Here is a 288,358-nt window from a genome sequence, read left to right as displayed (position 1 = left end):
GGGCAGCATTATTGGAACTTTTCCATGCAAAATTGTGGCTTGTAACCCACATGAGTCATTTGTTCCTGCTCTAAAACTGCTCTGGGGTTTTATGATTCACCAGCCTAGCTTCTGTTTACCGCTGTTTCCCTTTTCTCTCTCCTCAGAACTTGCCCCATGACATCATAATGCCTCCTTTTGTTTTATGAGCTCTTGGACCAATTTGTTAGTACATCAACTTCTAGTAGCCTGCCTAGAGGAAAGAAAGGCAACGCTATAATGACTCGCTTCTCCATTTCTTCAATTACAAAAGCCACTTATCATATTATGGTGATGTTTTCACCCGGACTCGCTGCCCAAAGGAAGAGGCCTATTCACCTCTTGCTCACAGAATCTTTGTGGCCTTCAGTATGACCCGAGAGGCCATACAGAAGGAAAGTTGGGGGAGGAAGCTGTGGAAATAATTAGAAGGTTGCTGAAGGTTGACATATTGTACTACTCTTGATGTAAGCACTTGAAAGAGCCTCCATAACTGGACCCTCCTCCCCACAACACCTAGATTAGTTATTGGAAATCTGTGGCCTTCCAATGTTGTTAGATTCAAACCTCCATAATCCCCAGCCAGAATGGACAATGGTCTGGGCTTGTAGACCAGCAATACCTGGAGGGCCACCTCTGGCATACAAGAGGCCATCTTTGTTGCTTATTCCTCAAAAGACTGCTTTCCCATGAAACATTTGACTTAGGACTCAGCTACATTAGTCAAGAAACAGCATTTTGAATGCTTTATAAACATGCAACACCGGGTGGCTCCAGAGAGCAAAAATAAAATTTCTAAGCGATTTTCCATAATGTTTTTTTCCTTTTGTTATAACAATTTAATTTCTGACTTATTTATAGCCTCTTTTTTGCTCTGTGTAGATCCACCCTTAATCTCTCATGCCTGACAGAGACACTTTGTTCATAACTTTCCATCTCCCATTCCACCTCTTTGTTGACTGTTATCTTGCCCTCTCCTTCCCCACCTCTCTGTTCTTGTATGTTGCTTTGAATATTATTTCAATAGAAAAGTGGCATGTGTAATAAATATTAAATCTTGGTATAATTCTGCTCTATGCGTTATTTGTTCTCCCTCTCTTGAAATTTCAAATGTAAAGTCTTTCTGGCAAGAACACACTGCTTTGATTACTATGTAAAGTGCCATATACATTGATTGCACTATATTAATCTTTTTTTAAAGGTTCCACAGCTGCAAAAAGAAATTCCATATCTATTTAATGTTTGTAGTCAGACCTTCTAAGTCTGACCAGAAGAATCCTTCACAGTACATATTGGGGACCTATTCCTGTACATTTTTTTTAACCATGATCATATCAGGGTGTACTAGAAATTTGAACTGTATTGGCACATGTGAGGTTTGTGTGTTTGTCAAATCAGCATTCTATTAAAATAAACCTTTGAGGGAAAATGATAGTGGATGCTATTATATTCAGTGCAGGGATTTCCCCTTGCCTAGTAGGACTCCGCTTTCCCCATATGCACCCCACACTCTCACCAAATCTGTTCCAAAGGCTTGGGGCAGCTCCACAAAAAGGTGGATCCCAGGAGGAGAATGTTCCATTGTGAGTGAAAATCCTTGCACCAATGGAACATTCTCATTAGTGCTACTTTGGTTTCCACCCTGTGAGATGTTAGACTCGTGACAAAAATCATGATAGCAGGCAAAAGACATCTAACCCTCTCAGCTTAAGACCAGAGAATGAATATAAGGCAAAATGAAAGCCAGCTAGCTTTAAGACCAAAATTGTTCATTTGTGTGAAGGGTTTAACATCAGAAACTTGTCTAGTTTTAGAATATTAGTCCCCTGAAGTCCTATTAAGCTCTCTCGGGGACTTCGTGGTGGGGAAGGGCGTGTGTGTTTTCCCTTTTACATCTGCTGCCCTGCCATATATAATTAAAGCCTTTGGAAGCTCATAAGCTCTTGTAAAAGAAAGAAAGAAAGAAATTCTTGAGACGGCATTAACCAAGACAATGGTGACTCATTCCTCCCCATGTCATGCTGGCATTTAAAAAAAGGAAAGGTGGGTAGAAGTGACGCTTTATAATAAATATTATTTTATAGGCTGAAATAATGATCAGGTATATTATTATCTAGAGAAACTGTATCTAACACAATGGGGATGTATTGTTCTGCAGAACAAATAGTCGCAGCTTTAAACAATGTGAATAATCTTAAGTAATTTTTTTTCTTTAAAAGTATCAAAGTGAACTTTTTAAAAAAAGAAAGCCATAGAATCCTACAAAGTGGCATTTCGTTTAGTGTCCAAACTTTTTTAAAAAAAGAAAACTGTGTCATAAGTAAAACAATATGTCCAAGTAAAGCCTGGGGGGTTTCATTTGATATTAGCATATGAGATGCTGATGTGGAAGACCTGGGTTCAAATCCCCCCCTTAGGCATGCTCTTGATTGTCCTCATTTTATCCTTCCTCCCAGAGTTGCTGTGAGAATAAGCTTTGTTAAAACTGCAAAGTAATGAAATGTGATATAGAAATATGTATCGCAATATTAACCTGTCAATGCCTGGATGTCTGGGATGGGGGCAGGAGCACAGCCCCACTCCCTGTAGTCACACGATGCCCACTTCACATGATTAATGTGCAAAGAGGTCAAAAGTCTGCCTTTAGTCACAGACTGCATTTTCCCTCCCCCCCCAAAAAAAAGTACCATGGGAACTGTAGTTTACCCATCACAGAGCTACAAGGTGCTTTAAACGTATGGTGTGTACACAGACGCAGTCTTAAAATGGTATAAAGTCGTACCTTGGTTCTCGAACACCTTGTGACTCGAACGTTTTGGCTCCCTAATGCCGCAAACCCGGAAGTGAGTGTTCCGGTTTGCGAACCTTTTTTGGAAGCCAAATGTCTGACGCGGCTTCCGCGGCTTCCAATTGAATGCAGGAAGCTTCTGCAGCCAATCGGAAGCCGCACCTTGGTTTTCAAACATTTTCAGAAGTCGAATGGACTTCTGGAACAGAGTCCATTTGAGAACCAAGGTATGACTGTATAAGAGGAGGTAGCAGACTATTAGATTAGGCTCTACTGGGTGCTGTGCAGGCTGCACTTGGGATCAGCAGGAGGAAAAAGCACAAAGTAACTGGTTTAGGCACACAACATTTTTGAAAATATATAATCCAGCTGTTACTCAGATCTTTTTCTAGGCTTAAGAAAACACAAAGGTTTCTTGTTAAGTAGAGAACAGAAGTAAAAAGGAAACATGGTGGTTTTCATGAGAGCAAAGCTGGAGATAATATTAGTTGGTGTACTAAGGGTTTTTTTAAAAAAAGTCAATAGAAGCTACACTCGGTAGCATTACCTAGTGGTTGGAAGGAATGTGATTTCCTTCATCTAGTCACATACATTATCTGCCTCCTTCATACAGGCACATACAGGAGACAAATCTCAGCTGCAAGATGGGGTGTTACGTTGGCTGTTGAAAAAGGAGTTGGAGGAAAAAAATTAGGAAGTGAGGAGCATGCAAAAGAAAAAGGCAGGGAGCTTGGAAGAAGGTTCAGACTTACCAAGATGGACTGCTCACGATGTGTGAAATTGGAAGGCTTTATTATACAAAGCAATCCAATTCCTAAAAGAAATATTTTAATAATGTGGGATTTAAAATAATGGGCTTGTTCTGCAGTTTCCTTTCCGAGGAAAGTTTCCTTCACACAGGAATTTAACTCTTTGCTCCTGAGGATACTCTTCACTTCTTATTTTGCTTTAGTAAAATTCTAAAATGTGCCTGACTTTTCTGCAGCTTCCTAAACTGTTGTAGTCCCACTTCTCAGTGCAGCAGTTTGAAATGAACAGCATAATATCCAGCACTGCAAACGACTGAGTTTTATTTGCCGGCAGAGACATTACCAAAGATTTAATCTGCTAAAGCCATTAAAGTATTTGCAAAACACTCGTGCAATTAGTAACCAGTGCAGCTAAAGAACAAACAGAGAAACATTGTTAGGTTGGATAACAAGACAAAACTGATCTCAAAAATGTTGCAAGCCACACACGGAGATTTACTATTAAACATGTTTTCTGTGTCCTTTCCTTCCAGCTCATTGATTGCTCTCCCCTTCAGTATATATATTGCATGGGGGACGTTCCGTGTCATCATGTGCGTCGGCAGAACGTGATTAAGCCTGCCCTGTCCCCACTCCCCCCCTTTCCGTTTATAAGGTAGATTCAAATGAAGGGCAGCAGTGTGGGCTGGCCATTTTAAATCCAGCTCAATGAAAATTGCTGTACGCCCCTCCTCATTATCCATTCCTCTGGACCTGTCCCTAAGTGACACCCCTTTCCAGGCCACATTTTTCTCCTTTGCTTTCTTTTTTTCTTTACATTATATTTGTATGCCACTTTTCTGCAAAACAACAACAACAACCATGCTGAAAACAGCTTACAAGAGAAAGACAGGGATGTGTTTCAAACAAACACTACAAAAACAATTTCATAATAACAAAGTAAAACAACAACATAGTGACCATTTTATAATAGCATGGCAAAACAACAACAACAAACCACATTTCAATATTATACATATAACAAGATTACTTAAACAACATGCAGCATCCAATGGCAAAACTAACAAGGGAGCTTCACGGCTTCACCTTAGGCTCCTTCCATGATGTTGCTCCTTCCTCTCTCCAAGCCACATCCCTCACTGGCCCTTCTCTGTGTCTTCCTTGAGTCCTTTTGCCTTGCTGGAATGGGTACTTGGATTGTGAGGCCTTTTCCATGCCTGGACCAAGAGGTCTAGAGTTGTACCTCAGAAGTCAAACATCTTGTGACTCAAGCATTTCGTCTCCTGAATGCCGCAAACCCGGAAGAGAGTGTTCCGGTTTGCAAACGTTCTTTGAAACCCAAACATCCAATGCAGGTTCCACGGGTTCCGATTGGCTGCAGGATCTTCCTGCAGCCAATCAGAAGCTGTAACTTGGTTTCTGAACATTTTGGAAGTCGAACAGACTTCCAGAACAGATTCTGTTCAACTTCTGAGGTACGACTGCATACGTCTGTTTGTATAGAACCCCCTGACTTTGCAAGCTAGTATGTATCTTTCTGGAAGATTCCCATCCATGCTCTTCCCACTTTTGCCTCTCTCCTTGACCTCTGTTGGAGGGTTGCCCACAAGGGAACATGACCCTCAGGCTGGAAAAGTTTCCCTGACCCATTCATCTGGAATGGTGTATCATCTGTTATCTGCAGCAAAAGTTCCCAAATGTAACTTGCTGAGACTGGGAACTTCTGGATGTTGTCTATTTCAAGCAATGAAGCAATCACAGCCACATAAAGCTATTCTCCGTGCATGCAACTGGATCTAAAGTGTGCTTTTAAAGTCACCCTGAGTCAAGTTGCAAATGCTTTGAGCCAGCCTTGATTTTAATATTCTACCACATCTTCAAGTACAGAAGGGCAAGGAGGAAAGAGAAAGGAAAAAATATGTATTAATTAAATAAAATGTTATTATCTACTTTTCTGATTTCAAAAAGCTTCCATTAGCATTCTGGGCAAAGATTCAAGTCACTTCATATTGCGCTCAAACGAGCTCACTCATCTTCCTCTCTAATAAAACCGGCACTAGTGAATCCATTTAATTAATGTCAGAAAGTAGCCTCAGAAGAATGCATCGATACCACTATGTTTAGATGCCCAAATTTAATGCTTTCTGCCCTCCAAGCACCAGAGTTTAGTCTTCGTGGCTTGGCTTAGAACTTTAATAACCATTTGGATTCAGAATTCTAGTGCTTACTTTTAGCTGCATCTCAGCCACACACTTCCAAGAGATGAAAGGTGAGCTGCATAAAATGCTATCAGGGAGATTAAGCCCCAAAGGACAGAGGCCTTAAATATCTGCCTCCTTCCCTACAGACCCTCTCAGGTGGTAAGATCAACAGAAGGGGCTCTTCTGGTTGTTCTACTGGCCTTGAGCGGCTTGGAGAGGGTGTTATCAATGGCAGCTCCTAAGCAGTGGAGTTTTATCTCCACAAGTGTGTCCAGCACTTTCATTGTATATCTTTCATCATATGCTGAAGGCACATCTCTTTACCCTTGCCTTTGAAACCTGGAGTATATAGAATCATAGAGTTGGAAGAGACCACAAGGGCCATCCAGTTCAACCCCCTGCCAAGCAGGAAACACCATCAAAGCATTCCTGACAGATGGCTGTCAAGCCTCCGCTTAAAGACCTCCAAAGAAGGAGACTCCACCACACTCCTTGGCAGCAAATTCCACTGTCGAACAGCTCTTACTGTCAGGAAGTTCTTCCTAATGTTTAGGTGGAATCTTCTTTCCTGTAGTTTGAATCCTTTGCTCCGTGTCCGCTTCTCTGGAGCAACAAAAAACAACCTTTCTCCCTCCTACATATGGCATCTTTTAATATATTTGAACATGGCTATCATATCACCCCTTAACCTTCTCTTCTCCAGGCTAAACATGCCCAGCTCCTCCATGTGATAGGGTATTCTGTTAAAGGAATCCAGGAGTCTAGATCTCATCCGAAGCCTGGGGAGGGACTAGGGTCATGCCAGGACCCTCGGGAATCCCAGGGGTGATCACCAGTCAATAGCCATTGTTGCAGCTCCCTCTGCTGGTAGTTTACCCTTTGCAGGCTTCCTACTGGGTGGGCAGGAGCCAGTTATAGTTATTAGATACCAACGCAGTATCTAATGCATGCTGTGGGTTAAACCACTGAGCCTCTTGGGCTTGCTGATTGAAAGGTCAGCGGTTCGAATCCCCATGACAGGGTAAGCAATCCCATTGCTCGGTCCCAGCTCCTGCCAATCTAGCAGTTTGAAAGCACATCAAAGTGCAAGTAGATAAATAGGTACTGCTCCGGCGGGAAGGTAAATGGCGTTTCCGTATGCTGCTCTGGTTCACTAGAAGCGGCTTAGTCATGCTGGCTACATGACCCAGAAAAATTGTCTGTGGACAAACTCCGGCTCCCTCGGCCTTTAACGCGAGATGAGTGCCGCAACCCTAGAGTCGTCCGTGACTGGACTTAACTGTCAGGGGTCCCTTTACCTTTACCTTTACCTTTACCAATGCCTACCTAAGCCAATACCAGTCACACTTGTGTATTCAATAAAGTTGTGGCCTAAATTTGCCCATTAACCTTTAAACTAAATTCTGGGTCCATTGTGTCTTTATTCCATGGGGGTGGGCTTTGAGGCTTGACACGCATTTATTTTTTTAAAGGATCTGGGAGGTGCGAACTGGTGCTTCTGTGAATCTGGATCTGAATCTGCTTGCATTGTACCCTTGTGCATTTTTGACTGGGCAAAGATATCAATACAGTGGTGCCTCGCTAGACGAATGCCCTATCTCTTGAATTTTTTCCACCAGAGAAAACACATCCAAACTTCTCAATGACCAGGGAAGACAGATTTTGAAACACTATTGCTGCCTTTCAGATCAATTCCCCAGCCTATCCTGAATGAAGGCTCCAGATTTTTAATATGTCATATGTCCAAACCAAACATGTGTCTGACACCAGCAAGTCAGGTGTCAGTTCTTCTCATCGCATAGCTGCCAAGTTATCCCTTTTTTAAAGGGAAATTCCCTTATGCTGAATAGGCTTCCTCGCGAGAAAAGGGAAAACTTGGCAGCTATGTCTCATCACCATTCAGATCATGCAGTTGTAGCAAAATTAGCACGGGTGTGGCGCACAGTTGGGTCCTGGCACATTCAAGTTGTGCGATCAAAGTGAGTATGGTGTTCTTGTGCAACAAAAACCTGTTTCCAAACAATCATATGTAAGGTAAGGAAAGCAATGAGGAAATGTTCCTGGAAAGCGTTGGATAACAATTGCTTTAGGCAATTTTGTATTAACCTCCTGCAAATGAATCAGAATGGATATTCAGTTGACAGCAGAGAGATTGGGATAAGTGCTCAATAAACAAGTTATCTGGGAGCAACCAAAGTATCTTGCAAAATCAGTGGTGTATAATCGGTACCTCTTTTGAACCTATGTAAAAGACACCTCTTTTGTGAGGTGTTTCTCATTTCATTTCTCAGCATTTGGGGCTGGAGAAGCTGAAATCTGGAAGCACTTCCCCACCATACCAAGTAACAGCTATGTACACAACTGACATTGAACACTTAACACGGGAGGCGCCCCTTAAATAAGATGGAGAGAGGCGTTTGCTGCTCTCTGAGCTACTGTTTCAGCTTGCCTTTGCCGCACTAGCTACACTTGCTTCATCATGTTTACAACCAGCACAGCAAGATGCTGTAAATTACATGATAAAATGGGGGTGGGAAGCAAGTCGAGAGGCCGACGTAGTGGCAGGAAGCCCAGAAGTGAAGCCGACAAGAGTAGACCTGGAATGCCCATCTGCTCTCATCTGTCCCCAGCTGTAGGGGACTCCAGGTTTGAATGACTTTTCCTCGCAGTCACCTGCAGCTAATTAGCTGCCTCCATTTCAAAGTTTTGCTGGCTCGCTGCCCAGCATTCACAGCACTGCTCAGGTAGTGACCTCCAGCATCTCACCCAGTGGACCTTGACTGTTCTTTCACCCGGAGCTAATTGACTAAAGCAGCAGAGGTAGGTTGGCTCCATTCGCAGGCAGTGCAGCCTCCGTTTTGCTCACCTCCGTTTTAGATTGTGCCAACGCAGGTGGCCAACTTTTTCACCGGCTATTGTAGCTGTGCCTTTAACATCAGCTTGATGTGCAGACATTAACCAAAAGTGTTGTGCTGCTATGAAGCTGCGAAGGCGCTGAACCAGCATCTTGAGGAAGTAGCGGATGACAGCCAATTAACTGCAGCTCAGTCCCGTGAGACAGAAGTTACGTCGGGGTGGGAGATCTCATACCAAGAACCTTCCTAGCATCCTTAACAACTACATTTCCCAAGATTCTTTGGGGAAGACATGAAGTGGTATCTTCAGGCTTTAAATGTATGGTCTGAATGTGGCCTTGGTCACAAAATTTGTCATTCAAACTACACAATCCATAAAGGGGTGGGGTATTTGAATTCTCTATTGGAATTTGTACTTCCTTCCTGCCCAGTTGCCTCTGAATAGGTATTTAGTGCCCAGAATATACTCTGAGGTACCGTGTGCCACAAATACCCTGACACATGCTTTTAGGCCCGGAGTTCCTGCTTCAGATCACACAGAGACTTCTTTTATTTGTCTGATCTATACTATTTAAACATTTCTGCTTCTACAAGGGTAGATGGCAATAAAGAATCCACTCTCAATATAGGAAAAGTGACTTTCCTTCAAATAATTACAGGGTTCAGCAGTGGGGAGTAAGGAAGGAGCTACTTCAAGAAAGAAGATTCCACCTAAACATTAGGAAGAACTTCCTGACAGTAAGAGCTGTTCGGCAGTGGAATTTGCTACCAAGGAGTGTGGTGGAGTCTCCTTCTTTGGAGGTCTTTAAGCAGAGGCTTGACAGCCATCTGTCAGGAATGCTTTGATGGTGTTTCCTGCTTGGCAGGGGGTTGGACTGGATGGCCCTTGTGGTCTCTTCCAACTCTATGATTCTATGATTCTACTTGTCCTGAGAGCATTGCCTCTCCCTCTGGTACCAGCAAGGTCCACCATGTTCCACACAGAGGAAAGCAGGACCTCTCTTCACAGAGATATGCTGTCACGTAATTACTTTCCTGCCTGGTGGGGATGGTGGTAGTACTGACGATAATGTGTTTCCACAGTGCCTACAGTAACTCGTCGCATAGTTCATTAAATCAAATACACCCAAGAGAAAAGGAGCAGAGAGTAGTTGAGGTTGAAGATCATTTTGGCAATGAAAGCCTGAAGGTGTGAGTTTTTAACAGACATTTATACATTGCCATGCCTGTCTCCCTGACCCTTGAGCAAGCCTGTTCTAACGCGAACTAAATGGAGCTGTCTTTGATGAATAGGTGAACGCATGAGAAAGGGTGGGGGATTTCTTAAAGTTCACTCAGGGCTGGTCCAAGACATCTTGACCCCCTTCAATGTAGGACAAGATGGTGCCCTCAACTGAACAGAAGCCTTAGGGACTTTCAGCTAAACCTTACAGATGACAGAACAGCATCCTTCGCTGCAACTGAGGGCTACAAGCTACTTTAGAGAGTACAAGGCTCTGGCTCCCAAAAAGCCTTTCAATCTGCAGCATCCATTGCTTGAGGCAGCTGCCTCACTCTGCCCAATGGTGGGACCAACCCTGAGCATGAATTCCTCTTCTGAAAAACAATTAGTGCAGAAACCCTTCATTATTTTCCCATTGGCCAACCTAAATCATTTACTTGAACAATGCAGCCATTTAGAGCCTTCATCCTCCCCTTCGGAATGCCCTGCTTCGCTCAGTGTCTTGCTTGCCAGAATAGGTAGGAGAAGAGGATGAGCAAAGGAGCCTTGAGGCTGGATATGAGCAGCTGCCTCCAGGATTTTATATTGCATTTATCAATTAAAAATGATACCGCTTAATAGAATAAAAGCCCCCTAAGTGGTTTGCACAGAGACAATACAAACGCAGCAACATTCAATCAAATTTCTCAAGATTAGATGGAAATGGGATGAAAACGAAATGTAACTGTTCATCACAGATAAAACTGAGCAGATATGCTTTTCCCAGGCAGCCTTCTGTAGAGACCACCTCCTCCATTCTGTTCCACTGCTGCTTCCAGGATCAAACAAAGGCCCGTTTTAACGTTACTGTTTGTGTTCCACCAAGTCAGTCAAGAAGACAAAGATGTCAAAGACCACCATAGCTTCATCACTTACATCTTAACTACTTCACAGTATTGTATCTGGTTTTACTCTCAATACAGCGAAAGAAGAAGCTTATCACAAACAGTGAATTCATCAGTCCTGGGTGAGATAGCTAAGTTGGTGAGGTGCTGATAACACCAAGGTTGCAGGTTCAAGTCCTGTATGGGACAGTGGCATATTCCTGCATTGCAGGGGGTTGGACTAGATGATCAGACCTCACCTGGAGTACTGTGTCCAGTTCTGGGCACCACAGTTCAAGAAGGATACTGACAAGCTGGAACGTGTCCATAGGAGGGCAACCAAAATGGTCAAAGGCCTGGAAACGATGCCTTATGAGGAACGGCTTAGGGAGCTGGGTATGTTTAGCCTGGAGAAGAGAAGGTTAAGGGGTGATATGATAGCCATGTTCAAATATATAAAAGGATGCCATATAGAGGAGGGTGAAAGGTTGTTTTCTGCTGCTCCAGAGAAGCGGACACGGAGCAATGGATTCAAACTTCAAGAAAGAAGATTCCACCTAAACATTAGGAAGAACTTCCTGACAGTCAGAACTGTTCGACAGTGGAATTTGCTGCCAAGAAGTGTGGTGCAGGGGGTTGGACTGGATGGCCCTGTGGTGGACCAGCACTCTCCTCTCCCTGCCCCTGAAATGCCCTGTTTTTTTGGGGGGGTTTCTAGTACCTACCCCTGGTGGAAATGTTGCTGGTTGTAGGGAGACTCTACCTGTTCAATGTTTGAGAAAGAGCATTGGGGTGCTCCTCTCTGACAAGGCTGAGCCACTAATGATGGATCTCCCCCCACAGCAGAGGTTGGCTGGTCTGGGCAGGTCTGGGCAGAAAGAACTCTCCTCTCCACTCCACCCCACCCCCCAGCATAGCAATTTGGGATTTGAATGACTCTGCCCACCACTAACAGTGCAATGCTAGGAACAAACATTTATTTTGAAGTAAGTCCCACTAAGTTCAATGGGTCTTCTGGGTAAATGTCCTAGGCTGGCCAAACACAAAAGAAGCTAGATTCCTGCACTTTTAATTGTTCTGCAGAAGGGGAAATTTCAGGAGGGTTTAACTTGCTGCACAGGCTATGCCTCATGAGAGTCCTCCTCCTACTTTCTGCTGCTTTCTTTGTACTTGGCCACACAAACAGGACTGCAGCCACAATCAACTTCACATTGCAAAATTTCTTTACGTTTGCCAATTCATCTTCAGGGAAGAAGGCTTAATTCATCTAAAAGGGGGGGGGGGTACTGTATTTATCAGATTCAGGATTAAGAAGCTTTTTGACCAAAGAAGAAGAAGAAAACTAAGCAAGCTTTTACAAGTTAAAACGATGTGAGAAAAAGAGGTGGAAACTGCCTGGGTCACAGTCTGTTTTGCCAATTGTTTTACCTGAGCTCGTTTAAATGGGTCTACATGCCCAAACCTGTCAGAAATGAAAGAGAATTGCTTTTAATTGACTGCTTAAAGCCTAAAGAGGCCTCCAAGAACCCACTTGGGGTATGGAAGAAGTTGCCCAGCCCCAGCAGTTCTGTCACATTAAACTCCACTGTATTGTCATTGTGTTCTTCTTCAAAGCACTCCTTCCACAGGCCTTGGGGCTTTCAAACAGGACCATTTGGTGCCTGTCCTTCTAAGCTTTCTCTCTTTGTCAATGTGCATATGAATCACTTTCTCTGCTGGAAACAAGAGGTTCTCAACTGAGACATGCTACAAAACTCCAGAGTCTTTGCACTTTCAGCAACATCTCGCCTTGCCTCTTAGATAATCCCTCCCCACCCCCCAGGGGGGGGGGGCGCGGTTACTGCCCACTTTGTGAACTGCTAGTCTAGATGATATTCTGCTATGTTGTGAAAGAAAAGAGCTTCAAACTATACATTTTTTTTCAAAAAAGCATAAAGGTTTGCTACTGTTCATGGTTAAATAAATAAGGTTAACCCTTGGTTGGCCGGAAAATTGCAGCAGACCATATGTTTCTTCCAGATCCCAAGATTTCTTTAGGAATATTCAGAAATATTCAGATTTCTTTAGGAATGTTCATGCAGTTGCCATGGCCCAGAGACAACAGGGATTTGGAATGAAGTTGTTCAGAGTTACATGAGGTCCACTGCAGTTAGATAATCCTCCTTGAGCACTCCTGCTGCAGGTAGGGATTTGGATTGAAGTTGTTCAGAGTTACATGAGCATTGCCATTCAAATGCGCGCCACATCATGTGATCAATTATGCAGGGCTGGGCTGAGCTTCCCCCGCCCCATATGTCATTCAAGTTGGCACTCCTAGAAGGAATCATTTCCTCTTGCAAGCTAAGAAGCTTTCAGTGATGGAACAATTCTTATAGAGCTAGATTGAATTCTTCCCAATGCATCTTGTTAACATGTTTTCTTTGGATTAGTGAATGAGACCGTCATTCCATCTTGGATCAACTGGAATATATGTGACTTTGGGGGAAGTAATACCTGTAACTATTTTACCATTTATCCATCATTTGCAAAATGTCTGCCTCATTCAACATCAACATCCGAATAAGGAGAATATGGTATTATGTAGTCAATATCTCAGTTTCAAAGAGTGATTTTCAGAATTAATATTTTATGTTTTAATAAGGCAGGCTCCGTCTTGAGTGTTGTTTATCATGTGCATGTGGGTGGGTGTATCAAAACAATGCATACAGTTCAACTTCTTGCTAATGAGCTGATACTGATCGGATTTTATGAGCTGGCAATGCATCAATCACTCATCATTAAACCGTTCCCAAAGTGAATGTTAATGCACTTTTCCTCCTATTGAAGTGCAAGGCAATGCATACTTGCATCCAGATTGCACAGCGGACATTAATGCTTTGCCATTAAATGAAGCATGCATTTTTTTTAAGTAAAAAAGGTTTCTCATATTTGTTGTTCCAGAATAATATTCACAGTTTAGGCCTGGGGGTGGGGGGTAGTGTGGTCTAACCCACTGAGCCTTTTGTGCTTGCTGATAAGAAAGTTAGCGATTTGAATCCCCACAACGGAGCAAGCTCCCATTGCTCTATCCCAGCTCCTGCCAAGCTAGCAGTTCGAAAGCATGGCAGTGCAAGTAGCTAAATAGGTACCACTGTGGCAGGAAGGTAAATGGCATTTCTGTGCGCTCTGGTACTCGTCACAGTTTCCCCACTGGAAGCAATATCTTTCAAAAAGGAAAATTTGAAATTGGGAAACATATAAAGATCTGTTAACAGAATCAGAAAATCAGTTAAAGGTGAAGGAATATAATGATATAAATTTTCTGTTAACAGATTGGCTACAATACCATCAATTGATTGACATATTCAGAGGTGATAAAGGGACAGGCTTTGGGAAGGAATTCTCAAAGTTCAAAAAGGAATTATTGGGAAATAATGAGAAATTCTTATCAAGAATGTACAAACTACTGTTGGAATGGGAGATGAAAGACAAAGAGGTTAAGGCTGTAATGAAACACTGGGCACAAGATATAGGGTATATGATACCATTTGAATCATGGGGAAAGCTGTGGAAAGGGAATTTAAAATTTACAGCATGCAGTTCACTAAAAGAAAATGATATGAAAATGATGTATAGATGGTATTTAGTGCCGGTAAAACTTGTTAAGATGTATAAAAATTCATCTAACCTATGTTGGAAATGTAAAGATAAAGAAGGTACGTTTTTTTCATATGTGGTGGACATGTAAAAAGGTTTCTGGGAAATGATATACAATGAAATGAAAAAAAATGTTTAAAAATATGTTTGTTAAAAAAACAGAGGCCTATTTACTAGGAATACTTGGAGATGAAGTGCCTAAGAAGCAAAAGAGTCGGACACGACTAAACGACTAAACAACAACAACAATCCATTCTTAAGGAAATCAGCCCTGAGTGCTCACTGGAAGGACAGATCCTGAAGCTGAGGCTCCAATACTTTGGCCACCTCATGAGGAGAGAAGAGAAGACTCCCTGGAAAAGACCCTGATGCTGGGAAAGATTGACGGCACAAGGAGAAGGGGACGACAGAGGACAAGATGGTTGGACAGTGTTCTCGAAGCTACCAACATGAATTTGACGAGGCTGCGGGAGGCAGTGGAAGACAGGAGTGCCTGGCATGCTCTGGTCCATGGGGTCACGAAGAGTGGGACACGACTAAACAAACAAAACATAGGAGGAAATGGGTTCAACCAGTTACACATAAAAATGTGGAAGCGCAACACACGCGCGCGCACACACACACTGTGGGGGAATGAGAACATGGATTGCCATAAAATGTGCATGTGTGTGTGTGTGTGTGTGTGTGTGTATATATATATATATATATATATATATATATATATATATATGCTAATGTATTTTTTAAAAAATAAATAGCATTACAACAGATTTCATCACAGACTGTGACCAAGTGACCTGTGTGCCTGCTGAGTCTCCTGGCCAGAGCAACTTCAAGGTCCCTGCTCTCTTTTCTTGGGATTCCTTCTCTCTCAGCCAGACTTCAAACTCTTCAGACATAAGACTGTCCTCTGTCAGCCCTTCAAATTGAGGACTGTGAATTAGAATGCATGACCACTCCATCCTCTTTCCATACCATAGCCTAGTCCAGATCCTGCTCTTAGCAAAAGAGAGAGAGAGGTCCATTTATGGATCTCCTCTGTAAGGTGCAGTTCGAATCTGAGTGTTCTGAGAAGGAGATTTCGTTCTTACAGCCTGTTCTTATACATGTCTGCTCAGAGGTAAGATTGAAATGAGTTCAGTGTGACTTGTCTACTTGTAAATACATTTAGGATCCTAGCCTGAGTGTGTGCTAAAAGAATGAAGCTGGAATGAATCTCAAACACTTTCCTTGCTTACCCTTCTCCCTCTTACATCACCAAAACCAGGGCTTTCAGCTTTTCCCCAACCTGGTGCCCTCCAGATGGTGGGCTACAACTCCCAGCATCACTCCCCACTGCTCTTCTCTGTGTTGTAGATCCTAAAGCATTCTTTTATGGGTCAGAGACACATTAAGAATTAGGGATGCAGTCCAAAGTTAATGGGAAAAATGATGAAAACATAGCATTCTAAAAGGAATTATAATAGACAACATTGCCTTCTTTGGAAAAAAAAACACTTGGGAAATCAGTAGACCAGAAAGACAGGAGTAAAATGCAGGAGAATTTTTGCTATTACTTCAGATATTGCCTCTTACTTCAGATATTCATTCTTAATGACCTGGTTACAAACAGTGTCACATGGCTGGAAGAAGGATAAATAGATGGCAACAATTTGTTGTGATCTATTGAGTCCTGGGGAGGCACCCAAGTGGGGTGTCACAGACACTAGAAGTCTTGGTTTTATTTATCTTTCCTAATGTCTTGGAACGAAGAAAGGAAAACATCCCATTAATTAAAATTGTGCATATTAAATTGGGAGGTGTAGCAGAAAATGGACTAATCACTTAGTCATTTATAGGGTGTCCCGAGCTCATATAATTTACTATGCACCAATTAAATGTGAAATAAATCCTGACTCATAGGAAATTTTATTCACTGGCTTGATATTTAGAGCCACAGTTTATTTCCTCCCAGTGCTATATAGCTGCCCTGTGAACTGGGCACCCACCCACTTTTCATTTAAATCAAGAATGTTCTGAAAATTGTCTGCCTATTAAGAAATATGCAGACAAAGTTGAGAGATTTGGAACTAGGAGTTCAGAGTTCATTTATGAAGAAAGAATGAACAATGTGGCAAAACTACAGGGATGCCACAATTGCTGAGCCTCTTAGAAACAGGGAGAGACCCTTGAATAGGAATGGCATAATTCTAATGTTGAAATGGGGTCTCCTGGCCATGGTATTCCCAGAAGGTTTTTGTGTGGCAAAGGGGTTGTAGCTTCACTGCCATGCAAAATAAGTGGGGTTGTCGTGGGGTTGGGACAATAGAGCAATCTAATTACATCTTGCCCAGTTACTTCACTTTGGGGAATGGAAAAGTCTAACCTGCACTTGTTGGATTCAGCTGCCTGCCCTCAGTGGCAGCCCCTGGATCTATCTGTCCAGGAAGACCAAGCAATGATAAATGGGCTACTGGGAATAAGGAAGAAGAATCCTCCCCCCACCTTGATGTTACAGTATATTTCATAGGAGGCCATCCGATAGCTAAGAAATGGCCATTGCTCAAGTAATATAGATGAATTCACAATCTAGAGACCTCATAAAATGCCCTTTTCTGGAAAAAAACAACACCCAAAATAACCACCACCCAATTCCATGATTGTCTTGCTTATTCTTCACCAGACATCCCTACTGATGTTGGCTAGATATAGTCTCCTTACAAAAAAAAAAAAGTCCATTGGGGTGATAAAGTATCATATTGAAAGCGCTATAAATCCTCTGCCGTTTCCACAGACAGTTTTGTAAGCAGACCGTTCCAAAAGCTGCCTCACCAGAGCTCTAGTAAATCAGGAGCCATCTGGTGTGTTTGCATTAATTCATCCACATTGCCTGTTACTCTTGCGCAAAATGCCAAAGGAGACCTGCGTTCGATGCAATTAGGATCAGCTGCAATCTTCGCTTATTGGGAAATTACCACTCCCACAAATCCAGAAGGTAACTGGGATGTGCTCCACAGAGAGTCAGGAAGCACAATTTTCCATTTGGGAACATGGGATACATTTCAGTTGCTTCACTCTAATGAGTCTGCGTGGTCTTGGCATTTGTATACAGACTGTAAGTTCATGGAGGATAAGGCTAACAATGGCTACATTCTCCTTCCATGGTCAGAGACAGGAATGCTTCTGAAGACCAGCTTTTGGAAATTGCAGGAAGGGAGAATGTTCTCGTGCTCAGGCCCTGCTTGTGGGTTTCCCACAGGCTGGCCATTGTGAGAAAAGGTTGCTGGACTAGACTGGCCTGAACCAGCAGACTCTTCTTATGTTCTCATGTTTACTTGTGAACACTTCCAATCCAATCTAGATTTCTATCCTTTCCTATTCTCAAATCTCAGGCTGGCTATTTTTTTTTTCTTAGGCTCCATTTTAATCTCGGGGGAAAAGGAGCCTGATAAACAGGAATTTGCAAAAGCTTGTTCAAGGAGCTCACAGTAAAGATGTTTATTCGGCTTTACGCCCATCATAAAACACAACAAAACAAATCAAATAAAAACCGCGGACTTGTACAAACCACAGATAATATAACACAATTCACAGCTCACAAGGACAAATATTAACAATTCAAAAAACATATCTTGAAGGTTTAAGATTAAGATTAAAAATTAAGGCGCTAAACTAAAATCAATATCTGATGTCATTTTTAAAAATTCTTATAACTATCAATAATCAGCTAACATTCCATTCCGTCTCTTGTACGAGAGGATGGCTGTTAGGAATTTAGCAATCTCTAGAGTAATATAAGGGTCCACATCTTGAAGAACCCAGGCTAGCTGAAGGTCAACTGGATTGTCAGCCATAGGCTGGATTATGGAGTTTAGTATACTAGCACGAGCCGAACTGTACATAGGGCAGATAAACATAACATGGTGTAAAGATTCAGTTGATTTCATTTTGCAAGCACACATTGAAGAGACTTGGCCCTTAGTAAATCTATGTCTCAGCACGTTAGTTGGAAAAACATTGAACCTAGCTTTAATGAAGGCATATCGATGAGACGCGGCCGTAAGCGATGTTAAGTAGAATGGAGCACGGTAAATAGGGGTTATGCCGATATTTAACGGCGAGCAGACTCCCCCGCCAGCTAGACAATTTTGGTATAGCTCCGCATCATCCAACCTTTGGTTTATACACCTTTTTGCCGCATTTAGATCCAAGGAGCTCACAGTTTGTGACCCAGGCTTCACAAAAGTGTCTCAGATATGGAGGCACATTTGATGGACAGGGGGCAGGAGGGGCTCAATTTCAGTGACTCCAAGGGGAAGCCTACCTCAATCATACACAGTCATACCTTGGTTTTTGAATGCCTTGCAACTCGAACGTTTTGGCTCCCGAATGCCGCAAACCCAGAAGTGTTTGAGAACTTTTTTTGGAAGCCAAACATCCGATGCAGCTTCCATGGCTTCCAGTTGAATGCAGGAAGCTCCTGCAGCCAATCGGAAGCCACACCTTGGTTTTTTAACGTTTTTGGAAGTCGAGCAGACTTTCGGAATGGATTCTGTTCGAGAACCAAGGTACCACTGTAGGCTTGAGTCAAGGAAAAAGCAGATTAGGGGCCTTTCTCCCCCCCTCCCCCTTCTCTCTCACACACAATCTAAGAACTCTGTGAGTGATCCCACGCCCATGAGGACAGTTTGTATGCACCAATCAGTTTATTATGGTCATAGACCAGCATTTTAAAAATGGCTGAAAATACAATCATTATAACAACAAGATACAATAGTTACAAGAACAAGCCGGAATAAAAGCAAGGAGACAAGAATCAGTAACCAACCAACCAACCAACCAACTTGAATTTTGGCTGAGCAGATCTTTCCCCATACATTTGGAAGGGTGCCACTCAAATAACATAGACTTGTGCAACTGGCCCTACAATGAGGCAGAGTAAAGCAGCTGCCTCAGGTGGCTGATGCTGAGGTGTGGGGAGGGGACAGAGTGTACCCTGTATCCCCTACACTAGCCTGCCGCCGTCACGTGCAGTGGAAGATCCTGTGCTTGCAGCAATACTGGAGTAAGATTCAACAACCAGTCAGATTGGTTTCTCCTATGTGCCTTGAGGGAAGTTTCATCTTGTCCTTTACCTCAGGCAGCAAAATGTACTGAGCTGCTCATTTAATTCACACATGGACTCATGCCAAAGGGAAACAATTTCCACATCACAGGGTGTTTATATATATATCTATATCTATCTATCTATCTATCTATCTATCTATCTATCTATCTATCTATCTATCTATGAATGGGCCAACATTGTTACCTTGAGTGATGCCACAGAACATTTTTTTGGTACAGTTAATGAAAATGCCACTTTCTTTTTTTTCTTGGTTTGCTGTCTTTTGTTGTGGCAAGCAGAGCCAGGAAAGTGCCTGCAATGTATGCTTTTGAAACGAAATGCTCCTGCCTTCCTACCCTCCTACCTTCCTACCCTCCAGTGTGGTGTAGTGGTTATGAGCGGTGGACTCATAATCTGGTGAACCAGGTTCGCATCCCCACTCCTCCACATGCAACTGCTGAAGTCTCTCAGCCTCACTCACCTCACAGAGTGTTTGTTGTGGGGGAGGAAGGGAAAAGGACATTGTTAGCCACTTTGAGACTCCTTAGAGTAGTGATAAAGCGGAATATCAAATCCAAACTCCTCTCCTCCTCCTCCTCCATTGGGGGTTCTGCTGCCCCTCTGTCTCCCTGCTGCTGCACAAACCACATTGCCTAACGCCCTTCATGGTACCTGGAGTGAAACCTCTCATGTAAAGTTAGATAGGTTATGATGATTAAATGCTGGTTAAAGATATGATCTATTGCTTCTTTCTCAGGCAAGCCTCCCACTGACATAGGACTCTGTGACAGAAAAGATGTAGCTAATTGTAACACAATTCCTTTGAAGTTCTGCAAGTGCCAGTAACTTTGGTAAAAGATTTATAAAGGGCTATTGGGAAGGGGATGGCAACCTTTCTAAAGTCCAAGCTAAAGAATTGGCAGGTTGTTCGTTTTGACCTGATAGTCCAGTCAGGTGAGGCTGTCAGTTCTTTGAAGTATCTCTGTCTGTAAATAAGACACGAGTCCAAAGCAAGGGAGTTCTGCACAGCTCTTTTGCAGCTGCTCTGCTGAAACTCACAGTGTGGGAAAGGTTTACAAAGAGCAGAAATTTGCCTGAAGTTAGCTTCAGGCACAATGGCACGGTAGCTGTACCTGTTTCTACCAGCAAAACAGTGGCACCATACAGACATATTATTGAACATGCTCAAGGTAGGGCCAGGTGTTAAAATTAGGAAATGTTAAGCAAAATGCTGTTGCACAAGAACTGGGTGCAAAACAGAACAGATTGGGCTTCCGTAGCTGCCCATTCAACTATAGATGCGGTGGACACATCAGTTAATTGCAGTTTCTCTCAGTTTCTCATCCCCCCCGCCACATAAATTCAGTTTGGCAACATTTCTCCAGAATTTTGCAAATTTTAAAAAGCCCTCACAAGTTTTTGCAAGCATTTTACTGCACATTTCTGCTTAATGTTCACATTTTTGCATGCAATTTTACCCATTATGCACACTTTTGCAAACAGTTTCCCACACTACAATGCAATTTATATGTATTTTTTACATACATGCACATTTTCTTCTAAGTATTTTTATACACATTATCTGGTTGAAGAATTGCACTACAAAAATTAAGAGAAGTGCATATTTTGCAGGATAACTATGCTTTGGTTTGTCTATTGTTCTGGGAAGTGCAAACCAGGTAGCTTTGTATTAAAATCCAAACCAAACTGAATTTCTCCCTTACCACTAACCATAAGCATTGTGCAGCCTTAAAAATCTGTTAGGTTTTCCTTTCCCAGGATGCTTCTATATCAGCAATCCCAGGGCTGGTGTTGGGTGGGGGTTAGGGTGGAACCTGACCAGTGACATCAGAGTCAACTAATTCTAGTTTTGTCCTCATCTTCCTTCATCTGCTCAGTTCTGCAAGTGCAATGCTGAAGAGGAGGAAGTTGGCACTCAGTGCCACAGTCTAGATTGGCTGTAAAGGATTTAGAAAAGAAAGGGGAAATAAAACTTCTGATATCAAAATGCCATTCTACAAATCTATGGTTTGCAACCACAATTCACATCTCATCTGAAAAAGAATATTGCAGAGTTTGAAAAGGTTCAGAGGAGGACAACCAAGTCTGCTTTCCAGATCATGGATATGGAGCACAGCCAGTGCTATTTTTCTAGAAAAAGAGGTACCAGAACTCACCACAAATGCCTCGCTTGTTCTCTTATACCTGTACAGTGGAACCTTGTTTCTCAAACGACTTGATTCTCAAATGCCGAAAATCCGGAAGAAAGTGTTCTGGTTTTGGAATATTTTGGAAGTCAAATGGACTTCCGGAATGGATTAAGTTCAGCGTTTTTGTTTTGGAGGCTTTTTCAGTTAATTTGATTTTGCGGCTGTGTAGAACCCAGTTCAGCTACTGGTTGATTGATTGTGAGACTTGACTGGGGAAATGGATAAAAGCCCTCCATCCAAACAATGACTATCATCAGTGCAGGTAAGAAAAAAAAATAATTTTTATCATCTACAATACTGTCTTATTTATTTTATAGTACAGTACATTGATTATTGGGGGGCGCAGGTGGCGCTGTGGGTTAAACCACAGAGCCTAGGGCTTGCTGATCAGAAGGTCAGCGGTTCGAATCCCTGCGATGGGGTGAGCTCCCGTTGCTCAGTCCCTGCTCCTGCCAACCTAGCAGTTCAAAAGCACGTCAAAGTGCAAGTAGATAAATTGGGACCGCTCCAAGCGGGAAGGTAAACGGTGTTTCCGTGCGCTGCTCTGGTTCGCCAGAAGTGGCTTTGTCATGCTGGCCACATGACCTGGAAGCTGTACGGCGGCTCCCTCAGCCAATAACGCGAGATGAGCACTGCAACCCCAGAGTCGGTCACAACTGGACCTTAATGGTCAGGGGTCCCTTTTACATTGATTATTACATTGATTATTATTATTTTATGGCTCTAGATAGTAAAATTCATGTTAAATTAATGTTTTAGGGATTGTTTTTAAAAGCCTGGAACGGATTAATCCGTTTTGCATTACTTTCTATGGAAAAGCGTGCCTTGGTTTTGGAACGCTTTGCTTTTGGAACGGACCTCCGGAACTGATTAAGTTTGGGAACCAAGGTACCACTGTAATGGCAATGCCACCCACCTGAGGGTTGTTGGGTGAAAAAAATGTTTAAATACTCTGTAAAGAAGACACCAGAAGGATTTTTGTTGGGAATAATCCCAGAAAATTTAAGAAAAGACGATAAAGCATTATATCTATATATAACAGTAGCCACAAGGTTACTGTTAACAAAGAACTGGAAGAGCGTCCAAATACCAATGAAAGGGGAGTGATTAGCAAATTTGATAGAATATTACAATGTGGTAAGATTAATGGGAAACATCGGAAGGGTCTAAAAGAAAAAATAGAAAAAGAATGGAAAATGTTTAAAGAATATTTTAAAATATATATATTGAAAAACCAGATCTGTTATCAAATTAAGAGAAGTCCCAAAATTAGTCCCGAGATAAGAAAATAGAGGATGAACTAAATCACAAGATATAACAGTTAAAGAATGTGGTATTGAAATGTTGAATGGGAAAGAAGATAAGAAATATGTATAAAGGAAATAATATGCAAAAGACGTTAATAGAGAAGTAATACTACAGATTATGTGATTGGAAGTCTAGCACATGTGGTGGGTGGAGGGTGGTGGAGGGGGATGATGATAAGTTGAAATTTTGCTTTTAATTGTGATCTTATGAAGGTGATTTAAAGTAAGTACCGGTAAATGATGTATGCAAGATGATGGATGTAAGATGTATGTAAGATAATGTATGTATGTATGTATGTATGTATGTATGTATGTATGTATGTATGTATAATTATTTTAATCTTTTTTTCTCTCTAATAAAAAATTAATAATAAAAAAGAGAGAGTTGTTGGAACTGAATTCTGGTGAGTTCCGACTGAAAAAACACCCCTGACCACAGCAGAGACGGCAGGTGAAAGCAGTCTCTGGACCTCACAGGTGCTCATTAGAGTTTCCCACCTGACAAGAGAAGAAGAGAAGCTGGTTAGCTTGCTTGAACAGCATTTAAAGCAGGTTGTTTGGAAGGCAGGGCTGCATTCAGATTGTAATAAATAATGCTGTGGCATGTTAGAACAGCAAAGGCACACAGGAAAGTGACTGCTCCTAAGCTCCGTCATTCTATTCCTTCAAAAGTTGAAACAAAAGAAAACCAGAAGCCCCAATGTAATTTGCGCGTCCCACAAAAACTTTTTCTTCAGACTAGCACAATGATAAATTCACACCATTAATGTCACATTTAAATTGCTTCAAAATTTATTTGAAAGGTATCTCCTGTTGGACAACCAAAGGTACTACTTAACTTCTTGGCCTGTAACATGAATTGACTCGGGACATAAATATTTTGCCATTCATCTTTTCACTTGCTCCCGGATTATGCCATAAATGGTGATCCCTGGGTTAATAATACATATAGAATCCTCATTTTTTGCCCTTTTGTGAGGTTTTCCCTGAGTTGAGAGAGAGAGCGATCAAGGCCTCCCTAAATAAGGCCAAATTTGAGCCAGAGTTCACCAACTCTGTTTTCAACTGAGCCCCTCTACATAGTCTTGCTTCAACACTAGCAGATTTGAAGTAGCTTAACTAATTCCCCCCTTCAGTCGAGATTCTACCCTGCCAAACATTTCACTGTTCCAATACTGTTCTTTCCTTGTTTGTGTTCTCCAGCTGCTGCTTCTCAGTGCCATTTTGCTACCCTACCCTCAGAATCTCTGGCATTTGCCAATGCTGCCATTTAATGTAATTGACGGGGCAATCCATGCTCAGAATCCCCCACTACACACACACACACATATCTCAGGCACAGAAATATAGTTTTGGGTAACTGCAGTGCTTGCCTCAAATACAATATGTGTGTTAAAGCTCCAAAGCTTATGGAGCTTGTGAATCTGAGCCAGAGAAGAACTTTTTTCTTTTTTTGCTTTTTCTCTGACATTCCCCCAGTTCTTACACGCCCATCCATTTCTCCAGGTGATCCTACCCTTTTCCATTAGCATGGAATGGGGAGGGGGCTGGTGAAGGACATGGGCAAGCAGGCACAGTCCTATTTCCCCATAAATGTGATCTGTGCAGATGGGGTGGGGGGAGAGGAAGAATATGCATTCTCCTTTGATGTGTGGAACAAGGTAAGCACCTTTGCATCCACATGACTGCTGCTTCCCTTTTGTAATGCAACATGCTGCAAGAGATGCTTTTCTATAAAAGTTCTGGAGCGAGTCTAATAACAAACAAGTATAGCAGCTGAAAATTCCAGCTCTTTGGGCACGGTGGATTAGAACCAGGTATAGGAATCGATCTGCTAATAGCAGCAGCTTCAACTCTACATAAATCAAGGGGGAAAGCAGGATTGCGAGACTTTGGGAAGCAAGATCGAAAAAGCATTGCATCATCCTTGTCAGCACTGATGGCAGCTTTAGAAGACAACTGGCCCCCAAAGTGTCGTGAAGCAGTTGGGCAATATACACATCAATCCAAATTCTTTACAAGGGATTCACAAGAATGGGGGCTGGCTCTCGCCTAGCAGCCTCCTGCTTATATTTCCACAATGCTATATTTTCTGTGCGCCATTTTCTCCTGTCTACAGGATGGCTTAGAGAAACCTCCGTGGTACTGTTCTCACTTCTACAACTATGTAGGAGCTATAAGTGAAGGAGAGAGCAGGACTATAGCAGCAGGTGGTGCCCATAACCTCTACAGGTTCATAAGCCAATTACACTGAAACACAGGCAGCAATGCTTCTGAATACCAGTTCCTGGAATCCACAGAAGGGGAGAGTATTCAAGTTCTGCTGGAAGGTTTTTTGTGGGATATGTATGGCTGATGTGATTGCAAAAATGGCTGCTGGTTGCTGTGAGCTATGTCCTCAGGAGAGGCATCCAGAATGTCTAATCATTACTGAGAGAAGGGGTCCAAATATGTTGTTTTTCTTGCAAAACAGAAAAGTTTAACACCCATGGAGGAGGCAGTTATGTTTCTTCAGTTCATGTAGAGTTTCAATAGAGTAATAGCTTCAAACGCTTGAAACAATATATAAGGGTTAAAGTAAAATGGACAAGTTAAAGTAAAGCAGCTCCATTAAGTGAAATGCGTGGGGCGGAGCAGGGGGAGAGATGACCTTTCAAGCAGTCATTGAAATTCAACTGTGCCCATCATTATGCAAACAGTCTAAGAACTGTTCTCAGGCTTGGTCTGAATTGCAAATAGATTTTTTAAAAAATGCAGACAGTCCCAAGGTTAGCAGGTTGGGGTATGTGAAACCCGCCACTGAGATCCTGGACCCAAGGGATGTTCTTCTCCAGCCCTTCCAAAGTTTGGTAAATTACTGGGTGTGGACTCTCAGTTGTACTACTTAACAGTGTTTGGCTGAAATTTTAACACTTGTTCGGTCCTTATGTCTAGAGAGGGAATAATTTGAAGCTGCCTTGATCTCAAGTGTTTGATGGTCCTGATAACTTAATGCAAATCCCCTCACTTTCTAAAGAGATGAAAACCTTTCTTCAGGTATTGTGCCCAATAAGAGAAAGCAGGTGAGGTTGGCAGAATGCAAAAGCACTATCAGGAATGCCAGTGTGGCTCCACGGGTGGATTTGTACCACAATGACCTTGCTCCTCCCCCTCTCCATGGCCGTAGGCAGTGGCAGCCAGAAGGAGGTCAGGTGAAGAGTGGAGCCCCAAGCTGCCATCCAACTGTCCTTGCGTGTGCCGGCCCAACCTGCTCCATCCCCAACTTTCTCAAGTTGCATGGGAAGTCTAAAGGGGGCTTTGAAATGCAGAGAAGTCTCCTTGCCATCAGGAACCCTGATGGTGCAGGCAGAAGGCTTCTAAGTGTCTTCAGACAAGTGCATTTAAAAAAAAAAACCATTCAGATCTTCTCTCTCAAAACAGGGGAGTTGGTGTATGAATATCTATAAGGATCCTGAGATCACATTATGAGTAGCCAAATCCTGCGTGACTGCCATAAAACACAGGGAACAAGTGGTGCTATCATAATGATTAAGGCCTTAAACAATAATTTTAGGTTGTATTTTAGTAACTAAGTTTTAATTTACTGTATATATTTTTATAATTGTTGTTATATTTGTATTGTCCCTGTTATACTTGATTGCAAATTCAAATGTATCCCTATCGTGTTTTATGATTTCCTCGATACTTTATGTGGGCTGGAACTGGTCTGTGACCGTAATAATAGATTCATTCATATCTATAAGCACCTTTTTCTTTTGTCCCCGAAGTTGAACTCTCATCCCCCAGTCATATTTCTTTTAGTTACTTAGGGTTACTCATCTCCAATGTTTCCCTTTCCGAGCTTGTCCTTTAAGGCCACAGTGAACATGGCAAATTAAGTGAATGGCTGTCTGGGGAAAGTCATAGATTTAACCTATTAATGATTACTTCAACACTATAATTTCAGGCTGAATGCAAGAATCTCATTTAGAAAGGAGGTCAGCATAGGTAAGGTTTAAAGACCTCATTTGATGGGGACCATGTTACATCCTTTGTGCCAATAAATACTTCTGTAATTATAAGCTTGCTGCTTCTTTTCAGTTTTAGTTTGCCTAGTTTCAACTTCCAGCTCTAAAATATCGTAATGCTTTTTCTCTATTAGAAATCTCTCCATGGGAGGCACTAACAAACAGTGATAATAGCAACACTTAACCATCTGTTTTAAGGTCATTCTATTTAGTTTAGCAATCTTGCTGGAAGCCAGGCTTTCCAAGCTATGAATCATTCTGGAAGCCCACTTCTGAACTCTCATGCGTTTCTTTTCCTATTTTTTTAAAAATGCTTTGACACAAGCCCCTGACCTGCCATGCCATTAACACACGCTACTGATGAAGATTTTTTTAAAACAACAACACTCTAAGCCAGTTTATATAGAGTGTTTACAATAAGTCACTTGCCTTGAGAAGGTTTTACATCCAATCAGCCTCTGTTCTTCTCAAGTTTCCTAATCAAATGGAAGAATGTAACGCCTCCATATTCTTAAATATAAAACTGGTTTAATAAAATACTTCTTCAAAAAACAAACATGGCCTGGTTGAAACCTGGAAGTTGGCTTTAACTCTTAAGTTCCCCAAGAAAACTGGCGATGGCACAGCTTTGACTTGCATGCCAAGGCACCATGACCCTGTCACTCCTTAGATGATGAATAACAAGACAAGCTAGCAGCATATAGATTGGGCTCAAATAGGCCACAACTTCATTGATTACAGATGTGAATAGTTTGCTATAGGCATTGAGTGAAGCCATTTATTTTTCTCCAGCCCGTCTGCTGGGAGTACATCCAAGGGTAAACCACCGCGGGGGCTATGACATACATCAAATAGGTGTCCCCCCCTGAGGGGTCCCCATTGGTGGAGTGTTATGGCCCTAGCCACCACCTGGGCATCAGACAGGGGCAGCTCCGTGTGAATCCCTTTAATGGTGTACCCTTAATCATGGCGGGGCAGCAGAGGCTACAACTTCCCCTCCACCCAAGGCTTACCCAATGCCTAGCCTCACAAAGTTGTGACGACTGCTATGAGGTAGGTGAAAACCAAATGGCCGGTGCCAATTTGCCAAGTGGAAAAATTCCTGCCCGGCCCCAAATATGGTGGCTTACAAGGTCCATAGCAAGGTCTTAGCATGAAAGGAAAACCATATGATAAAGGGAGGGAGGGTGGGAGATCCGACAAAAAGCTAACGAGGATGACTGGGCAGGCTATTTATTCCCCTGGGAGCGAACCCAAACATGCCCATTGGCTGGTTGGTCTCACCCTCTGGGGAACTCCAGCCCCCAGGTCGGTCTACTATTGGCCAATCTGCAGGCAGGCCTGCAATCCACTGCAGCCAGCCACTGGGTCGCAGATGTGGCTATGATCAGCCTACAACGCTGTCTGACCATTAAAGTGGACTTCTTCCACCATCAATTTATTCACTCATCCACCACCCCACATCTAGTTCTGTCATCCACCCTTCACCCCACATATTGGCTGCGGAGCTCCTCATCACCTTTATACAGAGAGAGGTAAGGTAAAGGTAAAAGATGCCTGGACGGTTAAGTCAAAGGTGACTATGGGGTGCAATGCTCATCTCTCTTCAGGCCGTTTACCTTCCTGCTGCAGTGGTACCTCTTCTCATGAGGTGGCCAAAGTATTGGAGCCTCAGCTTCACGAGCTGTCCTTCCAGTGAGCATTCAGGGCTGATTTCCTTCAGAATGGATAGGTTTGATCTTTTTGCAGTCCATGGGACTCTCAAGAGTCTCCTCCAGCACCATAATTCAAAAGCATCAATTCTTCGGCTTTCAGCCTTCTTTATGGTCCAGCTCTCATTTCTATACATCACTACTGGGAAAACCATAGCTTTAACTATACGGACCTTTGTCGGCAAGGTGATGTCTCTGCTTTTTAAGATGCTGTCTAGATTTGTCATTGCTTTTCTCCCAAGAAGCAGGCATCTTTTAATTTCATGACTGCTATCACCATCTGCAGTGATCATGGAACCCAAGAAAGTAAAATCTCTCACTGCCTCCATTTCTTCCCCTTCTAATCAGAAGGTGACGGGACCACTGGCCATGATCTTGGTTCCCAATACAACACACTCACCAACACCTGCAGTTGTATTAGCTGCAGGGGGCAAGGGGATTTGCATCTAGGTATGTAATAAAGGATTAAATCCCCTCTGCTTCATGTCCCTGAACCAAATTGGTGGAACCTGCTTTTCAGACAAGCAAAATGTGACAGGATATCCAGTCAAGTTATCTCCTGTGTAACATGTAACTTGGCCCTCATCTGCAGAGCAGTAGGTCCTCTCTGCCTGGGAATTAACATTGCAAGCAGCCTGTTCACAAACTGGAAACAGATTGTTGGCAACAGCATTGAGTTTTTTTAAAAAAAACTTATCTGTGGTTTTTTGCCAAAAGGGTAAATCCAGATTAAACGGGGAGGAATGTGGCCTGGCATTTGGATGCCAATGTGGCGTCGTGTGGCTGCTGTGAAAACCTTGCATGCACGAGCTGCACCAATCTCACAATAAACACCCATCAGGAGCCACAGCTGGTTGCCCCTCTCTGGTGTCCTTTATAGAGGTTGCTCCACAGACAGAAAAGATGCAAATGCAGTTTGAAAACACTCACTTGGGAACAGCTCCACTGTAGTTCCATGGGCAGCCCAAGCCTGGACATGTTTTCTTAAACAAAAATCACACTAAGGCCATACCTCAGTGGCACAGCATCCACTTTGCATGCAGAAGGTCCCAAGTCCAATTCCCGGCATCTCCAAGTAGGGCTAGGAGTACCCCCAACCTGAGACTCTGGAGCATACCTGCCAAGTTGCTGTCAGAGAAATAAGGGACCGGCCAGAAATAGCAGACCGGAAGTAGCGCTGCCGCCATTTTGGAACTGGGTGGAGCATGCTCAGAAGTGACGTTTGATGCTGCTTTGCCCAGTTCCCAAATGGCCGCCGCGCCAGAAGTCGCACTGCAGCCATTTTGGAACTGGGCAGAGCAGCATCAAAAGTCGCTTCTGAGCAAGCTCTGCCCAGTTCCAAAATGGCGCCGCGCCAGAATAAACCGGGGAAAAACAAAGTTAGGAACAGCTGGAAAAACGGGGATTTCCCGGGGAAAACAGGAGACTTGGCAGCTATGCCCTGGAGAGCCACTGCCATTCAGTGTAGACAAGACTGAGCTAGCAGACTATTGGTCTATCTAGCGCAGTCTTGTCTATCAGTATAAAGGCAGCTGCCTATGTTCCTAAGTAAGTGAAGCATTACAGCCATACAACACAATCCTATGTATTTTTCCTCAGAAGTAAGTCCTGCTATATTTGATGGGACCTTCTCCCAAGTCAAGGACTGCGGCCATAGTCTAGGAAAAGTTGGTGCTGAGAAAAGATGCATATACAAAACGGAGAGGGACCGGAAAAGCCCAAAGCACCCATGGAATACCTCAAAGGGTCTTGGCACAGTCAAATGTAAGCAGACTTCACACACTTCATAATTCTGCTTGTGAGAGCCGCACAGCAAATAAGAAGTGCTACCAAAAGTGATGCTTCTCTCTTTCAGGGGAGGTTTCAGAAACAAGGTGCTTTTGCCATTTGAATGGAGAAATTCATGCCAGCACATAAAATATAGGTGGTATGCATTTTATACTCCCTAAGAGGAAAATAAAGGCATCTCTTATTGGTGACTGGAGTTAATGGGAATTGATAAATTGCATTCCATCCCAATGGGCAGGAAATCTCAAAAGTTTTAGATTTCTATTGTCAGAGAAATTACTTCTGCAATTCCGCCAGCAGGAGTGAATTTAACTTTGGCGTATGTGGGGGGGGGGCGTTAATCTTATTAGAGTGTGACAAAAATCAGAAAATTCACAGCTTTGTGACTGCAATGTATGACTGCTCAAGTTCCAAGGGCCCTGTTTAGAAAATTCTAATTTATGAATGCCACCTGCATATTTTTGCAGTGCCGACGTGAAAGTTCAGGCTTCTTCGGATGTTGCGAGGCTGTTCTTCAAGCTTCCTCAGCTGCATCGCCTGGAGAAACTGAAGGGAGAGCAGAGAGAGGATTACGGTTTTAGCTCCAAGGGGCCCGTTTCACACTCCCCCAAGCATGTCCCTTTTGCTCAGGGATATGCGATCGCATTCCGCAGTTAGTTAAAATACTGTACTGCATATGAATCTACTTACTGAAGTCTGAAGTTACTTTTTAGGACCATGTACATTAATAAAAGATTAGGGGGTTTTAAGCAGAGTGTGTTGCCTTGAAGAATGCATTTCCAAAGAGAAAGAAAGAAAGAAAGAAAGAAAGAAAGAAAGAAAGAAAGAAAGAAAGAAAGAAAGAAAGAAAGAAAGATTTGCCCTTATTTTAATACCCAACCTTAAGGATCCATGCAAGGCAGGGAGAGGCAGGCCCAGTGGGAAAGATCCCAATTCCTCTTCCTTCACCCAATTCTACGCATGATTGTTGTGTGAAAGAGACTTGGGGTGGCAGATAATGTGCCGTACAAATAATGAAAGTAAAATACCGGTAGCTTTCATTGCAAAAGACTCATAAAATACTCCTCAAATTCAAAATGTGTATTTCATCACAATTCACTATTCAGTTTAGTCTGAGGCCCAAATGCCACAATTGTGTCCCTTATATGGATTATAGCTTCTCCCTGTCCGTCCGCCCCCCAAAGAAGAGGAGTGAAATCCAGGTTGGCTCTTTGACTTCCCCACACCTTCAACTAGAATGCCAGGTGCCCCCTCCCCAAAAAAAAAAACTGATTGCCTCGTTTCTGAGCCTATCCAAAGTCAACATCAGCTTCTATCCACAGTTGGCAATTAGGGTTCATTTGCAGATATATAAAAATGCATAGTAACACATTGATTAAAATCAGGTTTATGCTGCTTTCAGTTCACTGAATTCCAGAGTGATTCACCACCATCCAAATTATGATAAGCAAACATTAAAATACAATAGCCAGGAAACATTTACACCTTCACTAGATGACAACTGTGTGGCCAGGGAAAATTTATCCTGGCTGAAGAATAAATTTTTGTTTGGGCAGGTGTTGAAGACAAGGATCATGATAGGTTTTCAATCCGCTTGGATCCTTGAGTCTCTTGACAGCCTCAAAATCCCAGTGTGAGTTCTCATGGGCATGTGGAGCTCTCATTTGGCAGTTGTTAAGTTAGTAATCTATAGGTAAACTCTTCCATTGTCTGCCAAGACAGATGGGTGCCCACAGTAAATAGGTAAACTGGAAATTCTTCTGACTTAAATCTTTATCCAAGCTAATGAAGAACTGCAATGCTTGCCTCTTTGAGACCTCCCAAAGAATGCTGGGGCCAAGCCCTGGTAGCTGCATCAGCATCTCTGTTCCATAGATATACCGTACTCCTCTAAGCGTTCAGTAGAAAACCTACTTGCACATTTATTGGGAGCTTCCACTTCTATATTAAACGCCACCTGAAAGAACTTTACTGTATTGTACGCTTGTGTAATGCACATTTTACTTTGACGACTGGGGGTTGGGATGGTTCTTTAGGCTGCCATTGTGGGTACTGTGCTAAAGCCTAGTGTGCTTCCTAATTAATCAAGCCCAGATAAAACCACTTGCATGTCAACAGCGGCGGTGGGTGGGGGGGGAGCTTAAATGCCGCAGAGAGAAAAGTCCAGCAAATGTATACATAGAGCATACGCACGGCGGAGAAGACAAAGAGTTCTTGTCAAATACAAAATAAATGTAGCCCGTAGAGACCCTGCAAGCGAATGCTGGACCACAATAGCAAGCATGATACCCATCTAATCGTGTACGGAGGACTGCTGCTGCCAAATTTTCTCTGTAGCCACAAGATACCATTTTATTTTCTGGTCCATCTAGCTCTGATGTCGCGGAGGATAATTAGTCCCAAGCCTTGCAACACAATTTATCTTACACTGGGGATATTCTGCCATGTTCCACTTCATGTATAGTTTGCTAACATTGGGGGGGGGGTGTTAAAAAAACAAATTACCAGAAGAAAAAGGACATGCTTGGGATCTTCAAGTGATTCTCTTTCTGAAAGTATAGGAGCTGCTTTGGATCAATGCGGCAGAAGTCACCCAGTCTCATGTCCATTAAATGAAAGAGAAATACTGTAAATCTGTCAGTCTCGTCAGCTTGACTTTACCAGTAAGTGCGACAAAGTAGCAGAAGAGAAGAGTCTGTGGAAGAGAAAGCAGAGAAGTAAACAAGAGCATATTTATGTCACATCTCTGAGGGTCACTGGATATCCCTTAGATTCTTCTCGGGCTCAGGTTTTGATTGCAAGGAATTACTGTCAGGGTTGTAAGACTTGCTACACATGGAGTCGAGCATTTCATGTCGACCTGGTCTTGCCTTCTAAGCTGTGTTCATATAATGTTAGAACCCTCACTAGGTGGGTGCCTAGTTATTCCAGCTTTACCGCTGGGACTAAATTGACCCTAAAACATTCTAAAATAAATTAATATTAATAATACCAGCATCTGTGCCACCCAGAGAACTATCTGGAGTACTGAGTTGTAACCCAGAAAAAAACCTCGCATTTTACATTCCAATTGTTGTTGTTGTTGTTTAGTCGTTTAGTTGTGTCCGACTCTTCATGACCCCATGGACCAGAGCACGCCAGGCATTCCTGTCTTCCACTGCCTCCCGCAGTTTGGTCAGACTCTTGTTGGTAGTTTCGAGAACACTGTCCAACCATCTTGTCCTCTGTCGTCCCCTTCTCCTTGTGCCCTCCATCTTTCCCAACGTCAGGATCTTTTCCAGGGAGTCCTCTCTTCTCATGAGGTGGCCAAAGTATTGGAGCCTCAGCTTCAGGATCTGTCCTTCCAGTGAGCACTCAGGGCTGATTTCCTTCAGAATGGATAGTATAGCTTAAATAAAACCAAAAGTGATATTCTAGAGTGAGGAAAGGTGAGGAGAGAGAAGGTTACATAATGACAGAGTATTAAACCAATGTGAATAAATTATAAGGAGGCCTTTCATCTCTGACTTTATCATTCCAAAATGGAATGAACAAGCCCCCTTCCTCAATTAAATTGTGTTTGTGATTATAATATGTCGCATTCCTTTTGTGTGTTGGTTTTATCATTGACACAGGACTCATTCACACTTCTGCTAGTCCCATGCCTAGCAAGCATAGGTCAGAGCAGTTTTCCGCTTGACCAGCACTTTCTCTGCATGGATCCAGGCAGTTTCCCCCTTTCCCCACTGTTTTCCCAGGGAAACCCCTCTCTTTAATGCTAAATCAGAGCAAACATCGATCTGGAAAAACCCGAATTGCTAGACAAGAGGAAGTGGGGATAAGTCCACAGACTCCAAGTCTTCCTCCTCTCTAACCCAAAAAACCAATTGTACACTTTCTCAGTAACTCGGCCCAAATGACAAAAGGATTAACATGGAGTAAGATTTGCCCTAATTACAACACACAGACTTACTTAACCAAGAAGTTAGCTTCATTTACACAAGGGAATGCAATCAAGATAATAAGAAGCAAGCCTTGAATTTACCTTATTATACAATCCCCAGGCTGGTATAAGAAGCACAGAAGTTGCATCTTACTTCATTACAGGGAAGTCCACAGCAAAAGGCAACCATATGACTGGGACTGCCTGCAGATAACTTGCTTGTTGAGCATTACTTCAGACTTCTTTGCACAAAGTTTGCAGGGCAGTTATATGACGTTTACTGGTAACTGAGGATTCATTCTGATTTGTTTGCAGGGAGGCTATAGGAGATCATAGACAGTAACTGTTATCCCAGTGCACTTCCAGTGCATTTCCTCATTTACTGCCAAATGTTTGGAGGAGGGGCAGGAGTGGAAACAGGTTTGTTGTACAAGAACACAATAATCACTTTTTGCACAACCTAAATTTACAAATATTTGACTGAACTCCATCTGCAATTAGGGATTGGGGGGGGTGTCGATTCAGATCACATTTAGAGGCCTTCCTAATTTACACTTTCTGAAGCTATACGTGAACCGAATCAGAGCCATCCTTTGAAATTTGGACTCCTCTGGATTTTGCAGTGCGTTCTCCAGCCAAGTGATGTGTACAGAAGTGTATATGCTAGGGTAACTCCCGTAAAATCCATATATTAGTATATATTAACATTTATAATGCATCCGGGGAGATTGTTTTGCAAAACTGTGCATATTAGGCAAAACGGCATGCAAAGGTGTATATGCTGGGAGAAATCCACTGGTGAATCTTCGTGAATGTGAAGAATTGAACATAAAAAAATTTAAAAAGATGGGGAGGAACCGAAATGGACATCCCTACCTGTAATATAGCGACAGCCTGGAAGCTGCCTCGGCTGAAAATCCAGGATCTTCCCTGCTTCTTGTGCAAAGAGGCACAGCATGGAATTCAGCTTTTGCCAATTCCACTTGTGGGGTCTGAAGCCTCAAACTCCTAACACCAGCTTTACATTCCTTTCCCCCCCCTTCCCCTTATTACCAGCCTTAGCCGTGAAATTGGCTCTATCTAAAGGGCACAACTTGATCTAGGAAGCAGAACGACAGGCCAGGGCGAGTGAGGTAGCTCTCTCACATAGGACATAAGGTAAAGTACATTTAAGTTTGTCCTAGCCAATGCTCTCTTCGGTTGTTTTGATACTGTCTGGGAGGATCAGAAGCCAACACATTGAGTAATTCCTATGGGATGAGTAGCGGCTAGTGCCTGGAATGTCAGCAAGGATCACTCTGTGCAGTCTTGCCCTTTTGAAATGGAGGCAGTCTCGCCCAGGCAGATTTGAAAAATGCACAGAGGATTATATATTAAGCCCAGACAATTTTGAATTATGTGTTCCTAACTTTGTTTAAATATAAATATTTCAGCGGCTGGAGGCAACTGTTGCAAGTAATTTCCCAGATGTACTAAAATGTTCATATATATATATTTTCTATGACTTCATCAGTGCCTAAACATGATACTCTGAGAGAGAGAGAGAGAGAGAGAGAGAGAGAGAAGGGGCTTGTTTGTTTAGTCAAATTGAACTGCACTAAACAGCTGATATCCATTTGTGGATATATACTATATATATAAATTCTTCATGCATGCAAGCTAGCATGAGACCATAGCTCTCCCAAATACATGTTAGATCAGGGATGGTTAAGTGGTACCCCCTCAGATGTCATTAATTTCCATAACATTTGACACTTAGCATCTCACACCGGGTCTTTGGCACCACCACTTCTGCTTGGCTCCAGCTGTTCTAGGACACAGTCCATTGGCTATCTAGAAATTGTACCTCTTCATCTGGGTTTCAACATTCCTGCTCCCAGCCTATTAGCATACAATAACTTTAAACTGTATGTATGTATGTAAGCCATACATACTGCTCAGGCTTTCACTCCAGGGAGGTCACTTCAGTGATGCCAACACAATGGTTTGACTTCATCTCTGGAGGCACACTCCATTGTCTTGTGAGACAGACATATGCCAACAACAACTGATCTGGATCCAAATCATATCTCGTCTCAGCAGTGAGCTCCCAGGTTGGCCTTCAGAACATCACCAGCTCCCAGCTCCCTGTTAACACAGCGGGAGCAGTAATTCATGATGTTCTTCATGAACCAGAAGGAAATTCGCAACAGGTGTTAGATAGTGCATGGTTCCTGGATATCATTCTAGCAGTGGAATATGAAGACACAGCATGTAAGCCTTTAGCTACCTTTTGTCTCTTGAAGAAACACAAGAAGCCGTGCTCTCTGTGAAATGATGAAGTCAGCTGTTTGCAAGGTTCTGAGCAGTAACAAAATAGTAACCCAGGAAATGAAACTTGGGCTGGATCTACACACATCAAAGAAGCGTTTCAGTTAAACATATTATAAATTTAAACAGGGAAAACAGGTAGAGAAAAAAAGGGACTCCGTGTCACCATCTGGCAGCACAACGTTATATCGCACATGCAACACATATAAATCGCTTTTTCTTTACCAGTCTAGCTGAATCCTTGAGCTGGGCATAGCTATTCCATTTCTGAAGCCTGGATTACAATTTTGGTACTTCACAAAATAGATTTATCAATGTGGGACCCCTGACCATTAGGTCCAGTCGTGACCGACTCTGGGGTTGCGCGCTCATCTCGCATTATTGGCCGAGGGAGCCGGCGTACAGCTTCCAGGTCATGTGGCCAGCATGACAAAGCCGCTTCTGGCAAACCAGAGCAGCACATGGAAACGCCGTTTACCTTCCCGCTGTAGCGGTTCCTATTTATCTACTTGCATTTTGACGTGCTTTCGAACTGCTAGGTTGGCAGGAGCTGGGACCAAGCAACGGGAGCTCACCCCGTCACAGGGATTCGAACCGCCGACCTTCTGATCAGCAAGCCCTAGGCTCAGTGGTTTAACCACAGCATGTAAGCCTTTAGCTACCTTTTGTCTCTTGAAGAAACACAAGAAGCCGTGCTCTCTGTGAAATGATGAAGTCAGCTGTTTGCAAGGTTCTGAGCAGTAACAAAATAGTAACCCAGGAAATGAAACTTGGGCTGGATCTACACACATCAAAGAAGCGTTTCAGTTAAACATATTATAAATTTAAACAGGGAAAACAGGTAGAGAAAAAAAGGGACTCCGTGTCACCATCTGGCAGCACAACGTTATATCGCACATGCAACACATATAAATCACTTTTTCTTTACCAGTCTAGCTGAATCCTTGAGCTGGGCATAGCTATTCCATTTCTGAAGCCTGGATTACAATTTTTGGTACTTCACAAAATAGATTTATCAATGTACCTTTCTATAAAAATAGCTTTATGAAATCAGAAACAGCCATTAAAATGTCAGTATTCATTCTTGCTCAAGTTTCATCACCAGAGATGCACATTTGGCAAACAGAATAGAGTTAATGGTTGTGCTGCAGGTACAGATGAGCATAATAGAACCCACTTCCTTATTTAACAATAGTAAAAAGTAATAGGATACATATTTTGGTGTCGGAAAAGCAATCAGCACACCAGGGAATAAAATCATTGAGTAAAAATGCACCACTTTCCATAGTCACTTATGTGAATTACTGCACTTTAAACTTCCCCCCTCTCTCTAGTTATATAATGGACAGTGCAAAATGCTTTCACCCCACCCCCTTGCACATTTTATAGAATTCATAACAAGTGAAAAACTGAGTAAGGAGAACACATTTTACGGGAACTATGAAGACATTTTATGGGAACTATGAAGACAGAAGCTTTGGCTGTGAAAACTTCCACTGTGAAGTCTTCAGAGTTGGAGATACAGGACAGATCATTACAGGTAAGCAAAGCAAAAAAAAATGGTCTTGTAATACCACCAAAACAAAACCGTAACATTTGTCTGTCTTGAGCCAGAGGGAAGAAGAAAGTCCCAACATATTACCCCATTTGATAGATACAAACAAGCCTTTTAAGCAGGGGTTTTTCACAGTCTGCATCTGTATTAGAATTGTTCTTAGAATTGTTTTGTTTTATTGCTTGTGTGTTTACCACCTTGGGCTCCCTTTGGAAGAAGAGTGGGGTATAAATAGAGTTGAGTATAAATAAATGTAGTTGAGAGCTGGTCTTGACCTTTTGATTTACAGCCCACACTAGCACTTATACAGTGTTATATGTAGCATTATTTTACCCTTTTCAGGTTGTTCTTGTGACTTGTTTGTTTATGCAAAAGGAATAATCTGTTTAAGCCAATGAAGTGAGGGAGGAATGCAGGAGGGGAAACATTAGTCAAAGAAGCAGCCACTGCTTAAAATGGAATTGGGACTCAGCTAGATTGGTAAAGAAAAAGCGATTTATATGTGTTGTATATGCAATATAGCATTGTGTCACCGGATGGTGCTATGGAGTTCCGTTTTTCTCTACCTGTTTTCCCTGTTTAAATTTACGTGTTTAACTGAAACGCTTCTTTGATGTGTCTAGATCCAGCATTGGCTGAAGCTGCAGATTCAATTGTATAGCTAAGAGAACCCATTATTCCTTTCTCAGGTAAAAGTCTTTTGGATATTTAAAATAGAAGGTGCATAATGGAATCTTAAAGTTAAAGCTGATTAGCAAGAAATGTAGTTGATTGGACCACTCGTTGAATCTAGGGGACCTGGATTCAAATCTTACCAACCACAAGTTTGTAGTGTGACTTTGGCTAATTCTCACTTTGAGGATGGATGTCTACACATAACATGACTAACAGTCTGTTATCTTTAGATGTTCTGTGGTGATTTCGGGCACTAGGTTCAATCCCCACAGGTGCATATTCCTGCACTGCAAGGGGTTGGACTAGATCAAGCATCCCCAAACTTCGGCCATCCAGATGTTGTGGACTACAATTCCCATCATCCCTGGCCACTGGTCCTGTTAGCTAGGGATCATGGGAGTTGTAGGCCAAAACATCTGGAGGGCTGCAGTTTGGGGGTGCCTGGACTAGATTATCATAAGGGATTCCAACTCTACAATTCTATGATTCTACTATGCATGATTTATTAAATGTTACTATACTGCTTACTGGGAGAGAAATCTCCAAGCAGTTTACAACAGTAAAAATACATATTAAAGCATACTTGTGTCCTCCATGTCAATGCATCAACATTAGCATGCCACCAATAACACAGATGAAGCTGTTTTTCAGTCTCTTACTCTCAGTGCCAATCTAGCAGTACTGCTGCAACCATGTGTACACATCAGTGAAAAAAGATTAGTTCATAACTACATGCTCATCACTTTATGTCTGTCATGTCAAGTGGTTGTTTACTTGAATGAAAAGCCACCACAGATCAAATGCCAGAGATAAAATGTTCATCATGTTGTCTTGCATCACCTCTAATGCAATGCTTCTCAGCGGACACAGTTCTCACATTCAGCAGCTGTTCAACCAAGCATAAAACGAAGTAAAAATAAAGGAATGGGAAATCAAGTTTTACAATGCATGTGTGAACTAATTCATGCTGCTAGTAACATGCTTGTTAGATACATTAATATTTTACTTCAGCTTGATGCCCTTTCTGGCAAGGCCATGTAATGTTGACCAACAGCACTTCTGCATCCTCTTCAGACCTTGAAAAAGCCCACAGCTTCACTCTCTAGGAAGAATTTGCTATTGGTCCCTTCCAATGTTCAGTTAGTCCCTTTTTGCCCCTTGCCAGACCAATCAGCTGGGGCCTTTATATATTGTGTTTCTGTTTTCATGCCTTACAGCTGAGCCCAACTGTTCAAGGCACATGGGATTGTGAACTAACCAGGAATCAAAAGAACCTGGATAGGATTTCGGTTTCTTTTGCCCTTGCGGAAGCATCCCAGGATATGCAGAAGAGGAAAGGTTAGGGGTGGGGGGATCTTTGGGAAGTTTTGCTCCTGTGAAAATATGTTTTAGGAGCATAGGAACAACAGAAGCTTCCTTCTGCTGTGAGACCCTTGGTCTGTCTAGATCAGTATTGTCTACATTGACTGACAGCACCTGTCCAAGGTTGCATGGAGGCATCTCTCCCAGCCCTTCCTAGACACACCAGAAATGGAACCTGCGTCCTTCTGCATGCAGATGTTCTACCACTGAGTAGTAGTAGTAGTAGTAGTAGTAGTAGTTCTGCCTTTTCTCCCTGATGGGACTCAAGGCAGCTTAGAGATAAAAAGGACATGGGTGGCACTGTGATCTAAACTACTGAGCCTCTTGGGATTGCTGATCAGAAGGTCGGTGGTTCAAACCCCCATGACGGGGTGAGCTCCCGTTGCTCGGTCCCAGCTCCTGCCCACCTAGCAGTTTGAAAGCATGCCAGTGCAAGTAGATAAATAGGTACTGCTGTGGCGGGAAGGTAAATGGCATTCCTGTGCACTCTGGTTTCCAACACGGTGTTCCGTTGCGCCAGAAGCGATTTAGTCAAGCTGGCCACATGACCTGGAAAGCTGTCTGTGGACAAACGCCGGCTCCCTCGGCTTGAAAGAGAGATGAGCGCCGCAACCCCAGAGTTGCCTTTGACTGTACTTAACCATCTGGGGGTTCTTTACCTTATAGATAAAAATAAGAACTGCTAAAAACATATTGGAAAAACAACTAGCCATTTATAGTATTAAAACTCTATACATATACCAAATCTATTAAAACCATACAGATAATTACAATAAAAACATCACGGCCCCTGCTCTCTCATTCAAAGCATTCAGTTCTCAAAAGCCTGTTGGAACAAGAAAATCTTCACCTGCCAGCGGAAGAACAAGGAGGGAGCCAGTCGGTCTTCTCTAGGGAGGGACTTCCAGCTGCTGAGGCGGCCCTCTCCTGCATCCCTGCTAAGTGTTCCCATGAGGGTGGCAGGACTGAGAGAAGGCCCTCCCCCAAAGATCTCAAAACCTGGGCAGGTTCGCATGAGCTACAGTCTTTTTTTTTTATTTACCACATTTATATTCCACCTTTAAGCCAACACACTCAAGGTGATTTGAAGCAGCCTATACTGATTTAGATGGTCCAGCTCTCGGCTGCCTTCACTGATCCACTGTGATTCTGCAGGGTCTCTCAGAGGTATGCCATCACATCTAGCTTGGTCCATAGATACAAAAACAATAGACAACACTGAGTCTAACCCCTATATATATATATATATATATATATATATATATATATATATATATATATAATTAAAGCTCACTTTGACTTATATAAAAGTAGTGATGTTTTTCTTTAGATGAATGCCTGCTAAGTAAATACAATCGGCTCAGGAATGGTGATGGTGGAGAAAAGAAAACAAGTACCGAAAGTACTCAGCCCTGCAATTAACTATGCAGGAGCACACAATTTGTAAAATATAGTGGTAAAAAGCATGACAGTGCACAAATGTCTCAGCGGATTTCGCACTGCACACAACACCAACATATGCAAGGCCAGGCTTTCGCTTCTGGTAGTGAATGTAAAATGAGAAAATGGAAAGTCATTTGCTCCCCCACTGCTCCCTCTTCCTCAAACAACTCCTAGCTGTCATGTACAGTAACTGGCAATCCCAAAGCCTGAGTAGCAAATTAATTAGGGCTGAACACGATCTGGACTTTAATTCAGGTATAATGTTTAAAGCACTGCGTCAACACGCTTTCAGCCAAAACGAATTTGTAAGTCCTAAGTGACTGTGCAAAGTGGAAGCACAAATAGTGGGTATTTTGTGATTTGGCCATTTTATATTGCTGAGATTTATTTATTGGACCTGTTGGACATTTGTCATCTCTTTCCTTCATATGCTGCTCACTGCTTGGCCTTTGGGCTAAAAAGTGGTATCTAAAGTAAACATAACATTCTGGTGGGTGAAGCTGGAAGCAATGGGGTAGAGAGTAGAGATTATTCTAGGAAATTCAACCTGATTCACAAGCCACACTCATTATCTGTTATTTGCATTACCTTTGGATACTTCCAGGCAACCTGTTTATTGAGCATTCGTCCTGATTTCCTTGCAGAGAGATTAGATAATGTTCACTCTTTCAGGAACTTTCATTCTGTTTTGCTTGCGGGGAGTGGCTGGAGAAACCCAGTCAGATGGGCGGGGCCATAGCTGCCAAGTTTTCCCTTTTCTCACGAGGAAGCCTATTCAGCATAAGGGAAATCCCTTTAAAAAAGGGATAACTTGGCAGCTATGGGTGGGGCATAAATATATTATTATTATTATTATTATTATTATTATTATTATTATTATTATTATTACTACTACTACTACTACTACATCAGTGCAAGTGCTATCCCTCACTTTCTGGTGCATTTTCTCATCACTTCTGTTATTGCAAAAACGCTAATCTTTTGGGAAAGGGGGCTTATTGCACAGGAACTCCCAATCAGCTATAATTGCTCCATCTGAATTTGCCTGTATGTGATCCCACCATTAAACAGTGAAAGTATAGAAGTGCCTCATCTGTGCATCTGAGAAGTTAGTCTGTAAATGGATTGCTGCAAAATAGATCTAAGGGATGTAGGAGTTGTACCAGGATGTTAATTGCCCCTCGGGTTTCTTTCATGGGTCTTGCATATATCCTGTAGTTTGAGAAAAAGAAAACCTAAATAGCTATCAAGGCAAAAAGAAAATTAGCTATCAAGGTCATCAACAATGCTGCAATAGAATTATCCAAACTTGCCCTTACTTTAACAAATGCCTGATTTATGAGGAATAATATTCTAGGGTTTCACTCAGGGAAATATTCACAAGGGTGACTCAGAAAAGGCAATTCTGATTTTTGAAAAATAAGTTGGCATCTGAGCAGAGTATGACTAAGGCCAGTCTCCCAGCCCTTTATCCTTTCCCCCTGTTTCGTCTGATAAGTAAAACCTGGGCGGCTTGAGGCATTTTTATAATTAAAATATATTACAGGGTGGGGTTGAGACTCAGTAAATCCAGCAGACAGCCTCTCTAAGGCTGCCAATCTAAGAACAGTTTCTTCAGAATGGCTAGAAGGTCTCACCTTTCCTGGCAAAAGTGATAAGTGACTAGAAAGTTTGGTTGAAATGAATGTGGAATAACATGACAAGAATGAACAATTCAGACACCAATAGATTACTATACTGTCAAAAGGATTTGGGCTGCATGTGCACACCATATATTCAATGTATATGGAAAGCACATGACTTCCTCCAAGTAATCATGGGGACTTTGTTTTGTTTTGTTTCAAATTAATTTTTATTATTTTCTCCATATACAAAACAAATATGTCCATAGTAACCTTAATCCACCATTTCCTACATAGATACACCTGTAATAAACATCAGTTATCATATTAATACAAACCTCTATTTTATACAATTCATATAACTATAATCATACTAATACAGTCTTCTCATACATACTAATGTTCTGCCAAACCCGACTTCCCTTCCTCCCCTCACTTGGTTTTCCAGTTTCTTCTCTTATTTTTATGTGCTCCCCCCCCCCTGTCTTTCTCTTCTTATTTTTCATTTTATCTTATTCACAGACATGGGTATTTATTCTTTTTTGTTGCAGTTTTTATGTTAGTCCTACCAGCGTCTTCACATTTTTACAATATTCCTTTAAGTACTCCACATATTTATTCCAGTCCTTTTGAAACCTTTGGTCTTTTTGATCTCTTATTCGTCCTGTCATCCTTGGCAGCTCCGAATATTCCATTAACTTAACCCGCCACTCATCTATTGTTGGGATTTCTGTTGTTTTCCACCTTTGAGCTAACACCACTCTCGCCGCTGTGGTGGCATAGCTCATTAACCCCATAGGGAAAAATCGGGGTTGCGGACGGACCCAGGGGAAAAGACTGAGTGTGTGTGTAGGGGGTGGGTCTAAGCTCAAAGAGAGAAGATGATTGGAGAGCAGAGTGTTGCTGGGGGAAATTGCATGTATCTAATCCTTGATTGACAGGGTGAATGCATAAAGACTCAGCATTTTTTGTTTAACCTCATTCCTGCTAGTGATTTCAATCTCCCTCCCGCCCACCTCCTTTTTTCTTTGCAGGTTTAGGATGACCTTGCTATGGTGCCGCCTGTATTCAGGGGCCAGTAGGAATTTTTTTCATTTGGCTGATTGGCTGTGCCATTTGGTTTTTTGCCTACTGCTTAGCAATAGTCACAACTTGTTAGGTTGGCAGCTTAGACTTTGGTTGATGTGTTTGGGAGGGGCATCGCATGGAGGTGCATGCCCCTCAGTGTTGCTCTTATAGAAGTATTCATAGAATCATAGAATCATAGAGTTGGAAGATACCACAAGGGCCATCCAGTCCAACCCCCTGCCAAGCAGGAAACACCATCAAAGCATTCTTGACATATGCCTGTCAAGCCTCTGCTTAAAGACCTCCAAAGAAGGAGACTCCACCACACTCCTTGGTAGCAAATTCCACTGCCGAACAGCTCTTACTATCAGGAAGTTCTTTCTAATGTTTAGGTGGAATCTTCTTTCTTGAAGTTTGAATCCATTGCTCCATTTCCGCTTCTCTGGAGCAGCAGAAAACAACCTTTCTCCCTCCTCCATATGACATCCTTTCATATATTTGGACATGGCTATCATATCACCCCTTAATCTTCTCTTCTCCAGGCTAAACATACCCAGCTCCCTAAGCCGTTCCTCATAAGGCATCGTTTCCAGGCCTTTGACCATTTTGGTTGCCCTCTTCTGGACACGTTCCAGCTTGTCAGTATCCTTCTTGAACTGTGGTGCCCAGAACTGGACACAGTACTCCAGGTGAGGTCTGACCAGAGCAGAATACAGAGGTACTATTACTTCCCTAGATCTGTTAAAGGAATCCTGGGGCTCCGGGGCTCTAGTCCTTACAGCCCTGCAATGGTACGGGGCTGGGGCCAATACAGAGCACGAGCCTTGGGGAACATTTCTGGTGGGGGAGATGGCCTGGCCTCAGCTATCTCCTCCACCATGGGGTGTTTACTTGACTTTCCTACTGTAGGAATCAGAGCTGGTCCTGTCCCACCGTGGGGCAGAAGGTTAACCAAAGCCTAAGGCCAACACTCAAATTAATTTGTAATTTTTGAATAAAAGTTGTGGCCAAAATTATGCCAAAAACAAAACCTAAAATAATGTGTCTGTCTGAGTTATTGGGGGGAATTTTCTGGGGGTCTTGGCTCGCAAACATGATTTTTTTTCCGATCGTTCTTACTAATTTCGTTTCCCATCAGCCCTAACAGGAAGGCTTCAGGTTTCTTAGGGAAAGAATATTTCAGCATCTTCTTTATTTCATTATATATTTGCTCTGGGAACTTAGTTTGTTAAGGGTGCTGGAAATTGTAGCTTTGTGAGGGGTAAACTCCAGTTACCAGAATTCTTTGTGGGAAGGCTTCCTCTTCCTCTTTAGTCTCAGGGTTATTTTATTTATTTTACTCTCTTCCTCCAACTGTGCAATACCATGAGACTAATGAGCTCTGGGTGTTGATGAGCGTATTAGCTTCAATTGCACACTACTTGGCTCTTCCTTAATTTCAGGAGTTTGGTGGGAATGCAAGAGTCATCAAAACACTCATGATGGCCTTAGGAGTCACACAGCTTTCAAATATATTGTCATAGATCTGGGGTACCAGAGGCTGATAGTGAATGGTAAAAAACAACAACTAATAAACAGTAGTATTAAGGTAATATTTGGGATAGGAAACGAAAATACAAGCTACAGAAGTCTTCTAGACAAGAACTTTCTGGATTAGCTTATGCAAACCCTGATGGCTGGGCTAGCTAACTGCAGAGCCATTAAGGAACAACGAGGAGTCAGGTACTGTATTGGGCCATTAAGTGCAATTGTCAATGCAAACAGCTGTCCCTCCCCCCTGCTCCAAGCAGTGGACACAGACAGGAGATTTGGGAGGCTGCCAAGGCGAAGGTGTGTGATGTAACAGGGAAAATGTGTCCTTTTAAAAAACAGAGAGGTTTGGAGAGCAGGGAGGGGCTGCTTAGCAAAGATTCTTGGGAATGAGAAAGGAGGAGCCAGAACTCCAGGTGGAGGCCATGCACGGCAGAACCATCTTGACAGGCTGGGACAGAGATGGTGTGCAGGATGCCTTGGGCTTCAGTACTGCACTGCTGTAGGGAACAAGCCTCTCTAGAGATGTAATGCTGTGAACTCTCTTCCTCCACCTAGACCCAGGTGTATACAGGTGTAAAATAAACCATATATCTTTAAACACTACAGTCTCTGACGTGCCTGAATTTCAAATGCAAACACGACTCTAGGTACAGTAATTGCCTGGAACCCCCTGGAATCCTGCAACCACTGGGCAGAGATTGGGGGTGGCTCGCAAGCTATGTAACCATATCACACTGAAGACGTTTAGTAAACGGGTAAGTCAGAGAGCAAAATGCATGTGATTCAGAAAAGAAAATATAGTTAAATTACATATTTCCATATTGTAAAGTGACTTGGCTAGCGATGTAACTTGCATGCATTTTAAATTCCATTTTTTCATTTACAGAGTATTTTGGAAACGAAATAGAATCTGTCCTGAGCACTTGAGCTGATTGCCTGTAGTAAATGCAATACAATATCCTAAACTGATCAGGGATGAGGCATGTTAGCCATGCAGAATTAGAATATCAGCCCTAGAAAGGCTTTTCTGTTTTTGCAGTGAGTAGATTAAACTTCTACTTCCAGAACTGCCGGTCATTTCCAAGCATTAAATTCACTTAATATAAAATTATATATTAAAAAAAGCAAATAAACCCCATAATGCAGAATTAATAGAGCATACAGATGTAATGATACTCGTCATAAAGCATTTGCACTCTCTGAGTTGCAGCCCAATCCTATTCCTGTCTTGCAATCTTTTCAATTATGATAAATCAGAAAGCATTGTTTGGCTTGAGTCAATCACTGGTTCCGAGGATGAATTGCCTTTGATTTGCCGAGTTTCAATTGCAGGGGGGAAAGGCTGCAAAGCAATCCATAAAAATAAAATAAAAATCCACAATGTATATAGTAAGTTCCATCCAGAAACACTGGCATTTCTTCAATTATAAATAGATATAGAGATATATATCCTGAAGTGTATAATCTGAAGTGCAGGTGCATATCAACATATCTTTGGGAAGCATATTGGCTCTGCTCTTGTTTACAGCATGTCATCGTCTGGATAGCCATGAAGCTCCTTAAGATCTCATTACTGCTGCCTCTTAGCAGTCCATAACCCAATTAGGACAAAAGGACGGTTCACTCTTCCGGCACAAGGACTGCACTTTCCAGCTCTGCCCCAAACACTCTGCACACCACCAGCCATAGCTGCCAAGTTATCCCTTTTTTTAAGGGATTTTCCCTTATGCTGAATAGGCTTCCTCGTGAGAAAAGGGAAAACTTGGCAGCTATGCCACCAGCCCCACACCTGATGTTAACACACCTGCTGGCCACACACCGTGATGGCCATGCATTCCACAACAGGGTGAAGGGGTCCTTTTTATCCTGTGAGCCACCCAGAGAACTGCAAGTATAGGGCAGTGTATAAATTCAGTTAACAATAACAAGCAACAACATCAACAATATATACAGGGAACCCACGAGGCGCTTCACACATTCCCCCCCCCCCATGCATGGCCACTGTCACATGGCATATTTTACACTCTGGACTTGGATTTTAGACTCTGGACATGGGTGGCGCTGTGGTCTAAACCACTGAGCCTTTTGGGCTCGGAATTGGAAAGTCGGCGGTTTGAATCCTCACACCAGAATGAGCTCCCATTGCTCTGCCCCAGCTCCTGCCCACCTAGCAGTTCGAAAGCATGCCATTGCAAGTAGATAAATAGGTACCACTGTGGCGGGAAGGTAAAAGGCGTTTCCATGCACAAGGTTTCTGTCACGGTGTTCTGTTGTGCCAGAAGTGATTTAGTCATGCTGGTCACATGACCCGGAAAGCTGTCTGTGGACAAACGCCAACTCCCTTGGCCTGAAAGCGCGATGAGTGCCGCAAACCCATAGTCGCCTTTGACTGGACTTAAATGTCCAATGGTTCTTTACGTTTTTTACCTTTTACCTTACTCTGGACTTAATGGGCTCATGCCCCACCCCTTACATGAGCCCATTAAATCCAGCGTCTAAAATCTGCCAAGTGCTACACTGAGTCCAAGCTAAGGAGACAGAAACCTGGCCATAGAACAAAGCTTTGTCCCACATTCGGTTTATTGAAAGGAAGCTCTAATTAAGGGCTTTTAATATATCCGAAGCTGCAACCCAGCCAGAGAAGGAGCCGTGTTAAAGGAGCACAGAAGGATCACAGGAGAAATGCTGAATGGTTTTTTTTGCTGCAGAAGGTATTATACCGTAGTAGAGAGATCGACTCCTGAACCATTCTCCCCTGCCCACCAAGTGATTCTGAATAACTAGGTCAAACAAAGGTGACAAAGGCCAAAATATTAGAAGTAAGTGACACAGGGAACGGAAGCTATGATGGCTGAATGGCATTTACCCAAGAGTTCTAAAAAGATCTAAAATGTTAAATTGTTGAACTTTTAAATATAAGGTGTGGATATGTAAATCAGATTTCTTCCTAGGAGATTGACAGATAGCCATCCTAACGCCTTTCTTTAAAAGACCTCAGGAACTTAGACAACTAAAGACTTGCCAAGGTAAATTGATGCAAACATATTATTGAGGCTTTTAGGCTTCTTTTAGATCAGTGGTTCCCAACAGGTGGTCCGCGGACCCCCAGGGGTCCGCGAGCTATGCCAGAGGGATCCGCAAGATGCTATTAAAATAAAAAATATATTAAATATATTTTGTATGATAACAGATTTTTTGTTTTGGCCGCTTCCTGCATGAGCAGAGTCTAGCGCAAAACTAGAATTAGATAGAGGCAGTAGTTCTGCTGTATGCCGTTAGGTGGCGCTTTACAAACACTACTGTTTTGCAAAGAGGCAGCGCGCGCATTCTACTAACGCTCCCCTCCCCAAGATGCTTTGCGCGCGTCGGCTTCATTTGTGCGCTACTGCGCAGGTACCCTGTCTTTTCCATTCCCCTCCCTCCTCCCTGGCGCGCGCTGCCTCTTTGCAAAACAGTAGTGTTTGTAAACAAAGCATTGTTTTTCGCGGAAGCTACAGTTCGCGTAGTTAAAAATGGACCGTTTGTTAAAAAGTGGTTCGTTAAAACGACAAAGGCCTACAGATGAAGAGGAAGATAATGCATTTGATGTTCAAGCAAGTAAGTCAGTGACTCTCAAACCGATCTTGTCAGTGTCCATTGAACCTAAAGACTCTTAATTTGGCTCTCACTTTTTAATTTTAGGATTAGGAATTAATGGGGGTCCTTGTCACAATAGCGGCTCGATGAGGGGTCCTCGAGAAAATTTTGTTGGGAACCCCTGGCCTGGGCACAATGGTGATATGGATGAGGAAAAGCAAGCTGAGCTTGAATCCTGGCAAGGTCGAGGCACTGTGGGTGAGGAGTTCCCATGTCTGAGAAATTGGTCAGCTGCCTACCCGGGATGGGGCTGCGCTCCTCCTGAAGGAGCTGCTTCTGGATCCAGCTCTGTCACTGATAGTCTCCATGGCTAGAAGTACCTTTGACCAACTGTGGCTGGTTCCATAACTACAGCCATTTCTGGTCCAGGAAAGCCTTGCCACAATAGTTCATGCATCGGGCCCCAGGCAATGGCTCAGGGATTGCAAGGCCTCTCCTGATTCAAATGTTATGGGGAAATAGAGCTGAGTGTCATCAGTAGACTGTTGGCATCTTGTTCTGAAATGCCAAAATGACCACTCTCAATGGCTTCATGTAGATATTAAATAGCACTGGAGATAAAATAGTCCCCTTCAGCAGCCTATAATGTAGCCGTCAGGGGGCCTAAAGGCCCTTTCTCAATGCTACTGCCTGGACTCTGTCACAAAGGTAGGAGCGGGACCACTGTAATACAGTGTCCCCAAATCAGCCCTGAGAGCTCACTGGAAGGACAGGTCCTGAAGCTGAGGCTCCAATACTTTGGCCACCTCATGAGAAGAGAAGACTCCCTGGAAAAGACCCTGATGTTGGGAAAGATTGAGGGCACAAGGAGAAGGGGACGACAGAGGACGAGATGGTTGGACAGTGTTCTCGAAGCTACGAACATGAGTCTGATCAAACTGCGGGAGGCAGTGCAAGACAGGAGTGCCTGGTGTGCTCTGGTCCATGGGGTCACAAAGAGTCGGACATGACTAAACAACTAAACAACAACAATGCCAGTCCAGGAGGATACTGGTCAAGGGTATCAAAAGCCCACAAGAGATCAGGAAGCAGGAGCAAGGTTGCACTCCCCCTGTCCTGCTCTCTGCAAAGGCCAGGGCTATGCAGGCCATTTCAGTTCTGTGGACAGGCTTGAACCCAGATTGGAATGGATCTAAATGGCAGAATTGGTTGCAGGGTGTGGCTAGTTGCAGTTGTGGGTGCAGTGCCCACATCATTTTCTCTACTTCACAAACGTGTGCCACAGACCCAAAAAAGGTTGGCAACACTGTCCTAGGGTGTGGAGAGCAGAAGTTGTACCTGTTGGGTTTGTTCTGTAAGGAAGGCTCCCAGGAAAGAAAGCAAAACTAAAGCAGGCTGCATTCCATGCATTTGCATAGGCTGGAAGTCCTTGTGGCAATACCCATCAATTTAACTTTTGGATGCCTGGCCACCAGCCAGTGAGTGCTCAAGTTCCATATGCTCAGCAAACAGCCCAACAGCCACTATGCAATCCTATTGTCAGGCTAGATAGATAAAACGCAGCACAATTCTTTTCAAGCCGGATTCCTTGGACATGCTGTGTGACATTGACAAGTCACCTTCTAAAATTAGCACACTCCGATAATGAGTCTATATCCTTCTGCTAACAATGTTAAATCTCCGGACATAGCTGAGCAATCTGGCTATCCTTCAGACACCTAGCCAAGTGTCTGGCCACAGCTTTTTCTCCAGTGGTGAGTGCCAAAGGAGAAAAGTGTTAGGGAAAGAAGACTTCAAGAACAAAGTGTAATTATGAGGTCTTTTTTTTAAGATGACTGAATGAATTGTTTGAACAACTTGCAATGGGAACTGGAGTAAGGGGAAGAGAGGAAGCTCCTCGAGAGCCAGGAACAGGTTTGCATATAATTTGCATATTCTAATTATATGAATATATGCAGATTTAGACATGATTGGTTTAAATTAAATCATAACAAAATACATCTCCCTAGAGTGGGGAAGACTATGACCAAGTGACTTTTGTACTTCATTCTGTTATCCAGGTGTTAACTGTTCATGGGTAACTTTAAAGTACTTCCTTTTTATGGTTCTTCAAAAGCAACAAGGAGATCATCTATCCTGGACGTGGAGGAACTGATTGACAAAGGGACAACCAGGAGGAACTGATTGACAAAGGGAAAGTACTGGGAACCTTGGGTGGAAGAGGTCATGTCCTCTTGGGTTTCATTATACAGATGCAAGGGAAAGCTGAGTATAGTCTGGACATGCCCTCTGATTTTAATCATGACTGGTTGATAGGCTTTTGCTCCATGATTATGTCTTATCCTCTTGGGAAGCTATCCAAGTTGGTGGCCACCACTATGTCTTTTGGAAGCAAATTCATCTTGTGAAGTACTTGTCGGTCCAGAATCTGCCAGCTTTCAGCTTTCTTGGATGTCCCCAAGTTCTAGCACTACGAGAGCAAAACTGTTCTCTATCGATTTTCTTCACAGCATGCATAATTTTCTTCACAGCATGCATAATATAGTACCATCATATCCCCACTTACTCATCTTTTTTCTGAACTAAAAAAAAAAACACGCCAAAATTGTAAATTTTCCTCTTAGGGGAACATAATATGTACACCGAGGTAGGGACCCATGATGGAGCTTGGGCGGTATCTGTGCAAATGCAATGCAAACCAAATAATGTACCACAAAAACATGCATGGATAAACCTGTGACTCGTTTCCACATTCTTCTCAATCCTGTTCTGGCCATTAGCACTGCCATCTTTCAGAAGAATAATGCAAATCCAGTTTCCTTCTCTACCCTCCCCGCAACCCCTGCAAAAATCACAATAAGCCTTTCCTCACTCCGCTGTTACGAGAACAAAGATGGTGAAATATTAGCAATTTCACACATGCCTTCCCATGTGCTCTGGAGGTAGGCTGGTGTCACAAACAGTTCCATCTGGTTCCGACGGCTGTCCAGGGCTCCTGACGCAGAAAGGCCATGCTTGTTTTACAAACCTCCTCCGGGGCTCGCATGCTGCCAATGTTCGTGTTGGGGCTGCTTGCACAACCAGTGCAGTCGGTACAGGTGTTGTTACAGCCACTCAAACATTTGAGTCCCAGACCCAAAGCACCTGCATTGCACCTTCCAGGTCATTCAAATCATCATTTTGTAGCCATTTGTTTAAAGATGCCTATAACCTGACATTTGCAGGGCTGCATTCTGCACAGCTACTTTAACCAGTGACAGAAACACCCATCAAACAGCCTTTTAGTGACTTGATCACAGTTTAGATATAGATTAGATTAAAAATAGATGCAATTTATTAACTAAAGCAGCACATCTGTGTTCTTCTCCAATTGACACTTCTAAGATGGGGTTTGCTCTTTTCCTGCCTTCTTCCTCTGCTTGGAGGCCCGATTCCGGCTCCTCAGAGAGGCACAACCCAAGTCTATGCACTGAGTTGCTGCTAATGGAACTTAGGAGCCTTCACTCCCAAGTAGGTGTGCAACTAGATAATGGCAGTGGACCCCCTTCAGGGACATGGGCTTCAGCAGATGCCCAGCAATGCCTACTGTTGATGCTGGCCCTTGGGGAAGGCCAGTAGGCTCAAGAGTAGAGCATCCCAGGATCAATACATAGCATCTCTAGACAAGGCTAGAACTGTCCTCTCTCTGTAAAGATTGGTTTTGCATTAGCTTCCTTCCCAATCCTAAAGTTCACATGCTAACTTCAGTGAAAAGGTGCATATTTTTGTTCAATGTCAACAATTTAAATTGTTAAATTAAACTCCCAGGTACATATATTTTCAAAACTTGTTAGTTTTGTATTTTTCAAATTGCCGATGTGTGTCATCTCTTGTCAGTTCTGTTTGACTCGATTCTTCAGGCACCCTCTAAAAAACAAATGGTTCAGGTATAGATATCTGTTTATTATCTTCTGCTGTGAAGACTGACACAAGCAACTGGTTCAGCTTCTCTGCAATTTCTCTGTTTCTTCCACGATCATTTCTCGCCTTTGTCCAATAACCTCCTGGGCTGATTCCTTTGCTTAAATGTGTTTTTATTGTGTGTCTTAAGGTTTCTAACAATATACTCCTCAAAGCCGTACCTATCTGCCTTATTATTCACTTACATTTTGCAGAAGTTGTGCTTTTCATATTTTCCTGATTTGAGAATGACTTTTAAATGGAAATATTGCCTTTTAAAGCTTCCTTGTCTGAGTTTGTAGACCACACCAGCATCCTTGGGCATCTGTCTATACCAGGCATCCCCAAACTTCAGCCCTCCAGATGTTTTGGACTACAATTCCCACCTTCCCCAACCACTGGTCCTGTTAGCTAGGGATCATGGGAGTTGTAGGCCAAAACATGTGGAGGGCCACAGTTTGGGGGTGCCTGGTCTATACCCTTCCTAATATGAGGTATAGATTCTATTTGTGCTTCTATTGTTGTGCTTTCAAATAATCTCCAAGCATCCTGAAGAGGCATGACCTTCTTGACTCTCCCTTTCAACTTCCTTTTAACCATGCCTCTTATCTTTGAGAAGTTTACTCTTTTGAAGTTTAATGTGATCTCTTTGGGCCTTCCAGGTGACTTACCACTCACATGTATGTTCAGTTTGACAGCACAGCAGTCACTGTTCCCAAATAGTTCATTACTTATGCTGTGTATCAGTTCTTGGGTACTACACAGTATTAAGCAGAAGCTTGTCTCCCTGCCAGCCAACTCTATGACTAACTGATTTCTCAGTGGGGAGACATAAATGGGTCATTGAGAGAATAGATTGTGCAAAAAGTGGTCATTGGGGATTGGTAAAAAACTTGGTTCCAATGTGGCTTTCTTTATGTGACTCCCATTTCCATGGAGTGTTTATGTGCAGAGTCATTCTACGTAGGACAGGAAAAATTGTTAGAATCTGCAGAAGGAACTTCCTGGAATGTTCTGGAATTCTGTAGCAATTTTAGTAAATTAGAGCCACATGCTTCATAGATGTTTTCACAGACTTGGGACCATCTCATGATGGCACACATATGTAAACATGTTGGATGAATGGCTTAGCTATCAGAACAGCTCATCAGTGATCCTGAGAGTTCATCCACACTTCACTTGTCCCATGTCTGGAAAGCACAGGTCTGAGAGGTATTCTGCTTGTTCTGTACTTTCTAGTGGTTTTCCTTTTGCCACATCGCTTTCCCTGGGGAAACATGTTCTTTATTGCTGAATTGGAGCAAACATCAATCCACAGAAAACCCATTTGATGTTTGCTCTGATTTAGGGGTACAGAGCAGTAGGACAAGTGCAGACAAGACTTAAGAATGGCAACTGAGATACCAACCTATCAGCAAACTAGCCCTTCCTCAAAGTCATTCATACAATGTGTTTGTGCTTAGAGTTATTACTCCATAACTGTAAAAGGTCCTAAAGGATGTTGGCCAGATGGCCCTCTTGATTATTTTTTCTTGTACTGTACAGCTCCTAATATGCAAATAAAAATGCATTTCTAGTAACTGCTTGTCCCAAGAATTAAGGGTTGCTCACTTATTTGACTGACACGCATTCACTAAACATGTCAGGGGAAAACAGGACCATGTTTGCTGCTCTTAATCCCAACATTGCTGTGTCCCCCTAGCCATGACCCCACAGTTATCACCTCTGTGTAGTGTAGTTGTACACCAGGCATAGGCAGCCTTGGCTCTCAAGATGTTTTGGAACTACAACTCCCATGATCCCTAGCTAATAGGGCCAGTGATCAGGGATCATGGGAGTTGTAGTTCCAAAACATCTGGAGAGCCAAGGTTGCCTATGCCTGTTGTACACAGATAAAGCCCTCCACACACCTGGGATCCCTGGGGGCATTCAGAAGTCCTGATTTCACAGAGGAGCCTTGCCCACATTCACCAGCTCTGCCAGTCTGCAAGGGGGGGAATGTCTGTTTACAGGCATGGTTTGACTCCAAACCATGGCTGTGAGTGGACAAAAACAGGGCTTGCTGTCTGCTCCAGCCAGCTGATTGGCATTAACAACCAGCACCTTTGAACTATACAGTAGCAATTTAATTGACTCTATGGACATAGAAGAAATGCAGCATCCTGGAATCAATATAGTGTTTCTGTCCATGAACTGCTTGGTTTTATTTTTAAATAGTGTAGACTGACACGTAATTATCCTTCCCTGCCCTTTGGAGTCATAGGTTACACTGATAGCTGAAGGACAGCACCGATAACCAGCTGCGCCTCATGCAACCATCACACAGAGATGTATGTTAAAGTCACCTTGAATGGAGGTTAACGTACTGCATGGTGACAATCTAGGCTACGGGCCTTAGTAACCTGGCTGTCTTTCTCCCAGAAATTAGGTTGCTGTGATGCTTTTTTTTAGTGGCAATTCTGCTTCTTGTGCAGACTTCATATACTGTACACTAAGCTATGTTTCTAGTAATTATTCTCTCCTGTTCAAATAAATCATTCATTTTGGAATTGGAATAGCTGCACAAGTTTATTACTAATGTGGTTTGGTTCAACTTGGTTTTAAATCCTATCCCCACCCCCGCGTTAAATAAGAGGGACAAAAGACAGGTATCTAGTAGTACAAACTGCATTATTGTAATATTCCCACTGACTACCCTCCCTGCTACACTTACAGGCACAGTTTATTAGCTGAACTGACAACAGCTAGGCACAAGCAGGAAGGAATAAGAGAAACATTCCGTCTTTCCAATCCAGTGGTTGCAAATATACTTCCTGTATTTTTCAGAGTCCGTCAAACAGCGCACAGCTAGAGTTTTGATTTGCTGAGAACTCCTGATTTGCTGAGAACATTCTGCCGTGGTCTTATTTTTCACACTGGACCTGGTTCCTAGAATTATTTCTTGCCTCATATAGCAAACCACCCTCTGTTCTCTAAGTTACCAAAAGCATATCTTCCCATGTATCTTAAGCCTGGTTTCTGCAAAACTAAAAAAACTGGCTCAATGCTTCTTCTTTTTTTAAGTTAATTGCACCTAATCAAGGCATCATATTTCTGAGGGCCTTCAACCAAAAAGCAACATAGAAACAAACAGGAACATAAACTGTTCCTGTTCAAACTGTATCTTAACTAAGAAAAAGTAACAAGACATGGTAGGTTACATTTTATTAAATACTTTGTATGTCTTGATAACTGGAGAGAGATATGAAGAAAGGATGGGAGAAGCTGTTACATTTCCTCCATGTATTTTTGCCACAGAAATGCCAGACCAGAATGCAAAAGTAGGAGATAGTGAGCTGACAAGTTCCAGCTATGTGGAAGGCAGGAGGATAGACCAGGCTATCTGCCAGGCCATTTTGTAGATGGGGGTGTCATTTAGGCATGAAAAAGACCACTAGAAAACAGGCTTGGCTGAAAGATGAACCCACAAGCCTAAGAGGAGGAGGAAGCAGAATTTTGTTGGAGAAAGATGGAGCAAGGCCATGGTCCTAAAGAAAGCAAGGGCATAGTTAAAGGAAAACAATGTAGCTACATAGGTTTCCACTCTACTGTGAGAATAATGAGGATATCTAGTAGGGGTGGGGGCAACAAATCCACATCATTTGCTGTTGGTCTAGAACAGGCATCACCAAACTGCAGCCCTCCAGATGTTTTGGCCTACAACTCCCATGATCCCTAGCTAACAGGACCAGTGGTCGGGGAAGATGGGAATTGTAGTCCAAAACATCTGGAGGGCCGAAGTTTGGGGGTGCCTGGTCTAGAACTGCCTCTCCTCTCTTTCCTGAACACAAAACAATGAAGTAGTTGTCCGTATTCATCCTGTCTATTGGATGGGATTGAGCTGCCACATACTAATGTTGTCATTGGGTAGCTTCAACTAATTAGTCCTGTCAGCAGAGGCACTACACAAGGAGCTTGTGCAATGGAGCTTTCTCCCAACACACCCACCCAAAATTGACTACGGGAGAAACCCCAGGATAGTGGAGAGTGGGTGTTCTAAATGGCTAGGCAAAATGCTTGCACTGAATCAGACGATCACAGCACTGAAGTCCTCCCATTCATGCACATCCACATTCAAAGTAGCTACATTAATGGAATATGTGAGTTCAGCTACCTTGAAACTGGCTACACCATGTACATAATATGACCACCCAACATAAGCTTGATCATAGCAGAGGTGGATTTAGAGGGGCGCAACCAATTTGCCCGCACTGGGCACTAAACTGCAACTGCACTGCGCCAGTGACAAACACTGGAAGGTGAGAGGCAGGGGGGTTGCCGGTTTTGGTGTTGCCCAGGATGCCACTGAAATTTCAATGCCCAAAGTCTGCCACTGATAATGGACAGCTTGCATTTGGGGGTAGGGAACCTTGCCTTTGGACCCCAGTGGGATCTTTAAGGCTACTGTTACTGACTGTTCCAGTTAGTTTAAAGAGAAAACTGGAGACCTCACCTTTCTTCGTCTTGTAATCAAGTTCGTGTTGTGGAAGCGCATGTTTTGTGACAGGCTAGAATTCAGCATGAAGTCAAGTGCTCTCGATTGCACACAGACCTGCCAAAAGAGATCAGAAGGAGATGTAGAAAAACCTGCCTGACAGCAACATTCCTCTCTGATTGTGATAAGACACTCTTCCCCACGGGGCAAGCAAGAGGCTCGGCTAGCTCCCTGTGAGCACTTACCTGCAGCCCTGGAGGAAGCAGGCCTGTAAACACAGAACAGATGCCCATCACCAGAGACCTAAAGGATTTGCTATCCCTCCCTGACTCCATGCCTTTTCCTCCTGGGAGTCCTATTCCTCTGCAAGTGGCAGCAGGCTGTTGGAAAGGCCCACCTGTCAGAACTAATTGTGCAGCAGACACTGCTGTTATTTGAGGCTGCTGTGGCTTCGGGGATCTGCACGGAACTAAAGGGCATTCGGCAGTGTTTGAAGAAGGAGATAGTGGATCTTTTTTCATTTCTATGATAATGTACAATTGTGGCAAGTTTTCTATCGTACTGCATAATCTCTATAACCAGTTTTCATTATTAGTCTATACAGCATCCCAGGCCTGTCCTCCTCTATTCACCTAGACTCTCAGGAAATGTTAAAGCTGTTCACAGCAGCATCTCTTACTTCGTTCATGCTTAGCCAGCCTTGGCCACATTTGTTTGCTTGGCACTCTGTCATTTCCCAGTGCTCACCCTAGGCTACAGAATGCCACTGTGTGATTTTGGAAGGGATATGCAATGCAGATTGCCACAACCTATGTGAATTGGACCTGCTCACTGATGGCACCTATATACTGGGAGCAAGGGCGCCATGCTACTTCACTATTCCTCATAAGAACATAAGGACCTCCCTAATATGTCTGTCTAGCTCAGTGTGGTCTACATTGACTAGCAATGGCTCCTCTGAGTTTCAGATGGTGGACTTTCTCAGCCATACCTGGAGAAGTCAGAGATTGAACCTGGGATTTTCTGCATGCAAAGCCGACGCTCTACTTCTCTCTTTTCCCAATTTACCTCTTTTCCCAAATTAATATCATGAGAGAGAAAAAATATCAGTGTAAAATGGAGAGAACCCTACACTCCTCAGAGTAAGAACAGAATAGATGGATCCAATATAGCACTAAGTCAGGACACTGTTGGTGCAAGGATTACTGCTAGCACAATGGGACTGAGACATATTCTACCACCCAGAATATCAGTTTTGACATGAATGATGGCTATTGCAATATTAATGTGGTGGTAGGGGCTAAATAGATTTTTAACTTGGATTGTGTGTACAGTTGCAAACTGGCATTTTTATAGAGAAGATTTCTTTCAGAATTGGTAGTGGCCATTTCTGAATTTTGGGGAATTCTTCCCCAAGAGAAGACAGTCCTGTTCAAGACCTGCCCATACCTATTTAACCTCTCCTCAAAAATATCCAGGAATCTTTCCTCCTCCTCCTCCAGCAGCGTAATGCAAAAATATTTAACTAAGAACCCTTTCAGAGACTTTAAATAGTTGTAGAGCTACAAGAGTAATTTAGAAGGAGCAAAAAAAGAAGAAGTGCTTTATAAGTTAATTAAACACCAATCATTAAGGCATATCCCACCCATGATTAGCCATATTATAGATATGGACTTATTACATGACTGTTAAACTTGGTGTTTAGCTGATAACTTTCTTATTAGAAAGAGATTAAAAGCCTATTTGAGAGCCTTCATTTTTAAATGTCACCATTCCCATTTTACTAGAGTTCTTGCTGTGCTTAATGCCAACAGAGTGTATTTAAAGCAATAACAAATAAGCCATCAGCTGGAGCAACTATTGTAATGCTTGTTCCATGTAACACAACCCACACAGATCATTCCAGTGCTTTGCTGCTACAACAGCGATGGGGAACCTCAGGCCCAGAGCACATGCAGCCCTCCAAACCTCTATCTGGAGAAGAAACACACCAACAACTTTACCTCATCAATATTCCAGCTCATTTTGATCTCCCGCTCAGCTATAAACACCCAACTACTCAGACCAACTACACACACACACACCCATTGCTTCAAAAACATACAGGCAGCAAACAGAACTGAGCGCCAGAACCTCACAAATCATACAACTAAGAGGATTGATGCAGCAGCAGCAGCATCCTTTTAAATTGGTCTGCCCAGGTGTTTCAAATTGGCCACAGCTGGCTTCAATTCTTCCCCTGTGAGATCAGCCATGGCAAGGTAAGTGCCCAGGCCGGCAGGGCTCTTGGTGGGCAGATGGATTACCCCACACCAATTTTCACACTAATAATAATAATAATAATAATAATAATAATAATAATAATAATTTATTTATACCCCACCCATCTGGCTGGGTTGCCCCAGCGACTCTGGGCGGCTTCCAACAGAAGTATTAAAATACAATAATTTATTAAACATTAAAAGTTTCCCTAAACAGGGCTGCCTTCAGATATCCTCTAAAGGTCTGGTAGTTGTTTATCTCTTTGACATCTGGTGGGAGGGTGTTCCACAGGGCGGGTGCCACTACTGAGAAGGCCCTCTGCCTGGTTCCCTGTAACTTGGCTTCTCACAGCGAGGGAACCGCCAGAAGGCCCTCGGCACTGGACCTCAGTGTCCGGGCAGAACAATGGAGGTAGAGACACTCCTTCAGGTATACTGGGCCAAGGCTGTTTAGGGCTTTAAAGGTCAGCACCAACACTTTGAATTGTGCTTGGAAACGTACTGGGAGCCAATGTAGGTCTTTCAAGACCGGTGTTATGTAGTCTCGTCAGCTGCTCCCAGTCACCAGTCTAGCTGACGCATTCTGGATTAGCTGTAGTTTCCGGGTCACCTTCAAGGGTAGCCCCACGTAGAGCACATTGCAATATGTTTCTCTTCCTACTTAATGAAAGGCTGTGTGCCATTTACAGTCATTCCACTGTACGGAGAGAGCACTGAGAGATTCCAGGGGTGCTGTGCTTTCTGAGGTGTGGTTTCCTTTGGAAGGAGGCCACAGGGAGCTTATTGTGTTTAGTTATGTTTGAGTTGATATGATTATGCAAGTTGTTTGTAAGTGAAGAAACAGCCTAGGGGTGGCTAATCTCCTTTGGTCAGAGGACTGCATTCATCATTGGCATCCAGGGGTCAAATGCCACCCCACACCCCTTCTTCAGTCCAACCCCGTCCCCATGGCTGCTTGGAATCACTGGTGGGGAAAATGCTGTTGGACTCATGTCCATCTTGCAGGCTTTCCACAGGCCTCTGGGCAGCCACTGGTCAGAATGCTGAATCAGATGGGCCATTGGCCTGATCCAACAGGATTATTATTATTATTATTATTATTATTATTATTATTATTATATTGAATTGATATACCACCCTATACTCAGGGTCCCCAGGCGGTTCACAGAATAAAATCAAGATATAAAACCACAAAATACATAATAAAAATAAGAACAACAAAGCACATTTTAAAAGAGCATAGAATGTAAATTGGATCAACCAAAGGCCTGGTTAAAAAGGAAGGTTTTTGCCTGCTGCCTAAAGGTGTATAATGAAGGTGCCAGGCGAACTTCCCTGGGGAGAGCATTCCATAGACGGGGAGCCACTGCAGAGAAGGCCCGTTCTCGTGTTGCCACCCTCCAGACCTCTTGAGGAGGAGGCACATGAAGGAGGGCCTCAGAAGATGATCTCAGGGTCCAGGTTGGTTCATATATAGAGAGGTGGTCCTTGAAGTATTGCGGTCCCGAGCCATTTTAGGCTTTATAAGTCAAAACCAGCACTCATCTTATATTCTTAGAATTTGTAAGGAAAGGAAAGGGGGGCACCTCACTTGGTGATATTTTGTTCATCCTTGGGCTCAGACTGATTGCCATCAGTGACACAGGAAAAGAATTTCATAGCTAAAACAAGTTGGCTAGCAGGGGCTACCTTCCACTTGCAGTAACTCGTTCTTGATTCATTTGGACTTTGCAGGCAATTTAGCATGTTTGCACCTGTTCCCTACATGTGACAAACTAAAGTCTGGGCTGTGTTGTTTGATGGGGTGAGGGGCTGGTAGATGAATAGTTCTGCCTTGCATAAGAGTCTTGGCCTCATGCCCCTCTGTGCTTCTGAACTCTGTTATTTTAATAACAGCAATAAGCAGTGAAAAAATGTGACTTTCAAATGTGCCAAACTTCACCTCTGCCTGCTGGAAAAGCTGGAGCCTGTGGCTAAATTTAGGTTGGGCCAGTTTATTCAAAGGCAGTGCCCATGAGGGGTTAAAACACTTGCTGTAAGCAAAGGAGGATTTGGGGGGGGGGTAACTGGAACCCCCCCCCACTGGAATAAGGAAGCAATGGAAAAACAGTTCCTGAAGAGGAAATGAGACTTGCTCATTTGTTTGTTTATTGTTTCAGCAGTTTGTCTGATGTGTCTCATGTACTATCTCCATTCCCCAGCCTCCCACCCAGTTAATTATACAAGGGAAGTTCTGCTTCCTGCAGGGACCTCCTGGGTACTCTCCCATTGTTCACAGAGTTGACGCAGAATACTGTGACCGTAAAAAGGGCTGTTCGTTTATGAGGCTGTGAGAAACACTCCAGAGATTTCAAGCTCCGTGAGTAGAACAGATGGTCTTATTGGCAAAGGCAAATTTCTAGACTAGTGATGCATCTAATAGGGTTCACCCCAAGAAAATCCCAATAAAAACATAAGGAGTTCAGATATATATCAGGTTGTGTTTTGTGTGTGCTTTCCCCCCTCTTCCTTCTCGAAAACAAACCTTGTACTATGTTTACTTCTGGGCACCATATTTGAAACAGAATGTTGACAAACTGGAACGGATTCAGGAGTGAGCAAGGGTCTCCAAGATAAATCTGGAGAGAAAATGGAAATACTGACTTAACGAAAAGTTTCTAAATGGTGTTTAAACGAGGAACAGCAATTGTTCATCCTTTCTACAGAAGATGTTTCATTCTATTCCCATAGAACCATCCACAAGGCAAGGCAGGCCAGTTGTCGAAGTATCAAGGAAGCCTCCTAGTGAACAACTTGCTCTGACAAGGGATGGAAGCGCACTGAGGCATTTTAAGTTTCTACTTAATCCATCTCTTCTAGACTCCTCCCACCCTCACCTTTTGGAGCACTAGAGTATCTTAAAGGGCCCACTTTCTGGCCCGAAAGTGGGCACTTCTCACAAGTTTCAGTGAAATAATAAACCATTTATATATATAAAAATGTAAAAATCGTGAAAGTGCGGGATCCACTTTTCTCCGTAACCACTTGACCGATCGTCCTGAAATTTTGACACAACGATCCAGGCCACTCCCCGAGCGTTGTTAGAAAAAAATCCCTCAAATCTCACACCTCCGCAGGTACAAACCTCTTTTTCAACAAAGTAAAACAGCGCCCTCAAGTGGATTTTCTACCACAGTACACCCCCTCCTTTCCTGTGAAATCTACACCATACCCACAAACCCCGCCTCCACCACGAGATCCACCACTCACATCCGGCAGAGGTGTTGAAGACCAAACCAACTGAAAACAGGCCTTTTCCAGCAACAAGGCCCAACATTACCAAGTGGAGGTTGGGGTCTGCCTGGGGTGGGGGGCTGAATAGGGGGCAGGGATACGTAATGGGTCAGAACAGGGTGGGGGGAGACACAGGGATGAAACCTGCCCTCTCCACAGTTTCTCGCCTCGACTTAGGGGGACTCTGAGGCTCAGGGGGATCTGAAGGGGGGCTATTACCCTCCATTTCATAGACTAACGCACAGCAACGCGTGCAGGGCCAGCTAGTAGCATATAAATGAGAATAGAATAAATTATAATTCATGTAATTCACTATTGAACATGAGATAGGAACACAGAATAGATCCCTCCCCCCTCTCTCTCTATATATATACCGGTGTGTGTGTGTGTGTGTGTGTGTGTGTGTGTGTGTGTGTGTGTGTGTATGAATGAGTGTGTATAGACATACTTAGTGCAGATATTTTTTCCTGCTTCTCCCTGCCTTTATCCATCTAATGACACATATGCATGCTAGTTCATGCTGCTGATTTTCACTCTCTCTTAGCTTCCTCTCACCCTGCTTCAGAAAGGCTTTCTGCTTTAAAGACAACAACAGTCAGTTGCTTGACATATTCATCCAGTTTACTATTCATCTGGCACTTTAAAAAGGAGGAGAAGCCAATTTGCATGAGGTTTGTTTGTTTTTTGTAACTTGGAACACAGCCTTAGATGGGCAAGTGAGTGACATCATGATTGTCACATGGGACAACAAGTTAGCAGAGTCATCTTCAGCTGGAAACAGGAAGAAGTGGTTGCTTCTAAGTTCAATTGTCTGGGTAAGGACATGTGTCTGGCCAAGAAAGGATGAATATAGCTCTGCAGCAGACTCACCATTTCAGTCATCCTTGGCTAAATACACACTGTATTTTTCCTGTTCTTCTAAGGTAGGAAAGTGAAAAGTTATTAAAAGGGAACACTTTTCAAGAGTTTGAACATGCATGTAGATCGCTGTGTGAAGATTCTCATTTGGAATAATATATACCCTTGTGCTGTCCATGGCACTCTGTAGATTATAGTGAATTAATACTAACCACCTTTGTATGTCACCCTCATAATCTTGCCAGGAAACAGGTAGTGATGGCCACTGGTATGGCTGGCTTAAAAGAGGACTATGCAAACTATGCATTTGGGGGAAATTGCGGAGAACAACAGCCTGAGAAAACCACCATCATGAGAATGGTATCTCCCTTGCTAGGATTAGACAGATTCATGGAAGATAAGGCTATGGTGTACCCATGCTGATGGAGGCAATATACCAGCAGCTGGGGAGAGTGCTGATGCACACGGGTCATGTTGGTGGGCTTCACATTGTCATCGGGTTGACCACTGAGAACAGGATGTTGGACTAGATGAGCCTCTGGAGCATAGCTGCCAAGTTTTCGCTTTTCTCCTGAGAAAGCCTATTCAGCATAAGGGAAAATCCCTGTAAAAAAGGGATAACTTGGCAGCTATGCTCTGGAGCAGGCATAGGCAACCTTGGCTCTCTAGATGTTTTGGAACTGCAACTCCCATGATCCCTAGCTAACAGGGCCAGTGGTCAGGGATCATGGGAGTTGTAGTTCCAAAACATCTGGAGAGCCAAGGTTGCCTATGCCTGCTCTGGAGGGTTGTTCTTGTGTTGTTAACTGAGCAGCCCCTTCCTAAATCTGCTGCTTGCAGGGTCTGCAGGGGTGGGGGAAAGTTTCATGATCTTCATCCCATCTTCAACTGCTGCTTATATTTCCTTCTTAGAATCTGGTGCTCATGAACTCCCTACAAGAGCCTTGTGACCAGTAGTTTAGGAATCTGACACTTTAAAAGCAACATATCTGAAGATTTCAGGGTCTAAGCAGGGTTGAGAATTTGCTTGTTTGCTTTGTATAGAGGTGGGATCTTGAGTTTACACAGCTGCATCCTTCTTCCTCACTCTATACGCTCCAAATATTTCTCGGGAATCTGATTCCTGGGCCACATTTGTGGCACACACAGCCCCCCAACACACACAGAACAGACCAGCAGTTCAAACACAGCATGCTGTTGCATCTCTGTTCTCATGCAAAATCAACATCTATGACTGCTTTATATTCCATTCAGGCCCTGTAGCAAATGACAATTAGGGGGTCTTGGAACTAGCACTATTTCCTCCTATCCCAATTCTAAAACCTATCTCTCCTTCTGAATGCATTTCTGTATTTCTGTAATATCAGTGTTCTGTCAGTATCCCTTTCAGTAGCAAATGTCGGTAATTTGTTACTTTTAATCAGTCCCTTTTGCTATTTCCTAGCAAACACATTCAGCAGATGAGCATCTGTCAAGGCTCACCGTGACGCAGGAGCCAAAATAAATGAAAGAGATGCAGTGTCTGTATGGGGAAACAGCTCCCCTGCCCCTGGCCTCAAAGAAAGGGAAAGAAAGCAGGAAAAATCTGCAAAGGAAGGAAATCCAAAGAGCAATCCCAGCTGGACTGTGAAAAGTGTGCAGGAAAGCACACAGCCCACTTTGCCTACCAGCTTCAGACTTGAAATAGCAACTTTGTAAAGGGTGGGAGTAACTGAAAGAAAAGCAAATGGAGAGTTTGTCCCTCAAAAAGGCTGTTGCATTTATTCAAGTGAGGATGATGGGGGTTGTTGACAGGGGATTTGGTTTTGCATTTGGACAGGAGGTAGGACCAGATAAACTTTGGTCCTTCCTAAATATCTTCATGTTGTGTTGACAGACTTGCTCATCCCTTCTCGCCCCCTTCACACACTTTTCAATGCCGAAACCAGCTATTGTTAATTTCCTGTCACAAAGTATAACCTTTTCATAAAGGTTTGTCCCTTTGATATTACCTATGGCATAATCATAACTGATTGCATGCAGGGTAGTACCTCTGGTGGGGGGCATGTTGCGCTCCTTCTGGGGTAGTTTGCCCACCTTTGGTCCCCACCCAACACTCAGCTCTCACCTGTGACTCCCTGAAGTTGTCAGCATGCAACAGCAGCCACACTACGGGAAATGGCCTTGACTGGCTGGCTAAACCAGGTGAAGGGTTCCCAATGGGTCTCAAACCCTTGGTGAGTTAGGGACTTGTCCTGCATGTGAAGATTCTATGCTTAGAAAGGAGCTCCCCGCATTGTACAGTACAGTCAATACACTCCTGTGTATCTTCCATGAAAATAGACTTCTTCTTTTTTTAAAAAAAAAATCATTCTTCTCTATCAGTAGCCTTTTAAAATCAAAAATCTGATTAAAAAGTCATAAATTATCAAAATCAGAAGGAGAAAATAAGAAAAACCCTGCTGAATCGAGAAAAGGCTCATCTAGTCTAGCATCCTGTTCTCACAGTGACTGACTAGGGGCAGCCTATGGGAAGCCTCCAAGATAGACACGAGTGTATCAGCACTCTCCCCTCCTGCAGTTCCCAGGAATACTGGGAATACAGGAATATTCAGAGGTATACTGCCTCCAACATGGTGAGTAGAGCATAGCTATTTGCCATTGTTAGGGACGAGGGTGGCACTGTGATCTAAACCACTGAGCCTCTTGGGCTTGCTGATTGGAAGGACAGCAGTTTGAATCCCCATGACGGGGTGAGCTCCTGTTGCTCTGTCCCAGCTCCTGCCAACCTAGCAGTTCGAAAGCACACCACTGCAAGTAGATAAATAAGTATCACTGTGGCGGGAAGGTAAACAGCATTTTCATGTGCTCCGGCTTCTGTCAAGGTGTTCTGTTGTGGCAGAAGCCATTTAGTCATGCTGGCCACATGACCTAGAAAGCTGTCTGTGGACAAACACCAGCTCCTTTGCCCTGAAGGCAAGATGAGTGCTGCAACCCCATTGTCGCCTTTGAATGAATTTAACCATCCAGGGGTCCTTTACCTTATTTGCCATCGGTAGCCACATCCTCCATGAATCTGTCTAATCCTCTTTTTAAAGTATTACAAGCTGGTGGCCATCACTTCTTCTTGTATGAGTAAATTTAATAATTTAACTATGCACTGTGCGAAGAAGCACTAGGGCAGTTTTTTCAATCGCTTTCCTAATGATCCTGAGCGTGGGACTCACCTTCTGCTGTGTTACACAAGCTTTCCAGTCCTAACAACTTTGTTTTCCCTTTTCCCCACCCAGCATTTTTGTCAACACAAATCCTCAGAAAGGAATTTAACAACGCCAAGAATCGTTGCTTTAGGAAACAGAGCATGTACACTTAACCTGGCCCAACCCAACATGTGTATGTCCAAAGGGGTAGATCAGTCCTGATTTTTTACAGATGTTTTCATCCAAACCGTACATAGAAAGATAACAAAAGGAAATAGGGAGTAGACAGAGTTGTGATAAATGATAGAACCACAATTAAGTCAGTCCTGTATGCAAATGCTTAACCATGGAAACAGCATAGAATATCTAGTTGTCATGGCATGTCAGAAGCTCAGGTCCAAAGACTCACACGTACAAAAGAAGGCAAACCGGTAGCAGGCAGGTGGTACTCCAGCAGGAAAGAAGGCTGGAGACAGGTGGACCAGAGAGGGAAGCAGTTGAGTAACCTGAAGGGTAACAGTCACTGAGAGAGGATGTGGGGTAGATCTTTGAACAGGTGTAGGAAACCTTCTAGGCCTGTCTATCTGGTCCATGTAATTTTCCTCAAGCCACTCCCCTCTCCCCTGGCCACACCCCTCACTGGCCCCGCTTCCCACCCTCCTCAAGCATTTTGGCCTAGCTAGAACTCTGATAGTACTTCTAGCTTACCTAGGTGGAGGACAAATTAAAACATTTTTTTCTCCTTTGAGATCCCTTCAAGGTCGAAATCCAAGATACAGTGTACTACAGTGTTCCAGAATCAATCTGTTTGAGCCAAAATTAGCAGTGCCTTTTAATCTCAAACATGCCTTTAAAAGTGAATATAGTCACATTAATTCATTCAAAGTATTAGACCCAAATGTTGAAAATTGGCTCCCCTCCACTTCATTAAGATGATTTGTGTTAGAGTGCTCTGTACTAAACTTTGTACTTTAACCAATTCTAGCAAGTCACAAAAAAATTGCAATGTTTGTGTGGGCAGAGACAATTGGAGAGTAAAGGCGTTTGCAACATCTATCAAGGCAAAGAATATCACACAGCTTCTTAAATCCCCCTTTGTACCTTTCTGCACCAGATTCTTTGAACCCATCTAATGATTCTCAAGGCCAATCCCCTTTTAAAGTGCTGGAGTCTCCCCATCACCTCTTCAAGATGCTGTGCTTCCCATCCCCATCAGCTGCTTCCAGTCCCAGTTATGCCTGAAATCCTTCTCTCTGTTCCTTTCAATCATCTCTGTAACATGTAGATCCGCCATATTATGTGGACTGGATTATGTTAGCACTTTTCTCATGCAAGTGGTCCCAATGGAAGACCATTTCTCTCGTTCTTCAAACCTTTAATGACGTTGAAGGGCTCAGTTGCTGAAGATGGAACATCCCTTATCTTCTATCCTCCATGATCTGGCACCCCCTAGGACAGGCATCCCCAAACTCAGCCCTCCAGATGTTTTGAGACTACAACTCCCATCATCCCTGACCACTGGTCCTGTTAGCTAGGGATGATGGGAGTTGTAGTCCCAAAACACCTGGAGGGCCGAGTTTGGGGATGCCTGCCCTAGGAGGACACAGTTACTATGACCTGAACAGGTGTCCTGTCTAATAGCACTGGTGTCCTATCTAATAGCATTACCCCCCCCCCCAACCTAGGAGGTATGGAGTGCTGGAAGTGCAGCCGCAGGAATCATTCAGTGTGCAACTTATAGGCTAATTTAGTGTTAAAGTCATCTAAAGAGGGAGGTGGGTGGAGTTGTTGCTTAGCAACCAGGAAGAGTGGCATGACCTTCACTGAGGTTGCATGTCTTCTGAATGGCTGTGTAGTTCTGAGGGAATCTTCTTTTGTATGGTTGGTCAAATGTCCTTTGCTATGTACAAGGCCTGATCTAAGATCTAAGAAAGAGAAAGCCTTTCAGTTCTCCTAAAATTATACATTGTTTTCATTCAGTTTGTCTGTTAAGTGTTATCAAGAACTCTTGGGGCTCCATCTGTGTTATTTAAGTGACCTTGCCTGCCTTGATGAGAACAGTCACTCTTAAGGGATAGGCACATTCTATCAGTTTATCCCTATCGTTCTCTATAGAGCACTCTCATCCCATTAGGACACAGAGAAGCTGGTTCAGCAACGGGATCAAAACACTAGATTTCTTTGCCCAACCACCCATGGCTGACTCCTGCCCTTTTCCTGTGCCTCAATCACCTTCTAGTCCATCTATCCCAAGGTGCTTCCACCACAACCAAGAAAACAGCAAAAGTGTGCAAAGGTATTTCAGAGACCAGTGCAAAGAAGCTGGGCAGTGAGATGTGCTGCTTGGGTTTCAGCCAAAGGTTGAGTTGAATGGAGAAAACTAATCCCCGCCACTGTGTTTGGCGGTATTTATAGAAGAGGTTCCTTTGTGTATTATTATCCATAGGGTGGAACAACAATATATACACAGATTAGAATTGCTCCAGCACATGCTCACAAGCCTGACAAATCCCAAGCCGTGTTCTCACATGGCCAAAAATGTCTGCATTGGATTATGATCAAAGGAGTTCCAAACCAACTGAGAAGGTCAAAAGGAGGGGGGGAATAGTTTCCACTTTCCAGCATGGTTTGTATTCTGGTTTCATTCATGAATGTCCCAAATATGCTTGGCCTCTCTGTACCCGCCGGAGCATTTTGTTTTGGAGAACAGAGCGGCCCTCTCAGCTTCACGCTAACTCAGTTTGAATTGTGTTTTTCATCCTATCCATTGAAAATAAAATTCAGTTTTCGGTGTGCGAAAACAAGACAGAGAGAGAGAACACTGGGGAGGGATCAGGAATTAAGAAAAACCCTTGGAGTTATTTCAATTAATCTGGGTACTGAAGACCCCTAGGGAACTGCTCCTCTTAGAACTACTGAACTAGAACAGAGCATCTCAGGGGCTCAATTGCACATTAAAATAGCAGCCACACAGCAAAAGCCTTTTTCCTTCCCGGCTCATTCATCCTCACAAATGCAGTGCAGCTGCGGGTGCCTTTTAGCTGCGAACAGGAGTTTAACCTGACAAATTTGATAAAAATGTGCGTTTGTGCCTTGGCAGAGGGAACACACACATAGGCCATTCCAGCCTCAAACACCCAGTAATTCATGGAGCAGAAACACATCTCCACGCCCCGCAGTGGTGTTCCAAACTGGAGGGATGTCAAAGTTATGTATCCTTTATGCACGGAGGGGGTTGTATTATTATTATTCTTTTACATCTGGGCCAAATGTTTAAAAAGTGAGTTCTTTAAAAAGAAATAAATAAATAAAGAAATAAAGAAATAAAGAAATAAAGAAATGTAATATACTCAGCACTACAGTAAAACCCAGGAGGGTGGATTTCACTTGGATATTTTAACCCATCTTTTCCTCAAAGGCTCAGGGCATATAATCAAAATTAGGAACATGTTAAAGAGAGCAAAAGGAGCGTGTCCAACAGATTCCTAATGTATTGCTTTTTTATTTGCAATGTTTATATGCTGCCATTTTGTCTGGCCATGGGTCTCCAAGGCAATGGACAATAAGAGAAAATTAAAATACAATAAATATAAGACCTGCTTCTTTCGCTGTGATTCCTCCCCTGCAGGGGGTTTAACTAGATGACCCTTTGGTCCCTTCCAGCTCTACAACTATATCATCCTGCACAAGCACACATACATGGCATTGGCTACAGGGAACCAGGCAGAGGGCCTTTTCGGTAGTGGTGCCCGCCCTGTGGAACGCCCTCCCATCGGAGGTCAAGGAGATACACAACTACCTGACATTTAGAAAACACCTAAAGGCAGCCCTGTTTAGGGAAGTTTTTAATCTGTGATATTTTAATGTATTTTGGTATTTGTTGGAAGCCACCCAGAGTGGTGGGGGAAACCCAGCCAGATGGGCAGGGTAATAATAATAATAATAATAATAATAATAATAATAATAATAATAATAATAATAATAATAATAATAGGTGACTGAGAGGGTGTCTCTAGTGTGATTTGCTTTATTTAAGGGTTCTTCAGGGGGTTCGTGGTGAGCCCCACAGCTCAGGAAGGGGAGGAGAGCCAATATCAGGAAGGAATTTTGCTTCAACTTGCAGGAAGGTGGCTAGGCCTCACCAGCTCCAGCCCCTTGCCTGGGCATACTTACTCAGACATGAGTCTGGTTGGTTTCAGCGGGCCTTATCCTCAGCTAAATGTATATACTGTATAGCCATGCAATCTTACTCAGAATGAGCTGCACTGAGTTCAAGGGGCCTTCCTCCTGGATGAATGTATTTAGGACTGCAGCCTTAAACTGTGCTTTACAAAGGAGAAGGCTGACTGAGATCAGAATGAGGTTGATGGGGCAATGCCCCAATTGCCCTAAAAGACCAGCCTCTACTGACTGTGAGCAGTTGGGAACTTCCGTCTAGTGAGACTGATTGATAGTAGAATCATAGAGTTGGAAGGGACCTCGAGGGTCATCTAGCCCAACCCTCTTGCAATGCAGGAATCTTTTGCCCAACGTGGGGCTCGAACCCATGACTCTTGAGCTTAAGAGCCTCACGCTCTACCAACTGAGAGCGCTTGACAGTTTTGAAGGAAGGACAACAGCAAATGCTGTTTTTAATGGAAATCCACTGACCAAAACAAGGAACTGACAAAGCAAACAGAATCCATCCTGTGGGTATAGTGCTTGCCTCATCTTTCGGGCCCGCTATCTTAACTCCTCATCATTGCCTGGAGCAAGAGCGTTAGGCTGTTTCACTGACATCAATGCATCCCTTGCATACTTGGCTTCCAACCTCCAGAGCATTGAGAAAGAGCCTAGAAGGCAACTTGCCAAGCTCAAGAGATCAGAGAAGCTAATCTATGGGTTTGCTTCGGCGGCAGGACTGTTAATTTCGGTGAGCGATATAGTAACTGATGCTTTACAATTAATTTTTGTTTCACCTGCCAAGCTTTGCTGGGGGATTTTATTTTACAAAATCTATAAGCAGGGAACATTGGCATTTCCTTTTGTACTACAGACATGAAAGAATTAAAGGATTCAAGATTGCAAAGCTTTTCATGAATAATTTAAGCAGCCCTTGCCACATATATTCACTTTGCTAGAGGTGGAAACAGACAACCACAAACCGTGCAATAACCGCTTAAAAACACACACCAAACCAGCCCTTTGCACATGGCTCTGTCACTGCATTGAGAGATAATCCTCTGTAGCCTTCAGTACCATCATGGCCACATTTATTCCCAGAACCCACTTCTCCATTCCAGCCAAGCAAAAACACCCAAGGAGGATGCAGAGCAGGGCTGGTGAGGGCTGTGCCTCTGGAAGGTGCATGACTCGGGGAGAGTCCCATTTGTCCCCATTTCCTGCCACAGTAGTGCCAAACACATGATAGCACAGTAACTGTAGCTAGGCTGTATCTGTACTGTTGCAGATTCATGGAAACAGCATCAGCAAAAGGCATTTCTGCTATCTGTAGTGGAGCCCAAATTGTGAGCCCCTTCCCCTGGGCCCAAACTTTTGAAAAAATAAAAATGCAAGCACCAGTTTGTGCTTTCACCTACTTCCCTCTTCATGGTGGTGCCTGAAGCAGGTTGCTTCATCCTGCTGCTCAGTATGGCCAGAGAAAAATACACCCCTTTTCTCATATGGTAATAATGCAGCCTGAAATATATGAACAAGCTGGATATATCCTATGGATGTGATTGCTGAGGAAACTACTGTACTTTGATGATATCCATGTGGCATGATGTCAGCTTCAGTCCACACTCTCCCGCAGTGTCCCTCCTTCAGCAGATTCAATATTAACCCTGATCCTTCCCAGATCCATTAGTTCTGCAGTGCCTAGACATGGAGACAAGTCCTCCAATCGGAAAGGCATTGTTGTTGTTGTTGTTCCCTTCATCTGAGGACCTCAGGGTGCTTCACAAGGTTCTTCTAAGGAGGGACTTGCTGCTCAGCACAGAGTAGCAACTAAACCTACCAAATAAGACAACTGAATTTTTCAAAATTTAGGAATATGTTGACATCAGCCTTTTGACTCAAACCAGTATTTATGCCAAGCTAGACATGTAAGAGCTCCCTGGAAGGACAGATCGTGAAGCTGAGGCTCCAATACTTTGGCCACCTCATGAGAAGAGAAGAATCCTTGGAAAAGACCCTGATGTTGGGAAAGATTGAGGGCACTAGGAGAAGGGGACGTCAGAGGACAAGGTGGTTGGACAGTGTTCTCGAAGCTACGAACATGGGTTTGACCAGGCTGCGGGAGGCGGTGCAGGACAGGAGTGCCTGGCGTGCTATGGTCCATGGGGTCACGAAGAGTCGGACACGACTAAACGACTAAACAACAACAACAACAGACATGTAAGAATGAATGCGTTTCATAATTTTCACATTTTTGATATACAAATTACAGGATTAGCTCAAACAGTTACGTAAAATCAATGGGCACAAGCCAGCGAAAGTTAATAGCTTTCAACTATTGATTTCAACAGAGACAATTTAAGCACTTGCTTAACACTCCTGTTGAAAACAATGGGATGCAATTGGCTGGACCGTGCCCTTTTTTTTTAAAAAAAAAAAAGTAACATTTCAAACCGAACTTACTGTTTTTCTGCAAAATGATTCTCAATTAAAATTTGAACTGATCCTGTAATTAAAGGATTGCTTAAACTGAAATTCCAGCCTAACCTCCAGTCGTGTTCATGGGTGGCTGTAAGATACAGAGAAGTGGGCAGGTCCAAAGAAAACCGAACACTCTGCATTGCCATAAAAGGGGTGAAAGAAAAAGGATGCAGTGCATGCAACCTAAAGAATTTATCATGTAGTTGTAAGATTCTTGTGCGTATTCACTTCGGACTATCCATCTGCAAAGGAAACTGGAGGAGAGAGCTGGTTTGGATAAAATTCTTCACGTCACATAAAGGCTCCCAGGAACCAAGCCCATCCGTACACGATGTCTGAAGAGAGTGCAAGCACAGTAGATCAGCACAATGTAGACATAACAAATCCAGTAAAACGATATTGCTTTCTTTTGTTACTGTTCTTTCTCACTGCCAGCTTAATATGATAGGTTATGGCACTTGTCTGTGTGGGAGCTGGAGAGAAAATCTGTCACTTGGGCTTAAATGTCAGCTCCGTTTTTATTTATTTTTATGACTACAGGGATATCTTTTTAACTCTTTCTGTGACAAAGTTGAGATAGTGTTGCATTCTGTACCTCAGGCAGGTTCTCACTGTTTGGAGAGCCACGCATGTGTTATCATCCAACCCATTTTTGCTTAGCTAATTCATTCATTCCAGTAATCTCATGAAGACAAAGAGGGTTTGCTGACCCTTGAGACATTCTATAGACCTGGTAGGAATGCCCCTCCATAGGACATGGCAGTCCAGAGTGGTGTAAGAGCACTTCATCAATCCCATAAGCAGCCAAGAGGCTGAGTTTGCTTCCCACTTGAGTAAAATCCTGGGCTTTTGTGAAAATTTTGTTATTCAAAGAAAAGCAAGTGGCTGGCATATGCACTGCGTATATACCATGTTGTTTTGCATCAGCTGCTTCTTTCTGTCTCTCTCAGAAAGAGCTGCGGGTGTTTAGCTCAAAGGGGAAAAGACCATCGAGATGCAGTACACTAGCCATCTGAAGGGATGCCGCGTAGATGGAGTCAATTTGTTTTCTGTGGTTCCAGAAGGTAGCACCTGAAATAACAGGTTCAAATTGCAAGATGGGGAATTTGGATTGTGTTTTTCATAGGTACTATGAACATCACACCCTCTAGTCATTTATATTCCCCTTCCCCCAGATCAGCCCACTCCAGATAGAGGGGTCAGAAAGAGAGAAAGACTCTTCCACCTTCCAACTTCCACTCTAGAACTTTTTAAGTAACCACCCTCACTACCTCATGACCAAGGGGGCAGTGAGGTAGGGGCTCAGAGGCTTCAAGGGTGTCAGGGAAAGACCGCAAGAGTGCCATAGCATCCACAAGCACCACATTCCCACCAGGTCTATAGAATGTCTCAAGGGTCAGGAAACCCTCTTTGTCTTCACATAGCATCCATAAGCACCACTGTAGGGGCACTCAAGAATCTAACACAAATTGAAAAATGAAGGATTCTGAAGCTGGTTGGGTACTGTAGCTATACACTGCTCTTTCCTGTTCACAGTTTAATGAATCAAATCCTCTCTCCTTTATATTACAGACCAACAGGCCTTGGGTGGTTAAACGAGGAATCAGTGTACCACTTGGCCTTCTATCATGCTATGTGTGCCGTGTGTGTATTCATAACGAGGGGTAGAAATTTCCATGTCCACTGAGGCCTTCACATGTGGCCTTTGGCATTTCAGCCAAAGCCAATTTCAGTTTCACTTGTGAAGTCTAACCACACAATCCCACAAGGTCAGTGTTTTTCTTTAGGGGGGTACTCAAGAGTATGCAGTATCGGAACCTCTTTTTTGTTGTTGTTAAAAAGTGTGACACTTAGAATCATAGAATCATAGAGTTGGAAGAGACCACAAGGGCCATCCAGTCCAACCCCCTGCCAAGCAGGAAACACCATCAAAGCATTCCTGACAGATGGCTGTCAAGCCTCTGCTTAAAGACCTCCAAAGAAGGAGACTCCACCACACTCCTTGGCAGCAAATTCCACTGCCGAACAGCTCTTACTGTCAGGAAGTTCTTCCTAATGTTTAGGTGGAATTTTCTTTCTTAACTGTAACAACTTCATGGTGAGTAAAAGGTAAAGGTAAAGGGACCCCTGACCATTAGGTCCAGTCGTGACCTACTCTGGGGTCGCGGCACTCATCTCGCGTTATTGGCCGAGGGAGCCGGCATACAGCTTCCAGGTCATGTGGCCAGCATAACTAAGCTGCTTCTGGCGAACCAGACTAGTACGCAGAAACACCGTTTACCTTCCCGCTGGAGCGGTACCTATTTATCTACTTGCACTTTGACGTGCTTTCGAACTGCTAGGTTGGCAGGAGCTGGGACCGAGCAACGGGAGCTCACCCCATCGTGGGGATTCGAACCTCTGACCTTCTGATCGGCAAGCCCTAGGCTTAGTGGTTTAACCCACAGCGCTACCCACTGTGAGTACCAGCACCTATTTTTCTAGGGGGGAAAGCACTGCACAAGGGTATATGCCTCAGTACACAACTAGGTGCCATTGCAGAAGTGGCTCATATTGTTTCACTGCTTCCCATGCCATATCCAGCAAGGAGCGCCCTGGTCACAGAAGTATTTGGATCACAGTGCTGTGTCTGGTATATTTTGTCTCATCCGCTGGAACCTTTGAGAATCTGAGTGAAGGGCTGTATGGAGAAACTGACGAAACTTGTCTCTGTATGTAGCATTACTGGAAGAGCCAGGTAAAGAAAGAAGAGGAAAATAGAGACAATTTTTCTCTCTAATCTCTTTCACTTACAGTAGTCTTAAGTGTCACTTGCGACAATAGAAAGTAAACAGTTTTCTTACAGTAATGTGATTTTTCAAGTGAAGAGAGTTCTTTTAAAGCTTAACCCATAGATCAGAAATCCAGACTAACAATGGTGCTTTGCAACATTTCCCCATTTACCAAAGACAGGGCCACAGAGGTTAACACACTGCTGCAGTTTTAAAAAAGGAAAAGAAAAAAAATGGGGACCATTCTAAGAATAGAAAAAACAAGTATTGGCTTGGAGAATGGCCATTGGTTTTGGGGGCCTAAACAAAGTCTAAGTCCAAATCTTACCCCAACCTTAGCTCTTGTGGCTTCCTTTACAGAGCTACAAACCCCAGGGTTCCCTAAGAGGGGGAATTGATTTTAAAATCACTCTGAGCTCCAAAGCTCTGAGGGAAATAGGAGCCTTGTAACCACTCTTATTTGGGGGAAGCCATGACTCTTTGAAGTAGTATCATAGCACTTTAAATGTATGGTGTGAACATGTCCATAGTGTGTATACCACTTAACAAAATAGTGGTAGGAGCACACTGAAAGCAGAGTAAACGTGAGCGTGTACACAACCTAACTAAATGCAGGACACATGACCCTCTCCATTACAAATCACACTAGACTCCAATGCATGGCTGGGATACTGCATATTTGTAGTATTGTTATTATTTCATCTATGGATCACTTCCTGTGAAGCATCTCAACGCGATTTCACAATACAGTAAAAACATATATAAAACAATTGCCTGTATAAAAACAGTTAAAACAGCTGCATGTATAAATTCAATTAAAACAATTACATATATAAAAAACAGTTCTTTTATTATTTTTACAATATTGAAAGTATATGTCATGGAAGGTTCTAGTCTAACCATTTTGTTGTTCTGCAAGCTTTTTTAACTTTTAGGAAGTTTGTTTTTACATGGAAAAGCATTCTGCAATATGTTTCCCCACCTGCAGTCTGAAATGGTGCAATCTATTCTATGACCTCAGCCTTCTGCCACCTCATTTCCATCTCATTAGCCTTTGCTTGTCCTCAGTGAAGTAATCACGTCACCAGTTCCGGTTATATGATGACATCAGTTTCTTTCCTAGGCAGAAGAAGACCTTTTTTTGGAAAACAGACAAGGACACCTGGCGGCAGCCAATCAGGGCCACAAAGATGCTTCGTTCCAGAATTCCACCAGTACCAGAAGGTGCAGAAGGACCACACTTCCTCTCCAGCAATAGTTTTGCACACACAAATAAAAAACCACTGGGAATACTTTTCACAGGGGGAGCCAATGATAATGAAAAGCACCCTTACCTGTTTCAGCCCAGCCTTAAAGAAGAAGAATCCTTGAATAATATCCTTCCTTAAAGCATCATATTCTCAGTTTGTCATCATATCTTAGCGTGTGTGGTAACCCCTCCAGGTGTATTTCTGAATAAAAGACAGCATTATACAACCCATAGCTCCCAGAGGAAGGGAGAGAATCGTTTCCTTCCATTCTTTCTTGGATGCCCTAGTTTGCCATATAATAGCAATAATCAGTATCGCTTTGTGATATATTCAGAGCAGCTTTAGAGATTGATTAAGAGCTTCGGCTTCACTTCAGCTTTAATCAAAGCTAGCAGATGTTTACTGCTTTTGTGTACTACAAATCAATAGAGCTTATGCCTTACATATACCTTTAAAATAGTTTTCTATACACCGCAAGCCCTGCAAAGCTGCAAGCAGCAATTACAGTGTGCAATTATGTCGTATAGAACCAGTGGAGAGTAGTTATTACCCGCCTGCTAAAAATAATGGCACTTGCTCACATTACTTTTCAGATGTAACTAGTTTCTAGTTGCTTATTTGTCACAGGTTCCGGGCATAAAAATAAATGCAGTTCTTTGCAGTTTTGCCCCTACAGATACACAGGATGCTTCCCACCATGTAGAAGCTAAGTATGAACACAGAAAATTTGCTAGGCAGGATCTTATCAAGGCTATCATCTACAGAATTGTCTCCAAAGCGATCACAGTGCCAGTCAGAAAACGACATTTATCTTCCCCCAAAAAAGAGAGAGGCAGTTTGGGGATTCTTTGCTTGCACTGGAAGCTCCTGCAAATGCAGTATTAGGCAGCTAAAGATTAACTTATTCCCTGAAACACAAGTGCTTGTATCCATTACACACTTGTTAACTTACAGAATAGGGGTATTGACCAGAAGACTGCCAAGGGCCAATTTAGACATTGCAAGTGTTCAATAGGGCTGCAAGTAGGGTCACCATGTTTCTACTTGCAAACCTCCTGCACTTCTAAACTGCTGCATGCCAGGCAGAAATTAGGTGATACTATTCCTTCCATGGAGATGCAACAATGGGTATAGCATCACCTATTAAGTTTCTACCTGAGACGCAACCATTGCTGCAAGTTAGATGTCACAAGCTGGAAGAGGCTTCCTCTCTGTTCATATGGCCATCTCCTTGTCTTTCATCTCTGAAATCTTGTTGGGGTTTTTTTTTTCACTGCCTTGGCAGTCCCTAAGCTAAGAACCCATAGATCTACCAATTGATCCCAATTGACCTTCTGCCCACCCTTGCCCCAAGCTTGCCACAGAAGGTGCTAGGCTGCCACTTTCAGATTGCACATCACCGCAAAGCATTCTGGGATACAGTTATTCAATCACACAATGTTTCACTGATGCCACCATAGCAATGAGCACTTGAGTGGTTTGTATTGTTGGGCTGGGCTAGCCTTGATGTGATCTCAAAGTATGCTAGAATCCTGTCACCTCTCTTTGTAAAAAATAACCTACTATTCCCAGCTGTCTATGCCAACTTGGAGGAAAATCATATGTACACATGAATAATAGGGATGGAAGTCTATATATTTATTCTTGGATTAGGGGAAAGAAAGAGAAAACTCACATACATAGAAGGGAAGGAACAATTTCAGGGGTAGCTTTTCCTAGGAGATGGTTAGGATATCAGCAACGAGAGGAAAGCAGCATGAGCATTTAAGAGAGGAAAATGAAAATAGAATTGAATAAATATTGACTGTATGGCTAGGTATGGCCACAGATGTATTTTCCAAATTAGGTTGAACATATAATATATAAATGGTTACAGAAGAATTTACTGGAATTTCTGGTGACAGCCAGGTTGAATTTGTACCAAATAGTAGGCTGTACCATCTAAAAATGAGAAGTGGAAATTACTATACAGTATCAGTGAAGATGACAGCATAGTGAAATGCAGCTATGAACTTCCAGTCTATTTGTACAGTCTAGGTTCCAGTACATACCACTCAAAATTAAAATCTGGTATATTTAATGTGATCAGAAGTTTATAGTGGGTTATTGCAGGGTGGGGGAGAGAAAACGTTGGAATGTTGCATTGTGGTGTGTGTGTGTGTGTGTGTGTGTGAGAGAGAGAGAGAGAGAGAGAGAGAGAGAGAGAGAGAGAGAGAGAGAGAGAGAGAGAGATTCAACAATTTACGGTATATCTCTATATTTATGTTTATACCTTCAGAAAGAAAGGGAGGCAGAGAGAGAGGGACTAGGGTTGTATGTAGCTAAATTCAGAATAGCCCTACTGAAAATCATAAGCATGCTGAACTTTAATTACAAATGGGTTGACTCTTGAGTAGAAATTAGGTAGGAACACCTATGTGTGTTGCAGGCTGTTTCATTTACAAAAAATGGAAAATTCAGTTTTCCTTTTCTGTTCCTGTGCAGTTTCTTTTTCATGCCACTGACCACTTGAAGCATTCTTAGAGAGTCTAAAAGCAAAAAACAGTCTTTGATGCTCCTTGCTTACAATATGCAGATAAGGCATTCTTATTAACTCAGTTTCAGGGTTGTTGCTGGGGTTTTTCCTTCATAGGTATAAGTGCTGGGATGTTATTTGCAAACAGGCAAAGTAATTACCATCCAGCAGGGTCCAATTGTTTTCAATTAAAAGCCTAAATGAAGTCTTTAGGTTTTAATACCATTGTGGCCATCTGCTTTCACTGAAGTTCATCACTCAACCTGTGAGCAAAAGCGAAGGCCATATCTGAATGCTGCTTAATTAGAAAGGCAACTCTTTGCTTTAACTTTGGCCCAGGGTTTGTTTTTAAGTTAAAGCAAAACTAGCAGGGAGTGGTGTTTTGTCCAACACTCAGAAGGAAGATGGTTCAATTCCTGGTTCAATTCAGTTTTAGTCTTACTTTCCAAGAGAAATCCAGCCCAGCAATTTCCTCATTCTGGGAAAGAAATAATAATAATAATAATAATAATAATAATAATAATAATAATAATAATAATACAGTGTAATGTCAAAATTCCAGCTCAGGGGTCCCCAAACGGCCCAATCGCCTTCTAAATCCAGCCCACGGATGGTCTAGGAATCAGCATGTTTTTCATGAGTACTGTAGAATGTGTCCTTTTATTTAAAATTCATCTCTGGGTTATTTGTGGGGCCTGCCTGGTGTTTTTACATGAGTAGAATGTGTCCTTTTATTTATCTCTTGGTTATTTGTGGGGCATAGGAGGAATTCATTCATATATATTTTTCAAAAAATAGTCCAGCCCCCCACAAGGTCTGAGGGACAGTGGACCGGCCCCCTGCTGAAAAAGTTTGCTGACCCCTGGTCCAGCTCTATCAACCACAAGCCTCCCCAACCATTGCTATTTCAGGTCATGCTGGGAAAATTAAAATGGCAGAAGGCTTCCCAGACACCATCCATTAAAGCCACCACTGGGTAAACAGGCAGGCTGAAGAGCCAAAGCAGACATCGGCGTTGGTGAGGCCAAGGCAGACATCAACACCAGTGGCCCCTGCCAGAGTGCTGAGGGCCCAGCAACTACCCCTGGGTGCTGGGTGTCGAAGCTGGACCTATAAGCTCAGAATCAGAAGCTTTGGGTCTTTTCAGACAGTGAATCCACTATTTCTTGCAGAGGAATGAACTTAGACATTTACTGGGAGGGAACAAAGCAAAAAAAAAATCTAATAAATAAGGATGGCTAATATCGTCCAGAGTCTATCTCATGTAATGAAAGAACACTAAACTCTTCAGGAGTGCCACATGATCCTGAAGTCCGCCTGGCAGCTACTTGGAAGACAGCATTCAGCCTGATGGCATTTTGTGGAATATACTCCATATGGGTGCATTGCATTGTGCATCGACAATCTGTAGTTTTGGACACGTACTAAAAACTTTTATTTTTAGGCAAGCCCTCAGGGAATAGCAATGCAGTACACTTCTGAAAACCTATTGTTGTGTGTCACAAATGGAGGGAACTCTGTTGCGCTCAGGTCCTGCTTGTGTGAGAACAGGATGCTGGACTAGATGGGCCACTGGCTTCATTCAGCAGCAGCCTCCATATCTTCTTACATATACCACTTTGCAACTTTGATGTTAGCCATTTATGCCTTTCTGTAAATAAAAGAAATAAATAGTCTAATGAAGTTTCTGTGAATTCAATTGTTACATATATAAGAATGTTTATTTTCTGAGCTCTATCTATTAAAAAATGTCTTTCTTTATATTTCTATGACAATGTGGCAGTCTGCATATTTTTTTCTAAGCCCGCATAATGATTGGTGGTTTTCATTTTGAACTCCCCCCCCCCAACTGATGAAAATTAAGATATACTTGGGGACCTTACGGTGCAACAGCTTGGCAACTCCATATCTAAGTCTGTGGGTAGTTTTTAAGTATTGTTTTAGTGAAACTGTGAGCCACTGTCAGGATGCAGTGTACTGTCACTTGTCTTTCCTGAGGTACCCTCTTTCTCCTAAAATAAGACACACCCATAAAAAATAAGCTGTAACAGGATTTCTAAGCATTTGAGCAATATAAGCCATAGCCTGAAAATAAGACATAGTGATAGGCGCAGTTCTGGAGGGCGCCAAGGAAGAGGCTAGGCTGGACATGTAATTTAAAAATAAGACATCCCCTGAAAATAAGCCACCGTGTATTTTTTGGAGGAAAAATAAATATAAGACGGTGTCTTATTTTCGGAGAAACACAGTAGCGATCCAGCGTGGCAACAGTCTCTGGCACCCATTGTGGACACCTTGCAAGACCACAAGAAATCTGGAAGCATCAAGAGCCACCAGAACCCCCATGGTGTGGGGTCAGCTACTACCCTGGGAGCTTGGCCAGGAAGCCAGGAGGGACACAGGGAAAAGAGAGATGAGGAGAATAGACAGGAGGGGAGTATGTAAATGGGTAGCAAGTAGAGAAAGGCAACAATGGATGTCAGTTTCAGTTTCTCATTTTTCCATTCTTAAGTTCATCTTGCTCAGTACAGTGGTACCAGATGTGAATTTAGAAGTAATTGCTAGAGTCTAAAAGAAAAAAGAAAAAAAGCAGTGCATTTGTCCACAGTGAAGAAGACTGACTCACTCTGCTACCTGTTGGGGGCAACTCCAAACCGCCCCCCCCATTCTATTTTCTTACGGTTCTTTATCATTAAATCAGGCTTGGATGGGACAGCCCTTCAAAATGAAGGCTCCTTCTAATCATAGAATTGAAGAGCTGGAAGGGATCCAGAGGTCATCTTGTCCAATGGAAGCCCTTCCAAAAGTAATTTCAGGTATGTGGCATCCTACATATGGAGAGGTTTGAAGGGAATTGCTTTGCAATATTGTGACTTCATAGCAGGAGTGTGCACAGAACATTCTGCAATTCCACTAGGCAGCTGCAATTCCACTAGGCAAATTTGCTTTGTGCTTGAAAAATGCATGCATGTGCAACACACACACACACACACACACACATACATGCAAAATCTTGTCACTGAGATAATATTATAAAAAGAGACAAGGTCAAATGTTTTGTTTTCATTGGCTTGGGTTTAAGCTACAAATCCTGCATAACCTGTTTTCATTTTCTTCAAATTATTAGTACACACTGATCTGACCACAGAATGCAAAAGCTAAGAAATGATTACTACTACACAGAGAGAAAGAAAGAGAGAGAGAGATTGAGCTAAATCATGGGTAGGCAAACTAAGGCCTGGGGGCTGGATCCAGCCCAATTGCCTTCTAAATCCGGCCCGCAGACGGTCCAGGAATCAGTGTGTTTTTACATGAGTAGAATGTGTCCTTTTATTTAAAATGCTTTTCTGGGTTATTTGTGGGGCATAGGAATTTGTTCATTTCCCCCCCCCCAAAAAAAATAGTCTGGCCCCCCACAAGGTCTGAGGGACAGTGGTCCGGCCCCCTGCTGAAAAAGTTTGCTGACCCCTGAGCTAAATGCATTGAGAGTACTTTGAATAGTGAAAACATCCCCTAACCATTACAAATACAGCCCAATTTATTTCCATATCAGTTGTTTCTAAAACGAAAGATAACCTATGTCCTAAATACATAATTACACACCAGACTCCAGCAGTCACCCTGGGAGAAGCATTCAAGTCTAACCAACATGCATTTTGAAAAAAACAAGTCAAAACAAGTGTTGAGCAAATATTCCTTGCATGATGCAAGCTTTGGAAGAATGCCCTCATACCGTTTCACATTTATTTATTTAAGAACAGTATTTCAAAAAATCTTTTCCCAGTTCGTTTTCTTTTTTAAAAAAGATATCATAATGAAAACTTGCAGTCCAGTCCCTTGGACATAAACAGCATTAAGCTAAACGAAGCAAACTCTCAGAACTGCGGATAGGATTGCAACCTAAGTTAAGGACTACAGTCCCCACTAATATTAATGGATGAGCTTTGTATTTGCATAACTCTCTCCTATCAATAGTAGTGAGGACTTAAAAGTGATGGTGTTTGGCTGGATCGTGCCCTTTTTGTGGTTAATAATGCAGTAGATAAACAGGAACAGTTCTAGGCATAAGCTTCAATAAGAGTGTTAAACAAATGATCACTCAGGTGTGCTCTTATGTCTGCTTTCTCTTATGAGACCCTCCTTGGCCATTAGATGATCTGGGGTGGAGTTTTCAGGTTGCCTTCCTTGGCCTGAGCAAGACTGGCATTCACAAGAAGCAGGAGATTTTTAGTGGTGGCACCTTTCTTGTGGAATGCCTACCACATTAGCCCCCTTCACACGTTACTTGTGTGAGAAGGGCACCATGCAACTACTGAAGACCAGGACTGCATCCCTGACCTACCCCTTGGTATAATAAGGCAATTGCCTGTGTTTCAATTTTTATTTAAAAAAAAAGTTTTAGAACACTCCTGACTTAAACCACAAACCTCCACATTTTTAGTCTATTTGCATTCAATAGAATTTACCCAGTGAGTCTATTTAGGATTACAATCCTAATTATGGGCTCTACCTAATTATGCACCAGCATGGTTCCACCAGTGCAACAGGACTTTGGTTTCCTCTCCTCCCCCCACAAATCTGCTTTGGAGGGGTCCCTAATCTCCCATATCTGCTTTTGAAGGTGCACAGGGATGAGGAGCAGGAAGGAAGATGAAGCTCTTTCACATGCATGGAAATCCACTGTGCTAGTGGAGCTGTGGCAATGGATACAATCCTATCAGGGTATATATAGAGTAATAGATACTTAAAATTCTGCATTGTAAATACCAAGTCGCTTCCCTATTTTAAAGTTGTACAAAATTTCATTTCATTCCTAGCTCATATGGCTGGCTCTTGGGGTGAGCCTCGGCCGCTGTAAGGTTTAGCCTAGTGGCACCTCTGGCACCCAGCACACCTCCCTTTTGCTTATGGCATAATTTAATCTGGATTATTTCAGCTAATTGGATGATACGGACTAATTGGATTAGTGGAGTACCTAGCAAATCACATTAGAAATTGTTAACATTCTTCCATTTCTCAGCAGGAGGAACAGCTACTAACAGGGCTTCCTGGAAATATTTGCAGTCTGATTATTTTGGGGAAATGATGCCATTTAAATCATTTGTTGCCACCAACACCACGAGGGCTCTGAACCAAGCGAGGCTTGCCTCTTGCTGGGCATGAAACAGGACTCATGTAGCTGAGGAGCTGACTGGTCTGGGCCGGAGCCTATGACCCTTCCCTGAATGGGACATTCAAATGGAATTACTCTCAGTTAAGAGGGTTTAGATGTCAGGGATTGTACTAAAGAGGAGGAGGAATGATGGAGCTCTCCCCCCAGAGGTGGAGCTAGCTGCTCTGGCACTGGGAGCAGCATGCACCTGGGGGGGGTGGAGCTAGCCACCCATGGGGTAGGTCTAGCGTCCCAGGGGGCAAGGCGAATGTCCCAGGGGACAGGGTGAGCATTCTGGGGGGCTGCAGCCTCCCGCTGCGAGCGTCCGAGGGGTGCGCCACCCGCCACGAGTGCGGCGATGTCACTCCCCTCAGGGATGGCACCTGGGGCAGACCGCACCCACCTTTCTCCGCCTCTGCTCCCACCACCCTTCTCCTGTAGTTTCCAGAGAGGATGAAGGCAGTCTTGAATTACAGCAGGGCTTTGAGGAAGATAGCAGCTCAGAGGCAGGCGAACAGCAGAATTATGCTGGGTTAGGAGGAGGGGGGGAGGCAGAGCAGCTAGCTGACACGTCACTGGACAGTGTACCCAACCCCCTTTCTCCCAAAATGTGGCATTCGTTAAGGGTGCTAGAACAGAGAACACAGGGACAATTGTCCACGGACAGATGCTGTAGAAGCAGGTGTTGTTGCTAGAGAGGGAAGGGGGCATTATGGAGGAATGACAGGAATTCTTTGTCTTTTACCGTGATGACTGAATAAATCATACATAAGAACTTTCATGTTTCCTCCCCGCCTCTTGGTGCCTTTGGGGGGGGGAGGAAGAGGATTCCTCAAACCTGACAGAATAGCAACTTTTGGGTGTAATCTAAACCGCACATTGAAAGGCGACTGAGGGTCAAGAGGAAGCAACGTAAGTGCTGCTCCAGAGCAGCGTCAGATGTTTGACAGCAGGATGACACTTACACCATCAGAAGTCCTCTGCTCCACAAGCTGGTGGAAAGTTCCACCAGTGTAGATGTTCTGCCAATGGAGTGGGGGCAGAAAGGAGTGCAGTGGGATCATGGCAGAGGCAGGCATGGAGTCAGCGCATCCAATAGCCCTTCATGGTTTATATTGTTAAAAGCCCCCCATTCCAGTGCATGCTCTGGGACTGGTTTCCTTGAATTGAAAGTCACTGGGACTTATGGCCTTAAGGTTTTAATTACACATTTGTCTACACTGAGTATAAAATGGAAAGTCCACAGCTTTAGCACATCTTACTCCCCCATTAGGTTTCTAAGGGTTGCCAATGCCACAGCATTGGATTCCCACAGAGAGCAAGCCCGGACTTTCAGTCTATTGTTCTCTTTCACACAACAGATACCTTGATGGCATCATCTACCGCCAAGAGAGGAGAGGAGAGAAAGACATGACCCTTACCAGAAGTGTCTAGAGTCATTTAGCTTCTATAGCAACTCATCACCCATACCTGACCATCTCTTTAGTTTTACAAAGGCCTAGTCTCCCAACAAAAGGGAATCTGCCAAGCTTCTCCATCCCATTTGACCTATTGGGCAGTCTCTTTTCACGGTCAGGGCTATAGGGTTGGCAGGGGGGAGCCCAGAAACTGATTTAGTCTCATTACAATATTTTGGAGTGTAGGTGAGTGTCAAAGCTCATCTTCGCAGCAAGTTGTTTAAGCCAGGACTTGTTTTCATCTTGCAATCCAAACTCCACACAAATGTGATCGGCAATGTTTTATATCATCACCTATCTTTGAAGCAATGCCGCTGTACTGCAGCTAATATTTTCTTCTTCTTTGCTGAAACAAGCAGATAATAAGCAAGTGAAAAAGAAGACACTCCCCCAAACTAGTTGTGATTCTTTCTTGTCTCTTTTTTGTCAATAGCCTGCAATTTACAAAAGAAAAAGTAAGCAGGTACCAAAGAAATACAGCAGTACAATACAAACTCCCTGATGCCTATGCTGTATCACAGATGGTTACCTGCTTCTTAGGTTCCATTATTATTAGGCTTTGCCATTTTATATAGAATCCAACATAACAGGATTGACAATACTAGCAAAGCCCAGACCTTGGAATATACAAAATGAATAATGGGGGAGAAATGATATTGGTTTATCAGTTTATATTTGTCTACAGTAGTAGTAATAAAATATCTATCTTATTGCTACCTGCAACAGTAGAATGGTGTCCTTTTGTGCTCTTGGTTATAGACTATTTCAGAGAATAGCGATAAAGCCAAAATAGACATCAAGAATGCCTAAGCCACATTTTTCTTCTCTCGCTGTCTCTTTTTTAAAAGTATGTTTGCAGCTTTTCTCTCTTTATTCTTGTGGAAATTGCAGCATTTCCTTTCAGAATAAGGCCATTGCGAAGGAGGGGGGGAAACCTGGTTAGCTCTAGTTAATAGATGATTATTGAAATTAGATGGCTCTGATGGGCACATCTCAAAATAGACATTCTAGAGCTGGCAACTCTAGAAAAAGGGCACCAAAGTGATCAAAGGGCTGGGGCCACTCCCCTTTGAGGAAAGTTTCAAGGCCTTTTGGTTTAGAAAAAATGTGAGTAAGTGGGTACATAATGGAGGTAAGACTATTCACAGAGATTCCCCCCCCCTCATAATACTAGAACCTGGAGTCATTCAATGAAACAAAAGTGAGTTCTCAGAAGGCATGCATTGTTAATATACTGTGCCTAAAATTATACCTAAAGAACAGAAAGCTTTGCCTACCAGAGTCCAATGTAATATTCCTGCTCATCATAAACAGCCTTCATACTGGGGTTTATTAGAATGGATTCATTGGTTCGTAAGTGGGCAGGTATAACAGGTGTATGATAGAGGAGGCACCAAGCCTGCAGTTTGTGGGTATTAGGTGCCAAGGAACCCACTTTAAAAAATACAAAAGATTATGCAGCACCAATAAGGACAAAAGAAGTTAATGGGGGAAATTATTGTGTGGTGGGACAATTTAGTTTTAAAAACTAGAAAATTATCCTTGGTCACTGATTGTGAATATGTATTTTTTTCATGCCTCTGGAGTGACTGAGTTGCATCTAAGAACACTTAGAATATGGAAATGTCACAGGGCTGCCTTGAAAACAGTTTGGAACCATAATTCGCTCTACAACAGAGCAGCGAGATTGCTAGCAGTACAGTACATGAGCATATAATGCCACTGCTTTATCATCTGCATTGGCTTCTAGTCATGTAATACGTTGGTTTAAAATCCTAAATAATTTGGGGCCTAGTTACCCAAAGAATCATTTCCATTGCAGGACAGCTAGAGTTCAAGTAATGCTGCAAGGAATAAATGTGTCGCCTGACATCATGGTGACATCATGTGACTGGCAAGTGTGTGGCCCCACCAACCTTTCAAAATGCAAACTGATGGGGAAGCTAAGGATCCATCTACACTACAGGCTGAAAAGTTTCAGCACCCAGGGGCGTAGGGGGGGGCGTGGTCCGCCCCAGGTGTCATCCTTGAAGGGGGTGACAAAATGGCACACCGCGGGGGTCGGCATTTACCACGGGGCCTGGCCTGCAGCGCGCCCAAGCCACACATCTCTCCTGGGCGTCCACCAGGCGGACTCCGTGGGCAGCTCACCACGCTGCCCTCCGCCCCCACCTCTGGGTGTCAGAGCTACTAGTTACGCCCCTGTGCATGCCCCCATTTAAAAAGCACTACATAGGCCACATCCAAAAATTACATTAAAAGCATTCTTATGTAATCTTGGCTTCGTCCAAATATCCTGGGAACTGTAATTTCTAAAGATGCTGAGCATTGTTAGGAGGCCCCTGTTCCCCTCACAGAGCTACAATTTAGAGTAGTTTAACAATCAATCCTTCTTCCCAAGAAACTCTGGGAATTGTAGCTCTGTGAGGGGAATAGGGGTCTTGTAACAATGCTCAGGATCCTTAGCAAACTACAGTTCCCATGATGCTTTGGGGAAAACCATGACTGCTAAAAAGGTATAAGAATGCTTTAAGCATAAGGGGTGGGTGTAACCAGAGTTCACTCAATTAAAAAATACTTTTGTAGGAACGTACCTTGGAAATAAAGACATTGTGGTAGTTTTGTTCCCATGAAAGCAGTTTAGTACATCTCTGCTTTGCAAATAACAGCATATACCATATCAAAAATGCTAAAACTCTGGTTCTAGCAAATTACACAGATGGTTAAATCTTAATTTCAATAATGCTCTAAAGCACCACTAATAAATCTTTGAGCTCTTGCCTTCATTTCATACACAGAACACCAAATAAGATGCAGCGTAATATGGAATTTATAAGTCTATTATTTTTCTGTTTGAGCTTAACCATGGCACCCAACAAGTGCAACTGCTCCCATCATTTCCAGTCCCTTCCTTGGTGGCACAGAACTATCAAGCAAGCTCCACATGATATGAAAGTCAAGCTCTGCTCTCATTTCCAAGCATGTACAAGCTTGGTGCAACTGGAGTCTGCTTTCAGAAGAGTTACACAACTTCATAATCGTATAAGCAAGCACGGAATATAGCCCCACAGGTTGTAAATCTGAACTTCAACATACATCCATGAAAGGAAAAAGCCAGGAAATTGTTTTCACAATCAGCCTGGTTCTTGGGAAAGCATCTAGTATAAATATTTTAGTGCAATAATAAATGGAGGAGCATTTGTAGAAGAAACCTTGCAGAACGCATATTACCTTCTTCCTTTTTTTAAAAAAAAACCCACTGGTTGCTTTTAGCAACGTTCTGCTATTTCACAGCAAGGCGTTTGGGAGTCGCATAGGTCCCTTGCAATACTTGACCTAACCGACAACAGGCACTCACCATCTTCAGGAATGTGTCACCAGAGCTCCATTCCATTCTTTCATTTGGTGCTTTGCAAATATATCACATTCAAAGGCCAAGCGATTCAGAAGCAGGTGCCATACATAATTTATGTTGCAATCCTATACTGACCCAAGCGTAAATCCCATTGAACTCAATGAGGCTGACTTCCTGACAAACATATCTAGCCTTGTGCTGTGCCAGATGTGCTCTTCGCGGCCTGTTTCCTCCTCCTAATTTCCAGGCAGGGTCTCTGGCTGTCTGAACATCAGAACAAAATGAGACATTTGATCCTGGATTCAGGAAACTGAATTGGCAGGATCCGTTAGAGGGAAGATGGGGAACTTCAGGCCTGGACATCTCTGTCTGGCGCTTGCAACTCTCCTCATACTGTGCTGCCTCCTCAAGCCTCACCAACTCTGCCCCAACCATGCCATTCATCAGTCTTGCTGCATGCCCCTCCATGAGGGCTTTTGCATGGGAGCCTAAGTCAGTGAAACAGGCTCCTTGCTTCAGATTTTATCCTGGAACATGTGGGGAACCTGGAGACATGCAGCAATGGAGATGAGGCTAAAGGCACAGGCTGGCAGCCCCTTTTGGGACTTGTGTGGTCCCTTCATTAGAGGAACAGTTTTAATTCTCCTTATCATTTTCAGCTAGAGCTGAACTCTGTCTAAGTAAAAAGGCGAAGTTAGGAAGAGAGAAGAAAGCAGAAAATGGAGGGTGGTATTTTCTGAGCTGCTTTGTAATACAGTATCCAAAATGACACTTGTGTGTCTCCGCCTGAAGTGAAATGGCAAAGTATATCTACATTCGGAGCTTGTGTTTCTCATGGCAGGGGAAGATGCAAGGGTTCCGCTTCAGAAAGAGAACAGCATAGCTGCCAAGTTTTCCCTTTTCTCGCGAGGAAGCCTATTCAGCATAAGGGAAAATCCCTTAAAAAAAGGGATAACTTGGCAGCTATGGAGAACAGGAAGCACGAGTCACTTAGTCATCATGTTCCCTCACAATTGGTGTGGAGATGCAGAAGGAATGTGTTCCCTCCTGTTCTCTTAACAAACCAACTCCCCTTCTAGGCTTTTCTGTAACAATAGCTTGCCATTACAGTCAAACTGGGGGTGGCTATGGTTAGAGCTGACCATGACAGCACTAAAACTATGGATTGGAACCATAACTTGTAATTTGGTTCTCATCAATCCTGGCCATAGCTAAGCAAAGTTAGCCCCACTGTGGACACAAAAGCATCTATAGCTGCGGCCAATCACAGAAGGGAATGTAGAATGTGCACTCCTAATCTCCAAACCATGGCTTGAGGTGATCCAGACCACAGTCTTCTCACATTAGAATTGCCAGGTCAGGAGCATCGCAGACCCTGAAATTTCAAGGCCCAAACTTGAGGCCTAGGGGCAATCCATGGTGATGTCACAGGGAACAGGCCCTAGTGTTGTCATGCAGCCTGGTGTTTGTTTCTCTGCACTACTTCTCACCACTGAGACCTGGAAATTGAGATCAATTGGTAAAGGGGAGGAGGCACACACACACACACACACACACACACACACACACACACACACACACCAAGTCTATGAAATAATAATAATAAGCCAATCTTGTCCACCTGGGGATTTAGGTTTTCCCACCTGCTACCTGGAGGGAGCCAGGTAAACCTGAAGACTTTTGGTTGGCCCTGGAGCATTTGAATGACCACTTCACCCATTCTTCAGCTCCCTTTTTTTCAGAGCACTGTTTGAAAACACCCACAAAGCCAAGCAAGGGAGAAAAATGTTACAAGCCACACTGGCATTTAAACAACGTAACAACTGTAATGACAAGAAGCAAATCCTCATTTGAGTTTCTTCCCCTTGTAGGAAAATGAGTTTCAATAATTAATGACCCTTCCAGACAACTGTTATTGGAGCAAACATCATTTGTCAAGAATGAGGTACATCTTACAGTCAGTCATACTCAGTAGTATGGGCAGCAGAGCTGTGGTCAATTATTTATTTACCAACTTGCTACGTTAACGGGAGGCTAGATTTAGCATGGGGAGGAAACAAAACAGAGAGTTCGCTGAACTGCTGCATCTCTCTCTCTCTCTCTCTCTCTCTCTCACACACACACACACACACCTATTCTAACTGGGTTCATCAAGACTGCAAATTCCTTGTTCTTGTTGGTGTAATAAATTCACTGAGGCAATGAAATAGGTAGTGGCTTCATATAAAGCTATCACTAGGATTCTTTTTTCTGAATACTGGAGGCAAATGAAAGTTCCGAATCCAAATGAATGCTTTGGAAAAGTATGAGACATGGCCGCTATGACAAAGCTGATTCATAGACCCATGGTGCTGGGAGGCATCTTGGAGGCCATCTGGTCCATCTCTTGCTCAGTGAAGAATAAGCAATTCAGGGTGCAGTTACAGCATCCCTAGCAGAAGGTCGTGACTGCCCACCTCTGCTTAAGAACCTCCCACAATTGGCAACCATTTGTGCTCATCCTGCCCTCTGGAAGCAAGAGAGAGCAAGTCTACTTCATGACAATCCTTCTGATATTTGAAGACAGCTATCATATCCAGCAATATCCCGTAATCTGTTCTTCTTCAGGCTAAACATACTCATATCTTTCAACCATTATTCACGGGACTTGGTTTAAATAATCTGCACCATCAGCATCACCTTCTTGTGGACATTCTCCAGTTGGCCAATGTCCTTCTGAAAATGTGGCATCCCAGGGCAGAGCCTGACCCAGTGTAGAACAGAATTAAAGTATTCCTTCTTATGCTCCTGTTAATGCAGCCTAAGATTGAATTAGAGTGTTGTTCTTTTTAGCAGCTACATCACACTGCAAGCTCACTCTCAGGGTGACACCTAGATCCTTTCCTCATACACTGCTCTGAAGCCAGATCTCTCCCATGATGTCCACAAGATACGTTGTTTATATTTTATTATATTTCAGGCTATATAGTCTTAAACAAAATAGAAATGGCCTTACTGGGTACAAAAGAGTCCCTAAATAAAATAACTAGGCCAGCCACAATAAATGGGATTGTATTGAAAATGTCTTCACAATTTGGATTCAGTTGTGAGTTGCGAACCTGAAATGGTAATAGACATCCGTCCTCCAGTTCAAGTGGTATGCTTCACCACCTCCAAAATTCCTTATTTTACACCAAAATATTAATAGTATAGAATTTGCCTATTGCATTTTGATACCTGTAAAAAAATAAAAACACAACCTCTCACACAGTCCCAGATATGTGAGATGCATGCTTACTCACCTGTGCTGACTAACTTGATGATTTACATACCTGAAGAAGTTAAGCACCTCTGTCTAGAAAGAGCCTTCAAGGATAAAGCCGTCCTTTGGGAAAAATCTTAGGAACAGTTAAGCCTAAGAAGGAGGTGTGGGATGATATGTGTCACATTTTTAATTAGGAGTTCAGTTCCAATCTTAAATTGCATTTGTAGAGATGATATTCTCCAGGGGGACAGGGAAAGAAATGTTTGGGGAAAGGTGGTATAAAATGCTAGGTGTGCTTCATACTTCACACCAGGGGTGGTGGTGTGTGTTTTCAGTATTTGCCCCAATTTGAAAGAATAATGTCTTTGTGCTCAAGACCTTCGATCGAGGATGCATTTTATAGCATTTGAGTAGGAATGGAGAGATTCATATCGTGTTCCCATCCACACTATGCCTGCTGCCATGCTGTCCTCCCACCAGTAATCTTTACCATTTCTATGGGATTTTTCTGGAAATGCAATGTTTTACCATTCTTATCCTGTTTTATCTGCCCCACAGTTGGGCATGCCAGGATGAACAATAACCTGCTATCAGGACCAGCAGCTATTGCTGTGCATCCACAGTTCAACTCACAGCTGCCCTGTGAGCCTCCAAGGCTGCAGTGCAGAACATCTTCCTGGGTAAAAATGGTTCCTGGGTACTGAATTGGCTCTGCCCACCCAAGCTGGGCAATGGGGCTTCCCAAAGCAGGAAGGGCTATACCGATTTCCTCTTCGGGTTAGAACTTTCCAGGCAACAATTGCCTTGCTAGCTTTGGTATGTTCCTTGGCAATGACTTGTAGCTGGCCATTGGGGTGATGCCTTACTCAGCTTTAACAGCTGCCAGTGACGTAGCTCTGACACTTGCCCACAGTCACTTGCTCAGCTGAGCAGGAATGTGAACCTGAGTCTCAAGCCAGGAAGCCTCCTCCTTGGCTCAACAGGAGTGATCCACAGACAACTCACTGCATCAGGCCCCACTGACATTAATGAGCGTTGTCAGGCCCTTGTCATTCAGTTTCATCCACTTTGCTGGATAATGTATGGACGTAATCTTCCATGGATTGTGCCCAGGGTTATGAAACTCATTGGGTGACCTTGGGCTAGTCACAGTCTCTCAGGCTAGCCTGAGATAAAATGGAAAGGAAGGATAAAATGGAAATGAAGAGGGCCACTTTGATCTCCTTGGAGAAAAGATGGGATATAATAAATGCAATAAAATAAAACCTGCTACTGGAGGCAGTGCGAGATCTGATCCCCACTTCCCACTTTTGCCTACACAAGTGAGAGAAAGGCACACCTGAAAATGAAGAAAGGACATGGGACATAGGGATGAAGAAAGAGTGATGGTTGCTCTAAGCCAAGGCTCCTCTGCCCAGTGTTTGCATAACTCAAAACTCTGATGAATGGAGCCATGACAGTGTACAGGGACATAGTGAGCTTTCTCACTCTCTTTCTGCTTTGAACACGATGATGAGCCTTCCTGAGAATCTGCAACAAGCATGTCCTGGGCAAGGTGGTAAAATATAAATAATTGTTCTCCCACAAGGTAATAACTTGGCAACTAAGGAATAATGAGAAGCCCTGGCTGTAATTGAGCCTAAGCAGCTATTGCAATGAAATGACTAGGAACCGAGTCTCATTACAAGTGGCTGCATGTTCGGTGCCCCTGAAGCCTCGCTGAGAACACGCACTAACAATGATGTATTTACACTGTTTCATATTCCTGCCGAAGCCATTTAATTCATATAGATGGAAGAGGCCCAAGGGAGGACTTGACCTTGAAGCTTGGCCTGGTAAGTACTCTCCGTCTGAATGAATAAAATGACACCTTTTTCTTCCTGTAATACCGAGATCCTTTCTGCAGAGAAAAGACAGCAAGATCCAGGCTTGTCAGTGACCTAATTTTATGACAAGTGCTATGGCAGGGAATGAGCTCTCAAGGATGGCAGGCATGCCTTTGGGGCTGTCCAGTCTTACCCTTCCCCAAGTTTGGAGTCAAATGTGACCTTCAGCATCAACAGCGAAAGACTTGCATTTAGCTCTGCCATGCTTATGGGGCACCTGCGACCAACATTGGAAGACATGGAGCCCTGTCTAGTCACTCCATTCTTGTGTTCATGATCCCATGAGGTCATTCACTGAGACCACCTCTGCCTCTGACCAACCTACTGATTCTACACAACAAGTGACTACTATTATACAAAACAATGTCCTAACAACTTTGCTGCAACTAAAGCTAAGGTGAGAGAGCAGGGCCCACTCCACTGGTGTCACTGGGACCACCAGTCATTTGGCTCCTCCTCTCCCAGAACTTTATTCCCTGCTTATGCATTCTGTAACTGAGACGTTCTGCTCCCTGGACTTGGTTGTTTTTTATTTCTTTAGTTTCTTTTTGTACCAGTTAACTGCAGCATTTTTCACCAGTCTTCAATGGCAGTCCCATACAGACACTTGGCAGAAATCTAACCTACATGTTAGCAGGGCATATATGATTGTGGCCAGGTCTCATTTCTTTAGTCAAAGCTGATAAAAGGTGTTACTAGGTGTGGACTGTTCCATTTTGAATAGCTTATACCATTAGGAAGTTTAGCCAATATCTGTTACTTGGCAGTTTCTACCCCTTAGTTCTAGTCCTGCGTTCTGAAGCAATAGAGGACATTTTGCTTTATCTTCAGCACTGCAGCCCTTCGGGTATTTAATATTTCTATCATGGCTCCCCCAAATCTCTTTTCCATAATAAACATACCCAGCTCTTTTGATTGTTCTGCATAGGACTTGGTTTCCAGGTCTTCCCCAACAGCAGCAGCAGCAGCAACAACAACAACCCCTCATCTAGTTATCCTCCTCCAAGTTCACGCCAGAAAAGCTGCTCTAATTTAACCATTTCTCCCTTTAAGGCTCATGTTTTGAAGCATTCAAAAATACTCTAGATGCACATCAGTAAGGAAAGAGATGCTGTGTACACACTGGCATTTACTGCATCCAGTGCACCCCAACCACTGGTTTGGGAAGTAGTGTACACACATTAGCCACAATCCATATCTATCCCGTATCTATCCTGTAATTCCTTATGAAATATTGGGGTTTGATGTGTTTCTCCCTAAAGCAACTTTGATCTGAGAAAGAGTGACCTCGCTGAGTTTTAAGCCGGTAATGTGTACGCAGCCAAAGACCACTAGTTTGCTAGCACCATTCCTATTTTATTTGTGAGTTCCATTAACATTAGGCACATGCTGTTACAACAGCAATATAATTGATGACTGAATAGGCTGCCTTTTAATTCACATAATATTTCTGTTCATCTCAACCTCATCTCTTTTAAAACTCTGTAAAATTTATTTATTGGGCAAATTCCAGCATAAATCGTCTTCGCAAGTCTCTTTTGAATGATAACATGGCCGCCCTTTAAAGTGCCCTGCTGGTGGGACCTGTCTTTCTTTATTTTTATTTTTAATGGTGCAGAGATAATCATTCGTTTCTGACATTGTGAGTTAAATTACTTATATGACCGCTTGGTTGTATGCAACATGCATGTGTCAGATTCATGACTTTTAGCTCTATGGAACTGGGGTTGTGTGAAATCAAGGCTATTTGTTATACCATTTTTGTTATACCAAGGCTTTATGTTATACCATAAAGAAGACCATTGTGGTAAAGTCTGTTGGATGAATTCACCTACAGCTGTAGCAGTACAACATCACACAACCATAATGGGTGAACTGCCAGTACATTGAAATCACATCAGCATGATTAGATAGATGCTTTGGGTTTGGGTAGTAGATTTTTTAAAAGAAGTTCCACCTTTCATTTTCTAAAATTTGCCTTTATTATCTTTTCTCCTTTTTTCTATTAAACATCTCCACATCTCAGATTTTCTTTACAGATTCTAAATCAGATGCAAAACAGCTAAGAATAGCTGCAGGGAACAATTATGAGAAGAAATGTGAAGGGATGCTGCTCCCAGTTCAAGAATGTGTTTTGGGGCTCGGTTAAGATGCAGCAGCCAGAAGCAGCTGTGTGAAAGGATGTCAACCAACATTCCTGTCCTAAGAAACACAGACATACCCCTTTCAATAAAAAAATGCTGTTCAAACAAAATAAAAACAGAGACCTGTGCTGATCCTCAACCCCTACTCATCCACCCTCATGTTAGAGTTCAAAAACCTGTCAATATAAATTTTCTTTTTTGAAATAATATCTCATGAGCCTGTGATACAAATGCCTGCATGACCTGGAAAACCCAGCAATAAAAAGCAGAAGATAGCAGAGGACAGCAGCTGTAAGCAGTACACAACTGTAAGAAGGAGGTCTAAAGAGGATGTGTTTCCTTTTATATTAGGAAACATTTTGATGGTGCTGGTGAAGAGAGAACATCCAGTGAAAATGCAACCTGGACATTTCACAGACTCCTATGAAACCTATGCTGGTCCCCTACCGTACCTGTATTCCCTAGACCAGTGTCTTCCAACCTTGGTTCCCAAAGGTTGTTGGACTACAACTCCCATAATGCCCATCAATGATGATGGGAGTTGTAGTCCAACAACATCTGGGGACCCAAGGTTGGAGAACACTGTCTACTCTAGACCAAGTCATTGACAGTTGTGTCTGCTGGAGTACCACTTGCTATTCATTAAATGCAGCACCTTAGCTATCTCTTTGAAAGGGAGATACTTTGTTAATTTTCCTCACTTTGTCTAGAACATGCTCTGGGCAATAATCAGAAGTCAGAAAAAGCCACAACCTTCTCCAGTGAAATTCTCCATATATTAGAACAATGCCCTGCTGAAGCAGCAAGTAAATCTGAAGTATTTAGAGTCCTTTCATTTGATCGTTCCCCTAGCATTCCATCACTATGGCATCAGACTTTGCTGCCTGTTTACATGTTCCCTCTCCAAGAAACATTCAACAAGCATCCATAAGGGTGCGGCTATGTCACAGTTCTTCACTACCCTCATACAATGTTTCCTGGCCAGCTTTTGACAACCACTCCTCTGTTTTCTGATGACACCCGTTGCTTACTATCAAAAGGGTAAGTAGGTCATTTCTGCCAAATCCACCCAACTCCCATTTAACAGAACACTCATCCCAAAATTGTTCCCAGGAGACAGATGAGGTAAAAAGCTGGTGAAGAGCGTATTGTACGAAAGCCTTCTAATTAAAAGTCATTATGTGAGGTCATAAAGTTCCTGGGGTTATGCACAGGTCTCACTCAGAAATGATTTCATGCTACCAAAGATCTGATTAACATCTTTGCTGCTTTGGTCTGGTTATAAGACTGACTATGTCATTCCAATATTAAAGGCTTGTTACAACACGAAAGACAGGCACCTCAGAGACTGAACACATGCTACTGCTCCACTTAGTTGGGATCAGTGCCTCATGCTTATAGGGTGGGGGACAGATTGCAGCTTCAAAAATGTGTAAATAAATGTGGGGGAAATTGTCAGTATATAAATAATAGAGGTGATTTGGTAGCAGCAAAGTAGATATTTTCTCAGGGTATGGTCTGAAGGCACAGGAAATCGCCACCATGTCAAAGTTAAGTAGGCCTGGATCTAGTCAGTGGCTGGATGGGTGATGACTTGGAAACCTTGTGATCGTGGATTCGATGACAGAAGAAAGGTGGGATAGAATGGAAGAAAAATAAATAAAGTGTTGTAAGTGAGTTACTGCATGGAAGAGATGACTGACTAATTTTGTTCCTGGTAGTGAGATATTGTGAGGTTTTGGGTCTGGCAGTCAAGAAGCACTCTAACATGGAGTGGGTCGGCCTTTAATGCTTCTGTCGGCTTCTTATTGGACCACATACTCTATACATATTGCTGTTGTCGTCTGCATCTGTCTCCAGATGCGATTTATGTGGTGGATTCCCTATATCCCATCCTCAGGACTTTAATAAGTTCTAGTACAGTTTTTTGATGTTCCAGAATTGGTGCCTGCTCCTTCGCAACTGTGTTACTCTAACAGCCATTGCCTTTTGGAAAATAAAACCAGTCGTGATAGGATCAATAAAATTCTGCAGCTTCATATCTTTCTAAAGAACTGCCTCCATCCCCCCTGTCATCTACTGCCTTGCTTCCATACTTACTGCCTTGCACTGCTTGACTGGGTTGTTTTCAACAAAGGCAAAGCCACAAAACTAAAAGGTTATTTTAGAGTATTTCATTTCCTCTGAGCAAAGAGAAGACGACAATGCGGCAGCAGATGCACAGCTCAAAAATGAATATTTCATGATAAACAAGGAACCTTTGTAAACACCAAGTACAGATTTATAATTGATGAAGAATGCATCAGGGACTTTAACATGTTCTGAAACTCTTCAGAAAAAGCATCCAAAAGTGGCCAGTCCCATTAAGCAGGTGGTCTCTGGTTGGTCTCTAGAGAACCCAACAATACATTGAACTGCGCCAGGCAGCGAGAACCACATGGACTGATGAGAAAAACAAAAACGGGGAAAAGACTAATGCTTTGGGTGGGAAACCAATCTTCTCTCTAAATTTTCCTTGTACTTTTCAGAATTGTCCTGAATTCCAAATAATACTGCCAGTGGTAAGAAAAGAGCTCTGACCTCTTAACTGGTAATATATTCAATGGCCAACTACTTCCAGTGGAGTGTTATAGTTATGTGTAAGGTTGCATAATATTTGGTTTTGTGCACATCATGCCATCCCCTTACCACTTACAGGTACTATAGCAGGTACACCCATACCCTCCAGAGAGGGGAAAGCTATACGCTCATTACAGGCATGAACAACACCAGTGTCACAATATGAGCATTAGAACTGCAATAAAGATGGTTGTATATTTGAAGCCATGTTAAGAACATAAGAAGAGTCCTGCTGGGTAAGACCAAAAGGCCCATATATTACAGCACCTTGTTCTCACAGTGGCCAAACAGAGGGTCATGGGAAGCTCACAAGCACAACAGCTCTCCCCACAATCGCAATTCCCAGCAACTGGTATTCACATTGCCTTTGACAATTGAGGTGGAACATAGCCATCATGGCTAGTAGACATTGGTAGGCCTCTCCTTCATGAATTAGTCTAAACCTCTTCGGAAGTTGGTGGCCATCACTGCCTCTTGTAGGAGTGAGTTCCATCATTTAACTATGTGCTGTATTTACTTTTGTCTGTCCTAAACCTTCCAACTTCATTGGATGCCCACAACTCCTACGATTATGAGAGAGGGAATAAAGTGTCTCCATATCTACCTTCTCCACACCATCTGGTTTCTCAGTCCTGTTGCTGCTCTCCTTCTTCTGCCTTGATTACAAAAAAGGAAAGGAAGAACAAATATACTTGGTTTGTTTCTTTCCTTCAGAAAAAAAGGGCTCTTCCTGCGCTCTCATCATTACAAAATAAGAGCAATGCTCCACGTTCAGACCATTTACGTGAGAAATCTGTCGTTTATTATGGGAACACCAAGCACTACAGCAAGTCCACTGTTATCTCCCCCTGTGCACAAACAGCCGGAACAAGTGAAATATATTAAGGAGAAGCACAAAGGTATCCCCAAAGTTATTGACAAATATTCAATACAGAAAGCCTTAAGAACAGAGGAGGAACCCTGCTAGATCAGGTCAAATGGCTCATTTAGTCCAGCTCCCTTTTTCTCAGAGTGGCCAGATACCCACAAGCAGGACCTGAGCACAACAGCACTCTCCCCACTTGTGATTCTCATCAATTGGCATACAGAGGTTCAAAGAGATGCAAGTTTGCAATGTAGATGTGTCACTGTTTATGAATATGGTTTGCCCCTACACCTGGATTTATGCCACCCCTGATAAATCAGTGCTCCAAAAGAGACCGTGTACTCTGCTGTACATGTGCTGACTGTCAGTCCTGGGGTCAAGAGAAAGGTGAGAGGGTGTATTGTTCTTGGAGCTGTAAATTATCATTTGACATTGCTTGCAATAATTTACTTGGAAAACATCAAGCAGGTGACAACATGAAGTTGCATTCTGATATGATTAAGGGCTGGAAGGGTGAAGGTTGCCAACCATGTATTTTCTTCCTCAATTCTCAGAAGTAAACAGTTCCTTAAGCTGATGGGAAATTTGACATCCAGACAGTAAAGTCAGTATGACACAACAGAAGTGGCAGAGAACAACAGGAGAATTATCTTGCTGGGTATTGAGAAGATAGGTCTCCTTTAATGTGGACGTATAAGGACCATTGATACATCTAGCACAACATTGTCTACACTGACTTGTAGCAGTCCATCAGGGCTTCAGACTGTGGCATCTCCTAGCTTTACCCGGAGATGCTGGGGATCAAACCTGGGACTTTTTTTTTAATTTAAAGCTTTATTTATTTATTTATTTATTTAACAAGGGTAAATAACAGGAAAAAATAAAAAAATAAAGGTAACAGAAAATAAGATAAATCATATACAACAAAAAAGATAACAAAAACCAAGTCTCCCAAATCATCTTTCCAAATACATAAATAAAGAAGCATACTTAAATAAATAAATAAATCGGTAAATAATGATGCTTAAACCATAATTGATTTCTGTTGCTTCATATACATCAACCCCAAAACATTGAACAAAAAATATAACAAAATAGAATTATTGATACATACCCTTAACCCCCCTCCCCCCATTTCCCTCTACTTCTCAACCTTCTCTATGCTACGCTATACGTATGTATGTTCCTTCGTTTAACTGCAAACCTCTTTTTTGGTTTTCCTATCTCATTATTTCAGCCTTTAAATGTCTGGAAGGAGATCAGAGTTCTCTACATAATACTTAATATAATCTGTAAACTATTTCCAATCCCCCCTCTCACTTTCCTTTATTCCTTTGACTTCCTCATATTTTGTCGCCATGTTGTAATAGCTTAACAATTTAATTTGCCAATCCTCCTTTTTGGGTATTTTTTTGGACTTCCAATCTTTAGCAATAAGGAGTCCTAGCTGCTACTGTTGCGTAGCTTATTATGCACCAAGCTTTGGCTTGAATATCATCTCCCATCATTCCTAATAAGAAAATTTCCCGGGGGGGTGGGGGTTTGAAAGAATATTTTAACATTCTCTTCAATTCTCTGTAAATCATGTCCCAGAACCCTTTGATTTCTTTACATTGCCACCACATGTGGATATATGTCCCAGTTTCTTTATGACATCTCCAGCATTGGTTGTTAGTTCCTTTATAGATCTTTGCCAACTTAACGGGCGTTAAGTGTCATCTGTACTGCATTTTATAGATGTTTTCCTGTAAACCTGGGACTTTATGCATGCAAAACATGTACTCGTCCATTGAGCCATGACCATCAGTCTAGGAGTCCTAGCTTGACACTCCAGGAAGCAAAAGCAAGAAAGAATCAATTTTGCATGCCCTTTTGATACCAATATGTGCATAGAAATAACCAGTCACCGCAGAAACACAACTTTAACTGGCGTGCTTTCCCACCTCTGAAGACGTCTAGGTGCTGAATTACATTCAAAATCCCCTCCTCCCCATATTCAGAGATCCTTTCAGAAAAGAAATGAACAGTAAGCCATTTGTCACCAACAATGTAGATGTGCCTTCTTTATTTACTTCGAGGAAAGACACCCTAGCATGCCTGCCATCCATACCACAGACCTTCAAATGTGTTGGAAATTATGGCAGGGCTTTTGATTCAATAGGAACCTACGAATGATACAGCTTTCAAGCAGTGCTTGAATCATGGAGGGCAGAGGGCAGGCCACTAATGAAATCCATGTACTCCAACTCGCTTCAATTTGAGTCAAATCAAGACTTCCCTATGTTTTACTTTTTTAAAAAGGAGATAAGGGAACTGTTACAAAAAATAAAGGGGGCTGTGGGCTCTGGGCTGCCTGCATTTTGAGCACTGCTTTCAATGAAACATTTTTCTCTATTGAGCGTAGGGGTGGGAAAATCTCTCATTTTTGGTTTCCTACAGTTACTAACTTTTCTAGTCTTTAATGCTGTTCCCCACATATTCATATCAATTTGCTTTCTCTTTTTTAAAGGCCTTGTGAAAATTCATCAGCATTTTAGGGCAAATTTATTATACACATGTTTGCATGCAATTTCTCTTGATGTTTATATTTTTACGAAGCAATTCCACCTCATATTGGTGCACTATTTTCACTAATATATGCCTTTTTTATGTACACTCTATTCTAGTAGATGTTTTTGCACCCATTTCTTGGCGGGAGAACTGCACTGCAAAATACAGAGATGTGCGAATTTCAGTAGATGCAAGTCTTGTGGTCCACATATGGTTTTAGAATGTATGAATTGGGTAGGTTTCCTTTACATGTGAATTTAAAGGCAATGAATTTCTCCCCCATATCTGGCTGAGAGGAACATTAACTGCTTGGCTGAAAAGTGAACAACTGCTGGATCACTTCCTACAATGATGCTTTAAGATAATTCTAGACTTTGGGGGGGGGTCTATTTAAATGATGAAGTTAATGAACAGGTGGGGCTGCTCCATCTGCAGCCCCACCTGTTCATTCTGCTGAGTTGGATCCTAGACCTCTGTCCCAAAATCCTTCCCCGACAGCACCCTGATAGCTTCCTACCCTGTTCTGTAAGACAGACAGGAGACTGGTCAAATACAACCCATCACCTTTGAACAAGCTCCCTCCTCAATGGCCATCTGTTCAATGAGTTAAAGACTCGCAGAGAGCTACAAAGCATGATCCACAGCTCTGCCTTTTCAATAACAGGAAAACATGTTGCATGCACACCGCATCCGCCCTCTATGCTGTTCCCCTTGACCTTTTCTCTCGTGCAAGAAGGCCACATACACAGATTGTGCAGGCTCTCATTACTGTCAAGAGCCTAAACAGATACGTTCAAGGGAGTTGCCTACCTAAAGGTCTTTGGGGCCTGTTCTCATGCCTGCTTTACAAATATACTGTGGAAAGCGACTGGGAGAACAGGCCCCCAAGAAAGGCATTTGATTGGGTTGTATTTGGAGATTGGGGTTGCAAGAGTAAAGCTGGCCGGTTTGTTCAGCAAACAAAAGCTGAATGTGGGTGGAATGTCACGTGGCCCCACAAAAAAAGTGGGAAAGGTTAGGGATTTTAAAAATGGGTGCCGCAAGTCTCTGCTACTATAGGAAATGGTTCAGTAGCACAATTCCTGTGGTAAGCAATGCCCCGTGCAGTTCAGCTGAGTTGGAAAACTTTGTTGCACTTGAAAAGTAGCAAACTCTGGTGTTAAACTGTTATATCCACACCCATGTTTTAATCTCCATAGCTACATCCTACCATTGAATGGCCAGCGTCCTTGATGAGGTGTCACCAGAAAAGAGCAGTCCTCTTTCCACAAAGCTCCTCTAATTCCCTCAGTAGAATCCAAATGCACACAGCAAGACTGGGATTACATTGGTGTATTAGCCGATGGGAACAAAATCTCCTGACAAGCCGTTTGCCCGACCCTGATTGGAAACTATCTTTAATTAAAACACCACATCAAAATCCTAAACCAATTTCATCCCAGCTCAGCTAAGTGCTTTGTACAAAACATTAACTCTAAAATCTCATTACACATTAGCAACCCCTCTGACAAACATAAATGATAATTTAGCTCTAATGCAGTCTAGAGCAAGCCATTTCTTTTATTAAAAAAAGAAGCAAAGCACCACATGGTCAACAGCAGTGAGCACTGGCTGGAGCAGAAGAGAAAGACTTTGTTTTTTTATTTGGTTTCTGCAAGCAATTGGTTAGCTGTTGGTTTGTTGTTAGTTTGTAATGTGTTGTTCAAATTGTGGCGGTTTTCAAACAAAATGCTAAGGCCTTTTGTTTCTAGATTAGCGTTTGAAATCCCACCAGAAGGTTAAGGCTTTAGGATATTTCAAGCACTAACTTGGGAGAGCAGAGAAGGCCAAGGAAAGGCAAAGCTTAGGGGCTTGTTGTCATACAGAGCTATGGCTAGAAAGAGGAAAACAGACCCTCCAAGGGTCCCTATTTTCCAGGGATATCCTTGATTTATAGAAACCATCCTGGTTTCTGATTTGATCCTGGAATGCCCCACTTTTCCTTAGGATGTCCCTATTTTCATTGGAGAATGTTGGAGTGTCACGTGTGTGTGTGTGTGTGTGTGTGTGTGTGTGCTTATGTCTCTGTGTGTGTCTGTGATTTCATCTGATGCAAAATGCGAGGTTAAAAAATGCCAACAAAAAAACTTCATTGACAACAAAAGGGCAAGGGAAGTGAGGAATCAGGGCTGGGGAATATATTTTCCACCCAATGGCAGCCTTCACTCTAGCCAACATTCTGAAGGCCACATCTCAGTGATGGATGAGGTCAGGGGCAAAAGCAGAGGCAGGTTTAGGGGAGCACAACCTGTTTGTCCACACTGGGTGCTGAGCTGAAAGGATGTCACAGGAGGCACTACAACAATGACTTAGAACAGAAGGCAAGAGGCAGGGGCACCAAATTTTGGTGTCGCACAGGGCACCCTTGAAATTTGAAAGCCCAAAGTCTGCCACTGCCAAAAGCAAGTGGAGCAATGAATCTATTTTTTGCCTTTATTCAGTAGTCTAGTTTCTATACACACTCACACATCTCGCTCTGTCCTCTGTAAACACTGGGACAATGACAATGTCTTGGCCTCTACTTTCTACAGGCTAAAGAAGATGCAGCACAGACTTCTGTGAGACATCCCCACTACTTTTTAAAACCAAAACATAGCTGGCAGAGGCTATACAATCAGGAGTGGATAGAAAGAAAAATTAAGATAATAAAACAAAGTAATTTTGAGTTTGCAAATAAACCAGGGAAGTTGCTGACTTGCCAACTTAAAAAGAGAGAGCAGACAAAGAGTAATTAATGATTTGATAACTGATGGAGTACACATAGATAACCCAAAAGAAATAAGATAGGAGTTTTTGAGGTTTTAGACAGATTTGTATAAAAAAGAGAAAGAAGATCTCAAACTAATAGATAAGTATATAGAGGAAAGTAAATTCAGTAGTAGCCTGAAAGAAAGTGCAGAATTACTAAATATGCCAATCTCAATGATGGAAATATAGCAGGTAATAAGTAAGGGAAAATCTGGGAAAGTCCCGTGTCCAGATGGGCTCTTGGTGGTATACTACAAAAAAAACAAAAACAGGATGTGTTAGGCCCCCACCTAAAAGACATTATGAATAAAGTGTTAGAAATAGGACAAGTACCAGAAACTTGGGAAAAGGCCTATATCACCTTGATACCTAAACAACATAAGGACATGACAAACACTAAAAACCTCTACCCGATTTCACTACTAAACTGTGATTATAAATTATTTGCAGTAATATTAGCAAACAGACTCAAAAAAATTATGAGCAAGTTAATACATAAGGACCAAGCAGGCTTCCTTCTGGCAGACAGTTAAAAGACAATGTCAGAAATATAATCCACATAATAGAATACTTAGAAGTGCATAACAAAAAAAAACAGGCAGCATTGATGTTTCTAGAAATGGAGGAAGCATTTGACAATGTGTCTTGGCTATTTATGAAAAGAGTTTTGAGGAAAATGGACCTGGGGAAAACCTTTTTAAAGGCCAGAGAAGCAATATACACAGCACAACGAGCAAATATTATTGTAAACAATACTATATGGGCATTGAGGGGTGTACGGTTATGAAAGGAACCAGACAAGGGTGCCCATTGTCTCCGTTATTGTTTATTTTTATTTTAGAGGTATTGGCACAAAAAATAAGGAATAATGACAAAATAAGGGGCATAATAGTGGGTCAACAAAATTACAAGTTAAAAGCAAATGCCGATGATGTTGTCTTGACCCTGGAAAACCCACTAGAAAAACACCAATGTGGTTGTCACCAATGGAAGCTCTGACAAGGAAAAAAATTAACACAGAGACAAATTGGAGCACATATAGAGACTTGCTAACTGTCACCAGAGAGGACTATGAATTGAAAGAGTACGGAGAGGTAAAAGATCACGTGACAGATTGGTTAAGTTACTGTAAACTTTTAAGTTAGACAAAAAATATGGATTTGCAGAAGAGTTCGCAGTTTGAAAAAGTGGTATCAAGATCCAGGGTCAAAATATTATTTTAAAAATGTAAAACTTATGAGTGGGACACAATGGAGGAAATGGTTAAATCTTAAATGATAAATTGGGCTAGGGATGTGGGGCACAATACTGATTTTGCACTATGGGAACAACTGTAGACAGTAAATATATAGCATAGCTGCCAAGTTTTCCCTTTTCTCGCAAGGAAGCCTATTCAGCATAAGGGAAAATCCCTTAAAAAAAGGGATAACTTGGCAGCTATGATATAGTTTACAGCATGCTACACACTAAGAGAAAACTTTATGAAGATGCTACATAGGTGGTATCTGACACCAAATACACTAGCAAAAATGTCAAAATCAATAAAGGGAAATTGCTGGAAATGCAAGACAGCAGAGGCATCCTTTTACTACATGTGGTGATTGTGTAGCATAATTAAAAACTACTAGGGAATTATCTATAATGTTTTAAACATCCTTCTCTAAAAACCTAGAAGCATTGTTGCTGGGGTTAATAACAACAGAAGTAGTGAGGGGGGGAAAGAGATTTCTTCCTATATGCTGCACGTATGTTACTAGCTCCAAAATGGAAAACAGAGAAGGTACCAACAAAAGAAGAATGGCATATTAAATTGTTAGAATATGCAGAGTTAGCACGGATGACCACTAGAATAAAAAAAATCAAAATCCTGAAAAATATAATGAGGACTGGATATATATTTTATTGAATATAGGAAAAAAAGTATTATAAACAAACAATTAACCTAGCAAGATGGTAAGGTTTTGAGCAGTGTAAGAAAAAACTAAAGTGTGGTTTCTGTTTATTATTTGATATCCTAAAATTGTTATTTAATTTCTATTGGGGGGGGGAGTTGTGTGTTGTTTGCATTATTTCCGTTCATTTCTTTGATATGGAATTGTATCAGAAACACAAATAAATAAATAAAAAGGAGTGGAGGAAAGGCGATTGTTGGCAAAAAGTTACAGGGATGCCTTTCCTCTATTCACAGACATACAGCCCCTGTTAGCTGCTCTTTGTTTTTAAAGAGTGTTGTTGAAATGATACAGATCTCTGTGTTGTTGTGTGCGGTTTGGCCCTCAGGCCTGTACCTACTTTCCAGTGATCAAAGGTCTAAGTGTGTTATCAGTCATAAACCAGACCAGTTGAAAAGAATAACGTTGTTTTCTCAGTCTTCAAAACATGAACATTACAAAATCACATGGGGTGGCTTGCTTGCAAGAACAATGGTTACAAATTGAAAGGGATGGATTAAAATGCTAAATAAATCCCTTATAAATGAAAGTTAATCTTAAATGCATCAATCAAGTGAAAGGTATAATAAGATTACAAGAGGAAAATAAACTTAACGTGGAGAGATGATTCCTAGCTTTTCTTTTTTAAAATAAAAAAAAACCCAACCTCAATTAATTACAGTATTCTTAAAATATTTCAAAGATTATGTTAGCAGTTAAGAAATAGGAAGCTGAGTTTAAAACAGAATAGATTTATAATTTAAAATAAGAGATCTAGACTAGTCTTAGCTTGGCCAAGTAGTCTTAGCTTGGCCAAGGCTATTAATGCGTTACCAAAGAACAGCTACGTTCTTGCTTCCATTGAAGTTTCCTCTCAGAAGTGCCAGAGCAATGAATTGAAGTCAGTGGCTTCTTTTTCCTCCATCCAGCTTCTCTTCCCTCCATCTCATTTCTCTTGTCCTTCCCCATGCCTGCCTTTTAACATTAAAAAGTATATGCATCTTTGATCAATCACCAGCCAGATATTGATCTTGATCCCAGAAAGGATTAGGTATATGTGACAAGAACATGATGTATCTGCTTCTATAGTGAAGCAGCTCCTATTACATATATTTGAATGCACCCTAATTGAATATGGTCCCAACCACACTTCTCAGATGGCAAAACCATACAAACTAAGGATGCCAATAGAGTAGCTACTTATATCTATCTTGCCAAAAAAGAGAGATGAAATATACCACCAAAATCAGGGGGGAGGATGGGACTTGCATAAAATTGGTATGCGCTAGTTTATGCCTATATAAACTATATAGGTATCTCAGTGGAATGGGGAAAATAATATCCGATGACCAGCATGCCTGTAGATTGCCTTGCAAGATTTTCTTAAAAAGGCAAAGAATATAAACCATGAATGCATGAATAAACTGTGGGGAGGCAAGGGAAATTGGTTTATGGTGAACATTAGCAAAGGAAGTTGATATGTCGTTAAGGCTGCAATCCTAGGATTAAGTGGCATTGAAATCAGTGGGACTGAGTGGGCGTATATAGGAGAGATTGTAATTGTAGTAGTTTATGTGCAGTGTTGTGGTACAGTAGTTGCAGGAGAAGAGGAGAGGAGAGGAGAGGAGAGGAGAGGAGAGGAGAGTTTTATATAGACAGTCTTGTGCCACTGAATAAGAGAAGTGCATGGAGTTTAGGAACTTGGGTTAAGCACTTTATTTGCTGATATTTGATCTTATTGTCTACTATAATATTCTAATGAATTATTGAATATTGTTGTTATCTGAAAGTTATGTTTATATCACAAACTTTTTGCACTGAATCAGTAATATAGAAAGGGGGCATACAAATTACAAGTGAAATGAAATGAAATGAAATATTTGGAGCTGACGTTCCATGGCTATCAACTGGAGTGCATTTATATGGAACAGAGTCACTCAGGATTGTATTGTGACACTGCTTCCTATTACACAGATCAAGTAACACTGGAGAGGGCAATCTGCTCCACTGAAGTCATATTAAACAAAGTAAGGGTGGTTTTTAAGGCACATCTGAGTGGCTGCAGTGATAGCAGGCTTAATGTTGTTTGCTCTCCCCATTTATTGTTAAAGAGACTGACTAAATATCCTCTGTTCGATTAACAACAACACTCTCAATCTCACTCCAGTCTAAAATGACCTTTGTAAAACTATACCAGTGGTCTGAATTCTAATTACACTAGAATTGATTTCCTTCCCTCCCCTGGGTACAAATGGGAGAACATACACTTAACTTTACAGACCAAAATAACAACTATGTATTATTACATATCAGGTGGCGCTGTGGGTTAATCCACAGAGTCTAGGGCTTGCTGATCAGAAGGTCGGCGGTTCGAATCCCTGCAACGGGGTGAGCTCCCGTTGCTTGGTCCCAGCTCCTGCCCACCTAGCAGTTCGAAAGCACATCAAAGTGCAAGTAGATAAATAGGGACCGCTCCGGCGGGAAGGTAAACGGCGTTTCTGTGTGCTGTTCTGGTTCACCAGAAGCAGCTTTGTCATGCTGGCCACATGACCCGGAAGCTGTCTGCGGACAAACGCCGGCTCCCTTGGCCTATAGAGTGAGATGAGCGCCTCAACCCCAGAGTCGGACACGACTGGACCTGATGGTCAGGGGCCCCTTTACCTTTATTATTACATATGCATAGATTATGTAGTCAATGTGTTTACGGAACCAAAAAAGGATTACAGTGGTACCTCAGTTTATAAACACAATTGGTTCCGGAGGTCTGTACTTAACCTGAAGCGAACTTTCCCATTGAAAGTAATGGAAAGTGGATTAATCCGTTCCAGACAGGTTCGCAGAGTACTCAACCTGAAGCGTACTTAACCCAAAGTATGAGTGTAATTGGTTCTGGAAGTCTGTACTTATCCTGAAGCGTACTTAACCTGAAGTGAACTTCCCCAATGAAAGTAATGGAAAGTGGATTAATCCGTTCCAGACGGGTCCGTGGAGTACTTAAACTGAAAATACTCAAACCGAGGCGTACTTAAACCAAGGTATGACTGTATTGTTATTTTTAGAGGGGTGAATTATCAAATTCAATCATCACTAGATTTTCACACCTAGATTTGGTTTTGATTTGTCAAGCAATGTCCCCATTCCTGATAGAGTAATACAAACCACAGTGGGAAGTTTGGCAGATTTAATATTCCAAGAATGGTTCTTATGTGAGCTCTGCCTTTCCAATGGAGCTTTGTTACCTAAACAGGGTTGCCATCGGTTGCCATCTTTTTAAAAGTGTTGAGTCTGGTGTTGAGTCTGAATACACAAATAGTTTAGCTCGTACAGTTACTGACATGTACCGTTCAACAAGTGTACAGCCTATGTACCTCTGTACACAATAGTTGAGCCGTAGAAACCAACAAGTGTATGCTCTTTCACACAAACACTTATGTGTAGAGGCAGTTTGTACCTGTGTTCAGTGTAACATGTGAAGAAACTTAGAAATTACGGTCCCTGGGTAGGGCTTTGGAAGTAGGCCCTCTGAAGCCAGAGGCAGAGCTCAGAGCATGTCTAGAAGTGGAAATATTAGGATTGGCTCTGTCCTGAGGCAAAGTGAGGGAGTTGCCTCAGACAGCTGATTTTGTGAATCTTATTTATTTGCAGAATGTGCATCTTTTTCCACACTCTCTCTCTCTTTTTATGGAATTATAATGCAAATACAAACGAAACAAAGAATACAAACATTTCAACTAAATACACAAAGAAAGAAAAAGGAAAAAAGAAAAGAAAAACAAAACAAATGCAAGCAGTAAAAAACATAATACAAGGTACGGTAACTATAATAGTCATCCCAGCATGTCATTTCTCTACCTGAATACTGACCCTTCTGGGGTGAATCTCTTTCTATTATACTTTTGGTTTTTGATTTTGACGTCCGTCGACCTCACAGTGGTTCATTTCTTATAACTAGTACCATTTCTCTGTGTTTCAATATATTCCTTATCTTGGTATAAGGAGACATTTCCCCATTTGCAGGTTTATTCTAAACACAACCAAACATTGGTTGTTGAACCTTGACTCGATAGGTAGGTATTTAGACAATCCCATTCCTTCTGGACTATTTGATTTGATTTGTTCCTTAAGGCTTCAGTCAACTTAGCGAGTTCCAAGTACAGTGGAACCTCGGTTTACGAACACCTCGGTTTACAAATTTTCGGTTTATGAACACCGCGGACCCATCTGGAACAGATTAATTCACTTTCCATTACTTTAAATGGGAAACAAAAAAAAGAATTCCTTCAGTAGCATCTTAAAGACCAACTAGGTTTTTATTTTGGTATGAGCTTTCGTGTGCATGCACACTTCATCAGATACACTGAAACAGAAGTAACCAGACCCTTATTCAGAGGGTGGGGGGGTGGGGTGATGGGAATGGGTGATGGGCTGATAGGAGTGGTAAACCTGTTGATGACTGTTAACGACTGTCTTGCGGGGGGAAGCAAGGGCTGAGGTGCTAAGGAAAGCTAGATCATGTATAATGAGATAAGAATCCTATGTCTTTGTTCATACTCTACTCGCTTAATTTTTGTAGCCATTCTTTATTTGATATATAGTTGCTTTTCCAATATTTGGCTCAGAATGTGCATCTTACTTTTCAGCCCCCACCCCACCCTCCAAATCTCCCAATGTGGTTTACTACAACCAAGAGAGTCCCTGCCCTCAGGCTTACATCTTAAAAAGGCACAACACAAAAGGACAATGGATTGGGGAGGAAGGAGGAAACACATAAATCAGAGCAAGCACCATCCTCTCCCCCTTCAGGCAAGGATCATGGCCCACATTTATTTATTTATTTATTTATTTATTTATTTATTTATTTATTTATACCCCGCCCATCTGGCTGGGTTTCCCCAGCCACTCTGGCCAGCTTCCAACAAAATATTAAAATACAATGGTATGTTAAACATTAAAAGCTTCCCTAAATAGGGCTGCCTTCAGATGTCTTCTAAAAATATTCTCATTCTACAAAATTAGAAAATCTAGGCTCTTTCCAGTGACCAAATATTAAATTTAGTAGATTGGAGCCTGAGTGGGAAATAGCGATGAAAGCTAAATCTAGGGATACAATTTAAGCAACAGTAATTTGCAGGGATTAAAAGTGCAGATTCAGACACATGTACTCAGAAATAAGCCCCACTGAGCTCAGTGGGGCTTACTCCCTAATAAGTGTGATTAGGCTTGTATTTTCAGTGTGCTAAAGTAGTTTAGGTTAGAAGTTAGTGCAAAACAACAGACTAGCAGGGTTTGCTACCTCACCTTACAGCTCAGTAACTCATCTGGGTTCGTTCTGTTTATTCAAACATACCAGCTGCCTGGGGAGCCCTTTGAATTTAAATCATAGGGATGCAGGGCTAAAAGGAATTTGGAAATAATACAAGCAAGTGGTGCCCTACCCGAAAAAACAATGCTCTGGCAGAGTCATTGTGACAAAGTATAACATTTCTCTCATTAGACAGCAGGGGGGTCCCAGCTAAAGAAGGGGTCAGTTAACACACTGGACCATACTAGCTACTAAGTCCCCAAACGCTATGCAGATGCTATTGGGGTTTTACCCTGCTTTCCTCTCCATAAAGAAGTTGTCTGAAGCAGCTTACAAATATAAAAGCAAACATCAGAAATCCATCTGGGGAATGTGAGACAGCAATACAGGAGCAGATGCATGCGAAGTAGGATTATGCCTTGCTTCAGGGATCCCTGGGAAAGAACAGGACGGCCCTAGATTTAGCTTTCATCGCCAGTGTTCAACTGCTGAAATATCAAGGCAAAGCTGGGGAAGATTTGTGCTGGAAACCCAGAGGAGCTTCTGTCAGTCAGTGAGATGTTGAGCTAGATGGAGCAAAGCTCTAAGGCAGCTTCCTATATGGTGGTGAGATAGAAGAAAGGGGCATCTAAATCAAAGGGGACGACAGAGGACGAGATGGTTGGACAGTGTTCTCAAAGCTACAAACATGAGTTTGACCAAACTGCAGGAGGCAGTGGAAGACAGGAGTGCCTGGCGTGCTCTGGTCCATGGGGTCACGAAGAGGCGGACACGACTAAACGACTAAACAACAACAAATCAAAGGATTTTCAGATGATCTATTGGCAAAATATATCCCTGCTCCAGAATTCCATCTGCAGGTCAGATTATGGAAACTCTATGCTTGAACACAGAAGAACCAATACACACGAGTGTTATGGCAATCCTGGTGTGTGGCTGTCTGAGCACTTCAGATAATGGAGGGCTTTCAGTGATTCACTCCTTTCTTTCGAAATAACCAGATCACACAATGCTCTGAAGGTACATGAAGCAGTGAAGCTAGGCACCTCTGGTCCTGTATGTTGCTTGGATTACAGCCCTCCTAAAAACCAAACGTCGGCCAATCTGAGCCCCACAGAGGAAGAGCCAAGTATGTGGAATACATCAAAGAAGAATGAATTTTTGCATAGACACCAAATTTGGGTTGGTGTTGGGAAGCAGCCTTGATAAATAAAATTCAGGAGACAGATGGATCTGAACTGGCACAATATCTAAATCAAATCTAAGTTTTGAATTCGGAACTTCAAAATTTGAACTTCTACACCCCAAGATGTCAAATTCTAAAGCAGAATTATTTCCCCCCCCCAAAAAAAATTTTTCCCCAGTCCTAGCAATCACTTTCCTCTTGCGCTGGAGCCCTGCAGGACTCCATCTTATTACTAGACATACATGGATACTAGTGGAGAAAGGAAGGCAATAGGAAATGAAGTGTGAATGGACAGAGGATACACAAGACTAAATCACACCTGGACTTAGCAGCCTCTTTGATTTCCCATGGACTCAGAGACGTAAATGGGAATGAACTGGCTGAAATTCAACCATCACAAAATAATAAATGTTGACAGGTTGGGGAATTGCTTGAAAGAATGAGCAATGGGCATACATAAGATTATGCCTAAATCGTGCCAACATTTTGTTTAAGTAGTCAAGAGGTCCAGTGTCTATCAGTGAAGGTGCTCCATATAATACATAATGTAATACAAATCCAACTATGCCATCCAATAATCTTTGTCAGAGTAATTTGCTGTCTGAAAGCAGTTAATTCATATGGCAATGATTACAGGTGATGAATATGTGGACATATTGACTCCCTACACTGCTAATTCAGTCTGAAGATGATACCTAGGAAGCAAAATCTGACTGGAGCTTGGCAAGGGTTTCTTCCAATGTACCAAGCATCACTGTAGTTGACAAATGTGATTTTTTGATGAAATTTCCCACTTAGAATCACAGAATTGTAGAGTTGGAAGGGACCCTGAGGATCATCTAGTCCAATCCGCTGCCATGCAGGAAGATGCCGTTGTCTCATACGGGGATCAAATCTGCAACCTTGGCATTATCAGCACCATGCTCTAACCAATTGGCAATTCCTTGCTTCTTTGCCAGAACAACAGACAAATCACAGGATTCAATTTGGGAGACCATTTCCTGTGAACAGGGCCAGTGCTAGGGTTTTTTGCATCTTAGGCGAGATCACCTTCTGGCGACCCCCCCCCCCAAAAAAAATTAAAAATAGAAAATAGAAAAAATAAAAATAGAAAATAGAAAGTTAGAAAATAGAAAAAATACAAAGTAGAAAAAATAAATAAAATAAAAAACAGCTGAGAGGCGCGGGGAGGTGGTCCCAGGCTGCGCCAGTCAGCTGTATCCTGTAGAGCGGCTTCAGGCTGCTCTCCAGAGGCACGCGCACGCCTCAGGATAGCGGCCTGAAGCCGCTCTACAACTGACAGGCGCAGCGAGGTGGCCTCAGGCTCGCGCTCCCGCGCACCTCCGAAGCCGCTCAGCACCAGGGGGCGATGGGAAGGCTGGCCAGTGCCCCCTCCATTCTGGCGCCCTAGGCAGCTGCCTAGGTCGCCTGAATGGACGCGCCGGCCCTGCTTGTGAAGCATCCTAATTCTACACTGATGTCATTTTAATACAGTCTAGCCTACCCCAACCTGGTGCTCTCCAGATGTTTCAGATTACAACTTACATCAGCCTCAGCCAATTGAACTAGAAAGCTGGACTAGAACACTAGCAGGGTCCATGCCTGGATCTTTTAAATTCCATGGCAGAAATATGGTGAATGGAATTGTTCCATTTAGACCTCTCAGAATGTCTGGGCTTTGTGAAAGAGCCTAATTATCTTCCCCAAACAAACAAAAAGCTATTGCACTCTAGGAGCATCATCATCATTTTATTTGTATGCAGCTTTTCCACAGTTAAAAACAATGCTCAAGCTGTCTTACAACATGACAAGATATACATAATTACAAAAGTCATAAACAATAAATAAAGGTAAAGGTAAAGGGGTCCATTAGGTCCAGTCGTGACCGACTCTGGGGTTGCGCGCTCATCTCACATTATTGGCCGAGGGAGTCGGCGTATAGCTTCCAGGTCATGTGGGCAGCATGACAAAGCCGCTTCTGGCAAACCAGAGCAGCACATGGAAACGGCGTTTACCTTCCCGCTGTAGCGGTTCCTATTTATCTACTTGCATTTTGACGTGCTTTCGAACTGCTAGGTTGGCAGGAGCTGGGACCAAGCAACGGGAGCTCACCCCGTCACAGGGATTCGAACCGCCGACCTTCTGATCAGCAAGCCCTAGGCTCAGTGGTTTAACCACAGCACCACCTGGGTCCCTAAACAATAAATAAACCACATCAAAAAATACACAACCATCGGGAAAACAATTTCCACATAAATCAAAATCTAAAACTAAGGATACAGCATTAATATCACAGTTTAAAATGACATAGGTGAAAAATAACAGCATTTTAAAAAACCCAACAAAAACAAAAAACAGAGCCCCCTGCCCAGCAGCAGCAGTGGCAGCAGTCCTTTATGGACCCTGTCAGGCCCCGCCCTAGGCCAGGTGGTGAGTGGCAGGACTGGGGCCCTCAGGATGCTATAGCAACTCCTAAATATAGATTCAGGTAGGTAGCCGTGTTGGTCTGATGCAGTTGAAATAAATAAAAAAATTGTATCTGAAGAAGTATGCATGCACACGAAAGCTTATACCCAGAACAAACTTAGTTGGTCTCTAAGGTGCTACTGGACAATTTTTATTTATTTATTCCTAAATATAGATTTACATTCCCATTCACATCTAAAGAGGCATCCAGCCAATTCAATGGACTCCAGATGATGAGCATCTCCAATTAAACATCTGTACGAGCATCTGCATCAGGTACACACACAAAACCCAACTTCTACATGATCTACCTTGTGGTTTGGGTTGTCGTTCTTTCTTTTTTCAATTATAAAAGTAAATTTTCTATTATTATTTCTACTAGCACCTAAAATACTTTTAGATTTACAACTGCACAGGCAATGACATGTAGACAATGTATCTTAATGTTCAGGAGGATATCAAGGTCTAAAGAAAATAATAGTATATAGATTGGACACAATAATCAATTGCTCACCAGACACCAGAAAGAAAATAATACCATACATTTATTATTCAAGTAAATCATTCTTCTAGAATTACTTCAGGAAAAAACATGTATCCCACTTTTTAATGTTTTATTAGTACATTCCAGTCAGAAGCCGTCTAAGGAGGAGAAAATAATTCATTAAACAATCAAGGAGACATTTGTAAGTCAAGGACTTATTATTATCCAGACTCGAGGAAACATACAAGTCTTCAAAAATATATTACGTTTTTATCTATTCCAGTTAAGTTGTTTTACATAAGAGAGAGGAATTTAATCCGACTGATCTATCTCTGTAGCAGCTCAAGGGGAAAGCAATTCAGATTCACTATAATCTGAGTAATAGGTTCAATGCTAGCTTCCTCTTATCATAGGGAAAGGAGCCGTTTTCATTTCACAGTTTATGGTGCCTTCCCTATAGTTAGCTTCTCCCTGATGGCCAGACATAACAGAAGTTCTATTAGTGAAGTCTTTCGCACTTGTGGCTTACGCTAGAGTGGAGCCACCACCCGTGCTTAGCCGAAGTGTGAACACAGCCTCTTGGGGAGTAATAGATACTAAATCCTTCATAATTAGATCTCATTGAGGAGGTGAAAATGAAACACTTGCTAGTTGGCTCGCTGAATTCTCCCCCAAATCTGGCACATTTGACTCTCCCAAACCATAGAGATGGGCAAAAGGGTCTTCTTCTTAGTCCTTCTTTCAATACACACATTTATTTATATCCCAGCTTTCCTCCGTGGTGCTTAAGGTGGCATACTTGGTTCCCTTCCTCCACATCGTGTCCTCGCAACCATGGTAGGTTAGGTTGAAGAGATGTTGATTGGCCCAAGGTCACTCAGAGAACTTCCTTCATGGTCTCCCAGGTCCTAGCCCAACACTAACTACTGCTCCACACTGGCTCTCAGTTAATACGTAAGTAGCTTCCAGCACAACACATCTAAGCTATGTGGGGAATGAATGTCTTGTTTGACCCAAGCACAGGGATAACTCAAGATCTTTTGCCTCCTGATGAATGACCAAGGCCATTCCACGCAAGACAGCCACCCGCTTCCTATTTCAATTGTTTTCCCTCCTGATGCATCTCACTGTAGCCAACCTCAAGTCTTTTTAGAGGGTCCCTGATCCAGGAGTGCATGTGCAGGATTAGTGGAGAGAATCAAGTCAGCAATCCCCCTGTGCAATCAGGGTTTTCCCCAACTAGCCTACTTTGCTGCCCTATCGAAAGGCAGCCTGATTGCATGGAGAGATCAATGTTTACATATTCATGTGAACATTCTTCTCTCGAGAAAATGATTTGAATGAACAAATCGTGCAGGATGCATTTTGAGAAAAGTGGTGATTTATGCTTCTCAGCTCCTGGACACTGAAATGAAGAGAAAGAACCCACAGAGAGTCAACATAGGGCTTATGCACACTAAATCCCCCCCCCCAACTATAGGGCCTGGACTTCCGGGTCAGGGGTGGTTTACAATGACTGGGCCAAAGTGGCTCCAAAAAGCCCTACCGGTAGCACCCGGTGGAGAGGTGCAGTAGCTGGCTAATCCCTCATTCAGCAAGAGGGAAACTCATTGTTGCTTTGCCCATGTCAGTAGACATGCCTGTGTCCTCAGGTATAGAAAAATCAATAGTAAGAGTCCTTACTGATCTCATTATACTCGCTCCATTTAGGTGAGCAACTCAAAATGAGTAAACTGAACACTTTTATTGGACTAATTTCCATTCAGGACCAAAATATGCACACTTGCAAGCGGCAGAGAACTCATCTCCAGGCAGAATGAGGAAAAAGCTAATTCTCAACTGCGTACAGAGTAATGCTGCTAATGGTAATACCTTTTAGTCATTTCCGGTAGATGGTGTCCCAATTACAAAACTTTTAGCACATCAAATTGTTGTTTACAATATATTAACCAGCAGGGGGGTTACGGGCTTATGTAATGACCCAAGAAACTATTTGCAGCGTAGCGTTTAGCCAAGGTAATCCATGTGATCAGTGAGCCTCCGTGTATCTGAAGGAAGCAGAAGCAGAGTGGCAAGGGAGCAGTGAAAGGAGAGATTGCATTGCCAGGAATAGATTTCAGGCCTGACCCTTGAGATTCCTTGGGCCTCAGTAAAGCAGGCACTCTCTCCTTTAGTCATCTGTAGTTTCACAGCTTCCAAACAGAGATCAAGGTTGTGTCTGTCGTCTTCCTTTCCACCTGAAGGATATTTTGATCCTGCAGCCGAGATTGCGTTGTAACAGCCTGTCCCATCCATACCTTTCCCTACAACTGTACATCTTCAGTAGTCCCTGGTGCATCAGCCTCACTTCCTGCACAACCTTCCCTCTTTGAGTGGGTAGGTGCCGTTTTTCACAAACATTGGACTGACAGCAGCCTTTACCAACCTGGCGCCCTCCAGATGTTTTGGATTATAACAGCTGTGTTGTCTGGGAGTTGTAGTCCATCAGGTTGGCAAAGGCTGTGGATCATCCAAACTTTGTTTTGTGCTGCGTTTCTAGGCACTGGTCTGCGTTTTCTCCCACTCTCTCTGATTCAGCAGTAAAATGGGGGTTTTCCCGGGGAAAGTGCCAGGACACAAAAACAACTGTTTGGACACAGAGCTTTAAAGTGTGGACCTGTGCCTCAAAAGCATGGCACGAAAGGTGAGCCCTGTAATTCAGAATGCTTGTAACAATGGCTTGAGGATAAGAATCCTGCCCTCAGTAACTTCTACCAACTATAAATGTACTTATTCATGAGTATACTCAGTCTTAAAAAAACAGCTGCTCTAACTCTGTTAATTTCTAAAAGCGTGTTTGCATAGATAAACATCTGACAGGGCCAGCCCTTTGCTGTCCTCAGATCTCGAAATCAGCCCCTAAATTTGTAGGTTCCACATAAACTACCTCAAACAATATGGAGACGTAATGTATGTGTTTTAGAATTTAGCGAGAATCTGGATTTAGAAAGATAGTTTAGAGCACCACTAAGAAGTTAAATGCCAACCTCATTTCCAAAGAGCCAGTTTTATCATCCTGTCACCCATGCCGTGGCCATGCCAAGCACATCCCTTGTCAACTATCCAGACCTTGGCAAGAGTATGTTTCTGAACAACTGCAGCAACATCACGAGGCATGTCCTTAAAAGGGGGGAGGGTGCAAATTATCACGTCCTTACTAATGTGTAGTAACACATTTTGATCCTACAAATAACATGTGGAATCCCACATGCAGAAATGGAAAAGAAAAGTCCCTCACAGTACACATGGTCAATAGAAGGATCAGCAGCACAGCTGACCACTGTCCCCTCAGGGACAAACAAGCGGTCTTGTTAACTTTTGCTAATTCTCAAGGGGGGTCCTCAGTCCTCATATTAAGGCTATATAAGTTATAATTTCCTGGGAAATTCTAATTTCCTGTAGCAAAATGCGCTTTGATGAACAGAATCCAAAGCTGAGGGAGTTTTTCATTCAAATGTGTTCTTTGATGAGAAGACCCAGCAGAGACCAAATAAAAAGACAAGAGGCCAGAAAAAAAGTGTGTGTGTGTGTGTGTGTGTGTGTCTATTTTGCTTTTGAATGTTTGTTGACTTTTATACATGAAACACTTACCTTATTAGTATGTTCTGCATTACACAGCAGAAGGCAGAGGTTTTTCCACAAAGGTCTTTGTAATGAGGGGCTCTAAAAAGACTTTCAGCAGTGTGGCAAGTTCCCTCAGAGGCTTTGCAAGAATCTGAGGTACGCGGCAGGTCACCATTTCTAGAAACAGAAGACATCTGGTTGATTGGAAGTGACACCCATATCACAGTTAAGAAAGTCACTTAGGAGGATTAGTTGCCGCTCATTTGTGCCTTTTGGATCTTTTCTCGTTGAGAAGTTGTATTAATAATCATCCTCTTTGCAACCTAAAGGGAGGGAAGCACTGGGGAATGGGATTTGCTGCTTCAGTCCATGCAAAAAATGCAGGGCAAAGGAAAGGGTGTATGATAAGCCTACAAAATGTGTGGTCTACCAGGCAGGCATGAAAACCGGCAGGCTTGACAAACTTCCCACCATCGCTGGCCTGCCTGTGTGAGAAAAGACGTCTCAGGCTATGATTTGTATCTGGTGGGCTGCATCAGGCTTCATGGCATACAAGTTTTGCAGGCCTGAGGTATAAAACAAAAGTTGTAGGGCAAGGAATGTGTAGTGTAGTGGCCCTAACTTAGCCCCATACCCTGCCTTTTTTGTTGGTTACACCAAATTGTGCCAAGAAAGAAAATAGCTATTCCTTGTGAATAGGAAGAAGGCAGATGGCTCCATTCCAGGAAGCTTGGATGACCAGGAACACATTTGAAAAGCAATAGGGCTTTCATTGTATATGGGCCAAGGCACTGAATCTCTGGCTTTCCTCAGATCTTTTGTACTTGTTCCCAGGAAACAGAAAATATGGGCAAGGACATAGCTAAGTGGTAGAGCTCTTTGTGGGATGTATCCAGAGATATACTAGTGAACTGCTGCACAATAATTAGCAGAAGTAATTGTATAATACAAGACTCTTATGCTAACTTGGGGGGGGGGCTCTCATGCATAGAAGAGGCTTTCTGTCCATGGAAGGACTCCTGTAGACTTAAACTTAATTCAGGGGTTGCTGACACTGGAAGGCTAGTAGGCTCATTTGGAATTTTGAGCAGGTGCTAAGGGTGCCAATCACAAAATGGCAGCCATGGGCAGTGTAGGATAACAGAAAATGGCTGCTAGAGCTAAAAGAGAGGAGTGCAAAATGGTTTGGGTATGCCCCCTCCAATCAGCTGCCCCATCAATGGTCAGGGAGGAGGGAGCCACCCCCATTAGTCACTGCCACACTTTGTGCCTCTGATCTATTCAGAACATAGAGTCAAAAAATCTTAGAGTTGGAAAGGACCTTGGGGTGGGGGGGTGGGAATCCCAGCTAAAGCATCCACGACAGATAACCTCTGCTAAAAAAAAAACCTCCAAGGAAGGAGAGACCACTACTTCTTGTGGGAGTCTGTTCCACTGATTAACAGCTCTTACTGTCAGAAATGTTTTCCCCGAAAGTTTAGTCAGAATCTCCTTTACCGAGACCATTTGTGAGTGCCACAGAGGATATTGGCCAGCATGTTGGTGCCTGTGGTTGACATGTTGGAGAACCCTTCTTTAATACATCGAAGATCCTAGGTTCAATATATGGCACCTCTCCCCAAAACTAGGGACAGACAAACTTATTTCTGCTCCATGGCACTTTTGCATGTTTCTCCCGCAATTCTGTTCTATTTCTGCACTGATCTCTTTTTTTTAATGAACTCAAAATACATATTTAAATGCTTTCCCCCTTCCAAATATGAAATTTGTATGCTGTTACCTTAACCTGAGTATTACATCAAAATGTTTGGAGATATGTGAACACTGGGGTAGTTAAGTTCTACTTCTCACATTGCAGGAATTTTAGATCAGAAAAACCCCATATAGAAATCCACAATGATCATATTCCTCAAACTATCCCTAGATATATAAATGTTCAGGATGGTAGCTGCTTGTCCACATAGAAACTATGTACTGTCTTGACCATGTTGAGCACTGGACTTTATAAGCAGTAAAATGAGTGTAAAGGGCTTGTTTTCTGTTGTGTTCTTTAATTATGATAATGGACTAAGTCAGGATAATAGTTGCCAGGCACAAATAATCATACTTATGAATAAAATAGTTTGTTCTAATGCTGCATTTTGATAGGACAATGTTTTGCTTCAGCCTGGCAACGTTTTAAAAATGTCATACTGGATTGAACAAGTAATCCCATTGCAATGTAGAATATAACTGAATTGGAATGAAGCAGGGTAATTCTGATTGATGAATAGAATTTATTTTATTTTAATTTTTGCTGCTATGAGGATACACCAGCTTTCAGCTCAAAGTTCAAACACTCCTCAAATAGGGAAGTATTTATTTTAACAGATCAGCTTGACCCAAGAGATGTTGCACATACAAAAAATAAATGATAAACTAATTTCCCCTTTACAACCCAATTCCATGCCTCCTCCTTGGATCGCATGGAATCTCTCTCCATTTGTCTGTTTCTGTACTTTTTACATACCATAGCAGAACTATGCGAGTTGTTACAGGGTTGCTTTTCTCTGTCAAAGATTACTAGATCTACATTACTCACATTTTATTAACATTAGCACCTGAAATTTATTGTTTGCGAGTTCCAGTGTGATCTACTTATTAACAACATACAGACAGTTGCTCACAAGGGTTATGTTTTTGCCATGAAAATCATTGACTCCTTTTGACAAGCATTGTTATTTTGCTGCTTGACTATGATTGCTGGGCAGGGAGAATAAACACATTAGCTGTTGTGCCTGTCACTCACTTAGCACTGGAGACTCCGCACATCCAGCAGCAAAGGTTGATATTTGTCGTCCAATCTAATTGCGAAAAGAGCACTTGGCCTTTGAATCACAAAGCCAAGAACATGACCACAAATGGGACTGTGCACACATAATAGACTGAATCCCAACATGTATTCAATTTGGATGTGGGAATTTCTGGTTCGTGTATTTCCATCAAGAGCACGGGTTCCCACCTTTTTTATATTATAGGTGGCGGCGGCTTTTAAAAAAAATATTAAAAAGATCACAAGTCTATGGGTAGGGAGTGGTCAATTAACATTTTGAACAGTCCCAAGAATTTTTAAGCTGGACATTAAAAAAGTTCAGAAACTAGGCACTAAATCTGCCACATAGCGAAGATGCCGCTGTGTTAAAGCAAAGCAAACCCTTCAAAGCCTTAATTTCTTTTCTTTTTCAAAATTGTAACTCCAAACATAGCATAGATCTCAAGACAGGAAGTTTAGAATATTTTAAAAGAATGTCTCCTTTCCTTTTCCCATTTTTCCTTCCTACTAGCTCCTTGCCACATTGCTTAAAGCAACAGAAATCCTTTGGACAGGGTTGTCTTTTGTACAGCCTTTTCCTTTTCTATTTTTGCCAATGTACTTTCCCACTTGTGGTCATTTGTGTTTTTCATTCTAAAGCTTTTTAAGTTTTCAGTTAACTTTGGCTTTTTTAAAATTAACAGCCCAATCCCTTACCCTTCTCATGCTGGATAAAAATTACACTGTGCATTGAACACTTTGCTTAGCATCCTGTGGATGACGTAAACTTGCCAGTTTGATCTTCATCCTCCAAGTACTTCAACTGGCCTCAGAAGTTGGGGAGAAATCTGGGACAATGACCAAGCTGTTATCTATTTAGTTTTAAGACTAAGAAAGTTAATATATGACTAGGCAACACACTCTGTGATGCTTCCAAATCGCAAAGCCTCTCATGTTTGTTGGGACAGCTAACAAATTTCAGAAGTGTAGAGTGCAGATAATCCCTACCACTTTTATTTCCTTTCTCTTTTCAAGGACTAAAATATCTGGTGGTTCATGTGGGAGATTTAGAGGCTGGTTGATACATCTCTCCCACAAAGTATTTCCTTTCTGAATAATCACCACAGTAAATCCAGTGTTTCAGTTCAGAGGTGAAAGTGCTCCTAATATACATATGCAACATCTATGCTACTAGTACCAGAAGTGTGCATGTAGCAAACCTGAAACATTCCATATCCTACAATTACATAGCAAGGGCTGTGTGTTGGGTGTGGGGAGGAGGTTGTGTTCAAACTGTTTTGTCAGCTCTCAAGAGGCCCAAACAGCAAGAGAAAAGCTACTCTTAACATGCTCTTAAGACACAGTCATCAGGAGTCTTGCTAGGGATGGGTCCTTGGGCACAGGCTCCCCCTTATTTCCTGAGTGCCTCAAGAGCTTCTGGGTAATTAATTCAAGGAAATAAATTAAGAGGACTACAGTATAAGTAAAATTGGTGGTACTTGCAGAGATCTGGAACAGGATCTGTTGGGAAATTAATTGGGGTGTCAAGTGAATGATTGAGGGTGATCTAGAGTGGGGTGCAAATTAAGACTTTATTGGGGGCAATTTGTGGATAGGAAATTAATTTGTTTCTGTGATATTTGTATTATAAATTGGCATATGTAAATATCAGCTTGAACTTGGAACTACTTAGAAATCCCCCTGCCATTTATCATGTTCTTGCTATCTCAGCACAAACCACAAAGGAGGAAAGGGATTATCAGCAACCAGGTTCCCAGGTTCATAAACACTGCATGGACCTTCACTTTCATGAAGAATGAATTTATGATCTGTAGTCCATATGACAGTGCATCTTAACCAGAAGACCAAGCGTTCAGCCTTTTGCCACAAAAAGGAGTTCCGAGTTTCCCAGCAGCACAACTTAAGCATTGTTTTGCACAATTCATTTGTGATATTTATTGCCTGTGATTTCATGCAAAGAACAAAAGCTTTGTTTACATTTGCAACTTTTTCTGGATCATCCTTGTGAGCATATTGATTTGCATGAATGCAGGTGTTAACAGGACATGAGAAAATCTTAAAATGCAAAAGGATAATGTAGCATATTCTGGAAGCCCTTTATGAGAACACTTGTTCCTACACAGGAGGGCTCATGCTCAGAGCAGAGGACACATCAAAGTAATAGTAAAAAAGGCAAATAGAGCAAATGAGTCATGGCTGGAGCCATTAGGACAGCAGCCAGCTACAGAAACATTCCAAGGTGGAACCTAAGAAACATTGCTTGTTGTGCCTGCTTCATCCCACCTTTCTTTCGTAATGGCCATTTCAGTTAATTCAAGCCAGCAATGGACTAAAAGCAGTAGCTCAACAGATCACGGCTGAGAAGACTTGAATATGATGGTGGTGGTGGTTTTAATTATAACTTACTTTTACAATGTGCAGTACAAGCAGTTCAAAGACAGTAGAACCAATTGTGGCTACATGATGGTGCCTAGATGAGGTTATAATACCAAAACCAAGCAAGGAAAAGGTGTGAGCCTTAGGGTACAACAATGACCAGCCAAAGGAGAGGTGAATATGATCTCCTGTGCTGTACTGAGTTAGTCTTGGAAAATGGTTTTCCCTCTTGACACTTTGTCCATGGGTTACAAACCTGGGGAGGCCATATTGGGTTTAAAGAGCCCAGCAAAACCGTTACTTCTTTTTGCTGCTTAGATGTAGTTCACTGCTAACTGAACTGCCAGTAATTCAAGCTACTGATCAAAGAACAGAACTGATGCTGGGAATGTTAACTGTATGTTTGTTGTCCTCTTGCTGTTGCTGTCAGCAAGTGACAAGGGAAAAGTGATGCTCCCAATTACTGCTGCCCTGACCCAAGGCAACTGCAAACTGGATATATTGTTCCCCGGTACAGGAAATGCAGTATATTGTATAATTTATGTACCGGTAATCACAATGTACCTCATATTAGCATAGCAGCAGCACCATTCAGCTAATGTTCTGAAGATGCCAGAGACCATCTTGGATGGGAGTCCTGGAAGGCCTGCTCCTTGCCTGGGAGGGATAAAAAGCCGAGGCTACTGTGGAGACTATCTTGGCTGTTTCTTAGTGCACACCCAGGCCATTAAGTGTGAGCTTCCATGGCCGCCACTCACCATGATCTACAATTGGCAAGATTGGAAGCAACAGCACCAGAGGTGTTCTACGCTTGTGACAATATTTTATTCTCATTAATTATACTGTTTTAAAAGTGCATTTTGTATTTGACTTCCTTTAGTAATGTTTTATTCTGACATGTTTAATAAAAATTTGCGTCGATGTGTTAAATGTACATTCTGCAGTTGACCTCCTTTGTAACATTTTATTTTGAAATCTTTTAAGATAATATTTTGGTTTCCTGTTCATTATGCTGCTTTGAATGTATGCTTTGGTTTCCCCCCCCCTTACTTTCTTCAGTAATGTTTTATTATGGATTGTTTTATTTGATGTTTTGCAGGCATAGGCAAACTCGGCCCTCCAGATGTTTTGGGACTACAACTCCCATCATCCCTAGCTAACAGGACCAGTGGTCAGGCATGATGGGAGTTGTCGTCCCAAAACATCTGGAGGGCCAAGTTTGGCTATGCCTGTTTTAATGTGTTGTAAACAACTTCCAGATTTTTTTCATTAAAAGTGATGCAGAAATGAAATGACTAATAATACAGCAAATAAAATTTTTGAGAACACTGAAATTGTGTGACTGAGGTAAGCTGGTTCCCTTAGTGGTCTGTATGATTTCTCAGGCAGGAAACAGGTGAATATTGGGAAGGGATGCAAAGAAATAGGAGGTAATTGTGGGTTGACTCTTGCTTAATGCTACAACCATCCTGTGCCTCAGCAAACCTACATGAGGCAAAGTGCCAAAAACACAGTTGAGTGCCCACCTCTTGAGGCTGAAAATATGGACCAGGTTTCCAGAATACCCCCACCAATAGCTGCAACACCAAGGCATCTGGAGAATCTACCATTTCAAAAACAAAAGCTGCCATTTCCTTAAACCTTCAGAGACAGAGTAGAATGAGGGCAGTGACCTTCATTAAAGCAAAAGGTTAAGTATTCCTGGAATGACATGCCATAAAGCAAGGGAAATGTGCAGTTTTGCTCTTCCTAGGATGTAGCGCCTGGCCACAAAAGTTTAATTACCTGTAAGAAAAGTTCAACATTTATTTATCTTGTTCAATAACTACATGAAACACAAGGATTCTACTTCTCATTGGACTTTACTCATCCTTGTCTGGTTATTTAAGGAATATTTCTAAATTCATCACACACATACACAAAATTCTGATCTCCTTTGACTGATACAGGCCATCTCACATGTATTTTACAATGAGAATGAATTAGGGAACTAGATGCAGAACTCTGGAATCTCTTAAGGTGTTAGAAACATTAATGACAGTTAAAGAGTGCAAAATGTACATTCTTTATTCTGCCATCCATCGATACAGAATAAAATTTGACTTTTCAAAATATAAAATAATGACAGCCCTGCAAGCTGTCAATTGGCTTTTGAGGATAAAGCACATATAATTTTTCCAGTTTTTATTGCACATCATTTACAGGCGTGTTTCTTATTATTTATAAGTGTTTGGGCAACACCCATTTTTTTCCTAATACACTGTGTTGCACAAACAAAAACTTAAATGATTCAAGCATTCTCACAACAGAACTCAATAGGTTATTTATATATATTTTAAAAATTCTCCTTAATCATTAGTCCTTCAGAAGCAAACCTTTGTCCTGGGAGTAATTTCTCCTGATGCAATTAGTAGTAAACCACTAACACAACTGGTATCAAGAAGTGAATACTGCAAGTAAGCCACCTGCTGCTTCTCAAATACCCACTTCTAAGGCAGGATTTTTACACCTGCAGTTAGTGATCTGGCAGCATAAAAAGAATCAGGAGCACTGTTCTTTAGTTAAACAGTTTGATTCAACATTGATTAGCACAAAGTATTTCATTGGCGATTGTGTTCACTTCATATATTAATGCTACATCAAAAATAAAGATAGGAATTCCAAGTACAATTCACAATTTGCACCCTGGGAATGTTTTAAGACTGTGGACCTATCTTTATGAAATACACTACTTCAGAAACTTGTGTTAACATATATTTATTGTACACAGTTTTTGCCTATTACGTGATTATTGGATGGATGTCCACTTCCACTGACATTTCCTAATGAAATTACTTCAGTGGTCCCTACCTACACTAAAAGTTGTTAATTGGTAATGGTGGTCTACAGTAATGGTTATTTTAAGAAAAGACTGGCCATCTTTTAAGTGTTCACTTTAAGATCTGGTACTGGAGAACTACTATTTAATCAAAATAGGTTAGGTGCACATAAATTCTACTTGAATTGACAAAATTATGGTCTAAGGACTTTTCTTAACTTCTACAGGATATCATAGAACAATCCTAAACATGTTTACTCAGATACCAGCTTCATCATGGTTAATGGGACTTGTGTGCAGGCTATGAATTTGGTGTCTTGACCAGTTCCTCCCTTCCAGTTACATATTGTCTTGTATTTAGATGAGCTTGTTTATTCCAGGAAAATAGCCACAAACTTTCCCCACTTCAGAGGAAAAATTACAGGGACCTGCTGGTAAAGGGCAAATAATAAATTTAATCAGAACTATACTCAAGAGTATAACAGCAACAAGCAGATTCACCCTTTGATTTCAGTGAGCCTGTTCCGATATGACTAACACTGGGTACCCCCACCCCCATTTAGATTTTTATTACTAAGTAACCAGCAGTGTTTAAAATGTGATTCAAGTCTTTAGAAATAACGTCTAACTCCAATTTCAAATTAAATACATAAGGTGCCATCTCAAGGAACTATATAGCTATGATCCTTATTTATGAGGTGCTATGCTTGTGCATGGGTGCTTCCCAACTCATTTGAATGGCTGCTCTTTCAAAAGCCCCTCCACACTCAGGAGGGCTCGACAGGTATGGAATGACATATGCCAAGCACATCCAACAGGTTGATCACTGGACGTCTGTGGTAGAGCAATGGTAGATAACTGGCTCCCCCCAAAGAAGCTCAACAACTTTGGCTCAGCCCCCCAAAACTCAAAATTTTAGCTCTTCATCCCCCAAAGGTTTTTCCCCTGCCTCAAAAAAGCTCAACAACTTTGACCTGAACCCCTTAGAAATGGGCCTTCCTAAAAAAATCTCAACAACTTTGACCTGAACCCCTAAAAAAGGGGGTAGATCACTGCCAGTTTTTAACTCTGAGAGTAGATCAGTGTCTCTTGGGAGTTGGCCACCCCTGACATATGCCTTTTGCCTTCACATACAAATGAAATCCTTTCTTTCAGCTCACAGGAAGGTTTGGTTTCTTACCATAAAACAAGCCATGGTTATAATTACTATTCTTATTTTAAAAATGTGTCTCATTGTTCTATATTATACAAATATTAATCAATGCTGGTTGTGGGTTCAAACAAGTAGGTATGCAACCAGTGCTGCAAGGGAAGACATCCACTTCCACAGCAGGACTTCTCACCTTCCCCAAACCCTCTGGAGCAATTTTAGGGTGTGTAGAAGGCTGTATGGGGTAGAAAATGAAGGTGACACCCAACCGCACAAGCAAAGTCTGTTCCATTCATGTAGTGTTAAATACAACTCATGGGGCAAGGCTAACATTTTTTGACCACTGAAGCATATTGATGACAGATATATTGGTGTAATACTGAAGTGGATTATCAACCTTTATTACAAAATACAGTACCCTTTTATTGTTTTATACTTAGAGCAAACTTTCATATTATCACAAATATTGAGTATTACCTAGTTAAAACTCCTCTGGATTTCAGTATTTTCTACTTTATTATATTATTCATAAAGAATCCTTGAATATGTTTAAAATGTATCAATCTGTCCTAACATAGCCTCTATCTAATAGATGAATTTTGTTTTTATTATGTGGTGGAACTGAAGTATAACGCTTCAGTTATAAATATTTTAATGGGTATATTTAAAACTGATTTATTTACCCAGGTGTCATTGTCTATACAAAATCATTTTTGTTTTTAAATGAGTAAATTTTAAACAAATGTAATTAACATAGCACCTATGAATAGGCCACAGAAAGCATGGGTTGTATTAAAAAAAGTCATCCCATTTTCACACAAGGACATTGCTTGTGCAATGGAACTCCCCCTTTCCTCTCTCCATGCACCCCCACAACATGCTTTGGAGAGACAGGGAAACCTCCCAGAAGAGGTGTACATGGGACAAGACAGAGAAATTCTGTTGCAGAAGCTGTAGTCCTTGTGTAAATAGGATGAATTTGTAGATTTAACCCCAAGTTCTTAACAATTGTTTCCTAGTAGAATTAAGCTTGATGGAAAGCAACTTACTACAGCTTGCTTCTCTGAACTCTGATTGCTAGTGTTATCCCTTAGTAACAGGCAACTTTAGACCTCTTTTTGAAAATGGCTACTACTAGAGAGTTTATTTACTTTTTGCAGTTATTACAAAATGACCCATTCGACTTTGTACAGCTTTGTATTGCCCTGAGCTAAGTGGTGTTCAAACACTACAGTAGATTTAAAAACCCGCAATCCTAAAAGTAGTTAAGCTACAGTGTTCAAGCTGTTTACTGTGGAGCAACCTGCTTGAAGTCAGTATAATTACCTGAGAATTATGTAGTTTGAGGATTGCAACTTAAACCCCTTCAGGGTCACAGTAAAAGTAATTTAGATTCATGTACAAGGGAGATAGGCAGATTCTGCTAGAGTAAGGGGTGAAATGTTTCTTCCTTCAAATACAATCAGAAGCATGAACAACAGTAGAAAGTTACATATTGAGATGTGCTGAATTGCCGTTTTAATCAGTGCTTCAAATCACACTGAATTTGTGTAGTTTCAAAATGGCTCAACAAAGAATCAAACTGGTTCCTCTGGGCACATAACATAATTTACCAATAGATTGGTATCTCTGCCCTTTTGCTGTGAGCTGACAGTGATTATTTCAGAGAAGGAAAGTGTGGAATTAGTAATGCAGATGCTGAAAGGCAAGTGGAAAGACTCTACAAGAATGCCTCCAATAATGCTACTTGTTCCCAACTCTATTGGCACCTACCCCCAAGGTAAGATGCCAGAATGACCAAAGCCAATTTAATAGTAGTGTGCAGAATGTCAGCCAAACAAACAACATAAAACAAGTCACGTTGTGTTATCGGTGGTCACGTTCTTCAGGGTTAGTCCAATAACTCAAGACTTTACATTCTTCCGTCTTTCCTTGTTTATTTTAATTAAACATGTAATGGTTAATAAACTGACATAGTCCAGAGTTAGTAGGTTGGTATTATAACATTTATTAAAATAATGCTATGGGTTAATAGAAACAGCAAAGAACCAAAGAATTAAAATGCAAGCTATGTAAAAACCCAACTAAAACCCAGATATGTCTAATGTATTCAATCCAGTAGCTAACTAAAAGCCCAAAGACAACACTCCCAATATAATAATAAAGTACTGCAAAACAATTGGCAATTTTCAGTTATCAAAATTGTGGGTTTTGCATTTTTGTATCCTTTTCTCAATCAGGAAAAAAATTCTTCTGAATGTTATATAACATACATATAAAACAAGATAGAAAAATACATTATAAACTTGTAACAATGGCTGTAAATACATTATCTTACATGTTTCTCATAGGCAATAGGTTGGTTATGGTACATACATAGCATCAAACTAAAGTAAAAGGAATAGACAAATACATGTTGTCTGTATGGTAACATACAAGCGATGTATGTATACCCACTCTAAAAAAATTACATAATACTGTCAGAAAAAGTCTTAAACTACATATTTTAATAAAGAAAAATTCAATAAAGAATGATAATACTGAGAACCAAGGCATTCAGAGATTTCAAATGTCATGCTTTAAGTTGATCCAAAATGTTGTCAACTAAGTCTTCAAACTTTTTCAGAACAAACATTACTTTTATAAGTCACACTTCTCCCAAGAAGAGACCTTTGATCAGCATCTAAAAATGTCCAGGTTTATCATAGTTGAGATGAAACTGGATCAAATACTGGTTATGTTTTAGCAATTCTCTCTCCAAAATTTTTGAGTGTTGCAAGTTTATTCAACCAAACAAAAATCAAAATGGCACAGCATATACTGAAAGTCAAACCAAAAAACCTATGTGTAACAGGAAGACAAAGCCAGTGGCAAGATAAAATAAAAGCTAGCTGAATACAAAAGGATGTATGTTTATTGCATAGTAAATAAATTGATACTTGTTTCCAGGTGAGACACAATGGTTAGACCAAGTCACCATGCAGGTGCTTAAAAAGTAAGCCCTCTTACCTAACTTACTATTGACCTTTGATTTGGAAGCTGTGAAGATTTCTAGGATAATAAGTTGACACAATGGAGGGGGGTTATCACCTGATCTTTGCCAAATCTGCTCAAAGCAATTAACGTATCACTACTTGCTCATATTTTTTTACTTCACCTTTGTGCGTAAAGTGTTTTATCACCACTAGCCCAGCTATGTAAATGTTTACTGACTCAAACTGAAGCATAGCTGAACTTCCAGATAGTTAACTGATACTTCTTTTCCTTTTCAGTAAAGCGCAACCGGCAGTTAACATTCATCAAGTAGGAGTTTGATGAGGAGTACACACTATTTGGCATTGTAGATGAAGCACACAAAAACCTAAAACATGCTTAAAGACAGACTGTCTGAATGCTCAGTTTAGTCATGGACAAAAACCATCCTGTAGGCAAGTTCACGTTCTGCTGTGTTTTCCCATATCTATTTCAAATAGGGACAATGCAACCTATTCCGGGGGTGGGTGGTGGGTGGGGGGATAACACTTGCTACTGTATAAATAGTGTAATCTAATACTTTGATTTAGAATGAGACTGCATCTTAGAACCCTTTGGTTTAAGGCTGAGCAAGTACTATAAAAATATATTGTCTACAATTGAAGAGGGAACATGTTACAAAAATATTGCGGTTGGCTGTTGGTGGAACAATTCCATTTCACAGTTTCAGATCTGACAAAGTTGCATTATGCTATGGCAAAAACCAGGTAATTTAAATGGTCAACTCATTTGTCTTTCCTCACAGCTTCTTTTCACATACTGGGCGACAGAGTGGCATGCATTAACTTGCTGTCTGAGGGAGGAGCGGATTATACGAGACATCTGACTAAATGACCATGAAGAAAATAAGGCACTTTCTCTTCTTTATACTTATTCCAATACTTAAAAAATAAAAAATAAAGACAAAAAGGCTCTTTTGGTCTTTTGTTTCTCGACAACCACCAGAAAAAATCATTTAATGAAATAAAGGGTTTCTTTGTTCTTTTTTCTTTTTTATAACACTTGAAAGTATAAAATGCTACATTTCCAAAAATATATTTTTTTTCTGCACCAGCACCCTTGTATAGTAAAAGTATCTACTTTTTTCAATTTGTTTCAATGCACTACACTTTATCTACAATTTCATTACATGTATACAGCAAATAGGCAAGCATGGCTTTTACATCCTTAATGAAATTTCTCTATACAGGGAGGTTTAAAAAAATATTTGAACAGTTTGCCCAGTAATGTGACACATAATGCATGTACCTTGTACTCATGTAATCTTTTAAGGAAGTTGATGTATAGTAAAAGAAATTATCTCAGGATTAGCTTCAATAGTGTTGCTGTTTAGTTTATGCATTGATGTAGTTCAAAAATTCAGTAACCTATCTTTCATGGCACTTTTTTCTTCTTAAAAACACCCAATTTGGCAGGTAATATAAAAAAGGCTGCATCTTCTGCCCTTTGAGGGCATTGGTAGTGACTACACTGCATGTCAAATTTTGAATACTTTTAGGAATCCCTTCACCAATGACATCCCTGACCAAAGGTTCATGCATGATGCATCATCACACAGTACATTCAAAGAGAACTTTGACTTCTTTATGAGAAGAAAAAGATTCCTAGAAGTCTCACAGTAACTGCCTCTGTCATCAGGGAGTTAAGGGACATCTGCCTCCATCTCTCAAGTGAGGCCGTTCTTACCATTCATTTAGGGTGGGACACTAAAAGATGATCAGTGCGGAGGGATGAATTGGACCTTATTGCTTTACTACTATTCAGTGCAGGTTCTAGAACCACTTTCACCCAAACAGGGAAAAAAAGCTGAGTTGGAGGACAACAATTTCTTTGTCTTTTTGTTAGATGGTAAGACGAACGGACAAGTGCCTCAGCTCGCTGCACTGAAGACAGGCAAGCAAAGGCGATTACCAGTTAACTGATCAGCAGGCAGGCATGGTCAGGTCATCATTGGGTGAAGAGTTCAGAGGTCAGAAGGTCATAGGTTAGTTGCCGGTGGCGGCTGGGTGGTTAGAAACAAAAACAAAACAAAAAAGAAAGAAAGATAGAGAAGAGATTAGTTTCAGCTAGTGACGGCTTAATGACAACATGAAAACTAATCACAACTAATAAAAACAAGCATGTTTAATTCTGACATACTGCTTGACACCATCTACAGAATGCAATAAAAATCATGACAGCCTTCTATCATGATTTGAACATATGAAGGAGAAGCCCACTCCCACAAAACTGGTTAACAAGGAAAAATAGAAATAAAATATATCTAATGGTTAGTAGCAGTCGATGAAAAGGGGGGGGGAAACAATGAACGGTTTCTGGAACTTGGTAAAAGAATTTAGAACAGTCAGTGCACCATATCAGTATCTGACTGCTATTAAGCATTAGTATTCTCCCATGTGCAAGCATCAAAGCAAGTAGTAATGATGGATGTGATTATTAAAAACTGATTGTTAAAAGAAATGAATCTAAGGAATTTGATTTGTCACGAACAATTTGGTTTCACATAAACTATGGGCCAAACAAGTTTTTTTGTTCAATATATTTTATTGCTTTTCAATGATTCTATTTACAAACAACATTGAATTTCTTGGCTTCATGATACAAAGCAATACTAAATTGAAGTCTAGAAGTGTAGGCATCATCATAGGGACCAGGAAAAGGCCAAATGTTCTAGCCAGCTTTTCCTGCTGAAAATGCTATTTTACACATATAGGACACTAAGAAAATGCACTTGTATGTAAACACTGTAAAAGTCCTGCCATTTTAAATTCTATACTTAAAATGCTCTAGTTACATCAAAAATAGAGGAAATCTAATTGATACTAATAAGGCATTTTAAAAACTACAAACAGCTCTTTTTTCAAAGCTAATACTCTGCAAATACAATAAAATCTGACATTTCATATACATTCCTGCTTTATATTTTTATATTTTAAAAGAAGCCACCTGTAAATACTATTTTCTTTTCCAAAACACACACAAAAATTACAGTAAAACATAAAAAAGTTCTCAAGTGGAAAGTTATCATTCCCAATGTTCTTGAGCTGTTCCTTCTTTAATGACTCTCTCACATTCTCCTTCAACAACTTGGTCCACTTTACAGTAGTACAAATTTTAAGACTCATTCAACAGCTTTATCATCTCTAATAAATTGAGGTTTGAAAAAAATATTTGTACTGTTGCCATTGACTAAAGCAGAGGAGATGGAAGTGAGAAAGGTATTCAGTGCAAAGTCAGATTTGTGCCATTTTATAAAATGAAATTCAGTAGGTGCAATGTTCACAGATAGCACACTATGTAATGACAGACATCATGGGTTGGATTCATCTTCACATGTTACATTGTTTCTATGGCCTATCATTTAGGCTACAGTTCATGAACACTAAACATTATTGCTGTAACTTAAATGAGACCTCATGTTCCCTGATTTATTGAATTTTTTTTAAAAAAAATGCTGAGAAGTGGGGTTTAAGCTAAAAATGTTGTCAAAAACAAAAAACAAAATTAAAAAAATAAATATTTAGTGTGGCACCATCTTGCCACCTTAAAATGTATACTAGATATCCGGAATCTTAAAGCATTCTTGGTACTTACTACAATTTTGATTAAAATGGTATTACAAATTTTAGACATAAATTATGTGACAATTGGCTTTGAGGGGAAAAAAACATTCAGTTATGGCCTTAGCATTGCCATTTTTTGTGGTTTATAAAATCAATGCAAGCTATCTTAAGATACCAGTACACCTGTGATACATCCTCTGCCAAGTCCCTGGCCTTCTACAGTACACACAGGTTTGTCAACTGTGCAACACACACCATTTACAGTTTATTACAATTAGATCAGTCAGTCACTCTCGTTACATGAATCAAATTCAGTTTTGTATTATTTATATAGCGGGGCCTTAACCTTGGCAGAAATTAATTAAGTACTGCTGAATTCTTCCATTCTAAACTTAGAAAAAGAATGCTGACAAATTGTGGGCTCTTGCTTTGAATGCAATGCTTACATGTAAGCCAGCATTAAGAATAACAGCTTGCTTAATGAGAGAATATAATAGTAGCAAACATAATTTGGATAAAAGTTTAACCATAGACCCAGTGAATGTACATTCTGCCTCTCGTCTTCTTGCAGCTTTTCCTTATGAAGAGAAAGCAATTCGGTTTACTGACATTGTATTTTAACTACCATCAATATTGGACAGGTAATCAAAGTATTATAAATCCACAGCAAGTGTAAATAGAAAGTGCCTACTAATTTTAGCATAATGGAAATTTTCAAAAAGTGAAATTTCTTTTAACTTAGAAGTTGGTTGTATGGAAGCAGTTAAATAAAATCTAAACAAAATACCAATATATGTGCACAACAATCCTATTGAGAGAAACAGGTGTAGCACTCCAATCTACTGCAGCTTAAAATGAACACAAATACTATATTAGAATTTTATGAAATCTTAAATTACCTACAGTGTTCAGTAATTACACTTAGTTTTGAATCATATAGCACCATTAGCAAAAAACCTTCAATAAGCACTGAAGGAAAAACATTGAGGAGGTCACCTTCACCTCCTTATATTATATACAATAGTAGTTATAATTGAGAAGGCACTTTGGGAGCCCCTGCTACTAAAAGGAATTCCAATTCCAAGACTATAGTTAATAAAACTAAAAACCTTGATGCTACATCCTCAAGTTACTTGAAGCCAAAATCTGACCGAACAAACCTACAAAATATTTCCCAACAGCCACATCTAGTTAGAAGCAAAAGTAACTAACTGACTGCCTGTGTTAGGACCCAAATGCTCAAACCTTCCAGCTGCAAAAAAACAGAAACAAGGACAGTCTGCTACCTTTTTTCCTTACCAGCAGTTGAGTGTGAAATTATTCCTTCCCACCCTATTCACCAGACAAAGCTGTCCTGCTTCCAGCATCCTTACACATCCCTTTATTATGTTAATAACACTTTAATAGTGTACATGCATGTAAAATCCATGTAATTGCATTAAGCACAAATCATGTAATTTGCCCCATTCCTCAAATATGTGAACCAAGTGAACTGGGCCTATGTGCATTCTTTTTCTTCCCCTGCATGTACACCCTATTCAAATATTATACTCACATTTGGGCAATCTAACAAAGATAGAGCTGGAAAGGCACAATCTCTGTATGTAGGGAGAAAGTAGGGTAGGGGGAGAGATTGTTCAAAAGAAGCTTGTTATAACTAAGTAATGTATTGAGGGAAACTATATTAATTTTGTTGTAGCATTTTAGAAATGCTCCCGATTATTCAACTACTACTCTGGTTTGGAATGTTTGTAGTAACACTGAGTTGCTTTGGTATGAGCCCAAGAGCAGGTTAAATGTATGAAAGGGCTCATGGGGTGTTATACAACCTTCTAAGTCTTGCAAGTAGATAAAAGAGCCATTACCTGAATGTTATCAAATGTATCAAACCTACAGAAAACTCTTATACCTCACGCACTGCAATTCAACACTTCCATTCTAGTTTGTATTCCATAACTGTACAACACACGTTAAGCCCCACAACACCCCTGTGAGGTAGGGAAGGAGGATTTCTACGGAAAGAGGCAGTACTGCTACTTATCAAATCCACAAACCAAGCTGATTCTACATGTGGGATAAATGCTCCTGAGAATACACAGTCACACTACTGCCAGTAGCACACTCAATGTCAATAAACCGAGAGCTCACTTTTCACAGGAGGATTAAACCATTCACGGGTCCAAGAGTTCGAGGAACATGAATTACATTTCATGTAAAAGGAGAAAATGAAGATTTATTTTCCATCCGTTAGCTAAGGCAAAGAGTTCAAACGCAGTTGTCTTTGCTAACCAGAATGTCAAAATTGTAACAAGTTCAAGAAATGTATTTTAGCATCAAATGATATACAGTAACTAAAAATTATATTTTTTAACAGAAGTGAAATATTATTTATCAGCACAAACCCTAACCAACTTCTGATATATCAATTTTACTGTTTTGTTTTGTCTTGCTAAATTTAGAGATGAGTTTTGTTCTCAGATATCTGCTTAAGTTACAGTACAGTGGCACAAACCATTTATCAGAAGAGAGGAAACTAAATCTTCAACTTTCTCCTGTAATAATAAGAAAGCATTTACTTCTATCTCATTAAGCGCCCATCCATTCATTTTATTTTGCAACACCAATCTGATATCTCCAATTAATAATAGTCACATGGGAGGGTCAACTATTAATGCAATACTAAGACTTCAGTCCTGCTTGAATTTGAATCATACATAGTGCTTACAAAAGGAACAAGTTATAGCATTTAATATTGAATACACTGAAGGTTTTCTTTTTAAAAAATCATTTAGATGAAAAGAGTACAGTAGTTAACAATTTTAAACCTCTGGAACAGATATTACTAGCACTTCAATTTAATGTAAAACATCAATATAATGGTCAAAATAGTATTTGGTTAACCAGCTGTGGTGTTGCAAATTTCATGTACACTCAAAGCATTTCTTATAAGCAAGAACTGCAGAACTAAACTAACCTCTGTCTGCGGTCACAATCCTTTGGTAAGGATGGACACGCATATCGTGCCTTCGAACTTTAGTAGCCACCGCACCTAGTTAAATTGCAATTACCAAGACAGTTAGAAAACATTTGATAAAACATTAACAGCAGGCTTATCAAAATGGATTTAAAATGATCACTTTCTAAAAAAAAATTCATTTTAAGAAAGCAACAAGTTAAGGCACAGTAGTTTCAAATTTTAATCTTAATATATGAAGTATACCTGTGCAGATTAATATTGCATTTATTTTAAACATCCGGGCCTTAACCTGCATTATCCATTCATTTACAAACTCAGGATTACAGTTTCATGAAATCTACTAGACCCAAGCACATTTGAGCTTTACTAGTCACATATTCACTGAAGTGCCTTCCTTGCAGCAGGACTACCTTAAATAATGCCATTTTTAATACTGAAGATTCTTTGCTAATTTTAAAACAACTTCCAGTTTTTACCATTTAAAAAAGTTTTAAAGCAATTCCTCAAGCCTACAGACTGTGGTTTAAAACTAAGTCAATAACTGTGAACTGCAATGAATTAGGTGATTAGTAAAGCAAATAGTACAGAATACATAGCAGTCAGTATACTACCATACACTCATAAATCACAGCTAGTTTGTCATAGTACAGGCTATACCAAATTAATAGCATTTTTATTTCTATGTGCAAAAAAGTGCAAGTAAGTCACTGACTGCTAGGCTATGTTTTTTCAAGGCTGCTGAAAACTAAGCATTTGTTAAAGTCAGCTCTGACGAGGGTTCAGTTAAGACCATTCTTGAATTCTTAGCCTTTCGTTGGGAAAGCCATACCTAAAGATAAAAGGAAGGGAATGAAACATTAGTCAACTAAAATTTGATACTATTGCCAATCTTCCTTTCCTCTATCACGTATTTTTCCTAAATCAATCTTTTCAGAACTTTATATTATCTCAATCTGTCACCATTTTACTGCAAATCACATGTGGATCTATTATGTGTCACTCAAATCAATGAGGCTTACTTCATTTTTCAACACTGCCATTTTGCACTTTTCACCTAGTAGAACTGTATACATTTGTCCCAGACCAGGGGCAACTTTCTTTTCCCAACTGTCTCAATGTTGCAGTCAGTTCTTCACATACTCTCTCCAATCACAAACATGGCTCTAATTCTGTGCTCAACCCCAGCGACAATATTGGATGTGTTATGGCACCCACAAAGCTTTGAGTTTGGTTGATTACTCTGAATTCACCACATAGGTGAAACTAGTACTTCCACACAATTCTAGCAGTTAAATTTAAATAGTCTATGGAGGGAAGGGGAGGGGTTGAGGTCAGCTAAAAGTAATTCACCTATTTCCATACTGTAATACTGTACAATGATTTATCTTTTACTATGGACTGCAATGATTATGCTTGCCAATAGTCTGCTCCCCAAAACTAAGATAATAATGGATTAGGCTAGATCAATGCCTATGGAATTGCTACATTTACAATTTGTTATGCATGACTTCCAGTAATCCATACCACAGAAGTGTTAGGATTGGATGAAGTAATGTAAAGAGATTTGCTATCGGTGGCAGATTGTGGGGCTAAACTACTAATATTGCTCCTGAAAAGACGGTCTGCATCTGAAATAAAAAAGACTTGCAAAGGAAGAGAAAAGACTATAGGAAAAGTTACGTGTACCAATGGCCCCAAAGCACCACATTGTAGAAGTCATTAATTCAAAATCAGGGCTAAAATAAAAGGCAAAGCACTGTGAAGAGCTGAATTGGTTCTACAGAAATAGTAGAAAACAATGAAAAGCAAAAAACTTGAGTGCTTAATGTTCTCTTCCTATGACCAAGAAGGTGTGAGCTTGTGCATACAGACACACAAGATCTATTCTTCTGTAAACGAGCACTACTTTCAACATAGTAACGGTTGAGATATGAACCAGCCAAAGTTAAGCACTTTATTTCACACAAAAATATAGGCAGAAAAATATATTCAAAATTATGGGAAGGATACAAACTGCCCTGCAATGCCTGCATTGACCATTTCTTAAATAATTGCTGCTACAGTCTGGCCTTCATCCAGCAAATAAACAGACCAAAGTATCAGGAATGTGAGACATTTCAATCTCCTCTGTAAAAAAATGAGGCAGTAATGTTTTAAATTGCAACTTCTTTTAAGTTATGTTCTCACCTAACTTCAGTGATTTTAATTACTTTAAAATTGGTGGCACAGTAAAAAGAGATACATATTTTTCCCTAGTCCCTAGAAAAGCAGGGCAAGTTATTTTACTTGCACCTCTGGGGCAGCCCATTTAATATTAACTTGTGGTTTCCCACCCTCCTCTGTGCCTAGTCTCAAAAATGAGACTGTGCCTTTTTCAGTAATTAGAGATTACAGGCTGTGTCAGAGAATTCTAAAATCTCCTTCAACCCTCTCTTTCAGTATATATGTATCTAAAATTGTGGCTAGTTTCACATTTCAGTGTGCCTTGTTACTTCCAACTCTAAAATTCTATACAGTCATACCTCGGTTTAAGTACGCCTCGGTTTGAGTATTTTCAGTTTAAGTACTCCGTGGACCCGTCTGGAACCGATTAATCCACTTTCCATTACTTTCAATGGGAAAGTTCGCTTCAGGTTAAGTACGCTTCAGGTTAACTACGGACTTCTGGAACCAATTACACTCATACCTCGGGTTAAGTACGCTTCAGTTTAAGTACTCCACGGACCGTCTGGAATGGATTAATCCACTTTCCATTACTTTCAATGGGAAAGTACGCTTCAGGTTAAGTACGCTTCAGGTTAAGTACAGACTTCTGGAACCAATTGTGTTTGTAAACCGAGGTACTACTGTAATTCTATCTTGTATGCCTCCACACAGCATCTTCTGAAGCCAAGTTGGTGCCAAACACATTGCTGTGCAGCACTTACGAGTTACCAGCTTCCTCAGCCACAGCATGCTCTGTGATTCTCCAGAGATTTGACTTAAACTCTGGAGGTGCACGCCATTGTCTCTTGGGACAGATGGATGCCAATTATCTTTTCCAACTAAATCTAGTTGTTTGTAAGGTAAAAAAGCATGATGCTACCAAAGAAAGAGTTGAACTATTTTTAAATTGATGATATTTTCAAAATCTGAAAAGTGGAAATGGCAAAACTAAACAAATGCCAATGAAAAATTCACCAAGTTGCTCAATATGCTCTGATAACATCATCAGAGGAGAGTTCTATAGCAAAAAGGTGCTTGTACAATATAGTATTTGTGGATATTTAAGTTATAATTAGAAAAATCTTAATAATTATTCATAAAGGAAACCGTTTATAAGAAGTAAATATGGAGGCCAGAAACAGGATAAAGGAAGTCTTTTATCTGATTGTTTGCATTGTATGTTATGTTCACTGTATGTTATGTTCACATTTAATGAGGGTGGATTTGTGTATTAGGGGGTGGGGGGTTGTGTTACGTTGTAAATAAAATTCCATAAATAAACAAATAAATAAATGTTTCCTCATACTGTATTTATCTTAGTGTAAGAAACTCACCACCTGATAAATTAATATTCAAAAAATTATCTAGGAGGAACTTACCTAATACACCACTGGGTTCAATAGGATACTCAAGAATTGATGTAGCAGGAGCCAGTGTGTAGGGATACTCATACGGTGTGTAAATTAAACCAGCTTCAGGTCCTGGGGGAACTATTGCAGCAGTTGGGTGAGGAGTTCCATTTGGCATGACAGCGGTCTGTATTTGTCTGATCAAAGGCATTAAGGTAGGGCCACCTGGCGTAGGGGTACGCAGGGCAGCTGGTGGGAGAACAGGCGCAGGCCCCGTAATAATCCTTGGAGCCTGGGCTGTTGCTGCAAGAGAAAAGGCAAGGGCTGCTACAGTAAGCAAAGAAATTTAGAAGAAAAGTATGGAGACAGCAGTGCAAAACATGGAAAGATGAGAAAGTAGGAAAATAGGAAAGAAGAAAAATAAAAGGAAATCATTAGTACATGCATTGATCACACAGTGGCAAAGCACACCATTCAAAAGCAAACAGCTTTTCATTTCCCAGTGTGATTAAGTATGAACATGCAAAACAAAAGCCAATTTAAAATGGTAGAGGAGATTTCTAAAACAGGTTACACAGCACAAAAGCTCAATTTAGACCACATATTTTTTCATTACCTATGCCTTCAAGACTGCATGAGACTGAGAGGCATGCAGGAAACAAAGAAAATACTGTTGGAATTGCATATGGAATATTTTAAAAAGTTAGATTACAGAGTCCACAGAACTTCAGTTAAGCTTAGATATCATACAAGGTAACATGTTCAAATTGCAACTCATCAAAAAACATATTTAGTATAAAAACATCAGCATTTATTTATAACTTTTATCTACTTTCAGCATCAACACTTTAGCCTTTCGGGTATAGTTAGCTACAAAAAAAATCACTATTTCTCTATTTTTCTTAAATGCCAGTATGAACGCTAGAAAAATAGGTAGTATTTAAAATAGTATTTTTTAAAAAGTTAAGATGTGTAAATGTGCTTTTAATACATAATGCTGTCACTGCTTTTAAAATCACTTAGTGTTTAAGCCTAGCTTTACTGATTCATCAGAACATAATGTCCAGTGTCGTTAATCAGATTTAGACTACAATTCGCTTTTTGGAGAGCCTTTTGGACCTGGTAACAACATGCTTCTGAGAGGCTGCAGTTTAAAAGCACTCTCAAATTGGTGCAGAATGCTGCTGCTGAAATCTGAACAGGGCAAAGTGCTCTATGATCATGTGACTTGCTGTATCAGCTGCACTGGCTTGTACTAGTTTTCAAGTGCAATTCAAGGAGCTGGCTTTTACCAATAAAGCTTGATTTAAAGTTTGATTTAAAGTTAAAGCTACTCTTGTGTGAATCTGTCCATCTGTTAAGATCAACTGTTGCTTTTGTCTTGTATGTGTAGGTAACCAACACATAAGAGAGCTTTTTCTGTGGTGGTGCCTCCTTGTCCCAAGAGGTTAAGTTACCTTCCTCTTTCTTGTCCACCAGCAAATAAACACTTGCTTTTTAAAATCTACTTTTGATTCTGTTGCTGCTTAATGTATTGTCAATGAGACTCTTAGTGTTTTTGCTGTTTTCAGTTTTGTTAATTTCTGTTTTAGTGATTGTATTTAATGCTTTTGTGTTTGCTCTTCATTTGTAAGGAGCTTTAAGTGACTCCTTTGGGGAAGGGGAAATGGGTATAAATCTTTTAAATAAATAAAAGTTAGGAAAGGACCAATGTAAAATACCCAACTATTTGCAAATGTCATGGAAGAGTGGCCTGAAATTCAGTCTGCTAAGAGCACAGGAGAGCATATTTAGGACAGAAGTGGCAGGTTACAGTATTCCTGGTTCAACTTCTCTAATAAAACACAGTACATACTGTAATGTGATGGTAAAAAAAAATCAGGTATGTGGGGGGAGCTCTTTGATTTTCTCTCTGACCTTGAACCTTTAGTGTTAGTAAACAATTCCCAAAACATCCCATTTTTAGTATGGAAAACCTAAGTTCGGTTAGAAAAGACAGAAACAGCCTTGACTCAGCAGAATATTTAGACTGCAATCTGTGTCTGCTTACTTGGGAGTAAGTCACTGATACATCAAACATTATCCAGTAGCTATATGAAATCATCCAGAACTGTCATGTGGGGATTTTGATCATGATGTCATCAGCATGCTGATACCATGGATTAGCGCTTGAAGCAGTGATGGGCTAATAATCTGAGGTTGAATTCTAACCAAACAGAAGTACTGTGGCTGGGTAGTACCCATGTCCAGGAATTATTAGACAGACCACCTTTTTTGTGGGGGGAGGATGGCTGCACTCCACATGAAGGAACATGTTTACACTCTGGGAGTATTGATGGATTCTAACCTGTCAATGGAGTCCAAAGTGGCTTCTGTGGCTAGAAGTGATTGTGCCCAGCTTAGGCTGGTTTGCCTGCTATAGATGTTCCTGGACTGGGAAAGTCTGGCCTCAGTTGTCCATTCTCTAGTGACATCCTGCCTGGACTACTGTAATGTGCTTACTGTGTGGTTATTGAGTGGGGCAACCCAACAGGACCATGTATTTCTGGTCCTAAAAGCACCACATGGGCTGCAAGTATGCTTCTTTGCCCAATTCAAAGTGTTGTTACTAGCATACAATGCCCTCAAAAGCCTGGGACCTAAGTTCCTTAACCCTTGGGAGCTTACCCCTAAGTATCAACCATCTTAGAGAGTGAGGGGAAATCAGGTATGTGGGGGGAGCTCTTTGCTTTTCTCTCTGACCTTGAACCTTTAGTGTTAGTAAACAATTCCCAAAACATCCCATTTTTAGTATGGAAAACCTAAGTTCGGTTAGAAAAGACAGGAACAGCCTTGACTCAGCAGAATATTTAGACTGCAATCTGTATTTCTGGTCCTAAAAGCACCACATGGGCTGCAAGTATGCTTCTTTGCCCAATTCAAAGTGTTGTTACTAGCATACAATGCCCTCAAAAGTCTGGGACCTAAGTTCCTTAACCCTTGGGAGCTTACCCCTAAGTATCAACCATCTTAGAGAGTGAGGGGAAAGCCCTGTTGTGCTAGTAGAAGTCCTTGTTCCTGGCAACCTTGTAGTGATTAGCTGTGAGAATACTGCACCATTTTAAAAGTTTTAAATATTTTTAAATGTTTTGTTTATTGTATTTTATTGTACTGCTGCCCTGGATTTTGGGAGGAAGAGCGGGCTATAAAAAAGAAAAAAGAAAATGTGGCAGGGTAGCACATTTAGGGCCACTGCCATCCTAAAGCAGGCAGACAGATTGAAGGAAATCAGATTCTGAAGTAACAAGGTTACTGGGTAAACAAGGAAGAGCTCCCTTAACCAAGGAAATGCATTCTGCATATGCTCAGAGGCACATAACACTATGTGCCAAATATTTGGTAGAGAAAAAAGCTGCTAACCCTACCTTTAGTTAAGAGTAACTGCCTACACTCCACAGTACAGACCATCAAATCATATGAACATATGAAGCTACCTTATTTAGAGTCAGAACACTGATCTACCTAGCTTAGTATTGTCTATACTGACTTATAGCAACCAGTTTCAGACAGGAGTCTTTTCCGGCCCTACCTAGAGGTGCCTGGCAATAAACCTGACTTTATTGAAAACATCAACATAATATTGCTTGCACATTTCCACTACAGGGGGGTGAGTATTTGATCCCCTGCTAAATCTGCTCATTTGCCCTCTGATGAAGAAATAACCAGTCCATAATTTTAATGGTAGGTTTACTGTAGCTGTGAGAGACAGAATAACAACAGGAAAAACCCCAGAAACCCAGAATACAAAAGTCAGAGATTGATGTGCATTATAATGAGTAAAATAAGTATTTGATCCCCTTGCAAAAGATGACTTAGTACTTGGTGGCAAAACTCCTGCTGGCAATTACAGAGGTCAGACGTTTCTTGTAGGTGGCCACCAGGTTTGCACACATCTCAGGAGGTATTTTGTCCCACTCCTCTTTGCAGATCCTCTCCAAGTCAGTAAGATTTCGAGGCTGATGTGTAGCTACTCGAACCTTCAGCTCCCTCCACAAATTTTCGATGGGATTAAGGTCTGGAGACTGACTAGGCCACTCCAGGACCTTAATGTGCTTCTTCTTGAGCCACTCCTTTGTTGCCTTGGTCGTGTGTTTTGGGTCATTGTCATGCTGGAATACCCATCCTGGACCCATTTTCAATGCCCTGGCTGAGGGAAGGAGGTGCTCACCCAAGATTTGATGTTACATGGTCCCATCCATCATCCTTCGATGCGGTGAAGGTGTCCTGTCCCCTTAGCAGAAAAACACCCCCAAAGCATAATATGTCCCCCTCCATGTTTGACAGTGGGGGTGGTGTTCTTGAGGTCCTAGGCAACATTCCTCCTCCTCCAAACATGGCGAGTTGAGTTGATGCCAAAGAGCTCGATTTTGGTCTCATCTGACCACAACACTTTCACCCACTGCTCCTCTGGGTCATTCAGATGTGCATTGGCAAACTGCAGATGGGCTTGTAGATGTGCTGTCTTGAGCAAGGGGACCTTGCGGGCTCTGCAAGATCTCAGTACTTCATGGCATAGTATGTTACCAACTGTTTTCATGGTGACTATGGTCCCAGCTGCCCTGAGATCATTGACAAGATCCCCCCATGTAGTTCTGGGCTGTTTCATCACAATTCTCCTGATCATTGCAACTCCACGAGATGAGAGCTTGCATGGAGTCCCAGACCGAGGGAGGTTGGCAGTTATTTTGTGTTTCTTCCATTTGCGAATTATTGCACCAACTGTTGTCACCTTCTCACCAAGCTGCTTGACAATACCGGTAGTCTTGTAGCCCAGTCCAGCCTTGTGCAGGTCTACAATCTTGTCCCTCACATCCCTGGACAGCTCTTTGGCCTTGGTCATGGTGGCTAGTTTGGAATCTGCTGGAATGATTGCTTCTGTCCACAGGTGTTTTTTGTACAGGTACTGTAATGAGCTGGGATTACAGGTAAAACCTCTCCCTTACAGCAGGTGCTTCTAATCTCAGCTTGTTACATACAGTGAAGATACCAGGTAGCCTGGCATCTGGCTGGTTGATAGGGGAATCAAATACTTATTTCACTCATTATAATGCACATCCATCTCTGACTTTTGTATTCTGGGTTTCTGGGGGTTTTCCTGTTGTTATTCGGTCTCTCACAGCTACAATAAACCCACCATTAAAATTATGGACTGGTCATTTCTTCGTCAGAGGGCAAATGGGAAAATTTAGCAGGGGATCAAATACTTTCCCCCCTCACTGTATATCTAGAACTACAGCAGCTAGAACCTCCCATTATCACCACCACTACATCCACTTAAAGAAAGCAAATAATCCAGGGACTGCTAATGTTCCAAGTAAGCTTCAAGATACACGCCTAAAATGTAAGAAAAATTCAGCTACTGGCAAATCTACCTGTAAGACAGTCCATAAAAATCACTGAAAATCAGCTGAGCTTTAATTGGATTGCAGGGTCCCATATGCATCAATTAGACTTGTAGGTTTTAACCATTACATATTTACTTAGAAATTACTCCCAAGTATAGACAGGATTTCAGTGTTAAGTTCTTTTAACCAATTTAAGCACAGTTTAAACATATACAGATGATATCAAGAGACACTAGAACAGCAGGAGGATAATTTTTTGTTAACATTTCACCTCTTTTCAATGAAAGCTGTTTTCCTAAATGCATGCATCTGGAGCCTCCAACACACTGATCAAAGCCTAAGAATAATTTTAGGTCCCCTTAACACACCAGAAATCAATTTTTCTCTGGACAAGCTCTGTGTTAAAGCTAACAGAATGAGCCAACTTAGTTGCATTATGTAAGTCTCTGCTGGGTTTGTTATGCGATACTGTGGTTCATTAAATGAAAGAAGGCAGTGACAGGAAAAATTATTGCCCATATCAATTAGTGATTAGGCTGACTACTCTTACCCTCAAAGTGCAATGATTTGCCTGTTAATTATGTTTCAAACATGACTGAAATCTAACCCAATTAGTGCAAGACATTTAGTTTTAAGATAACCTTGAATATGCAGTTTCTGAAAACATGCTGAATGAAACTAAGAACCATTGCAAAAAATATATGACTGAACTAACAGCTGAAGAGTTGAAAAAGGGGAAAACATGCCAATAATTACACAGAAAACACTGACTATATTTTAAATATCTTTAAAAAAAATTTTTTTTAACTGGTACTCCTTGGAACTAAGAGATGGTAGCTGATTCAGTGGGTCTTTCCTACAGCACTGGCATATACACCCTTCCTTGCAGGTGCCAATTCTTTTGCCAGCAACCATGCAATCAGCCTCTGCTCACATGGCTAGATCTAAATTAACCCCAGTCATGCAGAAGCCCTCAAAGAAAAGTGGGTCTTACACAGCTAGATCAATATTTAAAGATACGCTTAAGGAGAGTTAAGATGTGAAAGAAATGTGCCTAATCCCAATCCTCTCAGCAGCATGCTTTGCTCACTTTGTATGATGCCATGACATTATAAGTACAGCTGTGTCATATTACTACACAAACTGAGAGTGTGCACATTCTGGAAAAGCAAGATAGGGCATGTGAAGCACATTCATGAGATGTTTTCTGTGTAGAAGTCAAGATTATGGAAATGGCAAGATCTATCAGGGGTCAGTGGGCTACATATGTAACACAGGCAGTATTTTGTCTTCCCATCTAGTGTGAACAAACACAACTTAAAAGCATCCTTGCATATAAAGCCCCCACATTTCTGTTGTACTTACGTGATTTGATATTGGCGTCTCTGTAGGTGCCATTGAGAATTGCAAGTTCCATCAACTGCATCTTTTTAAGGCTATCTTCTCCTTCTGCCTGAACAAATAAAGTAGACTATTAGGAGTGTATTTTACAGTATCAATGCACTTGCAAAAGCTTATCACATTTCAATATATGAAGTGGAAACATGTTTGCAAAATAGAGAAACTCCCTCAGACACTACTCTACCTACATGAGATCTCTATTTTTTCAGTCCTAAATCTAAAACACTACTCTCCTTGGACCTCCTCCTACATTCTAAGAACACTGGAAGGAAGTCAGTATTCATAACTTCTAAACAGCACTGAACTTTTTAGAAGGACAACATAGCAGAAGTGGAGGCTGATCTCTTTCACATAACATTTTGGATATCATAGACTTCATCAAACAGAGGCACATATGCAGAGCTATAGGCAGTCTGCAATGGAAAACTTTATTAACAGCTTTGCATGAAAAATGGTTGTATAGTGGAAGCTGCACATGAGGATCTTGTGGGCTTCCACCAAGTCTTATAAAGTAAGTATCTCTATAAATTCCAAAAGAAAAATAACAATTGGCAGTTGCAAGCAGTTACAGAGTTATTGACCATAGATTGGGGAAACCATTTAGATATTGTTACTGCCAGGGACATCTGCAGACAACATCTTTCCAAAGTTACTATCCATGCACACAAATGCTGTTTTCCATCTGGATTTAAAGTCCATAGTTCAGTTGCTAAAACTTTAACAGACACAATTTCTACAATTACAGCAGTCTTGTGCTGACAGATCACAAAGCTACAAATAGCAAGCTGTTTAATTCTGTATTTGGATTTATTTTGCAGCTTTAATGGATAGTAAGTATAACCTTATGAAAGATAATCTTATGTACTGGAAATGCAGCAAATACTGCAACACCCCCACCTTCCACTTCTATATTGTCAGAAGGTGGGGTTGCCTACATCACCTGATAATTTTGCTTCTACCATGGCTGTGGATATTGTATCATCTTGAAATGATACTTATCCATATATTTGGTTTACAAAGCTCTCTCTATAAACATGGCTGTGTGGCCCACAATGTAGTTTTTGTTTATTATGCCATTATTTAAAATTAGCTGGTGTTTTTAATTAAATGTTTCATTAATGTTCAAGGACAATAATAATTGTTCCACAGTCTTTTCTTTTCAAATCCTGAAAACTGTATCATTCTTTTTTGTGATCCAGAAACACAAGTTAAAACAATCTATGGTGTAAAACAGGCATCCCCAAACTGCGGCCCTCCATATGTTTTGGCCTACAACTCCCATGATCCCTAGCTAACAGGACCAATGATCAGGGGAGATGGGAATTGTAGTCCAAAACATCTGGAGGGCCAAAGTCTGGGGATGCCTGGTGTAAAAGCACATCACAATATTTTTAATTGTTTTATTTGGCCAATACCTCTCCTCTCAATTGATTAAAAATCATGTTTCCCAATGTCAGACATTTCTGTAAGCATTTTCCTTCAAAGTAGAGAGGGTAAAACTGAGGGTGCAAAAGGGAGATGAAGAATCTCCAATGGAAAGCAGACTACACATAAGTCTGTATCAATGGATAAAATAATTTATACTGCTAATGTGCTGCTGTAAGTAGACTTCTGGAAAGTCTGACAAAGCATGGTTTTTATTAGTCTAATATAGTTGGCAAATCTTTTATTGTCTAACCAGCTTTTCTTCTCTCACACACTAAACACTCACATAATTGAAAAGTTTAGTGTTCTTTTTAATAATTGGAGGGGGGCAAAGAAATGGTTGAGTTCTAATTTCAAGTAATGTTGATGAACGTATTATATGCTGTTAAGGTTTTGCACTGGATTTTCTTTGATACTTTTTACTATACTATAAATGTTAGATAAAAGCTAGGTGTTACTGAAACTACAGTGAATCTTTTCTAGTAGATCCTAATATATAATTTTTTTCATACAGCAAAACCTAGTTGCAATCATTCTTAAACTTCACATGCAAGTATGGGAGAATTCCATGTAAGAGAGATTTTTGTCACCAGACAACAAGAGCAAGAATCTTGAGCACAGACAAGTGAATAACCACAAGCGGAACTAACAGAGAAAACATGTTCCCCTCTTTTTTTCCAACTTTCTTGGGCACATGACACTAACCACAACTACCTTGAATTTCTGCTTAACCCTCAAGAAAGAAGGGCATCTTCACTGGCCAGGTTTAATTCAAATTCATCAAACCTCCTTTGGGGAAGGTTCTCAGGCAGGGTGGAAGGAGAAAGAACTTGCCCATGTGAAGACCACCTGGTGGAAGCCCTTACACATATGGTTCTTAATTGTAAACTTTGCTGATCTCCGTCAGCAATTTCTAGATCAACTCTGCATCCCCAAATGGAAACCAGAGTTGGAGGTTATACATTTTCTATTACTGGGGAATGATCAGGAGCTCACCAAGTTAGTGACTAAATATCTCCATTTGTTTTTTTGTCGTCGAAATACACTGCAGACGTCTGATCTCCCTGGAGACCTAGAGATGTGGCGATAGACTGCTCTGCCTCCTTTCTTTTAGCAAATGTTTTGTGCCACTGGGGAAGTGGTAATTCTGTATTGATTTGTTTTGGATGTTTGTCTGTGATGCCAATAAACGGTTTGATGATGATGATTAACCACAAGCTAATCACCCTCAGTTGCCCAGCACAAACAACAATCAAACAGCTTCCATATAGCATTCATAGAATTGCAGAGTTGGAAAGGACCAAGAGGTCCTCTAGTTCAACCCCCCTGCAATGCAAGAATCTTTTTTGCCTGAAGTGGGGCTCAAACCCACGAACCTGCTCTATCTCTAAAGCGACTTTTCCACATATGTACTGGAGCTTCAAGAGTACACTGCCATTCCCTCTGTCTACAATGCCCAGACTATGAGTGCTGTTGTTTATGTAGCCAAAAAGCCACCACTCATGTCCAAGAGGGAGGTACCACCAAGCTTCGGTGGACACTAACATTTGCAGAAATACAAAAAAATAGTTACAAAAGCGGGGTGATTCCAAAAACAGCCCATGAAGTCTAGGGCTGGGTGATGCCTGGTTTCAACAATGCAATATTATCACCAGCTAAATATCACAATATAGTGATATATCACAAGGTGTGAAATTAGGATGGAGCTATGTAGAACCAGTGGCTGTCTTTGAGGTTTTTCCCACATTGTGATTTTTGCATAGCGCAGCCCCCCCCCCCCATGATTTGCAATATATTGCCGGGTCCGAAATTATGAAACGTGTATCATGATATGGACTTGAAACTGGATTTGGACAATATATCACCCAGTTCTAATGAGGTCATAGTGTTCTCAGTTGTCACAAAATGCTGACTGTTGGAGTGGGTAGAAGTCAAAACAGCAGCACTCCACACTACAACATCTTGTTGAAATCCAGTTTTATGTTCTAACTTTGAGACAAAAATGTTACACATCATTAAGATCAAAATACTGGCATTTAACTTGCATGGCCCCACAAAAACACTGTGAGAAAACACTGGTATAAGACACAAAATTATCATGTGGTTTTATAGTTACCAGTATTCTAACTTAAAACAGGCTGCGACAAAGGAGGGATGCTTGGGAGAGGCTTTTCTCACTCGATTCCTTGCCCAACACAACAGTTCTGCAGTGCTGCCAATGGGTCTTACTCTCTGGTAGTTCATGTCACCCACTCCCACTTACTATTGCAATTCCTACAATGCAGGAGGTTGGACTAGAGTACGATTCTATGATTCTTGCAGCCCAGATGGGATGCACCAAAGCAACTTTGGGAACAACTGACTAGTACCATTAAGGATGGAAGAGATTCATTCAAGAAATGAATTTATGAAGAAAGTTCTCAAAGAAATGTAGCCATTTTAGGAAACAACAGGATTTACTGAATTAAACCACAATAAGAAAAAGAAATTGTGATAGGTAATGAGTATGTATTATGTTCAACTAAGTGCACTTGCAGAAGAATAGCAGATAGGAAGGTACCTTTTACTGAGGGAGATCACTGTTCTATATACCGTGTTTCCCCTTTTTTAAGACGTAGTCATAATATAAGCCATGGCAGGGTTTTTATGCATTCGCGAAATATAAGACATACCCCGAAAATAAGACGTACCTTGTTGCTTCCCTTTGGAGCCTCAGAGAGGCTTGAGACCAGATGGGAGGGGGCCCGAAGCAGAGCGGCAGCTGCGGCGGGAGCCGCACTGCCGGAACGTTGTGGGCCGCATGGCCCGAAGCAGAGCGGCAGCGGAAGCTCTGCTGCCAGAACATTGTGGGCCGCATGGCCGAGGCAGAGCGGCAGCGGGGCGACTGACGGCGGTGGGAGCTGCGCCGCCAGAACATTGTGGGCCACATGGCCTGAGGCAGAGCGGCAGCGGGGCGACTACGGCGGCAGGAGCTGTGCCGCCGGAACGTTATGGGCCGCATGGCCCGAAGCAGAGCGGCGGCGGGAGGCAGAGCGGCGGCAGAAGCCCTGCTGTCGGAACATTGTGGGCCGCATGGCCCGAGGCAGAGTGGCAGCAGGGCGACTGATGGCGGCGGGAGCTGCGCCGCCGAAACATTGTGCACGGCATGGCCTGAGGCAGAGTGGCGGCCGGAGGCCCGCTAGCCCTCCCACATGATTCCGGAGGCTTTCCTGCAGCGTAGGTGATGGCCCGCTGTTTCTCTGGGCCATTGGGCTGCAATTTCACCGAGCCCCGCCAAGCCTAGATGGCGGCGGCGGCATTGGCAGTTCTTTAGGAACTCGCAGATCTGGATCTCGCAGTTCTTTAGGAACTCGCGGAACCAGATCAGGCTAAACCTGGCGCACAGCGCAGGCGCAGGATGAGGGACACGATCCAGCCTCAGCAGCCCTAGCGACGGCGAGGGGGGAGTTGCGAGCCTGCCGCTGGATGAAGCAGCCCTACCCCACCCCCTGCAGAGTCTCCAGAGCCAGATCCCTTGGCAGGATCACTTCCCGCCCCCACTGCTTAAGAGGAGCTGCCGGTGGAGCGCAGGAAGCCTGAAGGGGTGGCGAGGAGGGCAACCTGTCCGTCTGCCCGCATCCCTCTCTTAACTGCTGTACGGTAACTTGGCAAAGAGGTTTCCCACCTCATCGTCCCTGCAGGCAGGCAGGCATGTTAGAGGGGAGAAGGGCAAGGGGGAGGGAGTTCATTAATGTTTCGAGAGTCAGCTCAGGAAGGGGACAAAGGGAAGGCTTTAAAAGCGTCGCGAATGGGGAGATATTCAATTTTTTTTCCAACAAGGTGTCCCAATGCAACGGCTTGAGTATCTCCTCTTTTACGTTGCAATCTGCGTCAGCTTTTGCAACCGATAGGGCTCCAGCGCCGGCACCCAGAGCAGATCTATCCATAGACAGTTCTTGCTTCACAAAACCCAAGTCTTGTAGCACCGTTAAAAAAAAAAAAGACACCCCCCTGAAAATAAGACACCGTGTGTTTTTTTGAGGAAAAAAGTTATAAGACGGTGTCTTTAAAAAGGGGAAACACGGTAGCTCTGAACTGTCTGAGTGGCAGTGCCTGTCCAGGGTTTCAAGCAGGAGACATTGCCAGGGGTTGAACCTGCAACCTTCCAATGCAATGCAGTAAGCTCTACCACTGAGCTGTGACCCTTCCCGAAAGTAAACAAAAATTACTACTAACAGCTAAGAATGGATACCAAATGAAAACAAGACATACTATTTCTGACTTAAATGTTTGTGGACACTCAAACTGTCAAGCCCGTTGTACTTTTCTGATACAACTTGGTAACTAAAAAATAAATATGTATCCCTGCAAATATCTCAGCAGGATATGCAGTACCAAACTAATATGATATGGCACACTTCCTTTGGAATAAATCTATGATGCACATTACAGTGCTTAGGCCAAGCAACAGTAAATTGACATTATTTATCAGCCAACACTACTCCCTTATCTTTTCAAAGAAAGCTATCAGTTCAAATGATATGCAAACACTATTTCTCTGACAAATTTAATGGTCACAATGTTAAAGACACACAGAGGGTGGGGGGGAGCTAGCATTATCTCCTTACATTTCTCTTCACCTGGACATTTTCTACCTAATGATACTTGTTCTAACTGCAACCTTTCCCACGATTCCTTTTTCTAGTTATTTAACATGCAACAAGATAAAAGAGCCAGGAGTGAATACATTTGTATATGTCCAGGTTCAGAGTCATTACCATGGAACTTATATAAATCTAAATATTGACTTAGTTTTTGGTAACACTGCTCTACATAAGAGGGGCAAAAAACCATGCTCTTTGGGCACGAACACAAGTTAATGTGAGCTGTTAATACCAAAAAAAAAAAAAAGTCAACATTTACCAGTAAGCTCACACAGCAACTGAATACCAATCCCCGCCATATGAAAGTAAGTTACCAAGTTGACTGTGACCCTATTCAGATCCAAGTACTTAGACAGTTTGCAGTTCTTTGACAGAAAGGCAGGTAGTAAATCTGGAGGTATGGTGTTTTGTTTGCCATTTCATATGAGGTGTCATCTTTCCTTTAAAAGTTTGCCTCTGGCAGGCAAGGATACAGGTGTGTTATCTGTTTGCTTGTTTTGTTTTAAGAAAAAGGGTGCCCATATTTGGAATTTCAAAGGTACAAAATTTAGAGATTTCTTATTTGGATGCATGATCCTACAAATAAACGCTTCTCTTGCAGAATATACCTACCTAATCTAATACAGTTCACTAATTAATCTACGGAATTGGATTCCACAAGAATCAGTGATAACCACCAATTTAAAGGTAAAGGGACCCCTGACCATTAGGTCCAGTCGTGACCTACTCTGGGGTTGCGCGCTCATCTCGCATTATTGGCCGAGGGAGCCAGCGTACAGCTTCCGGGTCATGTGGCCAGCATGACAAAGCCGCTTCTGGCAAACCAGAGCAGCACATGGAAACGCCGTTTACCTTCCCGCTGTAGCGGTTCCTATTTATCTACTTGCATTTTGACGTGCTTTCGAACTGCTAGGTTGGCAGGAGCTGGGACCAAGCAACAGGAGCTCACCCCGTCACAGGGATTCGAACCGCCGACCTTCTGATCAGCAAGCCCTAGGCTCAGTGGTTTAACCACAGCGCCACCTGGGTCCCTAACCACCAATTTATGACAGCTTTAAAAGGGGATTGGGCCAATATCATGGGAAATAAGGCTATTAACTTCAGCTGGTGCAGAATTCGGTGGCCAGGTTACACGGACCCTGGCCTGACTGCACTGGCTGTCAATTAGTTTCTAGGGCCAATTCAAGTGCTGGTTTTGACCTATAAAGCCTTAAATGGCTCAGGACTGCAATGCCTCAAGGACTGCCTCTCTCCATATGAACCTACCTGGTTACTGAGATCATCTTCTGAGGCCCTTCTTCATGTACCTCCTCCACAAGAGATCTGGAGGGTGCAACATGAGAATGGGCCTTTTCTGCAGTGGCTCCATTTGTGAAATATTCTTCCTAGGGAGGTTTGTCTAGCATTATACTCCTTTAGGCACCAGGCAAAAACATTTCTTTTCAACCAGGCCTTTGGTTGATTAACACCCAATACCCTTTTGAATGTGTTGTGGGAGGAGTTATTCTTGATTTGTTTTTGTTATTATTTTTATTACGTATTTTGTGTTTTTCATATTGTATTTTGATGTTGTGAACCATCCTAATACATAATACAGACCAGTATGCACCCCATGCAGAGAGAAGTTCATTATAAAAAGGTACATGCACAACAAATAAAGTTACTCAGCTTAAACAAGACATTATAAACCCAAGTCAAGTTATTTTCTACTAGTGTTTTGTTGTTACCAGCATATAAATTCCAGAATGATGATAATGCTATTTCTGTTGGGTAGCTACAGCTCATCTTACTTCTGGCTAAGACTTGCATTCAGCCAGTTAAAAATACAGAGCACTAAAGAAAAATTGTGTGTCTTCTCTTTAGAGGACAAATGTGTCAGTCACATGACCTTCCATTCGAAAGACTTGACTGCTCGACTGGCAGAGTGTGCTGCCAGTGATTTTTAAATTATATAGCTTTGCATTTACATTTTTGTTTCTGAAAGTAGAAATAATTCAGATAGTTCTTTGATAAGAACTTCTTGAAAAAAACTACATGCACTAAGGTGACCATTTTAATCATATTTTTCCTTGAAGGGGAAAAAATGTTTTATCAAATAGTTGAAAATGAACTTGGCTTGTTTTATCATCTAGCATACCTTAATTTTGAGTTAATTTTTGCACTTGTTGCAACTTCTGAAACTGTTTCCAGGCAATAGAGAAGTTATATTTGAAGGTTATGGAACAACTGATTGGTTCAAAATTGGGAAAGGAGTACGACAAGGTTGTATATTGTCTCCCTGCTTATTTAACTTATATGCAGAATTCATCATGCGAAAGGCTGGACTAGATGAATCCCAAGCCGGAATTAAGATTGCCGGAAGAAATATCAACAACCTCAGATATGCAGATGACACAACCTTGATGGCAGAAAGTGAGGAGGAATTAAAGAACCTTTTAATGAAGAATTGATGCTTTTGAATTATGGTGCTGGAGAGTCTTGAGAGTTGCCAACACAAATTCAAAAGCTACAAATGTATGTGGGTATGCTATGGAGTTTATATCCATAAACACCAGTGTCCCATTAATTCACTATGAGCACATTACCTATCTATGCTTTTCTTTAAAACTAAGCACCCCAACCACCCATCTTGATTTGGATACATCTAGCATTAGCATCTAAACATTGGCATACAGTGTATCTCTGCAAATGTCTCTGGCACATATGTTTTAATCTAAAGTAGGGGTAGGCAACCCAAGGCCAGTGGGCCAGATGCGGCCCAATTGCCTTCTCAATCTGGTCCACGGGCGGTCCGGGAATCAGCATGTTTTTACATGGGTAGAATGTGTGCTTTTATTTAAAAGGCATCTCTGGGTTATTTGTGGGGCATAGTAATTCTTCATTTTTCTCTTCAAAATATAGTCTGGCCCAGCACACGGTCTGAGGGATGGTGCTGAAAAAGGTTGCTGACCCCTGATCTAAAGCAACCTGGATTTTCTGAATGGCTCTTATGACCACCTGCACTAGCATTGTCTAGTTCTGCCCTCTTCCATTTGAACATTCAATCATTTTTACCCTCAACCCTTCAGAATGATATATCCTGAATGTTCAGCAGCCTTCTCCCAGTTATCAATTTAAAAGCTGCTCTTCCACCTTTTTGTTTTTAAACAGCAACGTTTTTGTTCCAGTCTCGTTTAAGTAGAGCCCTCCCAGTTCTACGGGGCTGGTTTATACCCAGATCCTCCCCTCCGGCAGTACCAAACAAATCCACCACCACCCTCATACAAACATCACTGTCTCATTCACTTGTTGAGGTCCCCCCTGAGCTCTGCCTGTCCAGCTGGCCCTAGGGATGGTATAGGTAGCTTTTCAGATAAAGCTACTTTAAAGATTCTAGCTTTCAACATCTGACCTAGCAACCTAAGTTTTGCATCAATGGGGCCTGCATGCACCCTTTCCATTGAACACTCTTAGCAGGGGTAGGCAACCTAAGGCCCATGGGCCACAAGCGGCCCACGGGGGTCGTTTAACTGGCCCATGGGCCGTCCCTGAACCGACCCACCCGCTTGGCAAGTTCCCGCATTAAACTGGCACAGTGCACTAAACTGGCACAGTGCGGCGCCTTGCTTCCACGATGCTGGAAATCACGTCTGCTCACGCATGGGCGCAATCCAACCCACGGAGGGATCTCCGCTGGAGTGAACCGGCCCGGGCGAGGTAAACCTTGCCGACCCCTGCTCTTAGGTGTATGTAAGTGTTAAATAAGCCATTTATATTAAAACACTACAGTCTATTTATGTGCCTGAATTTACAATGGAAACATGACCCTGGAACCCCCTGGAATCTTGCCACCGCTCAGCAGAGATTGGGGTGATGTGCAACAGTTGTAACATAACTTTTACTTTGTTGCTTGGCATTTGTTAGGTGAGGAGAGTAGTTTGCCCTGGGCTCCTTGTCCTGCTGCTGAGCTTGCACATCTGCCAGACTAGCTTGCTACAATAATGCTTTATCACTAGGGCTGAAATGCTTTGTCAGTGGGTGCTTCTAATCCTGCTCACAGGACAATCTCCATCACTAGATTGCCCTAAATATATAGCTTTGGCTACCTTCCCTCACCTCTTCCTGCAGCCAAGCAGATCAATAGGTCATTGTTTGAAGAATATAAGGATGTGTGGCTCAAATTGTTGGGCTGCACCAAATTCCAGGGAACAGAAATTTGAAATACGGAATGTAGGTCCCTATAGCCCTCTAGGGCTCGGATTTTTATTTATTTTTTTATGCTAGGAGCCAATGGGTGGAATTAAGATAAGGGTGTACCCTTGAAACCCTTCAGAAAATGTTAGACTCAGACTCCCTGTACAGTGGAACCTTGGTTTACAAACGCAATCCGTTCCACGGAGGCATTCGTAAACGGAGGCATTTGCTCCCTGAAGGCACGCTTCTGCGCGCAGAAGCGATCTGCACATCCGACGCTGTGGAACCCGGATGTAAAAACTTCCGGGTCCGTGGCATTCGTAAACGGAGGCATTCATAAACAGAGGTAGGTGTAAACCGAGGTTCCCCCTGTATAAGTTTTAAAACTGAAGACGGCTTGGCTGGTTTTGAAGTTCTACCAAATACTGAGCTTAACATTCACTGACTCTCTAACACTTGAAATTTATATTAAGCACACCTTAAATAAAGTCTATACGGAGCCTGAACTTACATTTAAGGTGTAGTCTAGTCTAGTTTTCACTTGCTCTCATTTTCAAAACTAAATGAGTTTTTAGCTAGTTTTAACTTGAACTGAAAGCTGAAACTTGAAACTCATACTTTCTTTTAGGTTTTAAAGGGCAACATATAAACTGAGACATATGCTACGGTTGATCTGAAAGCTAAGCTTGCACTTTAATTCTAACCTGACTTTTTCCATAGACAGTGCTGCACTCTGTGAAACTATTTATTAGGATTATTTTACCCCCTCTTCAAAAATTAAATTTAACCAGAGTATCTAACTGTGGTTAGGCTCATCAAAATTGTCCTGTTAGAATAGTACGGAAAACTCTTCCCAAGTAGCACTACATAAATATGCAGCCACAAGTACCTCCCTCCCCTGCCCCCAACTGCAGAAATGGAACCAGAGCAGCCATTTCAGTTGAAAGCTAAGGCAAAAAAGCAATGATTAAGTACCATGAACATACCTTGGGACTAACACCCACAGAGCAAGAATCTTTAATCAGTTGACAGTCCTTAAACTTATCACACAACACAGGAATAGGAAGCTGCCTTATCTGAGTCAGACCCACTGGTCCATCTACAATAATCAGCAGCAGCTCTCCAGGGTTTCAGACAGAGAATCTCTTCCAGCCCTCCCTGGAGATGCAGGGGAAAGAACATGGGACCTTTTGCATACAAGGCAGATGCTCTGACACTGAGCTACAAAACCCTTCCAACACTATCAAAAATGATGATGATGATAGTAATTTATTACTTGTACCTCACCCATCTGACTGGGTTGCCCCAGCCACTCTGAGCTGCTTCCAACAGAACATTTAAAAAAGACAATAAACGTCAGATAATTTTCATCAGATGACAAAACTTCCCAATACGGGGTTGCCTTCAGATGTCTGAGGAAAATTGTATAATTGTTTTTTCTCTTTAACATCTGATAGGAGGGCATTCCACAGGGTGGGCACTCTCTGCCTTGTTCCCTGTAACTTCACTTCTCACAATGAGGGAACCACCAGAAGAGAACCTCGGAGCCTGACATCACAAATATAAGCTGAGGGCCAAACATCTTTTATTTGCACAATACAGGTTTTGGGGAGGGATGATTATTAGATCAAAATCAGCACATGAATGAGGACAGCTGAATCCTCCCCAAATACTTGCCAATCCCAGGCACTTTTCTCCTAGCCTAGCTGATATTGTGTCAGCCAAGTTGGGACAAATGTACTTGAAGAGAGACAGCACAACCAGCTTATGTGAGATACAGTTCTGCCCCTTTCACACACCCCTCCTAAAATAGTTCTCTCTCTCTCTCTCTCTCTCTCTCTCTCTCTCTCTCTCTCTCTCACACACACACACACACACGCGGTATAGATAGGTAGCTCAGTCACATCCAAATTGGTATCAACAAAAAGACAAAGGCTTCAATTAAGACCATGCTCTTAAAGCCCAGAACAGAACACAAGTTACATCTACAGCTGGATTACCAAGAACAACTGAAGGTTAAAGAAGCATGAGCAATGTTCATTACTTAAGTTTATTTACAGAAAGAGAATCTAATCACATTTAAACAGTGTCAAAGTTGACTAGCAAGTCAATAGGTTAACACCCAACTTCTTTAGTGAGAATGAGCATGGTCTCTGCAAATGTTTACACGTGACTCAAAAGAACCAGTTCCAAGTGCCCAGACCTCTTATTTGCTTTAAAATGAAGTCTTCTGTGTCCCTTTATCCCCTCCATAGTCAGATTTGACAAGTATTGTAATAAATATTACATACAGGGAGGAAAGTTAAAATCAAGTTAATGTTTACTGGAAAAAATAAAGAACAATTTTTAATAGTATTACTTGAAAAGAGATCTAATCCAGCAAGGGAAATTCAATTTACATCTACAGCAATCAGATTTTGTTTTTTACTCTAGGGATTTGTTACAAACTGTCTCTCTTGAAATGTGCTTACTGTACAGTATTTAGCAGAAACAGTTTAGCTTTAATAAGCTGATAGTCTGCACGGGAGCATGGATCAACTCGTTCTCATTAAGCATAAGCAGTTTCTAACAGCCTTCATGTTGCTGCTCAGCCTATGCCAGAGAAAGCAGAGAGTGCTGCTGCTCTATAAACTATAATTTATGAGTTTATTCAAACCCTTCAAATTGCTCTAAGTAAACGCCTCTTACGTTTGAAAATTCCCATGGCAACTTAGTTTGGCAGGCAAAGGGACCCAAATTCAATCCTTTTATCCTCCAGCTAAACCATTACAATGGTAATTTTGCTCTGACACTCTGAAGAGACAGCTAATTACTGTACTTCAGCCCTGAGACAGATTTTCTATTCAGATTAAAATGGCCCTGCATGGTTAGAAAGAGTAGCAACACCTTTCTGCACATTGGGGTGGGGGAGGAGAGATGCACTCTCACAGCATAGCTTCCTGCTAGAAAGGTTATATTATTACTAAGTCAATATATACCTTCAACTAAAAGATTAAAATCATGTTTTCTAAGTAGAACACTACGAGTACAATGTGCTTTGGACCAGTCTAGTTGGAAAGATCAGCTTTCCCCATATATGCCCAACTGGAAGTTTTACAAGTGTCATGTAATGTTCATTCTCTACTTGCAAGGAATCAACCTACTGTCTGGAACTCCCCATCTGCTATTAATAGGCAGATGCCTTCACCATATGTAGCAAGGACTTTTTTGTTTACACCAGCCCAGAAATATTTTCGTAACTGTTGCTTTTACTTATATTTTGATAAAATGTAGCTTAAAGTCAAATGTTAAAAACAAATTATTTGTATCTCTAAATGACCATTTTATATTCTATGCAAATCTTAGATGTTATAGATGATTAAGTGGTCTAAACATCCTGTTGAATAAATAAATAAGTTCAGCAACCAAGAACTGAGTTGTGTCACAAGACAATAAAAGCGGATCAGCTGCAGAAAAGATTATGGATTCATAAGAGAAAGTCACATTTGTCATCACTATCATAATGTTAAGTCTTATTAATAATATTTGAAAACTGGATAAGGGATCAGCAGTGGAAATTACAAGAGTTAATAAAACCTGTCTATTGCACTTCTTAAGAGGACATTGTCTAATTCTACTTACAAAAGAAAATAGCTCATATTTCGGGTGGAAAAATTGTAGAATGTAGAATGCTGGCCAATATTTGCAACTCTTCTAAAATAATTTAACCATTTGCTGTGTATTAGGTATTTTATAATCTGTATCTGTAACAGATTATATGTTTACTTGAAGTGGCTTTTTTTTGTTTTATTGAAATCAACAAAAATATTTTTAAAACACAAAATTCTATAACAATTATCATTTGAAAAAGAAAACAAAAAATGTGGAGGCTGGAAATGCAATCAATAGTAATAGCAGAAAAAAACAGATCCACATATACACAATGAGTATCCTTCTAATTTTAGTAGAGTGATTAGGAATAGGCATTTTATTCTTCAAAGCCAGGTTTGTCACATTCAAATCAATTAAGAAAGTTGCACACATTCTTTTCATCGATTAAAAGTTTACATGTACAGATTTGTTGTTTTATAATTATAGAAAGCTAATTATTTCATAAAGAAGGCTGATCGCCGAAGAATTGATGCTTTTGAATTATGGTGCTGGAGGAGACTCTAGAGTCCCATGGACTGCAAGAAGATCAAACCTATCCATTCTGAAGGAAATCAGCCCTGAGTGCTCACTGGAAGGACAGATCGTGAAGCTGAGGCTCCAATACTTTGGCCACCTCATGAGAAGAGAAGACTCCCTGGAAAAGACCCTGATGTTGGGAAAGATGGAGGGCACTAGGAGAAGGGGACGACAGAGGACAAGATGGTTGGACAGTGTTCTCGAAGCTACGAACATGTGTTTGACCAAACTACGGGAGGCAGTGGAAGACAGGAGTGCCTGGCGTGCTATGGTCCATGGGGTCACGAAGAGTCGGACACGACTAAACGACTAAACAACAACAACAATTATTTCATTCTGAAATTTCTCTTCCAAGAACCCAACAGAAGTTCAGAAGCCACTGAGGTTCAAACCTTGTATAAGGGAGGTGGGTGAATCATCTCCAAAGCAGTGGGGGAGGGAAAGATCCAGGTATAATTGCTGACACCCATACTTTTACTACTACGGCAAATAGTCACTGCAGAAGGGGGGGGGGCCTTTCACCTATAGTCCCAAACTGATGAATTCTGACCTGCTGCTACTTTCCAAAAAATCAGAGGCAAAGATGCATTCACATACTATCATCATGCCTGGCTTGGCAATTTCAAGTTCAAGTAGGCACAGCGATTTATATGGATGAACATTTTCATTAATTTACTAGTGTCATTCAGCCCGTTTAGTAAACGGGCGCTAGAGAAGTGGCGGGGCCGCAGCCTTCCCTCCCTTTAGCAGTGGGCGCTCTGCTGAGCCCAGTTGGGCAGCGGGCGCCCGGGAGAAGCTTGTTTCGGCGATGGCGGCACGGGGGGGGGGGCGGCTGGCCCTCCCTCGGCCGCCGCTTCCTCAAGGGCACTCCGCTGAGCCCAGTTGGGCAGCGGGCGCCCAGGAGAAAGCCACGATTCGGCCTGTTTTGGCGCCGCCGCCACAGAAAGAGGCCGAATTGCGGCCTCCTCCTGGGCGCCCGCTGCCCAGCTGGGCTCAGCGGAGCGCCCCGCCGAAGCGGTGGCTGTGGGAGGGGCCAGCCGCCCCCCCACGCGCCGCTGCCACAGAAAGAGGCCGAATCACGGCCTCCTCCTGGGCGCCCGCTGCCCAGCTGGGCTCAGCGGAGCGCCCCGACGAACGGCGGCTGTGGGAGGGGCCAGCCCCCCACGCGCCGCCGCCACAGCGTCGGCGGCGCACCTGGCGACCACGAGATGGAGGGAGGGCGAGGGCAGGTGCCCAGGAGCGCGGCCGCTGGCAACAACAGAGAGCGCCGCAAGCGCCGGCGGCCCCGCCAGGAAGCCCGGGGCAGCAGCAGCCGCGCTCCCTCCCAGCTCCTGCCGGAGAAGCTTGAGCGGATACGGCTGCCGCCTGCACTTGAGCCGGGTGGCAATGCAAGAGGGGAGTGCGAGGGAGAGCGGCGGTTGGCAGAGGGGGGTGGGGGCAGCGTGTGTGTGTGTGTGTGTGCGTCCTGTCTCTCCGTCGAATCCCTGTGTTCCTGGGGCCCATGCGCAGTACCCCAGGGACACACGGGACAACTTGGACGCAGGGACAACTTGGACTTAATTATATAGGATGGGACATCTGGCCAGGCAGTATTTTCCAAGCATTAATTCACACACTGGGTGGTAACCAACTAAGTTTTATTCAGAGTAGATCCATTAAAATGAATGGACCTATCTTAACAATGTTCATTAATTTTAATGGGTCTACTTTGAGGAAACTTAGTTGAATACCACTCATAATTCTTAAACCCCATACTGCAACAACACATTTGCAATTGACTAAATTACCCATGCTAATCTAACTATACTTTTCAAAACTCTTATATTTAAAACATTTAAGATAGTACAAATAAAAATTCTCCCAAGCAGACTGTCAGCCATAATTTAATTATTCAGGTTCTCAGTTTAGGCTTCATGACAGGATTCCACCACCAGCACAAATTTATTGTCATGGCAGGTCAACGCTTACGCAGTGAAACATTTGAAATATTTCCATGCATGTTCTAGACTTCTTGTTATATGCCAGCAAAGTTCTCTAATAGATTTAAACATACACCGAGGTTTATTCAGGAGTTTATCAGGACTAGATGTTTCTTGCTTTGCTATGTCATACTGCAAAAATATAAACACAGCACACCTAGCATCATTTGATTAACTACAGTTTATTGCTAACTGCATCAATTAAGAGTTACCACATACATACCCCATATTAAAAACTGCTTTTTCAAGTCAGTTACCTCAGATGCTTACAAATTAACACAAGTAGTTGTTAGAAGCAGCCATGTGCTTGTACTAGAAAATTTTACTGGTAGACTCTGGATTTCAGAATCAAAACATGAAAGGTAAATATTAGGTTATTCTGTCATGCAGTTTAGAACATTAGTTACAAAGCAACGTTGTGATCTTCTTTAACAGCAATGTCTCAGAGGAAATGAATGAAAAATTGAAGTATTTAGTCAAGTCGAGCATGTATCACTCTAAGTCAGACATGAGTACTGGGACAAGTGGCAGCAGGGAGTTGTGGTATTCCTCGACATGAGCAGGACAGGATGAAAACTTGGCCATAACTCTACAGCTCACTATAACAAAGGCAATACCCAAACCAATACTTTAAAAGGATATGCTGCACATGTACTGGAGAATAGCTCTACTGTATTATAGTTAAATCTTGCTGACATGTGGCACATGTGCTCAACTACCATTACTTTAGAGAAAATAATAATTGAAGAAACAGATTTTAAAAGATGTAAATAAGCCAGCAAACAAACATTTCCTTGTTTTCACAACACCTAAAGAGTGATTCAGGATAATTGTACATTGTAAGTAGGGGATCAGGGGCAGAGAACACTTCAATCTGTTTTAAATTAGTTTTGTCTTAATCTTCAATTATGGTTGCTATAAGAGATACATAGAATAGAAAGACAAGCAGTGTAGAAAACACGATCGTTAATTTAATTATGAAAAGGTCTTGGTGTATTTTCCATTTAATATTTTTAAAACAGGCTTCTTCTATACATAATTTATGGATCAAAGGAATTTATGATATCTACAACAGATTATGGGATACTAAAGTTAGGGCAAGCTTTCGAATTAGGATTAAAGACGCATGCCTCAGGTTTAAGATGATTAAACTAGGCTGGTAGCAAATTAAGTTCTACAAATGGTTAGGGATAAGATTATGATGATCGTCCCCAGTCTTCTATACATCCGCTTTTGCTATGATTAAGATTGGTAATCTTATTTTATTGCTGTTTGGGGAATAAAAGATTTGGTAGTTTATATATACATCATGACAATTCTATGTTTTAAAGGTATTAACCCTCGAACATAAATTTGAATGCTGAACTCCATTGTGATCTCTGTCGAACATTGCAGAGCTGCCCGCTCTATCTGTGGAAATGCTATTTCTCTAAGGGTCACATAATCTTCATTCTGCACATGCAAAGAATAAATCTTTCAGTGTGGCAGCACCTGTACTCCCTACCTATTCGTTTAGGCAGGAACATCCATTGTATTGTTTATGGCACCTGATTAAAAAATTGTTTACCTAGATGTATGATTCTATTCTATGTGTGAATCTGACTTTGCTTTCAACATCTAATTTTATTAGTATTTGTAAAGAAATCCGCTTAGAGGCTTTGATGATTAAGTGGTATACAAATCCCGCTAAATAAAATAAATAAATCTTTGCCCTCCCATCCCTCATTTTACTAGATTCTCTGAGTAAACCTGAGCTCTCTCACACACTTTTGTGCCTTCTACCTATCTGATATATTCAATGAGCTCAATTCTCCAAGAAGTACTGATGTCTAGCTATCAAACATAGATCTTTACTGTACTTAGCTGCCTGCTTATTTCTGAAAAAAACCAAAGCAATTAACTGAGTATTCAAAGAACATGCAACTATATATATCTTTAGGCAAAATAATTCCTCTATAACCAGGCCTTTGAACTATCTGTGGCTTTTTAGAAGTGGGTGGAGTGTTTTTAATATATTTCTCCCCTTAATTTTAATGTATCTTTGGGGGCAGGGGGTGTTTGGCTTTTGGTTTAAATCACTTTAGGTTGCCATGGGCAAGATAAAGCAACTAACAAATAAAATAATAATAATAATAATAATAATAATAATAATAATAATAATAATAATTAATAGTTTTGCATATTCAACAACGACTGGATTTTTCAAATAGCAGCCATTCCTGCACTGTTCTGAAAACCATTTTTTAAAAAGCCAGTTGTGATTAAACAACAGATCCCAGTGTTCCAAGAAAAAAGTCCAAATGGTAAGCAGAAAGATTTAGAACAGACAAGTGGTAAGAAGGCAAAACATTAAGCATTCCTTTCTTCTCATTCCAACCTCCAAACCAAACCTCCAAAAGCTACCTTAAGCAGCTTTTCCTAGAAGGGGCAGAGTATCAGGATTCAGTTTGATATATTTTCATGCCACATGTAATTAGGGCAGTAATAGCTGCTTCACACAACACAGGACTGCTTTATTATTTGAACAGGTCGCTACATCAAATTACACTTTACTTTTGAAATGCTGCCTACCTCCCACATGTCAAATTTGTAAGCATACAACTGCAGGTGTCAGTATTGTGCCCCATCAGACTGTGGAAAGATTTTCATCCATGGTATGAGGACTAAAAGCCCCTTGGCCTTCTTCTTACTCCAGACTAGCGAGTTATGATCCCTTTATCCACATTTCCCCAAGCCCACAGGATTCAGTGTTTTGATATGGAAAACTCATCTTTGAATCACAGTTACCCATGACTATGAAAGTTTGGAACATCTATTAGATTCTCTAGTTTAGCTTATTCAAATAATTATTTATATTTTGCAATATTATTATTTCCTGATTCTAAATGAAGTTTCTTAATTTGACCGAGTGATGTTGACTGAGTAATTTGACAATCTAACCCAGTCCCCACATATCAGAATGCACAATGCATGCTTAGATAAAGGGTGGAGAAGATGGGCTTAGTATGTGTTTTGGTGGTAATGGAATATTAGCCAAGTGCTCCTTTCCCCTGATTGTGACTTAAGATTCCCAATACCACCTCCTGCATACAAGTCTATAATGAAATTTAGGAGGTGGAAGCTAGCAATGACAGATTGATCTATACATCAGTGGTCATCCAGATCTGTAATAAATTGTCACAATCTCCACTAAATGGATAAATCTGTAAGTTATTTTCCACTGCCCTTTGCTTCAACTAGTACTTTTTACCATCTATTAATGTGCAAATATCTGCCACAAATATAGCTGAAGCTCAAAAGATTTTACATAATACTCAATACTCCAGAGTACAGATCATTGGTTAAAATAACCCAATGCTATGCAATTAGTGCCAACAGATTGCTGCCTCCCACTTATTGCAGAAGTGGTTTCCTAACAACTATTTTGAAGCAAACCCTGAATAATGTTCTATGCTGCAATAGTTTAGCCCAGAGCTAACTAATTTTTGTTCATTTCCACATCAGCCATTGTTGTGGTTTGTTAGCCATCCCATTCTTTTTAAATCTTAAAATGTGTTGGTACAAACTATGTGTCTGACATGACAACATTCTATTCCAAACTGCATACTTTATAATACAGTGGTGCCTCGCTAGACGAATGCCCTGTAAGACGAATTTTTCGCTTAATGAATAGGTTTTGCAATCGGAGGTTGCCTCGCAAGATGACAAGGTTTTCTATGGCCGCCGCTTCGTCTTGCGAAGCGTGGCCATAAAAACCTCCGAGCACAAAACCTACATTTGTCTAGCGAAAGGGGCATTTGTCTAGAGCAGCGTTTCTCAACTGCTGTTCCGCGGCACACTAGTGTGCCGCAACGTGCAGCGACGAGAAGGGCGATTTGCATTGTCATGTGCCTGCCAGCCGCCAATAAACAGCACTGACCCGCCGGAAAGCAATATTTCTCTTCCTCTTTCCCAAAGCTCAGTGCAAACGAGCCTGGCGGCCGCCAATAATCGACACTGATCCGCCGGACGGCTTGTGAAGCCTTATTACAGGAGATTGCAACCAACACAGCAAATGGCAAGTGTTTCTTACAGTCATAATTATAAAGTCAATATAGGGCGGCACAGAGTTAAAATTTTTAACTCTTTTAATGGTGGTGTGCCTCGTGATTTTTTTCACGGAACAAGTGTGCCGTGGCCCAAAAAATGTTGAGAAACACTGGTCTAGAGAAAGGGGAACCAGCTGTAGGCAAAGGAAGATCAGCTGAGAGGCGCTGACAGCTGTCAAGGCCTCTCAGCTGATCTTCCTTTGCCTTCTTTCCGCGCTGCAGCTGCTTCCCCTTTGTGTTCCGCTGGTCTCTGCCGGTTGCCGCGAGCAGTGAGGGGCAACCGGCAGAGACCAGCGGAACACTAGCGCGGGAAGAAGGCAAAGGTTCCCCCCCAACCCCCTGTCCAATCCAGGCGGTGGTGAGGAGAAGAGCTTCTCCCCGCCGCTGCCTCGCACACAGCCGGCATCGGACGGGGCTTCGGAGACCTTCTCCAAAGCCCCGTCCCATGCTGCCGCCTGTCGCCCGGAGCCCATAGGAACGGATTGATTAAGTTTCAATGCATTCCTATGGGAAACCGGGACTCACTAGACGAAAAATTCGTTACACGAATTGACCCGTGGAACGAATTAAATTCATCTAGCAAGGCACCACAGTAGTCCTAAAATCCCTGGGTTTTTAAAATAGAAGTATAATTAATGTACTTCTCATTGTGAAAGAGGGGCTTATCCTAGAGAAGAGTCCTTACTATTTATATCAGTAAATGCCTGAACATGAAATGGCACGCAAATGTTCAGCATAACAGACAGATCAATCAAGCCAGACAGCCTGGCATTGTTTGAAGATGACATTATGATAGTTAGAACCTTTCAAATTCACAAATATATTCCTTTCAGGATTCCATCTACTAGTCCTTGGCATTTTTAAATTTTATTAACTTAACAACTATTATCTTCAAATATTAGCTTCACCCATTTACAATGTGTAAGTGCTCAGAATAAATCCACAAAAATATCAATTTTAGCCATTTTAGTGGAATATATAGTATCATGAGTCAGTTTTACCAAGTTGCAACTACACAAGTTAAGATGACTTGTAAGATAAAGCAACTACAACTGTACACAGCCAACCCTTTACAAAATTATGAAGAGGCAGAATGACCACTAAATTTCTCTCTATAAATCAGAAAAATCACAACCCAACTTACTTTTTCTGGGAGGGGCTTATCAACCTTTGGAAGACCTGGAACATGACACAAAAACTGGAGTTAGAAAGGGGAAGTCCCTTACCTGTTAGGAGAATTCTTCCTAAGTGACCCTGTCTAGCCAAGTAAAATAGGTGGGAGCACTGGAACCTTTTAACTACCAATGCACAGGAAGTACCATCCAACACATGGAGATAAAGTCTTTAAAGCAGAGCTACTGCTCAGTCCCTCTGCTTATCTATCTTTTAGTTAATAAAAAATATTTCCCAAACGAGGGAAGTGGTAGGGATACCCGACTAGACAATGGCACTTGGGAAGAACTCCGTTTACAGGGAAGCAACCTCCATTTCTCACAGATGGCATAGGGTCCGGATCACAGGCATAAGAAAGATGAAAACAGTATGACCAGGTGTGTCAACCGAATCATTACTAGTAGATAGACAGCAGGGCAAGTCTTTTAGATTATGCAGTTTGAAAGACGGAGGCCTACAAGTTTGCAATGGCTCTAGAGAACAGTGTTATCAAGAACACAGGAGAAAATATGTCTCCCTGCATGTGCTACTCAGGATACAAGTTATGACCCCTGTATAATTATCAGATAGGAAGCTAGTTATTCTTTGGCTTTATTTTAATAAACAACAATTTTGCAAGGTAATTTAAGATGATCAGGACTAACTAATGAGCTACATGGGTAAGCAAATATCAAACCTCAGTTTCCCATATAGATATTCAAAGCTTTAGTCATTGTGCCATTATTTATTTCTATGGAAGGAGGTAAAATGCCAGAACAACTGGACACAGAATACTTTGTGGTAGTGTCTGCAAAAGTCTGGAGTTACGGCAGCTTCATCATCACTGAAAACAGAAAGCATGTGAAGCAAATGCACAAAACTCCTATGTATTATACAGTGGAAGCTCGGTTTACAAACGCAATCCTTTCCACAGAGGCGTTCTGCACAGAAGCGATCTGCGCATCAGACTCTGCGGAACCCGGATGTAAACACTTCTGGGTCTGCGGCGTTCGTAAACAGAGGCGTTCATAAACAGAGGTAGGTGCAAACCAAGGTTCCACTGTACTTTACATTTGCAAATCTGATCCTACACTAGCTCCAAGTTGTTTGTGCCACCTCTGCTCAAGTGCAGCAACATCAGAAAACAGATGAGCAGCATCAATTAAAATGCAAAAACCACTGCTAACTTTAAGACTGCGTGGAATCAGAGCTGGATCAACCTCATCTAGTCCAATTCCTGCCATTGTAGAAAATTCACTATTACCATAGCTGCCAAGTTATCCCTTTTTGAAAGGGATTTTCCCTCATGCTGAATAGGCTTCCTCGCGAGAAAAGGGAAAACTTGGCAGCTATGCTATTACAAATGAATATGTTCTTAACATAGTTCAGGAAGTTGCTGTAGCAGATTTATGACTTTGTAATTTGAGATGTCCTGTTAAAATAAGACCACTGTACTAGTAAATCTTATTTTCAGCCTCATTCAGTAATCTGGTCAAAATTAGCAGATTACAAAAGTAAATTTAGTTCAAAAAGTAGAAAGGAAATCATAGCAACTTTTTACTTCTGCTTTAAATTAACATATTAGAACTGTCACAGAACACATTGGTGTAAAAAGAACTACAGCTTGCTTGTTATTAGAAGGAACCATGTTTTTATGCTCCTTAAATATTAAAGCAATTTCCTTTAACTCTACCATTTCTTACAGATACTCAGCCTGGTTGGCACAACACTATTTTATTACAGGCCCTCACTACTCACATAGTTCAAGTGAACTTCTGCAAATTAAGCTGATGCAACTTACAGAGCATGTTATAGTGCTTGTACCTGGTTCCATGAATCTCATTTGACCAGAAGCCAAATAAGAGATTGTGGAATCACCTGATAGGAAAAATTATTCCTAAATGTAAGATGGATCTATAATAGTCAATTCAATTATTAAAAGGAATGCAGAAGTAAAACATAATTTACACTTCTCCAATCTCTGTTCCCATCATTAGCTGAGGAGCAAGTTGTTTGATTTTACCTGCATTTATGAGCTACAACTACATCTGACATGTAGGTCCACAAACAACAATATTATGGAGATCCCGAGCCATAAAATGGCTAGATTGGCCTCTACTAGGGCCAGCGCCTTTTCCAGTATTGGCCCCAACTTGGTGGAACGCTCTTTTGTGGGATGGAACACTGGGGCAGACAAGTCACAACAGTTCCTAGAGTGTCCACTAACAGAAACTCACCTGGAGGGACACCTGACTACAGGTCAGTTCCTGTTCCCTCCAGATATGCAGATGAGAGGGATTTGCTGACTTAAGTCCCAAGACCAGCAGCCACTCTCTCTCTTAGCTACTTCCTTCTTCGATGCGAACATATCTCCAGAGAATCTCTAGTTAGGATGGTTCTCCCTCTTGGCCTGCAGCCAAGAGTGAGACCAAATGGAGTCTTACTTTACTAAGTAGTCTCTAGATGTATATATACTTGTAACTTTTCTAAGCAAGCCTGCCTTTCTGAGATTATGCTGTTAACTCAGGATGAAACTGTAAGTAAACTCTATCTTATTTTATGAACACTGTGTTGTGTATATCTTTTAAGAGGGACAAAGGGGACCTTTGCCAGGGAGTGTAATATTGTTATAGAGGTTCTAGCGAACCTAACGCACATGCTTTGCTGCGCACAAAAGGGGAATGTCACTCTGCTGATATTGGAAGCTTGCTAACACAAGCTTGGATAGGATCTATCTAATAACATATCCTAATCCACATCCCTAACATTCCCACATCTTTCACAGGAGACCAGGGCCCTGCGGGATTTGTCATCTTTCCGCAGGGCCTGCAAGACAGAGCTGTTCCGCCTGGCCTTTGGGTTGGACTTAGTCTGACCCCTGTGTTTTCCTCCCTCGTGGCTTGGAATTATGGACTACTTAAAATGAGGCTGCATTTTAAATTTTAATACTGTATTTTAATTAATTGCTTTTTATGTTTTATTGTAATTTTATTGGTGTGAGCTGCCCTGAGCCCGCTTTTGACTGGGGAGGGTGGGGTATAAATATATTATTGTTATTGTTATTGTTATTATACTATAGTTTTGACTGCCTGAACTGGCAAAAGTAAAACCAAGCAGAGCAGCCAAGTACTACATTAAGAAAAACAGCAAAATACTGGCATCAAATCAGGTTTGAGGTCTTGTGGTGGCTGAGAGGTCTATAAACTAGAGGCCAGTAATAAGGGGCCTAACAAACCAGCACTCTTGATTGTAATGCATACTTCAGTTGCCGATAATCCAAGGTTAAAAAATTATTTATGCTGAACAAAACCTGCTTCTGCTATAGGCAAAAAGGCAAGTACATTCATGACAGAAGAAATGGCCTTATCTCCATCTTTTAGAATGCATTTGGGAACTTTGATTCGCTGGCCTTGATACTTAACTTTAAGAGAACCAATCAGGATCCTCTCCATTTAAATTCAACGTGTTAAGTATCCCTAAACCCCTACCATTTTATGAGCTAAAGTTTTAAATATTCTCCTTGCAACAATAGATATTTCAACAATTCCCTAGGGTGACTGGACTTAATTAATGTTAATTAAACTCAACTGTTGGTAGATACAGCTATGTTATAGTAACCAAAAGTATGGCTAGAGCCACAGTTCTGTTTATTCAAACCATGCCACTTTAAATTATTTCCTCTTCTGAAACAACTCTTAGAAGTGTAGTGGGATCAGCAGCACATTACCTACACCTAAACCTTTTGCGAGGCATTCACCACCTAAGTGGAACCCATGATAGTCCAGATGAACCCATTCCAGATATTCCGGGGGGGGGGGGCATCTACCACAAAAAGGCTAGAATAAAATTTGACAATATAATCACAGGATGTCTTGAGATCTTCCTTAGGAAAAAATGTAAAGCCTACAAAATAAACAAATTGATGTCCATGTAAAAACTGTCCAAGAAACAGATGTTTGATCTGCCTAAACTGCATTAACTATTGTGAATAGTTTATCATTCCCTCTAATAGTAAACTACACGACTGGAGACAAAGCAGAGCTGTTGAGAAATAAGAAGGAAGTATCACCATATCTGAGCAAAACCTAAGGTATGCAAAGAAACAAAAACAATATTGTTAAAAACCCAAGAGGGAGTAACCCCTCCACCAGCAGTCCAGCTAGAACTGATGATGCTCAGTGACCTCCAAAAGTCATGCAATGTTGTATGTCTCTTCCAGTCATTAATGATCTAGAGTTATATGTCAGCAGTGAGGTGTTTATGTTTGCTGAATACACTAAATTGTTTAAGGTGGTTAAAACAAAAAGAGACTGCAATAAGCTTCAAAATGATTTCTGCAAGGCAGCTGAATGGGCAGATGCTACGTGTGCAGTGATGCAGATTAAAGCAAAACCCAATTAAATCCTCATTTCACATATACACAAATGAGGTTAGAATTGTGAATCACCAAAAAATTTGATCATGGTGGATAGCTTAATAAAAGTGTTCACCCAGTGTGCAACAGTTGTGAAATAAATCTAAGGTGGAACCACATGTGGAATATGGTGCCTCACCTGGTTGCCTCACCTGAAAAAAACCATTATTGTAGAGCTGGAAAAGGTAAAGGGCAAAGTTCAGAAATGGGCTAGATAAATTGCCCTATAAGTAAAGGGTACAATATTTGGGGAGGGGTATAGTTCAGAAAAAGCAAGTAAGGGGGAGAACATTGAAAAAGTGGATAAATATTGATGTGGAGATGGTATTAAATCTCAGGACAATCTAATGAAGCTTAACATTGGAAAATTCAGAACAGACAAAAAGAAGTCTTCACACAACACATAGTAGCACTAGAGAGTTCTCCCCTTGACAAGATACAGTGATAGCCAACAACTTGAAACCTTTAAGAGAGAATTGCATGGACAATAATGCTATCAATGGCTACTAGTCTTGTTGACTGTACTCATGCCTCTGAGCATATGACTTGTGATTTGTGAGTCTCTGAAACCATTTGCAAATGCAGTTTCAGACCTTGGTTAAACTAGAACCCGGGTTAACCTTAATCATTTTTAGTATCAGTGCTGTAAAGGTTTAAGGGAAGAGAGATTAAGGAGGAAGAACAAGCACCTACTTCTGAGGTTGAGTCCATACTTCTAAAATAAGTGGGAGTTAACATAGAACCAGTGTAAATTTACAATGAAGCAGAGAACACTCTTAGCATAAAAAGCATTGGGAGGTTTAGTGGCAGTCTCACAAAACAAAACAAAACACTTCCATTGCTTTAACATCACATTTGGGAAGTCAACCTAGCAATTTATAAAGAAGAAGAATCAAGACCGGTATTTATGCAAATTGTCCCTTCACACTTTTGACATTGTTAATAACAAATATGGTCCTCTCCATGTTACATATATACAGCAATAGTCATTAACATTTAGTTACAAGGTACTCAAACCACCTCTCCCTTTTCATAAATGTACGAATATTCATTCATAACCTCCTAAAGCAATAACTTGCAATGAAAATCCAATACTGAAATGAAGACAGAGAAAAACCAGCATGTGCTAAAACAATGAACAATGTAAAAAAGAATGGTTCAAATTATCAAGCAGAACTAAGCAATGATTTACACACACACACAAACTTGATTTGCAGTGAAATTAGGAGCTATCTGCAACTTGCATGCATCACAAATATACTCTTCTTTATGCCTACCATATTCTTTATATTCTGATTTGAACCTATCATTATCTCTGGAGGAACACATTCATAATTTGAGTAACTTTTCAAAATAAATTTAACGTAGCTGACTCCCAAATGAAAGCTGTACCAGTTAAAATTGCTACAATCTAAAAGTCATACACTTCCAAATGCATCAAGATCTGTTCAACTATTTGACTATGCGTTCAACACTGAAACACATGCACTTCATTGTCTGACATCAACTGGGTTAAGCTTTAAAGGGTTTTAATCAACAGATCAGCTAATCATCATATTGAGGAAAATAAAAAAAAATATTGTTCATTATACATTCTTATGCTTCATGTGCTGTAAAAAGGGCATCTAAATTGATTTTGTAATACGCAAAAGGTTTTTTTTAATTTAATCAATTTAATAAGTTCAAAGGAAGACAGCTTCAAGTACAGTGCAATCAGTTGACAGTCCTAGTATATGTATGTTTAATATTAAGGTATCAGTTTCAAATGAAGTTCTATGAAACTATCAACCAGCTACTAAATTGTAGTTGTAAATGATGAAGAAAGCAGTTATGTATTTCTGCTCCTTTCTCTCCAATTAAGGTCTAACTGTAGATAACTTCAGTGAAATTTCCTAATGTCTCAATCATTTGTTAAAAATATGAAAAAAGTATTCTGAACCATTCTGTCTAGTATAGTAATACCTTAAATTATACTGACCAAACATGTTTTTCTGTGGTACTAATGTATAATATGTACTTGATACTACTTTTTTCCTTTATATGACAAATACTTCAGCTTCATTTTAAAAACCTATCACTGAAAATTGCACTGCATTGTGCTTATCTTCCTTGTAAAAATCTCTCAAATTTCACAGAACCTGATGTTATATATGCACCATTTCTCCAACTCCAAAACTGAATACCCATGAAGTTGATTATGGAAAATTAGCACTGCTCATTCTGCTCATTCTTTCATGGAAACACTGAACAAGTTAAAGCAAAAACAGTTTGAACACCTGCAACCTTAAAGTGATCTCATTCATACATTTCTATTTCCCAGTCTTCTATGTCCTGTTGGCAATATGTAGAATTAGTAAAGACCTATTTAGTAATACCACACCAAATCAATTTTATAAAAACTTGATTCTTCACATGTCGGAGCCAAATAAATATTATGGCCACCATCAAGAAACTGGTGAGGTTTACTTGTAGTTAGGAGTTGTACGTTTCCTAAACTCTTTGTTAGGCCCCACCCACTTTAATTACACATCTTGCATAGAACCCAGATAGTTACTTTAGGTGTACCAAAGTGTTTTCTTATGGCTTTCTAAACTTTTGACATTTCTTCTCTTAACAACAACCCTCTGAAACATGCTGAATGTGCTTTTGAAAGATTCACTTTCTAATGTTTCACAAGTTTAAAAAGTACGGTAGTTTGCTTTGTTTTTATGTCAACAGCCTCACACAGTTCTCTAGATTGTGGTTAAAGATCTCTAAAATGACCCATAGTTTTCATTTATTGGAATACATTATAAATTATCCTTTTCCAATAGGAGAAATCTGACTTTTGAAAAAGTTCTAGATTTATTCCTATTAATATCCTTTATGACATTGTAGTACATCATTTTGTAGTACCCGTATATTCTGGCGTATAAGACGACTGGGCGCATAAGACGACTGGGCGTATAAGACGACCCCCAACTTTTCCAGTTAAAATATAGAGTTTGGGATATACTCGCCATACAAGAAATATGACCTGGCGTATAAGACGCCCCCCGATTTTTGAGAAGGATTTTCCTGGGTTAAAAAGTAGTCTTATACGCAGGAATATACAGTACATCAAAAAATACTCCACTCTGAAACTACACTCACAAGAATGTAACCTAATCTGAATATTCTCATTCCCAATTTAAAGAACACATCATAAAACATGAATATTTCAATATATTTACTTACTGCAGGTACCAGTAATTTTTTTACTTCTTCTACAGCCCTCTTCAGTTTGATTTCTGCTCTGTTTTGAGCATCTTCCACAGTGATTAGTACATGCAGGTCTTCATTCAGATGTTCCCAGTTGGGCTTTCCTCTGTTTTGTTCTTCCTGAAAAAAACAACACCGCCATCATATTTATTTTGAGTTGTCTTAGCTGCAAGTTTTGTTAATATACCTGATACATTTATAAGTTATAAAAATCCAAGTGCATCCAGAGAAGTAACTGATTTCTTGGTAGATGAGGGACTGTGAGAGAGAAATCAATAGTGTGTGATCTCCACATAGTTAACTTCTGGTGGAAAGTATGCGGTTGTTGTTGTGTTTGGGGTGGTGAGGCAATAACTATATTCTCTCTTACTTTGTGTTATGCTATGCCAGTGTTATGCTATGCTCACTGGAAGGACAGATCGTGAAGCTGAGGCTCCAATACTTTGGCCACCTCATGAGAAGAGAAGAATCCTTGGAAAAGACCTTGATGTTGGGAAAGATGGAGAGCACTAGGAGAAGGGGACGACAGAGGACAAGATGGTTGGACAGTGTTCTCGAAGCTACGAACATGAGTTTGACCAAACTGCGGGAGGCAGTGGAAGACAGGAGTGCCTGGCGTGCTATGGTCCATGGGGTCACGAAGAGTCGGACACGACTAAACGACTAAACAACATGCCAGTGGCGGATTTAGGGGAGTGCAACTGGTTCACTCACAACTGGGCACAGAGCCTCAGGGCTGCCACAACTATGATTTACAGAAAAGCACAAGAGGTGAGGGGCACCAAATTTTGTTGTTGCACAGGGTGCTGCTGAAATGTGAGACCCTGGTATCCACCACTGGCTGTGCCCCTCCCCCACACATGGCAGACATTCTGTGACTGCACTCCCTCAAAATTCAAAATGTGTCTCTCTGATCTTAAAAGGTTAGTGTCCCCTGTTATAGGCAATACATGGCTATATCCTGGGTCATTTGGTTGAAACTTCAGAAGTTTCCCCATCAAATATGAAGAGAAAATGTGGGGTACACTCAACAGCGCTTTCTTCTGAATAGACATACTTAGGAATGGGCTGTACGTTACATACAAATGTACCACGCAAGTCTCAATTATGCTATCTGTGAAACATTTACTGACTATTTGGAAGAAGGCTTTTATAACCTTTTAGTTCATAAAAAATTGAACCAATCAGGTTATGGTCATAAGACAAAACAAATGACAAAAAGGTCAAATTCAGATTTAACACAGCTATAGCTAAGCTCGGAAAATAGACAAGAGGGAACATTTATGCACCAAGGTAGAGGAAGGAGTGTAAACCACAGATGTTCCCAGGAGCAGGGCATTTACTGTAACAGTAGTTGAAATTTATCACTATTATTCTGAATAGCAGTTGACACAACACAGAATAAGTAGCATTACATCTGCACAAGTCAAACTGTCATTCAATTGGAAATCTGGTGTGTGTGTGGGGGGGGGGGCTTTTAAATGTGATTGTTGGTGTGACAGCAGTTTCAAGTTTACTAAGGATAAATACTTCATGGATACAAAATTATTCACCCAGAGCGTGACATGACCTTCAAGAATATTCTAACACTCGGGTTGAGGCAGGGGCAGAGTCATATGTGGGAATCTAAGGGACCACTCCGAACAAATAACCACTGCATGTTCTTTGGAAAGAAATATAATAATAATTTGACATTTCACAGTAAAGTAAAGTACAATCTAAACTTACAGCACAAAAACTCCTATGCAAACACTCCACATATTCTAAGACATAATTACAAATCAGAAGTGACAGGCATGGAAAGATCAGACTATTGCTGATGATTTAAAGGATTTATACTACAACTTTGGAAGCAAGTAGCTAATTTGTCTACTGAAAAGTCCTACTAAGAACTGTATATAGTTCCATTCCATCCCAGTCTTTGTCCGGATGCTTCAGAAATCATCCTGAAATTATTTTTTTACAAAATTTAGTAAAAATATGGCTGTCATGAACAGCACTTATCATTTAAGCCACATTACTAGTATGCTTAAAGTGCACTGCCTATTTCAGACATCCCCAAACTTCGGCCCTCCAGATGTTTTGGACTACAATACCCATCTTCCCCGACCACTGGTCTTGTTAGCTAGGTATCATGGGAGTTGTATGCCAAAACATCTGGAGGGCTGCAGTTTGGGGATGCCTGGCCTATCTGGACAGCGTATGTATGTGTATGCAGACTTGATGAATGCACCTTCCAAAATGGTGCCAGACCCCTTCCATGGTCTTATCAAGGGGTGTAGCTGTATGGCATAGTGTGAATACATTTGCATTCATTGCTGTACAAGTACAGTCATTATTATTCATCCTGCACTTTTTAATCCTGAAATTGCCATGGGTTAGCCATGTTTCTTAAATGGCCAACCTAAGAATTGAGGAGCAAGGGCTTCTAACTCTAGCCATTGCTGTCTTGAAACAATGGAACTAAAACCACTTACACAATGGCTCTAGGTAAAGGTAAAGGACCCCTGGATGGTTAAGTCCAGTAAAAGGCGACTATGGGGTGCAGCACTCATCTCGCTTTACACAATGGCTCTATCCATATCAAGGCATATTTGACCAACTGACAGGCTTTGGAACCCCAATTCTATTTTACTTGTAAATTGAAGAAATGCAATAAAAGGTTTTGTCAATATACATTAAGTATCCCAAAGAGTTTTGATGCAAGCATTGTGTGCCACCATCTGACAAGAAGGCCACAAATTATGCACTAAGTGCAGCATTTCCTAAAGCAGAAGCAATTTTATAACATGGCATTTAAGAACACAGTGATTGTTCTACCCTCTGCTGAAGATGTGCATATTTCACAAAGCAGGTTAGCTGGGATGTTCACTGCTGACAGGAAGAGTCATCTGCAGAGAGTAACTTTACAACAAAAGATGAAGCAAGAGAAAACTGGTGTTCCATATATTTATATAATTTAGATGATGGCGTAGCACACATAGAACACGCAATGAAGTGTTATGTGTTGAGTGGCTTTTCTGCCAGCCATGCAGTCTTTCAAATTTCTTCATTATATGACCCTTCCCCATTACTTTCTGTCCTCATCTCACACACACACCGACACTAAGCATTCTGTGGATGTTGAGCATCAGCTTGCATTAGGCTATTCAGGGAAGGTTTTGCCCCCTTATTTTTATTCAACTTGGGATTTCCCCACTCCCATATCTGTTTTCAGTTTTGATAACATAGGCATTATAACCAGAGTGGCGCAGTAATCAGAGTACTGTATTAGCCTAGAGCAGTGGTTCCCAACAGGTGGTCTGGGGACCCCCAGGGGTCCGTGAGCTATGCCAGAGGGGTCCTCAAGATGCTATTAGAATAAAAAATATATTAAATATATTTCGTACGATAACAGATTTTTTGTTTTGGCCGCTTCCTGCATGAGCAGAGTCTAGCGCAAAACTAGAATTAGATAGAGGCAGTAGTTCTGCTGTATGCCGTTAGGTGGCGCTTTACAAACACTACTGTTTTGCAAAGAGGCAGCGCGCGCATTCTACTAACGCTCACCTCCCCAAGATGCTTTGTGCGTGTCGGCTTCATTTGTGCGCTACTGCACAGGTACCCTGTCTTCTCCATTCCCCTCCCTCCTCCCTGGCGCGTGCACTGCCTCTTTGCAAAACAGTAGTGTTTGTAAACAAAGCATTGTTTTTTGCGGAAGCTACAGTTCGCGTAGTTAAAAATGGACCGTTGGTTAAAAAGTGGTTCATCTCATTAAGAACTGAAAATTAAAACAAACTGTATACTGATGGAGTACTCTGTTGTAACTGTAAAAAACGTATAAATATAAAATATAAAAAGACTCTTAATTTGGCTCTCACTTTTTAATTTTAGGATTAGGAATTAATGGAGGTCCTTGTCACAATAGCGGCTCGATGAGGGGTCCTCGAGAAAATTTTGTTGGGAACCCCTGGCCTAGGGCCTAGGAGTCAATGGTTCAAATCAATATTTAGTCACAAAGCTCAATGGACCTTGGATAACTCACAACCTAACAGTATTGTTTTGGGATTTAAAAATGGGAAACAGAACCATATACAGTGGTACCATGGTTCAGATATTTAATCCATTCCAGGAGTCCTTTCGACTCCCGAAACTGTTCGGAAACCAAGGTGCAGCTTCCAGTTGGCTGCAGGAGCTTCCTGCACTCAAATCAGAAGCTGCTGAAGCCGTGCTGGACGTTAGGCTTCCAGGTTTGCAGAGTTTTGGGAGCCAATTTGTTCGGGAGCCAAGCTGTTGGAGTAACAAGGTACCACTCTATGCCACTTTTGTTTCCTTGGAGGGAGTGGGATAACTAATAGTAACAATTCAGCACCTGGGTTCATTATTAATCTAACATGCTATGCTCTTCCCTACCTCATACATCTGTATTTGCAGCCTCAGTAGTGTGTCAATTTAACAGGCTCATAAATATTAACCTCAAATTAAGTTAAATCATGAAACTCAAGTTAAAACAGCAACATTTTAATCATGCAGCAATACTGAAAATCTCTTACTGCATATTAATCAAGTGCTCAATTTGGCTATAACATACTAAACACTAGCACCAGCAATTAAAAGGCTGAAGCACATGGCCCAAAATAACTAGAGAAATTTCAAGTACATATTATAGGACAATATCTGTATAATGAGATTATATTTCCAAGGTTTTTTTCTTTACGGCTATGGTGGTAATGAAACCATCTAAAAATGGTCTAGTTTCAAACCAGTCACTACTTAATAGGTGATCAACTAAAATAATAATAATACATATACAAAGGTCCCTGCTATTTCTTTTAAATTGGACCTCAGGGGGCTAATATCTGTGCCTTGAAGCAGCTTTACTGGTTTCCAATCTGTTTCACAGCCCAATCACTAATATGCCAAGTATTACAATCCCCTTGTGCAACCCGGCATGTTCTGCAGCAAAACCAGTGGGGGCAGGGGGGGGAAGTGTGACCTTTTCTACTCTGGTGTTCTGCCCCTGGAACTTTCTCCCAAGAGAAGCTTTTCAGTTTCAGGTAAAGATTCTATTCACTGAGGCTTTTCAGGGTGTTTAGTTTTGACTGATGGGTTTGTCCATGATTTTGTTGCTCTTTTGTTTTCATCTTATTCTGCTATGACTTATAAATCTTTATTACTACTGTATCATTCAACATTTTCTAAACTGCTTTGGGAGTTTGTATGCTTGAAAAGTTTAAAGTAGGGGTAACGTCAATGTGTTCAGGAGGAACTCCCAAAGGCGAAAGAGTTTTTGGTCTCTGATAGTTCTAAAGCCACCGAGTTCTAAAGCCACTGAGTTACTACCCAAAAAACAAAACTCCCTATTTCCACAAAAATTGAGGGTGCTATCCAATGTTATCCACAACCCAAGTAGACCTAATTAAAGCAATGGACTTAAGCAACCTAAATGCATTTATTTCAATGGTCTAGTTAGATATCACCCTGAGCATTGATCCCATTTATGTACTGTACTGTCTTTCCTGGTAGTTCTCAGATCATTAGTGCTCAACTTTGAATCAGATTCAGCTTCTAGATTTAACTCATTTTGCACCATAATTCCTGCAATAGATTACAAAAGTATTTTAGATGCATAATGATCAAGGTTCATATAAACTTCAGCTCTTTGTGTCATATTCCTTCCCTTTGGCACTGGAGTGATTGTATCTCTTGCAAGCCAGTGGTAGGGTTGATGAAGGGATGGAGCTTTCTTCCACCTCCTTTCATGTTAGTCCAGCCCACCTCTATCAGCCATTAGCTGTCTAGCTGCAATATTATAGCAAACAATTCTACAATTCTGTGATTCTGTGAAGAAATCATGTGAGAAAGGCCAGTAAAGACTATGAAATACTTATATGGCACTGTTTAAAGCTCTACTACTATTATACTTCAAGAAACAATTCCAAGAGCTTGTATGTTAGAAGTCTCGGGTTTTAGCATCAAGTTTTATGACAATGACACCAAGTGTTTTTCCTACAAAGTTCTTGTATACCTCCAAAAGGTATCTGAAATACTAATTTCTCAGCACAAAAAAAAACATTCTCGTACATTTCAGAGTATTCTTTGCAGAAAAACCTTTATTGCCAAGATCACAAGTTAATTGCATAATTACTGAGCAGTTCCTCAGTTATTCTAGTTGATTTCATGCTTCTAGCCCAGATAGATATATAACTATTTGCAAACTAAATCAAACATTTTCTGCTCTCTCCATAACTATTTCTAGTTCATTATTGAATACCTGGTATTATAAACATGGCACACCTTGTAGTAAACACTATATTCACACAAAGAAATTCTGCCTCTAAGCATGCTTAAAGGTAAAGGTAAAAGGACCCCTGACCGTTAGGTCCAGTCGCGGACAACTGGTGCTCATCTCGTTTTACTGGCTGAGGGAACTGGCGTACAGCTTCCAGATCATGTGGCCAGCATGACTAAGCCACTTCTGGCAAACCAGAGCAGCGCATGGAAACGCCGTTTACCTTCCCGCCGGAGCAGTACCTATTTATCTACTTGCACTTTGATGTGCTTTCGAACCTGCTAGGTTGGCAGGAGCAGGGACCGAGCAAGGGGAGCTCACCCCGTCGCGGGGATTCAAACCACCGACCTTCTGGTTGGCAAGCCCTAGGCTCTGTGGTTTAACCCACAGCACCACCCGCGTCCCTTTCCTAAGCATGCTTAAAATGTATTAAATTTCTTCATCTCCAGAAAAAGAGAGGTGGCACTATCAGAGTTTAAAACAAGTTTAACTGAAAGCTGTTGTCACTGGTAGGAAGAAAAGTGCAGAGCCACTACTTCCTTAATCAAACAAAGCAGGTAATTAACAGCCATTCTGACATAGTCCCTTATCGCCAAAATACACAACACTACTCAGATCTCCTCTGTGCCAGTTGCTCTGCAACAACAAAGCAGGGCTGATGTTTCAGGGTCACATTCATTCATTCATTCATTAATACACAAGCATAACTTTATATTCTAGACACCTATAATTAAACACAAGAGCCACCTAACTCCAATTTTCAGGCATGCTTGCATGGGAATGTGATATTTTCCCCATAAATGATTGCCTTTCATTTCGTAGTTTCAAATAACTACAGTTCACATAGTTTTGATTGCATAGCAATTAGATACACAAATAATGCAAAAATGTGGTTATATGTTTTTTAGATTGTAAGCAATCAACCCTATTCTTTTTTTCTATACATACAAGCTTCTCATTAGAAGACAATTGTCTCTTACAAAACTGCCAGATGTCTTCTTCTTTAAAGTTAAGAAAATGACTAATAAACATGCAACACCATGGGTAAAATTCAACATAGCACTAAGGATACTGTTCTGCCAGCATAAGCCTTCTGTCAGCCCGCATGCTGTTCTTGACATTTTCCTGACCCTCCTGAGTGGATTTGAGAGAAAGGGGGGGGGATTCCCATCACACTAGCGGGAGTCCTTGTGCAGGCTTCAGTTAAGGGGATTGAGTGTTTGAATCTGGCCCTGTGAAACATGCTTTTTTAATATGCCTCTGAAATCATTCTAAAACTTTAAGGTTGGAGTGCACCGGGAAAATTATTCACCATGATTAAAAGCTAGACCTGTCCATCAAAATGCAAGATTCCCCACACCCTGTTCCCTCTTGGCCTCTGAGGGTTTCCACAGTCAGCATGGCTTCATCTCTCAGAAAACAAAGGGGGGTGAGGGACTGAAAATCCGGCATTTAAATAATGCTTTTGTGTGTTTCTAAATTGTTATTTTAGTGATTGGGGTTGTAATGTTTCAACAATATTACTTGGTTTTGGGGGGACTGCACACTGCTTAGAGATTTATGAAATACTGAAGCGGTATATTTCATATGCTTTTAATATGAAATATATAAATGGAAAAATTGAGGCCACAGAGCAACTTGGCAGTGTCTAGGCCAGGGCGGTCCAACTTTTAATACCAAGTGCACTCATGGGCCGCGTACTGCCTTGTCTTGCATGCCCCAAAATTTGTGTGCCCACCCTACCCCTGCCTTGTACTGCCTTCCAAAAGTTGGGTAAGTTAGGCACCAGTCTTTGGGAAACAGGTGCAAGGTTCTGGCAGCTGCTTCTTCTTTGGCGATCACTCGTATCCGAGTAAGATTGTCTTCCATAAACACGGTTTTAACAATGGATCCGTAAGTGACTGTGGAGGCCAATTCTGTTTCCACACGTCCTTCCACAGTGGGGGCATTGGTTTCCAGGCGGGAGTTGATCACGGTGTGGATTTGCCAAGCGCGCCTTCCTCTTAGCACGTTTCTCCCTTGCGTCCTGAGATCGAGTGTCTTCAAAGCCCATGACACCTTTGGTAAAGGCTGTTCTCCAACTGGAGCGCTCGGAGGCCAGTGTTTCCCAGTTGTGTTTATACTAGATTTTTTAAAATATTTGCCTTGAGACAGTCTTTAAACCTCTTTTGTTGACCACCAGCATTACGCTTTCCATTTTAAAGTTCGGAATAGAGTACGGTAGTTGCTTTGGAAGACGATCATCAGGCATCCGCATAACATGACCAGTCCAATGAAGTTGATGTTGAAGAATCATTGCTTCAACACTGGTGATCTTAGCTTCTTCCAGTACACTGATATTAGTTCGCCTGTCTTCCCAAGTGATGTGTAAAATTTTCCGGAGACACCGTTGATGGAATCTTTCGAGGAGGTGGAGATAGCGTTTATGAGTGGTCCATGTTTCACAAGCATATAGTAAGGTTGGTAGTACAATAGCTTTGTAAACAAGCATTTTGGTTTCCCTGCGAATGTCCCGGTCCTCAAACACTCTGCACTTCAATCGGGAGAAAGCCGCACTCGCAGAGCTCAGGCGATGCTGGATTTCGGCTTCAATGTTGTGGAAAGGTAACTGCCTAGGTAGGAGAAGTGATCAACATTTTCCAATGTTACACCATTGAGTTGGATTTGTGGCACTGCAGAGGGGTTGTTTTGCTTTTGTTGGTGCAGCACTTTGGTTTTTTGAATATTGAGTGATAGACCAAGCTTTTTGTAAGCTTCTGCAAAGATATTTAGGATGGTCTGGAGGTCATCCTCTGAGCGTGCACACGCTACGTTGTCATCAGCATACTGAAGCTCTATGACGGAAGTTACGATAACCTTACTTTTTGCTTTCAGTCTGCTCAGATTGAAGAGCTTTCCATCTGTTCGATATATGATTTCTACTCCAGTGGGGAGTTTCCAGTCAACAAAGTGCAGAATCATGGCAATGAAAATAATTAATAGAGTTGGGGCAATAACACAACCCTGTTTAACACCTGATCCCACTGTGAATGGTTCACTTTGAGAGCCATTGTTATCTGCAATTGTTGCTGTCATATTATCATGGAGGAGCCGAATGATGTTTACAACTTTATTTGGGCAGCCAATTTTCAGAAGGACAGTCCACAGGGCATTACGAGTTACAGTGTCGAAAGCCTTAGTCAGGTCAATAAACGCCATATACAGGGGTTGGTTTTGCTCTCTGCATTTTTCTTGAAGCTGTCGAGCGGTGAAAATCATGTCCACTGTCCCCCTAGAAGGCCGAAAACCATTTTGGGTTTCGGGAAGGGTCACCTCGGATATTACCAGACGGTTTGCTAAGATCCTTGCAAGAATTTTGCCGGCCGCAGCTAATAGAGAGATGCCTCAATAGTTTCCACAATCAATTATGTCACCTTTTTTAAAAAAAGAGATTGATAATTTTAGCATCCCTAAAGTCTGCTGGGATCTTTTCTCATTCCCAGATTTTTTCGATGAGATTGTGAAGTTGTTGTGTAAGCTCAATTCCGCCCACTTTGACAATTTCGGCAGGTATTCCATCAGGTCCACTGGCTTTGTTGTTTTTCATTTGGTTAATAGCTGTACACAACTCTCCCAGATTTGGAGATACTGCAAGCTCATCTCTAACTTGTTTTTGCGGAATTTGTGAGAGGACCTCAGAAGCTAGGGGGAGTTGCGATTAAGGAGATGTTGGTAGTGTTCTTTCCAGCGCAGTGCAATAGCTTATTTATCTTTTAGAAGTGTGATACCATCTGCTGAGCGTAGGGGGCATATGCCATATTTATTGGTCCATATTGGTCTTTGTAGCTTTAAAGAAACTCTGTTCATCATGAGTGTCTGCTAAGTGCTGGATCTCTTGAGCTTTTTTTATCCACCAGGTGTTTTTTAGTTCCCTGGTTCTTCTTTGAACATCAGCTTTAGCATCGGCATAGGTTTTTTTCTTAGTGGCACAGTTTCTATCTCTTTGCCAGATCTGAAAGGCCTTCTGTTTCTTGTCAATCATGTGTTCAATCTCACTGTCATTCTTATCAAACCAGTCCTGGTGTTTCTTGGTTTGGTATCCAATAGTTTGTTCACAAGGGGTCCAGCAGGGTCCTAGAGCCCTCCCACCTCCTTCCCAAAGCTCGGAAAGCACTAACTAGACTTTAGGAAGAAGGCAAGACTCTAGGGCCTGGTCAGAACTGTCACACCTTCTTCCCCAAGCCCAGAGCTTCAGTTACCACAAGGGTTGCATGTGGCCCTTGGGACGTGTGTTGGATCGCCATGGTCTAAGGGCTCTTGTTCGGGGCTGTGTTATTGGTTTTACTGCTGCAATTGTTTAAAATGTTTTTAAATGACTTTAATTTGTGGAATTTTAATATATTTTTGGTTTGTTTTAAATAAAAAACATAAGATGTGCCTGGAAATAGAGGAGCAGTGGGACAGAGTAGGGGGAGCAATCACAGTGGTTCAGGCCAGAGGAAGGCATGGTGTGGGAAGGTGGGGCTGGTTGGGTAAGGGGCACACAGCACAGGCAGTTGGCCATTGTGGCTGTGTGCCAATCCCTCCTCCAACCTGGGAAACTGTGGTTGTCCTGTCAGCCAACCCTCGTGTCGGTGACCGCTGTTGTCGAATGCTAGGTCATTTCAGAGTAGGACCTCCCTCATCCATGATCTGATTGTGTATGAGGAGGCTGATCTGCTCTGTATCACTGAGACCTGGGTGAGTGAGCAGGCTAGAGTTGGCTCTCACCCAACTGTGGCTACCCTGGGTATTTGGTGTAACATTAAGACAGACTTGAGGGTCGGGGAGGGGGAGTTGATGTGGTTTATAGTAATCACCGCCTCTATTTCTAGGCTCTCTATCTAGGGGTGGGGAATAGGATAGACTGGGGGTTCTGCTGGTTTACCGCCTGAGCTAACAGAGCTTGCCTTGGAGGTGGTGTTGAGGACTAAAAGACTGCTGGTTTGGTGGGGATTTAACATCCATGCTGAGGTCACTGGCTCTGGGGAGGCTCTCCCAATGTCACTGGTCCAATGCATGTGGCAAGGCCAACTGCTGGACCTTGACATGGTCAGATCACTTTCTGGTGAGATTTAGGCTTAGAGCAGTTTTCCCGCTCTGCAGAAGTGGAGGACTATGAAGATGGTCCACCCTTGGAGGCTTATGAATCCAATGGATTTCCAGGCAGCTCTGGGAGATTTTTCAGCTGATATGACTGGCACTCCTGTCAAAGCCCTGGACAATTTCTGGACTATTTGAATGGCTCAAGCTATTGACAAGATAGTCCCTAAAGCACCCTCTCCCACTTCATGGAGCCCGATTGACTCCCTGTTATACTCCAGAGCTTAGGGATAGGAAACAAGCTGGGAAACTGCTTGAAGAAAAGTTCAAGCAAATGCAATCAAACACTGGGGAGGGCTCATCATCGAGCCTCTCTGGTGCCAGTGAAAGCAGCAAAGAAGGAATACTTTGCTACCTCCATTGCATCCTCACTACCCTGTTTCTCCAAAAATAAGACATACCCATAAAATAAGCCGTAGCAGTATTTCTAAGCATTTGCGCAATATAAGCCATACCCCGAAAATAAGACATAGTGATAGGCACAGTTCTGGAGGCCGCGAAGGAAGAGGCTAGGCTGGACATGTAATTAGAAATAAGACATCCCCTGAAAATAAAGGTCTCTAAAAGGTTCGCCACCACTGGACTATGCAGAAATGGCAAAACTTTTGGGAAGAATAAGAAATCAAGAAGAAAATGCTTTTAAACAGGAATGGGGGAGATATTAGGATTGTTTAAATTACTGTAAACAATTCAATATATTAGCAGGATTAATTTAAAGTCAAGCAATTAAAAGGTGATTTTGGAAGAAATCCAGAGAATAATTAAATAAAAGGAGTTAAGGGGGAGATGCAGTTTTGGAAACGATTTTACAGGAAACCAGGGAAGGAGATTGATTATTTACTGTATATTTTTATTTGTTTGTTTATATTTCCAATGTAATGTACTGCAGTGTGCCGAGTCTTAAATTGCAATCAATCTAAAGGGTTATTTATTTTTAACAGGAACCAACTGGTGCATGGTTTAAACAGCAACGTAATCCACTGATTCCACTCTGACCTTGATATTAAACCTTGGATTTACATGGTTTGTGACTGAACTAAAATTAAGTGAAGGATGGCAATATTTGTTTCACAGATAAAATAAAAAAATTCCTTCAGTAGCACCTTCAAGATCAACTAAGTTTCAGTGTATCTGATGAAGTGTGCATGCACACAAAAGCTCATACCAAAATAAAAACTTAGTTGGTCTTTAAGGTGCTACTGAAGGAATTTTTTTATTTTGTTTTGACTCAGACCAACACGGCTACCTACCTGTTTCACAGATAGTTAATTGTGATATTTTCTAGTATGGTATCTTAAATATTTTCAAGGATAACAGCTTGTGACAATAGGGCACGGAGAGAAATACTGTAGTTGAAAAAGTTTGTAATATTATTTCAAGCATCTCAAGAGATTCTATTTCAAGCAACTTTTTAGTTGGAGTAGCACAACACTGATTTCCACCACCAAGTCATTGTCTATTTCAGAATTTTGTATCTAGCTCCGAGTTTGCCATCATTATCCCCTGAGATCACCAAATTTTATATTTTAACTAGCTGGAGCTTTGTAATTTGAACCATTTTCAAAATATGAATGTCATGTGCATCTTTCCACAGGTCACATTGCATTCAGCATGCAGAAGATGAAGCATAGAAAATAATTTAAGCTGTTTACTCAAGTAACCTATTGTCATTAGGACTCTTGCTGTTGTAATCAACCACCCAGTCATAATATATCTACAATGTCACCAAAAGTATGAACTCCAAGCCATGAAATCACTATCAGCCTTAAGTAAGTTCCCATGTCTCAACTCCTCAATTTGCTATAGGGATATTAGTACTGGCCTACTTACAATGATGTTGAAAGGATTATCAAGATAATGCATTTGAAGCTCTTTGAATACTTGATACTGTAGGCACAGTTATGAATTCTAGAGTCCTCTCCACCGAGACACACACAGTTCCCATATAGCTAAAAGCCTCAAGGTTTATTTAATCAGCATAAAATAATCATATGTACAAACAATGAATAACATATAAATAGCATAAACAAGCTCTTCTAACAAACTAGGAGTTTTAAAATTATCTTTAAATTATCTTACCTTCTTTTTGTCTCTCATGGACCCTTTGCCTCGGACCATTATCTTACATCCTGTTTCAGCCTCAAGCTGTTTAGCTGTTAGCCCTCTGGGCCCAAGGATTCTTCCAACGAAGTTGAACTGAAATTTAAAGAGGGGAAAATCACCATTTTCTTCAAAATACAGCAATAAACATTCAGATAACAATCAACATGACTGTAGTTTTAAGTACTAACAGAATCTTGTCCTAATTACTGCTACTCAATTTCCCCCAGAACAGAATATCTCTCCAGCCTATATTTCACTGGTCTGTTGTCATGCTGTCGTTTGCATGACCAACCACAGGTGGCACTAAGTCCTGAAAACAATTAGGAAGAGGATGCAGCAAGATGAAGCAGGGACTAAAGGAGAAGACTAAGAGGAGGAGGCAGAAGTAGAGCAACCAAATTTAACCTCTTGGTGGGCATAGATGGGTCCGCAGACCAGAGATTCTCCATCCCGGAGAGAGTGGATCCTCTGACCTCTGGGGCATGTAACTATTCCTGCCTGCTACAGTTGTCTTTCCAATTCTAGAGCTGGGGAGAGGAAGTGGGCATCATCCCCACAGTTGTACTAGGCTTCCAAGCAGATTTGGAGATTGCTCCTGAAACCATGCTGCATTGCCAAGACACTTGGAACACCATTACCAAGCACTATGCTTGCCAGGCCAATTTACTCTCCCAACTTCTTAATCAGAGACAAGACATACTATTTTGGGAAGTAGTTCTAGAAACGACCACTTTGTTGCCTATTAAGGCCAGCCAAACATTATGGAGTCCCCATATTTTACCTAATGCAAGCATCATTGTTCACTCTTGAATATGCAATTACTTTTGCTGCAATTCTTTTTGCATCACTGCATGCAGAGCTTTGGGAAACAAATTACAGGATTTTTAAACAAGCAGAACCACCAGCGATCTTTTTCTGCTTAATGCACAAATCTGAGCTATATGTTAATTTTATATTTTATTCTGACAACTCTTAAATGTCAGTCAAATGAAAATATTACTTTTACATCCTTCGCACATCTTAACCATGAGAAAAACTAAAAATTGATAGTCACTTCTCACTATGCTCCATCAAGTAAAGACTAGCAACTACAAAAACACAAACGCAAGAACATCTTCAGTCATATACTATGAAATTAGCAGATGTTCATTTGTTAGAAAATATTATATAGCTACTTCCAACAAATAACAAGTACATTCTGAATTGTAAAATTAAATAGGTCTAGTCAACATTTCTAAATAGTGAATAATCAGATCTGATTATATCATTTATATACAATGAGCTGTTACAAGAGTTGTCACTTTCAAAAACAGAGCAGAAAACTACATACGTACTGAAAACACCAACACATTACTATTCTCAACTGTGATACTAACTCAGATTAAAATTAATCAATATATTTTAATTAATCTATATTAAAATTAATCTATATATCCAGTGCACCTGTCCCACAAAGGCACTCTAAATAAAGAAAAGTATGTGGGGGGGGGGGGGGAATTGTTCACTATTAACAATAAAACAGCAGTTACATTAAGCTTCATATAACCATAGAACAAATTCTTCTGAAACACTGTCCAACTGCTACATTTAACAATAAGCATAATCCAGTCAATTCTACTTATTTCAATAGTCAAAGCTTAGACACTTACAGTGTTTCTCATATTATAAGACACGTCTTATAATTTTTTTTACTCGGGGGGGGGTGTCTTATTTTTTTAAAAAAAATTACAGTATGGTACCTCCCCTGTCGCGGCTCGGCGCCCGGAACTGGCTGCTGCTGCGCTGCTGGGCGCGTTGTCGGCGTTTCAGCAGGGCATGCTGCTGGGTCCCGCCGGGTCGGGACTCCACGCGGCGCGCGCTGCGGCTCTTGCTGCGTCCCGCTGCCGGGGCGGGGCTTGGAGCAGCGCCAGCGCCAAGCCGGCGGCGGGACCGGCAAAACCTGCAGCGCGCACTGCTCCAAGCCCTGACGCGGTGGTGGGACGCAGCAAGAGCCGCAGCGCGCTCAAGCTCGGGGCTTTTTTCACTTGCTCCTGCTTGGTGCCGAGCTCCCAGCGAGACTCACCGCCGCTGCTGCCTCCGCGCACAGCAGTTCAAAGCTCCGGTGGGGCAGCCTCTTCGCAAAGGAGCTCCGGGAGGGACCAGCGAGTGGTAGCCGCGGCGGCCAATGGAGGCTCGGCCGGGTGTTTTTTGTTGTTGCTGCTGCGTCCCGCTGCGTCCCTCCTCTTCCTGTCGCGGCTCGGCGCCCCGGAACTGGCTGCTGCTGCGCTGCTGGGCGCGTTGTCGGCGCTTCAGCAGGGCACGCTGCTGGGTCCTGCCGGATCGGGGTTCCACGCGGCGCGCGCTGCGGCTCTTGCTGCGTCCCGCCGCCGGGTTGGAGCTTGGAGCAGCACGCGCTGCGGCTCTTGCCAGTCCCGCCGCCAGGTCGGGGCTTGGAGCGGCGGGCGCTGTGGCTCTTGCCAGTCCCGCCGCCGGGTCAGCGCTTGGCGCGGTGCATGCTGCTGGGCATTTTGGAGGGGCAGCAGCAGCCGGTTCCGGGCGCTGACAGGCATCTTCCTCTTCCATGGCGCCATCCAGACCTGCTCCCACCACTACGGCTTATTTTTGGGGTATGTCTTATATTTCTTCAACTCAGGAAAATCCTGCCATGGCTTATTTTGTAGGGATGACTTAAAATATGAGAAACACGGTAATACTTCAATAAATCAGACAGTGCCTAAATCAAAGTAGATAGTACTGAAGATAAAAATCTTTTACTATACCTGAATTGCAAAAACAAAATAGTTTTAAATAGGCATATAGTTTTATGAAAGCAGCTGATGAATATCTAAAAGCAATGATAGTGGGAAGTCTTCATTGCCTACATGTAATGTTGTTGTTTCTTTCTCTAAGCTCAATACCAAGTATTAGCACAAAGCAGGCTTGGGCAAAACAGAAGAAACAGTGCCCCATCATTTGCTTCATGGTAGTTCTCAAGATATGTTCCTCAAAATGGCAGGATTTAAACCACCTCACAGCTGCATGAATATCAGTTTAATGTTCAAATTATGTGTGCAGCCTGCCATTATGTCTAGCAAGTGTTAGCAGCAACAAATTCTTTTGTTCCATGTCTATATTAAGAAATAGTTTGAAATCAATCTTCAAAAGGATGCCGAAGCTTAAAGCCAGATAAAGCAGGATTGAGGGAAATTTACTTCCATGTTAGTTCGAATTCATATTAATTATCAGTGACTATCCCATCTACACATTCGTATCAATGCAAATGTGTCCACTTTTTCCTATACAGATTATCTCTGTACTAAAAAAAAAAGTGTGCATTTGTCTATGAAATGTAAGGAATCATTGTTTTTGGAAAGCATAACTTGGTGGCTATAATTTATCCATAGACTTCTGGAAGGTACTATTCCTCCTTCAGAGGAATCTGCTAGAAAAGAAGCATTGATAAGAATTCCACAATTAACATCTGAGTTGGGATCACACTGTCCATTCCATTCACTGGGTGCATTTGTCCCACCTCTGAATGTATGTGTAGCTAGGTAAATGAGAGATTTTTCAGTGCTCCAGCCTCAGGGCCGTAATGCATTGTACACTCCAGGCAGCTGAACACTTGTAGGTACAATCTACAGTTCTACAAATCCAGAAACATTTCAAGGCCAACACCTCCTCTCTAACGTGAAATAAAAATAAGACCACCTAATCAAAATTGTATTCCAAACAGTATCAAGCTAAAATAATTTACAAGTACTACTTTACAAACCAATTTCATTTCTAATTGGTCCTGAAAATCTGCTGAAAAGCTGTGCAAGTCCCTCCAACCCTTGAATGCTCAAATCACATCTATCTTTAGAAATATCACTGACAATCAATTCCAAAAACTGGATTACTGTTTATCACTGCTTCTTTAATCTGGATTACAGTATCTCTGTGATCTTGATAAAATGAGTATTCTAGATAGCAGGTGTTCTGTGCTTTAAAAGGCAAAAAACTAAAAAAAAAATTAAAAATGTAGTATGAGTTTTAGAATGAATTACTAAATCCTTTAAATCCACATTATTCACCTCTAATAACCCATGTACCAAAGAGTTGAAGCGTTTAACTGATGAACAGCTTTTCTATCTAATGTAAATATAACAGATCAAATGCATAAAGCCTGAATGGTTTTCCAGGTCAATCATGATGACGATGACAATAATAAGGGAACAGTGGTAGTAGTAAATAAAAGTGCACAGCTTTAAAAAAAAAGACTGGTGGAGTTTTTTAGGAGCAAAGTAATATCCTTCTTACATTTAATTATGTCTGTATGAGGTAGCCCAATCATGTGTGAAATATGCAGAGGGGATTTCAGAAAATAATAAATAGTACTTCCCCACGCAATAACTCTGAAGGACCCCTTCCTAACTAAGCCCCAATTAACTCTCCCAAACCTGCTCCAGAAGGTTGGAAGATCTTCCACAGCAGCTTTCAATCTCACAAGAGGAACTATGATTGTACAAGGTCTTTTTTTATTTAAAATATTTCTATCCCCCTTTTTAATACTGATTCACAAGGTAGCTTTCAATATAAACATAGAATAATTAAGAACAACAGGATAAAAAGAGGAAAACAGCAGTGTTTTAACTCTTTATGGTAAAGGGAAAAGATGCCACAAAAAACCTGAAAGGTCCTGCTACCTGTTACCATCTACATTAATTCAGAAAGTGGGACCATTCTCAAGGCCTCTTAAAATGTTCTTAAAAGTTGAGCATGTACATGTGAGAGAAAGCAGTTTTCAGGTAACTATCCCAAAAAGTTGAGTGCTCTATTTCTATGTAAATTAGGAACCAATCTGATCATTTCTCAAATAGGATTATTTACACTCTACCTACCAAACATAGGCATGTCATTTTCATCTCATGAAAATCTTCTCTAGTTTGCCCAGTTATTCTCAGACTTTGGTTCAACCTATCAGTCTTGGGCATTTCATTTTGTTTGCTACTTTGCTTTTTTGAGGGTGGAACAGGGCCAAGGCAGAATGAAGCAGAATGGAACACCACTGGAAAGAAGAAGAGAAGAGAAAATTGTCCGTTGCTCAGATTCCTTTGTTCTCACAATTAACACATACTGTCATGGCTGCTTGTCATAAGACGCTACATGATTATATTTCAAATACCTTCCTTTTTTAAGAGAAAAAGGGAAGCATTCAAAATGCACATATATAGTGCAAAGAGATGCAGGACTTTCTTGAAAGCATCAAAGTGTGAATAACATTCTAGTTGTAAATGTAGATTATTTGCACCATCATTCCAGAAAAAAGAACAACTTTCAGTGAGCAACTTGATTTAAACCAATGGTTTAGAATCAGCCTTTGCTTGCCAATTTTGATTTTTACTATTAGTGGTTACTAACCTTTGGCTCTCTAGATGTTGAACCATGACTCACATCATCCCTGACTAGATGAAGCTGATGCAGGTTGGAAATCAACATCATCTAGAGCACTGTTTCCCAACCAGTGTGCCTCCAGATGTTTTGAGACTACAACTCCCATCATCCCTAGCTAGCAAGACCAGTGGTCAGGAATGATGGGAGTTGTAGTCCCAAAACATCTGGAGGCACACTGGTTGGGAAACACTGATCTAGAGGGCTACAAATAAGTCATCCTCAATTTAAATTGTTGTTTTGAATCACAATTTAAATAAAGCCACCATCTGCCTGTAGGTCTCCCGCTACCACAAAGAACACCCCAGGTTTCCCACTTGTGTCCACCCACTCCTGTAGTCTGCTATCTGTGGATTGTCTGGTCCTCCCCAGACAGATGGAAGAGAGAGAAGAAAGGAATATACAAACCCAAAGAACTTAACAGTGAAGCTGGGAAGGAAGATGAGGCAGTTGTGAAGAGATGCTGGGTGGCAAGCACTTGCCCAACAGTACCACTGAGCCTGAAACCAATTTCAATTGTAACCAAACATCATTTGACAAGCAGTGTTATTTAACAGCTCGTAACATATATTATGTAATCCTTGCACTAGTTAGCAGCTTCCCCCCAAATTTAGTGCCAACTGTGGTTTCTGAACTACGAAGACAGGCCATATCAGTGGTACCTCGGGTTACAGATGCTTTGGGTTACAGACACTTCGGGTTACAAACTCCGCTAACCAGGAAGTGGTTGCTCCAGCTTAAGAACTTTGCCCCAGGATAAGAACGGAAATCGCGCACCAGCAGTGCAGTGGCAGCAGGAGGCCCCATTAGCAAAAGCACGCTTCAGGTTGAGAACCGTTTCAGGTTAAGAATGGACCTCTGGAACGAATTAAGTTCTTAACCCGAGGTACCACTGAAGTCTTTTTCACATACTGAGGAAAAGGTTACTCTAAAACCAGAGAGAAAATTTAAAATATATTCTGTTACAGGATTATACTCATAACCCTGGAATAATTTAAAAGCATATTGTTACCTTTTTGACAGACAGACCAACTATCACTTTTTCTTCTTATTTTTTAAATAGAAACACTAGTCTTCCACAGATGATTTGAAACCTATTACTTTGCTGGCATCCATCTGTTTTAAGAGACATTAGAGTACACCTCTGGGGGTGAAGTCAAACCGCTGTGTTAGCAGCACTGAGGTGACCTCCCCAGGGCACAAGCCTGGCAGTGTGTATGGTGGTTCTGGGTTGCCCAAATGCAAGGTGGATAAAAATCCATGATTTTTTAAAAAGAAATCAAAAAATCAGATTTTTTTATTTAAATCAGTTTTTTTTATTTAAATCGATTTTTTTGATTTAAATCAGATTTTTAAAAAATTAAAATGCTTTTTGAGGAAAATATATTACCATCCAAAGGTTATTCCATCATGAAATAAAGATTAGTTTTTTTAATTATGTAGAATAAGGTTGTACATGTTTAATTTGGGGGGTAAATAAATGCCATTAATCCATTCACAATGTCATGCTCTTCCAGAGGTTTTTGTAAGATTATTGTGCAGTTTCTCTGCCTACAAGATATTATCACAGATGCTTGGTTAACTTTAGCAGTTCTCAAAATTGAATTTGACTCAACAGAGATCACATGCCTCTTCTTCACAGCAAAAATGTTATAACATGAACAGAGTTGAAAAAAAGACCTTAATCCTATTGTTCTACAAACCTATGAATACAGAAACAACCCCTTCAGTGCTAAGTTTCAAGAAGTTCAGTGAATAGAATAGAAACAATATTTTTCTGATTGTTTGGAGTATTTAAGTTTTTCATGTGTAGGCTGGGCTGACAGTCTAAGTTTCTTAAAATATATATATATTTGTTTTTGTTTAGCCAAATTAGTTAACAAACATGGATGTTTGTTTAGCAAATAACATATGCTATAATGTTATTGTTTCAGTTGAATAAATCTATTTAAATTGTTATTATTAAGGTAATGATTATTTTTTCTCCTTCCTAAGTACAACAGTAAAGTTGTCCAAATATAAATGATTAACCTATTAAACTGGGGATAAAAAACTAATATGAAAAGTTGTTATTCTAAAAATCTTCATCTACTTGCATATTAAAGTTATACCAGCAAGAATTAGTCTTTATGTAGAAAACTATGATTTAAATCAAGCCTTACTGACTAGTGATTTAAATCGTGATTTAAATCAGTTTGATTTAAATCAAATCCACCCTGCCCAAATGACAAGACCACCCTCTCAGCTTCGGTGGTGTGGTCCACAGGAAAATAGAGAAGTACATTTGGCATCAGTTTGGCTGCAGCAGTTGTTGAAAGGAGGCATACAAAATTTACTCCTTAGGCTTTTCTTCTCCCCAAGATATCCCGCAAGGCAGCGGAGGTTTAGGATCAGAGTTTCCTCCGCTTCTACATGGGCTACTTTCTCAGGTTGATGAGCCCCATCTGCCCCTCACCTTTCTCTGCAGCACATGCAGAAAATGCACTCCCCAGAAGGAGCACAATGTGTCCCCCAACAGAAGTGCTACCCTCCCCTAACACCCTGACCCATTGCTATCACCATATGGTGAAATTAAGTTTTGAGTAACTGCAAAAGTTTGTGTTACAGATTGGGAGCAGGTCTAAAGAAGTTTAAGAGTTTACTTTAAAATCTAAGTTTATTTAGATTTTAGTGAGAGAGATCATCCATTTCATCATCTTCATCATCATTTATTATTTATACCCCGCCCATCTGACTGGGTTTCCCCAGCCACGCTGGGCAGCTCCCAACCAAATATTAAAAACACAATACAGCATTAGACATTAAAAACACCCCTAAACAGGACTGCCTTCAGATGTCTTTTAAAAGTAAGATAAAAGTAAGCAAAGATTGTTTATTGCTTTGACATCTGACGGGAGGGTATTACACAGGGCAGGCACCACTACCAAGAAGGCCCTCTGCCTGGTTCCCTGTAACCTCACTTCTCACAGTGAGGGAAAACCGTCAGAAGGCCCTTGGCGCTGGAGGTGGAGACGCTCCTTCAGGTATACTGGGTCGAGGCCGTTTAGGGATTTAAAGGTCAGCACCAACACTCTGAATTGTGCTCGGAAAAAAGATAGCCCCACATAGAGCACATTGCATAATCCAAGCGGGAGAGAACTAGAGCATGCACCACTCTGGCGAGACAGTCTGCGGGCAGGTAGGGTCTCAGCCTGCGTACCAGATGGAGCTGGTAGACAGCTGCCCTGGACACAAAATTAAACTGAGCCTCCATGGACAGCTGTGAATCCAAAATGACTTCCATGCTGTAAACCGCATCCTTCAGGGACACAGTTACCTCATTCAGGACCAGGGAGTCCTCCACACCAGCCCACCCCCTGTTCCCCAAGAACAGTACTTCTGTCTTGTCAGGATTCAACCTCAATCCGTTAGCATCCATCCATCCTCCAACCGCCTCCAGACACTCATACAGGACCTTCACCATCTTCACTGGTTCTGATTTAAAAGAGAGGTAGAGCTAGGTATCAACTGTATATTGATGAACACCCAGCCCAAACCCCCTGAAGATCTCTCCCAGCAGCTTCACATAGATGTTAAAAAGCATGGGGGAGAAGACGGAACCCTGAGGCACCCCACAAGTGAGAGCCCAGGGGTCTGAACCATAGCTGTCAAGTTCTCCCTTTTTTAAAGGGAAATTCCCTTAAGCTGAATTGGCTTCCTCGCGAGAAAAGGGGAAACTTGACAGCTATGGTCTGAACACTCATCCCCCACCACCACTTTCTGGACACGGCCCAGGAGAAAGGAGTGGAACCACTGTATAACAGTGCCCCCAGCTCACAACCTCTCTAGAACAGGCTTCCTCAAACTCGGGCCCTCCAGATGTTTTTGGCCTACAACTCCCATGATCCCTAGCTAGCAGGACCAGTGGTCAGGGATGATGGGAATTGTAGTCTGAAAACATCTGGCGGGCCGAGGTTGAGGAATCCTGCTGTAGATGGTCCAGAAGGATGTTAGATTCCAAACTAACAGTGGAATCCTAGCAATATCTTACCCTTACATTAGTCTGTATATTCTAAGGCTGCAATCCTTTCATATATGGTATCAACTGAAATAAAGTAAATTCCCTTCTCAGATTATGCTTAGTAATTTTTGATAAATAATTTTCTGGACCTAGTTTATGAATATATCTTATTGACTTTCAACAAACACAAAGTTGAGCAACATGAAATGAACAAGTATTAGTCTCTTACAGACTATTCTATCAGTCATATTATGTAAAGGGGGTGCAAGGAAGACAGGTTTAGTACCAATAAAGTCACATTGTGTCACATAGCCTCTCCACAAACTTGCTTGCAAGCCTGGAGGCTTGCTACCTCCCTGTAGCGTATTGATAAATGTGAGAAGGGGAGCCTGATTTATACATGAGTAAAATTCTAAAGAGCAACTACCTTTATAGACCTGTAAAAATATGTATGAGCAAATATAAATTCCCTATTTAAACTCCTTAGCTGATTCACAGTTACCCTGAAGAAATTGATTATCCAAATATGTTGATTACCCTTTGCATATTAAAATACAATTTATCCAGTTAAAGCATTTTTGCTGAATACCCTGCATATCTATGTGTGGACTTCTAAATTTCACTCTTCTAATGATTGAGTCCACACCAGCATTTCAGCTAAACAGACAGAATGATTCCCCCCCCTCCCCCTGTGTACTGTTCTGGGGGGAGGCACCATTACACAAGCAAAAGTGATAGGCTTCTGCTGACAAATCCCACCTTCAAAGTTTACAACAAACCCTAAAAGTTTACAAAGTCTGCTAATAGATTTTCTTAGACCATAGAGTTGTTTTGGAACAAAAGTACAACATTAAAATATATCTAGCTGTCCCTAATACAATCTTTAAGATTCTATTCTGAATGCAACATAAATTCCCTGAGCTCTGGAAGCTGTAGATCTTTTCCATACAAAACTTGTGGCTGAACTTTAGACTTCAACAAGTTTCAATATTGGTATAGCTTGCCTTCTTTCCAATAGTTCAGCAACATTTGAAAACCTTGCCTACTCTCAAATAAGCTTTTAGCTTCATTTCACGAGGGTTCCATGAATACAAGGCAATGAAGAATACTCCAGGTCTATAATTTCACAAATCTTCACAGTTACTATAGTTTTCATAATTAAATTATTATTTGTTTACAATACGATCCTAAAAATGTGAAAAGCATTCTGAGTCCTATTTCTGCATAAGTAAATGTGAGCATACGACCTGCAAACAATAAAAGCAAAATCCGTACAACACCATGTCAGGGGGACCTCTACAGTTTCACCTTTAGTAGATGGAAAGCACTGAGTGTCATCAGCATAATTATTGTCAGCCGCTCCAAACTATTTCATGCAGAAGTTGAATGTATACAGCGGATAAAATGGACCACAGCTTATGCAACATGTTGCTGAACACCACTCTTCTTAGCCAGCCAGCCAACAAGCCAGGAATCAAGCCAGCAAAGTGTTGCTCCCTCAATTCTATCTTGGCAACTGGTCCAGAATGATACCAGGGTTAACAGAAAAAAAACATTTAGTAGGCTCCAGTCCATCTGCAAGCTTCTTGAATACTGTTCAAGTTCTAGTCTCAATTTTTCATATGGAAGCAGGTCATTACATATTTTGCTAAACTTATTTTCAAGAAATGGCTAATCTCTGCTTCTTATAGGAAAAAAGTTACAGTCATACCTCTAGTTGCGATATGTTCATGTTACGGATTTTTTGGGTTGCGAATGCGCCAAACCCAGAAGTGTATACTCCCGGGTTTCGTCACGTGTGTGTGCACAGAAGTGTTCTGTGCGCTTCGCACATGCGCAGGAGCACTGTATTACATCATGCGCAGAAGCGGCACTCTACTTACAGACTTTTTGGGGTGCAAATGGCACCCTGGAACGGATCGCCTCCGTAAGTAGAGGTACCACTGTACTAGCAGCAATTTGAAGAACTGCAACTTGTAAAGGTAAGTCAAATTCTTCTACATTAAAAAGGATGCTATAGTAATACTATATTTTAGTCTGCAAAACAGCAAGCAAGAATATATAATCATCTGAATAAATTGTAAGATTAGAAGGCAAACCAATCCATTTACAGTGGGACATTTCACCTAACAGGTAAAGGAGTGGACATAAAGGGATCTTACCACTAATGTTCATTTCTCCAAACTGTCTGACCTTCACTGTCAGTAAGCAGAATGACAAGCCCACCAACTGTTTTCCTCCCTGGGCTACAATGCATTCTCTTCCTTTTTAAGGCCAGTGTACCACTGCAACAAACAGCAGGGCTTAAGCCAGCTGCTAGAATGTCACACAAATATATTTAACTCTGATCTCATTTATTGCCTTCCCTTAGTGACAACCATGTAGTAACCTTCTTGCTCTTGCCTGCTGACATTCTTTACCAAACTGACACCACCACTCCATTAGACAAGGCACCACCACAATACAACAAGCTTATCTGTCATCAAGACACATGCTTTCTAGGTAGAGTCTTAATGTATTTACAGTGGTACTTCATGTTGTGAACGGGGTCCGTTCCGGCGGCCCGTTCGCAACATGAAGCACTGCATCTGCGCACACGCGTGACGCAATGCGGTGCCTCTGCACATGTGCGCAGGTTACAGATGCGCCGAACCTGGAAGTAACCTCTTCCAGGTTCAGCGCGTCCGTAACCTGAAAAGATGCAACATGAAGCGGATGTATCATACTGTATTGCTTTATTTACTTGAAACTACCTAGGACAAGCTGAAGTTTTGCAAATACTGGGGCACACCTTTTCCACACTAATTTCAGTAGAGCTGTGTACAAGTCATATGTGAAATTCTCATCCTGAATTTTTAAAGTTTTGTGTTATTACAGGTATTGTCATACTATTAATCAATATACAGATCATATATTAGAAAAGCTACCATACCACAGCTGCACGGGTGCCTTGGGTTGTTCTTTTTTTAAAAAAAATTGTTTTGGATCAAAAGTGTTGTATCTGAATGATCTAAGTCATTATTTTGGATAATGTGTTATGCACGTTCCCTGTTGGGTCATGTATGCAAGGTAACTGGCTGTTTAGTTTATTTTGTTTATAGTGAAATAAATTTTCACACACACACATGTACACACGTGCAGCAATTTAACACATTTTATTTTCTTCCTCAAGCTTTGTGGAAAAACTGATCCTTAAGAGACAAACTGGAAAAGGTTTGTGGAAATATAAGTACTTTTATTCCCATGTGAAGATTGCCATGTTTCATGATATTTCTGTTGTCATTGTTGTCCCCCCGCCAAAGCTCCTTTTATTTGACATGGGGGAGATTCACAGAACTACACTGGGGGATAATTCCACCCAAAACTTCCAATTCCAAAGTCAACCACAAATACTGTTTTAAAAAAATACATGATTTTAATAACAGCCTGCATTAGTTGAATTCTCAATATTCAAGACTTAGACCTGCTTCAGACATCATTTGATTGCCAGGAACATGTTTTGAACTTTCACTTCTCCCAAATTCCCTCCATCCCTGGCTTCTGGCACGCTTCTTTTGCCATGGCATCCGAATGATTCAAACTATATAGGGAAACCCCAATAATGTCCAAGGACAAAGATACTTTTGTCTCTAAACAGCAATGATGAATGAATGAGAATGCTCAAGTAGGCACAGAAACTCTGACAGAGGTGCTTGGGATAGGGATGAGGGAGAAAAGGCGAGGAGAAGCAAGGGAATATCATGGTAAAGGGGATAGCTGATTAATTGGTATTCCCAAGAAGGAATGCTTGCAGGTGCTACTTGTCTGACTTCTAATCCACAGCTAATATTCAGTATCCTTTTGTTTAGAAATGCAAGGCATCTACAGATAGATGATGGTCAGCTCATTTAAGCCCTCAAGTAATTGATCAAAGAACTGAAATATACACGAGTCCATCAACCACTGAATGATAAACTTATTCTTAACTGGGAACTAGGGATGCGGGGGGGGGGCGCTGTGGTCTAAACCACAGAGCCTAGGGCTTGCTGATCCCAGCGATGGGGTGAGCTCCTATTGCTCGGTCCCAGCTCCTGCCCACCTAGCAGTTCAAAAGCACGTCAAAGTGCAAGTAGATAAATAGGAACCGCTACAGAGGGAAGGTAAATGGCGTTTCCGTGCGCTGCTCTGGTTCGCCAGAAGCGGCTTAAGTCATGCTGGCCACATGACCCGGAAGCTGGCTCCCTCGGCCTATAGAGCAAGATGAGTGTGCAACCCCAGAGTTGTCCGCGACTGGACCTAATGGTCAGGGGTACCTTCACCTAACTGGGAACTAATGAGAAAAATTAATAATCTAAATCACATTAAGGAGCAAATCAGTCTAGAAAGAATAGCATGCTCCATGTTCTCTAATATACCTTCATATATTATTTTTGTTCTTTCAATGTTTGGGTTTCATTGCAAAAGAATTCTGTATTCCAAACTAGTCACAGAAAATTCATATGCTGTTTACAATCAGCCATCAAACAGAGTCATTTGCTGCTATAAAGGAGCATTTATTTAGCATGCCCAATGTATAAAGGTAAAGGTAAAGGAACCCCTGACCATTAGGTCCAGTCGTGACCGACTCTGGGGCTGTGCACTCATCTCGCATTATTGGCCGAGGGAGCCGGCGTATAGCTTCCAGGTCATGTGGCCAGCATGACAAAGCCGCTTCTGGCAAACCAGAGCAGCACATGGAAACGCCGTTTACCTTCCCGCTGTAGCGGTTCCTATTTATCTACTTGCATTTTGACGTGCTTTCGAACTGCTAGGTTGGCAGGAGCTGGGACCAAGCAACGGGAGCTCACCCCGTCACAGGGATTCGAACCGCCGACCTTCTGATCAGCAAGCCCTAGGCTCAGTGGTTTAACCACAGCGCCACCTGGGTCCCATATTCCATATTCCAGTATTCCAAACTAGTCACAGAAAATTCATATGCTGTTTACAATCAGCCATCAAACAGAGTCATTTGCTGCTATAAAGGAGCATTTATTTAGCATGCCCAATGTATAGAAGGAATCAAAGAATTTCAGCAATCCCCAACCAGATTCCAGGGAGTCCAGACTGCAGCTCTTTCTGGTGATGGCATTACTAAATGCTTGAGTGCTTCTTCATTTGTTTCGCTATCAACCGACAGGGTATTTAAACTGTAACCCAATGATCACATTTGATGAGCTCTCTTATTCATAGGAATCTGATCTTATGCAATCTTTTATTGGCAAGCTGGATTCCGGTAAGGTGCATGAAGTCAGCTTGACCGATTGCTCTATCACCCAGCTGATGGCAATACTTGTCATGGATATGTTCTTTCCCAAGTAAGCAACACACTAATCATGCTCAACCTCTAATTCACATTTTTGAAGACAGATTTTCATGATATCTCACTTCTCTTATCAACTAGTAAGTCTCTGCTTCCTTACCCTCTTGAAACCAAGCACAATAGTAGAATTAAGGGAAGTTAGAAAAGAAATATAGGTATAAATATTCAAAGCATTGTCAGAAGTTCACCTTGTTTAGTAGTGTCACAACTTGGAATAAAAAAATGAGACAGATTCCCTATCATATTTTATTAAAAGGAGACACTTTCAAAGTTTAATTTTTTTGGAAGAGACAGAAGTTCAATGGGCATGCCCTGACATGACTTTCTGGAGTATTTTACATAGCATCATGTCACTGAACATCTACACAGGACTAATAAACACTACTAATGGGGGGGTGAGGCGGTAAAACTGATGAAAGCCAGTGTGGTGTAGTGGTGAGAATAGGACCTGGGAGACTAGGGTTCAAATCCCAACTCAGCCCTAGCATGTATGTCTAGGTCTCTAGGGTGGCCTGGAGTACACTTGCACAGTTAAAGCTAGTGTACCAGCTGCGCCTGTTTTCGGGTACAATTAAAAGTGCTGCTTATGACCTATACAGCCCTCTATGGTTTAGGTCCAAGCTATCTGAAGGAGCGCATTCCCTCATATGAACCTGCCCATTATTTAAGATCTTTGAGGAAGGCCTTCTTTCGCTTCCGCTACCCTCACAGGCATGCTTGGTAGGGACACGGGAAAGGGCCTTCTCATTGGCTGCTCCCAGACTTTGGAACTCCCTAGAGAAGTCAGACTGGCTCCCTCCTTGTTGTCCTTCTGCTGGCAGGTGAAGGTTTTCTTGTTCCAAGAGGCTTTTGAGAACTGACTGCTTTTAATGAGAGGGCTGGTGCCGTGCTGTTTTTATTCTAATTATCTGTATGGTTTTAATAGATTTTGTGTGTGTGTGGACACACACACACTCTCTTTTAATTTCAAATTCCATCAAAGTTTAATTTTTAAAATGTTTGTTCATAGCTGTTATTATTATCTGTGAGCCACAGTGAGCCTCTGCCAGGGAAAAGGGTGGGGTATAAATAAATATATATACAACTACAACAGCAACATAAAAAGCTGCCTTAGACCAGGTCAGGTATTTGCCCATCTAGCCTAATATTGCCCATTAAGACTGGCAGTGGCTCTCCAGGGTCTCATCACTTCCTGCTGCAGGAATGGAGAACCTCAGGTCTGGCAGCTGAATGTGGCCTTCCAGGCCTCTCCATCTGGCCCTCAAAACTATCTACAGCTCATACCCTTCTCATTGGCCCCACCTGGCACCAGAAGTGCTTTTGCCTGACTGGAATGTGTCCTTAAACTCTGATGATGCCTCTTGCAAATCTGGATGGCAGATAGGGAGGGCTGTATAGGAACTGGCCTACTATACAAAGGCAAACTCTGTCCACTTTTGCTTTTCGTCATATCCACCACTAGCACGAGGCCCTTAGAATATTGCCTAAAGGGAATGTGTCTCTTAGCTCGAAAAGGGATCCCCATCCATGCCTTTCTAGATACTTTACCTGGAGTTATCAGGGATTGAACCTGATAGCCTCTGCCTACAAAGCATGTGCTCTACACTATTGAGTAATGGTTTTCTCCCCTGGAAACAGATAGTTGTTTTGGAGGGTGGGAAATTTAAACTGGGAATAGTGTAGATAGCAAGAAAATGGCCCTATGCATTTCAAAGGATTTCAAAGTCTGAAAGCAACAAGAACCAGGAGCTAATAAAAATAGAAATATGACATTCTCATCAGCCCAAATCAGCAAGCAGCATGAAAAGCGATTTCAGAAAAAGCAGCAACTTGGCAGAAGCCCTGTCCCAGGGTTGGTATTTTTTGCTTTTTTTGAGTGGAGTGCTCCTCTCCCGCCCCACCCCGCCCCGCCCCCTGCATTTTCTGGTCCCATGCCCCATTCACTGTATTAAGACAGTAAATGCTACCCTATCCTGCATTTTAAAAGGTTTTTGAATAAAATTATATGGACTCTGAATTCCTTAGTTTGTTATGTCTTCATTCCATAATTTACTCAACCATTATTAATTCAGGAAGAGCAATATCACAGCTTTCCATTTAGTAGTAACTGTTTTATGTACTAATTTATAATTGTCTGTTACTTACAGTAACTGAAAAAGTTACCATTGCTCTTATCAGTATAGTTTCTTTCCTTTTTTTTAACTAAAACATGCATGTATAGACACTCAACATGCTCAGCTGTGACAAGTATAGAAAGTTTGAGCACACTTCCCAAACTCAGTTCAATGTGCCTGCAAGTGCTGTGCCCATAATAGGTAGGGCTCAATCGAATCCTAGATATTCTCAGAAAAGCAACTGCACAGATTGTGTATATTTCCAAAAGAATAGACATAAGATTGGATACTTCTCTCAAAACAAAATGGTCAAATGACCAGTCAATCACATTTGAATGTTGGTTGCCTTCCGTTAAACTATACTGCCACTGTATAAAAAAATGAAACTTGCTAGCCACATTTTTTCCAACTACTGTATTAGCAAATCAAAACTTATTACTCAAGATATTTCAATGTAGATCTTGATGTTTAAAGAGTTGTTTTTTTAATTAGAAAAACTTTAGCTTTGCAGAAGTTCATCCAATATGAAGTTTCAATTGTTATTCTGTTGTAGAGGCAAGATGTCATGTATTCTGAAGTGTAATCCCATATGTTACAGAAAAGGGTCCTACCAAATTATCATCTGAGCAGCAAGCTAGCCTATCCCTGTTCTTAGACATAGGAAGGCTCACATATGGGAACATTTCAGAAACATCTCATTGGAGACAGGTGAGTTGATCCTGAGCACACAAACTGCAGGTGCTGTGGGGATGAGTACAAATGGTCTCACCCCTTGGCATAATGACAGAATCACGCAGCTTCCAGGACAGTATTGTTTTGCCAAGCATTTGACAATAGCTAATGCCGCTAACAGCTCATTATACTTTGTGAAGTGACCACTTTCTTAATCTTAGTTTAGTCCAGAAAAACAGCAAGATATAAGCCATAAAATAAAAAATAAAGATTGCTCTATTTATCAGACCTTATACCTCAGTAGTATTCTTAGATCTAGAAAACTGGCAAACATGAAGCCACACTGAGAGAATATTGCACAAGCTGTAAGCCAGAAGATAGATTCACCAAAAGAAGGTACTTACATCTGGAAATTCTTTTACAGGCACATATAGTTTCTCTTGTAACTGTACAATAGGTCCCACAGCATCAGGTAATTCTGCACTTCTCTTCTCCGTGCTTCCATTTAACGTGTCGTTATACATGTCTTTCCGTACTCTGCTAATTTCTGTGGGGGGAAATGTATACTTTGTGTTAAACTCAAGACACTAAAATTTCTAAAACATTTATTTATCAATTTATTGTCATTTTATGGGATGACATTTATGGACATTATGGACAAATTATGGACATTTATATAAACTTTATGGTTTATAATGTTCTATTAATGCAATTAGAAGGTACTCTGAGGTAGGAGAGGACATTCTGCTTTATAATTGGTGCAGGGAAACTCATCAGTTCCATTTACTGCTTCATCATATATTTGCTTTCTAAAAAATACAACTGGAAGTAAAATTGCCAATACAAAACCTCTTAGTTATTGTTACCATAATATTTTACTCAAGTCTACCTTCAAATTTTGATTCAGGCAAAATACTGAAACCTCATGAACTATTTATATGTCCAAAATAAAAGTGTTTTTGCTTGCTTTATGAAATCAAATCCAGGCATGATAGGTATCATCCAACATCACAATAGTGCAACAGGACTTTCTTCCTCTCCTTATGGCTGCGGGCCCCCAAAAGTTGCTTCTGAGGGGCGGGGAGCACTACAGAATAATTATGGGAGGTGGGAGGAGAGGAAGTTCCATTGCACAAGTGGAAACTTCATTGCACAATCAGGCGGGAATCACAGGATGTTACCGTAAGGGTTCAACTTCAGAGGAAACTATAGCAAACAGAAAATTCCTAGGAATTCTAGAACTTTGTTGGGTCCATTGAAATACACATGATCACATCAGGTCTAATGCTCAAGAATCAGTCTGGACAATCTTCTGAACCCTCACCTAGTAGTGATCCAATCATAAATGAAGGAACCAAAGCCAACAACCTATTTCCAGACCAATGCAACAAACCAGATATTCAAAAAGAAAAAATAACATCTACTGTACATGCTTCAAATGTGGGGCTGGGAACTCAAAAGGAACCATTTTAGATAATACTGACCAAATAGAAATGACTATTCAGCTCTTAAGTAATTCATGTCACACCTCACATCATGATGAAGTCACAGAATATCACTGCTTTGACAGAAATGAACCTTGCATTTACCAAGATCAATCAGCTAGGTTTTCAAGCAAGTGTTACTGAGGACTGCAGGCTTGAATGTGGCTTTGCTTTACTTTTCTTTTTAAAGGCCCACATTTTGGCAAGTTAAACAGACACCCATGTGTAACGTTAGGAACATAAAATGATACCAATATCAGTAGAAGCCTCACAAATTCAGTGCACAGCAATTATTAGACAACAGTTTCTCTAGCTCACCTCCCCTACAAACCTTACTTCTGCCATTAGGGCACACTGGCCCCAACTCTTTCTCAAATTCAAACAGGCTTTCTTGCCTTGTAGTATAGAGAATTATTCCGTGCCACAGGCAACACATATGACTACTTACAGGCTGCTGAAATAAAGCTAAACAAAAACGAAACTTTAAATACATGTACAGGGTGGAGGGGCAGAATCTTCCTAAGTTACTAAACCAATGTTTTGGAAGCATCTCTTAAAGAATAATTTTCTGTTCCTCTCTGCCCTATTCCATTTTTGATAAATGTTGTCTTTCATTAAATTTATACATTCTGTTGGTATTCGGTACAACAGAATCTAATTAACTAGTAGTCACTTTAGACTGTGGTGCAGAATATTTACTATTGTATCCAAAATGGAAAAAAAATTCAAAGAGCACATCCAGTTACACTTAAGCATAATAACAGTAATTTCATTTCTCTAACACAAACTCACATAAAATACATCTATGCAGTGTACAGAATTCTCAACTAAAACAAACTTTAGACTGAATAGTACAGTAGTCTCCCCATGTTAAAACCAGTAAAGTTTCTAAAGCAGTTTGTCATGTTTTAAGAAAGGGAATTCCACTAGGTAGCAAAAAACTGTTACATTACTTTAAGTAGCTCTTTTGATCACATACATTAATAGGATTCACTGCAAATTACTGTTTTCCTTTGCACTCATTTCTCTTACACAGCAGTTCGAAAGCACACCAGTGCAAGTAAATAGGTACCGATGCAGTGGGAAGGTAAACAGTGTTTCCCTGCGCTCTGGTTCAGTCACAGTGTTCTGTTGTGCCAGAAGCAGTTTAGTCATGCTGGCCACATGACCCGGAAAGCTGTCTCCCAGGTCCTAGTCCAACCACTAACCACTACTGCACAACAGATGTTATTTCTTATTTCTGTGTTCTTTGTGATTTAATTTTTTCCTTCTATCAATTTCCTTTGTGAATCCAGTTCATAGTGGTTAGAATGACTGGCTTGTCATATGAGACTGATAATATATTTTTAACTATTTGGCAGCATTTTAATTTGGCAGCAAACTCTATTTTATCATTTTCTATTATAAAAATGGAACTGCAGGGTTGCAAAGCCCTCACCCCAAGTGCAGCACTCCTATCAAATGGCTTCAGCATTTAAAGCAACATCTTCCATACACAAACAGGTTTGAATCTAAACAGCCTTTCAAACTAACATTTCAAAATTGGTGTAGCGTTCAATTCACAATTCATAGCAGAATGTTTTGAAACTTGAGCACATTGATTAGTTGCTAAAATTCCACAAATTTTACCCAGGGCCCACACATTTTGGAGGGAAGGTACACTTTAACAGGGCATGAATGAAACGCACAACTGAGAACCAAAGACTCAGATGTTATGCAGTACAAGGCCTTATTACCATATTGTAGCAGCAAGCTGGTTAGCAGATGCAACTGTTTTGTACACTTTTGAAACAACTTTCAGACATCAGGCCTGAAAGTGCTACTTGCTTAATACTCCAAACACCAGCACTGCGAGCATCATTACCTGTTGATACCACTGACTTTTTTATATGTAGGAATTTTTCAGTATATCTGATAAATTTTAACATACTATAGCTTAAGTAGCATTTCAAACATTAGTACCGTGTTTCCCCTTTTTTAATACGTAGTCAGAAAGTAAGCCATGGCAACATTTTTTTAGCATTAGTGAAATATAAGACACCCCCTGAAAATAAGGCATACCTCCATGCCGTGTAGAACGAGACCGCCGAGCGCCCCAGCCGGCCAGCGGGACCCAGCCAGCCAGAGGGGCCTGGAACCGGCCAGCAGCCTGGCCTCTCTTTTTTTGACTGTCCGAGGCGGCCTGCCGCCCCGCCACTGGAACCGGCGGCTGCAGAGCAGAGCGCTCCGCAGCGCCGGGCGGAGCGCAGCGTCCTGGCCTCTCTATTTCTCTTTTTTGCCTGCCGCCACGCTACCGGAACCGGCAGCTGCAGAGAGGAGCATCCAGCAGCGCCGAGCGCCCGGAACGCCCTGCAGCGCCGAGCGGAACGCAGCGGCCTGGCCTCTTTTTTTTCTTTTTTTGCCTGCCGCCCCGCCACCAGAACTGGCGGCTGCAGAGCGGAGCGCTCCGCAGCGCCGGGCGGAGCACAGCGTCCCGGCCTCTCTATTTCTCTTTTTTGCCTGCCGCCCCGCTACCGGAACCGGCAGCTGCAGAGAGGAGCACCCAGCAGCGCCGAGCGCCCGGAACGCCCTGCAGCGCCGGGCGGAGCGCAGCGGCCTGGCCTCTTTTTTGCCTGCCGCCCCGCCACCGGAACCGGCAGCTGCAGAGCGGAGCACCCAGCAGCACCCCGAGCCAGCTGCCTGGCCCCTCCGAGGAGGCCTTAAGGTACAAGACATCCCCTGAAAATAAGACACCGTGTGTTTTTTTGAGTAAAAAAAGAATAAGACGGTGTCTTAAAAAGGGGAAAACACGGTAGCAGAGCAGGTATTTCAAAAAACATTTACTGTTCTTCAAACTGTACCATTCTTTTACTGGAACACCGCACAGAAATGTTTTCTAAATTTTAGCTTTACCTCAAGCTCCTATTGGCTATGACTACAGTATTCTCTTCTTTGGTACTAGCAGATACAAGTGACACAATGAAAACAAAACCGGAAGTAAAAACTCAAGCCTCCATTCCTACAAGGAACAACCTCAGCCAAAGTTCATGGATTGGTATTATTTTATTGCTCAGGGATTGTTTTCTTAGGGAGCGGATTGGGAGAGGGATCTGACAGCAATGTGAAGGGACAATGGGCATGGTGCAACAGCAGGGCCTGCATGGTGGTTGCATGAAGGAAGTGTTGGCCAAGACTGAGCAGTGAGAGCACACCGGAGGGCACTGAGGGAGGAGCAGCCAGATGCTGCCGACACCCAGAGCTTGAGGCGATGCCTCTTTCCTTTCCTTCCTCTACTCGGTCGCCCTTCCCCCCCTTGTATCCCCCCCCCGGCTGCCATTTAAATGTTGTTGTTTAGTCATGTCCGACTCTTCTTGACCCCATGGACCAGAGCACGCCAGGCACTCCTGTCTTCCACTGCCTCTCCAGTTTGGTCAGACTCGTGTTGGTAGCTTCTCCTTCTGCCCTCAATCTTTCCCAACATCAGGGTCTTTTCTTCTCTTCTCATGAGGTGGCCAAAGTATTGGAGCCTCAGCTTCACGATCTGTCCTTCCAGTGAGCACTCAGGGCTGATTTCCTTAAGAATGGATAGGTTTCATCTTCTTGCAGCCCATGGGGCTCTCAAGAGTCTCCTCCAGCACCATAATGTAATTCAAAAGCATCAATTCTTCAGCGATCAGCCTTCTTTATGGTCCAGCTCTCACTTCCATACATCACTGCTGGGAAAACCATAGCTTTTACTATACGGGCCTTTGTCGGCAAGGTGATGGCTCTGCTTTTTAAGATGCTGTCTAGGTTTGACATTGCTTTTCACCCAAGAAGCAGGCGTCTTTTAATTTCGTGACTGCTGTCATCATCTGCAGTGATCATGGAACCCAAGAAAGTAAAATCTCTCACTGCCTCCATTTCTTCCCCTTCAATCTGCCAGGAGGTGACGGGACCAGCGGCCATGATCTTGGGTTTTTTGATGTTGAGCTTCAGACCATATTTTGCGCTCTCCTCTTTCACCCTCATTAAAAGGTTCTTTAATTCCTCCTCACTTTCTGCCATCAAGGCCATTTAAATACTTATAAGTTTATGTTGATTAAAATCATTCATTTTAAATATTGTATTGTTTTTTCTGTTTTTGTGCACTACAAATAAAATATGTGCAGTGTGCATAGGAATATGTTCATATTTTTTTCAAACCATAGCCCAGTCCCCAACAGTGTCTGAGGGACAGTGAACTGGCCCGTTTAAAAAGTTTGAGGACCCCTGCCTTAAAACATTCAGGGAAAACAAAAAGCAAACACTGTTGTAGTATACATACATTTCACCTTAATTTTTGTGTGAAAATATTACCAGAATATGCCCCTTTCAACACTTCCCCAGGATTCATCAAAGAATAATTTAAAATATTTTTCTTTCACAGAAACACCTATGCCATCTGTCTTCTATGAATGATCTACAAAAATGATGGTTTGCTATGGATTGGGGGAGGAAGAATGTTGCATCCAACTTTTTGTAAGCACGAGGAACCCTAGCACTAGGGAATTCTGTACACATGTCAAATTGCTTTGGGTAACTCCCAGATCAGGGAATTGGGTTGATTCAGGGGATTTTTGAGTTGCCCAAATTGAGGCAGGGGTCTTCTAAGTGACTTTAACTAAATCAGAGTCCTCCCAAAGATTCCTTACTGACAGAGGTAAACAGACAGATTCAATGTCTGTACAGTGGTACCTCGGTTTATGAACACAATTGGTTCCGGAAGTCTGTTCATAAACTGAAGCGTTCATAAACTGAAGCGAACTTTCCCTTTGAAAGTAATGGAAAGTGGATTAATCCGTTCCAGACGGTCCGCGGAGTAACCGTTCATAAACTGAAGCGAACTTTCTCCTATTGGAATGGGAACTAAAAGATGAGTTAACCAAAAAGGTAATGATAAAATGGGCAGTAGATGTGGGCAAGTCAATTCAAGTTCACCAGTGGGAAAAATTATGGAATTCGGACTCTAAATTTACAGCATGCATAACAATTAGAGAAAACATCCTAAAAATGTTCCACAGATAGTATATAACCCCAGAGAAGATTGCAAAATATCACGGATCTGGAGATGGCAAATGCTGGAAATGTCATGAGAAAGTGGGAAACTTTTTCCACTGCTGGTGGACGTGCCCAAAGGTGGCAAAATTCTGGAACGAGGTATATGAAAAAATGAAAAAAATGATGAAATGCACATTTGAGAAAAACCCTGAGCTATTCCTTTTGAGTATGGTTCCGACAAACATACCAACAGATAGAATAAATATTTTGTTATATGCTTGTGCGGCAGGAAGGATGTTGATCGCCGCAAATTGGAAAGAAGAAAAATTACCATTGGTACAAGAGTGGCAGGAGAAATTGATAGATTATCTGAAAATGGCAAAACTAACGGCAATAATAAGAAATGTATCTAGGCAAAAAATAATAAAAGAATGGAAGTATGTACAGGAATACCTGGAAAAAGAAAACATAGAGAATAATTTGGTGACATGCTTAGAATAGAGATATAAGAGGAGAGGAGATATGAGAATACAAAAAGGAAGAAGTTAAAAATGAGAAAATACAGTAGTACGGTAAGGAAAAATGAGTATATAAAGTAAAGCGTATTGTAAATAGTAGGAAGCAACCATTTTTTTTCTTTTTTCCTTTTCTCCTTTTCCCCTTTCCCTCCTTTTCCCTTCTTCCCCCCCCTTCTTCTTCCCCTCCCTTTTCTTCCTCCTCTTCCCTTTTTACTATTCGTCCGTTTCTCCTCCTTCCCTTCCCCTTTTCCTTTATTCATGCCAAGGAGACGGGGAACTGCTACATGGATGATTTTTTTATATATATATACGTTGCTTAGTTTGTACCCAGTAGGTATCCTTGGTCTTTATTGGCATTTTAATGTTGAATGAATGATCACATGGTATTTATGATTGGTTTGAGTTAAATTTGCTTTTGTAGTTTGTATTTATGATTTGCTTGAGCTATTTTCTGTATGTATGACTGATATAAGTTAATATTCAATGTAGCCTTTATTTTCTATTCTTTATTCTTTTTTCGTTTTTTTCTGTAACATGTTTAATAAGAAATAAAGTATTTTTTTAAAAAAAATAAAAAAATAAACTGAAGCGAACTTTCACATTGAAAGTAATGGAAAGTGGATTAATCCATTCCAGACGGGTCCGCGAAGTACTTAAACTGAAGCGTTCATAAACTGAAACATGGGTGTAATTGGTTCCGGAAGTCTTTTCATAAACTGAAGCGTTCATAAACTGAAGCGAACTTTCCCATTGAAAGTAATGGAAAGTGAATTAATCCGTTCCAGATGGGTCCGCGGCGTTCATAAACCGAAAATTCATAAACCGAGGTGTTCATAAACTGAGGTTCCACTGTAAAAGTGTCTGTTTTATTTTGCTCCGTATGGGGAAAACCATGTAAGGAGGAAGAGTAGTGCAAGCTTTCAACCAAGGAATAATTTTACCAATGCTCTTTTTTACTTCTAATTGCAGTGCTTATGGGAGGCATGTAGAAGAAATATGGTTCCAGTGTTTTTCATTGGTTTTTGTTACTGTGTATGGCAGCAAAGGCAGGAGTAATCCACAGGGCCTTAGTACAGTGGTACCTTGGTTTATGAACACAATTGGTTCCGGACGTCTGTTCATAAACTGAAGCGTTCATAAACTGAAGCGAACTTTCCCATTGAAAGTAATGGAAAGTGGATTAATCTGTTCCAGACGGTCCGCGGAGTACTTAAACTGAAGTGTTCATAAACTGAAGCAAACTTCCCCATTGAAACTAATGGAAAGTGGATTAATGCGTTCCAGACAGGTCCGCGGAGTACTCAACCTAAAGCGTACTTAACCCGAAGCATGGGTGTAATTGGTTCCGGAAGTCTGTTCATAAACTGAAGTGTTCATAAACTGAAGCGAACTTTCCCATTGAAAGTAATGGAAAGTGAATTAATCCATTCCAGATGGGTCCGCAGCGTTCATAAACTGAAAATTCATAAACCGAGGTGTTGATAAACCGAGGTTCCACTGTATTAGGAGTTTGTAACTCCCTTTGTGACTTTTTTCAGAGTGACAAATACAAGAACTACCCCCATGGCAATACATACCAATACATATCTGAAGAAGTGTGCATGCACACGAAAGCTCATACCAATGACAAACTTAGTTGGTCTCTAAGGTGCTACTGGAAGGGGGGGGGTATTTTGTTCCGAATACATACCAATGATTAGCTATTTGTGAGTATCAGTCCCTGTTCACTTTGCTCTCAAACCCCACTCCCCCCTAAGACTCCCTACCCTACCCTCCACCTTACTCCTTGCCAAAGCACCACAGCACAGAATGCCAACGCATCTCCCCTGTTGACTGACCCACGCCACCTCCACAAGTCAATCTCACTCACCCTCTCCAGCCCCTTACTTGAACTACTCCACTGCCACAAGTCCAGCTCACTCACCTGCTTGCTCACCCCACTCACTGCCATCAGTAATAGGATGATGCTTCGAAAAAGTCTGCTTTACATTAACACTGAATGGTTTCAGACTAAAGCAGCATGCTTTATTTTGATATGCATATGCTGGGTTGCAACCAAGAGATAGGCAAAAATCCTGACTGAGCTATGCAATGGCCCAATAGCACTCAGATCTGACCTACATGAATCAGCTCCTAAAACCAAATCTACCTAGAATCAGTGATGGAGAACTTCAGACCCACCACATCCCTCAATCTGGCCTGTCAGGTCTATCTCAGAAAGCCTCACCCATCTGCCAATCATTCTACATCATTCTACTGAGTTTGGAAATAAGCCCTTAAAAAGCAGACAGAAGGTTGTCATACCTCCAGTCTTTGTACTAAGCAACAAGATGCCAAGATCAGGTTTAAGCCCTCTGTCCACTCTTCAAAGAGTAAAACCCAAACCAGTGAAGGTGGTGAGAAATGCTGCCATTTGCTTTCATTTCTGATCTTAGCAATTTGCTGCTTAGCATTAAGACCAAGAGATAAAACCCCTTTGCTTCTATGCCTGCTCAGGCAGCAGGATCTTTCCAAACACCCAAATCTCATTGCTGGAATGGAGATGGGGAATGAGCAGACTGAGCATTTGCTAGGGAATGAGGAAGAGAGGAAATGTGTGCAAATGTATTTTAATTTAATTTTTGTTTCATTCCAATGCATAAAATTGTATTTATTTTTCTTTGTACTATTTGAATTTATTCCACTGGTAGGAATTTTATTTTGCTTTGTTTCTGTCTTACCCACCACTGAAACCTTGGAAAGTTGGCCATGTCTGAACCCAGCTCTCAGAGCAAGTGTTTCCCTACCCCTCACTCCTAATTTGAACCAATTTTAAGACTGTTTTCCTCTATAATGAATGAAGTAATACAACAGATGCCCTCATCACAGCAATATCTTATTTGGTGTAACTGTTTTTTGCTCACTTCTCAGTTTCTGGATATTTATCACTTGACATGAATGTTTACTTTACATTTCATGCAAAGTTAAAACACTTATGTAGTACATGCCAACTCTGAGCACTGGCCTAGTTTTACTCAGTGACTTATCACATAGAGATGTAAACTGAAATCAAGGTTTTGAAAACAGTTTAAACACCAGGTGCTGCAGGTTTCCATTTTCCAGCATGTGGGAGTGGGAGAGGTGCCATATGAATATCTACAGGACTGATCAATGTACCCACCCCCACATTGATCTAAAAAAGTCAAGTAGAAATGGGGTCACATTATCCTAAGCAACCTTCTTTCCAGTTAGCAAGCTTCTAACAAAGCACCTTGTCTTCACTACATAAGCTGCCTTGTGACAAGTAATTACAACAGCCTTCCCTAATATGATGCCCCCCCCCAAATGTTTTGAACTCCATTTCCCTGAAATCCCATCTAGCAAGACCAATAGTCAGGAATAATGACAGTTGCAGACCAAATACCTAGAGGGCACTAAGTTGAAGATCCTTGGCTTAGACATACCAAGTCACATGAGCTGGCAAGAACACAAAGAACTTGACCAAAAGATGCAAAGAATTATAACTGACTTTAAAAGAATTATTCACAAAAGATCATTATTTTGTTTTAGAACAACTGTTTTCATTATGCTTTATAAGGATGAAAGATTATCACATTTCACATTTTTGTAAACCAACATACAGTACTTCACTATGGGTAAATGCAGTTGATATCCAGGAAACAAAACCTACATTTAGGTACTTACACTTATGTAACACAAACCAGTATGAGCTGCTAAAGCAACTATTGTTGAATTAAAGCAAATGTTCATTTAAGCACAAAGCTGTATCTTGATGTCAATGTAAGCATAGAAAATGTACATTACAAATGCAGAAATACTGCATTTACTTGAGCCATCAAATCTAACATGCACCTCAATTTTCAGAACCTTGAAACCAAAAGAAGTATTTGTTGGCAAATGTAGATGTGCCATTGAATCTAATGCGCACCTTAATTTTCACAAGGTAATTTGGCCAAAAAAGGCGAGCATTAGATTTGAGTAAATACGGTACTTGCTGACAAAACCATTTGCTTCAATCAACTATTCATAGCACCTCTACTTCTTGTCACATGGACTACCTGATATTACATGCTTTATTTAATGCATTTAGCCCAGGCACCCCCAAACTACGGCCCTCCAGATGTTTTGGCCTACAACTCCCATGATCCCTAGCTAACAGGACCAGTGGTCAGGGATGATGGGAATTGTAGTCCAAAACATCTGGAGGGCCGAAATTTGGGGATGCCTGATTTAGACCCTACTGGTCTGAATGAACAGTTTAGCTCCCTATGAAATAATTGGGATATGCAAGAAAATGTTATACTGTGGAGGACTCCTGTTCTGAGTCTGAGGTAGCCATGCCATTTTTTAAAGATACAGTACAGTGGAACCTCGGTTTACGAACACCTCGGGTTACAAACTTTCAGTTTACGAACGATCATAACCCGGAAGTAAGTAACCCAAGGTTTCCAGGGTTTTCAAGGCCTACTGAGGCCTCCACCGAGGCATCGGAGCGTCTGCGAAAGCGCTCTGATGCCTTCGCGGAGCAGCTAGGCCAGGGCCTCCTCCTTACCTCGCTTTTACCCCTGGGACCCTCCGGCCCCTGATCTCCGGGTGGCCGGGCGATCCCGGTGCGGTGCAGCAGCAGCAGCCGGGGGGGGGTCAACGGGTCCGAGGCTCCTTTCTTGGAGGGACTCCTCTCCCTCTCCGGATTGACCGTGGCGGCGGCAGAAAGGTCGAGTCCGACGCCTCGGCGCTCCGCAAGGCAGGAGATCCCAGGCCTCTGGGCCCCGGGGCTCTGCCTGGTTGGAGGCTGATTGGCAGCAGGGCGCCCTCGATTTCGGGCTATTGCGCTCGCTGGGGGAGGGGCGACCTCTTGGCCGGTCCACCAGGCACCCCCGGCACCCACACGGCGGCGGCCTCAGCGGCTCAGGAGCCTCTCGGGCAGTGCGAACACGCTGCCCTCAGGAGCTCCGCGGACTGGCCCGAAGGCATCGGAGCGCTTCCGTAGCTGTGGCCCAGTCCGCGGAGCTCCTGAGGGCGGTAAGCCTGTTCGCGCTGCCCGAGGGGCCCCTGAGCCGCTGAGACGGCACCCACACGGCGACGGCGGTCTCAGCGGCTCAGGAGCTGCTCGGGCAGCACAAACACACTGGCTGCCCTCAGGAGCTCCGCGGACTCGGCCGCCACACCGGGATTGCCCGGCCACCCAGAGATCCGGGGCTGGAGGGTCCCAGGGGCAAAAGCGGGGTAAGGAGGAGGCCCTGGCCCAGCTGCCCCGTCGCTGAACTACCACCGCTGCCGCTGCCACAGAAGCGAAGAGGACCCTGAGCCCCCATCCAAACAATGACTATCATCAGTCCAGATAAGAAAAAAATTAATTTTAATTTTTTTCATCTACAATACTGTCTTATTTATTTCATAGTACAGTGCATTGATCATTGCCTTCATTTTATGTATCAATGGTCTTGGTAGACAGTAAAATTTGTGTTAAATTGCTGCTTTAGGGGGTGTTTTTCATTGTCTGGAACGGATTAATCCACTTTCCATTACTTTCAATGGGAAAGTTCGCTTCGGTTTATGAACGCTTCAGTTTATGAACAGACTTCCGGAACCAATTGTGTTCATAAACAGAGGTACCACTGTAGAAAAAAACAGGGGTTCAAGCCAGCATACAAAGACACAGTATATTCGTCACAATGTACCCGCTATTACAAGGCATACAGTACATGCAAGGAATACTCCAGAATCATCAAAACAAGTACAGTATTATTTTCATATTATCTCCGACACAAGGGAATTCTTGGGAGCAGCAGAGCAGCTGTAGCAAACAGGACTGGAGCCCAGCGATCCCAGTTTCCAAGAGAAACTCATTCAGCCTATGAAGCTAACAAGGTCCCACTTCGGGCACAAATAGAGGCAACTGCTGTGTGCAGGCTAGATCTCTTCAACATCATGCTGGATTATTTGAATATATTTGAATATACAAGCACTATGGTCACTGCTCCAAACTGGTTCAACAAACAATTACACCTCACACCAGGGCCTTAGCACCACTTAAGATCCTCATCATCTTCCTGGTCAGTTTCACGATCACCTGTTATTGAGCACAGTCATTTATGGTATCAAGATTTTTTACACATGTAGCCAGTTTATACAATGATAGCTGAAATCATCCATAACATCATCTCCTATTTTGGACACTCCCTTGATTTCATCCTGCATCTCAAGATCTCTCTGGACATTTTGATCAAGGGCACAATAGCATGTTCTCAGTAGTAAATTACTCACTGGGCCCAGTAATACCACCCACAATGATTCTGTGGAGGAGTCTGCACCTTTGGGGATTTCTAGTTTGCTAGACTCTGTGCTATTTCATGAACACAGAAACATCACCTACAATTCAATGGAGTTTCCTTCCAATAGAGTTAACGACTAAATACCAACAACAACATGTAATAGTCAAACATTATGCAAGTCAATGGCTCTTTTCATCTCCAAGATGGGCTTCTTTCATAGACATATTCAGAGCACTCCTTCTCTACTACTCTCCTCACTTCTACACAGCTGCAAACCAAGAGAGGGAGGCAGAGATTCTTCGATGTCACACTAAGCTGTTCTAAAGCCCAGGACTCTCCGCAGACTTTGCACTAATTTTAAAAAGGCTCAGAAAGTAGCAACAAATTCAGTGGTAGGCCTGCAGCTGTGGATGGGAGAATTTGCATGGTATCATTGCTTAAAACCTCACTCTCTCAGAAAAGGAAATAAAATATACATTTTTACTGGGACCATGGAGGATGCTAGCTCCAACATCAATATATACTGATCTAACTTAGCCGAGTATAGAGATAACATCACCAAATTACTAAGCACAGGAATGTCCACAATATGCCCCCTCTCTCCTCCCCCCCACACCTGCAGGTACAATTTCCCCCTCCGCTCCCCTTTTGGAACTAACCAAGGGTAACATTATGTGTGCTAACCCTATTTGGTACCAACCATGGCTTTCAAAACTCTAGCATTGGTAGCAACCTGCATGCAATAAAAGCAAGAATCATCTCCAAAATGGGAGGAGCCCCTGGGGCATTCTTATTCTCATAGCCTTCATAGGTGGTGGTGGTTGAATTTATATACTGCCCTATACCCAGAGGTCTCAGGGCGGTTCACAGGGGGGGGGGAAATCAACCAAAAAAACCACTATATAATCAAAATAAAAACAACCCATTAACACACACACCCCGCAAAAGAACAAGCCACATTTTAAAATAGCATAGGATGTCAATCAGATCAACCAAAGGCCTGGTTTAAAAGGAACGTTTTTGCCTGGTGCCTAAAGGTGTATAATGAAGGCACCAGGCAAACATCCCTGGGGAGAGCATTCCATAGATGGGGAGCCACTGTAGAGAAGACCTGTTCTTGTGTTGGCACCCTTTGGACTTCGAGGAGGCACATGAAGAAGGGCCTCAGAAGATGATCTCAGATTCTGGGTAGGTTCATATGGAAAAAGGCGGTCCTTGAGGTATTGTAGTCCTAAGCCATTTAAGGCTTTATAGGTCAAATATGTAATATGCTCAAACCGTCTTGTCCAGTGAGCAACCTGGCCACTGAATTCTGCACTGGCAGAATGGGAGGTGGGACTTGCTGGATGAAATCTGCCATTAGCAGTTCCTGTTGTTTAGTCGTTTAGTCATGTCCAACTCTTCGTGACCCCATGGACCAGAGCACACCAGGCACTGGCACTCCTGTCTTCCACTGCCTCCCGCAGTTTGGTCAGACTCAAGAACACTGTCCAACCATCTCGTCCTCTGTTGTCCCCTTCTCCTTGTGCCCTCAATCAGGGTCTTTTCCAGGGAGTCTTCTCTTCTCATGAGGTGGCCAAAGTATTGGAGCCTCAGCTTCAGGATCTGCCCTTCCAGTGAGCACTCGGGGCTGATTTCCTTAAGAATGGATAGGTTTGATCAGGCATCCCCAAACTGCAGCCCTCCAGATGTTTTGGCCTACAACCCCCATGATCCCTAGCTAACAGGACCAGTGGTCAGGGATGATGGGGATTGTAGTCCAAAACATCTGGAGGGCCGAAGTTTGGGGATGCCTGGGTTTGATCTTCTTTCAGTCTATGGGACTCTCAAGAGTCTCCTCCAATGTTGAGAAATATGTTGACATTGGAGCTACTGTATTCCATCCAGCTGCAAGAGAGGTGGCACTTTTTTTTTTAATGAAATACACTACTCCTTTATAAACTGGGCATGATCAAACACACAAAAAATCTGGTAATGGGGTATCTTTAATACTATTTCAAACCTTAATTTGTTTCATGTTTTACTTTACTCTCCCAATTTTAGAACTCTTTGTCAACTTTATACAGAGATCTTGAAAACCTTCATATGTAACATGTTAATGTGTTACTTTACAAGCTCCTGACATTTCCCCAAGAATCACTGAAGTTCAGTATCAAGAAAGACGCTTCAAGTCTATCTTGGGGGTCACTCTTTAATAATAATAATAAAAATTATATTCCAACAGCACTTAAGGTTGAAAACTTTTTAAAAGAAAACCTGCAGGGAATGAAATGACAGTTTTTGACAAAGCAACCAGCTTGTGTAAATATTTTTTGCCACAATTCTGCATGTTTACTTTCACTTTATTAAAGGAACATTTTGCAAAGTTTCCTATTTAGCATGATGATTAATATGTGAATCAGTAAACAGCACTGTTATTTTTACTAGACACCATCCAGAAAGGATTTCCAAAGGTAAGCAAACTGACTTCAAGTATTAACTTTTATTTAAGTGGAAAAACTACCTTGATTTCTACTGAAATTTAACAAGCCATGTTAAGAAATCTAGTAGGGCACTTTTTACTTTAACACAGGAAACTGTAACAAGTACTGGCACTATTGTGGCTTGTGCAGTTTTATTCACAGTATCTAAACATGCCTTTCAGAATATAAATAGTTATTCTCCAGCTGATATCTGTACGTAAATGATTTAAGGAGAAAAGCATGTTAGCCAGTAATTAAAATGCTGTAGATAACCTGTTTGATTTCGAGTAAGATTTCACACAAGCTATTTAATATGCAAGAAGAACAGCAAATACGATAAAAAGATACTACAAATTTAGAGATATTACTCAAACATAAAATTTAGTTTCTAATGGACAGCAGATATTAACTTAGCCAATGTTCATCTTCCACTCCGGTTTGCACCGATGCAAACTAACACTAGGTTACAGGAAATACAGGGAAGAAATGGGGAACCATGAAAGACAACGATTTAATCCAGATTAGACGGTTGCCCACTGGCCACATTTACTAGTAGCCAGCTCTCCAAGGAACAGATGCAGGCATTGGAAAAAGCCAATGTGTGTGCTGCCAAAGTAGGCATTGCCACACTTGCTTCCCCCCCAACACAAAGAGAACATGTGCAACCAACTGGGCACTCACCATCCCTACCCTCCAGGAAGACATACAGGATTTGTTTCCAATCCATCCAGCAAAGTAGTGGAGCAGAATTTTCTTCTCCACAATGCTGGACTGGGGGGAAGAAATGATGTCAATTCTTCAGAGATTAATCACTAAAGAACAGCCAGCATTTTTCCTCCCCATCATAGCACTGGGAAGAGACAGACCTCTCCCCCCTGCTTAGTACTTTGATAGGGAAGAAGATAGCTTGAAAAGGCTCCTTTTCTCCCTCTTGGATGCCACCATCACTAGCAGTTCAGAGGTACTCCTTCCTGTTTCTGGAGAATTAAAACCTGCTAGCAATGACAGCATTCAAGAGGGAAATCATGTGCCTGTCCAAGGTCAGGAAGTGGCATCTTTTAAAATCAGCAGACCTGATCCAGCCCACAAACCATCTCTGATTTACACAGTATTTGTTTCTATGTTGTAAACTGCCCTGCGATCTTCAGGTGAAGGGTAGTACAGTGGTGCCTCACAAGACAAAATTAATTCATGCCGCGAGTCGCTTCGTCTAGCGATAATTTCATCTTGCGAAACGTGGGTTGCTGCGGGGGGGGGGGGGAGAATACGGCCGAAAAACTTCGTCTTGCGAGTCACCAAAAACATTGCAAGATGCTTTTGTCTAGCGAGTTTTTCTTTGTGCGAGGCATTAATCTTGCGAGGTACCACTGTATATAAATTTAATAAATATAATCCATTTGAATGAATGAATGAATGAATGAATGAATGAATAAAGTGATATCTCTGGAGTTAATATTAACCTTAGTATCAGTTTGTGTCCACTGGCATTATTGTATGTTGAGACTGAAATCAACAGCTATCATCATGGCGTGTAAAGCCATTGTTTTGCAGGCATTTTTAGCAGCGATACAAGAGTTATATGTGTAACTTTACACATATAAAAAGATGGTGATAAACTCTATATTCAGCTTTAGGGGAGGATCATAGGAAGAACCTATGGTAACACTTGGAATATATGGAACATTTACTGTATCTTCCAAGGTATGACCAAGGTGATTTCACCTAAGTTTTTTTTCTCTGGTACTGACAGCATTTGTTCACTCATTTATTTCTGAGAATCCAGACATATCCTTCAAACTACTGCATTCCTGTTTTTTCTCCAGGTATCATACCAGCCTTCAGGTGTGAACTAACATCAAAGTGCTAATGTTTCAACTGAGTTGGAAATATGGGAGAGGAACATACTCAATGCAGCCTTATTCCTGCACCAGTCTGTGCACTGCTTCTGAGGAAAACAGTGAAAAGAGATTTTCTCCCTTCATTCACCAAGTTTCTTCTAGACACAGTGGTACCTCAGGTTAAGTACTTAATTGGTTTTGTAAGTCCGTACTTAACCTGAAACGTACTTAACCTGAAGCGAACTTTTTCACTGAAAGTAATGGAAAGTGGATTAATCTATTCCAGACAGGTCGACAGAGTACTTAAACTGAAAGTACTCAACCTGAAGCGTACTTAACCCGAAGTATGACTGAAGTGCTCAGTGAGTAGCTTCTCGCCTCTAGGTAGGCTTGGCAGATACTGATTTAGATTAATTCCAATCTAGTCGCACAACCAACTTTGGGATGGAACCAAACTTGGTTGCCCTGATGAATGACTTCTGCCAGGAAAGTGAGCAGGGTTGCAACCTTATTGGTTCTCTTACACCCCTCAACAGCTTTTGATACCATTAACCATGGTATCCTTCTATATAGTTTATACATTAGGAGGCACTTTTCTCCAGTCCTTCTTAAAAAAACTGGTGACAGAAGGTGGCCCTAAAGGATTAGTGTAACACTCCAGAGAGTTTCCCAAGGTTCCATCTTGTTCCCCACACTATTTAATGTCTACATAAACCATTAAGGAAATAATCTTGTGGTTTTGTCTGCAGTGTTATCAATATGTGGATGTAACCCAGCTCTCTCATTTGTACAGTGTTTCTCCGAAAATAAGACACCGTCTTATATTTATTTTTCCTAAAAAAAAACACTATGGCTTATTTTCAGGGGGTGTGTTATTTTTTTTATTAAGTATGATACAGTTTAACCTACACGGTTAAACTGCCTATCACTATGGCTTATTTTCAGGGCATGGCTTATATTCATTGAATGCTTAAAAATCCTGCTATGGCTTATTTTATGGCTACGTCTTATTTTCGGAGAAACAGGGTGTCTACTAATCCCATGGAGACTTACAACACTTTAACTTGTGCTGGAAGCACCTTTGGGCTGCATAAGAGTGAACAAGCTAGATATTAATCCATGCAAGATCAAGGATAAACAATCTATGCTGGATGTATGTTTGCAACCATGTCAGACAGGATTGCACTCTTCCTGAAGGTGCAATAAGGCAGTTCAGAAGCTCTTCTGCATTGGGCATAAACTTAGTAAGTGCAGGTGGCTTTGCTACTATTATTGGGCTGGTATGCCAACCGCAAACCTATCTGAAATGAACAAACCTCAACTTAGCTATTCATGCTAGACTACTTCCTGTAATGTGCTTTACGTGGTACTGCATTTAAAGAGTCAAAAACCTCAACTGATGCAAAATGTGGCCACCCAGGTACTGTGGGGACCAGGGGGGGGGGGGGAGAACATGTTTCAGTTATTCCAGTTACCAGTGCACTTCCAGACCTATAATTCAAAATACTGGTATTGCTTTTGAAAGCCCTAAACTTTGTGGACTGGTTACCTGAAGGACTGTTTTCATCCAATTAAACACCGATAGCCTTAAAAATATATACGTTTTAAAAAATGTGTTAGAAACTGGAGTATGAATGCTAGTAGCTCCTGGGATCTAGGTTGTGGGCACCAAACCAAATTGTCTACGTGCCTTCTTTCTGCCCTGTTACCAGACCAGGTAGCCCTGCAGCAAAAAATAAAAATGCTGCCAGGTGAAATCAGGGGGTCTGGAGGGTAGTGCGGCAGCAACCCCACCAAACACCTGATTCACCTGGCAGCACGTCTTTTGCGTCTGCACTGCTGGGCAAATCAGGTGTTTGGGCAGAGCAGACGTACGTCTTTTACTGCCGTCATGCCAGCAGATGAGCTAACTGCAGGCAGGCAGGTGGAGATGCTACCCCGTTTCTCCTAAAATAAGACATACCCATAAAATAAGCCATAGCAGGATTTCTAAGCATTTGCGCAATATAAGCCATACCCCAAAAATAAGACATAGTGATAGGTGCAGTTCTGGAGGGCCCCAAGGAAGAGGCAAGGCTGGACACGTAATAAAAAATAAGACATCCCCTGAAAATAAGCCACTGTGGGGGTTTTTAAGGAAAAATAAATATAAGACAGTGTCTTATTTTCGGAGAAACATGGTAGGAGCCAACAGTGGCTCCTGGGCATCTCCAGCCAGTTGCAAATCCCCATTCTACCATGTTGCTCATTGGGAACCTCGTGCTATGCAATTTCTTGGACTAACACACTGCACAGAATTATTGTGATGATCAAGTCAGCAGACAGAGAGCTTTTACACAATTCTGAGTTAATTAAAGGATGGGTACAAGTGTAATAAATCTATAAAAATACACAATGATCTGTGAATGATCCAGTGATAATCAGCAAATTTGCACCTGAAATATCCTTAAAATTCACCCAGAGTGAAATACTAGTTTCTGAAACCTTGCTTGAAAAAATCCTAAGCTACCCTAAAAAATATTCAATATACTGTTTTATCCTTTTTCAACTTATATCAGCATTGCAACTGTAAACTGAGAAAATAATGGGAACACAAAGAACAGGCCTTCGCTTGTAATATACGCTTTCATTCATGATTATTTTGAGGCCTAAATATTTCAAAAGCTTTATAAATAGATCAGTTTGCCAAATGCCTTACACGCAAGGCAACAAGGTCATCTTTTAACAAACTCTCTCTCTAGTTCTTAAATAAAGGAAAAATGAACCATCATCCATCTAAACTAAGCAGGCCCAGCAAATACCCTGCAATTCCTACCCTCTACTCAATGTCGAAATGGGTGGATAAATTTAAAGCCTGCTCTCCCAGGAGTTGCTTTATAGGCAATTTTCTCCTAGTATCAAGGACTGCAATTTCCATTTGACTGCCAGTTTGCGATTAAATTCATCATCTTTATTATAAAAATGTGCTGCACTCTATGGCCTACTGAGCAAGAATAGTAGGAAAGATATATTTCACTTCTAAAAGCAGCATCATTCTAAAATATCCACCACATCCATTCCAACATTCTCTTCTTCAATATGATGGTAACACCTATCATGCCCAAAAAGATGCATATTTGAAACTTTCATCTTTCCATGCAGATCTAAAAACAATTTATTCTCAAAATCGCCATAATGAATATATTCATTATCTTAAGCACCTTTTAAAAAATGTTATCTATCTGAACAAACATGCTGTTGAACCACCACTCCCATACACATTACTCTCCAGTTTGATTTTTGAAGAACAGGTTCTTTCAAAGGGCTACAGGTATATTTCAAAATATGGATTATTATTTACATGTATGTTTGGGGAAAGCTTATAAAAGGCACATTTATCACTGAATACTAAAGCAGTTTGCAGGATTTCTCAAAAAATATGTTGTAAGATAAAGCATTAACTAGCACTTTAAAGTAATATTTGCAATTCTAACACATTACCTGCCAGGAAATTTTTGATAAGGAATGTCCACATATTTTAGCACAATCCCAGAACTATGTTTAAAAGTTCTTGATCAAATTTGTTTAAGGGTTATCAAACACACAGAATGGAACCCGTTTCAAATGGAGACGAAGAGCCCTTTAACACTAGGCTTAACTAATCGAGCACTAGGCTCTAATTCGAACACTAGGATCAAATTAGAAAGGTACTCAAGCCACCTAATCAGCTTTTAAATTCAAATTATGAAGTATGAAAACTATACAATTATCAGATCCCAAAGCTATTCCTTTTACCCCTTTAGGCATATTCCAAAAAATCTGTGGGTAGAAAGTATGTCTCAAGCAACACATCACATTTTCTCTCTGTTAACGTTCAAAGCACTGGCATCACGACAAGTTGGAAATGTAATGAGTGCTGTTTTGAGTTTTCCAGTGCATATTTGCAAATACGTATAGCAATCAAATGAACTCTGCAGCACCCTATGATATCACAAGACAGAAGTACCATCAGTGAGGTTACCAGATATCTACAACTACTTGCCATGACAACTATGAATTTCATTTTGGCTATTAAAACAGGGATGCTGTCATGAGTATGTATCAGCTGCACTTTGCCACTTTGAGGGGTAAGAGAAATGCCAATATTTTTCTTGTCAAGGTAAACTATGCTTGCCAGATCTGCCTGTCATTGTCAATCCTGCCACACTGCTGAAGTCCTCTACAATAGATTAAAAATGGTGCTGCCTGCTTCTGCTTATACTCTTTTTATTTCTCACTTCCATGCATATCCTTTCCTCAAGCTCTATCCTGCTTCTCCATTTCAAGACCCTTTTCCCAAGCCTCTTCCCAAACCTGTCATGTCAGCAAAGAGTACACCTCCACTGCAAATAAAGAGTTGACCTATCTTCTGCCCCATCTCCCTCCTCTCAAAAAATAATGTTTACACCAACTTAGCCTTAAAATACACCAGCTATTTTATCCTCCCTACTTTAAAAACAAACTGGCTTGTAACAAAGTTGCTGCAACTAAGGCAGAAAGATCTGGACTAGACTTCTTGGGAAAGGAGAGTTGGGTTCATTGGTCTTTTTTCATTTTAATACTGAAAATGAATTTCTACTGCTCTATGCCAATGCACCAATTGGAAAACTGTACAGTGGGCAGGCACAAAAAACAAAGTCTGCTAACGTAAAGGGAGTTCAAGTGTTGGGAGAACTCACATTTTTCTGCTGGGAAGAAGATAGCGCTCTTTGGTTGTGCTGAGTATAGAAGAGATGGTGCAATGTTCATTTTCTTCAAAAAAGTAGTGCACGACTTGAGACTGGGGGAGCATGCCATATGTACTGTTAGCAATTCTCTGATTTTATTGAAAGATGGGACAGGCTGCGCTTATGTGGGCAAGTGGGCTATCAAAAACATTTGCGACTACAGTAGTTTGTAGATACCTACAGGCTGTGTTCAGTATTCATTAACAAGCTGTAACTTAAGTTATATTTAAAAGTACGTTGCAAGTATGCAAATGCAACAATTTTATTTGATTTTCCACACCTGTAAAGAAACATGTTCAAAATTTCAGAAACTCAATTAAAATGGTAATCAAACTCCTACATGTCCAGATGAGGAAAAGAAGCAAGCTCAACCATCAAGCACTGAAAGTCAAACATATTTTGCCTTTTGCTTGCAGTGAAATGCAGGGCAGTCACTCCAATTAAAATGAATCATAAAGGGACCAACTAACTGGACATTTGTTTAAGAATAATGTTCAGCAGGTTAAGTTCACATTCCTCTATTAGTATGCAGGCATTCAAATGTTATATAAAACACTGAACTTGATTAGATTATAGCTGTTCAGTCACTCTACCGTACCTTATTCAGCGAAAGCCATAAAAACAATAAATTGCTTTCCTGATAAGACCAACAGTAAAGTGTATGTGTACGCATACACATGGCTATTTTGAAGGAGCTGGTGGTACATCCATTGGAGGAAAAAAGCCTCCCCGGGGTATCTCCATACCCCTCTTTGGACAAGGTGTTCAAGTAGGCAGCAGTGGGTCAGCCACAAGAATTTTTGGAGGAAACCAATTATCTCTGGAGTCATTCCAATATTGGTTCACGTCTGGCTTTGGCCAGAAATCAGCTTTGTTCACACTTATGGATGTCCTTGCGCCTGGGGTGGGGGGAGTAAAACACTGAATTTTTGATAATGTTACTGGTGTTGGGGAATAGAAAAACTGTTCTACAATGATTCTGCCTCCTATTTGCATGGCTGGTCTCTGAGAAAAGCATTAAGGGAATAGGTGTCTGTAATTGGCTTTGATATTTTGTCACTCGCTTAGAGGACTACTTTGGCATTTGTCTGTTTATTGTAATTATAATCCCACCTATCAACACTACCAAACCCACATTTAAGACAAACATTTTGCATGAAGACATTTACATCTCACTTCTACACCCACATTTAAGACAAACATTTTTCACATGTGCTGGTGTGTATCCCAAGTTCTGCTAGAACACTGAATTCTAACTAGTAGATTACTTCCAATGACATTTAAAGGCACTTAATGAATTAGCCAAGGTAGAACTAGGCATAAGGTCTATCAGAAGATATCTGCTCCTTTTCATAAATAAATTTAAGTGTACTAATTTTACAAACTCATCCCATATGCCTCAAAAAGCAGTCTAAAAAACTGTCAAGCTTATTATGTTATTGTTTAGGAATCAGCTTTTTAAAGAAAGCATTATTTCAAATACATTCAACTGAATGGCTTTACTATTATGTTGCTGTTTAGTTGTTTAGTCGTGTCCGACTCTTTGTGACCCCATGGACCAGAGCACGCCAGGCATTCCTGTCTTCCACTGCCTCCCGCTGTTTGGTCAGACTCATGTTGGTAGCTTCGAGAACACTGTCCAACCATCTCGTCCTCTGTCGTGCCCTCAATCTTTCCCAACATCAGGATCTTTCCAGGGAGTCTTCTCTTCTCATGAGGTGCCCAAAGTATTGGAGCCTCAGCTTCAGGATCTGCCCTTCCAGTGAGCACTCAGGGCTGATTTCCTTCAGAATGGATAGGTTTGATCTTCTTGCAGTCCATGGGACTCTCAAGAGTCTCCTCCAGCACTATAATTCAAAAGCATCAATTCTTCGGCGATCAGCTTTCTTTATGGTCCACCTCTCACTTCCATACATCACTACTGGGAAAACCATAGTTTTTACTATACGAGCCTTTGTCGGCAAGGTGATGTCTCTGCTTTTTAAGATGCTGTCTAGGTTTGTCATTGCTTTTCTCCCAAGAAGCAGGAGACTTTTAATTTCGTGACTGCTGTCACCATCTGCAGTGATCATGGAACCCAAGAAAGTAAAATATCTCACTGCCTCCATTTCTTCCCCTTCTATTTGCTTTACTATTGCGTATAAATGTCACTAAATACCACAACACATGTGGAAAATTACATAAAATATGCTCTGTCCCTCTTTTCACAGAAATTTCTTTATTTGGGACAATTCCACTTTAGCTGCATTAAAAAGCCAGGCAAGACTATAAAGGCACCTCCATAGCTGGGACCAAGTGCCATTTAGTTCCTCCCCCTCCCCTCAGTAGCCTTTTGCACTAGACATTCTACTTGGTTATTATCTAAAAGTGGGATATCAATGTACTTCTTTTTCTTACGCCATGTTTTCCTTTTGTATCAAGTCTATCTGATAGCGGATGTTCAGTATTATGATTGCTCACTATCTACTGCAAATAAGTTTTATAAGTCTAAATAGCCCTACTGTAAAACCATTAAAGCAACCTTGTTTGTCTAGTAAAATGAGTGTTTTACAACCAGCTCATACTGTCAAATAAAACAAACTAAACATGGAACTCAAACACGTTTATTTCAAGTTTTAGCACAACCCAGCTACACAATTAATATTGCTATTATTCTTCACCGAGAGATTTCACACCAGGCCAGCCTTCCAGATAAATCTGAAAGCTAACTGCATTCCCCTCCCTTCCCCCTTAATGCATCCTTCCATCCTTTACTTCTGTCTCCCTCCTGGCCTCTGAAAATACCCCACTCTTTCCATACCCTTCCCATTCAGATTTCTTTTAAGCTCTGTAATATTTAACAAGAGAGCTAGGGACAGAAAAGAGATATACACAGCAGCAACTGGAAGCACTCAATCTATAGACCATCATAAGACAGGATGAACATAAGAATAGCCCTGCTGGATCAGGCCAAGGCCCTATCAAGTCCGTCATCCGGTTTTCCACAATAGCCAACCAGATGCCTATGTGAAGTCCACAAAGAATACACGAACACAATGGAGATATATAATGACAGATTCCTTCCTCAATATTTTCTGTTTTAACTATATCCTGCCTTTGGGTAAATTCTTTTGCTCAAAACAAGCTATATGGATATATATACCCTGTTTCTCATATTTTAAGACATACCTATAAAATAAGCCATAGCAGGATTTTTAAGCATTCAAGGAATATAAGCCATACCCCGAAAATAAGACATAGTGATAGGCGCAGCAGCAATGCCGGCCGCGGCAGGAGGAGGAGGAAAAAAATAAGACATCCCTTGAAAATAAGCCATAGTGTGTTTTTTTGAGGAAAAAATAAATATAAGACGTGTCTTATAATATGAGAAACACGGTATATATATATATATATATACACACACACACAAAATCATACAGCATCCTTTTAATTTTCTCCCATAAGCTTACCTAGATTTGAATTACTTTTTGTGAACTTTAATATTTGAAGTGTTCTTATGCTTTCTAAAATACCAATTATTACTAGTGCTCCAAAGCTTTTATTAGTAGGTTTGTCAGCATTCTAAACACAGGTAATTTATATCAGCAAAGGACCACCAACAAGCAACAGCAACTCTGCTCTTTAAAGGCACATTGTCATGAAAGCTGCAAGTATAGAATAGCTTCCTCATTCTTCCTTCTGGCTTGGTAACAAAGATGGAAGACCAGCTTACCATTGGGGATGATACAATCGTCCCTTTTCTTCTAAGAACCAAATGAAATTGAAGCTTATTTGCAGAAGCTTATGCCAATGGATCCAACAGGGTCAGTCAGCAGAATGGGGAGAGAAGCAGGTTTTCGCAATACCATCTCCAAGCAGCTTCTTATACCCCATATATCTACTCTGGAGATTAGAAGACTCACCTTAATAGATTTAAGGCGCACAGAAAGCTAGAAGGGTGAGGGGAAGCACCAAAACTGGCTTCTCTATCCATTCTCCTGATTACAGGTAGGTAGCCGTGTTGGTCTGAGTCGAAGCAAAATAAAAAAATTCCTTCAGTAGCACCTTAAAGACCAACTAAGTTTATATTTTGGTAAGAGCTTTCGTGTGCATGCACACTTCTTCAGATACAGTACACTTCTTCAGATACACTTCTCCTGATGGAAGCCTTACTATCACAAGGTTAAACACACTGGGTTGTATCCAATTGTGTCATTCAGTTACAGTGGTACCTCGGTTTGCGAACGCAATCCGTTCCGCTGAGGCGTTCGCTCGCCAAGGCACAGATAGAGCGCTTCTGCGCACGCACTGCGCAGATCGCTTCTGTGCATCCGACGCCGTGGAACCCGGATATAAACACTTCCGGGTCCGCGGAGTTCGTAAACGGAGGTTTTCGTAAACGGAGGTAGGCGTAAACCAAGGTTCCACTGTAATAATAATAATAATTTATTATTTATACCCCGCCCATCTGGCCGGGTTCCCCCAGCCACTCTGGGCGGCTTCCAACAAAACATTAAAATACAGAAATCCATCAAACATTAAAAGCTTCCCTAAACAGGGCTGCCTTAAGATGCCTTCTAAAGGTCTGGTAATTGTTATTCTCTTTGATCTCTGGTGGGAGGGCATTCCACAGGGTGGGTGCCACTACCGAGAAGGCCCTCTGCCTGGTTCCCTGTAACTTGGCTTCTCGTAGCGAGGGAACCGCCAGAAGGCCCTCGGCGCTGGATCTCAGTGTCCGGGCAGAACGCTGGGGGAGGAGACGCTCCGTCAGGTATACTGGACCGAGGCCATTTAGGGCTTTAAAGGTCAACACCAACACTGTATTTATAATACTGATGAACTCATTTTGAAACCATTGTAATTCTAGTACTTAGTATTTTAAATGAGACTTATTTTAAACTTTTATAATTTTTGGAAAGCTGCAGGGTGGATTTGATTTAAATCACTAGTCAGTAAGGCTTGATTTAAATCATAGTTTTCTACATAAAGACTAATTCTTGCTGGTATAACTTTAATATGCAAGTAGATGAAGATTTTTAGAATAACAACTTTTCATAATAGTTTTTATCCCCAGTTTAATAGGTTAATCATTCATATTTGGACAACTTTACTGTTGTACTTAGGAAGGAGAAAAATAATCATTACCTTAACAATAACAATTTAAATAGATTTATTCAACTGAAACAATAACATTACAGCATATGTTACTTGCTTAAACAAACATCCATGTTTGTTAACTAATTTGGCTAAACAAAAACAAATATATATATATATATTAAGAAACTTAGACTGTCAGCCCAGCCTACACATGAAAAACTTAAATACTCCAAACAATCAGAAAAATATTGTTTCTATTCTATTCACTGAACTTCTTGAAACTTAGCACTGAAGGGGTTGTTTCTGTATTCATAGGTTTGTAGAACAATAGGATTAAGGTCTTTTTCTCAACTCTGTTCATGTTATAACATTTTTGCTGTGAAGAGGAGGCATGTGATCTCTGTTGAGTCAAATTCAGTTTTGAGAACTGCAAAAGTAAACCAAGCACCTGTGATAATATCTTGTAGGCAGAGAAACTGCCCAATAATATTACAAAAACCTCTGGAAGAGCATGACATTGTGAATGGATTAATGGCATTTATTTAGCCCAAAAATTAAACATATATAACCTTATTCTACATAATTAAAAAACTAATCTTTATTTCATGATGGAATAACCTTTGGATGGTAATATATTTTCCTCAAAAAGCATTTTATTTAAAAAAAATCAGATTTAAATCAAAAAAATCAGATTTAAATCAAAAAAAAATCAGATTTTTTTGATATTTTTTTTTAAAAAAAATCATTGGTTTTTATCCACCCTGGAAAGCTGTAATATTTTCACTCAAATAGTGGTAGTTTCTGTGTATTAAATCACTAAGAAGAAACACCCTCCTCCTTCATACTATAACAAGGAATGTTCTTTGAGAATTTAAAAGATGTAAACACATGTTAACTATTTTTTTTCACAAGGAAAGATTTAGTTTACAGTCCTGTAAATTATACTGGGGACAGTGACTTCAGAAATAACTGCTGGTTTTAGAAAGAGGAAGGGCATTGAGTTGGTTTCATTTACAGTGGCATGGTACCTAAAGTTACGGAGGGGATCCGTTCCTGAGGCCCGTCCATACCCTGAAATGCCCGTAACTCGAAGCGCTGTGTCTGCGCAGGCGCGATTTGGCACTTCTGTTCCGGTACTTCTGGGTTGCCACGGGACATAACGCAAAAAGATGCAACATGAAGCAGATGCAACACGAGGTATAACTGTACTAATATACTTGGAGGGGTGGGAAGCAGATCTTCAGAATTTTGAGTTGCAGATATTAAAAGTATCTGAAGTTGAATAACCAAAGTAGCAGAGCTGGCTTTCTGTTGGCCAAAGAGTACATGATATCATTATGTGGTTGGATGATGCACTAACAAAGCCCTGGATACTAACCATATATACAACCTGATGATACTTGCATTGTTAAATAAATTAGATAACATAGACTGCAAAACTTTCTGAAAAGCTTTGCGTAGTTGACCTCCTTTATAATGTTTTGTTTCGGAATCTTCAAGGAATAAGTTAGTTTCCTGTTAATTATGTTGCTTTGAATGTAATAATAATAATAATAATAATAATAATAATAATAATAATAATAATAATAATAATAATTTATTATTTATACCCCGCCCATCTGGCCGGGTTCCCCCAGCCACTCTGGGCAGCTTCCAACAAAACAGAATTTCTAAAATACAGAAATCCATCAAACATTAAAATACAGAAATCCATCAAACATTAAAAGCTTCCCTAAACAGGGCTGCCTTGAGATGCCTTCTAAAGGTCTGGTAATTTTTGTTCTCTTTGACCTCTAGTGGGAGGGCATTCCACAGGGTGGGTGCCACTACCGAGAAGGCCCTCTGCCTGGTTCCCTGTAACTTGGCTTCTCGTAGTGAGGGAACCGCCAGAAGGCCCTCGGAGCTGGACCTCAGTGTCCGGGCAGAACGATGGGGGTGGAGACGCTCCTTCAGGTATACCGGACCGAGGCCGTTTAGGGCTTTAAAGGTCAACACCAACACTTTGAATTCTGCTCGGAAACGTACTGGGAGCCAATGTAGGTCTTTCAGGACCGGTGTTATGTGGTCTCGGCGGCCGCTCCCAGTCACCAGTCTATCTGCCGCATTCTGGATTAGTTGTAGTTTCCGGGTCACCTTCAAAGGTAGCCCCACGTAGAGCGCATTGCAGTAGTCCAAGCGAGAGATAACTAGAGCATGCACCACTCTGGAGAGACAGTCAGTGGGCAGGTAGGGACTCAGCCTGCGTACCAGATGGAGCTGATAAACAGCTGCCTTGGACACAGAGTTGACCTGTGCCTCCATGGACAGCTGTGAGTCTAAAATGACTCCCAGGCTGCGCACCTGGTCTTTCAGGGGCACAGTTACCCCATTCAGGACCAGGGAGTCCTCCACACCCGCCTGCCTCCTGTCCCCCACAAACAGTACTTCTGTCTTGTCAGGATTCAATCTCAATCTGTTAGCCGCCATCCATCCTCCAACCGCCTCCAAGCACTCACACAGGACCTTCACCGCCTTCACTGGTTCTGATTTAAAAGAGAGTTAGAGCTGGGTATCATCAACATACTGATGGACACCCAGCCCAAACCCCCTGATGATCTCTCCCAGCGGCTGCATATAGATGTTAAAAAGCATGGGGGAGAGGACAGAACCCTGAGGCACCCCACAAGTGAGAGCCCAGGGGTCTGAACACTCATCCCCCCCCACCACTTTCTGAACACGGCCCAGGAGGAAGGAGCGGAACCACTGCATGACAGTGCCCCCAGCTCCCAAGCCCTCTAGACGGTCCAGAAGGATGTTATGGTCGATGGTGTCAAAAGCCACTGTATACTTTATTCAGTAAAGTTTTATTCTGGATTGTTTTATTTGATGTTTCAATGCATTTTAAACTGCTTTGAGATTTTTTCTTAAAAATATAAAGAGGTATAGAAATGAAAAATCCTACAGCGATGAGAGAACAACGTGATTTGCTACCTCCTTCAATAGCCTCCCTAACAAACTGTGCTAACACAAGAAGATACAACTTTGCTTTAATGCCTAAGTTCACAATATTTTAAAGCCCTTCAAAGATCAAAGGCAATGTATATTAAAAAGTGAATTAGTAATAAAATTCAAATTTTGGCAACATTCAAAGACTCTGTTAACACTTCCCTAGGCCCCAAAAGTTGGGGTGGGATATGAGTAAAGTTATCTGCTTAAAAGGGGAATAGACAAATCTGTTATATTTCTATTAGTTAAAAATCTGCTTCTGTTCCAACTTTGATTCTAAGACTGCAATTCTATTACATATTTACTTGACAGTAAGCTTGACTGAACCCAATAGCACTTGCTTCTGAGTAAACAAGCATATGTTCAACTTATAGAACACACTGGGCAATTGCTTAACAAACTCTTCAACAAGCTGAAATGAAACCTTTAGCTTTAATTAGTAATGCAAACTATATTATAAAGGAGTGTTTAGCATAGGTTATCATTTAAACTGCTAGTGCAAAGTAAGAGCCCTAAAGAAAAGACACTTTCAGCTTCTGGGTAATTGTTTCACTCACTCTTCACTCACTCTTATGTGGGGCCTCCCTAGAGCTTAACCTGGAAAAAGCAACAACTTCCTAACATCTCTGCTTCTCATTACCAACTACATATCTAGGTACCCTAAAGTTTCAAATTATCCATTTAAGGTCCCTTCATACATGCCCCTTGCTTGCCCTCCAAAATCCTCTCACAAACAAATGCCTTACCATCCTTTTTGTAATTATGCTTTTCCACTGAACCATAGTTACTCATCCACATATTTTCTTTAACAAACTGTCAGTTCTGGAACCCCCTATAGCTACAGAGCTATTAAGTGGAATGGAAGAGATGCTTATGTTGTGACATGTAACAGTTACTGGTAGGTCAGCCTTTTAGGCTCTAAAAATGGCCATGCTCTAAGGAATGATTTAGTAATGGAGTGAAACTGTGGAGACCTAAAGAAGAGGACTGCGTAAGCCCCTGAATCTTACATTCAACAGCCTAGCTTAAAGAAAGCCTGACTGCACTAAATGGTTTGTTTATTTAACACTGACACCCCAAAGAATCTATCAAAACTTATTGCATATTTTGGATATAGGCTTTTGGTGTATTTTGGAAAAGTTGCACCAAACATCTATTTCACACAGCTTAATAAAATGATACACTAGGGAACTCTCACCCAATACTGGAACCAGCAAGGTCAGCTGCATCTGCCCGTCACGTTGAAAGCAACAGGTACCAGAACAGAACAAACTGCTGCAGTTTTCAGTGACTCCTGTAAAGCCCTCAGTTACAAGTTCTCACAACAGTCCCCTTATTACTCAACCCTTTGTGTTGGGTCAGCATAACTGAAGTAACACACGTCTCCATATCCCTGAAACCAAACTTGAAACCTGCAAGGGCAGGGCAAGAGGGTCACACTAAACTTGCCTGGGCTTTTGACACAGTCAGAGTACTTCCAAAGCTGAGTGTGATGCCAAAAGTAATATGCAACATGTCCCCTGGATGAGAGGATGTTTCAGTGGCAAGCCCCAATTTTAGCTCCTTACCAAGACTTGTATAATCAAACTGAAATACACCAAAAGGATTACTCCAAACTTGGATGTCATACACAACTATAGTATAGCCTTTAGCATCCAGGGAGAACTAGGCAATAATCCTCATTTATTAAGTTAGCAGCATCCTGTGTGCATATTTTGCCTAAATGTTTCGCTGAATTCAGTGGCTTTTATAGAATAAACAAAGCATCTAGGTAGTGAACATAACACTTGCATAGAAATATTTTACCAACAATGGGACAGTGATACACAATAACCAATTGTTGTATTCATCAGAATAAAAAAGGTAAAGGTAAAGGGACCCCTGACCATTAGATCCAGTCGTGACTGACTCTGGAGTTGCGCGCTCATCTCGCATTATTGGCCGAGGGAGCCGGCATACAGCTTGCAGGTCATGTGGCCAGCATGACAAAGCCGCTTCAGGTGAACCAGAGCAGCACACGGAAACGCCGTTTACCTTTCCGCTGGAGCGCTACCTATTTATCTACTTGCACTTTGAGGTGCTTTCGAACTGCTAGGTTGGGAGGAGCTGGAACCAAGCAACAGGAGCTCACCCCGTCGTGGGGATTCAAACCACTGACCTTCTGATCAGCAAGCCCTAGGCTCAGCTGACCCCTGATCTATAGTGAATAGATACAGTGGCACAATAACTATTATCTATAGTGAATATCATTATCACCATGACAGAAAAGTAGGCAACATCACAGAAAGAAGTGCCTAAAATCCAGAGAGCAAATCAATAGTAGTTGCTGTTGTTGTTTAGTCGTGTCCGACTCTTCCTGACCCCATGGACCATAGCACGCCAGGCACTCCTGTCTTCCACTGCCTCTCGCAGTCTGGTCAAACTCTATTAACACTGAACAGGCTGACAATGCCTCAGCATTTTTTTACCAATTGCCACAAAATAGGCTGTATACACACACACACACACACACACACACACACACACACACACACGGTGGACTGCAGTTATTTGAAAACACTGTCTGGACTGAACTAGGTATGGAAATTAAAGGGAAAAGGGTTAGTGTGGAAGCAATCCTTACAAGCAGATGAGCACCTTAATGTCAAACATAGAAGTGCACTCTTAATCAAAGTCAGCATGCACAATCTTTTTGCCCTCTCCCTGGACCCTGAAACAGTGCCCCTGACTCTGAATGCTGAAGTACTGAGGTAAGATTCTACTTGCAGCAGTTGACCTATAAGTAAATGCATCATTGCACAGACATTCAGATTAACTTTCTCAACTCCAGACGTTTCAAAGAATCGGCTGTACTGTATCTTTCAGATTCTACTTGCAGTGCTAAACTTGAAGTCCACAATTATGTGTCTGCTGTAACAATTATACATTAATACAAGTAACTGTTACATATTTCCATACCACTTGCATCTAATCCTGCATTGTCTGGTATTTTTTATTTCCCATTTATGCATTGAAAACAACACAACTAAGAACTAAATGGCTGGACTATTTGCTTCATTACCAATACTATACACTCAACTTTTTAAAAGTAGTCTGCTATGTGCTGCATGGTAGACTGTCATTCAAAAAAAAAAAAAAAGCCTATGTCGCCTTACAGTTTAGTACAGTGGACCCTCAGGTTATGTTACCTTCGGGTAACATAACTGTCGGGTTGTGAACACGGCAAACCCGGAAGTGTATACTTTCGGGTTTTGCCCCCACCCACCCACCCACACATGCGCAGAAGTGGCGCTTCTAGGTGCGGACTTTTTGGGGTACATACGGACCCCCGGAACGAATTAAGTTCATATCCGGAGGGTCTACTGTAGTTCTTTCAATCCCAGTCAAAAGCTTGCAGTACCTGAAAGAAGAGGCTTATTGTTATTGCTACCAACACAGTTTCTTCAGCTGATCCTTAACTGTTATACTCCAACCACTTCCACCTCACGCATCAGAGCGACAATAGGCTTAACCTATGAAAGCTCTTGAAAAAATGACTCTTTTCCACTCAACAACCAAACACTGTGACATCAAACTGGGAGGTGCAATTCCACCAATTTCTAACATTTCAAGTTTTAAGGCCTTTAAGCCTTCTAACACAAGCTAGTAGCAGCTGTAATGACATCATATATTTTACACCTATTCTACAAAGTAGAACTATATTTGATATTTCAACAGGACAAACAAAATTAATGTATCCATTGGAAGCAGCAAACATAGAAATTACTCAGGAAAATTTGAAGGCCTTCATATACTGCAAATTTAGCATTTTGTTACCACTTGCACATATAGAACATTAAAATTAATGGACGATCTAGAACCACAGGCAAGTAAACTGAAACAGAAGTTTGCATGTTTCACCCTCAGAATCTGATTATCTGGGGAAGGGAAGCTGAGATTCAAAGTATTCAGTATGATGTTTACAAATCTGACTATACCCTCTAAACTGCCACCCCCCAAAATAAGGAATACTTTATGCATTTTATATTAATGGCAATGTCCTATAACCATTCTATAAATAAAAGCAATTTTGTATGTTTGATTGCACCTTTTATTTGCTTGCCTGTGTCAGTGTTTCTTTTCATAACTTCATCAAAGCAAGGAGTTTTGAATGATCAGCTTCCTGCTTCAATGCAACTAATGTAGTGAATTAAATTCATCACCAATAGCCTCTCTTACCACAACACACAGAACTATTGTATTTCTTACTCTAGCAGTACATCCAACATACAAATTGGACTTAATGAAGGGTTCAAAGCCATGTGTTTCAATTGAATTTTCAAAATTACAATCATATTCCACTTTGTATCACTGAAGTGTAAACCAATTTCAAAAAGGACAGCACATGTAAAGTCTCAATGAAAAGTTGTCAACCCAAACAGACTTTTGGGTTTTAAGGAAAAAACATATTCCAATCACCATAAGGTGTCAGGATGACCAGGCAGGTTAGAATATAATGGGCCTGACTGAGTTACCAAATAACAAATTTCATGCTTTCCTAATGATATAGCAGCTATGCTGGTCACAGAAGGGTACCTATTATGCAAATATAATTTTTTCTTATTGGAAAGAAAAGCATAATAATGCATATTGACATGAAATTTGAAATACAATTCTGTATTTTAATAATTTTCAATTACATATTTATAAACCACTTTTAAAAACAGAAAAAACAGAAAAGCTGAACGAAGTCACACAGTTAATTGCAAGTCTAACTTTCAAACACAACTCTTACTTCCTATCATTTGAATAATGAGAGCATTTAAAATACTAGCCACATTAAAATTTTGCATTGGAATTCTAGCAGAGTCATTTAACTGTAACATGCATGTACATAATTTTTCATTAATGTAATCACACTTCTCTATATAAAGGGTGTTTCTTCCATTTAACAAATATTTCTTCTCAATTTAGGAAAAGCATTAGCAAAGCATAAGCCATTTAGGGAAAGCATAACCACGCTGAGAATATTGTTTAAGACCAGGATAAGTATAAAAGTAAAAAAAAAAATAACATGCATGCCTCATAGAATGTTTACATGCATCTGGGAAATTACTCTATACATCAAGCAGCCTAAATTTATAGTGTATAACACTAGTAACTAGAGGAGCATGTACCTGTGAAATCCCACACATTTCTTTAAACAGAATATAATAAAGAGAAATACTGTAAATGCAGGAAAGATTCAGCAATGTATAAGACAGATCTAGGTACCGCAAGTTTGAAAAATGTAATATGGAACAAGACAGATCTAGATAAGTTTGAAAAACGTAAACAATGTTGTTGTATTTTGTTCCTTCCCAAAATATATGAAAACATTTGTAATTATAAAACATTTTAAGTTTTTGAAAGTTTTTATTACAAATGTGCTAGCACTGGTTATTTTTGGAGCAGTAAAAATGGCTGCCTATAGCTTGTAGCCAATAGGCCACTAACCTTTCTGGGCCAGGGTGCACCATTTGGAATTCTGAGTAAGTGCTGTGGACACCAGTCACAAAATGGCTGCTATAGGGGCGTGGTATAGCACAAGATGGCTGCCACCTTTAAAGAAAATGAGAGCGCCACAAAAAGTGTAGGCATGCCCACTCTCCCATCAACAGAAATTGCATCTTCCTCATCCATTGCTGCACTGACAGAGCTCTTTGTACCTCTCCTATGTTCAGAACACAAAAAGCATGGGTGTCCAGTCCTGGCTTTCAATTGAAACATAGAAATATTTAAGGATAGGTGTTCAATACAGAACCCGCTGCCAGTAGAAACAGGATTGAAGCAGGAAGGCAAACAATCTCTCATGTGTTACAGATTTTTGATGGGCTATTTACCTAGACCTTTCACAGGAGCTGTAAGAGGGACTGGCAGACACACTGGCACCCACAAGCACAGTGTGTCATTATAAAATTGTAAAAATATCTAGAAGAGTTTGGAAGTTTGATTGTCTATCAGCTTCCTCCCCTCAAAATTGGTACTCAATCTCACTTTCTTATAACAGAAAGTAAGTGACTAAAATGAGTTATGCCAAATGAAACACCAGAATTTTGTAAGGGTCTTGTGCCACTTTAATTAAGAATCCAGGTAACAGTTTTTAAGAAACTGGTACATAATTCTCTTATTTTGTTTTTGTCTGGTTTTGCTCCTTATAGTGGTTCAAAATCTGAACTCAGCCTACATAAGGTTGTATTCAACCAAGTTATCCCAAGTCTGTTTGCACAAATTGAACTTCTCTCTACACACATAGCCCAAGCACCCCCAAATCTGCTCTGAAGAGTTAGAAAAACTGCCACAACATATTTGTCAGGGCACACAGTGGAGGGAAATTTCCGCTCTACAAGCACATAACAGGACAAAATTGTTGGACACTATACACTTAAAGAGGCTTCATACCTCCCTTTCACTGTATTCTTTTTAAACTTCAATTGCAGACGGGATGGGAACTGGGAAATATCTAGAAGAGAGGTATTCAAAGTTCGTTAGGGTTTCTTCAAGAGCACTTGTTGACTGAACACCAGCTGCAGATCCGACCTTCTGCATGAGTAAGTGGGATCAGAAAGGCTGCCAAACAAGCCAGGGGGAGGAAGGGCAGAGACTTTTGGAAAACACATATGTGCCAAGTATACACACTATCACAGTTTGATATAATCTATCTGAGAAGGCTGCTACTGGTTTTTTCCATGTTTGTCTCCACTGAACCTTTTCCTTTTGAATAATTTTTACAAAAGACATACATGTTGCTATGCCAAGGGTACTGAGAATTTGGGGGCTACTTCCAGACCACTGATCTTTTCAGAAAAAAATCTCCTGAATGTCCAGTTCTGACAGAGAATATATATGCTTCCGCAGGAGAAAAATGCCAAAAGTCCTCCCCTCCACAAAGGGTTCCAGAAGAGACAAGGCCAGAGCTGTACAGTATATGCCTCACTGATCCCAAATGAACAAGAGCAAATGTACATGTTAGGTTAAGTCCATGAATAGCAAAATTCCAATCATAATTTTAAATTCTGTTTTGCAGGATGGGGGGCTTTGTTATCCCTTGCCTTTATTTATATATTGGAATTGTACCCCTAATTTATTAAAGCTGTAATTTAATCTTCCAATTCAGTTGAAGTTTCTACAGACAATATTGCATACAAATAATGAAAACAAATCCTACAAAATGAAGTTCCAAGAATATATGTAAGAGACTGAGCACATACTTCACTATCAATTTAGCAAAATCATTTAAGGTTAAAATAGAAACCAGTTAAAAACAGCATTTTCTCTAAAATAAGCTTACTAAAGCTTACTTGGTGGCAAGCTCCACTGAGTTCAATGGAAATTACTTCTTAGTGGAAATGCTTAATGCATAGAATTTTGTTGACACACACACACACACACAGAGAGAGAGAGAGAGAGAGAGAGAGAGAGAGAGAGAGAGAGATTGAGATTTAAATAAATAAATACACACACACACACTTGCTTTATAAACAGAATAAGCTTTAATGTGGTGGGATGGATTCAGGCTCAGGCTCTGCATATTTTCTCAGAAGCAAGCCCTAGTTTGCTGAGTGAAGCTAACTCCCAGATAAATGTGCACAGGATTGCAGCCTATTAGTTCAACATGGGTCTCATTGAATCAATGGGATCCATGTTAACCTCATCATGGCTTAAACATCCTATTGTTTTCAGATTAAACTAAGGCTGCAATCTTATGCTTACTGAGAAGCCCCCTTAAACTGAATGGTGTTTACATCAGAGTAGACATGTATAGGACTCCATAATTACTTGGGATTCAATCTTTGTAACTGGTTAAAAAAAATACAATTCAAATCGCTTTTATACTGAATACTCAGAACCAAAAGCATACCAAGTTTGGCTCCAATTTCTGTTTGGAAACCTACTGTGGAAACCCACTGTGGAAGGTTCTGCAGATCCAGAATTGGCCTCCACAGTCACCTACGGACACACTTGTTAAGACCATATTCATGAAAGACAATCTTACTCAGCTACAGTGATCGCCAAAGAAGGAAGATACATACATTATGCGGCAGTAGCATTAGTCATGATGCGAAGGTTCTGTGACAGTGCCATTCTGTACTCAGATTTGTTTGGTTTTTTAAAAAATAATGAGCATAGATGTCAATGAAACTTCATCCTACCTGGATATGGACTTCTAATAATAATCTCACATAAATGAACTCTGAATATATCTTTGCCAATTTCCAGTTGAAGCATGATATTTGGCTTGCTCAGCATCATCTTTATTAAATATTTAATCCCCATGTACTAATAACACAAGGGGAGACAAACAAAAGGAATTCAACAAGTTGCTATTCACATAAAAATAGATACTTTTCCCTTTCTTTAAAAAATGCATACATGACTAAAATTTGTGGCAATACTTTCGGCAGACAATTGCTGGAAACAAAAGGTTCTTCTAACCTAAAAAAAGCCCTTCCCTCTACTTCCTACAGGCTCCCATAAACCAATAGAAAAGCAGCTTTATATTTATTAAGTTAATTTACATAACTTTGCTACTGTTTATAAATAAAACAAAAATCAATGATTTTGAGAATCTACACTATTATTGAAGCTTTATCTCCATGTACCTTTGAATTTGAAAAGGTATACACATGATTAAATGTAGAATATTTTGGACGGTATTGATATTTACCCATACAATCAACTGACCTATAAAAATACAGACGTTATCTGCAGTTTTCCACAAATACGTATAGATTCCATTAGAATGCACCAAGCCCTGATATTACTATTGTAGCTATCTTTTACACTCTTTGAGCTTGACATAACTGCCAAATACCAATAATAACAGAGGGTGGAAACAAACTTTCTGCCCCCTGTTCTACAAAACTATCAAATTGCCAGAATGTTTTCTTATTTTTTGTTAATGTGAATACAATTTAGGAAACCCAGATGTAAAAAATGTTAAGTGTTTAATGATTAGCAAGCTAGTAAACAGCAATTTTAATTACTTCACAGATATTCATTTACTGCACAAACCTTTCTACAATATTTTGAAAAGGGAGGGGGGATTATACCACAATCATAAAAGCTAAAAAGCACAGTATATGTAAATATGCTTGCTTTAAGTTCAACATCTCGCATACTTCTTAAATCTTCTGTTTGCCGATTTTGGCAAAAATGTTTATAAAAAGCCTTAAAATCTCCCATCTTTTTTTCAAAAAGAAAGAACTGGCGCCCCTTAGTGTTCAAATATTAAAACATTTAGATCATTCATTTAATTTGCATAGAACATTTTTTCAACATTCCAGAAAGTTTTCAGCATTTGCAGTTCTTCCACCCAGGAGCCAACACAAACAGGAAAAGGCAGAAAGAATTAAAGGGGCAACTGAACTTTTGCCTTGAGCTATCCAGAAAGTGAAGAGGGGAGAAAAATAAGGGAGGGACCAGAAACCGCTTGATTGTTGAATTAGATAACTTTCAGATCTTGTTTTGGACTTGCACAAAACAGGGGAGGGGAGATGCCAGTTCAAAGGCTTCTGAAGTTCCAAGGTTATACCACACTCAAAAGATTCAGTGACCTCACATATTCTTCTTGAAATATCCTTTTGACACCAGAGATGTTCCGCTCTTTTGTTCTTGTGACAAACTCACTGTGCCTCCCTTTTCCAGATCAAACTGATGATTCAGTAACTTTTTCAATCCATTGTTATAACTGTGCTCAATTTAGTTACTTTAGAAGCTATTGCTCAAATTCATTTCTTAATTTCATACTAAGGAATCTTTTTGAAAAAATGCTAACAATCTGAAGCTACTTTCTAAATAGCATCCTTTCAACGTCTGTCTCATTTATAGTAGTGTTATCCCAACAAGAGTCAGAAATAAAATTCCAGTTTGTAAATCGACATCCCACAACTATTGACATCAAACTAATGCTCAACATAGTTTCCAATTCAAGTGTAGACAAACCTTTCAAAGGCCATTTAAAACTCTGCATAAACTTTTCTCAATTGGAAAAATAAAATACCCAAAACCATGACTGAAACTAGATGTCAACATCTTTCATATCTAACTACTGAAATGTTATGCTACCCCCATAAAATTCGTAGAACGCCAAAACTCATGATTTCTTGGGACAGGGTTTTGATTTTGGGGGGGGGGGGGGTTTGAGGAATCAGGTTCAGATCCAAGTGAAGTCAACACGTGATTAAAAATAAGACAAGGAGGCAGTTTTGCAAAGCCTTTGGGTGCAATCCTCAAGCCATTTAAAAGCATACAATTAGGATTTTTTTAAAAAATAATTAAAAAATAAACTTTGAAGTGTGCTAAGAGTTACACCACAGATTACAGTAAAAACTTAGGTCTTAATTCCACAAAAGTGACTTTACAGAGTGGGAGTGGGAACAGGAGGATTAGGTGCATGGCCTAGAACGTGCGGTGGGTATTTAACAACGCCACCGGCGGTTTCGCGTTTTGTTCTTGACACTCGAGTCGCTTATTCTTCAGTGTAAACTCTTCCAAGGCAAAACCTAGTAAAGTTTGGTCTGTTTACTCACAAACTTGAAGCACAAACTCCGTCTTTTCTGTGACGGAGCAACCACCCAACAGGGGAGGAGAGAGCTAAGCCCTCTAGTCCCAGCAATACGTTTGCACCACCTCCCTCCCAGTCAAATCTCGACAAGAGCACCCAGTTTCTCATTTCTTCTGGCTGCAAACTCGTTCACAAGTACTTCTATGAATCATGCCACCCGGCCTACTTCGCCTGCGTACTTTTTTTCTACCGTAATCCTCAGAACTCTCTTTTCCCACCCTTCCCAAAATAAAACAACCTCTTGGGCTCTTTCACTCCCCTCCCCCCTTCTTTTCCCCCTCAATGTGGCGGCGACGTTCCCCCCTCGGTTAAAAACGCAGCTACGCATAAAAAATGAGGGAATGCACAAAGCCACACTTTATTCCCTCCCCGAGCGCCTCGTCCCCAAAGGCCGAAACTTCTGCGAAGGGACTTCCCGCTTCTCTCCTTTGTTTACGGGGGAAGGAAAGGCCGAAAGACGCCATTGAAAGGGAGGCGAGTCTACCCCCCGTTTCGGGACGGGAGAGGGAAGGGGAAAGGGGATCCGTATACAGTAGTGTGTAGAGGCCCAACCGGAGCGGCACGATAGAGAAACAACCGTTTTCCCCTCACAGCCACGGCTAAAAAGAGAGAGTTGCTCTTGATTTTTCGGGGGGAGGGATTGGGGAGGGGTAAATTCATTTACCTTCGTCCAGCAGCCTCTCGAGGTGGTTGAATATCCCGCAGAAGTTGGGGAGGCTGCTCATGAGCTTCTTGTCGTTCATCAGCTGCATCAGGTAATCGGGGCTCGGCTTGGGCTTCTCCTTGGTTTCCATTTCCCCAACCATATTCCAAGCGCAGGGAGAGAGCGAGCGAGCGCCCGCACCAGCACTCGCCCAACCACCGCACTGGGCGCCCGCCAGGCGGGGAAAGAGACGGGGTGTGTGTTATGTGGGCTTGAAGCGCGAGGGGGGGGAGGAGGCCTTTCCCCCCCTAAAACCGGGGGGGTGAGAAGGAGGAAAACGAGGGAGCGGGGGAAAGGGGGCGCCGTCAACGAAGAAGCCACAAAAGCACACCCCGCTGGGTCCCGGGCGAGACAGAGAGGAGGAAAAAAATAGGGGGAAACTCGGTGACCCCCCCCCAACCCCTCCGCCTCCACCACCACGGAGGGCTGCGCCCTAGTCTTCCTCCGCCGCCGCCGTTTCTCCCTGTTTCCAGTCGCCGCTCCCACGGGAAGCCTTTCCCCACAGCGCCGTGCGCCCGCGGCCGGCGCAGTCTCCGGTGTTTCCCTCGCCGCCGCCGCCGCCCGCTTCGCCTCCTCTCACCCGCCGCACACGCAGACGTTGGCCGCGGTTCCTTCTCCTCGGCGCGGCTGCCGCTGCTGCTGCTGCCCCCTGGTCTGTCTCCGCGGCGGGGAAGGGAGGGAGGGAGGCGGGCAGGCAAACGGGGGGCGGGCTTGGCTACTGTTTCGCGAGGAGTCCTCTCCGCCGCTTGTAAGGCTGTTCCCGACCACCGGTGGTGCTGCTTCTGCTGCTGGTGGTGGCGATAACGCCGCCTCGCCTCCCGCTCCGCCTGCCTCCCTCCCTTCCCGCTAGTGCCGTTTGCTTGTGGCTGGCGAGTCTGTGTCCTGCCGCCGCCGCCGCCGCCGCGGTGCCTGCTGCTCCTCCTCTTCTTCCTTCGTCTTTCTCCTCCTCAGTTCGCTCCGGAGTTCGCTTCAGTTCAGCGCTGGCGGCGGCAGTAGCAGGCAAGCAACGGCGGCGGCGGGAAGGGGAGGGCGCAGGGGAGGGGCGGCGGCAGCGAAAGAGGCAGGGGCGGGGCAGCCGTTAATCAGCGAGCGGCGGCGGCGGCGGCGCCACTTGGCGGACTCAAGCCGCCCCGCCCCTACTGAGAGACTTGGGGACTCGCCTGACGAAGAACAGAGAGGAACCCGGCGGGGTGGGGGGGCAGAGAGGGGAAGCTCCAACTACCGCGCGCCAAAAAGAACGCGGCGGCGCTGCGCACTCGGATATATACACACGCAACGCAATACTGTATATGTGCCTGCTTCGGTGTGACGGGCGCGCGCGCGCACGAGCAATCTCGTGCCGCCGCCTTAAGACTACTTTTATGTTCGACATGTATATCGGGGCGGGGGGTTAAGGTGTTGTTGCTTTTGGCGCGCGTGCGCGTTACTATCGGGACGAGCCTTTCCCCCCCCCCGGCCCCACTAGAACCACCGCCGAATTTCTACGAAAAATCGTCTGAGCGCATGAGATTAGAAACTCCTTAAAGAAACTCTTCTTACTTCACCGATCTTACGTTGGGGCGGGGCCCGGTCACGTGCCGGTGGCGGGGGGGAAGTCCTGGTTCTGTCGCGGTACTAAGACGCATGCGCCTAGAGGGATACGGATACGCGCGCTCCCTCGCGCGCGCTTTCAATTGTGCCGCGGCCCTGCCCCTTTCCCTGTCTCTCTCCCCAAGCGATGGAATGGAATGGGAGGGGCGAGGCTGAATGGATCCCCGTGCGCCTGCGCAGAGCGAAAAACTAGAGTAATTTTGTTCTATCCCCTTGAAGCGGCATGGGGGAAGAGCGGCTTTTCCGTGGTGGGAAGGAACTGGAGGCACACGCGCCCGTGGCGAACTCTCCTTTGCTCGGCTCGCGTTCACTCCCCACCGAGGTTGCGATATGTAGTGTGCACGTGTCGCCCGCTGGCTCTCCTGACGCGCGGAGCTGTGTCGTCCTTTTGCCACAGGAACGCAGCACCGCTGAGCCAGCCGCTCGTGGCAGCGCAATGCTCGGCAGTTGGCGCGCCTCGCGGCCACCTCAGCCCTCCCGCGCGCTGCTCACGGGCGCCCTCAAACCCCGCCCCATCGTCTCACGCGGGGACTCCCTGCGCGAGGCTGGCTTTTGCCCCCGGGTCCTGCTTGCTTCTGCCTCGCGGGATTCCCCCCCTCAGGAGCACATTTCCTTCCCCTCGGAGGCGCCGGGGGAGCTGCAGACTGGCGCGGTTTTAACGGCCTCATCGCGGCCACACGGGACGAGCATCCTTGTGAATGAGGCGGAGGCACGAACCTGCGTGTGGCTCGCCTGCTCCCCCCATCCAGACGGCTTCGGCTCCCTCCTCCCCCCCCCATGGGTGCTCTCCTTGGGGGCAAGCCCCGGGCGGAATGCCCCGGGGGTCGCTCCCCAGCCCAGCACGCAAAGACTTTCTCTTGGTGTCCCTGAAGTCTGGCGTGCCCGGCGGCCGCCGCACAAAAACACAAGCCGACCACGGCCACCTTGTCTGCATCCCTTAAAGGGGGTGGGGAGTCGCGCTGGGTAGGCGCGGACTGTTGCTTTCCCATCCAGGACCGCCCTCTCCCTCCAAGCGCAGAAGCCGTGGCCGTCCTCGCCTTCCTCCCGGCTCTTGCATGCTCAACCAAGGAGGCAACTTGGCAAACGAAACGAAGACCGTCACCTGCTGCTGCCCCCCCCCCAGGTTTTTAGTGCTTAAGCACCCCCCGTCTCTTTCAGCAAAGGACGGGTGTTACCTGATCCTGCAACTGTCATTGTGGTCCGCGGAATTTGCAAGCCTCTAGACCGCCCTCCCTCCACCCACCCAAACGGGCTGCACGGATTCTCCCTTCTCTTCCTCCACCCGTTTCTCTTTTTCAGGGTTTCCAACGCATACCGCAGCCGCATCGATGCCACAGTTCTCTCTCCTTTTAAATTTACCCCTATTTACATCATATTTACGTAAATGTGAATATAAGCAGTATTTCAGAGGGCAGACATTGCCTTTCTTTCGTTGTTCGAAGGTGGATGCTTTTTTTGCTGCTTGTTCAGTCGCAACACGTGAAACAGCTCATACCGAAGTAACCGGATTCCTTTTCTTTTTCAGTCGTCGTCACACCCACATACCTGTCTGATCATGTATTACTTTTTTCGGTGTTAACATTCATGTTGGTTCCCACCTTATATAGTGTATGTTCTACCTCCTCCAAAAAAAATTGCCTTATAAACAGAATTAATCCCATACACATTTTCATGGAAGTGTTTATTAACTTCTCCGAAGCATTCTGAGAAAATGTACCCAGGATCAGACTGCAAGACAGATTTCTATTCTAGGTGAGGCATATTTTCCTGAAAATAATTCAAAGGGACTTGCCCAGCACTTGTCTCCTATTTATTCAAAAGCATGTTGCACTTTGTTCCACAAGTCTTGCCCTACAGAAGTGTGCTCAGATTTAGAGTGTTATACTCAGAAATTCCTACTAAAATTGATGTGTAAAACACACTAAGGTAAATATGAGAGAAGTTCTTGTTCGTTTATGCAGTTCTCCATATTTAAAGAGATATTGATAATATTTATTACTTGGCAAAGCTATTTTAAAGAACTGCATTTATACAGTATTATTCTTATGAATGCATCCAATTATTTTGTGAATCAAAATATTATGGTACTTCCCCCAAGAACTTATGTAAGTACTAGTGCTTTACAGGGCTAATGTTAAATTCAGTCAAACATCTGCCCTGAAATTTAGAGGGAAGTTGTGTCAGCTTCTGTTAATAATGTTAGTTCTACTAAAGGTGTGTATATATATATATATATATATATATATATATATATATATATATATATATATATATATATATATCTCTTGTGTTCAAGTGTAAGGTACATTTTTTTTCCTTCTTTTTGCATCTGTGCTTAATATATATGATAGAAAAACAAACTTTACAAATGTATAGGCTAAGCTTTTAAAATGTTTTCATTCAATGTGGCTTCTTATTTTCAGATCTAGAAAAAACAGTATCTCGTAGCCCCATCCTAAACATGCTTGCTTAGAGGTAAGTTTGTAATGGAGCATGGTCTAGCGGCTAGCCCAGAGATAAGCACTTTAACAAAAGTCACCTGTTAAAACATGTACTACAGGGCCAAACTAGATGTAACAGTAGCAGCCACATCTGGCTATTCATGTCTGCCCCATTTTCATCTAAAACCTTGAGGTTCCACTTTTTGCAATGAGAGGGACCCGTGGGTGAAAATAACATCCCTACGATTGCTTACAATCACCACCACCCACTCACTCTCCATCACTTCAAACATTGTTTCTTACCATCATTTCTCACATGTTTTGTGATTGCAGCCAGGCTGGGATAAAAATGTATGTGGTGACAGAATAAGATTGAGCATTCACCTCAACTTTTGTTGTAAAACCCACTTTGAATACCCTGTTTTCAGACATGAGCAGTTAGCATGGTGGATCCCATCATGTCTAGTTTGGCCCTTTTTGTTTGTAGCTTTGGAAATATCTGAAGAGCCTGAAGTCTTTGAACTGTTCCTTCAGAGTTCAGCTGATTTAATACAGCTGGGATAGCTCAGCTGGTACAGCATGAGGCTCTAAACCTCAGGGTCATGGAATCAAACCCTACGCTGGGAAAAGGATTCCTGCATTGCAGAGGGTTGGGCTAGATGACCCTTGTGGCCCCTTCCAACTCTACCATTCTATGATTAGTGTGATCAATGAACATTGTTTAGGCTAAAGACCTCTGTCTGTGCACAAGTACTTCTGTAGGCTCTCTAAACGGCATTTGTTTAATCTAGAGTTCTGTTCTTTTTACTCCTCTGTTGCTTTGTTTATGAATCCAATGGCATATTCTTTCACTCTCCTCCATGTGGCTACCCCTCATTTACACATGTGCACAACTTGCCTGCTCTCATGTTCTTTTCAGGAAGATCCTAATGCTTTCATGAGTCTTGTTTAATATTGTCACTAGGCAACTGCTCAAATTGCCATGGGATTAGTCTGTTCTTCCCATTGAAATGGCAACAAAGGGGGGACATAATTCTCCATGTGACCCTGTCGCATCAAATCTAGTGATCACACATTCCCTGGGTGTGACCCAATCTCATGGCTTTGTTTTGCTAGCTTCCTTCCTTTTCCTACCCTAAAATAGAAAATGGCTCCGGTTTGTAATAATCTTTGCAGAATCTGCCAGCTAACTGAGACATTAATAGTGGCCAAGTGCAGGTGCCTTGAGGGCCACATTATGCACCTACCTAGTCTATCATATTCTGTCTTCTTTTAAGTGCTTCTCAAGAGTGCTTTCTTCACTGTTGCAACTCCACAGGGTCACAAAAAAAGGAACTGTGAGCATTTTCTGGCTTCATTTTGATCATTTCATCTGCCAAAAGTCTATTGACACTCTTGAAACATTCATCTGACTTACTACAAGTGCTGACCTGATTTTCAGCTTTGTTCCACATTTGGATGGTCAAATTTTTAGCAAAGTGGCAACTCACCTTACACAGGCCACCAAATAAATCACCTGCTAGTATTCTTTGCAAAAAAAAGTTTATTGTTACTGTGTGGAGACTTAAATATGAAAAATTAATTCTATAGAAAAAAAGATAGTGGCTGTTCTGTTTTTGGTTGAGAAAAGGGAATGCAATATATTGCTCATATAACAGAAGAACCAGCTTCTAGAGTTCAAATATAAAATGAGTGTGAGTTGTGAGGTCCTTCCTGTTTGTTTGTTTGTTTGTTTGTTTGTGTTTGTTTGTTTGTTTTAAGCAAGGGTTTTGTTGTTTGAATGTATGCCTTTCACATGGTCATCTATTCACTTACAGAATTGGGAAATTGCTTTAGAAATCCAGTCTCTTGTGAGATAGTAATAAATTTAATTTTGTACCACCCATCCCCACCAATTGATCATCTCCCACCCAGAAACCAATGTCCCCACTGTGGAAGGACGTGTGGATCCAGAATTGGCCTCCACAGTCACTTACGGACTCATTGTTAAAACCGTGTTTATGGAAGACAATCTTACTCAGCTACAAGTGATCGCCAAAGAATAATTGAAAATACAATTATCAATTACAGTGAAAAGCCCATTTCTACTTGTTTATTTAAAAAATCTTTGTACCTTATAACATCCTTCAGTTTTATAGTCTCCATCTGATGCCAAAAAAATGAGTGTTTTCACCAGTTAGCCTCTATGGCAATATAGTTCCACAATTCAGGGTATCTTCTCCACAGGCACTTGCTTCAGATGACAGAAGCACCTGAAAAAGATAGTAGTGTACAGACAGGGTAATGCTCCCTCAGGTGCCCAGGTCCCTCACCATATATGGTTTTAAAGTTTAGCATCAGTGCTATGAATAGTGTTTGGAGATGAACCTGAAGCCAGAGGAGGCAAGATATATTTCTAATGTTCAGTTCCATTTTTCTTGCCTAGCTGCTGTATTCTGAATGACGCCATATCAGTCTTCAATGGCAACCCCAAGTACAACATACTGTAGTACCTAATTTGGAGGTTACAAAAACATGACTCATATATTTTTATCCTGGAAGCACAGCAACCGGTACGGTAGGACAAAGGTAAGGTAAAGGACCCCTGGACGGTTACGTTCAGTCGAATTCGACTATGGGATGTGGTGTTCACCTCCACTTTCTTGTCATGACGGAGCTTCAATTTGTTCACTCACATTGAGGTCACCTGGGCCCTAATTCAGTACTTCCGTTGCCTCATCTGAATCTTATATAAAGGAGAGAGAGAGTTGAATGTTACCTCTCAAAGATTTTATGTAGATGAGGACAAGATAATCTCGTGGGGTGCCATAGCATAAATGCCACAGCATTACACAGTATTTTCCCAGCACCACCTTCTTCAATTGGCTCTGCAGGTATTATCCTTATTATCCTTATTATTTTTATTTACTACTATTACCCATCCTTCAGGGTCCCATGGTGGGTATCACCAATATTAAAAATAGTTGAAACCAACTTAAAATTAGAGAAATAAGGTTGGCCCTACAAATATACATCTCAAGCTAGGGTAAAGGGTTACATCTTCAGCATTTGCCAAAAGCTGCATAATGGTGGTGCCAGATGCAACTCTATGAGAAGTGAGTTCCACAACTTAGGGGCTGCTGAAAACAATGTTCCCTCTTTGGTTCCCTACCCCACCCCAGAGGTTTCTAAGGGTGGTGGAACAACCTGAGATCTTGGCACCTGAGAAATGGAAGAGAACCAGCAGCAAAACACCATGCCATCAACTCCCTGTATAGAAAGCCTGCCCAGAAGGATTCCATGGTTGATTGTATTGAAAGAAACATAGAATTGGGAAATTAGTGGAGATGTACTCCCAATGTACTTCTCCAGTGAAGGTCACCCATCAAGGCAGTTTCCGTTTGAAAAAATGGGTCAGAAACTAGAACAAATTGGTTCCAAATAATTGAAGCTGTATTTTCAGTGCTCTAGATTTATGTTTTCAGTTAGCCCAGTGCTTGTCATACATACTTTTAGTTCTAGAATGATGTAACCTTGGATTCACACCACCCCAAATGGCATTGACCCTATTTAGAGGTTTAAGAATATTCATAATGTCCAGGTTCAAGAACTAAATATGTAAGTAGCCAAGCAGCTTGGATTTCTCCAGACATGTGTAAACTGATTCAGAATCAAGAAATCAGCACTCCCATTCTGATTGATCTAGACATATACTGCTTTTTCTGAGAAATGCTGATATCAGTACTGAGCAAATAAATAAGAGTTTATTTCTGTACTGCCTTTTTGCCAAAAAGACCCCCAAGGCAGTAGGTGAAGATTTATGCACAAAAACAAATTTCAAATGAAAAATGCAGCTTAGAAAAGTTTAAGACAACAAATACATTAAAAAAAGACTACAATCAAAATACATTCATAATCCTGCTATAGGCAAAGTTTAGTTCCCACAAAAATGTCAGGGAGAGCAGGAGAAAACCCTTAGGGAGCTGCTCTTTCTTATTAAGGCCCCAGTCAAGGGGTGGGGCAGACAGATGGAAAAATTTGCCCTTTGGTGGTCCAGCACAATTTCTCCCCTGCATATTCCATGATGATTCAGAAAGTTGTGACTTGAATACAACTTAACTACATGTGTCTGTTACTCCGAGTCCCAACACAAATGAAGAAAGACTTCTAGGACTTAACTATAAGTCTCTCTCCATGTTGGACTGGGAGTAACAAAAGCATACAAAGTGGTATTCAACTATGTTTTAATCAGAGTAGACCCACTGAAATTAATGGACCTACTTAGCCATTTTTCATTCATTTCAGTTTGTCTGGTCTGAGCAAAACTTAAGTTCAATATTATCCACAGGGTAAATCCGGACATGCCCTCCTTGTGCAAATGAGTGGGCTCCTCGAATCCAACACGTTCCCAGTGGCAGAAGGGGAAGGGATTATTTTCTCTAAATTCGTCTTGCAGACCCAAATACCCCTCCCAGGTACAGAAGGTTCTCTTACATTCCAGAATAGACTTTCAGAAGCAATGGGTTGCATGGAGAAGAGGGAATTCATGAAAATATGTTTTTTTCAAAATCATCTTCTGCCAGTGGGAGTGTCATGTTCACAGAACTCCACTGCTCTAAAGTCTGGCTCCAAATATTTGTATAAAATCTGTTTTTATACTAATACGAACAAAAACCCCATGTATCTTCTCCACTGCATTTGTCAGTTCTCTTTCCATTTTCCATCATGCCAGGAACTTGGATAGTCCCTTCAATAGCTTTGAATCATTTTGAGGTGGTTTCTGTAGTTCCAACACTGCTGAGCAAAATGTTTTCCTGAATTAAAATAACTATGCAACCAGTTGTATCAGCTGAAGAGTGCTCTAGACTTTGTTTTTCTCAAATACCTTATGCTGCATGGCAAACTTCTTTTGAAAATGAAAAGCCGTGACATTGGGGTCAGCTATTCAAACAAGGATGGAAGTCCTTTGCATGAATCTTAAGCAGCTCTTTAGATTCCAGCCATTGTACATAGTGACGAAATGAGATTTGCAAAGGCATGTATAACACATTCCTACACATATAAACCTCGAAATGCAAAGTACAAGATGGGGGATAATAAGCAAGAAAGCAACACTTCCAGAACAATCTTAGAATTATAGCAGATAAAAAACTGAACACAAGTTAGTGATATAGTGCTGTGGGGAAATGGCCATTGCCATTTAGATTGTATCTATGGACAGGTGACTGCGGAAGTAATAGTACAACTCTACTGGAAACTGGAAAGGGCTAATTTGGACTACTGTGGTGTGTGTGTGTGTCTCCTGCTTTCAGTTCTGATTCAATTTGTCTCCTAGACAGTAAACATGGAAGTAATAGATTTGAACAAGGGCTGGTCTGCAAATGCACATTCATCACTTGATTATAACATCAAATACTGAGTCCCTTTTGTGTAAATCAACCATAATGCATCGTCACAAATAGAGTTGACAACCTCTGTGGTGACAGTTCACATGCTCAGTTCAGAATCATCACATTATTGCTCTATCACAGGCATGTCGAAAGTCCGTTCTGGGGGCCTAATCTGCCACCCCCCAGCCAGTTTTATCTGGCCCCTGTGGCAGTTTATTTATCGGGGTCAAATCCTTTAAAAAGCTCATCAGCTTCAATCCTAAAAAGAGCTCAACAAGTTTGGTCGACCCCCATGCATGTTCACTTCATCAAATCTGGCCCTCTTTGAAAAAAGTTTGGGCACCCCTGCTCTATCACATCTGTGGGCCACCCAAGATACAGGAGTTGTGCATATTATCCTCAGAGCAATCCTGCACGGAAGGTTAGACCAAAAGAAAGTAATTTTTTTAAAAAATAAAAGAAAGTAATTTTTCAGAGAACCTCACAGGGAAGCAAAGTTTTGAACCCTGTTCATCCCAGATTGCAAGAGAAACCCTGCAAATGCTTTTGGGCAATCTGAAAGTTTTGAATATATAGAGCTAAGCCAATTCAAAGTATAACATAAATACAAATTGATGTGTGTGCATTAAGTATGTTTCTTGCTTCCTATCTGATTTATGCAGTGGCATTATTCAAGTGTAGCATGGCACATATTCTTGAAACAAACCTTCATTAATCCTCTGTGTGAAAGCAGAATATCAGTTCATGTTAATTCTCAAATAAGCATAAGTATTTGTTACTTCCTTTGTTTTCTTGTCAGTACCACAATAAGATATAAATCACATGAGCTAACTAAGGTGGATATTTTTTATTGTGTTTTTACTTATATCACTGTCCAAGTGTCCAAGAATTTATTAATTTGGACCCTTTGGGTTGATATATGTACAGTACTGGGCAAAGATGCCAATTTGCAGAGGAAGGAGATAGCAAGCAGAAAGAGGGGGCATACAGTAAAGCCAAGCAGCTATTCCCAAAATGTAATGCATTTCACTTGTTTAAAAAATGCCCTGCACAATGGGACAAAATACACAGTACTTTGCCATATTGTCTGTGCAAAGCCTGTCTGTTTGGTCATGCGCAGAAAGCAGCTAGGCAGTGAGAGTGGGATGTATTGACAAGAACAAGATGAATGACCCCCTGGAGACTGCGGGTTTGTGTGCTAGTTTCCACCACCTTTTCATCCCTTTGTAACCCATTTTGGTTCACATGCAGATTAATTTTGACCAAGTCCTTACCAAATGCTCTCTTCTTTTCCACCCACTTAGCTTTGGAAGGTAGACTGGAGAATCTAAATATTTATGAGATCTCTCTCACTCACTCACTCTCTCTGGTTTATGATGCACCGTTGTTGAATGTAGAGGAATTACGTTAATGAATGCATGCCTGCACACACAGACACAGAAACCCAGCAAAGGGGGAAAACACACACAAAGCTTTGTCAGCTCTAATGTCGGCTCTTACCAAACAGTTCCCATGGAAAAAGAGAGAGAGAGGCAAACAGATTCAAAATCTTGCCAGGAGAAAAGGTTTTACAAAAGATGAACAAAGTTGCATCTTTGCTTTCCTTGGCTATAAAAGTGTCTTGTTTCATATCGGGGCGGAAGGTGGGGTGGGGAGCTGAAGTGAAACACATTCATATACAAATTAAAAGTTTGTTTAAAATGCTGTAACTGATTTGAGCTGCTCAGTAGCACAGAGAGAAGTCCTATATTGTGCTTGGATCAATGCAACCCCAAAACAAAAAGTTAGCAAATGGCATAGATCTTGTTTGCTTATCTTCTTGCATACTTTATTTGTCTCTGAGGATTTTGTATACAAATAAATATCAACTGGACAGGATTGTATGACGTTATGTTCTTTCTTTCCTTGTGCAACGTTTGTGAAACTCTGGTCCACGCTTGACTAAGACCGTCATTCTATATATACTTAGGAGCAAGCCTCATGGAACTCAATGGGTCTTACTTCTGAGTAGACATGCATAGGATGGGCTAGAAGCTCGTGCTCTGGACACCTCCTGCCTTGACTACTGCAAGCCTCCTTCCTCAGACTTTCCCTTGTCGTGCATCAGACCCCTCCCTGCCTCAGAACTCCACTGCCAAAAACGATAAACCTTTCTAGTCACTCAAACTATAGGACACTATATTTAACTATATTTAAGTTCAAATACTTAAATTGGCTTCCCACATCACTTATGTCCACAACAAACACATTCACCTGCAGTCCTGTCAGGGTTCCTGTGTGTATTCTCAGGTAGATGGGGAACAACTTGCAGTAACTAGTCCTGTGTACACAGTTTCTCACCTGAATCAAATGGCTAGAGCTACTTAGTGGGAAACTCCCCCCCCCCCAAAAAAAAAAGAAATAGCAGGTATTTTCCAATTTGACAGCATAACATCTTTAAATGATGTCTTCTATCTTTGTAATTTAATTTAAACATTTAATATGAGTGCAAAACCATATATTACAATGAAATATGCAGAATGTTACACATGGGTGAACACATTTTATTAAAATACTGGAACTGAAATAATAGACTGCTTTACTTTATGGCAAAAGACTAATATTTTCAATCTTTAATTGTCACTGTCCACCCTACCTCCACCCATTTTATTCTCTGGCCTTCGCAAACCTAAGCATAAGGTGGTACAAAATTTCTGTTTCCTTTCACAACAGAGCAGCAGGATGTTGTTGTTTAGTCGTTTAGTTGTGTCCGACTCTTCGTGACCCCATGGACCATAGCACGCCAGGCACTCCTGTCTTGCACTGCCTCCCGCAGTTTGGTCAAACTCATGTTCGTAGCTTCGAGAACACTGTCCAACCATCTTGTCCTCTGTCGTCCCCTTCTCCTAGTGCCCTCAATCTTTCCCAACATCAGGGTCTTTTCCAAGGATTCTTCTCTTCTCATGAGGTAGCCAAAGTATTGGAGCCTCAGCTTCACAATCTGTCCTTCCAGGGAGCACTCAGGGCTGATTTCCTTAAGAATGGATAGGTTTGATCTTCTTGCAGTCCATGGGACTCTCAAGAGTCTCCTCCAGCACCATAATTCAAAAGCATCAATTCTTCGGCGATCAGCCTTCTTTATGGTCCAGCTCTCACTTCCATACATCACTACTGGGAAAACCATAGCTTTAACTATACGGACCTTTGTCGGCAAGGTGATGTCTCTGCTTTTTAAGATGCTGTCTAGGTTTGTCATTGCTTTTCTCCCAAGAAGCAGGCGTCTTTTAATTTCATGACTGCTGTCACCATCTGCAGTGATCAAGGAGCCCAAGAAAGTAAAATCTCTCACTGCCTCCATTTCTTCCCCTTCTATTTGCCAGGAGGTGATGGGACCAGTGGCCATGATCTTGGTTTTTTTGATGTTGAGCTTCAGACCATATTTTGCGCTCTCCTCTTTCACCCTCATTAAAAGGTTCTTTAATTCCTCCTCACTTTCTGCCATCAAGGTTGTGTCATCTGCATATCTGAGGTTGTTGATATTTCTTCCGGCAATCTTAATTCCGGCTTGGGATTCATCTAGTCCAGCCTTTCGCATGATGAATTCTGCATATAAGTTAAATAAGCAGGGAGACAATATACAACCTTGTCGTACTCCTTTCCCAATTTTGAACCAATCAGTTATTCCATATCCAGTTCTAACTGTAGCTTCTTGTCCCACATAGAGATTTCTCAGGAGACAGATGAGGTGATCAGGCACTCCCATTTCTTTAAGAACTTGCCATAGTTTGCTGTGGTCGACACAGTCAAAGGCTTTTGCATAGTCAATGAAGCAGAAGTTTCCTTTCACAACAGAGCAGCAGGATATGGAATTTTAAAACATGCTGTCTTGTGTTACCATTTTAAAAATGGTTTGGCAATGGCAGAATGTTTGCTTGCTCTTTGAATACAATAGGATTTTTACTATCTAACTCCTATTTATATTTATGTCTGTTGGGATTTCAGAAACAGTTACCCTAATAAATGTGTTCCAGTTTTTATTGCGCTTTGTTTTCAAGTTGTCCACTTTGATATGTAATTGAATCCAATAAAGCGATCTACATTTCATTTGTTCAAAGGCTATCATTTATGTCAGGCTCAATATTGACACTGCCATTTACATTTACATTGCTAGGGACTTTGTGGAATGAAAATTCGCTCCGAGCTAGATCCAATGCAAAATGAACTTACTGTGCAGAGTTTGCTGCACACCAGGGGCCTGCAGTGGAACTATTGCAATGCCAGATAAGTCTTAGCAAGATGAGCAAGAACCGTTACAGTGGCTGGGTTCACACATTACACTGAGCCAATGTTAAGCCATAGTTTCTTAAAATAAATCTTGCTTAAAGCACCAGTTGCCCCACAGAGGATTAAAAAAATCAATGTACGTTCACAAGTTGTAAGTGAGGTTTGAAGATGGTGGTGTATCACCACCATCAACTAGGCATTTTCTGTATATTTCCTTGGAAATGAACAGAAATGTTATTTAGTTGTCTCCTGATAGTGGCATGTTTCTTTAAGCAGCAGAACTACATTCATGTTTGCTTATTTGTTGCATCATTTGCAGCAGTTTTGTCATGGTTGGGGATCCCTTTACTTTATCACACACACACACACACACACACACACACACACACACAAAAAAAAATAAGCAGCATGTTTGTTGGGACTATCACAACAGGGGTAGAACATGGTCCACTGAAGGACCACTGGGCAACTTCAGGTGGGCTACCTGGTGCCTGCTGGTTGCTGAAACTCTTGCAAGGTGTGTTGGACAATTCCCTTGATCTGATCCAACAGATAACATCTTGGGTTCATTCTTGGAAACTGTTAATCCAGTTTAGCTAAGCATTAAGTGTACAGATATCATTGGTGAACTACAGGGATTCTAGATTTTTTTTTAAATACAATCTACTGTAATTCCTGACATCAATTCATGCTTGACTTGAATTAAAATATATTTTTCTGCATTGTACTTTTCCCAATTGAAAGTTTTTATTGGTATTCTCCCATATATATGTTTTCCTAGTTTTTCTTCAGTTGCTGAATACTAAAGAGAGAAGCTTGCATAAACCTCAATTTGAGCATTATTTTTCTATTAAGAAATAATTCAGTCTTTCAAAACTACATGACTGGAATTTGTTTGCATAAATGTAATTCCACAAATGTCAGTGCTCAGAAGCTGAGTGCTAATTACATGATCTAATTTTGGTGATTTTTTTTAAAAGAAGAAAAGTTAATGTCAGGAGTCGCCCATCTTTCCTTTTTACTAACAATCTATCTACTCAGTTATTAACACATTTGTATCCCACCCTTCTACGACACAGCTCACAGTCTGAATAAAATCACAATAGAACAACAGCAGCCATAAGAATTATGAAAGGAAGAGATAAAAGGACTGAGGCGGCAGCAATCAACAACAGATGTCAAATCAGGAATACCTTACAGAGGAGCACATCTGAACAGGAAGGTTTTAGCTGACTTCTAGAGGGAGATTTTAAAAGCGTGCTTACCCAAATGCCATGCAGCAAGCAGCTTCCTTAGCTTGGGTACAATTGTTAAGAAGTTATGCTCTCTCATGCCCACCATGATCAGTCATACCTCAGGTGGTGTGGAATACAGAGTAGGAGCCCCCTCTAAAATATGAATCTGCATGCCGGTAGATTCATATTATCAGGGGCAACCCTTCTGGTGGTTTGTCTTAATTTTCACTTAGAATCACCAGCAAAAACAAGGAACTTTTAACATTCTGATGGTGGCCAGAGAGAGAAAACATTCAGGAGACAATGTTGAACACCACCTCCTTTAGTCATCATGCCTGTTCAATGCCACCTCCTATCTTTGTCCATATTCCTTTAAACCTCAGGTCTGGGAGTCAGATGTGTCCCTCCAGCTGTCTCTCTCTGACCCTCATTTCCCCTCACACACCACACAGCTCACTGGTCCTGTTTCACACTCTCCTCAAGTGTTTTTGCCTAGCCAGAATTGTTTGTGACCTGTGATAATGCTTCACACCTGCCTGAATGGAGAATGGGCAGGTATGTAATAATAATAATAATAATAATAATAATAATTTTTTATTTGTACCCCGCCCATCTGGCCGAGTCTCCCCAGCCACTCTGGGCGGCTCCCAATTGAATATTAAAACAATACAGCATTAGCACAATTACAAAAGTCACAAACAATAAATAAACCACATCAAAAAATACACAACCAAATGGAAAACAATTTCCACATAAATCAAAATCTAAAACTAAGTAAACAGCCCTGATACATGTAAGGTGGGGATTAGAAACTCCTGGTTTCGCATGGCTGGAATGAGACCTGTTGTGTGAAAGGTCACAAGCCACTCTACTTACATTTCCTTCTGGCCCTGCCGCCTTTGTGTCCCGCCAGGCCACCAGGCATGTGCCTCCCCCCAAAAAAGTTTCTCACCTGTGCTTTAAAGAAATAGATATGAAACATAATGCATAATATACAGTTCCTGAACCTCTTAAGCATTTCTTTATGAGCAAGTACAGCCAGTCCTCATAAAGCAAATTTTGTAAGCCCAGGTACCTATCCCAAAGTACCTATCCTGTATCATTTGATGCTAATCTCCAAATGTCTTTGAAACATTAATAATAATAATAATAATAATAATAATAATTTTTATTTATACCCCGCCCTTCCCAGTCGAGACCGGGCTCAGGGCGGCTAACAACAAATAATATCAACACAAATATAAAAGAAACAATTCAGTTAAAACAACAGAATAATACAATGTTAAAATTCAATTTTAAAATTAAAAATCTACGAATAAGATAAAACCATTATGAATAAAACCTTAGGGGAGGGTAACCGTGGGGTCAGACTGCATCAGTCCGAAGGCCAAACGAAACAGCTCTGTCTTGCAGGCCCTACGAAAAGATGACAAATCCCGCAGGGCCCTAGTCTCCTGAGACAGAGCGTTCCACCAGGTCGGGGCCAGTACTGAGAAGGCCCTGGTCCTGGTCGAGGCCAGCCTAGCCACCTTGTGACTCGGGATCTCCAATATGTTATTATTTGTGGACCGTAATGTCCTCTGTGGGTCATACCGGGAGAGGCGGTCCCGTAGGTACGAGGGTCCTAAGCCGCATAAGGCTTTAAAGGTCAAAACCAGCACCTTGAACCTGATCCTGTACTCCACCGGGAGCCAGTGCAGTTGGTAAAGCACTGGATGAATATGATCCCGCAGCCGGGACCCCGTAAGGAGCCTCGCTGCGGCATTCTGCACCCGCTGGAGTGTGTGGGTCAGTTTCAAGGGCAGCCCCGCGTAGAGCGAGTTACAATAATCAAGCCTGGAGGTGACCATCGCATGGATCACTGTGGCTAGATCAGGTTGAGAGAGATAGGGGACCAACTGCTTAATGCGGCGGAGATGGAAAAATGCCACCTTGGCTGTGGTTGCAACCTGTGCCTCCATGGAAAGGGAGGCATCCAAGGTTACCCCCAAGCTCTTGACAGAAGGGGCTGACACTAATTGGTCCCCAGCGAAAGATGGAAGTTGGCCCCCCCGCCCCATGTCATCCCGACCCAGCCAGAGGACCTCTGTCTTCGAAGGATTTAGCTTCAGCACATAGCCATCCAGCAACAGCTTCCAGGCACTTGGTCAATGTGTCCGGGGCCGAGGCAGGACAGTCATCCATCAACAGATAAATCTGGGTGTCATCAGCATATTGATGACAACCCAGCCCAAAACTCTGGACAATCTGGGCGCATGAAGATATTAAAAAGCATTGGGGAAAGGATTGCACCTTGCGGGACTCCACACACCAAGGAGTGCCGCGGTGACAACCCCCTCCCTAGCGCCACCCTCTGTCCCCGACCTGAGATAAAGGAATGCAGCCATTGTTGGACTGTACCCTGAATCCCCACGTCGGCAAGGCGATGGTCTAAAAGCTCATAATCGACCATGTCGAAGGCGGCTGACAGATCTAGAAGAATCAGCAGCCCCGACCCGCCTTGATCCAGCTGTTTACGGAGGTCATCTGTTAGGGCGACCACTGCTGTCTCGGTCCCGTGGTCAGGACGAAAGCCGGACTGGAATGGATCTAAAGCCGATGTTTCATCCAGAAACCTACCGAGCTGTTAAAAGATTATAGCAACACTCCTTATACCAGTGCCTTCCTATACTCATTTTCACTATAGTTTTACAGAAGCCATTTCAAAATAATAGCACAGAATTTAATAATGCCCCCGCTAAAGCAATGGTAGCCAATGTGCATTCCAGATGTTGTTCTATAGCTCCCATCACCACTGGCCATTGGCCATTCTGACTGGGACTGAGGGGAGTTGGAGTCCAACATCTTGAAGATACCGCATTAGCTACCTCTGTGCTAAAGCATACAAAATAGGGCTCACAGCTCATACTTGGTCTTGACAGAAGCTTTTACTTAACCTATCACAGAAAATACTTTGGCAAGGTAAAAAGCAATATGGCAGACCCACCATATTAATATTTTTCTGTAGACTACAAGGAGGTTTTCTTACAATCAATCAGTATATGAAATCTGTTAAATAAACCATCAGAATTTGAGGATTGCATATCATTGAGTATCTTTTGGGGGTCCTTTTAGGATATACTGCCACCATTTCATCTGGACAAACATTTGTCTTGGAAGGTAAACTTTTTAAATGTCTATTTTGCTCTTATGTCAGAAAAATCCAGTTCAAGTGAAAGCTTCCAGACCCTCATTAAGACCCTTCAGACATGGTTAAACTCAAAGGAGCAGAAAGCATTTGCTTGGCTTTAATGTAAAATATGCAGAGCAAACTCATCCTTAATTAGACACACATGTCTTTCAAGATATCAATGAATGTTTCCTTTTTTGATAAGTATGGTTTAATAAAATGTAATAACAAGAGAGTGAATGCACCGAAGACATAATTTAATAGAGATTAAAATTAACGGACACAAATTTGCAAACCTCAGCAATAGCTAACACTCCATTTATTTGAAGAAAATAGCCAAATTCCAGCTTTACTGTCTATTGGTCAAACAGGGATGGGGAAGAACGCTGGAATTTTATTGTAACTCATTTTGGAATATCAAATGGTACTTCCTCCTCTTGGAATATCAAATGGTACTTCCTTCCTTCCGATCAGCAAGCCCTAGGCTTAATGGTTTAGACCACAGCACCACCCATGTCCCTTTTGGGCTTATGGACACATTGGCAAACCAACCAAAGGAAATGTTGTGGGCACCCCACAAACCCCACAACTTCGTACACATTGCAACGTTGTCTATCAGTTGCAATGGAATGCTTCCCCCCCAAATCTAATTTCAGTGGGAGTACCGTGTTTCTCATATTATAAGACATGTCTTATATTTATTTTTTCCTCAAAAAAACACACTATGGCTTATTTTCAAGGGATGTCTTATTTTTTTCCTCCTCCTCCTGCCGCGGCCGGCATTGCTGCTGCACCTATCACTATGTCTTATTTTCAGGGTATGGCTTATATTCCTTGAATGCTTAAAAATCCTGCTATGGCTTATTTTATGGGTATGTCTTAAAATATGAGAAACAGGGTAGAGATGGTAGAGGAGGCCCTGTGGGCTCCAGAGAAAGCCTCTGGGCACACGGGTGCCCCTGGCATCGCTGCCAAGTTATCCCTTTTTAAAAGGGATTTTCCCTTATGCTGAATAGGCTTCCTCACGAGAAAAGGGAAAACTTGGCAGCTATGGCCCCTGGCCACCATATTGGCAGCCCTTGCTTGACCTATGAAATGAAAAGTAGCTTGGAACTCATGTTTCTAAGAATGCTCTTCTCCCCTAAAGACCACTATTTTGGATCAAGAGCACTCACTTGGCTATCAGCTGGCCCTAACCTAAAGGATAAGGGAAAGTGCAGACTACTTCTTCCATCTTCAGAAAGGATCCAGTGATACTGGTCCAAATCATAAGTTATTATGAAATGTGGATCTGTGGGCTGTGATGTTGTTTTAACAAAATGAAATAAAATACCTGCCTACTGGGTTTCTGCAAAGTTTTAAATTGGTTTCAATTCCATTTCTAATACCATTACCTTAAAAAAGATTTTTGATCCCCCCCTTTCAAAACAAGTGTACCTGTCAGAAAAAAAATCAATGTTATCTTGAATAACCTGAAGTTGCCATGTGAAAAACTTATGTTATAGAAGCCATATGGTGGTGGTGAGGATATGGAGGATAAAAAAGATTTTAAGAAAAGGTTGCGCAGAAGAAGAACGTTTTTGGAACAATAGTACTTTAGTTTGAATCTCCAAAGGCAAAGAAATCTACTTTTGCACAGTAGCTACAGACAAGGTGCATCTCTGAAGCAGAGGCTTTGGGAAACCTCAAGAGGAAGAAGTCAAAGCTGTATTACACATACCATCTTTTTAAAAGTATCGTAGCTTCTCTAAACCAAACACTGAACTTTACTGGTAGCCTGTGTAACTCAAAGAAAACATGCACAACTTGCTCCACAAACTTGATGCCATGCATTGTCTTACACTAGGAAATTGACTGTGCAGATCACAAGACATTAGCGTCAGGTAATCTTGAGGAATTTCTCAAAATCAGAGGCGTACAAAAGGGGAGTCATGTACCTTCTGGAAATACTTAATTCCCATGCAGAAGTCTTCACATTGACAAACTGATACAGTGTGTGTGTGTGTGTGTGTGTGTGTGTGTGTGTGTGTGTGTGTGAACCAATGCAACATTTAGGATTGTTGGAGGGACAATTTTCTTCCCGCTCTCTCATATTTCAGAAATGAGGCATCAGAAATACCTGTATCTCTGGCCCACTTAGTAGTTCTACAGATGGAGTTACTATTTTTAGATTTACGTACAGTAAATGTTTATATAAATACCAGGTGTGTTTGCCAAAGGATGTGTGGATGACCTCGATATACTCAATATACTCAGGTTTCTCTTCAGATCATATAAATATTTCTCCTTTTTTACTCAACATGAGCTATAAAAACCACTACCACAACGCATCCTATTACAATTCACAGCTTCGTTGCCATTGAATCTTGAACATATCCAAGCTCAGGTCTTTGAGCCTTACAGTAAATTAATCCTCCTTCAAAAAATGAAAAAGTAAAGTGAGAAACAGCCTTCGGTCATATTATGTTTTGCTGAGTCTTACCCTTATCATGAACTTACCTTGTGGTCTTAGGCAAGTTAATCTCTCAGTCCAGTTTGTGTATTCATTAGGTGTTGGCATAAAGTAGCCTGGTGGAAGACTGGCAGAAGCTCCTCCCCTCCACCACCACACAGATAACCTCCTCCCATGTGATGCAAATGGCCAATCAGGAGTGGCTCTGTTCACATTCTTTCTCTTCCATCATGTTGTTTCTGCATGAGGTCCTGGTCAGGGCTCAGACTCTGCTTCCTCGGGGTTATAGTGACGAATGTGAAGCGCTTCAAACATTCCAAAGCATTATACCAGGCATCCCCAAACTGCGGCCCTCCAGATGTTTTGGCCTACAACTCCCATGATCCCTAGCTAACAGGACCAGTGGTCGGGGAAGATGGGGATTGTAGTCCAAAACATCTGGAGGGCCGAAGTTTGGGGATGCCTGCATTATACCAACCTCCCCCAACTTAGTGTTCTCTAGATAGCATGGCCAATGGTCAGGGATGATGGGAGTTGAAGTCCAAAGGATCTAGATGGAATCAGTTTGAGGAAGGCTGCGTTATATATATGACAATGGTGATGATGATTTAAGATGGCCACAGCATTGACAGGAGATGATTCAAAATGATGGGTGATTTGGCTGTTCTTCATGTAAAACCATTCTGGAACTTCAAATTACTCCAGTGTTGAAGGTCGGAAACCCAGGGAAGCTTTTCTTCTGTGTCTGAGGAATATTATGAAAATAAGGAAATTTAACACTGCTCTAAGGTTTTATGTTGGAAGAGGCGGGCATGTTGGGAAAAGCACAATGACCGCTCCACACATCAAACGGGGGACGACTTTTGCATGGTCACGCACAGCCCCCTGATCCCATAGGGCGACTCTCTGGTAGTTCGGGGCTGGCACCGCCTTCCCAGGTAGGATGCCAGGGGTCTCCGCCTACCCCAGCCTAGCACTCAGGGGGTTGCCTGGGGGTTTGGGAGACTCCGCCTGTCCACGCAATGTGTGGTTAGTCCCTTAGTTCTTTTCTTCTCTGCCAGTGGCACTGTTAGAAGAGAACTTGGGGACGGAAATCTGGGAGAGTAGATGAGTGTGGGGAGGGAAGCAGACAAGAGCTTTGAAACACATGAGGAGGAATGCTGATGGAGCAGTACCAAAGGTTACCCAATAATACTCCACTGCCCTGAAGGCCTACAAGTATCTAGAGTAAGCCTTGTATGTCCAGAGTTAAATAGGGGCAGTCAACATGGTGTCCTCCAGATGTTGTAGGACCACAGTCGCCATCATCCCTGACCATAGCCATGCTGGTTTGTGCTGATGGGATCTGGAATCCAACAACATCTGGAGAGCACCACACTGGCTAGCCTTGGATTAACTACACAAGTGCCCACTGTTGAAATTTAGAATGGAAACTCTTTGGACAGGGAGCTTGTCTCTCTTGCTTACACCAGCCTCTAAAGTGATTACAGTGGTACATCTGGTTAAGAACTTAATTCGTTCCGGAGGTCCGTTCTTAACCTGAAACTGTTCTCAACCTGAAGCACCACTTTAGCTAATGGGGCCTCCTGCTGCCGTCGCGTCGCCGGAGCACAATTTCTGTTCTCATCCTGAAGCAAAGTTCTTAACCTGAGGTACTATTTCTGGGTTAGCGGAGTTTGTAACCTGAAGCGTTTGTAACCCGAGGTACCACTGTATTAGATGTTTTAGACTGATTCCCTCTAGGCCTCCCCTCCAAGCACAGTATTGCCTTGCTGGGTGCAGTTGGTGGGGTTGTAGTCCAAAACATCTATGAGAGCACCAGTTTAGGTAAGCTAGGTGCCCTCTTCAGCAAATTGTGAATAATGGTGCTATCTAGACAAATAAATAAATACATTTATTTCGCAGGTTAATTTAGGGCAATGAGAAGCCATTCCTAACATTCTGTAGCCCTCTCAATTCAGTAGACTATACACTGCCAGGCATCAATATAAGTGCTTCAGTGGAACAGCTGCATAAACAAGAATCAGAGGGAGAGTTTATATAAACAAATTAATTACTGCTGTAAAAGGGAGGCATAGCAGTCTGTCCATGCCGGGTATAGCTTTATCTAAGCAGGTATAAATCAATAGCAAAACATACATTTCCTCTTGCATACGGTTTGCCTCCTCCAGGACAAGTTGAATCCAGACCACTTACTATAGCCTTGCCTGTTACTCAGTCAGCGTGTTGTTGATGCCATTTACAATTTCCAGGGTTTTTGCCTCATAACACTTCTCAAATGTCCCCCTGAAAATTCTTTTGCCAGCCACACATTCACCGAAGCTATAATAACAGATGGAGTTTTATGCTCAGCTGGCTTTTTTCTCTAGTTGATCAAACTGAAAAGCCAGACAAGATGGAAATTTGCTGAAATTTAGATTTCTTCCTGCAGTTTTACAGATCTTATAAGTTATCATTCATTGATTATGCGAGCTCCCTCATCTCCGGCATCTGTTTGCTGCATATGGAGGAAAGACGAATTCATTTTCAAAAAAACACCAGAGCACAGGATGGAACACAAATACATATCTCAAAGAAGCAAACAAACAAAAGCGGCAATATAGAAAACTTGTGCAGCTTCCTCCATTCTCTTTCCTCCACCTCACCCAATGATTCCCAAACTGTGTCCCAGGGCACACCAGCATGCTATAAGAAGGGTTGAAGTAATAATGCTCAACTTTTGTATAACTTTCCAGTCCTCAAAGTGCATCACATGAATTATCTAGCTGTAATCCTGACAAGAACCCTGTAAGATCAGTCTCCATTGTTGTCTCCCATATTGCAGATGGTGTGGGGGGACTGAGGGAGTGTGGCTTGCCTAAGGCTACCGTACTTGCTGGGTTCATGGTGGAGACAAGATTCAAACTGGGGACTTTCTGATTCTCAGCTCACTCTGTGTTACATTAAGCTACCATCTCTGAAGCTTCCATAACCCTTGGTCTTCCATGAATATGGTTTTAACAGAGTGTCCGTAAGTGACTGTGGAGGCTAATATGAGGACAGTGACATTACTGCTCAGAGAAGGCCAAGTATGCCCAATGATTTCTTGATACTGTCCACTCTAAAGCTTACAGGTGAGTGGGAAATCAAAAGAACTTCACATTTCCCAGTATAGACCCAGTCTTGAGGCTAGGCAAAGTGGAGTGTGGGGTGCTAGATGGAAACATGAATAGACAATCCCACTATTGCAAGGAGAGTGTCTGGCCATTGTGCTGGAGGAGAGCCTCTGGTCTTCCACATGGTGCTGCACTACAACTCACATCATTATTGGGCTTCCTGGCTAGAGCTAAGGGGAGAGCCAGTGTGGTGTAGTGGTTAGGGTGTTGGACTAAGACCTGGGAAACCAGAGTTCAAATCCTCACTCAGCCACAAAGTTCACCTCATGGCATTTGGCCAATCACTCACTCACTCTCAGCTTAATCTACCTCAAAAGATTGTTGTGAAGATAAAAATGGGGAGGAAAAGGAACCATCTTGAGCTCCTTGGAGGACAGGTAGTATCAAAATGTAAATGAATGAATGAATGAATGGAGCTGGCGCTCGACAGCATCTGGAGGGCTGCAGGTTCTCCACACTGATCTATCTTTTTGAGCACAACACAGAAATATGTCTCCAATTTTAAGCTGGGGTGGGGCAATGGGATGACAACCTGAGGGGCTCTGATAATGCAGGGCCCGTGGCGGACGTGGTTTTAAAAATCCCCTTCAGACCTTTCTCAATCAACAAGAGGTAGTCAGGGACTGAGTAGGTGGAGCCAGAAACATTGCAAGGTAGGAAGCTGCCTTATAGCGAGCCAGACCATTAGTCCATCAAGCTCAGTATTGCCTACATTGGGTGATGACAGCAGCTCTCCAAGGTTTCTCAGCCCTATGTAAAGATCTGAGATCTTCTGCATGTGAAGCAGTTGAGCTACAGGCCTTCCAGGGCCAGCAAGTATGATGACCCTGTGCCTCCTGCTTGCAGAAGTGGCTCTCGGGGTGGTGTGGAGTCACTCTGCTAGCTTCCAAGCAGGGATATCAATGCCATTTACACGGATGAGCAGAAGCACCAGGTGGCCTCTGGTGATGCGTTCGCACTGCACCAACCTCCCCGCTACCTCACCCCTCTGTCTCAGTGAACAACAATGACTCACCTACCTGGAAGCAAGTGCAGTGGTTCTGTACCAACCAAAACTGCTTCTGCCTCCCAGTGTTAATATTACCTGCTCATATTTCCTATACAACTGTGATGGCCTTCCATGGACAGAAATATGGTGTAGAAAGAATCTGTAGAAAGATTCTGATATAGTTTGCAAGAAGTACCCAAGTCCCTCCTTTCCCGGCAATTGCTCCATATGTTGTACAAATAATTTAGCTCTTCAGGGTGGGCAGGCAGGAACTGTAAACCATGTATATTTAAGGAGCCCGAAATTCATGGATTTATTCTTCGTCATCCCATGGCATGCTTACGCATTGCAGTACTTCATTATTCCCACCCCAGTTCACACGTTCTGCCTTAAAGACTCAGCTATTTGTTTCACCTTATTAGCTCTGTGGTCATCTGAAAAGATGAACTAAAAGAAGAAGAAGATTCCTCTCTCCTCTCCTGGCTACTAAAATGCCAACCATTGCCATTTAAAATGTAACATTTATTTAAGAAAAGAGTTATGCTAATCAGCATTAGCAGTAGCACACCTGCTGAATATGTATTTGTGCAAGTAGAAGAAAAGTGGTCATGGAGAATTCAAGGGTTTTTCTTTCCATTAGCAAAATTCAGTTGACAGCATTCATAATAATAATAAAAATAAACACGGATGGTCCTTTATCAGAGTAAATAGGCATCAGAGACCTGCCATGTACTCTTGTTATCAGCACTGCTTCCTTTTCTGCCTAAAGGACTTAGGTAATGTGCTTGGTACAGCTTTTAGACTCCCCCCCCCGCTATGTTAGAAGTCCTGTCTCTACTCATTCCCTTTACAAAGCATTATACAATGAGTCGGATCCAGGCTAAGTTTGTTGAACTTAAGTACAATTGAAACTAATAGGACGAATTAGCTTTGACTTAACTTTCAGGCCCATTGAATTCAAAGGGAATTAGGTACAACTAAAGTCATGTACAGTACACATTAGTGGTAGGGTTGCCACCCCTCTCTAGAAAAGCAGTGGCAACACTAAATAACAGCTTAAAATGCAGCAAGATAGTTGGTGGTATTCGCCAGAAGTTTCTTCACACCCACAACCCTTTGAACTCTTATTCAATAAATGTTATCTGAGCATGCGCAACTGCTGTCTCAAATATACACGTCTCAGCATAACTATGGTGGAGGGTGGGGGGTTGTTTTGTATTACAGATCCTCCAAGCGTCCCTATTTTCCAGGGACACCCCGATTTAGAGAAGCTGTCCCAGTTTCTGATTTGATCCCAGAATTCCTCACTTTTCCTTAAAGGTAAAGGGACCCCTGACAGCTAGGTCCAGTCGAGGACAACTCTGGGGTTGCGACGCTCATCTCTCCAAGGGAGCCGGCGTACAGCTTCCAAGTCATGTGGCCAGCATGACAAAGCTGCTTCTGGCAAACCAGAGCAGTGCACAGAAACACCCTTTACCTCCCCGCCGGAGCGGTACCTATTTATCTACTTGCACTTTGGCCCCATTCGGTCCGCGACTGGACCTAACAATCAGGGGTCCCTTTACCTTTTTACCAAATGCCTGTGCCTTATGTATTCCAATTTTAAACTAACCCATCAATTTAAAGGAGGACGAGAGAGATGGCAACAGCAAATTACTTCCCAGTGCCTATTTATATTTACTCCTATGAACAAGGCGGCCTTTTGCAAAACCGGCAAAAGTGGTGGGGGTGGGCTGGGGAGATGAGCTTTTGTATCTAGAATCTGCTGGGTGCTAATTTGACATGGCAATGAGATGAAAGTTGGGCTCCTGCTAGTTTCAACATCAGAGGATTGGAATGCAGCCTACTTAGCATAGAAGTCAAACAATTCACTGGCAATAGATTGCTTTCCACTTCTAGATCTGCTAAATAAATAGAAAACTAATTAACAGTGTGGTGCAGCAGATGTAGCAGGTTTGAATTTCATTAGAGCCCTGGCTAAGAAGAACGGAAAGAAGCAAGAAACCATTCTACGACTGATGGATCTGTCTCTGCTGAGGGACAGGCGAAAAATGTTATCTGTGCAAGAAGAAGTCACCCCTACTTCCACTTTTCTTCTTCCCTCTTTTAAAGAAAGCTTTCAAAAATAGCTTATGCTTTGGAAAGGAGTCCACACGCTCTTCTCATCCAACTCCCCAAAAATTTTTTGGAGTTTAAAACATCAAGATTGTGTTTCACAAGCAGTTGCTGGCCCTTTTCTTCAGCTTTGTAAAATACTTTACTTTTGGAATTGTTGGGGAGGGGTGTCTGGGGAAAGGTATTTGCAGAACTCTTTCTGTGTTCTGTTCGTCTCTATTTCTTTCCCACTGATGAAATGTCCATAGGTCACATCCTTTGCCACAGTTGGAAACAAGAGTTTTAACTAAGGAAAATGCAAAATGATGTTCGTATGACATTTATTTTTAGCCAGCATTTCCCCACTTACACACACCAGACTTCCCCCTATCCAGATTTGCATAACCAGATTTGGCAGCATTTATTAACAATCAAAGTAGTGTTTCTCCTCATAAGGATCAATAAGATAATTATGTTTCTTAGGAAATGGGAGTCATATGATTTTGCTTTGGGTGCATAACGAACAACGCAAAGTTCTTTGTAGCAAAAAAGGGAACTTACAAAACAAACTGCCCTGCCACAGAAATGGAGTGGCCACTTAGATGCTGCCAAGAAAGGGGAAATTCATAATAAATAAATAAAAGAACAAATGAGGGTACGTATTTGCATGAAAATAGCATTCTGATTTTTATGAAAATCTAAAAAGAATTACTATAATTTAAATAGAGATACAATACATCTTTATTGTGGTTACAGTATCAGACAAGAACCTGGGAGACCAGAGTTTAAATCCCCACTTGGCTGTGAAGCTCCCTGGATGACCCTGGGCCAGCCACTGCCTCTCAGCCTAAGCTACCTCACAGGGCTGTTGTGGGGATTGAATAAGGAGTGGGAGAACCATATACTCCATACTGCTCCTTCTTGGGCAGGCTTCCTCAACCTTGACCCTCCAGATGTTTTGAGACTACAATTCCCATCATCCTTGACCACTGGTCCTGCTAGCTAGGGATCATGGGAGTTGTAGGCCAAAAACACGCGGAGGGCCGAGGTTGAGGAAGCCTGTTCTTGGAGATAAAGGTGGGGTGCTATAATAGATAGTGAAAGTCTGGGCCCAGGTGACTTGTGTGTCAACCATCCAGGTGTTAATGGACAATTTCAAAGCTCTTGCTCTCCCTTCTTGCAGTTCTTGATATTCCAAATGGACTTGTACTGGACAGTTCTTCAAATAGATGCTTCCTTCCAATGGAGTGCTGCCCTCTGAAAAATGGGTCACATCACAGACCTTTCCTGAAATTATTTAGCAAAAACGTACAACTTTGGCTCCCAACCAAGAACCTCCTATTAATAGGTCAGCATAAGAGAAGTGCACACAACTGCTTAGCAAGCAGTGCATAAATGCCCACCGTCACCTACTTTGCGAGATGCAGTGTTCGTTTTTTTATTTGCTGGTATGCAGGAGGTTTATCAGAGGCACTTCTGATATTTGGACCTAAGAGGTTTTTTTTTGCCACACTTCACATAGCTTCATTTCAAGTGGCCATTATCAAAGCAAAGCACTGTACATAAATATGCATGAGAGGCCATTATGGCCTGGAGATGATACTTAAAAGGGTCAAGTGTCTCTTACCAAGATTTTTCTACTTGCTATAAGACAGGAAAGTGAGTGCTTCATGCTTCATGTTCTTAGCCATATACCATCCAGATTTGTTTTCCTAAACATGACCCATTTCTCTACAAGAAGCTGTGAAACATCCTCATGCAGCATCTTCCCGCCCACACCCAGTGCATTATTCCCCAAACGTTGGGTGTTATGTCTTCAGCCCTCAAAGCTTCCCTTTTTATCCAGATGTGTGAGGAATGGGGTTGGTCATTATTCAAGGTTTATGAGGCATTTAACAACTTGGGTATCGCCTGATCCTTCATATATCCCTGCTCAATCAATGAGGTCTTTTGGGGAGTCACTCTCAGTGGTGCCCCCTGATTGTGGATGTGGTTGTTAGTTCAGAGGCGCAACTCATATCTTCCAGGAGTCATGCCTTTTGAGCCCAGCTGAGCTCCCTTCCAGTTGAGAACAGACTGCCCCTTCCCTTCCCCTTCCAAGACTTATTGAATACTTTTATTATTCCAGTGGATTCAAATTTCAAAGTTTTAACTCATGTTTAACCTTCTTCTCATAGACACCACTCAGGGCCGTCTTAAGTATATTTGGCGCCCTGGTGCCGTGGTGCGACGGATCCCTCCGGCGGCCCCGCCCCATTTCCCAGCACGGCGGCCGGGCGGATCTGCGCGGCCGGGCTGGCGCACAGGCGGGTGGGCGCAGCTCCGTGGCGGGTGGGCAGGCGCAGCTCCATGGCGGGCAGGCACAGCTGCGCACCGCCCCCCTGGCGGGCGGGCGCCCTGGCACCCTGCGCCACCCAGCCAGGCCGTAGGGCCGGCCCTGACACCACTTAAGAACAACTGTGATTAAACTGTATACAAATTGTTCAAATGAATGACTAAATATTTGCCCAGTGGTAAAACAAAAGCGTTCTACACATGCTCAAAAGCCTGTCTCAATTCTATTATTACTTTCTATGTGCAGTAGCATTGAAGAGAGTTTCCAGGACAAAGCTATAATCAATCTAGCTCAAATTAACCCCTGTTCCTTGCTCTCCCTTTTTGACATTTTCCATTCTGGATGTTTATAGTCTATTCTTTCATATGGATAAACCTGATGGTTCAGCTTCTTATCTCAACACAGCGCACCCCCCCTAGCTGCGGCTGATGGGAGTTATAGCCCAAAACATCTGGAGGGCACCAGGTTGGGGAACAGCTGCTCTGTTGTTTGAGACAAAACATATAATGGTATTGCGCTCACCTACACTTTCCCACTAGGTGCCCAGCGGGCTGGCCAGCTACACAAGGGCAGGAGAGAGAAATAAAGGTTACTCCTAAAGTTGTGTTATTTTCAAGAGTCTTCTTTGGTTTATTAATTTCCTTGGAGAAATAAAAGCATTGGTTTAGCCCTGAAACCCTCCTTTGAATGCCAAGATTCAGCCTCGCTCTGCGAAAAGTAATAATAAAGAACTTGTCTTCAGCACCAGAACTCAACTCTTGAACATATAAAGTAATAAGGAAGAGTTCCTTTTCCTCCCTGCTGAGGCATTAGCAGCAGCCAAACACATCTCAGATTAAAGATAAGAACTCCCAAGCCACAAGGAATGGCTGCTAAGGGAGCATTATTTGTTCATTACTCTACTGACATCCCATAGAGGAGGTTACAGGGGTGTACAGAGATACACAGCATTGCCCCCCCACCAAGCCCACACATGTTTCAAGCTTGCTGGGGGGAACACATACACCTCCAGCCAGCCCACTAGTTATTAACAACTGAATGTCCTTTGTTACAAAAGAAGAACTGTGCAATCCTATGTAGGTCTACTCAGAAGCAAGTCCCACTGAGTTCAGGAGAGCTTGATCCCAGGTAAGTAGACACAGGATGGCAGCCTAAATGTAAGGTGGCCATTTGAAGGCACCCTCTGGTTGAAGAGCTGTTTGGCCAAGTGCAGTTGAAAGGTTAAGAACCCAAAGAAAGAAGAGGAGGAGGAGGAGGAAGGGCCTTGGAGTTGCCCAGGCATCGTGACAGCAAACTGAGCAGGGACACAGCCTGCCTTGTCAAAGTCTTCTAAATTGGACTAATTATTTCTAAATTTGCATTGATACATGCAAGTTTGCTTATGCAAACCTGATGTTCTCTTTCTTGATTCAGTTCCTGTTTTTTGGTTGCCCCAAACAAAAGCGGCAATTTAACAGTTGAAAACTTCGCTGTACTGATCGCGATGGATTAAAAAAGAGAAACTGCAACAAATGCTCTGAATAAAATATACTTCTTTTTGGAATTTAATCTTTAATTTGTCCAAAAGCTGGCCTTTCCGCTCAGCCAATATTTCTCTTCTCTCTCCCTTCCTGCTCCCATCTACAGTAATAATGCCCCAGCCTGAGGATGGATGGACTACAACAATGCCACAGTAATACCACGTGCCTTCAGACTATAAACAGGGCACACGTTAAGAATCTGGCATCTCTCTTTCTGAAAAACCAGCACTGGAAACAGTCTCTGCTGATCCAGTTTACAATGATGCAACAATTCTAAAAGCTAGAGGGTTGCTTTCTCCCATCTCTTCTTCTCCTCTTCTACTTTCTTGGATGAGGGTGATCTTCAAAATGCTTAGAAGAAGGAAAGGTCTGAACCGCAGGTGCTTGCACTTTACTGAACATATTGGGAAAGCAATTTTTAAAATACGCTGACCATGAGCAAGCTGTTCCCCAGCTGATGCTGTTCCTTTCCCTTCAAGCCAGTTTAGTCACATCCTCAGCTAACAGATGACTGGCTAGGGATGGGGAGACCTTTGGCATTAGTAACTTCTTAGCTCTTGCCTAGGACACTGTGTCATTAGCTCACCACTCTGAAAAATCTCTGTTCTTATGATGTCTCCTGAAATATCCATCTCTTTTGTTCTGAAAGATGTGCATTGGCTCCCAGTACATTTCTGAGCACAATTCAAAGTGTTGGTGCTGACCTTTAAAGCCCTAAACAGCCTCAGCCCTGTATACCTGAAGGAGCATCTCCATCTCCATCGTCCAGCCCAGACACTGAGGTCCAGTGCTAAGGGCCTTCTGGCGGTTCCCTCGCTGTGAGAAGTGAGGTTACAGGGAACCAGGCAGAGGGCCTTCTCGGTAGTGGGTACCTGCCCTGTGGAACGCCCTCCCAGCAGATGTCGAGGCAATAAGCAACTATTTTAAAAGACAACTGAAGGTGGCCCTGTTTAGGGAAGTTTTTAATGCTTGATGCTGTATTGTTTTTAATATTTGGTTGGCAGCTGCCCAGAGTGGCTGGGGAAACCCAGCCAGATGGGCGGAGTATAAATAAATTATTATTATTATTATTATTATTATTTTAAAATAGTCTCTTTAACTAATTGAGACTTCTCTTTCTTTGTCATTGATTAACAGTGCAACTAGACAGGACATCAGAGAGACCCAAACTGAGTACTGCCAATTTCTTGTCAAGCGGTGTGCACATGTGTTCATGTGTGTGCACATGGATGAATTCAAGTGAAGCAAAGTTAGGCAGAATTGGTAAGCTGACCCCTCCCATGCCTTTCAATGGCTTTTTAGACATTCTTAACCCTGGTGACTTTCAGTCACAGAGACCCACCAGGAGGAAAATGGCTAAAAATAAGTGTAGGGAGCATTGTGGGGAGGACTCAGCTCCCCTCTCCCCACCCATGCTGCACTTTAAGTCACACACACACACACACACACACACACTACAGCTTTATAGTTGCTTTGCATCTTTATTGTTGCCATCACATCTCAGACAGTCAAGATGGCCTGCTTAGTCACCTTTGATCCTGATTTGCTTGCCCAAAGTTTTATGGAGGTTCTACCATATCTGGTTTTAATTTTTTAAAATATTTTATTGATTTTAGTGCCAAAAAAACAGTATAACACAAAAAGAAACAGGAAATAATAAGGAACCACAGGGAAGAAGCATGGCACAAATCAAATGTTGCATTCTGTGACAAAAGGAAAGTTAACCCAAAAGTTCCAGATCTCACAAGAAGCGGGTGTAAGTTGTTGTTGTAAGCGGTATTCATTCATGGACAAAATAAAATTCCACCAGACATCACAAACAGCATCCACTATAGCTGTGCCTTGCAATGTTCGAAGATGGAGTGTAACTTTATCCAAAATAACAACATTCCAAACAGGTAGGTAGCCGTGTTGGTCTGGGTCGAAGTAAAATAAAAAAATTCCTTCAGTAGCACCTTAAAGACCAACTAAGTTTTTATTTTGGTATGAGCTTTCGTGTGTCTGAAGAAGTGTGCATGCACACGAAAGCTCATACCAAAATAAAAACTTAGTTGGTCTTTAAGGTGCTACTGAAGGAATTTTTTTATTTAACATTCCAAACAGTCTTGTACCAAAGAATAAGCTTGAAGTCCTGTCATGTTTTCCATTTCTGAATGATGGACAATTGTGCAGCAACCATTAAAAACATTACTAGATCTTTTAATGTAACCATTTTATTATTATGTCCAAAAACCAAGAACCAAAACATACAGACCTGTACTCACCGTAGGTGGAAGTACATTTCCCTAGCATCACAGGCCTATTAGAATTAGGTTTACCATTCAGAGGAATTTATGTACTTTAAGAGCAGTTTGGCAATGGAACCAATGACCTCGAAGGTTTGTGGGCTCTCCCTTCCTGGAGAACTTCATGTAGAGGTGTGTTCATGATGCTCTAGCTCCGGATTTCCTGCATCAAGCCTCTCCAACTCTATGATTCTATGGTTCCAATCAGCTTGTCAAATAACTGACCTTGAATTGACCTGTGTATAATAGGCAGGCATTTACTTTTGGCTAAAACCAGTAATCCATCTAAGAACAGTGCTACCGGTATTAACATCTCTCTTCTCCCTGACATCTCTCACTCTACTCCTCCGATTCAGGGACTCCTGCCTACAGAGTAATCTCTCATTATGCTGGCCTTCTTCACATGGATGGCATTTTATGGTTATTCAGTATGAAAAGGCACCCTGTAGCGTCTAAAAAATGGAAAACATAACTTACTGAAGCTCCTCTATGTCAGCTGACTGGTGAGGGAGTTGGCACATTCATTTAAAGAGGAAGCAGATTATGTCCAATAATTGCTTTAAAAATAGCTCTCGTGCCCTCTCATCTGAACAATCACATGCTTATCCCATACATCTTAGAATAGACTTTAGTAACTTGGTGAGTAAAGGATACCAATGGTTGAAATATATGTGGTCAGAGCAGGTGTATTGTTTTTAGAAATGGGGGTGGGATGTGTTGTCTAAATGGAAAGTCAGAGTTTAGGACTTATGGATATCACCAAGGTCTCACCTTTGAGCACAAAAAGGCATTCCAGACATGATGAGAGACGCTCATTTCTCTATATGAGCTGCCCACAAAATTAACTCTTGTCTTTAGTAATGGACCACCCAGCAAAGGTGCTTGGATCTATCTATAGAGGAATATTCTCTCAAGTCAATAAATCCTGAGGATCGTGCTCAGTAACAAGACTGTCAACTGATCCGAGTTTGAAGAGGAGTGATGATTTTATGGGTTTACCCCTGAGCAGCTCAAGTAACTGCTGACAATTTCCTTGCCTCCGCAAACCAGTTGTCAGTGGATAAGGCCAATAATATACATTAAGGTCTGGAGAAAGAGGAAATGACACAATCTGCGCAGGGACCTTCTTGTCCTTTTGCACAAAGACAGTGTGGTTAGCAGCAGAGGGTGAGAAAACGCTGCACAGGCAGCAAAAGGTTCATTAGGTTTCTGAGTATGCAATCCCAGCTTTCTCCCAGAGTAGTGAGGTCAGCCTTCATGGCTAAAGCCATGAGAAATAAATCTTGAGCCAAGGGAGATGGCTCCTAGCTTCTGGCTCCAGGGGAAAACAACACCCTGTTCTTTGCACACTGTTCAGTTTAAATGCCTCTGTGGGCTCATCACTTGAGCCAAGAGAGAAACTCTTGACTGAGCATTAGCTGCATTTTAGGGAAATGAGATGTTGACACCCCCTCTCCCCAATAATAAAAAGGGGAAATGAATCTTGCCAGCTTTCATTTGCTGCCACTTTCTGCCTGTCTGAAAGAAGTTTAAAACAAGTACTGTACTCAAAACTTTTTAAGTGTTTTTAAGTGGAGCATTTATGGCCTAACCGTGCAACTACCAGACTTTTAGAAGACATCTGAAGGCAGCCCTGTTTAGGGAAGCTTTTAATATTTAATAGACTATTGTATTTTAATATTTTGTTGGAAGCCACCCAGAGTGGCTGGGGAAACCCAGCAAGATGGGCAGGGTCTAAATAATAAATTATTTATTTGTTTGTTTATTTATTTATTTATTATTATTGCATTGCAATGATTATATTGACTTATTTAAGAGTTGGTTTATTTGAAACAACCTCCTGCCCCAAGTTTTATCAGGACCACAACATACAGGAAACATAGGATTTCTCCTTTCCTTGCTATCTATTAGCTCTGCGAAAGCCACCCCACCCCACCCCAGCAGCAATGGGAACTTTTCAATTACCGTATTATGAATTGCCACATGAGACGAGTCACAATTTTCATTAATATCACAAATGGAGGAGAAGGGTAAAACTTTCTCTAAATCCCAGCATGCTGTGATCATTATAAAAATCCTCCTCCTGTGCTTACTATTAGATACATTAAAACCTATGCTGTGATTGGCATTGACACATTTAGCACCATGTTTTAAAGCCCTAAAAATGTGGGGCAATATTCATAATTCTAGGAGTACCCCTGGCATCTTAGGTCGGAAACTAATTTCTCCTATCATGTCTTCTGCCCAGGCACTGGCGGTGCTGTCTGCTCCACAATTTGTATTGTCACCATCCCAAATTAGTGAGAATAAATGCCTGATCTACCGGGTGAATGCAGTGAATTAATGCATGTTTGAGAATGTCCTCGGATAATATGACACTTCCCAGGTTTAAATCAGCCAGAAGGTTGAAAGCACTTTGTTGGTAAAACTAAGCACAGGATTTCAGGTCAGTGCCAAACAAGGGTGGGTGAACTATTCTGACCCTGAAAACTATCAGGAGGGCTGCTAGCAAACAACAGTCCATTCCAACAATTGGGCCTTCCTTGTTTGATGAGGTCAAAGCTCCATCTTCACCTATAACCATCTCCATCAGCGGCCAGCCCAATGTTCCCGAGATGAGAAGCTTACAAACAAGGCAATATGTTGACGGATCCTGCACACTTTTTAAAAAAAAGCCATGTATTTTTATGTATTGAAATGCAAACTTGACAGTGC

General features: G+C 41.7%; 1 protein-coding gene and 1 long non-coding RNA gene across 12 annotated transcripts; both read right to left on the bottom strand.

The window, feature by feature from the left end:
* Positions 1 to 28,209: 28,209 nt before the first annotated feature.
* LOC118081947 (uncharacterized) lies at positions 28,210 to 35,549 on the bottom strand. Of its 2 annotated transcripts, XR_009557359.1 has the most exons (5): positions 35,241 to 35,540; positions 34,467 to 34,684; positions 33,506 to 33,830; positions 32,948 to 33,137; positions 28,210 to 30,988 (listed from the first exon to the last, which is right to left on the bottom strand). It is a non-coding gene; the product is annotated as an uncharacterized LOC118081947 (long non-coding RNA). The 2 variants fall into 2 exon arrangements; XR_004692149.2 differs by having other exon boundaries at positions 32,948 to 33,830; positions 35,241 to 35,549.
* Positions 35,550 to 127,932: 92,383 nt separating this feature from the next.
* On the bottom strand, positions 127,933 to 253,770 carry QKI (QKI, KH domain containing RNA binding). 10 transcript variants are annotated; one of them, XM_035108588.2, is made up of 10 exons: positions 252,709 to 253,770; positions 211,483 to 211,625; positions 193,519 to 193,635; positions 180,024 to 180,167; positions 150,731 to 150,818; positions 144,598 to 144,621; positions 144,012 to 144,284; positions 140,425 to 140,499; positions 139,006 to 139,048; positions 127,933 to 135,889 (listed from the first exon to the last, which is right to left on the bottom strand). In XM_035108588.2, the coding sequence occupies exons 1-9, from the start codon at positions 252,848 to 252,850 to the stop codon at positions 139,017 to 139,019; spliced, it is 1,038 nt and encodes a 345-aa protein (XP_034964479.1). In that variant the 5' UTR covers positions 252,851 to 253,770; the 3' UTR covers positions 127,933 to 135,889; positions 139,006 to 139,016. The 10 variants fall into 10 exon arrangements, 8 of the variants coding, with proteins under 8 accessions (XP_034964479.1, XP_034964477.1, XP_034964480.1 ...); XR_009557358.1 differs by lacking the exon at positions 144,598 to 144,621 and having other exon boundaries at positions 140,425 to 141,256; positions 144,012 to 144,308; positions 252,709 to 253,767; XM_035108586.2 differs by lacking the exon at positions 144,598 to 144,621 and having other exon boundaries at positions 144,012 to 144,308; positions 252,709 to 253,769.
* Positions 253,771 to 288,358: the final 34,588 nt, after the last annotated feature.

This window comes from Zootoca vivipara, chromosome 3 (genome assembly GCF_963506605.1).
Source record: "Zootoca vivipara chromosome 3, rZooViv1.1, whole genome shotgun sequence".
Lineage (NCBI taxonomy): Eukaryota > Metazoa > Chordata > Lepidosauria > Squamata > Lacertidae > Zootoca > Zootoca vivipara.
The sequence above is the reverse complement of the archived record's forward strand: the minus strand, read 5'-3'. Positions and strand labels throughout refer to the sequence as shown.

What these genes read in the sequence shown, in the direction of transcription:
- QKI (XM_035108588.2), bottom strand. Translation starts at nt 252,850, where the DNA reads ATGGTTGGGGAAATGGAAACCAAGGAGAAGCCCAAGCCGAGCCCCGAT. An exon ending in CCATGAGAGACAAAAAGAAG is followed by an intron (nt 180,168 to 193,518) that starts GTAAGATAATTT and finishes TGTTTTTTTCAG; the next exon opens with GAAGAACAAAACAGAGGAAA. An exon ending in GATTGTGACCGCAGACAGAG is followed by an intron (nt 139,049 to 140,424) that starts GTTAGTTTAGTT and finishes CCCTACATACAG; the next exon opens with AGATTGTGCCTTTCCAGCTC.